This window comes from Nuphar pumila, chromosome 7 (assembly GCF_984573655.1).
Source record: "Nuphar pumila chromosome 7, dmNupPumi1.hap1.1, whole genome shotgun sequence".
Lineage (NCBI taxonomy): Eukaryota > Viridiplantae > Streptophyta > Magnoliopsida > Nymphaeales > Nymphaeaceae > Nuphar > Nuphar pumila.
This window is the reverse complement of record NC_143255.1, coordinates 96,646,386-96,934,743: the sequence shown is the minus strand read 5'-3', so window position 1 is coordinate 96,934,743 and position 288,358 is coordinate 96,646,386. Positions and strand designations below refer to the sequence as shown.

Below are 288,358 nucleotides of genomic sequence, written 5' to 3'. Positions count from 1 at the left end.
TAGATCAATGTCACCTTAATCCATGCATTTAATTAGTACTGTAGTACAAGCAAAGCATGATGCGTCCAATTGGATCGTTCCCTTCTAACTTCGCCAAGGAGACTTGGAAGCTCATTTGTTCTCATAAAAGATCACTTTCCACAACCAGAACCTCAACAGCTGCGAACAATACACAAGTCTACATATAAAATATTGATGCAACTAATGAACTAACAGTCCTTGGATATCCCTCTGCGCTCTCAGCCTCTCATTTTCTCTGCATAAAACATGTCCTATGCATGAATGAAGTGTTATCCTGAAATCAGTTTACCATCCAAATCTGACTTCAAGTACACATTAAAAGCTTAAGACAGAAGTCTGGAGACTATGAACAGCCCAAGCAGTCAGCCATGTAGGTGAACTTTATCGTGAGAAACTCAAATTATACAAACCTCACCAAGGTCATTCAATAAACTAAAGATACCCTAGAAACACAGTCACAAGAAGCATAATTTGGTGCAAGTTTCTAGGAAGACAGCTCTCTGAAAACTTACAAGCCATTTAGCTGAAAAATTTTGTGTCTAATTTTACAAGAAGTTGACTGCGAGAAAGAACTAAAAAGTTTGTTGTGCGTTCCAATATGTGGTTTTAAGTCCTGTAAAGGTCACATAAAACCGAGAAGCGTCTTCACGTGGCATTAGTCAGTCGAAGGTCAGTGTGGATCAAGATACTGAAAAAGATGAAGGCATGAGCAATTTCATTCTTTTCCCAAGCCATTAGGCCAGGGAAATGCCATTACATTCACCACCAGCCACTAGAATGCACATAGAATAAAATCCTCAAAGTAACACACTAAAAAAAAATAGAACGCAGAGAAACATATGCCCCGCAGAGCCCAGCCAGGACTATCACCACAGAAAACAACAAAATAATTCAATGGAAGATAATGGAACTAAGAGCTGCGATTTGGCACCGGCAGTATGCTGCTAAAATATGTATTTAAATGATTTCCTTTATTGTAAAACATCACTCCGCAAAAAATTGTCAACCACTTCTAAGGTATGAGTTGTACAAGAACTAGCATGCCGAACAAATACTTGTGAGTTGTCATATGATTCACATGGAACATGAGCAACCATGCATGTCAAAAGATCTTTGAAACAAGATGCACAATAACAAACAAATTACGTAAGAACCTAAGAATCTTCTACGGAGGCTTTAGAATGCAAATTACACAGCATAAACTTATCTTTCAAGGCCTCAGCCTCACTCTCATATTCTTTGAACCTGTATATTTCCTGTTTGTAGGAAGAGGGCACCTTCCCGTCGCTGTAGCAAATACAGCACAGGCTGAAGTGAGATGTTCTCTCTTTGAACCTCGGCCCAATAATCGGATATTGGCATACTGCACAAGAATGGCCACCATGCCGAATCCTATCACTGTTCTCAAGCTTCACCAAAGCATTCATGATGCCAAAACCCCAGTCTGGATCATCAAACATCTCCAAGAACTCGGCGAATGATATTAGAGTAGCATCATCAGCCTCCCCATGAACTTCCATCATGTCACTCATACCTCTAGAAGGAACATATACAGCTCGCAGATACTTGATGTATGCAGCAGCATCCGACTTCCTGACTTGGGCATTAGCTTCATCAACTGATCGCCATAGTAGAGCATCGAAAGCTGTCCTCTTCCTCTTATCAGCAGTCCCAGAGCAAATGGGAGCAAGAACAGCATAGAACATGCCAACATCAACTCGACCGGAGCCAGACTCATCAAAAACCGCTAAAATTCTCTCATTAATCGCCTTCATGGATCCTTGGAAAGCTTCAGCCTTGAGGAAATGGAGCAGTCTGCGTAGGTTCTGCTCTAATGCAGCCTTGCGAATCGATCCCCCGGGCACCCCACCTCCTGAATAAGTAACAGGCACCTTCATCTCATCCAATTCGTTTTTAAGTACATCAACCTCGCATCGATTCAATCTGCTAAGCCTCTGAAATGCCCTTATCTCAAGTGCAACAGCCAGATCCTGCCTGGGAGTCGTCTTCTTCGTCACCCTCCTAAACTTGGTTGCCTCCACTACAACAAAACCTTCGCTGCCATCCGCAGCAGCGGCATCCCCCTTCCTTTTCTTCTGCAGAAGCTTCAAGTGAGCAATGGCATCATACAATTCGATCCTGTTGGTCATCTTGAACGCCTCCTTGAACGCCTTCTTTGCCTCCTCCGTCTCGCCCGCGCCCAATAACGAGACCGCCTTGTTGAGCTGCGCCCGCCAATGGTTCGGCCATACCGCCAGCACCCTCCCATACATTTCCGAGGCCCTCTGGTACCTCCCCATATCGACGAACAGCCCACCCAGATTGTACAAAGCATCGAGATGGCCTGGCCGGAGATCAATCGCCTTCTGAAACTCCCTTATCCCCTTCTCATCCTCGCCCATGGCGTGCAACACCGACCCGAGATCGCAATGGGCATCGGCGTAATCCGGCCGCAGGAACACAGACTCCTCCAAGGCCCTCTCGGCTGCTCTGTACTCACCAACCCCAAAAAGAGCACTGCCCAGAAGCTTGAGAGCCCTGTAATGGGTAGGACAGAGGATGGCAGCCTCCCTGTAATGCTCGCAAGCACCAAGAAGCATTCCTTCGCCTTCGAGAGCGATCCCGAGATTGACATGAATCTGAGGGGGCAAATAGGACCATTGGTTGCCGCTAGCCTCTGCTGCCTCAAGGGCCAAGAGGAGCTCTTCTTTCGCTTCAGAAAACCTCCCCAACACATACAAGGAATTGCCGCTCCTGAAATGGGGTCTCACGTCGGTGGGCTGCAATTCTGACGCCCTCTTGAAGCTCACCAATGCTTCTTTGAAGAGATGGTGGTCGTATAGCGTCCTGCCTATGGCCATATGTCCATCGAAGGCCTCTTCCTTTGACCTGCACTCATCCGCCCTGCTTCTGAGTGCGCTCAAATCCTTCAGAAAAACGGTGTAATCCTTCCCGCTCTCCTCCCAAAACACTCTCTTCGCTCCCCCACCTTCCGATTCCGACCCCAATTCCTTAGACCACCCAGGGTCTGAGAAGGCATCCCCCACATTCTCCCCCTTGATCTTCCCATCCTTCATCTGTTTCACCTTCAATCTCTTGATAACGATCTCGAGGTCGTCGACGATCTTCCGCGTATCTTCGAAGGCAATGCCGTGGTCCGGCGAAGCCGCCCAGGCGGCGGCGCTTCGCTTCCGTGGCAGCGCCTCCCCGGCCGCATCGTCGGCGATCGAGGACGACGAGGACTCGGAGACGAGCGATTGCGACGAACCCAATTCGAGATTCAGGGCGTCGAAGTCCCTATCGACGTCGCCGGCGCCATCGTTATAGGTGCGAAGAAGGCCTTCGAAGGTGAGGCCCTTCCCCCCGTTAATGAACACACTGTACGTCCTGAATACCTCGTCGAGGATGGCCTGGATCTGCTGGTCGCTGAATTTCACCCTGGGGTTGACAGCGACCACCAAAGCGGCCATCTCCTCCCTGTTGAGACCACCATCTTTGTTGGTGTCGAATTGCTCGAATATCTTCCTCACCTTCGCGCTCCGGTCGTCCCTGTCTATGGAAGCCATGCACCAATGACACTCACCAACTAAAACCTCACTCGTCCGCCTCTGGAAGCCATGAATCGATCACACCCACCACCCAAAAACTTCACCTTTTCAATGGTTTTTGGGCACCAAGAAGCCCACCACAGTAGCAAAGCAAGAGAAAGAGCTCCTGGGTCTCTTCACCTCCTCACTGATCTCTCTCTGTGTAACGTGCAAATCCACCAAAATTTTAGTTAATTCCCTCAACAGACGGTTGTACACTGCTACAGGGTTGAAACTTCTTTACCGTGGGCGTTGTAAAGATAAGAAGGGGAATAGCTGTCAATGGAATGCCAAAAGTAGAATGAGGTTATTAAATTTCAATGATATGGCTGATTTGGGGTTTTATCAAATTGGGGTTTTGTTTTGTTTTTTTGAAGGAAAAAAAATGATCAAATGGGTGGTTTTAAATTTAAAATTTACAGTAGGGAGTATGATTATCCAAATAAATTAGAATACAAATAGTTGACAGGAACAACTTGGCAAATCGGGGTTGTCAACTGTTCAAATGGGGAAGGTTGAGGTTGCTGATCTTTTGTTTATTCCAGGCTGCAATGAGATAGCTGGATGGTCGGGTCGTCGCACTACCTCCGGCTATCCCCAGCTTGCCTATCAAGGTACCGTATTTTATACTGTTTTGCATAAATCAAGCCATATTTCATGGGGTTCATTCTGTTGGATATATATTTGCTGCAATTGATTGTACTTCAGTTGTTTTGACTCAATCTAACCTTGTTTATTATGTTCGATTTAGTAGAAATAGACTCTTGGATTTTTTTGACAAAAAATTATGTTTTCATTAGTCAAAAAAGAAAACATTGCATTTATCGCTGTTGATTTTTTGATCTACAGAAAATCTAATGTTTAAATCAAATTCCGGCGGTACAACCATCTATGGTGTTAGACGTGCTTAAAAAAAAAGTGTTTGCTAATTTGTGAGGTTTAAGCTCCCTTGCTCTAAGGCTTACACTCAATTCATATTCTTCATAGATGCCTTATTACTAGGGGTGGCAAAACCTGACACGACCAGCCAACCCGCCTCTTAGGCGGGTTCGGGTTGGGCTTAAGCCAACCCGTTTAATAAATGGGTCGACCCGCCTAACCCGTTTATTAAACGGGTCGGGTTCGGGTTGGGGGTATGCCAACCCGGCTGACCCGTTTAACAAATGGGTTAGGTGGGTGGGTCAACCCTCCAACCCGCTAACCCGACCCGTCGACCCGCCAACCCGCCCACCAACCCGACCCGCCAACCGGCCCGCTACCCGCCAACCCGTTTTCCCGACCCAACCCATTTATTAAACGGGTTGGCGGGACATGTCGGTTTACCCGTTTATTAAATGGGTCGGGTTAGTGTTTGCCACAGTCGACCCGTTTAATAAACGGGTCGGGTTCGGGTTGAGGTATGCTGACCCGCCAACCCGATTGCCACCCCCTACTTATTACATACACCTCATGCATCATGCCTTTAAAAACCTTGATGCCCATACAAATTCACACATTTATTAGTTTATCAAGAATAAATACCAAAAAACATAGTTCAAGATATTTGTCATTGTTGCATCTTCACTCATGTTTTGACTGAACCAATCACTAGAATTGATCACCTTGCTTATGGTGGATCTAAAACCATCTGTCTCATGTTAGGCTCCATTCGGAAACCAGATTTGAGAAGGGGACGGGGATTCACTAAATCATTAAACCCTATTGCTATTTAGGAGCCCGGATTTGGAAGAACGATGAGATAGCTTTCCATTTTTTTTTTTACTTAGAGAAACCCCTCCCGGTGTGCAGAGACCTAGCTGCGCTGGCTCAGCCTGCCATACTTACGGTCTCTGTTCATGTCAGCGTAAAACACTGAGAGCTTTGGCTTAAATAGGGAGTGACACCCATGAGATTTGAACCTAGACAGACCGTCAAAAGGTCTAGGCCCCATAATTAGGGATGGCAGTGGACCGGGGGAAAGCGGGGCCCGCCCCGCCTCGCCCCGTTTGGATCAGGGATGAAGGGTATGAAACGGGGATGGAGGCGGGGATGGACATGCACTTTTCCCTGTCCCCGCCACGATCCCCGCCCCGACCACTTTTCCCCGCAATATCTCCGCCCTGCCCCGCCTCATCCCCGTTTGAACCGGGGATGGAGGACATGAAACGGGGATGAAGGCGGGGGTGGAGAGGCGGGGCGGGGGTGGAGACCTTGTCCCCCGCCCCGCCCCGCCCCGCCCCGCCCCCACTGCCATCCCTACCCATAACCCCTTGGGTGGCCTCTAGTCTTTTTATTTCAACTACATCCTCATGAGGTTGTAGGTGATAATTCCACTCTTATAAGGTATTTTCATCTCCACTCTCATCACCCACTTCATCTTTTTTTTCTATTAATCATTGTTTCTGGTCCAAGAGAACCGTCAGTCATCTCTAATTTATTTTTTAAAGGCAAGCTGGGGTTAGGCAGACAGTGTCACAGGCCTATTTCCTTCAATGGGCCAGCGCGACGCGACGGTCCTTCCTTACCGTCGCAATCCTACTCGTCAGCTCGCTTGCCGGTCGCGGAAGCTTGTAATCAGAGTGCAAGAGAGCAAGAGAGAATAGAGGGAGAGAAATTGCAATCACAAGAAGCAATCACAACGAGGGTGAACAAAAGAAAGCTCAACGCATTTAATTCATTCACAATTTTGCCCGCAGGCTATTACAGTTCAAGTATACGGGCTGCCCCTTCGGGGTATTGATTCACCTGAACCGGGCAGCTTACATCAGACTCAACAAAAGCAAAACAGACTCTAAGCGCAACTGTAAGTCGCAAGGGAACATGCTCCCCCCTTCAAATCATGCGTCGTCCTCGGCGCCATCTGTTTCGTGGTAAGCCCTGACTTCAGCCGGGTAGCGGCTGTTCATTCGAAATGCAGGCTCCCACGTTGGTTCCGCTGTTTCCTCCCACTGCACCAAGTATTTCTTTGCTTGCCCCAAGTAGTTGACCTTGTGGCGAAGGATCTGACTGAGGTGCTTCTCAGCCCGTTGTGCTGCCAGGGCCCTCTGCATGATGGGAGCGCGTTGCGGCACATTGCGTTCCGGGTCTCCATCATCTGGATGGAACTGCTTGAGGTTGCACACGTGGAACACCGGGTGCACCTTGAAGTCTGGGGGCAACTCCAGCTTGTATGCCAGCTTGCCCACCTTCTTTGTGATGGTGAAGGGTCCCTCATACTTTCTTAGTAGTCCGCGGTGCCGCCCGCGGAAGATGCCTGTGCGACCAGGATATAACTTCACCAACACTTGGTCCCCAACTTGGAACCCTGCGGGCCGACGGTGTTTGTCCGCCCACTTCTTCATTCTCTTTGCCGCTTTGTGTAAGAATGCCTTCGCTAACTCATTTTGCTCGTGTCAGTCGCGAACAAACTGATAGGCGAATGATGGCCTTCCCTTTTCCTGTGTGGCAAGAGTGTGCGGGGTCAGTGGCTGCTGCCCTGTGGCTATCTCGAACGAACTGTGGCCTGAAGACTCGCTCTTCTGCAGATTATAACAAAACTGTGCCACATCAAGGAGCTTCACCCAATTTTTCTGATTGGCACTATCAAAGTGCCTAAGGTACTGCTCCAGGATCCCGTTGATACGCTCTGTCTGCCCATCTGTCTGCGGATGAAAGCTAGTTGAAAATAGCAACTCAGAGCCAAGTAGCCGAAATACTTCACGCCAGAACTTGCCCGTGAAACGAGCATCACGATCACTCACAATGCTCTTTAGTATGCCCCAGTGCTTCACCACATGCTTTACGAACAACTCTGCAGTCTTCTCTGCAGGGCACTCCTTAGAAGCTGGGATGAAGGTGGCATACTTTGAGAAACGATCCACCACAACCAGAATAGAACTGAGGCCCTCTACCTTAGGCAGACTAACAATAAAGTCCATGGAGATGCTATCCCAAGGACGTTCTGGAATTGGTAGAGGCTCAAGGAGACCGGCAGCCTTCTGGTTTGTCCCCTTATCCTACTGGCAGATGAAGCATGTTCGCACATACCCCTCAACGTCGTCTCTCATCTGCGGCCAATAGTAGCCGCGCTCAAGGAGTGCTAAGGTCCGCTCCTGACCAGGATGGTCGGCCCATAGTGTATCATGGCACTCCTTGAGTAGCTCTCAGCGAAGGCTTCCCCATCGTGGTACAAAGATGCGTCTCCCTTTTGTTACGAGGAGGCCATCTTGTAGCCAAAATCGCCGAGTCTTCCCTGCCTGCGTCAGAGAAACAAGATGTTGTGCGGTCGGATCCTGCTGCGTACCCTCGCGGATGCGGCTCAGCAATGCACCCTCCAAATGCACTTCAGAAGACTCCGCACGCGCAGCTGCCAGTTCAGCCCTACGACTCAGGGCATCCGCCACAACATTGGTCTTTCCAACCTTGTACTCCAAGGCAAAGTCGAACTCAGCCAAAAACATCTGCCATCAAGCTTGTTTAGGCGTCAACTTCTTTTGTGTCTGAAAATAGCTCGTGGCCACATTGTCCGTCTTGACGACGAACTCGGCACCCAAAAGGTAGTGCCGCCAGGTCCTGAGGCAATACACAATGGCGGTCATCTCACGTTCATGCACTGTGTAACGCCTCTCTGCATCTTTCAGCTTGCGACTCTCATATGCGATCGGATGACCATCTTGCATAATAACTCCGCCAATGGCAAAGTCTGAGGCATCAGTGTGGACTTCAAAGGGTCTCGAATGATCGGGCAGTCGCAGCACTGGCTCCCTCACTAAGGCTTTCTTCAAGCCATCAAAGGCATCTTGGCACGCTCCTGTCCAGAGCCATACCCGATTCTTCTTTAACAAATCCGTGAGGGGCGCAACAATGAGGGAATAACCTTTGATGAAACGCCGATAATAGTTTGCCAAACCAAGGAATGACCGCAATTCTGGCACTTTGCTTGGCGGAACCCATTCCTGGATGGCCCTTATCTTCTGCTCATCCATACGCAGCACACCACGCCCCACAACGTGGCCAAGGAAGCTGATCTCTTCCTGCCCGAAGAGACACTTCTCTCGTTTGACACAGAGGTCATTATCCCTCAGCACCTGAAACACTGTTCGCAAGTGCCCGACATGTTCCTCCATGTTGCTGCTGTAGATCACGATATCATCCAGGTAGACTACCACAAACTTGTCTAAGTAAGGATAGAAGATCTGGTTCATTAAAGTCGTGAAAGTGGCTGGAGCATTTGTCAACCCGAATGACATTACTAGAAATTCGTAAGCACCATAGCGAGTGACGCAAGTTGTTTTCGGCTCATCAACTTCAGCAATCCTCACCTGCCAGTAACCCGATCGCAGATCTAGCTTGGAAAAGATACGGGCACTGCCTAGCTGATCGAACAAGTCTGCTATCAATGGCAATGGGTACTTGTTCTTCACCGTGACCTTGTTCAAGGCCCGGTAATCCACACATAACCGTTTAGAGCCATCATGTTTCATCTGAAAAAGGATCGGGGCACCAAATGGGGATTTTGATGGACGAACAATGCCTGCGTCCAACATCTCATCTAACTGCCTGCGCAGTTCCTTCAGCTCAGCTTGCCCCATACGGTATGGAACCATAGCAGGAGGCTTCGCTCCCGGGGTCAACTCAATCTTGTGGTCGACCTCGCGTCTTGGCGGAAGACGCTTTGGCAATTCCGGGGGCATCACCCCCCGAAACTCCTCCAACAGTGGGGCTAGGGTCGGTGGCACTGCTGTTTCCACCTTCCCTTCCTCTGCGCGCACTGCCACTAAGAATGTCTGCTCCCCATGCTTGACACCCTTCTTTAGTTGCATTGCCGACAACACTAAAGACTTGCCTTTCTGCGTAAGGCACTGCACTGTGTGGGACAGGTCTGACTCCATGATCGTTAGCGTGTTGAATTTTGGCAACATCATAACATTCTGACTTCGCAGAAACTCCATACCCAAAATCATCTTGAAATCGTCCAGGGGCACCACAGAGAAGTTGGCTTTACCGACCCAACTTCCCACTTGAATAGCCACATCCCTTGCTTCACCAAGGATGGGCTTGGCCTCAGAGTTTACCGTTTTAATGGTCCTCTGCTTTGGCCCATGCTTCAAGCCCAACCGCTCTGCCTCTTCTCGCAAGACAAAGTTGTGTGTGGCCCCGAAGTCTATCATTGCTGAAGTAGACTTTTCATTCATAATAACTTCAGCGTACATGAGTTCCTTACTGACCTGCATGTTTTTAGCTGCACAACTTCTGACTGCATTAATCGATCGCATGGCGCCCATCCTCGGTTGCATGGTCTCAGTGTCGCTGCATTCAGTATCGCTGCATTCTTCCTGTGCAGCATTGGCTTGCCCGTCGTCCTTTACAAGGCGCTTTGGGCATTGCCGGGCGATATGTCTATCACCACAGAACCAACATGTTACAACCGCACCCTTGTTGTTGTTGTTATGCTTTGTGTAGTTCTGTTTCTTTTCAAATTGATGGCATATCGACGCCTCACCTTTATCGTTGCGCTGCTCATCCTTCTTGCCTCCGTGGTCAGGCTTCTTCCCAACTTTGGTTGATGGGGTGAAAGGCTTGCGCTGAGTGTCAACTAAGCGCTCAGCCGCCACATATGCATCTTCCAAAATACGGGGGTTACTCCTTTCCACTTCAGACTGTGCCCATGGTTGAAGTCCCACAATAAACCAGTTGAGCATGTCGTCTTCTGGCATGTTAGGTATCTTCAGCATAAGCTTCTGGAACGTTCTGACATAGTCTTGCAACGAACCATCCGGTAAGCCTGTCTCTACGCATTTCTTGGCATGAAGTAGTTGTGCAACTCTACTTTGAAGTCGTCAAAGGTGTCTATCACACATTGACCCCTCTCCATGTCATTGCGTTTCCGCCTCCACCAAGCGATAGCATCACCATCAAGTAAGGCCGCTGCAGCCTTGATCCTCAGATCTTCGAGGGTCACATTCTGGATATCCAAGTAGTCTTCTACTTGGAACAAGAAGTTCTCAATGGCCTTGCTGTCGCGAGAACCATTGAATTTTGCGGGTCTAGGTACATCAATCCTTGATGGTTTCTCACCATTTCCGCCATTCAGGGTCACCGTCCGCTGTAACGTACGGTTCCTCAACTTAAGATCGGTCACTGTAGTCGTCAACCAAGTGACCTGCCCCATTAGTAAGTTTACCTGCTCTTGCAGGCTCGCCACCACATTATTCAATCCATTGAATGATTCACATGCGCGTGAAATCGCTTCATCATGCGAAGTCACATCTTCCACCAGCTTGTTAACAGTTGCAGCCAACTCTTTTTGGCCCCGAGGTGAACCCATCTCTCCAGCTCCGGCAACTGCCTTGCCCTTGGTGTTGCGCAAGTGTTGATAAGGCGCCACAATGTCTTGCTCACAAATCGCAGCCTGTCGGCGTGTCTGTCGACACCGACTCCGGAGTCTCTTCCTCAGCACGAGAATAGGCTCTGGTACCACTTGTCACGGGCCTATTTCCTTCAATGGGCCAGCGCGGCGCGACGGTCCTTCCTTACCGCCGCAAGCCTACTCGTCAGCTCGCTTGCCGGTCGCGGAAGCTTGTAATCAGAGTGCAAGAGAGCAAGAGAGAATAGAGGGAGAGAAATTGCAATCACAAGAAGCAATCACAACGAGGGTGAACAAAAGAAAGTTCAACGCATTTAATTCATTCACAATTTTGCCCGCAGGCTATTACAGTTCAAGTATACTGGCTGCCCCTTCGGGGTATTGATTCACCTAAACCGGGCAGCTTACATCAGACTCAACAAAAGCAAAACAGACTCTAAGCGCAACTGTATACTGTAAGTCGCAAGGGAACAGACAGCCACCAGTTAGTATTTAGTATTCAAGGTAACACGAGGGGTTTTGAACATGCAACGTCCCACCACAGGGAGACTGACAGCTCCTACCAACCATGAGGATTCCATAGATGTGATCTAAATCATTCATTTAGTTTTAACTAGCCCAAATTCGACTTGTGTGCCTATTTTTTTGGTGATTCAAAAATTAATGGTTGACAGAACACAAAATCTTGTAATTTAAAAAATCATTTTTAATAAAAAAATAGGATCCAAGGACAGATTCTTATTAAATCAAGCCATCTATCAGGTGAGATTTAATCAAAAAAACTTGCATCATAAGATTTAAGAGGGGTATGAAGACGGGGATGAGTGAAACCCAGTGAAACCCAACTGTACTTTTGTTTCTTGGCAGTTCAACACTACCTCGTGTGTACACTTTCTTCATGAAATTTATAATGCAATCTAAAAGAAAAAAGAAAATTGCCCCAATCCAATCCAATCCAAGAATTGCACGTCCATAATTGCACACATGGATACTATCACGATGAAATCATGATATTTTGGTACAACAACAATATCGCTATATTTTAAAAGTGTCTCAATATTTCGGCCGTTAAGAACAGCAATCAGAAGCAGGTTACCAAAAATTTTACTTACATGTGAAAAACTCGTTTCTTTGTAAACCATTTCCAAAATCAGAAAGCCAACGTTTGCAAAACTTGTGAGAAAGTTGCAAAAATGCATGAAAACCCGGTTTCTGGTCGAGTGAAAAACTCATTTGGCATCTCAAGGAAAACCCTACCTACTTTACATACGAAACTCGCTTCCCCACATTTGGGAAACATGTTCCTCATAAGTTTCTTAAATATTTCTCCTAAATAAGAAATTTTATTTTTCAGAAAAAAGTTGAGATACACATGTTATTTAGAATTTATAATTATTTATTTTAAAAATTATTATATTTGTTTTAGATTTGTAACATTAAGAAGCATCTAATGTATTGAATGAAATAGAGAAAACACAAAATTTAATATAACCATATTATTTTCACCTTATTTCTTAAATCTATTTTATCTAAACTATAAAACCATATGTTGCTTTTAAGCACGTTATTTATGATATTCATTATTTATTAAAAGTACGCCGACTGTACACTCATTTACATAATCTACAAAAATTGGGTAAATATTAGCTACTAATGAGTAGAGAAATCACTCTTTTCTTAAAAAAAAAATAAAAAAATTTGTAGATCAAATGTTACAAATGGATCTGCATGGTTTGTTTAGTATGAAATTTGTTTTGAATCATGTGATTATGACAAGAAATTAAGTTTTTAAAGAGGTCCAAAAATCAACTGTCCACAATGTGCCAAAATTTCATAACTCAAAAGACCACATTTTTACATCAGAAAAGCAAGATCAAAGGCTTGATCCTTGGCAAACAAACCATGTAGTTAGTTTGAGTCAATACAACTTACACCTGTGATTTTTAGCTCATTAATTTCTTACCTTCATTAATGGCAAATATTTTTCCTAAACAATTTATGTAATGTATACACACACGTTTCTTGTTTCACATGAACTTAAAAAGCCTAGGTCTGCAATGGTCTGAAACACTCAGAAAATCCTTCACCATACATTTTTTTTTCATTTTTTGTCGAAAAGAAACCTTCAACTTTTTGAATTGTTGAGAGGTGCAACACTGATCTTGTCTTGTTTTAGCACTAGGGTTGCAAACGGGTTAGATTCAAGAAGCCGAATTTGGGGCCTGTTTTGGATCGGTAGCTGAGATGGGCATTTATGGAGTCCTGCATTTGAAGAAGTGGCAGCTGCTACCACCTCCAGGAAGTGGTAGCTGCCAAATCCATCTTTTAGTGTAAATACAAAGGAGAAAGGGCCTCACTTTCCATCCCAAATGTATAAAAGCTCATCCTAGCGCCGAAATTCCAAACGGGGCGACCATGGGCGTTTGACCAAGATATTGCATCGGGAACACCAAATGCATAAATGCCCAGCATCCCAACACCGAGATTCCAAACAGGCCCTTCCAAAATTTGGCTGTCCCGGATCGGATCGGATCCGATCCCAATGTAGTTTGGGATCTGAAATACAATCTGCTTGCATCCCTATTTAGCACCCTCAATGTAATAACTCCACGAGTGCTTCCCTTGCTTGCTAGGAAAGCTTTCCTTTATGCTTTGGCTTGCATACAAGATGCACTTTCTAGGTTTCAATTTTGATATGCCTCTTCATTTTAAGACAAATTGAGCTGCCTCCATGTTAGTAAGGGTGTTACCGGATTGGGTTTGGTTTGAATTCAGTGGAAATAGACCCAGACCTGATTTGAGATGATGGTACTGGGTTTGGATCCGAGTTCAATCGGACTCACTATAAGAGAAACTATACTTGGATCCTATAAGGATTACATGAACCAGACCTGGACTATACCAGGTAAAATAATATTTTTTAAACTTTTTTTACATTAAAAATTTACGAACCTTGGTCGAAACTTGGGTCGGACCTGGGTCTGGTATGAAATTTTACAAACCATACATGGCTCCATATATATATATATATATATTATTGGGACCTTTCAGGTCTGACTCAGATTCTAATTGGACCATCTTATTTATCACCAAACCCCGACCCTATAAGGTTTGGTACGGGTCAGGTCCGGGTCAAACTCGACCCATTGACACCTCTACTTGCTAGGTATGTGAAGTGCTGCAACTAAAGCTGTTAGAAAATTAAATACAGTACCCAATTACCTACCGCTTCATGTTCCCTTAATGTATTCCTCTTCATGTTGGGGCTCCACTTGTCTGGTGGGAGCAGCTAGTGCGGGTCACCTTGTGTTGGGACATTTCAGGTTCGAAACCCAATGGTATATTTGTATAACTGGTAGGAGTCGGCCTAACCCCAGCTTGCATTTCAAAAAAAAAAATGCATTCCTCTTCATGTGATATATAAATACAACTCTATACATGACAACAACATATTTTAGGTTTTCTAAATCCAAATTTATAGTTGAGGTGGATGGTTAGGTCGCACTATCATAACCAAACGGTGTCAAGCCTGAATTCCACGGGGCGGGTCATCTACCTATCAAAGAAAAAGACTGAACTTTGCAATCATTTAATTTCCCCTTCTTTCAGCATATTGTTGGATCTCCATGGTGGGTGGTGGCAACATTCCCATGTAAACTTCAAAGGTTGCATCAGCTTTTTCATGTCCAAACATTTTCATGATTGAGATGGACGACTCTCAATTCACCACCCTCCTTCATATATAACGATGCATGGTACGTAGCCACCTACCCTTTTGAGAGGCCGTTGTTAACAAGAGCTGATCCAGCACCCCTTGTGCACCACCCGTTTGGTGAAACGCATACTAGAGGCATGGAATTCAATAGGGATGGGTTTGGATGTTTGCTTATTCTGTATTGGACTTGTGGCCTTAGGGTGGGCTGGTGGGTCCAGTTTGAATACCAACCGACCATCCTATTTATGAAGTAGAGATAAAGGTATATATGATTGGTCAATTGACATCTAATCTAATCTAATCTAATCTAATCTAATCATCTGAGGCCTAAATTTGCTTAAGCTTAAGGTACACTCAATTGGGCGCATCCGCCACATGGTGAGTATCAATAAAGTCTTGAATGTCATAGCAAATATTGTGGCTCTTCTTAGCAGACAAGGTTGGGTCAAATACCAAGTAACTAAGCAATTAGCCTATTACCAAAAGGGTGTGTAAAAAACACTGATATTATTTTTTTGTCAACATGACTCCACGTCTATTGACCCACTAAAAAAAGGTAGGAATCGGTCTCTAAAACTTGACAATCTAAGCCATAGCTGGTCCAAGCTTCTAAAATCTTAAGAACCTCACTTCCCAATTTTTCTTTTTTACGTCCTTCTAAACATCATGAGAAACTCACTTGTGAAGAATGCAAACTTTGTTTTCCCAATGAAAAACTACACTTTTCATGTTAGATGAATTTTACTTTCTTTTTAAAAATTAACCTTTTAGCTGTAAAATTAACCTGCACATATAATGGATATTTTGGACAAAAAGGTTTAGAAGTTGCATTTGACTTAAAAGCACACGTTTTATATACTTGATTTCCTCATTGCTTCTTGCTCACTTCCCTTTTGTTTTTGGATGCTTCAGGCTTGATGCATTTAGGTATCATGAAACACTACCTCATGTTTTTGCACATTGCTTCTCAAAATTTTTTTTTTGGGACAATCTAAGGGGAAATAACTCCATCTCCGACTGCACATTGGTTGGCCTCCATTTGGTAAAAACCCTTGAGGCCCTTCTTGCCTATCAGATAGTACACCCAGGGTTTTGAACTTATTACGTCCCGTCAAAGTCACCTCTATCAGATGAGGGGGGAGCCCTACATGGCTTCTCACCCACATACATACTCTAGTGACCATTTATGAAATAAACACAGCCAACAAATTTTCACATTAGAGTCTCATGACACAAATCTGCTGGCCTTCATATCATTCAAAACAAAAGTTTCATGGCACTCACCAACGGGACAACCAATTCGCCATGTCTGATTGTTTTCATCCAGCCATGCCATGGCTAATGACCAGGGGCAGTTTGGTCACTTCAAAAGAGCAAGGCAATGGTCGTGGAGGAGGAAGAAGAGGTTACCATTCATACAATCTCGTCTCCTTCCTTCGCATGCAGCCAAGTGTCCTTATCATACACGTGTCACCACATGACTGGTAGGATGATATGAACCTCATAATCAACACCCATGAAACCTGAGCTATCCTTATAAGTATACAAGATGGAGGAGCTAAAAAAAGTAGCTATGTAACATAAGAAGAAGAGGGGAGGAGGAGGAGGAGGAGAAGAGAGGGCCAGACATTTCATAGCCAAGCCTTCAAGGAAAAGGAATAAGAGAGAGAGAGAGAGAGAGAGAGTCAATGGCGAGCGCATCTCTGCTCAAGTCATCCCCGGTGCTTGACAAGTCCGACTTCCTCAAGGGGCAGTCACTCCGCTCCTCCACCGCCGGTTTGAGGGTGCACTCGGCCTCTGCCTCCACCCTTGTCGTCCGTGCCGGCAGCTCCTATGCCGATGAGCTCGTCAAGACTGCGGTATATGATTTTATCACCTTTTTTTTATGACATGAAGAAACTGCCTGAGATGGAGACCTAGTCACGCTGGACTTAGCCGCCGTATGTATGTCGTCACTGTCTCGGTAGCATAAAACTCCGTGGGTGAATCCCTCGCCCCCGGAGAGTTGTCTTGCTTGTTACATGATTATGACACTCTCTCACTTTCTCATTTATTGTAGTTTAAGCTACTCAAACTAAGTATTAGGCTCTGTTTGGAAGCTGTCAGTCGAGGGAAGTGTGAAATCTACAAATCCCATGAATTTCATTTTGAAGTTATTTGAAAGGATGTGGATTTTATGGTTGTCCCTTCAGACACCAGTTTCGAAACATATACAAGAATATGGTATTTTGCTTTTTTTCAGAGGACAAGGCTCAAATTTAGTTTTAAATAGGCTGACCTGTGTTGGTTTGAACTGGTTCAAAATGCTTGAAGGTCCATGCAAATCAGCCTAATTAGCATCTAAGCATGTTCAACAGGAGCAAAAAAAAATTCAGCATAGCATCTCGTCCTAAACTACTCATGTCATTCACATGAAAAGATAAATTATTTCTTTTTCAGCAGTGTTTAATTACCCATGTTCAATTCATGAAAAAATAATTTTTTTTTCCACTAGTGTGCCTATTCATCGTCCTGAACTACCCATGTCCATCACATGAAAAAAAAAATTATCTAACATAGCGTCGTACCTGAACTATTCAGGTTCATCACATGAAAAATTTAAATTTTGAGATCTGCCAGCTTAGTGTTTAGCAAAATAAAGCTTATCACATGAAAAATACTTTTTTAGCCATCCATGTTGACCATCACATGAACAAGAAACGTAAGGACAGACACCGTAACAGAAAAAAAGCAATTTGTACTAGGGGTGTCAACGGACTTGGTTTACCCGAACACAACCCGGGTACGGTGATAAATAAGAAGACCTGATTAAGACTTGGGTTCAGACCCAAAGGTCCGATTAATACATGGACCTGGATATAGTTTGTGAAACTTTAAACCAGAACTGGACCCGACCCGAGTTTTGATTAAGACCCACAATTTTTCAATGTAAAAATGATACAAAATATAGTTTTACCGAATATGGTCCGGGTTTGGTTCATGTAGTTTTTATCGAGTTCAGGTATGGTTTTTTTATTTTATAATTAATGGACCTAATACCATACCCAAAAATTTGGTTCAAATCTGGATTCACACAGGTCCAAACCAAACCCGACCAGTTGACACCCCTAATTTGTAGTAAAGCCAGAGGGAGGAAAGCACAAAATAGGTAGGATGGTACCTCTGCTTACAAACAGTAGTTAGGGCTTTCAAAGCATCTCGTTGGAGTAATTAATAAGGTGGCTGAGCACCATCGGAGGTGGGCATCGGGATAGACGTTGGAAATTACCAACTCCTCATGGTACAAATTAGATTTATCAGATATCCAACCCGAACTCAAACTGTCGACATCCTAGCAACAGATCATTTTCTACCCACATTAAAGGGGCGTTTGCCTGTGACGAAAAATCCCCTTTTCCGCAGAAATGCATGGACCGGCGTGCATGTGCATTTCTGCAGGGCCCAAAACCCCCAAAAGAAACATGGGATGGTGGATTTGCATCGACCGGCGTGCTAAAATGAAAGCGTTCTTGGGGGTTTCGGTTCTCGTATCTGCAAAAGAGAAAACCACATAAGAGGTGCCGCGGTTTCCTCTTCCAATTAGTTAGATTCAGTAAACAAAATCAGTTTTGAATGATAATTTATTGGATTCATATTCGGTTTTAGCAATTTTACAACTGAATCCCAGTTCGACTCAAACTCTGACAAGATCTCACCGGATTATACGTAGCATACAAAAATCATTGCTTTGTGTGCAGCAATCCCAACCCTAATTCAAGCTCTGACCTGATTATAGGTTACAGAGAAAATCACTGCATATGTAATGAGTTCCTGTACAACAATCTTTTTCATTGCAAGCGCAGCGATTTTCTGTGTTTTGTGTTGGCCCGTGACCTTGACAAAATGCTCGGGCCCGATCACCTAATTAACCACGCCTCATCACTGCTGATGCTGATGGGTGGTGGCTCCTTTTCCGTGCAGAAAACCGTAGCGTCGCCTGGGAGGGGGATACTGGCGATGGATGAGTCGAACGCGACGTGCGGGAAGAGGCTGGCGTCCATCGGGCTGGAGAACACGGAGGCCAACCGCCAGGCCTACCGAACCCTGCTGTTATCGGCCCCTGGCCTCGGCAACTACGTCTCCGGCGCCATCCTCTTCGAGGAGACCCTCTACCAGTCCACCACCGACGGCCGCAAGATGGTCGATGTCCTCGTCAGCCAGAACATCGTCCCCGGCATCAAAGTCGACAAGGTAATTACCCTTCCGCTGGTGATGATGATGGCCCCGCCAAGTATGGTGTGATGCATAACGAGCATGTGTATACAAAACACAGGGTTTGGTTCCTCTTGCTGGGTCGAATGATGAATCATGGTGCCAAGGTCTTGATGGTCTTGCGTCGCGCTCTGCAGCATACTATCAGCAGGGTGCTCGCTTTGCCAAATGGTAATTCATCCCAACCACAAGATACCACTGCATGCATTCACTGTTCCATGCATTAATTAGATTGGTGCTGTTACTTGTGCTCAACCCTCTATGCCATCTGAGGAACTAGATAAACTAAGCCTTTTACAAGGCAATCATGGTGTTTCTTGGAATGTTGCTTTTTTGGGGCCATGCTTGTATGAGAAACACTTAAAAGGTGTTCGGCTGGAAGCTTGGGACACCGTATTCCAGGCGCTTCGCGCATTAGCCATTTGCATTGGGTTCGTGAGGCGTGGACAGTAATGACCCGACGCTGCTGTCCACGCAAACAAACGCTCCCTTTTAGGTCCCACTGAGAGCAATCATAGACCACAAAAGCAGGAGGGTTCACATCATGAACTTACTAATCTCCATCTCCGTCACAAAGGGATAAATCCCAGTCTTTACTCCTTAGAAGATAGAATGGTCTTTTAACAACAAAAAATTATCAACATTTTCCAACTTCAAATATTTTACTAGTTTTGTATGTGCTTCGATTGATGTGCTGCACTGTCGGTTCCAGATTGCCCACACTCCACTATTTGGAATATCTTGAAATGCCTAGATTCCTGGCTTTAGATTTCTCGGTAAATAGTACGGAGTTCAAAATCTTGTACTTCATCAGGAAAGGATCGTAGCACATATGCACCACTACCCAAGATTAGGCCTAGGCAATAAAAGTATTTTACAGTAAAAGTTGGTAATCATGAAAAGGATCTGTTCAGTGATCACTTGGTTTTCTGATAAACTGCTATGGAGCTTAAAAACTAACAAAATTTACAACTCTAGATGTCTATAGGCTGTAGCAGTTTCTTCATGCAAAAGTTCCAAAATGAGACAATAAATAGATTAAAAGATGGCTCTTTTCTTGATCATCCTGGATGTTTTTATTTTATTTTTTACCACAAAATTTCCATGTATAAACACTACTTGGTATTTCTTCTTCCCTTGAAAACAAGCTTCTGTTACCGAGACACTAACTGCAAACTTGAAACAGGCGTACTGTTGTGAGCATTCCAAATGGTCCATCTGCCCTGGCTGTTAAGGAGGCTGCATGGGGTCTCGCCCGTTATGCAGCAATCTCCCAAGTACGATCACCACAACTGCAGAAGCTTTTTGCTGAAATTCACTAGTCTTGGAAGTTTGACAACTTTTAACTACTACTACTGCCCTTCTAATTACTTGTGTGGTCTCATTGTGATTTACATACAGGACAATGGTTTGGTTCCTATTGTTGAGCCAGAGATCTTGTTGGATGGTGATCATGGCATTGACCGGACCTTCGAGGTGGCCCAGAAGGTGTGGGCCGAGGTCTTCTACTACTTGGCTGAGAACAATGTCATGTTTGAGGGTATCCTCTTGAAGCCCAGCATGGTCACCCCTGGTGCCGAATGCAAGGACAGGGCCACCCCTGAGCAAGTTGCTGAATACACCCTGAAACTCCTCCACCGCCGGATCCCTCCAGCCGTCCCCGGCATTATGGTATTGTCATCTCGCCTTTCTTCTAAGTTTCCATGTTCATGCCAATTTAAGTGGGCGGCAGCAATACAGCACTCAAGTTCTATTAGGCTCTGTTTAGGAGTCTTGGACTGGGATGGAAATACCGTTTCTATGCGTTCCGAAATCATAGTTTCAAATACATAGTTTTGCCAAAATGTGGTGTTACCAAAGTATGGTATTGCTAAAATGTGATGTTATAGATAGAGTTGCCAAAAACATCCTCTTATGAATGGTGTTGAAATGTGGCATCGGAGATGGAGTTGCCAGAAAAATATCCTCTTGTGAATGGTGTTGAAATGTAGCATCCGAGATGGAGTTGCCAAAAACATCCTCTTGTGAATGTTGTTAAAATGTAGTGTTCGAGTTACCAATTCCATCTCCAGTGCAGTATTTTGGTAGCATCGCTGCTCCAAAACAACAGAGGGTGTTGGGAAATCCGCAATGCACCTCCAATTAAAAGCTTCCAAAACAGAGCCTTGATGTTTTTTCTCACATTAGGAAGCATTATGGACATAGCATAGGAAGCTTCCAATAAGAGCTAAGATGAACAGCAGAATAGGAAATTAATACATGTCAGTATAGATGATGCTATGTAGAGCTCATGTATGTTTCTATGCATTTGACAGTTCTTGTCTGGAGGGCAATCTGAAGTAGAGGCCACCCTCAACCTGAACGCCATGAACCAGAGCCCCAACCCATGGCACGTATCATTCTCATATGCAAGAGCCCTCCAGAACACTTGCCTCAAGACATGGGGTGGGCGACCAGAGAACGTTAAGGCAGCACAGGATGCACTGCTCCTGAGAGCCAAGGCCAACTCTCTTGCTCAGCTTGGCAAATACACTGGTGAAGGAGAGACTGAAGAATCAAAGCAGGGCATGTTTGTCAAGGGCTACGTTTACTGAGCATATATGGAAAGCTTCCCATGCACAACCTACACTTTTCTGTTCCTACGAATAGTATTATGTGGGGGTAGGCTCTGCTGCTTGCCTTGGTGCAGCATGTATACACTTCCCTTTTTCTCTTGTCCTGCCTTGTATCAACTGTGGTTATAGCGCAAGCAATAATATAATGGTTTGTCTTTTTCATGCCCTTTTCTATGAAAGAGGCTTTCATTCCTAAGAAAGATGGTTTCTTTCCTAAATGATAGAAACAAACATCTTTATAGGAATTATGCGGTGGGACAAAAACATCTTTCCTATCAAAATTGGTTCATACCTTGCCCATGAGGAAGCACTTTCCCTCCAGAGCATCTCTTTCGAGGGAAAGTGGCTTCTCTTAGGTGCTGGTGTTACAAAGACCTCTTTCAACTTTTCTCCAAATGGAGAATCACTGAGAAGGTCCATTTCCCTCCAATTTTCTCCAGTATCAATAAAAGGAAAACCAGAAAGGGGAAAAAAATCACTGAAGTGAATCTTTTGGAGAAACATTTCATTCCAACAAAAGTACAGCCAGCAGTTACAACTACTAAAACAAAAGTTTTATACAAATAAATGTTTTATACAAATGAATCAAGAAAAGTGTCACATAAAATGCCATGGAAGAGGAACACGTTCTACAAGGCTATGCGTTAATCATATCATTGGTCAAATTCTCCTTCATCTTGGACACCAACTACAATCAGGTTCTGTGGTTGCTACTCTGGGAGGTTTACCTGCACGGATAAACACATTAATGATGATCAGTAGTGTGCATTTAACCGAAGCTTTTACACACACAAACTGTTTGTAGAATCCTCTCTCTCCCTCTCTCCACAGGCATTTGAAGCACAGTTCAATTGTTAGGACTCAATGGCTTCAACCATCCTGCGAGCAAAATAGAGCAAAAGATGAATGAACGGGCGGAGCAGGCTTACTGCAGTTTGAAGCAAGGAAAGAAGGGGCGATGGGGCACGAACAAAGTGGAAGAACTGGGAGCTTCTCGCAATTACAAATCTCTATCATGTACCCATCTGGATCATGAAAAAAGACTTGGTCAACCCTTATCCCCCCATCCTCCACCATCCCTGTCACATACTCCATTTTCATCTCTTCCAGCTTCTTCTTCACAAATTCAATGTCAGTACACTGCAAAATTAGAGCCACTATGCTTAGAAAACATTATAAAAACTATTCCAGCTGTTGATTCTCTGCTTGTCCTACCAAAATAGTAAAATTAAGGAGTAAGTCAATTATCAATCTTATTTTCTTTTATCGAGATTTCTTGTGTTTCACGTAGGTCTCCGCATTTGATGGAGCCTACTCCATAAATCCAAGAAAAAGGACTAGTGCCATTGGCAACCACAAAAAAACCTTGCAGAATTATATTTAAAAATAGAGTCCCATATATTAGGATGATAGATCGGATAAGGTTTAAAGATGTTTATAATGATGATGGTGATGATTACACCACCACTATCATCATGTTATACAAACGGCAACCATACATGGTTCAACATTCTGGCCTATGCTCACATGCCAAAGAGGAGCAAGAAATCATCTAGCAAATGCGAGGAAGGAAATCCAGAAACAAGATATAGAGCTCTCAAAACCCTAACCCTCAATACTCGGTACCCAACTTTCAAAAAGAGACAGCTATAAATATGACCAAGGAAGAGGGTGTTGTGTGTGCACCCCCCCCCAACATGCACTGTAGCTACAGTGCATGTTCCGGGTCCCCACTGAACACCGCGTGGTGCTCCGTGGGGTGTAGGGGGAGCCCTACATCAGCCTGCAAGATATACAGCGGTGTACGGCTCCTCCGTACACCCCACTGAGCGCCACGCGGCGCTCAGTGGGGACCCAGGAACATGCGTGTTCCTGCGGGAAACATCATAAAACACTAATCGGTACAAAGAAAAAATTACAAAACTGGACAGGGCCTAATGGATCGATCTCTTCACTACCACCATTGGAAATCTACATTGTATGGTCACCAAAATATTTCGGCCTGGTAATGGATCGGAAGGAGTCCAAAGTATAAGACACCCACAACATATCATCATGTGTTTAGTGGGGCATCCTTGCACCCTCATTGTGCTTGCATGCATTAAAATTTTTTTTTTTTAAGGCCCAGCCCTGATTCCATATTAAATAGATTTTTATCCATTTTTGCAGCCCAGCCCAGCCCTGACTGCAGCAAATAGTTTGATTTGTCCATATGAAATAGATTTTTATTAATAATTGTAGCCATTTTTTTATCTCAAAAAAAAATTTTTCGGGGGCGCAGCCCCCGAACCCCCGACTATCACACAAATAATTTCTTTTTTGCTACACCCCTGTTTGCCTCCCCCTCACATGAATCCTAGCTACGCCCCTGCTTACATGGACTCAGTTTTGGAAACCAATTGGTATAGAGATGAAGGAGATGATGGTACTCTTACTTGGAAGGAAATGTGATTGCTTTTGGGATTGATAACTCCAGGCTTCCTAGGCATGTCATTGACAGAACTGCACTGCAGCAAGTGAATTCCTATATCATAATGAAACAACCTGCAACCTGAAAATCGTTAAGCAAAAGCCATTGAAGGACTAGGTACAAGGCTAATTAACATAGAGATGAAACTCTTCCTACAATTACCAGGCTCCCTCGAAATCGAAAGAAGAAGGCCGTTTGATTACAACAAAGCCCAACACATCTTGATAGAACTTGATGGAGTCATTCACAGATCTGCAGAGGAAGGAGGCATGATTAAATGAGCGCAATGGCAGGGCAGAGGAGGCTGGCAACTCCTTTTGTTGGGAGTCCATAACCAAAATTTTCTTTGCAACGATCACACCTTACGGCCTATGGATATTTATATATATATATATAGAGAGAGAGAGAGGGCTGACCCGTCACTGCCTTGTCCGCGTAGACTAAATTCCATTGCAAGTTTGTACAAGTAAGCCTTCTTGTTTGCTGGAGGTGAGTCACTCACGTTATCACCAAAGGTGGCGTTACTGTGGCTAAGCATGATGCTTCATCGTCACTTATGCATGCATTTAGGACGAAACCAAACACGCATCTAGAGTTTCTTGGATATTTCTAATTCCCTGCGACCAGCAGGCATACAAAGACTTTTCAGGGAAATTCAGAACATTCAACAGCATTTAGATCTTAGAATGTCAGAAACCAAAATTTAGTGAAATTGAACTGATCTTCTCTTGACAAGCAACTTTGTGCCAATCTCACAAAAGTCCACAACCTAATTAATGTAAAGCTCTTTGTGGGATAATGTAGAGAAACCACCAGTAGACCAAGGGATGCAACGTTGACTGGCGTTCAATAGTTACCATTAGGGGTGGGCAACCGGCCGAACAGCCCTCAGGCCCGTCATGGGCCAGGTTTGGGCCATGATTTTAGGCCCGGGCCCGTTAGGTACAAGGCCGAAACCTGGCCCATTATATACATAGGCCGAAACCGGGCCTGAATTATTTATTAATTTTTTAATAATATAAAATTTTTAAAAATTAACTATTACATAGTTGGATAATTATTATTTTTTGCCTAATTAGTGGTATGGTAACTTGTTATCTGTTAATTATTACTATTTACCCAATTAGTGGTACTAATTAAAAATTAGTTGCATGAAAACTTGCTATTCTCTCATTAACTCATAATTTCAGTTAAGCATTTATGCATTTTAAGATTGGGACAGGCAGGACCCTGACCTAACCTGCTTCACATTGGCCCATTGGGCCAATAGGCCGGGCCATGGGCTTCTCTTCAAACCACCCGTTAGAACCAGGCTAAAACCTGGCCCGTTAGTAAACGGCCCAGTCCATTAGCGGGTTGGGCCGGCCGATGCCACCCTAGTTACCATTAAGAAAGACTGAAATTGGTTGTCTCATGTCCACTGGTGCCAGTTGTGGCGACCGATATGAACGGTAAAGTTGGTTATGGTAGCTGGATATTTATTCAAGGCAACAAGATTAGGCAAAATTATGGCTGGATTATGGATCCCATCATTTGTACATTCAATCCTAGCCGTCTAACCAAAGGCTAAGCTTTGTCTACGTTCTCACTTGGATGTAGACTAATCCCAGTTATATATATATATATATATATATATATATATATATATATATAGAGAGAGAGAGAGAGAGAGAGAGAGAGAGAGAGAGAGAGAGAGCTTGCTTTCTTGCATTTTCTCGCATCGGGATACTTGTTTAGCTGGGAACCGTCAGACAAAAGTTGTGGTATTGTTAGAATAGTGCCGGTCAAAAAAGACATGCAGAGCATCACCCCAAGTAACATGCTCTCTCTCTCTCTCTAGAACAGCTCTAGAGTTACACCAGGCGTATCTTTTGAGAAATAACTCCCAAATCCAATCAGCCATTCGTAAAATTTCAATTGTTGAATTGGGTATCTGTAAATAAGTCAAAGATTGAAGGGGTATTATTTGTAAATCTCTCTCTCTCTCTGGGTTGGATACGCTGTGCATTGACGACCCTAAGGATCCCAGCCTTTGACGTAGGATCTTAGCCGACCTATATATATATATAGAGAGAGAGAGAATTTAGGATACAATATTGCATTCAACACGTGATTCATTTATAAATTCCTTTTAGAGTAGTCAATGCCAGTTTGGAATCATTATCTATAATTGTCATTTGCGAGGACCGCAAGAAAGGGCAAGGAAGTTGAGAGGCGCCTCCTGATCAGGCCATGAAACCACTTTCTTTTTTAAGAGAAAGAAAAGGTGGTTTCATGGCCTACCATAACCGAGATTATTAAATAAGAAAAGACAAACTAGTTTGTGGGGTATGACCAAAAATCCAGCAGCTCTCTTCAACATCTTATAAGAAAAAACACAGTTCAATCTGGTTTTGTACTAGGACAGATTGGATCTAAAGCTTTATTAGATTCAGATCCGCACCTAATTAACCCCTCATCCTTATCTCACCTGGCACTTGTATTTGATTTCATAAGGCTTCGGAATATCTCAAGAGACTAATTATCCAATCACTACAAGAAAAACCCTGATTAGCGACGGATTTTTTCTGTCGCAAATTAGTGACGGACCTAGCGAGAGAACATTATCCGTCACCAATCTTTGAAATATTTTTGAAACTAGCGACAGTACAAATTCTGTATCAAATCCGTCGCTAATTATCGACAGATCGGCGACAAAAAAGTTTCGTCGCAAAAACTATAGGAAATTAACGACGAAATTAGCAAGAAAATTTTTTCGTCGCTAATTAAAGACAGATTAGCGGCAAAAAAATTTCCTCGCTAATTCCGTCGTTAATTTTCAATTTAAACCGTCCCACCTAAGGCGCGAAATTTTCCCTCTCTCCCCCCGTTCGAAATTTAAACTGATGTTCCATTTAAACCGTTCTCAAACGAGTGTTCTTGTGAGCAATTTCCCTGCCTCCGTCCTGATCTTCTCCTTTGGCCCCATCAGATCCCTGGCGTCGAGGAGGTCAAGCGACCACTGGAAAGGCTCGCCGGACGATCCCGCTGGCCGATGATCCCACTGGCCGATGAAGCGGAGCCTCGTGCTCGTCGCCGTAAGGCTCGCCGAAATATCCCACTGGCCGATGTCGATCATCGCAACTGTCGTCGAGTCGTCGCCCAACTCCGACGCAGTAGAGGAGGGCAGGGGAATCTCGATGAAGGGCGTGCGGATCGCAGGGCAACCGTTGTACCTGGACATGCAGGCGACGTCGTTGGTGGACCCGCGGGTGCTGGACGCGATGCTGCCCTTCTTCACTGGCCGCTTTGGCAACCCCCATTCCCGCACTCACATCTACGACTGGACGTCAGACGAGGCGGTCGAGCGCGCCAGGGAGCAGGTCGCTTCCACGCCACCTACCTCCCCGTCGGCTTCGACGGCCTCTTCGACCTCGACCGCCTCAACGACGCCATCCGCCCCAACACCGGCCTCATCTCCGTCATGGCCGTCAACAACAAGATCAGTCCATTTCGACCTCTGCGAGACCTAATCAGAGATCTTGGGGCCGAGGGAGTACGACTTGCTGGGATCCGGTGGTGGGTCGTCTTCCTCCTCCTCCGCTGTCGCCGACGAATCGATCCAAGTCCAGCCTATTGTTGTCGGAATACCGCCCGGCAGGGAGCAAAATTTTTTTTTTTAAATTTAGTGACAGATTAGTGATGGATATTATCCGTCGCTAATTTAAAATAGTGAAGGACTTGCGACGGATATTATCCATCGCTAATTAAAAATAGTGACAGACTCACGACAGATCATTTATGTGGCTAATCCATCGCAAATTAGCGACGGATAAGTTTTGTCGCTACTTAGCATCGAAAAATTCGTGATGGAAGTTATTCGTCTCTAATCTGAAGCTAATCCGTCGCTAAACTGTTTAGCGACGGATTTAGGTCGTCTCTAATCCACAGGTTTCTTGTAGTGAATGCCTCAATGGAGTCAATGGGTCAGAGCTCAGTCTAAAATCGGACCAGAATCTAGATGCATGGTCGATGAATCCGCACCTAGTTAACTCATCATCCCATCAAGATATGGCACTTGCATCTCTTTTCACAAATGCATGGCCTAGACAACCCCCATGCTCTGTCATATGATAACAATCCACCCAATAAACTCAAATTTCTTAAGCTGATGAAGATTAATGGATTGATTAACTGAAGTTTCTCACTGCAGTGAAAAGTTTGCATTAGGAAAATCAAGTGCATAGCTAATTAAATGCATTTCAATTTTCCAAGAAGTTTACAGGTCTGTTTTTTGCAGTTTTATTTCTTTTTGCAAGTTGTTCAACTATGATACATTGAGGAATGACATAACACACTATCGATAGACCACATATTGATAGATCGAAGAAACAAAAACAGAAAGAAGAGAAGAAAATCAATCATACAAGGAAACAAGGATTTTACATGGTTTGACAAGAGTTGCCTACGTCCATGTCGTTTTGAGATCCTTTATTCTGATTGAGAAAAATGTTGGGCATGCGCATAAAAACAAGAGGAAGCGTGGAGGGTGTACCTGAGGCCACCATCAGAGAGCTGGGATCGATGGTTGGAGGTGGCTGAAGCAGGGGAAGCTGCAGGTGGTGGCTGGAGCAGAGGAAAGCTTCTCCTCAGCCGGACTGCTGCCCTCCACGAGCGCAGGTTGCTGGATGCAGTCGGTGAGCAGGATTTGTTCCCTCACCGGATGAAAGGTAAGGCTATTGACATGTTTTCCCTTTTTGTTTTTCTTCTTTTTCACACTGTGTTTTTCACTGTATTTTGGGGGTCGCTCATGATACCCCTTTTATAGGCATAGAGTGGAAACAGTTTGTGTAACTGTTTCCCCTGATTATGTGCAAGTTTATCGAAAAGAACATCTTCAGGTGGGATGCTATCCACATCATGGGTAACCACCACCACCCACAGTGGTTTATCCCAACATTCTCCCATTTGTTCCGACGATAAACCCTTAACCAAAAAACTTTATGGGAATGACTTGATGAATAGATTGACCTTTATAATCTATTCTACAAATTCTTAGTTGAATCTCTAATCCTTATGCGATTGACAACAAACAAATAACAACAAAAATCAAATGAACTGAATGTGATCACTTTATTCATATGCATATGTCAAAAAAAAAGTTTAACAAGTTCATCCTCAATACATGTTCAGAATATAATCCTGATGCTAGCCCTTTAGTAAGAGGATTAACAATCATTTCTTTGGTACCAATATTAACAATATGCACTAGATGATTCTTTGTCATTTCTTTAACAACAAAGTACTTTAATTTCATATGCTTACATGACGTAGTACTTTTATTGTTATTCAAAAAAGACACTGCAGCTTCATTATCACAGTAGACCTTTAGTGTCTTCTCGATGAAATCAACCACCTTTAATTGTGATATGAAGTTCTTTAACCATATGGCCTGTGAGGTAGTCTCGTACAATGTTATGAATTATGTCTTCATGGTGTGAGCAGCAGTGGTCATCTGCTTCCCACTCCTCCAACAAATTGCGCCCTAGTAAGTAAGAAGACATACCCAGTAATAGACTTTCTACTATCAAGGCATCCTCCTAAGTCCGCATCTGAGTAGCCAATGACCTCGAGGTGATTAACCTTATGATACGTCAACATATAGTCTTTTGTCCCTTGCAAATACCATAAGACTTTCTTGGCAGCCTTCCAATATGGTATGCCTGGGTTAGACTGAAATCTACCAAGCACCCCTACTGCGAAAGAGATATCTGGATGATAACAAGTCTCCGCGTATTGCAAGCTGCCAACAACTGATGCATATGGATATGCACTCATCTGTGCTTTGTCAATATCATCATGTGGACAATCCTTTAGGCTCAGTTTGTCACCTTTTGATATGGGTGTTGAACTAGGAGAACAATTATCCATCTCATATCGCTTTAACACCTTATTTATGTAGGATCTTTGAGAGAGGTCTAGAAAACCTTTTGCTGTGTCTCAACGGATCTCTATACCAAGTACATAAGCAGCCTCACCCATATCTTTCATATCAAAATGTGATGCAAAAAACTGTTTTGTCTCTGAAAGTAACTTTATATCGTTGGTTGCAAGCATAATGTCATCCACATACAACATCAATATAATGAACTTACTCCCACTTTCCTTAAGGTATATACATTGATCAATAATGTTTTCTGTAAACCCAAAAGTCACAATGACTTGAGAAAATTTAATATACCATTGTCGGGAGGCCTGTTTAAGTCCATATATAGATTTGTTGAACTTGCTAACCAGATGATCATTTTCACGGAAACCAAGAGGTTGATCCATGTATACCTCTTCATTCAGATCCCCGTTGAGGAACGTTGTTTTCATATCCATCTGATGTAGCTCTAAGTCATAATGAGCTACGAGGGCCAAAATTATTCTCATTGACTCTTTAGTTAAGACAGAAGAAAATGTCTCATTATAGTCAATGCCCTCCATCTGGGTGAATCATTTAGCAACCAATCTTGCCTTATGTCTCTCTATGTTACCTTTGGTGTCCTTTTTGGTCTTAAAGATCCATTTACACCCTACGGGTTTTACTCCCTTAGGTAACTCGATAAGATTCTACACTTGATTCTTAGCCATAGAGTCTAACTCTTCTTTTATGGCTTCTATCCAGTATGAAGATTGTTTGCTTTTCACAGTTTTCATAAAGGTCAACGGGTCATCATTTATATCTATAAAGTCATCAGGCTCTTGAAGGTACGCCACATAATAAGGATGTATGGCAGATCTCCTAATTCTTGTGGATCTCCAAAGATGTCGTTCTTCAGGCTCAGATTGAACTTGATCATCATGTTCGTGCTCTTTCGCATTGTCTACAATAGATTCACTTTGGATTTGTGCATCAACAACTGGGTGATCAACCACCTCATCATTAGGAATAATAATATGGTATCTTTCGATGTTTTCTTTAACAGGTGGAGAAACTGGATCCTATATTTCCTCAAAACCAAGGTTTTGAAGTGCACTTAATCTTACTAAACCATCTTTAAGGAATTTTGCCTTATTCGTTTCAACAATCTGTGGTGAGTGGGATGGGCAATAAAACATGTATCCTTTTGATCTTTCTGGATAACCAATGAAATATCCACTGGTTGTTATTGGATCAAACACTTTAATGTGAGGGTTATACAACTCAACTTCTGTTAGACATCCTCATATGTGCATATAAGACAGTGATGGTTTCCTACCTGTCCATAATTCGTAGGGACTTTTAGGCACAGATTTCGCAGGAACCTTATTCAAAATATGCACAGCAATCCTTAAGGATTCACCCCATAACTTCATGGAAAGTCTTGAATAATTCAACATGACCCTGACCATTTCTTTAAGCGTACAATTTCTCCTTTCAGCTATACCATTCTGGTAGGCACTACTAGGCATGGTATATTGAGGCACAATACCTTCCGCTTTGAGAAATCACACTAATGGTCATTTCTTTTGCCCCATCTCAGTAAACCTACCATAATATTCGCCACCTCTATCAGACCTAACTATCTTAATAACTTTATTGGTTTATTTTTTTACTTCTTTTTTAAATTTATTGAACATCTAAAAAACATCAGATCAAGTAGAGATACATATACCGTGAATAGTCATTAATAAAGGTGATAAAATATTTTTTGCCTGTGTAACAAGGGGTAAAAGGTCTACATACATCTATATGGACTATCTCCAATATCTCATTACTACATTTGGCACCTTCTTTATAGTTTGTATGCTTAGCCTTTATGCAATCAACACACGGGTCATTATCAGTAAAATCTAGAGATTTCAAGATCCCTTCATTTATGAGTCTCTTTATTCTTTTTTCAGAGATATGACCCAACCTTCGATGCCAAAACATGTAGGATTTGTCATTTATCAAGCTACGTTTATTTTTCAGCCAATACGTATTCAGAAGTCAGGGACTCCTGAGTTTGGATCTTTACGTTCAATTTATACAAACCATCACAAACTGATGCAGAACCAATTTCAATTGAATTTCTGTAAATGAACAATTTGGAATTTTCAAACTTAAAACAATATCCAAATTTATCCAATTTTGAAATTGAATTTAAGTTTTACTATATGATAGAACATAAAAGACATTATGAAGATCTAAATCTATGCATGTATCTAAAGTAATCCTGCAGGTTCCAACACCCTTCACATGTGAATGGATCTTGTTTTTCGAATAGATGCTCTTCTCATGCATTATTGGTTCTCTTCTGCTCAGGAACAACTATAGACAATTGAAAATATGAACAGTAGCACCAAAATCAATCCATCAGCTATTTTCAGAAATTTATAATAAATTACATTCATGAAAAAAAAATGATAAATTACCTTTATTTTCCGACCACTTCTTACACTTTATGCAATATGCCTTCTTGTGTCCTTTCTTCTTGCAAAAGAAGCACTTTATGGAAGCAGAGTCAGATTGCTTGCCTTGGGATGTCTTATCCTTTGTTGGCTTCTTCCTAGCATTTCTCTTGAATGCATTCTTTTTCAGTTCTATCTTGGGTGTATGAGAAGCCATATGTGCACTTTGCACCTTCTCTCATTTCAATCTCTCTTCTTCTTCAACACACTTGGACACAGTGGCGGAGCCAGGGGTGGGCGGCCGCCCACCCTAAACTTTGAAACCGAGTCGACTCATGACTCGAGAAACCGAGTCGAATCGAGACTCGTGAAACCGAGTCGACCGGAACCCGGGCTCTCAATGAGTCTAGAGCCTGCCAAAAGGGGCGAGGGGTAAAACCCTCGCCAGTTTTCTAAAGCTCTGCCCCTCCGTTCCGGCGTTCCCCTTCTGTCACAGGCAAGGCGGCAACCCCTGTGCTCTGCAGCACAATACATGCTAGAAAACACACACACACCCGCCCCCTCTCTCTGTCGCCCCGATTCTGAGCAATGAATCGCTAAGCCTAAAGTCAGGAACAATTCCTTTCTCCTATTGCGCAAAAAGGTCGACTTTGTTCCCTCTGTTGGGGCTCCCATTGCTCACAATTTCTTCTGGAAGAATTTCTATTGGGGCACATATGAGGTGAGTGTCAACGTTTTTCTCCTGAAGCACACCTTTTTCCTCCTTTTCTCTTTCTCATCCTTGCTTTCAATCCATCTAAATCGTTTGTGATGCTTCTAATGATTCTCTAGTTTGAGTTTCTCTCCTTTTTCTCGTGTTTCCTTTTGTTGGTTGGGTTTGTTTTCTCGTTTTTGACGATGGTGATAGGTTTTGTGGGGGTTTTGGATTTATGGTGCATTTTGATGGTAATCAACTCAAATGGATATGACGGTAATATATTTCTTCATGTGGAATAACCTTGCAACTTCTCTAATGGTACAAGCTTTCTTCTCCTCTGTTGAATCTACTAGTTGATATTTGATACCTGTAAAAAAACGGTATACAATATAATTGAAGAAAAACCAATCTCTGCCAAAGTAGGCGCCCTTAATTTTTAGGTAATGCATTCTTTCGATCAATTTCTTCTGTTTGCATTAACAGAAGTCGCCTTTGGAAATCACCAGATTTATTTGCATGACATGCCCAAAAATGGCCATCCAGAAGGTGTGCAGTTCGTCAAGAATTTGGAGATGCATTTTATCTTAGGTTATTTCCATAATACAGGCCATCCAAATGCTGCATTTAAGAATTTTATGACATTTTTTTTCCAGCAAAAGGCAATTGCATCGATAGAACAGTCAATGCTAGATAAAACAAGAATTAACTTGTAGTGGGGCTTGTCTGCAACCATGGATCAATTGTCTTTTGCAATTTGTCCTACAAACAGACAATCATAATCTTACATTTTGCATGTATTGAATCCATACTAACGGAAAAGGGTACATTACATGCATCATTTCCAGTATGTTCCTTCCCACATATGTAACTGACTCATTGAAAGTTGACTCTCTGAAAATGTGTCAGCTTCTTGTTTACTTGTTTCCTTTGAATACAATGCTCTGTGATTTATGTTGGAAAGAAAGTGAAGATCATGGACACAAAGCTGTGAGGAGTATCATCAGTCTAGTACAACACCTAATTTAACAGTGCAACATAGTCCTTACTTGGGGGATTGGACGATGACTTGGTCTTGAACGCCTGGTGGCTTCTTAATTATGTCAAGATAGACTGCCACTGATGATGGTATTTCTACTCATGGTACCTAAGTCACAGGGACTCAGCAAAGCAGGTGCCGCACCCGCGTCGACGCGATGCGGGTGTGGCACCCGGTGCAGTCAACACAACCCTGGGTGCGGTCAACTGTTTTTATGAGGTATAGAGGTGGGAGCATGGTGCTTATCTGTAGGTATCTCATACTACGGAGGCTGTTTTCTGACAAGGACTTTGGTTAGTACGGAAAGTCTGATAGTATATAAATGTTTAAGTGATTTAGATTATGTATGGTAAATTTATAGAAACTTGTAGGATGCTATCCTAAACTTTCAAGAAAAGTCATCCATATCCCTTTATATACAAGTCATATTGGAAACTTTATAAAAATGGTTGTATTCTTGTATCTGCAGTCGTATCCATGTGACATAGGTTGTAGGCATTCTGAAAGCTTGTTATGAAAGAAGGTTAAACCTATTTATCTTGATTTCAATGGCCAATTTTATGTGTTATGAGTTGGCTAAATGAATTATCATTCATCAAGAACTTGATTTTTTAGACTGACACTGGACTTTGCTTCCACTGCCTCCTCTAATTGCCAACAGGGGGCTTCGCCCCCTGCCTTGTTCTTGTTCTTGTTGTCATTTCATTTTACTCGATCCTTTTTTGCAATGAGATTTGGCTTATATAACATTGTCATATTTTTTTTTTGTTGCATAGGAATGGATAAGTTTATAACGAAAAGGTCAATCTTTGATAAATCTTCTGTAACTCGAGAAGGAGAACCAAGTCAGAAAATATGCAAAATAGAAAATGATGAATCAGAGTTACCTGCAGACTCTGCACTTCGTCCTTCTATTTCTAGTTATCATCCTAATATCCAAGATAATGTTCGTAGAGCATATATGATCTGAGGTCCTTATCAACCTCGAGATTGTATGTTTCAACTAAACTATCAAAAACGAAGGTTCATTCCAGCTTGGTATGATGAGTATAAGGATTGGTTGGAGTATAGTACAAGTAAGCATAAAGCATATTGTTTGCAGTGTTATCTTTTCAGGCCAAAAAGCACAGAGAAGATTAGTGTAGAGGCATTCGTATCTGAAGGCTTTGATAACTGGAAAGACAAGAAGCGGTTTGATAAACATGTTGGAAGCTCTGGCAGTTTTCACAATTCAGCACGAATGAAGTGTCAAAAATTGATGCAACAAAAACAACATATTGATTCTATACTTTATCAACAAAGTGTTCGACAGAAAGATGAATATAGACTTCGCCTTTGGGCAACTGTTAATGCAATCAGATACTTGTTAAGTCAAGGATTGGCATTTCGAGGGCATGATGAAGCTGAAGAATCTCTTAATAGAGGAAATTTTATTGAGTTGTTGAAGATATTTGCAAAGATCAATGATGACATAAATAAAGTTGTATTGAAAAGTGCTCCAGAAAATAACAAATTGATATCTCCTGATATACAAAAGGATATTGTCAAGGCTGCTTCTATACAAACCACAAATGCTATTATCATGGAACTTGAAGATATTTTTTTTTCTATTTTACTTGATGATTCTCGTGATGTATCAACTAAAGAACAAATGGCTATTGTTTTATGGTTTGTTAATGAAAAAGGTCGAGTGGTTGAGCGATTTCTTACTCTTGTGCATGTTCTTGAAACAAGTTCTCTGTCACTCAAACAAGCAGTTGAAGAAGCATTCTGTAAGAATAAATTAAGCATATCAAGTTTGCGTGGACAGGGTTATGATGGAGCAAGTAATATGAGAGGGGAGTTTAATGGATTGAAAAGTCTTATATTACATGAAAATGCATCTGCATATTATATTCATTGTTTTGCACATCAACTTCAATTGGCATTAGTTGGTGTTGCTAAAAAAAATTCATTGCTTGATGTGTTTTTCAATATATTAGGCAGGTTGTCAACTTTTTTCTCCACTTCATGCAAGAGATCTGAGCTTATTCGAGAAACAGAATTTATGCGAATTGTTGAAGCACTTGCATTGGGTGAACTTGAAACAGGATGAGGATTAAATAAAGAAATAAGTTCCAAACGACCTGGTGATACTCGGTGGGGTTCTCATTACGATGCTTTGGTTAATTTACTTAGTATGTATTCTTCTGTTATTCAAGTGTTAGATTTCATTGCAGAAGATACATATTCAGGAAAAAGTTCAGATGCAATTATTTTATATCATCAGTTGCAAGATTTTGAATTTGTGTTTTGCTTACATTTGATGTCTGAAGTTTTGGGAATAACTGATGATCTTTCACAAGCACTTCAGCGAAAAGATCAAGACATTGTGAATGCTATGAGTTTAGTCACTATATCAAAACAGTGCCTTCAAGGTCTGAGAGACAATGGATGGGACTCTCTCATAAACAAAGTGTTCATATTTTGTAAGAGATTTGATATTCTGATTCCTGATCTAGGGGACTCATATACACCTCAAGGACGACCAAGACGTAAGGTTGAAAAGATCACCACATTGCATCATTATCGTATTGATGTGTTTTATGTTATTATTGATTTGCAACTTCAAGAGTTGAATGATCGTTTCACTGAAGCAAATACAGAGCTCCTCCTTTCAATGGCATGCTTGAGTCCAAAGAATTCTTTTTCTGCTTTTGATAAAGATAAGTTGATTCGTCTTGTTGAGCTTTACCCTAAGGACTTTTCTAAAGTAAACATAATTAGACTGGAAAATCAATTGGATATATATATTGCAGACATGCGAAACAGTGATCAGTTTTCAAATTTAAAATCTTTAGCAGAGCTAGCAGAGATGATGGTAGCAACTCAAAAGCACATTGTATTTTCTCATGTGTATCTATTGATTAAGTTGGCATTAACTTTGCCAATTGCAACAACAAGTGTTGAAAGAGCATTTTCAGCTATGAACAATATCAAAAGTCATCTACGTAATAGAATGGGAGATGAATGGATCAATGATGCTTTGGTTACTTACATAGAGAAGGAGACATTTGATACCATCAGTGATGATGCAATTATGAATTGCTTTCAAAATATGAAAAATAGAAGATGCCAATTGTAAAATTTTCATGAATTTAGTTGTTTGTATTTCTTAAGTGAACAATTTTTATTTTAGTTTAAAAGTACAATTTAAGGTTTTATCTTATTATGTTCATAAATTTAGTGGTTTGTGTTTGTAACAATTGTTATTTTAATTCAAAGGCTTATTTAAGTTTTATCTCTCCACGAATGACTGTTCCTCCAGCGAAATTTTTTTGGCTCCGCCACTGGTCCGAATAAATGGATCGTCCTTCAAGACCATAGCATTGTCTCCGAGACCTGAAGTCTGCCCACCCAAGGAAAAACTTCTGGCTCCGCCACTGCTTGGACATAAGTTTATTAAACGTTCATTCATCATTATGTGTGTTGTAAGATTTTGAAAGGTCCATACTGCAAGGGTAAGGACGCTAGAACTAAATGTAATAGGAAAGAATCAGAAATGGTCAGCTTCATGTCATTCAACTAAGACACTGTGTTCCTCGTCTCTAAAATATAATGGCGAATGTTTTTTCTTCAAGTATATTTCATAGATATAAGCTTTGACATCAGGGTACTAGCTCTGGCTTTGTTTAAACTCACAAATTGTGCTTCAATAGCACTCAGGAATTCTCTCATTGTCCTACATTGCGGGATGACACTTCGAATATTTTTAGTCACCTTAGATTGCAGAAGCAACAAGCTAAGTCTATTCGAGCGCTCCCACTTCTCAAAAGAACTCTTTTGTTCAATAGTGCTTTGATCAGTCAGGGCAGCAGATTCATCTATTCTTAGGGCCAGATCTAAATCCATATACCCTAATGTAAAGAGAACAGTCTCTTTTCAATCACTAAAGTTTGATCCATCTAGAAAGCGAATACAACTAGAGTCATATAAAATCACAGGACTAGAAACTGCATGACAAAAGACATGTATCAAAAAGCATTCATACGAGACAAAACTTAATGAAAAAACAAATGAATAAAGGCCCTTAATATGCTTATTTTCAGGTGAGTGTAAGGGTCATTAAAGCCTTACTTTGGTAAGACCTCCAACACAAAAAACCACTTCGCCTACCGACCATATTTGATAAAACTAAAGTTCTTGGGAAGTTAGACCATCAACACAAGGTACCTTTGGATACACATGTGCAATGTATCTCGGTACATTTACCTTATTTTACCCTACCTAAATTCCAAACACGATAAAACTTCTTTTGGGTAATTTATCGTTTCACGAATCTAAGTACAATGTTTATATTGGCTAAAGTTGTGTGATAGTACTGAAATTTTTGACAATGTACGTGTATTCAGTCACTTTGGTGATGTGAATACACTAACTTATCTAACTATCCTTAATGCCAATATTGAATATACACAAAACATTGAAATAACGCTTTAAACATGTTTTAACTTAATGCTTATGCCCATAGACTGAAGAAAAAATCAATATCCATATCAAAAAATTTGATAAATCGATGAAATAAAACCTTGAAATGGTCACCAATTTATTGAATCGGTTCTCAATCCTTATGAACCGACGGTAAAACCTCTGAACCGGTGACATAATCCCTTGAACTAGTTTCAAAACGCAAAGAACTGGTCAAAAGGACCCCTGAACCGGTCTCAAAACTCAATGAACCGTTTAAATGACCCCTGAACCGGTCTCAAAACCCAATGAACCGGTCAAATGACCCCTGAACCGGTCCCAAAAATGGATGAACCAGACAAATGACCCCTGAACCGGTCAAAACAAACTCTAAATCAGTTCAGGATTCACTAAACCAGGTCTGTAATAATTGGAATCGGTCTCTGCTACAGTGAATCGGTCTCAGTTGTCTGAGAACCGGATCGACCGGTTGAGATGGTTTGGGCTCTGTTACAGTGCATTCGGATCCGATTATGTCATGCTAACGGATCCAGAACTATATAATTCAGTTTTAATCAGATTTTGAATCTGCCACTGAAAGAACCAGATTCTGCTTACCTGGATCTGATCTAGAGACATTTGGACTCGGGTACTGTGATCCGCAACCCTATATCCAGATCCAACCCGACAGCTTTATGGGTTCGTACGGGTCTGCAGATCTGGATCTAAAGCAATGACCCGATTCAGTGAAACAGTATGGATCAAATATAGATCCAGAGTCCAGATCGGGTTCCACAAACCTGACCTGAATCCAAAACCAAAACAGGTCAGGGTCGCAAGGGTCTGGGTCTCTTACCCGAGAACCAAATCCGATCCAAAGAACCTTTATGGATTGGTACAGGTAATTTGGGTTCAGATCTAATTATGGACTTGATCCTGATCAGAAGCTACATGGGTTTGGGTTTCTGAGAAAATTGGATCCTTCACCCCAACCACTACAAGAAAAATGTTAATTAGCGACAAAAATTTATGACGGATTAGATAGAGAATACTATTCGATGCTATTCCAGCACTACTTAGCGACAGAATTTGTGTGTCGTTAATCCATCGCTAGTTACCGATAGATTAACGACGGAATTTTTCCACCGCTAATCCGTCGATAAATAGCGACAAATTAGAGATGACAAACTAATTGCCTTAGACTCATCGCAACTTAACAACGGATTAGGGTTTAAAGGCATCCGTCACTATAAAAGTCATTACTTAGCGATGGAGTTGGTGACGACATACGTTCGTCGCTAATCCGTCGCTATTTTTCTATATAAGCCCCTCTAAGCTGTGACATTCTCTCTCCTCTCTCTCTCTGATTTTCCCCAAAACCAAAGCTTAGTCCACCGCGTTCAACTCCGGCCAGCAAACCCCAGCACCATTGTCTCCCTCTTCATTAGCCACTGACGGCGTGCTACCAGCGACCGTTGTCGCCCTTCTCAGCAGGCACCACCGACCGAAGCTGTCGGTGACCCCAAGTACTCCCCTTTGCTCCCATTCGGCAAACCCTACGAGCAGAGCCACCGCCTCTGTCATCGACATATCGGCAACCTCTCGGTCATGGTCTTTGTGCTCCCCCTTTTCGGTGTCATCGTTGCAGTTCCCAACACGCCTCACGATCACTGTTTCCTCCATTCCCATTCCTCAAGCTCCTACAAGCCAGTCCCCCATGCCAGCCCTGTCGCTGCTGTCTTTCCCGGTGTCTCCTAGGTAAACCCTGCGACCCCCTCTCACCTTTTCCTCGTTTCTTTCAAGATCGTCGGAGGACCGGGGTAAGCCCTGCCTTGTTTTTCGGCAAGGGGTGGCACCCCCTGCCTTACTTCTTCTTTGGGAGGGGTCCCCCTCCCCCCCCCCCCCCCCCTCTGCCTCATTTTGTTTTCTGGCAAGGGGTGCCACCCTTGCCTTACTGTTTCTCTGGCAGGGGGTGGCCCCCTCGCGTTGCTTGATTTCTTCGGCAGGGGGTGGCTCCCCCCTGCCTCGCTTGTTTTCTGGTAGGGGTTGGCCCCCTGCCTTACTTGTTTTTCGACAGGGGGTGGCACCCTTTGCCTTGCTTCTTCTTTGGCAGGGGGTCGCCCCCCCTGCCTTGTGTTTTCTGACAGGGAGTAGCCCTCCCTGCCTTACTGTTTCTCCGGCATGGGGGTGGCTCCCCTGCCTTGCTTGATTTCTCCGGCAAGAAGTGGCACCCCCCCTGCTTCGCTTGTTTTCTGGCAGGTGGGTGGCCCCACTGCCTTGTGTTTTTCGACATGGGGTAGCCCCCCTGCCTTGTTGATTGATTTTTGTTTCTTTCTGGCAGAGGGTGGCCCCCCTGCCTTACTTGTTTTCTTTTTTGGCAGGGGGTCGCCCCCTGCCTTATTGTTTCTCCGGCAAGGGGGTGGCCCCCCTGCCTTACTTGGTTTCAGTCTTACTACCTCTTTTTTCAATTTTGTTCACCCGAGGTTTGTGTTTCCCTGTCTAGGCTCGTTTTCGACGGGGGACGTCATCCTCCTTGTTATTGGGTAATAAACTTCATTTTAACACAGTGTCTCTTGCAGTTTTCTCAACGGATCCCGCTTGTACCCCGCTACCCATGGTAAGTAAGTGACAAAAATAATGCAAATTGGGTAAATGTCTGTGGTGAGTAAGTGATGCAATCACATCACATGTTATTTAATTTATTAGATGCAATACTTTTCTGTTCACACACTCACTTAGTTGTGAATATCTAGGACTGCTTTGATGGAGTTTGGAGATCATGCTGAGCATAATTTTAATATATGAGAATAAAAGTGTTCTTATTTTTTTAGTACGGATTTCATGCTAGGCATGGTAGTAGTTAGCAGGATATTGGAGTATGTTTGCTGCATGTACATGTTTGATATTATTTTGATATGAATGATTTGAATGTATTGCAATGTTTGATGTGTTTGTATTCATGCTTGCATGAAGTTATTTTTCATTTGATTATGCCTTACATGTGAAATTGTAACATAAAAACATGCTTTAAATTAATGTATCATTTTATGGAATATGATTTCATATTTATAAATATCCTTGTGATGTGTATAAATATGATGTGATGGTGTTGCACACGAAAATCTATGCATTAATTGAAACAAAAAATTACTCGCAAGCAATCACCAAACAAGAATTAATAGATAAATTAGATATTTTTTTATCATAGCATTATTAAGATTCTCTTTTAACTGGTGATGATAATATTTGTAACAGTATAGGACAAAATGACTGCAAACCGTGATTGGATATACCGTAGGATAGTTGATAATGAGGTGTCGCATGAATATATGGATGGTGTTGACAGTTTTATTGAATTCACAACAGCAAGTGTCAGTACAGTGAATCCCACCAATCGGATCAGATGCCCCTGCACGATGTGTAAGAACAATCAATTTGTAGAACCTCATGGCGTTACACATCACCTATACATGAAGGGTTTTATTATTGGTTATCAGAATTGGATGCTTCATGATGAAGAATTTTGGAATAATTTTGATGCACGGGTGGATATCGTGCACGATAATCCATATGTGGATTTGATATTTGATGCTGCAGGACCAGAAATGGGTCCTGCTATGGGACATAGTGATGCACCAACTGGGGTAGAGGAAGAAGCAACAAACGATGCAGCTAGTAGATTTTATGACTTACTTAGAGATGCTGATGAGCCATTGTGGAATAGTTGCGAGAGTCACACTATCTTGTATACAGTTCTTCAACTATTGAATTTGAAGTCAGAGTATAATTTGAGTCAATCATGTTTTGACTGTTTGTGCTTTATTGTGAAAAGTATGTTGCCCAAAGATGAGAAATTGCCAGAAAATATATACCGTGCGAAAGTTATGGTCAATCCTCTAGGTATGGGGTATCAAAAGATAGATGCTTGTTCAAATCACTGCATGTTGTATTTCAAAGATCAAGAAAATAGCAGATCATGTCCATCATGTGAACATCCTCGATCAAGCCAAAGACAAGGAAAAATGGTAGCACAAGGTCAAAAGAAGTGTCATATAAGTCACTCTGCTACTTCCCTCTCACCCCTAGATTGCAACGACTGTATATATCTTCGAGGACATATAAACAAATGATATGGCATGCAAATAAAGTTCAACATGATGAAGAGAAGATCACATATCCTGTTGATGCGGAAGCTTGGAGGCACTTTGATCGTACTCATCAGAACTTTGCAATGAAAGTGAGAAATCTTAGGCTAGGTTTATGTACAAATGGATTTAATCCATTTGGGGGTAGATCAACCCTATACTCATGTTGGCCGGTATTTGTCACCCCATACAACCTTCCTCCAAGTTTGTGTATGAAGCGTCAAAATCTTTTCTTGTCTCTATTGATCCCTAGTCTGACTTCTTCGGGCCAAAATCTTGATATATATTTAAGGCCATTGATTGATGAACTGAAAATATTATGGGATGACAATGTTCTCACGTACGATGCCTACAAAAAACAAAACTTCAATATGAAGGTTGTTGTTCTATGGACAATCAGTGACTTTCCTGCATATGGTATGTTATCTAGTTGGAGCACACATGGTAGGTTGGCATGTTCGTACTGCATAGAGGATACAAAATCTTTTAGATTGACGCATGAAAGGAAGTCGTGTTAGTTTGATTGTCACCGTTGATTTCTACCCAACAACCATCCGTTCCAATGACAAAGGAATGTGTTTCGAGCAGGCACAACTGAAATAAAAGGTACACCCACAAGGTTGTTTGACATAGAGATTTCAAGAAGATTGCAATACTTTCCATGTGGATTGACATATGCCCGTAAGCCGATGCCCTTCTTTGGATTTGGGAAGGATCACAATTGGACAAAGAAATCTATATTTTGGAAACTATCGTATTGGTCGACCTTATTGATACGACATAATTTGGATGTCATGCATGTGGAGAAAAATATGTTTGATAATATGTTCAATACGGTAATGAATGTGAAAGGGAAAATGAAGGATAATTCGAAGGCCCGTATGGATTTAAAAGTAATATGTAAAAGACCAGAATTAGAACTGAAAGAGTACAATGGCAAAGTACTGAAACCAAAGACAAGGTACGTGCTTAGGCCAGATCAAGTAAAGCAGGTATGTCAATGGTTGAGACAGTTGAGATTTCCAGATGGATACGTATCTAACATTGCTCGGGCTGTGAAGATAGATAAGGGACAGTTATATGGGTTGAAGAGCCATGATTGTCATGTCACTATGCAATGATTGATACCCCTAGCATTCCATGATATGTTAGACAAACCTATATGGGGGTATTGTCCGAGTTGAATAGATTTTTTAGAACATTGAGTGCATCGAAAGTCGTAGTATCTGAGGTAAAGAATCTCAAGGATTATGTCGTCACTACTATTTGTCAGCTAGAGAAGCTTTTTTCATCAATAATTTTTGATGTTATGGAACATGTGATCATACATTTTTCATATGAACTAAGAGTCGGTGGTCCTGTGCAATATCGGTGGATGTACCCATTTGAAAGGTATATGTTTTTTTATATTTTTCTGTTCAATCCTATTGAGAAATTTATTGTAATTTGAGATGTATATTGTTGCCAGATGCATGTTTGACCTAAAAAAAAAAGGTTCAGAATAAAGCAAGAGTAGAAGGCTCTATTTGTGAGGCATACACTTTAGAAGAAATTTCAAATTTCTCATCTATGTACTTTGAACCTCACATTCCAACACGTTACACATACCCACCTCATAATGATGATGAAGAACAATCTATTGTAACTGACAGATTATCGATATTTCAACCACTTGGGTATGCATTTGGCAGTTGTCGGTCAAGACTCTTGGAAGATCGAGAGCAAGATGCAGCACAAATATACATCCTTTTTAATTGCTCAGAAAGCGACTCATACATCGAGTAAGTATACTTAATATGTAACACTAAGTTCTATATGTGCGTACATGGTTCGGTAATATAAGTATTTATTAAGTGTAGACGATTTGATTTGGAGTTGTGAAGAAAACTTCCACATCTCACTGATGCAGAAATACAGAAAGAACGTGAAAATAAGTTTGTGGCATGGTTGAAAGAGTTGGTAAGGATGATGGTATACATTTTTTTTGTGTAAAGAACAATAAGATACTTAATTGGTCGTGATCACAGTCAATGTTTATGCTTGTAGGTTCGCCTTGGTGATGTTAAAGATCAAGGAATATGTGATTTACAAAATGGTCCGACCAAAGTTGTGCAATGTTACAACAGGTACATCGTAAATGGTTATTGATTCCATACAAAAGACTACGGTGTCAACAAGTCAACGATGAATAGTGGTGTGTGCGTCAAGGGTATCAGCTACGGTGAAAATGAACATAACTACTACGGTGTTATAGAAGAAATAATGAAGTTGACTTACTTAAGCACAAATAATAGTGTAACTTTATTCAAGTGTCATTGGTTTGATCCCACAGCAACAAGAGTTGACAAAGCCTCAGACATTGTGGAGGTGAATCATAAATCATGATTTGGAACATATGAACCATTCATATTAGCCTCGCAAGCTCAACAAGTTTACTATACTTCATATCTGAGTATAAGAAAGTCAGATAGAAATGAATGGTGGGCAGTTTGTAAAGTGAAGTCTAAACTATACCCCGAATATGATCAGTTACAGGAAGACAAGATTGCTGAAGAGGGTGATTACTATCAATCAGATGATATGTATGACTTCTCTTATGGTCACAATGTTTGCACATGTTATGCATGTCATATCTCCATTGTCTGATGGCACATGCATGGAACAATGTGATCCAAATGATATACCGAGTGAATGCAGGCTCAATGAAGAAGAAGATGACGAAGAGGAGGAGGAGGAAGAAGAAGAATATGAAAGTCAAACAAGTGATGAGGAAGCATTCTCGAGTTAGTGAAATACATCTTGTAATACATACCGCTATTTGATATGAATGTCTTGCATGAAGTTTTTTTCAATTTGAATATGTAAACATGCAGATATAGAGTTGTGTAACCGATCCAATTGTATTGGAAGTTAAGGATAAGTTATCCATGATTAGCAAGTGATGTCACATCTTATGTTTTAATGTATTACAATATTTGATGTAAATGATTTGAATATATTGAAATATATTGCAATGATTTGAATGATTTGAAGGTATTGCAATGTTTGAATGTATTGCATGACATTTTTTATTTGTTAGAATATGGTTCGTGGAGGTCACAGTCATCGAGCACCCAGTGGTAGCCAGTCTGAGCCTTCATCTTCACGGGTTGCTTCGATAGGTATATCATTTAAATAATTGTATACTTGATTAGTTTAAATGTGCATTGTGTGAATTTCTAACTCATTGTTCTGTAGGTGCTGTTTCAACTACACATGACCCAACTACGCCGGATGTAGGGTCTTCTCAGTGTGACACATGATGAGTAATTCAAATAGTGTATATCGATAGTCGACTGTAAGTATTTCATTATCACTTGTCCAATACTTAACTTATAAAAAGTGTACATCGACAGTGGATTGTTAATGTGTATCAATTAATGTGTAGTGCGAGATTTGAGCAGCAAGAAGTAATATGAGAAATTATGAAGTCATTACTGCATCATCTTCCAGGACCGGTCGCGCAATGAAAAGAGTACCCAAGAGAGATGTTGGACAGATTAATATCCTCATTCATGGTATGCAATCGTTTATCATAACAAGAGGCATTTCATATTTATATGTGCTAACTTTCTGAAAGTATTTTTAGGCTTCTCATCGCTTCGTGACTACAAACGAAGAGAAAGATGCGAGGGTAGTATGACAGAAGGTGGTTGTCAATCGATTTGTCGACATGTTGCACAATATGAAGACTACAGTAAAAAAAACAACTGGTGGGATAGATGATCCACTGCAGTGTCAGGAAAGATTATTGAGAGGGCATGTAAGACAAGTGGGCGAGCAATGAATTTGGAAACCACTCAGCAAAGGCTGCACAAAATTGAGCGAAGATGTCCGATGCCCACCTACACACAGGTGGATCTGGGACTTTTGGGAGCCACCAGAAGAAAATTGTAACTCATCAACATATATATATATAGTCAATTTTTTAAGTATTTATGCATACTTATTAATCGATTTTTTTATCATTTAACATTACAGGAAGCAGAAAAAGGAGACATTGTGTCTTACAAGGCTGTGTTTATTGAAACACATAAACTTATAGGCACGAGAGATTTTGTATCAGAAAAGGTGAGAGCGACATCAACACATATTTATTGTATTAATAAACATTATAATATACAAGTTACTATGAATTACGTTATCATAAATATTATAATTCTTAATTATTAATTCATATTCTAATTATTACTTTGTAGGAATCATACGAACAGCAAATGGTACAACGATATGGCGATGACTCTACTCAGCATCCGCCTTTTGATCATGCAGCATGGGTGACTGCTACCGGTGAACCCAAAAAGGGTCGTGTGTTCGGGTTTGGGAGTAACATGAACACCACAACAATCGTTGCCTCCTGCAGCCATGACTCTCAGAGTTCTCCCACCAGTATCAACTCCCAACGTTCGATTGACCCTCCTATGTCTTGGGATGGTGTCTGTCAGCGTCTTGAGGACAAAATACAATACTTTTTAAATGAAGTCATTCCCAACATTGTCCGTAATGAGTTGAGCAACTTTTTTTAGGACAGGAGAACTTTATCTGCATTCAACATGAGCTCTGGTGTGCGTCAAGTATAAAGATTCATGTCATTTGTTTCATGTCGTTAAATTTCAAGCTAGTATATGCATGATTGCTTCACTGTGAATTTTTTTAATGTCTTATAACACATATATGCATGATTGAATCACTATAAATTTTTTTGACTACCTTCGAGCATGATTGAATCATATATAAAGTTTTTTTACTGCCCTAGAAAACATATGAGCACGATTGAATCACTATATAATTTTTTGACTGTTTTACAACATGATACGCATGATTGAATCACGTATAAAACTTTTTTACTGCCTTAGAACACATATGAGCATGATTAAAGCACTATGACAGTTTTTTGACTGCCTTATAACACATGTGCGTGATATTAGCATATATGAAAGTTGTTTGACTGCCTTTATAACACATATATGCATGATTGAATCAATATGAAAGTTGTTTGACAACCTTAGAACACATATATGCATGATTGAATCAATATGCAAGTTTTTTTAATACCTTAGAACACATATATGCATGATTGAATCACTATAAAAGTTTTTTTACAACCTTACAACACATATAAGCATGCTTTCATCACTATGAAATTGTTTTACTGCCTTAGAACACACATATGCATGATTTAATTACTATAAATTTTTCCTTAGAACACATTTATCCATAATTGATTCAATATGCAAGTTTTTTTGACTAATTTAGAACACATATGAGCATGATTGAATCACTATAAAAGTTTTTTGACAGCATTAGAACACAAATAAGCATGAGTTCATCACTATGAAAGTTTTTTTACTGTCTTATAACACATATATGCATGATCGTGATACATAACACATTTATTTGACAGCATTATAAACCATATATGCATGCGTGAATCACTGTGACATTCTTTGACAACCTTAGAACACATATCTGCATGATTGAATCCCTATAATTTTTTTTTTAGTCTTAAAACACATATTTGAATTCTGTTAATATCCTTCAGTTTATTGCTAGTCTATGTGTCATTCAGCCATTTACTTTGTTGCATTAGATTAAGTGCATTGTATATAATTTATTTCATTATATTTTATTTATAAATACTAATATTTTGGTTCTCTTTTGTAGGATGCTGAAGATGATCAGCGTAGAGGAGCTGATGGAGGCATGGAGGGAGGGGCAGATCGAAAAAATGAAGAGGATGATGCCCAAAATCTTGGCGAGGATTAGATTTGCTTGTTTAATTTGTTTAACAAACTTGTAACCAATTATAACTTGGCAAGGACTGTATTTGGTTGTTAAAGTTTGTTTGTGTTAAATTTGTTTCACCTGTATATGTATTTTTTATGTGTACTTTTTTTTTATAAGTAGGTTATATGAATTGTATAACGAGAAATTTTTCTCGAGTTTCAACATATTTAAAAAAAAATAAAATTTTTATTAAACATTAGCGATGGATAATATCTGTCACCATTTGAAAACAGTCGTTGGTTTGCGACGGAATTCAAACTGTCGTGAATGGTCGTCGCCAAATTAGCGACGAACATGTGTCCCTCGTTAAATGGTAGTGATGGATTAAATTCTGTCGCATAACCAAATCAATCTCTAATTAGCGACAGACATGATCCATCGCTAATCCATCGCTAATTAGCAACGGATTGGCGACAGATAAATTTTGTCGCAGTTTAGCGACTAGGGTTATGCGACAGACGCTATCCATCGCTAATCCGTCACTAACTTATTTAGTGACAGATTAGCGACGGATAGCATCTGTCGCGAATACGGATTTTTCTTGTAGTGAACAAAGACCTGATCCAGCTTAGTCTTATGGATCGGTTTGAGTGGGCGGGTCTGGATCCAAATTATGGACCCAACCCGAAATAATAAAACCTTGTTTTACGAAATAGGGTTTCAGAAACCCTCCTTCCGACTTTCTCTCTTCCCTCTCAGAGAGCGTCATCATCGTCTCCGACGGTCCAGCAACCGGAAGGTTGCCTGCGACTCCGTCGGCAAAGAAGAGGCACCCTCCACCATCTTACCAATAGCCTGACGGCTATGGCCGACAATGGTGGGGAGGCGACATCTCCGGCAGCCCGACATGTTGGAGAGGTGCCGATGGCTCCCATGGCCAGCGACACCGTCGGCAAGACGGTGCAGCAGATTTGCAGCGCCCGCAAGGGGGAAAAATATTGAAGGTCTGACGAATGACAAACCCTGATTAACGCCCAAGATAGGAGGTAAACATTTTTTTTATTTTGGGCATTTTCAGAAAATAGTCGGCTCAACGTTCGGCACTCCCAAAATTGGCAAGAGATCGCCCGTCTGAGTCCTGAATGTGGCGATTGTGTCTCCCTCCTTTAAGAAATTGGCCTGAATGAGGTCGAGAAAGGGAGGGTGAGGGCGTCGCCACTCAGATGGTGGTTTCGCCGAAAAACCTCAATCGGTAATGGCATAAACCAGCCTGCGCAACAGAAGCGTGGGCCCATAACCCATTGTCGAGCCTGAGCATAAAAACAAGAGGAAGCGTGGAGGGTGTACTTGAGGCCGCCATCGGAGAGCTGGGATTAATGGCTGGAGCAGGGGAAGTTGCAGGTGGTGGCTGGAGTAGGGGAAAGCTTCTCCTCAGTCGGACTGCTGCCCTCCATGAGAGCAAGCTGTTGGATGCAGTCGGTGAGCAGGATTTGTTCCCTCACCGGATGGAAAAACACTGAATGAAAGGTAAGGCTCTCAACCTGTTTTCCCTTTTTGTTTTTTCCTCTTTTCACATTGTGTTTTTCACCATATTTTGGGGGTCGCTCATGATACCCCTTTTATAGGCACAAAGTGGGAACGGTTTGCGTAACCGTTCCCTCTGATTCTGTGCAAGTTATGGGAAAGAACAACTTTAGGTGGGATGCTATCCACATCATGGGTAACCACCACCACTCACGGTGGTTTATCCCAACAAAAAAAAAACACATGTTACAAAATGTGGATTGTCTCCTTTGAATAGTAGTCTAGAAAGACCTATTTAGAGTAATACTCTTTAGGATAATCTTTGGGACAAAATAACATAACTACCCTTTAAATTTTTTGCCTCTGGAGCACCCCTTAACCTCGCCTTGCGGGCAGGGGCGCACCCCCCTGCAACCTTCCTCTTACTGAGAAGTTGAATCTGCAAAAAATTAAGAATTTATATCAAACTCCACACTCCTCTTACATGGTGTAGGGATACACTTGCGGTAGTGCAACTCCTCTGCTGAAGCATTGACCCAAAAAGGAACCACATCTCCTTTCAAGTAATGGCTGTCCCTGTAGTCATTTCAGGGCTCATTTTGCTCCTTTCTTCTTGGTTGAGATGTTACAGTATGTAGACATTGGGATGGTCAAGAAGATGCTTGGGATGGAGTTTGTTAGTGAGGTAGTGGTGTGGGGCGGATAAGAGTAGACCAGCTCTTCTTTCATGACCCAGATGGGTACATTACAGAGACATGCAATTGCCAACATCTGCCCATACTGCCACGTTATCCATTGTGCCCCATGAAAGCACAGTAGCAGCTTAATGGTGTTCAAACTTACAAGGATGGATGTGGTTTAGTTGAGGGGTTAATGATGGAAAATCCAGCAAAAAATATCATCAGTATTTTTTTTTGAAAGCCTGTAAAAGATGCCATGTTTTAGCTTTGCCTTCCTTTCTCTCTATCCCACTTTCCTCGTAGAAATAAATCTCAAAGGACCACTGCTTTGAGCCCTTAGTATGTACGTGATTCTGTATTTGTTTCTCTTTTTAGATTTTGTAAGTCCCTTTTTTTTGCAATATTATTGTTGACGTTTACAAGGTCTAGGAACCAATTTTATTTATCTTAATGTGTAGTTTTTTTCATGGACGAGGAAACCATCATCGGGATCAGAGACCTAGTCGCGCTGGCTCACCCTGTCATATAAACTCGCAGTGCACCCCAGCTCCAGGGAGTCTGCCGGTTTGGGATGAGCATGAGCTTATCCCTAGACCTAATTAATATAAGGGATTTGACACCCATGAGAATGAAACCCTAACAACCCATCTAGCCAGCCAAGTCTCCCTCCACTGCACCAAACCTCTTGGGGCTTTATTAATGTGTAGTTATACACGAAATCCAAACAAAATCCAAATTTTAATCATGTTCTATAAGTGCACCTTTTGTGTTAAGCTAGGCAGCATGCTAGGAGATAGCTTTTTCAAAGATGCTGCTTAGATAGGAATTCATTTGCTTTTTATGTGAAGTGTGCCTGAAATAAGCTGATATGGGACCCACGTGGAAGCTTCCTGGAATTCCCAACCATGTGGTCACAAGAGATGCATGACAAACTCTTTTTTTAGAAGCAACAAAGCATAGATGATCGTGGAAGAAGTCTGTTTTATTAAGGGCACGTTTGGAAGCAAGAAAAACTCTCATAGAAAAAAAAAATTGCCTGTGAAAAGTTTTGATATAACTTTTTCAAAGAAATTTTTTTGCTTGTTTGACTATGGAAGCTATACATCTTCTTAGACAACTTATTGAGAGAAATAGAGAGAGGAACAAAGATTTGCATATGGTTTTTATTGATTTGGAGAAGGCATACGATAGAGTACCTAGGGACGTTCTCTGGTGGACAATGATGAAGAAAGGTGTTTCTCTCAAGTACATTAGTATAATTAAGGATATGTATGAAGGAGTAGTAACCAACGTCCGCACTTGTGGAGGGGTGACAACCAATTTTCCTATAACGGTTGGGTTACATCAAGGATCTGCTTTAAGCCATTCCTATTTGCTATAGTGATGGATGAGCTTACGAGATCAATTCAAGAAAATGTACCGTGGTGTATGTTGTTTGCTGATGATATTGTTTTGATTGATGAGTCTAAAGCTGGGGTTAATGCTAAGTTAGAATTATGGAGACAGACATTGGAAGCAGTGGATGATTGTTTCAAATATTTGGGATCTATCATTCAAAAGTATGGAGAAATTGATGGAGATGTAAATCATAGGATAAAGGTTGGGTGGATGAAATGGAAAAGTGCAACTGGAGTGTTGTGCGATCGTAGAATGCCATTGTGGTTGAAGGAAAAGTTTTATAGGATGACTATTATGCCCGCTTTACTATATGGTATGGAATGTTGGGCTGCCAAGAGACATCATATTCAAAAAATGAGTGTAGCTGAGATGCGTATGCTTAGATGGATGTGTGAAAATACAATAAAAGATAAGATTCGGAACAAGGGGATACGTAAGAAGGTAGGTGTTGCACCCATTGAAAATAAGATGAGAGAGAATCGTTTACGGTGGTTTGGACATATTCGGTGAAGGCCTAATGATGCTCCAGTTAGAAGGATGGAGAAATGAGAAAATATATTAGTTAAAAGAGGTCGAGGTAAGCCTAGGAAGACTTGGATGGAGATGATAGGAAATGATATGAATGCTTTGAACCTCACCGAGGACATGGCATTGGATAGAAATGATTGGAGGAGAAGGATTCATGTGGAAGACCCAGAATGATTTTCTTTGTTGGTTCATATCGCCGACCCCAATTGTTTTGGGATGAAGGCGTAGTTGTTGTTGTTTTTGTTTGTGTAGCATGAGAAAAATAGGCTAGAAAAGTATGAGAAAATTTCTCGCTTGTTTTTTTGTGCATGAAAAAAATTTCCTCCTATATCAAGTGCTAGAAAATGGTAGTTCTTCTAAAATGTGGCTAACAAAACAAAATATGAACATGACAAGTATTCAGTCACTTTAGCTTAAGCAGTTAAATGTGTAGCATAGTATTGTAAATTTGTAACCATGTACTAGAGAACACAATATTTCTTTAGTTTTGATCCATTGCCAGTACTTCATGAGTGCCAGTTCTTAACCAAGTTTCAGACTTGTTGATAGCACAATGTTTATTGAATTAATATCAGGTCTATGAGGTCATGGAATGCCAAGTTAAAAATAAAAGGATGAGAAACATGAGTGAAGGCACTGGAAAGGATATATTATTAGTATGAATAGGAACGAAAAATTACCTTGTAGATCCTAATCCAGCATTTATTAACTGAAATATGTTATGGATGTTCAGATCCAGATTCTTTTTTATCATAAAGTAGAGATGTTCCTGTTGCAGAACTGATTTTGGTCAAATTACGTGTGATAGTTTTGAAACTTTGCACACTTGTTTTAGACATACTAAACTCAATTCTCCCTGACTGTGACTCTGTGAGCATTTCTAGACTCTCGGATCAAGTGCTATCATCAACCGATTGAGACTGGAAATTCTGCACTCTGCTCACTGTAAAATTTGCAGAATTTGATCTATGTTGCTCATTTGGTTTGAAGGCTTTCCAGCTTCTGGATCGAGCTGAATTTTTTTCTTGGAGCAAGATTAGTGTGTCTAAGACTCTAAGTAGTGATAGAACCCTTGATTGCATTATTCTGAGTCTGAACAATGGAGGTTTGATAGGATTTGTGCAGCAGTTCAGATTCACTCTGTTTTCTGCTCTGCTTGGTGATAGTTTGAGCTTGCAAAAGGCAGTCTACGCAGCACGTAAATTCATGAAATTATCTGAATTGTGCACATTTGCCTTCCCCAACTAGCTCTTTTGTGAGATATAATTGGTTCCAACAAGGATACATAATTTAACAACAAAGCAGCTATTGTAGCGCGTGCACATAAATCTGGAGATTGTTCACTTTAATGCATTCAATGACCTGCTCTTTTAGGTTCTAGTTTTAATAAGATAGTGTTTCAATCCTATTTGTTGTTTCCTTCATTATGTTTCATTACTAGAATCGCTTTATTCAAAAACTATATGTATGTTGGCCTTGTTGCTTGACCTAAAAGGCACCTGAACTAAGTCGTGCAAACTTCAAATGCTTAGTCCATTTCTCCTTTCCATTAGAATGTCTTGATAGATTTTAGGTCACATTCGTGACCTAAAAGGCACCTTGTTGATAGCTGGTCACAATCATGGTTGAACTGGTTTAAATAAACCAGTCAGTGCAGATTTTTCAGATATGTGCAGAAATGAAAAAGGAACTACAGAAAATGACCGAGTGAACTTGACTGAAACATGATGAACCAACGGTTTGGCAGGAGCAGTTAGTGCACGTCACCTTGTGTTGGGATGTTGCAAGTTTGAATCCCAAATGGTATGGTTGTATAGGTAGGGGTCTGCCTAACCCCAGCTTTCTTTTAAAAAAAAAATGGTGATCCATTGAATTACTTCATGTAGCTTACCAAAACAAGGTTAACAAACCCTGACTTTGACAAGTCCAAACCAAACTAGCAATTCATCCAATTTTCTCCATGCCATATTTACAGGCACTTGCAGTTGTGACATATCAATAAGGGAGACAGTCTTGCAATGGTGCCAAATAAAGATAATTTAGGAGAAAAACACTACAAGAACTTATAGAACCACCTTAAACACATGAAAATTTGACTTAAAACACTAGAATCACCACAACATAGAACATAAATGACTGATATCAGAAATTTTCAGAAATCAACAGAGTACCCTCAACAAAAAAGCCTAGCTTGGTTAATATATGTCCAAAAATATACATGTAATCCAAAATGCATGTAAAAATGATTTGAACGCAGAAAACAAGGAAGTGAGTTGTGAGGGTATGTATAAAATAACCCCATCTTGAGGAACAATGCCTGACAACATTCTAACATAAAAAATTCTTGCAACTTGGTTGTGGCATTTGTTCTGATACAAAAGATAAATTGATCACACAAGATTTTCTTTGAATGACTGTAAACCTGATTATGAAACTTCACTGTTTGTACTAAAATTAAATTTTGATTGCTTGCATACCAAGAACATGATTGCCCAAATGATGGCAATAGACAGTGGACTTGATGTAATAACAATTAAGCACTCAAGTTAGCACAACTGCTTCTAAGTCAGTTTTCAAAAATACGCTGGAGAACCCATTATGGGTGAGTTCCAGTGGCACTGTCAAGGCCAGAAATGGTTTGGATGGAAAATTCAGATTCCTTTACCTATTTCTACTAGGGGTGGCAAAACCTGACCCAACCCGCCAACCCGACTCTTAGGTGGGTTCGGGTTTGGCTTAAACTAACCCATTTAATAAATGGGTCGACCCGCCTAACCCGTTTATTAAACGGTCGGGTTCGTGTTAGGGGTATGCCAACCCGCCAACCCGGCTGACCCGTTTAATAAACGGGTCGGGGTCGGTGTCGGGTTCACCTCTTTACCCTAATTCAAGTCCTTCACTTCGCTCTTCTTCTTGCCCTAATTCACGCCCTAATCCTCTACCCCTCTCTCCTCCTTTGTGTGCAGGACCTGCCTCTCTCCATAGGCCATGGACACCGTCCTGTTCGCCTCCTCTTCCGCCGCTCGAAGGCCTGAGGCCCTCGCGAGTTAGGGTTTCGTCCCTCAGCCACGACGGTCTAGCGTTGGAGAAGCCGGCCTCCGAGAGACTCTCCATGAGGGCAGCAACCGCCTCTCTTGGTAGGCCATGGCCACCATCCCGTTCGCCTCCTCTTCCGCCGCTCTGGCGCCGTTCGAAGGCCTGAGGCCCTCGCGGGTTAGGGTTTGGTCCCTCAACCACGGCGGTCTAGTGCGGGAGAAGCCGACCTCCGAGAGACTCTCCATGAGGGCAGCAACCGCCTCTCTCTATAGGCCATGGCCACCATCCCGTTCGCCTCCTCTTCCGCCGCTCTGGCGCCATTCGAAGGCCTGAGGCCCTCGCGGGTTAGGGTTTTGTCCCTCAGCCACAACGGTCTAGCGCTAGAGAAGCCAACCTCCGGGAGACTCTCCGTGAGGACAGGAACCGTCGTCGCGCCCAAGGTATTTGGAGTGCTCTCCCCAACCCGTTTACCCGACCCGTTTATTAAAGGGGTTAGGCGGGTCATGTCAGGTTACCCGTTTAATAAATGGGTCGGGTTGAGGTATGCTGACCCGCCAACCCGACCTGATTGCCACCCCTAATTTCTACCATAGCAGTTGGTCAACAACTCTTCTCCAAGCTTCCAAAGTAAATGGTTGGCTTAGGTTTTATGAGATCTTTTCACGAACATGTCAAGGAGACAACGTGTAGCTAAAAAATCGACACCCATCCACCACACCCATCCACCGAAAGAAATGAAAAAGCAGAAAGGGAAGAAGTGAGGGTGTTGCAGGAAGAGGCAAAAATGGCTTACCTTGAGCTTCAAAAGAACGCAGGGAGCGATAGAGGAGGGAAGGGGAGTGTGCATCTCTTGCTGGTTGTAGGAAATGAAAGAGGGGTGAGAGGGGCTTTGCCCTAAGCCCAGAAAGATTTTGATAGGAAAGATTCCTCCACCCCTACCCCACCCCCGGTGGAGGAATCTTTCCTATCAAAAACGATACTTTTTAGAAAATGTTTCTTGGAAAGGTCAGAAAACCGTACATTTTTTCTTCCTACCTTCATTTTCCCTAGATCTTTCTCACTTCCAAAAGTGCCCTATGTATTTCAAGTTTTCCACTGTATTACTCTTACATTTAAGCCAAAAAAAGAAGAGATAAAAGATAAAGGGACATAAAAATGAGAGATATTAAGGAAAATAAGACCACTATATGACTAACCACTCACTCTTCATCAGTTCCTGAACATTCAGAGCTCGAATCATTGTTGCCCTGTACGCCACCATTCTGTAGCTTGCCATTTCCCTTCTTAGTTTGGTCCTCTTCACCATCATCACTATACTCACTTTCATAATCATCGTATCCTTCATCCACTTCTTCTTCTTCCTCTACCCCATCTTCGACAGCAAGCCCCTCTTCAGCCACCGCACCGCCCTTTGTCCCTACATGCTTCAGTTTCATCACCTTCAACTTAATGCTTGTTTTCGTATCACATCCAATCCATGAATCACACATACAATAGGCTGTCAGGTTGTAAGTTCCTTCAGCAGGTGCCTGAAACTGGCCCATCGCCAACCTCGAACCACTTTTCACTTTCTCAACTGCTTCTTGGGCAGCCAAGCTTATTTCCTTCCCGCTTGCACCTGATCCCTCATTTGACTCCTCTATGGCACTTGATGCAGCAGAAATTGCAGTTTTCTCATCCATAAAACTCATTTTCTGGGAAATCCACAGGTCATTCGAGGCAGAATCAGCAAGAAACAACCAATAATTTTCATCTTTCTGGAACGGGAAGTATGGGCAGTGAGGAAGTGCAGCCGTAAGGCCATTCCCTCTTTTGAGGGAGACCCATGCATGCATAGTGACAATGTCACCCTCTTGTATACCACCTTCTTCACCCTCTGTCACACATTTGATGTCAATTGTTAATGATGGCATCATGTTAAGAACAGACTCCACATCTCTAGCTTCCTCATCAGAGAATCCAGCAATTTGAGTCAAAAGTTCAGAACGCTCCTCCGGTGCCATCTCTTGTAGCTCCTGGAACGATCGGACCTTCTGCAAACAAGGAAAGCAGATGATCACAAGGTTGTGCAGGGAGTCAGCCATGACAAATAAATAAATAGAACAGCCAGCGATACCATGGAAATCAACTTGATCTATTGATAACTGGAAAAAAAAAATCTCCGCATGTGTGAGCATGGTTACAAACATGGGATAAAATTTATGAGACCAAGAAATGACATGGCTCACAGGTTATGGCATTTCGTCCATGACATAGAACATGATATCCGAAGGTTTTAACCGGTTATGTATGGATTTCAATATAATTTTTTAACAGGGAGATAAGGCCAAATAAACCCTACCAGCGCTAATGGGAGAATCTCATGACTCTGATGGACAGCTAGTCACTTCAATCATAACCAGCATTTCCTGTTCTGTGCAATCCATGAACTAAGTTCTTCTCGTGTTAACCATAAATAAACTTTTTTTTCGAAATAAAACCATAAATAATTTTATGTCAAGATTACAAAAAAAATTGTACCTTTCACTGAACAACCATATTTATAACCAATTGCTGTCTCATGCCTATGATGGACAGCAAGGCTAAAGAATTTGTACCTTTCACTGAATAACCATGTCATAGGAGTAGCTGAATCAGTTTAAAATTTAAATGACCAGCAAATACTAAGTTGAATGGACCATGCTGCAACTTGGAACAACTTGAACAAGTTGGTTTAACAGACAGAACTATCTGTGATTCACTCATTCCACTCATCATCAAGACAAATGTTGAGTCAATTGAGGTCTATGATGTCTATCTCAAAGGGAAGGTGTCATAAGAAACACAGAACAAAATGGGTAGAAGCAATGTTCAACAATATATCCATGAAGTTTTATGAAGTTAGGTAATTAGGTTACTCACTTTTCGACTAATTTTTTTGATGACTGATTCACTGAAATGTGGCAGCTGCAAAAAAGGAGCATTACCCTCAGCGAACCCTCCAACTGCTTTTCTTGCACTAAGAGGAACAGCCTGTATCAGAATCCAGTAGCACTATCAAGAACTTGGAAAAGATAAGCACTCTAAGAGACCAAGTAAATCACTGCAAAGAAAATATTTATTGAAAGTTTCATCCTTCAACATGAACATAGAAAATTTGACATCCTTATCTAATTAACCATGAAAGTCATGTGAAATGCATCAAAACAGAAACCAAAATCCATGTTCATAAGGAAAATTCAACTCTCTCAGAAAATGCAGCTCTGAAATCCCAACAATGATCTTTAACAGTTTCCCTAATAAATACAACCATTAACAAAAAGGTTAACCTGAAGTTTCCAAGAAGTTAAGAAACGCCCCTTCATAGGGATCCAATTGGCTATATAGCTCAATTAAAACGTGAAGCAAGCTATCAATGTCAGAATAAAGTAAACTAAGGAACATAAAGCTATTACTGGGGAACCAAAAGGTTTCCAGGTTCCAATGAGAAATTAGAGGAGGTTGACTGTTCAAAGTTATACAACTAATTAATGTCATCATGATGACTGTTTAAGTTGTATGATTAATTAATGCCAACACGGTCACTGTGGCTGTCAAAATCAAGCAATTTCACACCATATCCACAAGTTACTTATTCTTGCATGCGTAGATGGACACATGTAATGTGCATAAGAAAGGTTTGCAGATATTTCATGCATGTGTTTTAGCATGTACAAGTGGATGCATATGCATGAATACCGACAGATGTAATAATGAAGTATACCTCAGATTTATTTGTGATAAATGAGGAGCAGTATGAAGCTGAGGTCTCATGTGTGGTTCTGGAACAGACATGGGAACATGCAATTCTAATACACTCATAAAGAACCAAATATTAAGCCATAAAATCTTTATGAAGAGGATAATATGAAAAAACTGCAGCACATTAGCTACAATCAGTAACCCTCAAGTAATGCTGTGACCCGTCTTCTGACTGAGACCATCATAAACAGATATCTGTTTGGAGCATGATCTCACAGAAGATTGCTCCCTTGTGACCCGCCTTCTCACTGAGAGCATCATAATCAGATATCAGTTTGGAGCATGATCTCACAGAAGTTTGCTCCCACTCACAGGATTGGTTTAGAAGTGGATTACTATCACTCGTGGAAGAACCCACTTGAGCACTTTATATTCAAACTATACACATAATTTACAACAGAAAAGCCTAGTTATATAGGAGAATTTTCTACCTAATTGAACCATCAGTAGTGGTTTCCTTTTCTTAAAGAAATCTTTCTAAAAAAAAACCTTCCTTCGCATCAAAAGTAATCTTACTTCAGACCATATAATCCAAAGGCTAAAGGCGTTTGAAAGAACATGGTTCAAGTTTGACAAGTAATGGCTATATAGCCTGCTGCTGTGAAGATATTAGAAGGAACCATACAGAACGTGTATAGTAGTAACAATTAACATAGCAAATGAATAGGGTAGTACCATGCAAATCAGCATATGAGTTATAAAACCAACAAATGCATATGGTAATACCATGTGAATCAGAGTTCTAAAAGCATGAGAAAATTGGATGAACATTACCTGAATTATACTTTGAGACAGTTCAAGTACCCCAATGGCAGGCCTAAGCCACCCATGCCCTGCAGGTGTGCGCTTTATGATAGCCATCTGCAGCACACAAGGAAAACTAAAATCAACTTTTATGTCCCCACTCAAAGAAAATGGGAGCCAAAAAACTAATGATTCAAAAGTCATGTGTCGTGGATATCTGGAGGATTCATCATCTATAATAAATGCATGGCAAAACATATCAAGTAAAAAACCATGGCAGATAAATATAATGATAGAGGTGTTAGACAGGGCAGATATCGTGCATTTGTTTTTGTATTTAAGTTTGGATCCGGATCCGGATCCAAACTACTTTTGTGTAACATGTCCAGCAAATATTGGGGGCATACTTGTAAATACTTGTAACCTATTAGGGTTACTTGTAAAGTACCATGTATTAGGTTTTGTTTTATAAATTAAAGGAAGAGATCACGATTTTTCCATAAGGAAAAACATGATTAGTTGCAGCCCCATTCTCTTTCCTCTCTACAGTTTCCTGATCATTGATTCTGGAGAAAACTTACATGGTATCAGAGCTTTTCTGATCCGAGGGCTGAAGATTTTTCCAACAGGTACGTCCCTAAGAGATCTTATTCCCCTCCTTATCTCCTTTCTATCTGTTCATTGTTCTGCGTCTTTTCCTTTTCAAATATCCCCTTTTATTCTTCATCTGCTATTTCTTTCTCTCCAGATTACTCCCCTCTGATCTGCGTTAAATTTATCTCCTAATCTTCATTTCTCGGAAACTGGATTAGGTCTGTATCAAACCAGTTTCACGGTAACCATCATCTTCCTGAAACCGAGTTGGGCTTGGGTCAAACCAGTTTCATGATCCCTTTGTTTCATGAAACTGATTTGGGTTTGCGTCAAATCAGTTTCACGAAAATCTTATTTCCTGAAACTGACCTAAACTGATTTGGGTGTCTTCCAGAAAGAACACGTTAATTATTCCATATCGAGTTTGTTCACCGGATCGGGTTTTGTTTTTCCCAGATCTGTGTAGCTGATCTGATGACTGGCTAAAATCAGATCTGCAGTCTAATTTTTTTTAGATTTGCTTTTCTTCCCTAACCCTCGATTTAGCCTGCTGCTTATTTGTATTCGTTACTGCTGTGTGCAATCATAAGTATGAAAATTTTGAAATCAGATTAGATCTGAAACAGACTAAATCTGTACACCAGACCTGTGATCACTTATTCACATTAAGTACTCGAGCTTTCTCCTTTAAAAAAAAAAAGGAGACTAGTCTTATTTTATTGCATCGTGACCTGCATTTCTTACGCCCAGAGATTCTCTTTTGTACTGATTGCACACACCAAAAAAAATTATTCATGGATTCTCCTTCTCAGTCATTTCTCTCATCTAACTTTCTTGGTCAACTCATTTCTGAAAAACTTACCAATTCGAATTTCCTGATCTGGAAAAGACAAATTCTTCCCTTTATTAAAAGTCAAGGTCTCTCATCTCACTGGATCAATCTCAGTCCCTCCAGAATTTATCATACAAGAAACTAAGGATGGAAATAAGGCTGATTTCATACAACAAATTCCAAATCCCCATTACGAGATTTGGATGAAGCGTGATCAAGTTGCAGTTGCCTTCATTATCTCTACTATCTCTCAAGAAGTATTGGTGGGAATTCCAGACGAATGCTCAGCAAAAGAATTGTGGGACAGACTAGTGAAGACGTAAGATATCAGAGGCTAGAATTTCCTTCCTTCAGTGTGAATTTCAACTTCTGACTAAGGGCTCCATGTCTGTCATGGAGTACTTGAACAAGGTTAAGACTATCAGTGACCAACTTGCCGTTGTAGGGTATGAAGTGGCAGATAAAGACAAGGTCAGGCAAACCTTGAATGGATTGAGACCGGAATTTCATGTTCTCTCGACTTCACTGTTGTACCTACCTGATCTACCATCATTTGAGGACTTGCAAGCAAAATTACTTCAATATGAGATGACTTTGAAAGGAATGCCACATGAAATTGGTGGACAGGTTCTTGATACTGATGTTTCCTTTGGTCAGGGACGTGGTGATAATAATTTTGGTGACGGCAAAGGGTGAGGTACTCCAGAGATTTTATCAATTATCTCCAAGATAGTGGGATAAATCGTAAAGTATCTTGCCTGCAAAAGCCACAACAGAATGGAATTGTAGAACGGAAACACTGTCACATTGTGGAGAGCGCTATAAGCATGATGCACGGAAGTCGTACTCCCATAGGACTATGGACAGAGGCCTTTCACTCTGTTGTTCACATTATTAATCGACTACCCATGAAGCTTTTAGAAAATAAATCTCCTTATTTCGTCTTGTTTGGGAAACATCCTGATTATGATGAACTAAAAATTTTTTGCTGCACATGTTATGTTCATATTGACTCTTCTCTGCGAAACAAGTTTCAAGCTAAGGCATCAAAGTGTAAATTTGTCGGATATGCAGATCATCACAAAGGATACAGGTGTTATGACCCTGACAGCAGACGAATCAAGATATCTAGGAATGTAGTTTTTGATGAAAATGATTTTGGAAATGGAGAATATGTTTCTGCCCAAACCAATATGAGTGCGCTCTTTTATTATCCATGGCTCAGTGCAGAGCTTTTTCCTGAAACAAACAATGAGTGTTCTTCCTCCTGTGCTCAAGGAATATCTTGTCAAGATGGAAACAGTGGCATACAGGAACTTGAAATAGAACATCCTCCAGAGATTAACAAGTTTGCTGGGCAAGTTTATAGGAGAAGAGAAAGGGACTCACTCTTGACTCCGGATGATATTGAACAAGAAGCTCCTACGCTTCATTCATCCAATGACGTTATTTCTCCAGTATCTAATACAGTAGCACTTCCGATCAGACGATCTGAAAGAGCTCGGCATCCTATTTAAAGGTGGGTCAGTTATGAGAATTTTACCATGGACTTTCAGTTATTTTTATCACAGATTGAGAAAGAGACCGAGCCTAGACATTTTCATCAAGCCATTAACTCCAAAAAATGGATTCAAGTCATGAATGAAGAGATGGAAGCCTTGTACTAGTGTCAAACATGGACAGTTGTTCCTCGACCCTCAGATAAAAATGTTGTTGGGTCACGATGGGTTTACAAAATCAAATACAAACCGGATGGGAGTGTTGAACGATACAAAGCTCGTCTCGTAGCAAAGGGATTCACCCAAGAGTTTGGACAGGACTATGATGAAACTTTTAGTTCAGTTGTGAACATGGGCACAATCCGCATAGTTCTTTCATTGGTTGTAGATTATGGTTGGAGAATAAGTCAGCTAGATGTGAAAAATGTTTTTCTTCGTGGAGATTTGAAGGAAGAAGTATACATGGAACAACCGCCAGGATATACAGAAGGAGATTTTAAGGAGTATGTATGCAGATTAAATCGAGCACTCTATGGACTGAAACAAGCATCTCGATCTTGGTTTGAGAGCTTCTCCCTAGAAATTCAAAGACATGGTTTTTATCGATCACAATTGGACCATTCTCTCTTTATTATTCAAGGTAAGGAGTTTACTACCTTATTGTTGATATATGTTGATGATATAATTATTACAGGAAGCAGTGAGAACCATGTTCAAAAAACTAAAGATCTTCTGAGTCAAAGGTTCAAAATGAAAGACCTTGGAAATCTTCGGTACTTTCTTGGAGTAGAGGTGGATAATCAAGGAAATAAACTTACTTTGACTCAGCATAAATACACCCTGGATCTGTTAGAAAAGGGTGGGATGAAAGATTGCAAGCCTCTTTCTACTTCTAGTGTGATTAATCAGAAACTAAGTGTGCGAGACGGAGACTTGTATCATGATCCCACCAAATATCGGAGCCTAGTGGTAATGCTTCAATATCTCACCTTTACCAGGCCCGATATCACATATTCAGTCAATCAAGTTTCTCAATTCATGCATGAGCCAAGGACGGGGCACATGGATGCAGTAAAAAGGATACTGAGGTACTTGAAGAGTACTGTTGGAGATGGACTTTTGTATACCAAAAGCAAATCCATGAATATTGCTCATGATATCATTGCCTATTCAGATGTGGATTGGGTCGGGGATCCTGATGATCGAAAGTCTGTTTCAGGATATGGTGTTTTCATTGGTGCTAATCTTGTTTCCTAGAGTAGCAGAAAATAGAAGGCAGCGGCTAGATCTAGCACAAAAGCCAAATACAGAGCGATGGATGCTGCTACGACAGAAGTAACATGGACTAGACATTTGTTAACAGAATTAAAGGAACCGATTGCTAGTTGCTTTCTCCTTTGTGACAACCAAAGTGCTATTCAAATATCTCTTAATTCTATTCATCACAACAAGACCAAACACATTGAGATTGATCAGCATTTAGTCAGGCAGAAGATTGAGGAAAAAGAGATTGTGCCTCATTATGTTAGAACAGAAGACCAAGTAGCTGATTTGTTCACTAAGGGACTCACAAAGTGTCGTTTTTGGTTCCTAAAGAGCAAGTTGTCCATGATTCAAAATTATGCACAACTTGAGGGGGACTGTTAGACAGGGCAGATATCGTGCATTTATTTTTGTATTTAAGTTTGGATCCGGATCCAAACTACTTTTGTGTAACATGTCCAGCCAATATTGGGGCATACTTGTAAATACTTGTAACCTATTAGGGTTATTTGTAAAGTACCATGTACTAGGTTTTGTTTTATAAATTAAAGGAAGAGATCACAATTTTTCCATAAGGAAAAACGTGATTAGTTGCAGCCCCATTCTCTTTCCTCTCTACAGTTTCCTGATCATTGATTTTGGAGAAAACTTACAAGAGGGATACAAGAAAATGGTTAATCTACTACTGCATGCTGGGTTAAAAGTATCAAGTCATGGTTAATCATAAGGGCCATGGCAACTGGCAAGCCCCTTTGATGTTACGACATGGATAAAGAGACCAACAGTGTTCGAGGAATGGCCAAAGTTTGACCAGTTTTGGCGATATCAAGCACAAGTGTATCCAAATCTACCAAATCTACAAAAGCTAGTTTAACCTCAGGTTTTGGGATATCCAAGTCCTCACAAAAGTGTGTGTGCCTGTGTTGTTTAAAACTCCAATTTCCTATTATATAGTTATAAACTACAAGGCCAAGAGTCAAGATCAGTAAAAAAATTGAAACCACAAGCATGTAAACAACAAATTACAAAAAGAAAAGCAAGTTTTGATATTGAAGAAGCCAAAGAGAGCGTTAACCACGCCACATGTTCCAGTATATCCATGAAGTATCATGGCACGATAAATGTCTGTTTTGACAGGGAAAATGCAAGCTCAATGAAGTATCCACATGCTGAGACTCATTCATGCCTGTAAACAAACACATGCACATGCACATGCACATGCACGTGCACATGCACATGCACATGCACATGCACATGCACATGCACATGCACATGCACATGCGTTCACAACACACACACACACACACACATGGAATCAACGCCTCCCTTTCCCACCACCACCACCACACACACACACACCAACCAGTTCCATATAATGAACATAACAAGGTTTTTTCATCAATAACCAAAAGAATCATAATCTGTTCAATGTCAGTACAGCAGTCACCTTCAGTAGTTCTTCAAGAAGACGAGGACCAAGTTCGATCACATGCTTGAAATCATTCTGCAGAACTGAAGGAATGGAAGCTGATTCACGAGTTAACTGAGCGAGAATCAATAGTTCTGTCTGAAAATTTAAGGGGGGGAAAAAGAATTAAGAAACATGTGAATCCATATATTGGTCAATAAGTTTAATGGCACATAATGTCAAACATAAACCAAACAGTGCTACAGAAATTCAAGACCTTCACTAAAGCTGGATGCCTCTTCCAAAACTTCGCTTGCTCTTGCTTCATGTTCTTGGTGTCTAAACCCAACTCACTGCGAACAACTGTAAACAGCTTTTGAAGGGGTTCAGTGTCACTCCTACGAACTGGTATTTCCATGTACTCTGCTGCTTTAATAAAAACCTCCATTACCTTACTGCAAGATTGATGAGGCAAGGTCAAAATTCAAACAGATAAATGGAAGCCAGAATTCAACTCAAAGTAGAAATAAGAAATAGAAAAAATCATTCTACAACGTCATCTGAATGTTATCTGCTTAGCAGTGAACCACATGCACATAAATTTATAAAATGCATCAACCAAGTGTAATGCCCAATCAGTGGATGATTTCACAAACATAATAACATCTGAATGCACCTCAGATATATAGAGAAACAGCAGCAGTATTAGAGGAAAAAAGTAAAGGATGAAATGCTAAACATTTAGTACCTTGGTGCCAAAGAAGGCTTCATGAAGTGATAATAAGCATATAAGGTTTGGTGCATGACATAGTTCCCAGTATATTTGGATGATCTTGAGAGATATATGACAGCTATGACCAAAGGCAACAGAATACAAACTCCAACAATCCCAAGCAAAAGTATTCCACCTGATGATCCATCAATACTTAATAAAAACTGAGGGAGAGCTATTCCCATTTGCAGTCCCTGCATACAATCAAGAAATTAATAGCATCAGTTTCCACAAAGTAGTATCTATAGAATGATGACAGATAGATCTTAATTAGATAAAAAGTGTTGAACCTGTCTGCCATCCGGGTGACCATACTTTTCAAAGTTTTCTCGAGACACTGGATCCGTGAGTGCCTGATATGCCTTGGATATATACTCAACAAAATATCTGTGAGCCTCTGAAAATAGCAAGGATATGTGTCTGTAAAAAAAACACAACGCAAACACAGAAAAGAAAAATGGAAAAGACAAACAGCAATAGCACAAGATCCAACTTCAAAGCAATACCCAAATAGACATGGTTCTGCACCTCTTAAGTTGAAAACCAAAACTTAATAAAAACACCTTAACCTGGATCAGGATTTTTATCAGGATGATATTGAATAGACAGTTTCCTGTATGCCTTCTTTATCTCAGAATCGGTACTTCCAGGCTTCAATTCAAGAATCCCAAATGGCTCAAAGGGTTGAATCTGAAAATAGCAAACAAGCACTATAAATGACTTCAACATTCCAGTCAGACATGAAGCAAGTTTCAAGTTTCAACCCTGTTTGAACTCAGTTACTCACTCGGGCCAGGTTTCCCCTATCTAATCACAAAAAAGAAAAAAGTGTGACTTCTCATCATCTATAGCACTTTTGGCCGTACTTAATACATTAGATTATCTTTCAGTAAACAAAATTCATATTTCTTAATAAGTCAAGCTGGAATTGCACGAAAAGTAGGAGGCCCTAGTTGCCAGTCCGCTTTCCTGAACAAAAAATAAATCGATTATCAAAGTCGGCATCTCTCCTTGATTTCCCCAAGAAGTCCAACATTGAGTTTGTAGCATGCTCTCTTTGTTAACTGTAACATATACCAAAGAGATGCTTATTCATTTGGTATAGTCAGAATTTAGTCTTGGGGGTTTATGCTAATTTTCTAAACTCAGCAGCATTTCTCTCCAGTTGACAGCATTACGTTAGGAAAAATCAAATCACAACCAAATTACATAAGAAATACAAATCAAACCACATTACCAAGAACGAACTTGGCTAATAGAAATCAAAAACACGGTCTCAATGGTTCAGCCACACAAAAAATACTAAAAACAGCAACAGAATTCACTATAACAAAGTGCACACCGCTAGCATAGGTTATTAGCCCTTTTAGGATTACATTTTGGCTGTAGTAGTAAGGCAATACAAGAAAAATAAGAGAATAAGAAGAAAGATGAAGAATAGGGTGTCAGGATGCAAGAGTGGGGGCAAAAAGGAGAGGAATCAGGGCTCAATTATGTTAATTCTTCTCATTCCAGCATGTATCAGATAATTTAATATGTCTTTTGATATTGACAGAACTACTCGTGTAACATACAAGAAGTGACAACAATATGCAGAATAGGAAAAAAAGACAAAAAATGCCTTGTACAAATAAGAAATTATCAACAAAAAATCTACTATGCCCTAACATAGGTTTTCTACAGAAGTATAGTGTCCAAAGACCTCCGCTAGAACACCAAAGGATAAATAAGTAAAGCTCCACCATTAACTCTATCAAGAAATTAGGTGAACCTTTAATTATGAGTTCCACCTTCCAATTCATCACTAAAATAAATTTAACACCACAGAACCAACCATATTCTCTCAATTCTACCACCTTCTATACAATTGTAATTTGTAGACTAAAAAATTCAGAGTGTATCTTACATCTATTGTGAGAAAAGAAAAACAATGGAATAAAATAAACTCCGCTTAAAGAGCGCACACATCTAAGGATTAACCTTATCATGTCAGTAAAATTCTTCATGCAAAGTAGAAAGTCCTTTATGCAATTGAACCCATCTCCCCACAGATCTGTCACTTGAAATGTAGAGTGGTTACCACATTCAAGAAAATAATTGCCTTCCTAATGAACAATATGCACCCAGAATGCTTTCAAACTTAAAGATCCTTTTATAGAATCAGGGTACCTCAATTGGCTTGCAGATAACTGACATAAAAACATAAAATTGATAACTAATCAATAATACCAACAATAAACAATAATATACCCATAAAGAAAAATGTCCAAGGTAATATATAAGCCAAAACACATATAAGAGCAGCCAAGCAAACTATATAAATCAATTTTTTAAGCAGAAACTATTATCAAACACACACTGAACATGCAAGATCAACCATCATGTACTCCACCAAGCACCAAATTCACCCAGAATGCTTTTAAACTATAGCAGAAACTATTCTCAAAAACACATTGAACATGCAAGATCAACCATCATGTACTCCACCAAGCACCAAATTCATTTCCAGCTTTGCAAAGATTGTAGCATACCTCACGACTAATATGCTTGACATAGTAGGCAAGAAATCCCATGAAAACCCATAGAAGGACGACTGTCAAATTGCTATAGGTAGAGAAATTGGATATCTGCACATTCAGTTTTAATAAAATGAAAATAAACAATGCCATAAAGCATAAGATGGTTTTGATTGTTAGAGCAAGAGTTAAGAATTTCTTATTAATCATAGAGAAGGAAGCAAACATGATCCAAACTCACCCTCTTAAATATGGATTTGTGGTACTTCCCCGAATGCAAACATATGGAACACTGGCAATGTATGCTTTTTGCCTTCTTGGACAGAGCACGAGTAACCCTATGTAACGTATAGGGCACCAAGAAAAGAGCCATGATTGCTAGAACGAAAATTGGGAAAAGGGAGCTGTTTTCCTCTGCTGTCACCATGGTTGTTGCTTCTCTTCCTAACCAAATGCTTTAGCCCTACACAGAGTACTGTCACTACCATCATCTTCAATTGAAATTCAAATTATGTGAGAACAACTAACTCAACCAAATCAAAAGAGGATCAAAAGGTAGACCCTAAAAGTTCTGAAACAAAAAACCATGAATCGAGTTTAGAAATAAAAACAAAAAAAGGGCATTCGGAACAAGTGGTAGGAATTCTTTCCTGATCTGGAAAAGGAAAATGAAGACATAAACAAGCACAAATAGAATCAGAACTCGCTCTTTTCTGACTACAAGTTCTGCTATTGGAACCTCAAAGGCCAAAAAGCTAAATGGAGCTTACACTCTATCTATCAAATACATTTTGCAGAAAGGGAGAGGGAGGAACTTCAAAGGAACATGCTTCTTTTCACCAATCTCAGGTCGGATATTACAAGACTCTGGCAGTGATTTCGAATGAAGAAGGTAGGCTCTTTAGATAAAATTATCCTTTTCACTGTGCGAAAAAACGAACTACATAAGGCTATTTTACAAAAAAAAAAAAAAAATCACCAAATAAATTAATACGAAGATTGTTTCTTATAGTTTATCATCCATTCAAGGAAAATTTCAGACATACTATCTTCTGCAAGAGATAAATGGCCTGAGACTAACCTAACTTGGATTGTGACTGCATGGATCAGTCCCCACGATAGTTTCTAATCAACTTGATTTTCTCCTCGTAGCATTGATTTCTTTGTCACCCACAATGTTCTACTCTACTGATATCTTTGTTTTCTTGAAAAGAGGAGGGGGGACTCATAATCATCTATATTGTGGAAGCATCAATGACATGGTGGCCGTTAACGCATGAACACGTTTTGCATAGATTACAATCACATAAGATGCACTTGAGAATCGCACACTGAGCATTTTCTAACAATCCAATCCTGAGCCATCTGCAAGCTTGTGTGACCCCTGCTTGCTCCAATCCTTACTATCGGTGGCTAAATCTAATTATCTGTGAGTTTTCACAAGATTAATATCCTTATAAACAAAAAAAAATCACCATGAGTCTTAGTGGTTTTGAACATGGTCCATCCATGAGGTTCCACTAGTTACGCGGCTTTACTCGGCCAAAAAAGACACACCAGCTTCACATACATTGAAGTTTCATGCAATTCACCCTCAAACAAGCCTTCTCTGGCCAAGCAGAACAAGCATTGGGCATGGTCAAACAAGGGTTAACTTGGTGCTACCCGAAACAGATATGCGGTTGAACGATATCCGACACAAAGTTGATGAAAGATTTGATTCAATTCCATCACTAGATCTTTGATACCTCTTTGAAATCACACCTAATAGTTGAGTTCTTGATTCTGTCGATGAATCTAACTCAAATTGAGCCCTTCAAAGGCATGAGAGCAGAATCTACCATAGAAACCAATGAGAGAAAATTGGTAGATCTCGTTTTGAACTTCCCGACATATTAAAAATCCACGAAGAAGAAAAGTGACCGCATCAGATTTACCTGAGAATGAGCTTGCCCAACGGTGATCTGCGTGCTGCAGACAATCGATTGAAAAGATGAAAAACTCGATCTATATTGAATCAATTAAAACGAACCCTAGGTCTCCAAAAGAGTCCTGGAGTTAAGCCTCTCTCCTCACACTTTTTTTTTTTTCTTTTTTTCCCCTCTCTCTCTCGACGACCAAGAGAAGAAACGTTCCTCCCTCCGTAACTCCGTTTCAGTAGCCTCGCTTATCCCCTCATTCCTTTCATAAGGCTGTTAACGGGTCGGGTATGGATTTGGATCGGATTTAATACGAGTACGAAACAAAAATTTGAGCTCTATCTAAGATTCTAAGGGTGAGGTTTGTAATTGTATTGGGTAACCGACCCGAGCTAAACCCGATTTTATGGATATGAGCATGAAAAGTACCGACCCGAATAATATTAGGGTTGACCTGAACCCCAACCAAGCAATATGTGATTCGAGTTTGGGTCATGATTTTTGCACGGTTACCCGACCTAACCAGCTTTTTTTGTGGGCAACCGACCCGATTCGAGTAGAGTAATTTATATGTACTTTTGATAAAAATAAAATTCAATCATGACCCACTAAAACCCGAACCCGAACTTGATTATCTGTTATTTGGGCGAGTTTGGGTATACCATGATGGGTCGAATACCCGACCCATTGATAGGACCATTTCATTCGGACTGGGAAGTGAGACTTAAAATACGCCCTGCAAGCCAAAGATTAAGAGCTGACCTTTTATCCTTAATTTCAAATATAGGCCTCATATTTTTAAATTTTCAAATATTACCCCTATTTTCTTGAAAACTGTAGATTTATTACTGTCCTTTGGTTGAATTACAAGTCAAATAACAATAGTAGCCTTCATCAGTAAAAGTTCAAACTCTTAACTTTCCTTTTTTGGGGCGAATAAGTTATTAAAAAATGAATCGCATTTTTCAAGATGATAGATGTTGACCTCAAGACTGAAGTCTCTATGTGACTTTTCAATAAAAGTTTGATTCATATCTGGAATTTCACAAAAGTGAGGCCTCATTTTTTGAATTATAGGCAAAAGATGGCCCCTAAATGGAATATTTCCAAAAAAAAAGAATGTTGCAAGATTTTCACACAAGTTAAAAATGGCGACAAAATCACGATATTTTCTTTTATTGTTCCTCCACAATTTCTTATGGAAACACTTAACCATGGTTTTCCATTTTTTTTAATTGTCAAATTGTTTTCTCACACTTATTTATTTATTACCGTTCAGTACATTTGTTAAGTTATGTGTAGCAGCATCCAAGTCGCTATCATGTCTTGTTATACAGGGACCGAGATAATGAATGCATAGTAAAAAGAAAAAAATAATTTTCATGACAATCAACTACATTAGCAAGTAAAAAAAAATTGAGGAACTACAAAGTGTCATTTTGATAATTAAGAACCTTGGTTGAAACTAAATATGTTTTCAATAATAAAAAAATTTATTTAAGATATGTAGAGTATCATAATAATAACATGCACGTATACTCCAAAATTTAGCTTTATCCAAAAAAAGTATCTTTCATAAATAATGCATGCGGGCTAGGCTCAAATTTTGATCTTTAATTAATGCATTCAACAAGACGTGACAAAGGAACATAAATGATTTACAAATAAATAATCAATTAATTAATTGATTTTTTAAAAAACCTACAAATGCTATCATAAATATTTTATAAATAATTAACAAAAGTACAAGCTAGTAAAAATGAAAAGAAACATCAAATATATTTAATAAATTTTATGTTTTTTACCAATTTATCTTTATCAAGGTTAATAATTGAAAGCACTAATCCAATGAACAAAGGATAATAAAACTAATAGAAAAGCACAAAAAATCTCATCTATGCTAATTGAAATAAACAAAAAACATTAAAATCCTAAGTTCTAACGAAAGTCAAGTATTCATTATTTATAATTAATATAAATTAAAAAATACATACCCTAAAATCATAATTCAAATTTCATATCATTTAAACAAATACAAAATCAAAACCCTAATTCTAGTTTTACATTTATGCTAATGAAGCAGGTCAAATCATATTTAATGTTAATTAAAAATATATAATTACTTAAATTAAATATTTATATTATTTAAAAATAAAATAAAAATCTAAATGTTATTCATAAAAAACTTTAAAACTTAATTAAATATTTATTCTATTTAAAAAAACAAAACAAAAACCTTAATCCTAGCAAACCTCATTCATAGTTTTCATACATAAGCTAATTGAAACAAAAAATAACAAAAGCCGCACATTTTAAATTAAAATTAAGCATGAATCATGTATAATGTTAATTAAAAAACACAAAAATGCCTAAATTAAATTTTTATACTATTTAAAAATAAAATAAAATTTTAAATGCTATTAAAAAACAAAAAACACTTTAAACCTTAATTAAATATTCATGTTATTTAAAAAAATAAATAAAAACCTTAATTCTAGAAAATAGCATTAATAGGTTTCATACATAAGCTAATTAAAACAAAAAATAATAAAACCTCCAAATTTCTAATTAAAATCAAGCATGTGGATCATGTATAATGTTAATTAAAAAATGCAAAAATACAAAAATTAAATATTCATCTTATTTAAAAAAACAAAAATCTAAATGCTATTCAAAAAAGCACAAAAAACTCTAAAATCAAATTAAATATTCATGCTATTTAAAAAAAACAAATGAAAACCTCAATTTTAGCAAACATCATTCATGATTTTCATACGTAAGCTAATTGAAATAAAAAATAAAAAAACTCCTAAATTATTGAAATGCAATTATTTAATAAAAAGTAAATAAAATACCTAAATCATAATCCTAACAAACAACAAGCATAGTTTTATATTCTAATTGAAAAGGCAATAAAAATACTAATTAAAATTATTAATTAAAGCATCCAGGAATGACAGAGATAGATGACATCATCCTATACGTGTTGCATCAAAGGATGCCTCGGTGCCTCAGGATGATGGTTGATGGGCCTCTGTTGTGTCCTATGGCATGGCTATGGGGTTAGGTCATTGGGAGGGGGGGGGGGGGGGACAACCCCTGTGGGCCGGTGGTTGTGCCACTGTGGGGTTGCAAATAGGGGTGGAGGGTGAGAGAGAGTAGGGGGGGTTGTGGAGCCCTATGCCCTATGGTTGTGGGGTTGCGGGGAGGGTTGAAAATTGGGAGAGGGAGTGGGGGCCCTGCGAGTGTGGGTGGTTGGGCAATGGGCATGCGATGGCTGCGAGGTTACTGGGAGGGCTAGAGGGAGAGAGGGGTTGTGGGGGGCCCTGTGGACCTACATTGTTGCACAACTGCGGTGTGGGGTCGCATCATCATGGGAAGGGCCAAAGGAAAAGAGCGACGTGAAATTCCACTAGAGGGGGGGTGAATAGTGAAATTACGTGAAAGATCGATAAAATAAAATTAAAGACAGTAAGGCACAACACAGTAAACACAGAATTTATACTGGTTCGGTCCAGTTACTGACCTACATTCAGTCCCCAAGTAAAACACTTGAGCCTTTCACTATAAAATTCGTGTTACGGGATAAATAGTACAACACCCTCTTCCTCAGAGGTCTACTTCCTTCAACAGAAAAGGAAAACACTCTCTTCCTAATAGGTCTACTTTTCTCAACAGAGAAGGAAAACACCCTCTTTCTCAGAGGACTACTTCTCTCAACAGAAAAGGGAAACACTCTCTTTCTCAGAGGTCTACTTCTCTCAACAGAGAAGGGATACAGTGGAAAACAGAAAGTTACAACACTTTCCTAAAGAACCTTCAGAATGATATGCAGAGTATGAATGCACATATGACGATTCTCATAATGTTCTCTCTTTGAAAAATGGATAGAATAATCTCACAGAGGAACAAAATGTTCTTTTTTTTCACACAATTGATTCTTTTGTCAAAGAGTTTTTCTTGTCTTTTTCTCTTTCTTTTTCTTAGCTCTTTTTCAAAATATCGAGTAGGAGTTTTTCTCTTTGAAAGCTCACATGTCTTATTCAAATACTATTTTGTTTATATATATATATATATATATAGTCTTAAGAAAATAGTCGTTGCTTTTTGAAATGATTGTCCTTTTGAGATGTGAGGTGTCAGGTCAACTCAAAACATAATTTTATGAAAGAGTGTGTGAAATGATATGTGTACTGCATTACTTTTTCAAAAAGTTGTCATTCCATAATTTTAATATTTGAGGTACATTATACGTTGTTTCTAATTCAAAATGAGTTTTAATTTGTAATGGGTCTTTTCTCATAATAAATGATTTGTAGTACATTGAACGTTGAAGTGTAATTTTGTCTTTACTCAATTTAATGATTTGTAGTATATTAATAGTTTTCTTACAAAGCGTCAATTCAAGATGAACGATTGTATATTATGAGTTAATACATTTTGTCTTTTTCTTTCATATTTGAAATCATTAGCTTTTATATCTTTTCAAGTTGTCTTTTTCATAAATGCTTGTTAGAAGGTACAATTAATGCTTTTGAAATCATGAGCTATTATATCTTGTCAAAATGTGTTTTTCATAAATGCTTGTAAGAAAGTACAATGATTTGTTTAAAAAAAAGGTGTTTTTGAAATATTGTATACTTTTATGAAAGCGTAGCTTTTTGTAGATAGATGGCTTGTATGATATTTAAAGCATATAATGTAATATGAAATATGCATGCTTCTGAAGGTTCTGTTACATATGACTCTAAAGAAGAAAAAAAGTCTTCATCTTGAAGTAGCCGATCTTCTTGGATATTCTTTATGAATTGTATGGCCCATCAAGCTTTTTCTTCAGAGTAGTATGTTTGCATCAAATAGTTGTACTTGATCAGGTTGTCTCCATTCTTCTTAGGTGAAATAACCTTGCATCAAATACTCATTAAATGCATGACATATCATATTCAGTCATAATATAACATATTCATGAAGGTATATCATATTATCATATCGCATGAAAGCATATCATATATTTATCATGTACTTAGTTTCTCAACATTCTCCCCTTTTTGATGATGACAATATATGATCCCCCTATCAATAAGCCATATGCATAATGATAATTTGAATATGATATCATAAAAAATGCATATGAAAAAAAACATAAGTAAAAGTTTAAGTTTAAGAAAATCGAATGTCTCCTACATAGGAGAGAGGTTTTTCTCCCCCTTTGTCATTGACAAAAAGGAGGGATCAGAGTAGGAAAGTTATTATTACAGACTAAAAAAAATATAGTTTATTTAGAATCAGACGAGGGATGAAATTTGCGAAGGAGAGCATCTTGGCCGATCTTGAGTGAGTGAAAGGCTTGCTGCAGAGAGGCCAGAGCTGAGAATATATCTAGTTCAGATGTCGGCGTCGGATCTGCCTCACTAGGGTCTTCATCGTCAAAATGTTGTAGGGGTGACCCTTCTTCGGAGAAGTAGGTATCATCAAATGCATGTGTAGAATAGGAGACGACGTCATTGTGAAGTGACACATTGAAGTACTTAAGAATATGAGTGATAAAATATCCAAATGGAAGTGAACGAAAGGCACAAAAATTAATCATGTTATTGAATATGATGCTTGATCAGTTGATTGGGAATGAACAAAAGATTACATAGATTAAAAGAGAGATTTCGTTTGGCACGAATCCCTTGGACGGTTGTTTGGGATAGACATTGTGGGATAGGATTTTTGACACAAGCTGAGCATGAGGCTTGAGATTGCTCATACGCCACGGAAAGTGGGTGGATCGTGTGCAGTGAAGCACTTTTTTGAACACAGTACGATCGATAAGTACTATATTTGGTAGTTCGATTCTATAGGATGGAAGGTTCAGAATGCACCATAACGAGTGAATGTCAAAGGAAATTATTTTACCATGGACCATGGTGGTGATAGTCGTTTGGTCATGGTTCACCGAGAACTTGGTATAAAAAATCTTGATGAGATGGGGATAATAAGACACAGTGTTTGATGATCCTAAAATTGGAACAAAGTCTTGTAGGGAGGTTTCAAGATCAAAGGAGGTGAAGTCATGGAAGTGGACTAACCTACCTGTTTGGATGGGAAGAGAGCTTACATAATTGAAGTTGTGAATGAGATATGGATATCTCAGTTCAGAGGATTCAATCATGCTGACATCATCCGAGAAGGATTTGGAAGAGGAGGCCATGGTGAGTAACTTGAGAGAATAAGAAATGAACTTGGAGAGGATTGATAGAAGTTTTTGAATAGGTGATGAATTCGTGAAGAGTGAATCATTTTATTAAATAGAAGGATGAAATTTATTATAATAGCAAGTGAATGACAATTGAAGTGAATGAAATTTGGATTTTAGTTGAGTGGATTACTCGTGAATATCTATTTGTATCTTAAGGCACTCATGAATGAGAGATCAAATCACTCTTTTGAAGAGTGTGTGGATGAAAAATTATTATATTATGTTAGATGACAAAAAGAACATAGTTTCGAAAATTATTTTTCATTATAAGGAAACCTTGATATAGGAGAGTTCATTGTATTGAGAGAGTAGTCATGGTTTGAGTATGGAGTGCTCTTTGGAATTATTATGTGTGATTGAAAACGGATGGTCAAAAGAGGAGAGATGAATAAAAACAAAGAAGTGTGTTGCACGATGTAAATAATTACCCACGGATTTGAAGAATTCGATTAAAGAGGTGATGAGATATGAAGTGTCTTGTAATGAGGAAAATAAAAGATATCGTGAGAAGGGAATACTATAAAGTGATACCATGTGAAATAGAAGGTTAAATAATGGCCTAATAAGACAAACAACAAGTTGGTATATATAAAAAAATGATTTCACTTAAAGAAGATGGAATCAATATTCGTAAGGGATGCTTTGAGAAAGAGACAAGAGAGAATTATGAGAGAAGAGTTATGATTGCTTATGTAAAAGTGGTTTTTATGGATAGGCGTGAAAGGAGATAAGTCAATATGTGATGTGTACTTTGAAAGATATGACATTTTGAAAGAAAAGAGTAACATAAGGCATTTGTTTTGTATTAAAAAGCTTGTGGTTTTTATGAATGTACGTGAATATGAGAATGACTCTTTTTTATTTTGAAAAAGTGGTAAAAAAGATGATGAGACAAGAAAAAAACAATATATTAGAGAGATAAAAGCAATGATAAGTATAGATAAAAAACAAGACTCGATAAGAAGGAATCAGATTCGAAAAGAACTTTAAACTATATAAAAGATAAACAAAAAAAAATAAGTTATTGCAAAGTTTTATCTAAGTAAAACTACAAGTGTGATTAATTATAAGTCACTTAGCTTACAGATTCCTAATTCTCTTCTAATTCGTATAAAGTCTTCATTTTTTAAAGGTTTAGTTAAAATATCTGCTAATTGTTTAATAGTGGGTATAAATTCCAGTTTGGTTATGTTGTTTAAGACTTGTTCTCTTAAAAAGTGGTGTCGATTTTGAATGTGCTTTGTATATGAGTGAATAATAGGATTTTTAGATAAATTTATAGCACTTGTATTGTCACACAAAATAGTTGCATTTTCAAATTTAAAATCAAAGTCTTTTAATGTTTGCTTCATCCAGATGACTTGTGTACATGCTAGGCTTGCAGCTATATATTCAGCTTCAGTAGTTGATAATGATACACAATTTTGTTTCTTACTGAACCATGAAACTAGTGAGTGCCCTAGCATATGACATGTTCCACTTGTGCTTTTTCTGTCAGATTTACTACCAGCAAAATCAGCATCACTGTATGAGATTAAATCAAATGTAGATGATTTTGAATAAAAAAACCCAAAATCAATTATTCCTTTTAGATATCTCATTATTCTTTTTACAGCTTTAAGATGTGATTCCTTTGGATTTGATTGATATCTAGTACACAAGCAAACACTGAACATGATATCTGAACGACTAACAGTTAAATAAAGTAGTGATCCTATCATACCTCTGAATAACTTTGTATCCACAATCTTACCATCTTTATCTTTGTCCAATACAGTGGTTGTGCTCATAGGGGTATTCTTTAAAGCAGTTGAGTTCATGTTGAACCTCTTCAGAAGTTCATGAGCATATTTAGACTGATTGATGAAGACTCCATCCTTGGTTTGCTTAATATGCAGTCCAAGAAAGTAGGTGAGTTCTCCCATCATACTCATCTCAAATTCTTTCTGCATGGACTTAGAAAAGTCTTCACAAAGACCATTGTTAATAGATCCAAAGATGATATCGTCCACATATATTTGAACGATTAAGGTATGATCATCCACTATTTTTACAAATAAAGTTGAATCTGCTTTGCCTACAGAAAATCTAGTTTTTAATAAAAAAAGTTTTAAGCCTATTATACCAAGCACGAGGTGCTTGTTTTAAACCATATAAAGTACGTTTTAGTTTTAAGACATGATCTGGAAAATGTCATTTTCAAAACCTGGAGGTTGTTTTACATAAACTTCTTCATTTATAAAACCATTTAAAAAGCACTTTTAACATCCATTTGGTATAGTTTGAAATCCATATAGCTTGCATATGCCAAAAACATTCTTATAGATTCAAGTCTAGCAACAGGAGCAAATGTTTCATCAAAATCAATACCTTCCTCCTGATTGTATCCTTGAGCCACTAGCATTGCCTTGTTTCTTTTAACATTACCTGTTTCGTCCAGCTTGTTTCTGAAGATCCATCTTGTCCCAATGATTTGATGATCTTTTTGTCTTGGTACAAGATCCCACACATCATTTCTTTGGAACTGATTCAGTTTTCCAGTCATGGCTAGCATCCAGAACTCGTCAATGATGGCTTCATCAATCTTCTTTGGTTCAAGTTGAGAAATGAAAGTCATATTTGCAATACGTTCCAGCTGAGCTCTTATTTGAACCCCCTTGGTCAAGTTTCCCAAAATCTGCTTTTGAGGATGATCTCTGATTTCAGCAAATGTTCTTTGATGATCATCTTAATTAGATTTAGTTCTGTTATCTAAGAAAAAATTTGTACTTTCAAGATCATCATCGTTAGTTTGCTTATGAACAAATTGATCAACAGATTCACAAAAATTGACATGCATAGATTCTTCAATAGTATTAGTACTCTTATTAAAAACTCTGTATGCTTTACTATGACTTGAATATCCTAAGAATATGCCTTCAACAGATTTAGCATCAAATTTATCAAGGTTATCTTTTGTGTTAAGGATAAAGCGTTTACACCCAAAGACTTTGAAGTAGTCTATTCTTGGAGTTGTGTCATAGAATAGTTCATAGGGAGTTTTATTCAAAAAGGGCCTGATAAAAACTCTATTTGAGATATAGCATGCAATGTTAATAGCTTCAGCCCAAAAATATTTAGCAAGATTATTATGTTGAAGCATAGTTCTAGCAGATTCTTGAAGGGTTCTATTCTTTTTTTCTACTATACCATTTTGAGGTGCAACTCTAAGAAAGGCAAAGTTATGAGAGATACCATGCAAGTTACAAAAATTTACAAAAAGATCATTATCAAATTCTCCTCCATGGTCACTACTGAAATTCCACTAGAGGGGGGGTGAATAGTGAAATACGATACAGATCGATAAAATAAAATAATCAGGCAATAAGGCACAACACATAAAACACATAATTTATACTGGTTCGGTCAAAACCCAGACCTACATCCAGTCCCCAAGTAAACCACTTGAGCTTTCCACTATAACATCCGAGTCACCGGATAAATAGTACAACACCCTTTTCCTCAGAGGTCTTCTTCTCTCAACAGAGAAGGGGCACACCCTCTTTCACAGAGGTCTTCTTCTCTCAACAGAGAAGGACAACACCCTCTTACACAGAGGTCTTCTTCTCTCAACAGAGAAGGGCACACCCTCTTTCACAGAGGTCTACTTCTTTCAACAAAGAAGGAAAATAGTGAATAACGGAAAGTTACAATACTTCCTATAGAACCTTCAGAATGATATGAATGCACGAATGAAGGATTCTCAGAATGTTTTGTTCTTTTCACTCAGAGGATACTCTTTGTCAAAGAGCTAGACTTGACTTTTTCTCTTTTCTTTCTTCTCTTTTTCTCTTTCTTTTTCAAGGCTCTCTTTTCAAATATCGAATAGGAATTTTTCTCGTTGTAAGCTCACATGTCCATTCCATGTTGAATAGTTTATTTGAGTGTGTTTATATAGCTTTTAAAAAAGTAGTCGTTACTTTTTGAAATCGTAGCCTTTTTGAGATGTGAAATGTTATGTCATTTCAAAAACATCTTTAGAGAAATTCGAGAAAGTCTTTTTTCCATAAAAGTAAAATATAGGGTACACTAGTCGTTGTAATATTTTAGGTAATATATATTTTATCTAAAAAGTTCATTTCTTACAATAGTACATTGAACGTTGGATTGTAGGCTGTTATGTAGTTTTGTCTTTATCCTAATAAATGATGTGTGGTACATAAGTACTTCTTTACTTAAAAAGTGTAAGTACAATAAATGTTTTGAGATATTTATTTGTATATAGTCATATCAAGAGTTTTCTTTATGATGTGTTTTTTAAAGTTTACAGAGAGAATGAAGACTTCAAGTAAGTCGACATTCTTTGAGAAAGATATTAACAAAGATTTCTTACAGGAGGTATTTAATGCTATACAAAGAGAATGATGACTTCAAGTAAGTCGACATTCTATGGGTTTGTAAAAAGGTAACTAGAGTCTTTTCAAAACATATTATATTTGTCTTTCTTTGTGTAGCCGTTTTCATGTTGTGTCTTTTTCCTATATTTGAAATTATTTCTTAAAAGAAGGTAACTAGAGTCTTTTCAACAAGTATTATATTTGTTTTTATTTGTGTAGCCGATTTCATGTTTTGTCTTTTTCCTACTTTTAAAATCATTACTTTTCAAGTTGTCTTGTAAATGATATAAGGTACAATTATTATATTTTGAAATAATGTCAAAATACCTTTTTTCATAAATGGTTGTAAGAAGGTACAATTATTTGTTTTCAAAAAGGAGCTTTTTGAAACTATCGTATACTTTTATGAAATAGCATTTATGAATGAGTATGTAATATGCAATGTGCATGTTCCTGAAGGTTCTGTTACATATGACTCTAAAGAAGAAAAAAATCTTCATCTTGAGGTAGCCGATCTCTTCAGTTGATCTTTAGGAATGCATGGCTCATCAAGCTTTTTCTTCAAGGAGTATGATTGCACCATAGTTGTACTTGAACAGGAAGTCTCCATCCTTTTTGGGTGAGATATCCTTGCATCAAATACTCGTTAGATTTATGGCAAAACATATTCAGTCATAATATAACTTTTTTCAAGAGGACATATTATCATATCATATAAAATCAAATACGACAGTGTATCATATTATGTGACATCAAAACAGAGTTTCCCAACAACTACGAATTTTAACAATTGTAGAAGAATTCTCATTTTGTAACTTTTTACATAAAATTTTGAATTTACAAAACGTATCACTTTTATTTTTCAAAAATATTACCCAAGTGAATCTTGAGTAATCATCAACAATGACAAATGCATATTTATTATGATTTAGACTAGCTATCCTAGAAGGACCAAAAAGATTCAGGTGAAGAAGCTCTAAAGGTCTTTTACTTGACACAACATTTTTTGATTTGAAGGATGATTTTGACAGTTTTCCTAATTGACATGCATCACAAAAGTAGTCTTTTTTAAATGATATTTTAGGTAACCCACGTACCAAGTTATTTTTAGCTAATTTAGACATATATTTGGAGTTAACATGTCTCATTCTCATATGCCATAAATTTTGAGAGTCATTATTGGCTATAAGACAGTGTTCAGTGATATTCTATAGGTATAATTCATATATATTATTTTTTCTTATACCTTTTAAAATAATATTTTCGTTGGTGTCTGCAATGAGGCATGCATCATGTTTGAAGCTAACATTATAACATGTGTCACACATTTGACTTATACTTCAGAGGTTATGTTTTAAACCTTTAACAAGAAGAACGTCTTTAATAAGGGGTTTATCAATGTTACCAATGTTGCCAATCCCAATTATTAATTCTTTGTTGTTATCTCCAAAGGTGATGGTTCCTCCTTCTTTATGATGAAAAACAGCAAAAAGATCTGGATGTCCTGTCATATGCTTTGAACATCCACTGTCTAATATCCATCTGTTCTTCTTCTTTAGAGCCTGCAAAAAATCAAGTAATACTTCTTTTTGGTACCCGATCGGGTCCCTTTTTGTTAGACTTTGAAACCCATATCCATTTTGATTTGGGTTTGTCTACAGATTTAGAGGAGTGCATAGTATTAAAATTGAAGTTGTAACACTCCTGCTTAGGTTCAGCAGAACCTTTGACAAAAGCAGTCTTTTGATTCATACAAGAAGGTCTATTTAGATGAGAGTAACCAATACCATTCTTGTAAAAAGAAAATTTTTGAGAGGATAGAAGTTTGTCCAGGTTCTCTTTCCCTTTGGTAAACTTGAAAACCGTTTTCATAAGGTTTTCAGTTTTGCTTTTTAATTCTGAAATTTCTACTCGAAGATTTTTAGTCTTGGAACTAGTAGAACTGATTTCAGAAGTAAGAATAAGATTTTTCTTTTTCAACTCAGAATTTTCAACACTGAGTTTTTCATTTTTCTGGGAAAGGTCTAAATTTTTGGATTTTAAAATTTTGTTTTTGAGAATCGTTTTCCTAGATTCTTCAAAGAGTTCTTGAAATGCATTTAAAAGTTCATCAAAAGAAAAATCAGAAGATTCACTTACAGAGCTTTCTTCTGCCATGAAGAACATATTTGCAGTTTCGGTTTCATCGTCACTCGACTCTTCACTTGTGGATGGTTCTGAATCATCTCATTAAGCATGTAAAGCCTTTTTCTTGAAGAACCTTTTCTTTGGTTCCTCGATTTTGGATTTTCTTTTTAAAAGAGGACAGTCACGTCTCATGTGATCTGGTTTATTGCATTGATAGCACATTGTATCTTCCTTAGAATCTTTCTTTTTCTTCTGCTTATTTGATAGTTTGTTCTTTATCATGAAGCGCTGAAATTTTCGAGTAAGCAGCGCAATTTCAGATTCCTTTTTTGAGTCCTCATTCTTAGAAATGGCTGGGAAGGCTAGATTTTTCTTCGTAGGTTGTTCCTCTTCCCTTCTTTCTTTCATATGAACTTCATAGGCCATAAGATTGCCTATTAAGTCATCCAGAGTAAGCTTGGATAAATCTTGAGCTTCTTCAATAGCTGTGGTCTTTTTCTCTCAGTCAGTTGTAAGTGATCTCAAGATCTTCTTCACCTTATCGGTCTGAGAATAAGTTTCTCCCAGATATTTAAGATCGTTGGTGATGTTGGTGAATCTGGTAAACATCTCTGTGATGGACTCATCTTTATTCACTTTGAATAGCTCATATTTTCGAACCAGAGATGAGATCTTAGCTTCTTTGACTCTGTTAGATCCTTCATGAACAACCTCCAGAGAATGCCAAATATCATATGTAGATTCACAAACTGATATTCTGTTAAATTCATTTTGATCAATGGCGCAATACAAATCATTCATAGCCTTTGCATTTAGATTGGTCATCTTCTTTTCTTTATCAGACCATAAACTATAGTCTAAAGATAGAGATGTGTATGTGACTTTCAACAATTTTCCATATAGCAAAGTCTATAGATTTTAGGAATATGGTCATCCTGCATTTTCAATATCCGTAGTTGGTGCCATTGAAGAAAGGAGGGTGAGATGTGTGTTGACCTTCAATGTCACGAGCATAAGATGTTGATGTCATTTGTGCTGGAAGACTTGTTATGTCGAAACCAGCAAAACCTACTTTGATACCAAATGAAATTCCAGTAGAGGGGGGGGGGTGAATAGTGAAATTACGATAAAGATCGATAAAATAAAATTAAAGACAGTAAGGCACAACACAGTAAACACAAGATTTATACTGGTTCAGTCGAGTTACTGACCTACATCCAATCCCCAAGTAAAACACTTGAGCATTTCACTATAAAATTCGTGTTACAAAATAAATAGTACAACACCATCTTCCTCAGAGGTCTACTTCTCTCAACAGAGAAGGGAAACACCCTCTTTCTCAGAGGTCTACTTCTCTCAATAGAGAAGGGATACAGTGGAAAACAGAAAGTTACAACACTTTTCTAAAGAACCTTCAGAATGATATGCAGAGTATGAATGCACGTATGACGATTCTCATAATGTTTTCTCTTTGAAAAATGGATAGAATAATCTCATAGAGGAACATAATGTTCTTTTCTTTTTCACACAGTTGATTCTTTTGCCAAAGAGCTTTTCTTGTCTCTTTCTCTTTCTTTTCTCTTTCTTTTTCTTAGCTCTTTTTCAAAATATCGAGTAGGAGTTTTTCTCTTTGAAAGCTCACATGTCTTGTTCAAATACTATTTTGTTTGTATATATATATATATAGTCTTAAGAAAATAGTCGTTGCTTTTTGAAATGATTGTCCTTTTGAGATGTGAGGTATCAGGTCAACTCAAAACATAATTTTATGAAAGAGTGTGTGAAATGATATGTGTACTGCATTACTTTTTCAAAAAGTCGTTATTCCATAATTTTAATATTTGAGGTACATTATACGTTGTTTCTAATTAAAAATGAGTTTTAATTTGTAATGGGTCTTTTCTCATAATAAATGATTTGTAGTACATTGAACGTTGAAGTGTAATTTTGTCTTTACTCAATTTAATGATTTGTAGTATATTAATAGTTTTCTTACAAAGCGTCAATTCAAGATGAACGATTATATATTATGAGTTAATACATTTTGTCTTTTTCTTTCATATTTGAAATCATTAGCTTTTATATCTTTTCAAGTTGTCTTTTTCATAAATGCTTGTTAGAAGGTACAATTAATGCTTTTGAAATCATGAGCTATTATATATTGTCAAAATGTGTTTTTCATAAATGCTTGTAAGAAAGTACAATGATTTGTTCCAAAAAAGGTGTTTTTGAAATATGATATACTTTTATGAAAGCTTAGCTTTTTGTAGATAGATGGCTTGTATGATATTTAAAACATATAATGTAATATGAAATATGCATGCTTCTGAAGGTTCTGTTACATATGACTCTAAAGAAGAAAAAAGTCTTCATCTTGAAGTAGCCGATTTTCTTGGATATTCTTTATGAATTATATGGCCCATCAAGCTTTTTCTTAAGAGTAGTATGATTGCATCAAATAGTTGTACTTGATCAGGTTGTCTTCATTCTTCTTAGGTAAAATAACCTTGCATCAAATACTCATTAAATGCATGACATATCATATCCAGTCATAATATAACATATTCATGAAGGCATATCATATTATCATATTGCATGAAAGCATATCATATATTTATCATGTATGACAACATATCATATTATGTATCATCAAAACATAGTTTCTCAACACGATGGAGGTCCTGCGGGCCTGCATAGTGGGGTCAGAGAGAGAGAGTGTGGCTAGGGAAAAATCCGAGGAGGGGGAATTGGGGAACAAAAGGAGGTCAACGGCCCCCTTTAGGTTGAGCACAGTGCCCACCTTGACCCAATCAGGGTGGGCACTGTCTATGTTACATGTGAGGTGGATGGTAGCTGATCATGGTGATGATGGTGAAATTGGAAGAAAATATGAGAGAAGAGAGGATGGTTATGGTGGATTAACGGAAAATGGAGAAAATGAACGGGATTCTCACTAGAGGGGTTCTAATGAGTCTAATCTCAAGCCAAGAAAGAAAGAGTCAATTCCTACTTTAGAATTAGAGAGGACAAAGAGATCATTTTCATTAATGATAGAGAAAAGATAACATGCAAATCTTAGTATGAGTATAAATGGAGAGAGTTCATGCAACTCAAAAGATCAAAATAATCCTCACTAATCTTCATGTAACTCCATGCACCCTCCATGAAAGTATACAACAGTGTTGTGAGAGGCGTACGCCTCAGTACCTGAGGCGTACGCCTCAGAGGCAAAGCTCAGGCTCAATGCCTTGCTTCGCCTCATCGCATTTACAACCTTGCTTGAGAGTCTCACGTTGTGAGAGGCATACGCCTCAGTACCTGAGGCGTACGCCTCAGAGGCGAAGCGCATGCTCAACGCCTCGCTTCGCCTCATCGCATTTAACAACCTTGGTATACAAAGATGTGAGAGACTTTACAAGACCTGCTTCATACAATGAGTTCCAAAACAAGCTAACTCACACTAATAGTTGAGTCTTACATTTAACACATGTCAAGAGAGGCTTCAAAGTACCACTCAATGGCCCTCTATTTACAAGTAGATCGAACCCAATAAAAATGGTATCCAATCAGTGAGAGGAATAGGGGATAGAATGTTAGGTCATAAATCAAACTCCTTATAATCTTGGTCATTCTCAGCAACAATGCAACCGATGAAAATATTATGACATGTGTGATCTCAAATGGTAAAAAACCAATAGTCCACCTTTGTTTGGAGTTATAATCAGATATTTTTAATCAACCAATCAAAAGGAGGAGGTTTCCATCGATTTGCATGTAACCAATTCATGGCAATGGAATGAACATAATGTTGGATGTCGGAAGAGATGAGGAGATAATTCAAATAAAGAAAACAATTGGGGACCACTCCTTTATGGAGTGCTTTTAGACTTTGATGATGTGGAATGGTCCCATATTGAAGAATCTCAAAAAGGTTGTGGGCTTTATAACCTACATGGAGATTCTAACACTTGTTCCAAAGAACAAGGAGATGGGATGGCTACCAGACACGCGCGCGTGCGTGTCCGCTGCACTGTGCCGAGCTGAGCCAGGTTTGAATTCGGGTTCGGGTAATTGACCCGTTAGGGCCATATTCATTATAAGTCCAATGTTCTTTTTATCCCGCATTATTGTTTTTATTTGGATTTAATAATAGGATAAGAGAAATGGATAACTGATTGTTTCGTTATTGGGTCACGTTACTTCGTAATTGGTAACGAGTCTCTTCTACATTTTGTAACCGTTCAAGGGTTATAAAATGTGGTTAGAGGGTTGGGGTTACACAGACAGAGACGCAAGTGACCCTCACATTTTTGTTTTCTCTCTCTCTGCTCTCTCTCGCATTTTTGTTTTCCCTTTGGGTGTTCCCTGAAAAAAGAAGTTTTGCATCAGTCATTCACTGAGGTTATTTTCGAAGGATGATCTACCATCGGAGTGCACCGATTCAGATTGTCAAGGCTACTGTATCCTGGGGAAGGACGCTGAACCTTTTTGCACCGTATGTGGGGGCGAATCTTCTCTAAGGGGAGTATTTTTATATGCCATAGCCTTTTGCAGAATAATAACATGTTTTCTTTGTTGTTTTTATTTTGTTCAATGCATATATTTGATCTGTTAATCTTGTCTGGTTTTTGGTTTAAAACTGTATATGACATGCTTGACCCCTATTACAATTTGAATCAAATGTTTTATCTCTATATCATGTTATATGAAAATCCGATTTACAACATGATACTATTTTTTATTCCAACAGTCTTAGAGAATATTCTAAGCATGTCGATTGCATCAAGTTTTATACTGAAAGTAGACATGTCCAATATGCTTTAAAAAATTTCCGGTCAGAATTTTAAGCACTGGCAACAACGCATGAAAATCTAGTTCACCACTATAGGCTTGTTAGCTATTCTAGAACAAGAATGCTCATCGGTTTCTGAGACTGATCTGGATCCTGTTGCTGTTAATGCGGTTGTAGAGTAGAAAGAGAAGGATGGTATATATTGTGGTTGCATTCTGTTGGCTCTGTACAAAACTTTCTTCGATGTATATTGTTCCTCATCTACCAATAATAAAGCCTTATGGGATTAACTTGACAAAAAATACAATACCAAAGACCAAGGGCCTTGAGAAGTACTCGATTGCCAAATTTCTGAAATATCAGATGGTTGAGGGCAAGTCGGTCATTGAACGAGCACACAAGTTTCTGTTGGTGCTTTATAGTTTTGTTGAGGCTGATATGAAACTTCCTAAGAAGTTTCAAGTCATGATCATCATAGAAAAATTTCCTAAGTTTTGGGTAGACTTTGGTATGTCTCTCAAGCACCGTAGAAGAAAGATTTTCCTGAATGATCTAATGGTAGCCATAGCCATTAAGGAAGAGTATAGGAGTCAAAAACAGGTTGCGATGCCAACTGAAGAACCTAAAGTGAATATGATGATCAAATCTTTTAAAGGCAATGAACAAAAAACGAAATCTGAAATGAAAAACCAATTTAAATCTAAGACCAAAATCCAGAATAAAGCAAAGAACAAACCTTACAAGAATTGTGGACAGGTTGGGCACTGGGCTAAGGAATGTCCTTCCAAGAAGGCCAAGGCTCATGGGACCACAGATGGTATACCTCAAGTCAATATGGTGACTGAGGTCATTGGGACCAGTGCTGGGTATGTTTATGTTAACCCACAAATCTATCATGTTTATGAGCCAACTGAGTGGCTGATTGACACTAGGGATAATGTGCATGTTTGTGCTAATAAGTTTGTCTTTGTCTCCTACCAAGCTTCTACAGGCAGATCCGTGACTATGGGTAATTCAATGATTGCAAAGGTGTGAGGGATTGGACATGTGGACCTGAAGTTTTCTTCAGGACGAGTTCTATCTCTAGACAGAGTACACCATGTGCCTGTAGTTAGAAGGAATATTTTAAGTGATTTATGTCTAGTTAGACAGGGTTATGAATTTAATTTTAAATGTAATAAAGTTGTTATTTTACATTCTGAAACACTTTTTGGCAAGGGGTATTTAGATGATGGTTTGTTCAATCTTTGTGTTGAACATGTTTGCAGTAATAAATTAGAGAATGATGTTTCTTTTGTTTCATTGTCTAATGTTGCTTATAATATAGAATCATATGATTTATAACATCATAGATTGGGTCATGTGAATTTTAATTCTATAAAACGCATGATGAACTTGAAAATGATTCTTGAATATTTCATAGCTAATCTAAAAAATATAAAATTTATGTGTAAGAAAAACAATGTAGGAAACCATTCCATACGATTGTTAGATATTCTGAAATATTGGATCTGGTGCACACAGATATTAGTGAGTTTAATAGAGTGTTGACTAGAAATCATAAAAAATACTTTATCACTTTTATAGATGATGACACTAAATACGGTTATATGTATCTGCTAAAATCAAAAGATGAAGCATTTGTTAAATTTCTTATTTTTAAGAATGAAGCAGAAACACAATCTGGTAGAAAACTTAAAAGATTGAGGTTTGATAAAGGGAGAGAATATACGTCTAACAAACTTGATGAATATTGCAAATCCGTTGGCATAATTCATGAGTTTACCGCTCTATATTCTTCTCAATCTAATGAGATTTCAGAAAAAAAGAATAGAACCCTAATTGACTTGATAAATGCTCTACTTGAGAGTTCTGGATTACCTACCTATATGTGGGGGGATACTCGAAATACAGCTTTTCATATTCTGAATTAAGTTTCTCAAAAGCATAAAGATAGTAGCCCATTTGAACTCTATAGAAATAGGAAATCTAGCTTAAAATATCTCAAAGTGTGGTGGTGCCTTGCAAATGTACTTGTTCTAGAGCACAACAGGAAGAAGTTTGGTCCTAAAACCGTAGATGTTGTATTTTTGGGTTATGTAAAGAACAACTATGTCTATAAGTTCTTAGTAATTAAGTCTGAGATATCTGACTTAGATATAAACTTTATTGTTGAGCTTCGAGAAGCTACATTCTTTGAGGATGTATTTCTCATGAAAGTTGGTGTAGCTCAAAATCTTTCTTCTTTAGATGTACCTTCAACTTCTGGTTTAAATTCCGAACATGTAGAAAGGATGACAGATGTGGAGGTTGAGTCATCTTGTTCCCACTCTGGATCAATTGAGTATGAAGAAGTGGTTGAACCAAGAAAGAGGAAGCGACCATGGACTACCAAGGATTTGGGAAGTGATTATATCACTTACCTGATCGAGGATGATCGTCCCACTTTTCGAGATGAAATAACTTCATCTGAAGCAAGGCATTGGAAAGAAGCCATAAAGAGTGAAATTGACTCCATTGTCTTTAATGACACTTGAAAACTGGTTGACCTCCCTCGATGTAGCTCCACTATTAGGTGCAAATGGATCTTAATGAAGAAATCAAAATCAGATGGATCCATTGATAAGTACAAGGCTAGACTGGTTGCCAAGGGGTTCAAACAAAAGAAATGAATTATTTTGACACCTATTCTCCAGTTACATAGATGACCATAATTAGAGTGCTTATTGCACAGACCTTTATTTACGATCTCCCAGTCTATCAAATGGATGTGAAGCTGCCCTTTTTTATAACGATCTTAAACAAGAGATCTATATGAATCAACCTAAGGGTTTTTTGGCTCCTGGTAATGAAAATAAAGTTTATAGACTTGTTAAGTCATTATATGGACTAAAACCAACCCCTAATAATGGCATGAGAAGTTTGATAAAGTTATTTTATCATTTAGCTTTGTTGTCAATGAATCTGATAAATGTGTTTATTACAAAATTAAAAGTGAAGCATGTATCATTTTATGCATGTTCGTAGATGATATTCTATTGTTTGGTTCCAATATGGGAATTGTGAATGAGACGAAGTCGTTTCTTAATAGTAAATTTGATATGAAGGATATGGAAATTGCAAATGTGATCTTAGGCTTAAAGTTGACTCATTCAGATGATGAAATAACTATTTCTCAATCTCACTTTGTTGAGAAAGTACTTGAGAAATTTGGCAATGACAAAAGAAGATCTATAACAACTCCATATAACCCTTCTACTCCTCTTTATAAGAATACGATTGGTGTTCTTGTGTCTCAATTAAGGTATTCTTAGATTATTAGAAGTTTGATGTATCTTGCAAATTGCATGAGACCGAATATTTCGTTCTCAGTGATAAAATTTAGTAGATATACAAGTTGTCCAAATCACACTCATTGGAAGACAATGGATATGGTACTTGGGTACCTGAAAGAAACCATTTTCTTGAGTTTGCATTACAAGAGATTTTTTGCCATTCTTGAGGAATATAGTGATGCGATCCAGATAACCATGAACTTTGTGAGTTATGGCGTAACAGAGTATATATTTACCTTGAGTAGCGGCGTAGTCGCCTAAAGATCAATAAAGCAGACCATCTTGTCACAGTCTAATTTTGAGGTTGAACTATTTGCTTTAGATATCACAGGAATGTAAGTTGAATGGTTAAAAGGACTTATAGAGAAACTTCCTTTAATGAGCAAACCAATTCTTGCAATATCTGTGCATTGTGACAATATGACTATAATTGCAAAGATCAAACACACAAAATATAATAAAAACAGAGAAGACACATCCAAGTCAGAATAAAATCTGTAAGGAAACTGGTGTCTGAGTGAGTGGTTGTTGTGGACTATGTTATATCTAAAGAGAACACAACTTATCCATTAACAAAGAAACTAGATAAGTCATTAGTCTTGAAATCCAGAGAGAGGATGAGACTGAAACCCATCAGTAGTTCATCTACAGTGGCAACACAACCTATCTGAGTGGTGATCTTACAAAGTAGATTCAATATAGTAATAACAAGTTGTAGGGTGAACTTGATAGCATCTTCTTAATGTGATATTATGTATCTATGTCTTTTCCCTTGATTGTTCTAGAAAGGTGTTGTAGCTGCAAGTTAAGGAAGAGTTAAAACTCTGAATGAGTTCAAAGCCTTCTAGGCAAGATGTTAGCAGTGAATCTCTGGAGAAACCCACCTATGTGAGTGTGATCGCAGTTTAAGAAATTGAGTTATTCTTGAAGTCACTTTTAAAATAGGATTCAAGCGCATGGCCATTAACGCTCCACCCCTAAAGATTATAACCAAAACCTTTATCGTATTGTTGCTGATGGACACTCCTACACCAAAGGTTCAAGTTTAAGACTTTAGTTCACTTCATTCTTGTGGGAGTAAAGTTCGTCAACTAAGGTAGTGGTTCAAATTCAAAAGTACCATTACTGAAAGTATGATATGTCCTGCTGCAGATTACTCCATTTTGCATCTTTGTTTCCTCTTGTTTTCATTCTTTGAATTTGTGGGAGAATGTTGGATGTAGGAAGAGATGATGAGGTCATTTAAATAAAGAAAACAATTAGGGACCACTCATTTATGGAGTGCTTTTGGACTTTGATGATATGGAATAGTCCCATATTGAAGAATCTCAAAAAGGTTATGGGCTTTATAACCTACATAGACATTCTACCACTTATTCTAAAGTACAAGGGGATGGGATGGCTACCACACACATGCGCACGCGCATGCTTGCCCATCGTGCTGTGTCAATTCGAGTTGAGCCGGGTTCGGGTAATTGGCCCTTAAGGGACATATCCATTCTAAGTCCAATGTTATTTTTGTCCCACATTATTGTTTTTATTTGAATTAAATAATGGGATAAGAGAAATGGAGAATGGATCGTTCCGTTATCGGGTCACGTTACTTTGTAATTGGTAACAAGTTTCTTCCATGTTTTGTAACCGTTAAGGGTTATAAAACGTGGTTAGGGGGATGAGTTACACAGACAGACATGCAAGTGACCCTCACATTTTTGTTTTATCTCTCTCTGCTCTTTCTCATTTTCGTTTTCCTTGGGGGTGTTCCCTGGAAAGAGAAGTTCTGCATCAGTCGTTCGCTGAGGTTGTCTTCGAAGGATGATCTACCATCGGAGTGCACCGATTCAAATCATCGAGGCTACTGTATCCTGGGGAAGGACGCCAGACCTTTTTGCACCGTATATGGGGGTAAATCTTCTCTAAGGGAAGTATATTTATATGTCTTAGCCTTTTGCAAAATAATAACATGCTTTCTTTGTTGTTTTTATTCTGTTTAATGCATACATTTGATCTGTTGATCTTGTCTGGTTTTTGGTTTAAAACTGTATTTTAATCAAATGTTTTATCTCTATATCATGTTATATGAAATCCGATTTACAGCATGATACTGTTTTTTATTCCAATAGTCTTAGAGAAGATTCTAAGCATGTCGATTGCATCGGGTTTTATACCGAAAGTAGACATGTCCAGTATGCTTGAAAAAATTGTTGGTAAGAATTTTAAGCGCTGGCAACAACGCATGAAAATCTAGTTCACCACTATAAGCTCGTGAGTTATTCTAGAACAAGAATGCCCATCGGTTTCTGAGACTGATCCGGATCCTGCTGTTGTTAATGCGGTTGTAGAGTAGAAAGAGAAGGATAGTATATGTTGTGGTTGCATTCTGTTGGCTCTGTACAAAACTTTGTTTGATGTATATTGTTCCAAATCTACCACTACTAAAGCCTTATGGGATCAACTTGACAAAAAGTACAATACCAAAGACCAAGGTCTTGAGAAGTACTCGGTTGCCAAGTTTCGAAAATATCAGATGGTTGAGGGCAAGTTGGTCACTGAACGGGCACACGAGTTTCTGTTGTTGCTTTATAGTTTTGTTGAGGCTGATATGAAACTTCCTAAGAAGTTTTAAGTCATGATCATCATAGGAAAAAAATTTTAAGTTTTGGGTAGACTTTGGTATGTCTCTCAAGCACCGTAGAAGAAAATTTTCCCTGGATGATCTAATGGTAGCCATAGCCATTGAGGAAGAGCATATGAGTCAAAAACAGGTTGTGATGCCAACTGAAGAACCTAAAGTGAATTTGATGATCGAATCTTTTAAAGGCAATAGACAAAAAGTGATATCTGTAATAAAAAACCAATTTAAACCTAAGGCCAAAATCCAGAATAAAGCAAAGAACAAACCTTACAAGAATTGTGGACAGGTTGGGCACTAGGCTAAGAAATGTTCTTCCAAGAAGGCCAAGGCTCATGAGTCCACAGATGGTACACCTCAAGTTAATATGGTGAGTGAGGTCGTTGGGATCAGTGCTGGGTATGTTTTTGTTAACCCACAAATCTATCATGTTTATGAGCCAACTGAGTGGTTGGTTGACACTGAAGCTTATGTGCAAGTTTGTGCTGATAAGTCTGTCTTTGTCTCCTACCAGACTGCTACAGGCAGATATGTGAATATGGGTAATTCAACGACTGCAAAGGTGTTAGGGATTGGATGCGTGGACCTGAAGCTTCCTTCAGAATAAGTTTTATCTCTAGACAGAGTGCACCATGTGCCTGTAGTTAGAAGGAATATTTTAAGTAGTTCATGTTTAGTTAGAGAGGGTTATGAATTTAATTTTAAATGTAATAAAGTTGTTATTTTATATTCTGAAACACTTTTTGGCAAGGGGTATTTAGATGATGGTTTGTTCAATCTTTGTGTTGAACATATTTGCAGTAATAAATTAGAGAATGATGTTTCTTTTATTTCATTGTCTAATGTTGCTTATAATATAGAATCATCTGATTTATAACATCATAGATTGGGTCATGTGAATTTTAATTCTGTAAAACGCATGATGAACTTGAAAATGATTCCTGAATATTTCATAGCTAATCTAAAAAATATAAAATTTGTGTGTAAGAAAAACAATGTAGGAAACCATTCCATACGATTGTTAGATATTCTGAAATATTGGATCTGGTGCACACAGATATCAGTGAATTTAATGGAGTGTTGACTAGAAATCATAAAAAGTACTTTATCACTTTTATAGATGATGACACTAAATATTGTTATATGTATCTGCTAAAATCAAAAGATGAAGCTTTTGTTAAGTTTCTTATTTTAAAAATGAAGCAGAAACACAATCTGGTAGAAAACTTAAAAGATTGAGGTTTGATAAAGGGAGAGAATATACGTCTAACAAACTTGATGAATATTGCAAATTTGTTGGCATAATTCATGAGTTTACCGCTTCATATTCTTCTCAATCTAATGGGATTTCAGAAAGAAAGAATAGAACCCTAATTGACTTGATAAATGCTCTACTTGAGAGTTATGGATTACCTACCTATATGTGGAGGGATGCTCTGAATACGGCTTGTTATATTCTGAATAGAGTTCCCCAGAAGCATAAAGATAGTAGCCCATTTGAAATCTGGAGAAATAAAAAATGTTAAAATACTTCAAAGTGTTGGGGTGCCTTGCAAAGATACTTGTCTCATAGTACAACAGGAAGAAGCTGGGTCCTAAAACTGTAGATATTGTCCTTTTGGGTTATATAGAGAACAACTATGCCTATAAGTTCTTAGTAATTAAGTCTGAGATATCTGACATAAATATAAACTCTATTGTTGAGCTTCGAGAAGCTACATTTTTTGAGGATGTATTTCTAATGAAAGTTGGTGTACCTCATAATGTTTCTTCTTTAGATATACCTTCAACTTCTGGTTTCAATCCCCAACATGTGGAAAGGATGACAGATGTGGGGGTTGAGCCATCTTGTTCTCACTCTGAACCAATTAAGTTCGAAGAAGTGGTTGAACCATGAAAGAGGAAGCGACCATGGACTACCAAGGATTTGGGAAGTGATTATATCACTTACCTGATCGAGGACGATCCTCTCACTTTTTGAGATGAAATGACAAAAATAAAATATTCGATCTCGTGCAATTTGCAAGATACATCAAACTTCCAATAATCTAATAATACCTTAATTGAAACACAAGAACACCAGTTGTATTCTTATAAAGAGGAGTAGAAGGGTCATATGGAGTTGTTACAGATCTTCTTTTGTCATAGACAAATTTCTCAAGTATTTTCTCAATAAAGTGAGATTGAGAAATAACTATTCCATCATCTGAACGAGTCAGCTTTAAGCCTAAGATCACATTTGCAATTCTCATATCCTTCATATCAAGTTTACTATTAAGAAATGACTTTGTCTCATTCACAATTCCCATATTTAAACCAAACAATAGAATATCATCTACGTACAAGCATAAAATGATACATGCATCACTTTTAACTTTGTAATAAACACATTTATCAGATTCATTGACAACAAAGCTAAATGATAAAATAACTTTATCAAACTTCTCATGCCATTGTTTAGAGAATTGTTTTAGTCCATATAATGACTTAACATGCCTACAAACTTTATTTTTATTACTAGGAGCCACAAAACGCTTAGGTTGATTCATATAGACCTCTTCTTCAAGATCGTCATGCAAAAGGGTAGTCTTCACGTCCATTTGATAAACTGAGAGATCGTAAATGGAGGTCTGTGCAATAAGCACTCTAATTGTGGTCATCCGTGTAACTGTAGAATAGGTGTCAAAATAATCTATTTCTTTCTTTTGTTTGAACCCATTGGCAACTAGTCTAGCCTTGTACTTATCAATGGATCCATCTGGTTTTGATTTCTTCTTAAAGATCCATTTACACCCAATAGTAGAGCTACATTGAAAGAGGTCAACCAGTTCTCAAGTGCCATTAGAGACAATGGAGTCCATTTTACATTTTATGACTTGTTTCCAATGCCAAAATTAAGTAGATACACAAGTTGTCTAAATCGCACTCATTAAAAGGCATTAGACAGGGTACTTGGGTACCTGAAAGAAACTATTTTCTTGAGTTTGCATTACAAGAGATTTCCTGTCGTTCTTGAGGGATATAGTGATGCAAACTGGATAGCCATGAACTCTAAGAGTTATGGTGTAAGAAGGTATATATTTACCTTGGGTGGCAGCGCAGTCGCCTGGAGATCAGTAAAGCATATCATCTTGTCACAGTCTAATTTTGAGGTTGAGCTCTTTGCTTTAGATATGAAAGGAATGTAAGTTGAATGGTTAAAGGGACTTCTAGAGGAACTTTCTTTAATGAGCAAACAAATTCTTGCAATATCTGTGCATTGCGACAATATGACTATAATTGCAAATATCAAACGCACAAAATATAATAAAAAACAGAGAAGGCACATCCAAGTCAAAATAAAATCTATAAGAAAATTGGTGTCTGAGTTAGTGGTTATTGTGGACTATGTTGGATCCAAAGAAAACACAACTGATCCATTAACAAAAGGACTAGATAAGTCATTAGTCTTGAAATCTAGAGAGGGGATGAGAGTGAAATCCATCAATAGTTCATCTACAGTGACAACCCAACCTATCTGAGTGGTGATCTCACAAAGTAAGTTCAATATGGTAATAACAAGTTGTATGGTAAACTTGATAACACCTTCTTAATGTGATACTATGTATTTGTGTCTTGTTCCCTGATTGCTCTAGAAGGGTGTTATAGCTATAAGTTAAGGAAGAGTTAAAACTCTGAATGGGTTCAAAGCCTTGTAGGCGAGATGTTAGCAGTGCAGCTCTGAAGAAGCCCACCTATATGATTGTGACTGTGTGACCGCAGTTTAAGGAATTGGATTATTCCTGAAGTCACTCTTGAAACAGAATTCGAGCGCATAGCCATTAATGCGCCACACCTAAAGATTACAACCATAACCTTTATCGTGTTGTTGCTAATGGACACTCCTACACCAAAGGTTCAAGTTCAAGACTTTAGTTCACTTCGTTCTTGTGGGGGTAAAGTTGGTCAACTAAGGTAGTGGTTCAAACCGGAAGGTACCGTTACTGAAAGCATGATATGTCCTGTTACAGATTACTCCATTTTGCATATTTGTTTTCTCCTATTTTCATTCTTAGAATTTATTGGAGAATGTTGGATGTAGGAAGAGATGAGGAGGTAATTCAAATAAAGAAAATAATTGGGGATCACTCCTTTATGGAGTGCTTTTGGACTTTGATGATGTGAAATAGTCTCATATTGAAGAATCTCAAAAAGGTTGTGGGCTTTATAACCTACATAGAGATTTTAACACTTGTTTCAAAGAATAAGATGATAGGATGACTACCACACACACGCGCACGTATGCGCCCGCCCGCCGCGCCATGTCGGGCCGGGCTGGGCTGGGTCTGGGTTCGGGTTTGGGTAATTGGCCCTTTAGGGCCATATCCATTCTAAGTCCAATGTTCTTTTTGTCCCGCATTATTGTTTTTTTTTTTGGATTAAATAATGCGATTAGAGAAATAAATAACGAATCATTTCGTTATCGAGTCACGTTACTTCGTAATTGGTAACGAGACTCTTCCACGTTTTGTAATCATTCAAGGGTTATAAAACATGGTTAGAGGGCTGAAGTTACACAGACGGAGACACAAGTGACCCTCACATTTTTGTTTTCTCCCTCCCTGCTCTCTCTCTCTCTCTCATTTTCATTTTCCTTGTGGGTGTTCCCCGAAAAGATAAGTTTTGTATCAGCCGTTCGCTTAGGTTGTCTTCGAAGGATGATCTACCATCGGAGTGCACCAATTCAGATCGTCAAGGCTATTGTATCCTGAGGAAGGACGTCGAACCTTTTTGCAACGTATGTGGGGGCGAATCTTCTCTAAGAGGAGTATTTTTATACGCCTTAGCCTTGTGCAGAATAATAACATGCTTCCTTTGTTGTTTTTATTATGTTCATTGCATATGTTTGACTTGTTCATCTTGTCTGGTTTTTGGTTTAAAACCATATATGACATGCTATAACGCTGTTACAATTTGAATCAAATGTTTTATCTCTATATCATGTTATATGAAAATCTGATTTACTACATGATACTATTTTTTATTCTAACACAAAATTACACAATGTAGCAAAATATGCTCACGAGTGGCATTCAAAACAGATTGAATAATTTGAACCTCGGTGAAGTTCATGAAGATCTCTGAAAATAATGTTCCTTATTTCCCAAATTTTATAAACTACCAACAGAAATGAGACAAGCCATGCTTGGTTGGACATTCAAGTTTACAAAATGATCATGCTTTCATTGTTGTAAGGCCACGATAATAATATCTGAATAAGGAATATGACATACATCTAATAACTGAGATACTTTACACCATATATTAGTTGCTATCTTGCAAAATATGAAAATATGTGAAGTTGTTTCTTCATGTTTTCTACAAAAAATGTGTATATGGCAAGTGATGTACCTAGGTGTTGAAGTCGATTTTGAGTCATAAACCTATTAGCAACTGCCCATCTTAAAGTTAATGCAGTTCTAGGAACATATTTCTTGGGCCATATTATTTTACTTAAGGAAAAATAGTCACTTGGTTCATGGATTACTTCCCATGTTGCCTTCAAGGTGAAATGAGAGGAAGGCTTACATACTAAAGAGTCGTGATTTGTTCCCTGGCAGATGATATTGTTTGAAAGATGGAACTTGGTAGTTGTGGATTTATATCAGAGAGCATCCGAGACTGCTGAAAATCACTATAAGGGATATCATGAATTGAAATAAATCAGAGTTCTTTGAAACATTGATAAGTTAAAGCATGTTGGAAGAGAGCTGCATGTAAAAAATGACCAACCCATGGATCAAACTAGAACTCTATGGTGCGACCATTACCAAACCTCCACTTGGCATTTTCAGCAATAATGTTGATACCAAGCTTTATATTTTTACATGCTCAAGAACCTTTAGCTCTGTTCCATCCAAGCCAAATGGATTCTTGTTTGGAGATATTTGTGTCGAATGATTTTTGTCCAAGGATTTGAAATCCCATTTAGTAACCTACCAAGCAAGTTTAAAAAGAAATGCAATGTTGATATCAAATAGGTGACGCAGTTGGAGACCCCCCTCTTTTTTAGGTTTGCAAATTGCATTCCAAGAAAGTAAATGAGAATTCTAATTATTGTTAGCTCCACTTCATAAAAAAATTGCCATTATAGCTTCTAAGACATGTAATAGAGACTGAGAAAGCTTAAAGCACATCATAAGATATGTAGGCAAAGACGATAAAACTGATTGAATCAAAATTGCCGGGGAGGCCATTTAGGATTTCGACTTGCAAGATGATGCCCCAACCCAGAAAAATCTTGAGTGACTAGAGTCTTCCCTGACGAATAAGGATGGGAGGGGCTAGATCGTCTTCGCTTCTAGACTCAGCGCCGATGAGAGAGAAAAGATGAGCAACACTTATGACAATCAAAGTGTTTCTGGAAGTTCAGAGAGAAACAAGCAGCACTCCACCAATCCCCCGACCTGACATGACTCAACTGAGATCTTGAGCGAACAGTGTAGAAAAAGCTTTGCCAAGGAGATGGGATCTGCTGCCATCCCCGATCAGCAACCCATTTCAGAAGTTCACGCATGAAGAAAGGCAGAACAAGCATCGCCTTAACAGAGCACACTTCGAGAGGCTCCCGCCTAACCGCTCTAAAAAAATATCTAACATCCGAAATATGAAGAGAGCACATCTAAGCAAGATCGGAGGGTCTCTGAAAGCTTAGAGAAGAACCAATATTTGAGTCTGAAAGGCAGAACAATATCGAATCCCCACCGGCGTAGCACAAAGGTTGCACCTCAGTCATTCACAACTTCCTTAATGAAATAAAGAGCTCGCTGGTTGACCCTCAATGGGAGATCAAGAGCAAGTCCCTAAAAATAGCTCGATGAGGGGCACATAACGAAACCACGAACATCCAGATGACGAAGGGCCCAATGAAGGGGCCTACGAATCTCCGAAAAAGAGAAAGAGACAGGAGAGAGAGGCATACCTGCGAGGGTTGGGGACTCCAGCGGTGCTCGGTTCTTCCGATGAAAATCAGCACAGGCTAGGGCCTCCGACACGCTTCCTAGAGAGGGAGAGAGATGGCAGCAACAACATCACTCACCGTTGGTAGGAACGCAGAATCCTTCACGCCGGTCGCCAAAACCCTCCAGGCTTTTCGACGAGGTTCGACGCCCCCCCCCCCGAGTAGAACAGAGCAGTAGAGACGATGCTGACGGGTTCGACAGAGTCGGGGGGGGGGGGGGGGGGAGGGATAGAGCGTACAATGTGGCTGATACAGAACGATTGATGATAGAAGATAAATAAATCTATTGCTCCTTCAGGCTTAGAGCCTGCCGTCGGAAACACAGTCTTCAATGCCTAAAAACAGTGGTGGAGGCTGGAGGGGGGTGGACCGCAGGAGAAAGGCCGTTGATAGTTGATATTCGAGAGAGGGAAAGAGGCTTGGGACTGTCGGATTACCTTACCTTCTTCAAGCTTCGAGTGAGCCTGCCGTCGGAAACCAATTGTCGGAAATGTCAGAGCGGAGGCCGAAGGGGGATGGATCGTGTGAGAGGGAGACTACAAGGGGGGTTGCAGGGGAGGCGCCGGTGCAGGTGGACCGACGAACCGAGGAAGAAAGGGAGCGAGGGAGAGAGGGAGATCGCAGGGGGAGCCTGAGGCAAAGGGGGTTTACAGGGGGGTTCAACGAGTTGAGGGAGTAGAGAGGTGGGAGACACAAGAGAGGTTGGCCGGGTCGGGTGTTCGGTGAGGGGGGCCGGAGGGAGAACGGGTCGGGTGATGGTCGCCGGAGAGGGAATGGGGTTGAGCGATGGTCGCCGAAGGGGAACAAGGTCGGAAAGAGGGTAGAGAGAGAGAGGAACGATCGTCCACACCAGAGAGAGAGTGTATATATATATATATATATATATATATATATATATAGAGAGAGAGAGAGAGAGAGAGAGATGTCCAGACTTTTGGTTTGCTTTTAAATAGTGTTCGTAATTTTGCTACCATATTAGTTAAACTATTTTCCCATGCTCATAGAGAGAGATCTGAAAGAACGTCGTTTGTTCGATACCCTGGGTGTGCATCCTTTGTTATAAAAGTGGGAAGCCAACAGAAAACTATCTACAGTGGGCAGAGGAAGTACTCATAGTCATAGAGTTCACACGGAAGCATGTGAACCTATGGGCAATGTAGCACTTTGTAATGGGACGGTCAAACTATAACGGAGAGAGAGAGAGAGAGAGAGAGAGAGAGAGAGAGAGTTTTCAACTTGCTCATCGTGAATTAAACATGTTTTAATAAAAAAAGGATTCCATCTGTTCTTATTGAACTATTTGTTGCCCCCTTCGTGCCCGTGGTGTAAAAAAAAAATAAAAGAATGCCGTTGCAATTCCTTAATTAATAAAGAGCTAACAATGTTCACCATGTTTTAATAAAAAAGGATTACATCTATTTTTATTCAACTATTTTTTGCCCCCCGCCGCGGTGAAAAGAAGAAGAAGAATACAGCTGCAATTCCTTAATTAATAAAGAACTAACATGTTCACTGGGGGTGTCAACGGGTCGGGTTTACCCACACTCGACCTGAACCAAACCCAGTAGGGTTCGGGTATGGTGATAAATAATAAGACTCGATTAAGACCTGGGTCTGGACCCCGAAGATCCGATCAATACATGGACCTAGAATAGTTTGTGAAATGTTACACTAGATCCAGACCTGGCCCGAGTTAGACCCACAAATTTTCAATGTAAAAATGATAAAAAATATAGCAGGTATGGTTATCGGGTCTGGGTATAGTTTTTCTTATAATAAACCCAATTAGACCCGAATCCGAATTTGATACCGTACCCAAAAACCAGGTTCAAGTTTTCACCTGGTTCCGGACCAAACGTGACCCGTTGGCACCCCTAATGTTCACCCACTAAGTCTCCACATAACTTGTTAGGTACGTCTGAGGGAGGATCAGGTGCAACGTGAATGCAGGCTTTTAGTGTTCTGCTGCACCTGATCAGCCCACTAGTAGTGTGCAATTTGATTGCATCCTTTTAGTGTCAGCTGTGGCAATAGCAGATGGTGTGGATGAGGTGCAGCAGCACACATAAAGTGTGAAATCACATTGCACCTGATTTCAATTCGGTAGGTTGGCTAAGGCATTCCAAGTTGAAGGATGTTTGTAAATCACATTGGTTGGTTGTGTTTGGCTTGCCGAGCCTATTTCATGAGTTTGAGCGAGTTGTTTTTGAGCCGAACGTGTGTTGGGCCCAGGATCAGTGTAGCTCGTTTTTCAGCACCTATGTCGTTCATCGTATGGTACCTTTTACCCGACCATGGCGGACTTAGTGGAGCACCACCAAGAATGGGCTCCACCTCCTCAACCTGGGCCAGCTTCTCTGAAAATTCTCACATCATCCGACCCACCTGCCTCACCTTATGCTTTCAAGCAAAATGCGCGAATTATTAGAACCAACGGGGCTCCGCATGGTTGGTAGGAGCTGTCAGTGGACGTCTCTCTGTGGTGGGAGGTTGCAAATTCAAAACACTAGTAGGTCTGCCTAACCCCAGCTTGCCTTTCAAAAAAAAAAAATGGCAAGTTATTGTTCTTGTTTTACCTTTAGTGAAACGATTTCACGGGCTCTTCATACGGCCTTTTTATGTGACAAGATCAGTGCATTGCACAAATATTTGTGCATTAAGCACCTGATCACCCTCCATCTTGGAGACAGGCCCATGGAGGGCATTCAGGTGCTTAATGCACAAATGTTGGTATATACATAAAAAAAACAATGTTGTTATAACAACTTTCTCATTTGATTCAATTTTTCAAAAAAAATTCCGACCCAGTCTGAATTGGATCAAATCACCAATCTATTTTAAAAAAAACAAGGATTTTTAGAAGTAGAAAATTATAAAAAATGACATAAATGGTACTCACTTTTGGCACCATTCATTGTTTTGGCCGATACTAGGAAAATATGTCAAACATGGCCAAGTCACTACTCAAAATATGCCAAACATGGACACTTGATTTTTTTTATTATAGTTTTACCCTTTTGTCGCCTAACAAATTAGGCGTTGTGGTCATGTATCTAGCAAGAACAATGACACTTTCACCGAAAAAAATTACGAGGAAAGAGAGGTTGGAGACCACAAAACCCTCGTAAAAAAGATCCTAATGTTATGTGAAATAAATCCTTAAATGCAAAACAAAACTTTTATATATACGAAGAGGCGGCATTTAATGCGAGTATAAAGATTTGTAAACCTTACATGCAAGGGTCAAGAGATTCGCACAAAGGTCATAAGAATATTTGCGAACCTCACAACTTCACATGCCCAATAGGTATATACATCAAAAAAACAAAAAGGTGAAAAACATGGCAGTCGGGAACAGTTACATTGCTTTCCTTTTTTTTTACAATAAAAAAACTTGTCCAAGTTGTCAGACCGTTTACTTGTTCAACCGGGACCAATTCCTTACTTGGACAATACAAGCATAAGATGGCCTTCTAAATGTTTTATGAAATGTGTATACATGAGAAATCAATTATGGGAGGTTCAAGAGATAAAGTGAAGGAAAAGTAAAACATATATTAATAAAAACACATTAAAAAAACAAAGAGAAAAAAGCAAATGAAAAGTGATGAGGAAGCGAGATGGAAGTGACATCCCATGCGATAAGCAGGGTCTTGTGTCAAGCTAATTAATGGCTTAAGATCGAATCCCTCTGCCGCATGGGCCGCTGTTGTTTTGTTAGGGGTCCGCCTAACCCCCAGCTTGCCTTTAAAAAAAAGGTGACATGAAAAGCACTTTCTGTAACGTATGAAGTGTGCTTCCTTCCTAAAGTTTTTTATTTCATGAATGAGGGAGAAACCATTCTCTGGAAGAGAGACCTAGTCCTCGTGGCACACCCCTTGCCCCAAGTTAGGATCTGCACTAAATTACTATGATCCATGAGTTCAGTTAGACCAATGCATGAGTCTAAAGTGGATGTATACATTAACTTTTAACTTACTATTAACATATTTAGAAACGGGTAGGGGACTTACGTTTTTTGTGATTACCGCATGCCTACGAAGCAAAATCACATGGATCATGTTTTTTTGAGAAAAATAAAATGATTTTTTATGTATTAAATAATTTTCAAAATAATAGACCGTTGATTTTTTAATCTTATAAAAACCTAAGTTGGTGTTGAAATCGGACGATCCAAAAGTCAATTCCCATATAGACCATATCTGTATGGTGAGATTTAAAAAAATAAATAAAAGCAATCTTTTTCAAAGCTCGATAGGCAATGTGTAGGCACAAGAGCGTCAGGCACCTACCTACCCATCACTCTTAACATATTTAGTTATTGCACAAATTTAAATAGAATCCAACGTATCTCCTCATACGTTTGCAATGGGCAACGTTAATACTTTACGCATCCTTTAACTTGAATCTTCATTATTCACTTTCATATATATCAAATTCATGGAAGTGCAGATCAGGAATACCCTTGACTAAGGGTGGGCTTCGAGCCTTCCTGGCTGGGCCCCGACCCCGATCTTAACCACAACCTGACCCTTGTCAGGTTTGGGACATGCCCAGGACTCATCCGGCTAGGGACTATGTGGGTCAGGTCAGGCCTTTGAAGCTTGACCAGTAATCAGGTTGGGCTCCATTTAAATCTTATTGTAGTGTTACCCAAGCCCAGCCCTTTAGTATATAGTCCCAATCCAAGTTAACCTTTGCCGGTCTCGTGTTCTAGTAGGTGGCCCAAATTTGGCCCATTCTCGATCACATACTTGACTACCGATCCGGTATCCAACCCAATGCCCACCTTCGCCCCTAACTTTATTACTGTCGGGGTCCCTTTAGGGCTGGCTGGTAAACGAGCTGGACGAACCAAACTTGAAGTGTTGAAGCTTGGCTCATGGTAAGCCAAGCCAAGTTTAAAGCTTATAATGAACGCGAGTTAAACGAATCAAGTTTGAGCCGGTTTATTTATAAAAAAAATACATTGTTTTACTGGGAGAAATAAGATTACAAAAAAAATACATGTAAAATATGTATAAAATATATTTCTTACTATCCGATAAGCTTCTTCGGGTTGAGCCGAGTACCTATTGTTCATATTCAACTTGTCGAGCATATTATACGAGTTTGAACGAGCTCTTTACGAGTCAAACATGAGCCAAGCCACGAGCGGCGGAGCTTGTTTCCCAACCCTAGTTCACTTTGATGTTGTTAGCTCTCTCAGTTTTGCACTTACTTGCTTTAGATGTCGAAAAAAATTGTCCGGTGAATCTAGAACATGAGCAATCTGTCCGTGACCATGTCACATGGACATGCTATTTTGGGTGTGTTCCTGTAGTGACACGAGCCCATACGCTCGAACAACCCCAACATGAACACTGACACGCATGGCAGAGAGGCGAACCTTTTCTCGGGTTATATTTCATATCACCAACAAGAATTGGTGATACCGAATGTGAACCACAAACGTGAGAAAGGAAGGAAAATAAAACTGAAAACGCTTTTGCCATGGATGACAGCACGTCGCTCCTTATCCTACGGGACTGTGCTGTTTGAGCCGCGAACCAGTGGGCCCACAAATACACGGTTGGTGGGGGCAGGAGCATAAGGACCACTAGGGAGGGAGCACGCGTTTGTGGTTCACGTTCTGTCTCACCAAATTTTGCGTCATACTGAAAACGACGGGGATTCGGTAACCCTTGGCTGAGACATAAAGAAGCGGCAGGTGGTGGGCCCCATCTGCCTCACTCTCCCTCTTCTTCCCCGTCCGGCTTTCTTCTGAACACGGATCCCATCATTTGAAGTAGGATGGGTTTCATCATACATTCAATCCTAGCCATCCAATGGCTAGCTGGATGGTTAAGATTGAATGCCTATTTCAAATGGTGGGATCCGTGTTCCCTTCTAGAAGCCTTCCAGGCGGCCTTTTCCCTGTCTCTCCTGCTTCTATCTGCCTCTCTCTCTCTCTCCCTCTGGTGTTGGGGTTAGGGTTAGGGTTTGGAATCGGAGCGGGAGAGAGGTAAAGGGAAAGAGGAAGAGAGAGAGAGGGAAGGAGAAAGGAGGGCGTGGTTGTGGAGAGCCTGCTGAGGGAATGAGGCTGAAGAGGGGGAAATAGATGGGAAGAGGGCTGTGTAGGGTCGGGGAGCCATGCGAACGATTTGCGACGCGTGCGAAGGCGCGCCTGCGATCCTCTTCTGCGCCGCCGACGAGGCCGCCCTTTGCCGATCCTGCGACGATAAGGTAGGCGGGAGCAATCCGGCACCCGCTCGTCATTGCCCCTCATCCTTGTAGCGTCTCCCCTTCTTCATTTTTTTCTTGATTTCGCGAGACTCTTGTTTGGCTGCTTTTTGCGGATTGTAGCGAGAAGCGGTGAATCGTTGGTTTGCGATAAATTCGTTGCGGTTTTAGGGATGTTTGGATTGATTCTGTGGCGGAAATCCCCGTTTGAGTTCGTTTTCGTCTTGGAATTTGTTGGTTTTCGTCTTGGAATTGGTTGGTTTTCTGTTTTTTGGATTAATGTTGCCGAAGATTGGCTTGTGATTTAGCAGTCATAGGTGATCTCAGTTATACTTTATATTGCTTCTATTTCAAAAAATTGCTTATAGATTGGTCTTCATCTGGTTAAGATTCATGCTACTGAAACGAGGAATTAGGTTTTGTGACCACTTTGTCCACCAATACCATGATCATCTTCTGGTCCAATCGTTGGTGTTTTGCAACATTATTGGGTTGCCAAACTCCCTGCATTTTGACATTTTGACATTTCGAATGTGGTTAAGATCAGAATGCTTAAAGCGGATTGATTTGGACTAGCTTTATCTTTTTCTCTTTTTCTTTTTTTTTCAGTTTTTTTCCTCATCCAATTTGCTGCAAGTACTTCAATACCAAATAGAGCTGTAACTGGAGTGGGTAAGAGTGATCAATGAGCATTCATTTTGGGTTTTCTGACCTGGTAGATTGCTTGAAGTTGCTTCGGATGGAAAAACTTAACATGCATGATTTGGATTTTTTCTGGGGACCCGCTAGCACATAGCAGTGGCACGGTGTGTGTGTGGAAAACTATTTGCTTGTGCTTATGGACATGGTTAGGTAGGAGGTATGAATCTCATGATAGCAGTATGCTAGGGCAGCTTCATTCAATGTGCGTGCGTGTGTGTGTTTCAAATATTAGATGTCTATGTGCATTCACATGCATGTGTGTCTGAGACTGATGTGTGTCTCTATGTTTCTGTTTGTGTATGCGTGCGTGCATGTTTGTGTGGCTGTGTGCATGTGTGAGTGAGTGAATTGGTTCCATTGGATATCAGAAACATTTAATGAGTTAGTCAGGAAACTATAAAGTTGTGCCATATTGATCCTACTATTCATAGGTTTTATGGAGGGTATAAAACATCAAAATTAGGTACTCATTAAATTGAAGAAACTCCATGTTTTCTTCTTTTATATTTGTAAACAGCCACTGGGAATTGGGCTTGCTGATTTTAGCAAACTGGGATGCTAATGACTTGTGATTAAGTATGTCCAAACACTTGCTGGAACGTCCATCGAAACCAGTGGGCACGTGATGTACATGAGCTAACAAACACCTGGTAGGTAGCGAGGCTGAATGGGAAAGCAGAATTTAAACACATGTCCATATGAAATGAGAAATGGTGAGCAATTACGAAAAGCTTGGAGGAGCAGAGACAGGAGTTCCTCAAATTTCAAAATTCAGACAGATTAAAACTGCCACAGCCTTTTGATCTGTTTTTGTTATACAATCCTATGGATAGACTGTCATCATACACATGGTTTTTAAGGGCGTTATGTGATGCGTTAAAGGAGCACGCCTTTTACGCCTCACACTACCCAATACCTTGAGGCTTAAGCCTCTTTGCTGGGTGGTGAGGCTTACGCCTCCCCAGCAAAGAGGCTTAGCCTTTTGCATGAGGCGTGGGCCTCTATGTGAGGCCCACCCCTTTTGTTCTTAGTTTTTAGTGTGGTAGGCAAAAAAAAGGTGCCTACCTTTTATGGATATTGCCTAAAGGCAAGTCCTCTTTTCTTTTTTACTGCGGTAGACACAAAAAAGGTGCCTACCTTTGTCCATATTTTCCTACATAAGGCAAGGCCTCTTTTGTTTTTTTCTGTGGTAGGTTCAAAAAATGGTGCGTATCTTTATGACCTACGCAAGGCAAAAGTTAGACACCTTTCTTTTAACATTTACCTATTTTGTCTTTTAGGATAAGTTCATTCGCACCTTTTTGTTATTTTTTAGAATAATCACCTTTTTTGTTATTTTGGGTAGGTAATTTGGCACCCTTTTTGTTATTTTGGTATTCGTTTCTTTTTCTTATACATAAAGCTTGTTTCTTTGTCTATTGTTAATCGTTGTTGAATTTTCAACTTTTGATTATTAGCATGCTTTTAACTAATGAATATGAATTAATCATTGTTTTCACTTATAATTATCCACTGTTTGTTGTTTGAAATTGAAAGAAATGGCAGGAGTAAAGAGAAAATTGAAAGAAGAATTAGCAATAGAAGGTGACAACAAAGAGGAGCCTAGGGAAGTAAAGTGACAATTGGATACAACAATAGAAGAAAAACCAAGACTTTCACTGAAGTTACTGAATAAAATTGAAGTCGATCAAGAATAAAGTGTATCTAATAAAAAGATATACAAACCAAAATCCAGAGTACACACTCAAATAGTGAAAATGATGAAAGATGTAGAGAAATATGATGGCAAGAAAGAAGAAAGCAAAAATACATTAGATTCTATTATAGCATGTTATGTTCCTGAGTATGCAGAGGTGATTCGTTCAAAAGAAGAAGAACTAATGAAAAATTTAAGAAATGAAATGAAAAAGAAGATGCTGGAATAGTTAAATGTGTGTCAACTTATGTTCTTTTATTTAGTCACATCTTGCAATAATAATTTTTTTTTTTTGCATTTGCACTGATTGTTATTTTTTATGCTTTATGTTTAATGAATAAGTGCTCTATTTTATTAACTGTAGATTTTTTAATATCTTTTAATTAAACTTCGAGAAACATGGAGGCTTCCTCCTCTTTCAAGTATTTAAAAAACACCTCAGTATGCCTCTCGTGTTTAAAAACCTTGATCATACATAACAATAATTCACAGATAAAGAACAATGCATATGAGAACTTGCTCATTAAACCATGACAAAAAGTAAGTTAGAAGTAGAAAATGTACTTTTCTATAAAATATCTAATCAGGTTCATGTAATTGTATCATGATTTAAACTCTTCTGATCAACGCTCAAAAATACTTTCCATCCAAATGAAAAGTTGAGAAATGAAAAACACGAGAGTCAGAGACATGACCAATGAAACTGAATATTTTTTGGGGGGGAAGGGGGGGACAAGATGCATTAAATGAAAAGCATAAGAAGCATGCAACAACTTAATAAAGACTACCATTTATTCATGGAGTATTAATATGAATAGACATGCCAACTTAGAGTTTGACAACCAAGCAAAAATCTGACCATATCATCAGTTCAATAGTTGCATGCTGCAAAAGTTATTTGGCATTTGCCAATTAAAAATTAATTACAATCCAAGATTTCATAATGTTGTTTTTCTTCAAATGTAAAGGGTCTGTATGATCTTCTTCACTTTCCTATCAGCACCTCCATGCCTTCCTTCATTTACTGTTGTGTAATTGCTTGAATTTATAACCATGTGGTATGACTACAGAATATGAAAAAATTATTTAAATGGAATTTAAGAATATATATTGCTTGGGATTGTCACTAAAACAGTTATCAGCAGTTCAGCACAATGCCTCACTTGTGCACTAACATCATGAGATGGATCTTCTATCTGTTTTAGCTTTATACATAAGTTTTTGGTGGAGATAAAATTATCTCCTTGGGTCTGGAGTCTCACATTGTGGACTCCCATCCCAACCAACTCTGTCTTCCTTATCAGTGAACTGGAGCATAATGCATAGGTACTCTTCTATGCAGTGGGGATGAGACAATGTGACATACTATGATCACGTACAGAAGTGTGCCTCCCTTCGGCTCAGAACTATAGTGACCAATGTTGGTATTGATTATCTTGCTCATTTAGATGCACTGTAGCTCAAGTAGTCACTAGATGTCAGTCCTTCCATGATCACTCTTAATTTCAGATCCTTATCTTGCAGAAAAGAGTGCTCTGCTTCGTATTTTTGGCTTTTAATTTGACCTCCTTGATCTCCCTTAACATATTAGCCATCTCTTCATATATCTTACTAGTAGATGGTCTTCCTGATTAGAAAATGTGATTAACTTATGAATTATCTGTGATAAGTAAAGCCAGCAGTATCTAATACTGGATTTCCTCAAATTGAACACCTTGTTTTCTGTTTGTTTTTCTTTCGTTCCACTTTCACATGTATAAGTAATCCTGAATCTTGCTCAAGTGCAAGCATGGTGGACTTTTACACATGTATGCATTTGGACTTATGCAAACAGAAGTTATCTTGGACTTGCGCATTAGCGAGAAAAATAAACTTGTATATGATGTAAGTAATTTGGACTTTCACTCATGCAAGTGCTTTGAACTTGCACACATGAAAGTAGTTCTAGACTTGCACATGTACAGGTATTATCATTTTAATTTTAATATTTTATTATGGTGAAAGCTCTTTGAAAGTGGATTTGAGCTTAGGTCAGTTATCCGTATTAAGTCATTTTTTCATTGACTATAAATCTAGGCAGGAAGTTGACCCTTATTCCTCGGCGGAAACCTTGTCTTTAATCTTTCCGCATGACAGAAATATACAGGTCAACCTAGCTCCCGTTAGACTCAACAAGTACAGGAAGTTTATGATTGTCTAAGTTAATGTTTTCTTGCCTAAAAGTAAGTAAAAAATGTTGCTTTGAGGTTTCTTGTTTTAGGTGTTTTTCTTGGCCTAAAAGTAAGTAAAATAGCTACTTAAAAGTTAGGGAGTAAAGCGACCGATTTTAAGTCTTTAAGTTTGGTGGCCTAATCCAATTTGAACTTGCACACATGAAAGTAGTTCTAGACTTGCACATGTTGTAACGACCCCAACTAATTCTCGTGAAAATAGTGGATTTTTTTTTAAACAATTGCATAAACAAACCCAAGGATCCGGGGTCTCACAAACTTAATATATACCAAACCAAAATGGATAGTGCATTGAATCAACGAAGAATAATCAACTTTATTAATCAATTAAATAAATGTCAAATAAGCTAAAATAGTAAAATCGTCTATCATAAGGAGTCACTGTGTCAAGAACCGTAGTCTCTGGCTGGCAAGTCAAACCATCACTGAGTATCCAGACCTTGTAAAACAATTTTTGAAAACGAGTAAGAACCAAAGTCCTTTGTATAAATTCCTCTAAAAATTCAAATAGTAAGGAAATAATATAAACCAAATTCATGCATAATTTCAAAGGAATATCACAATAACAAATTATCACAATCAACTTACCATTCGAGCATTTAAACAAATATCATGCAAAACCGAATAAGCATGAATGCATGAGCTAATACATAACAGAAAATATGCATGATTTAATGCACATGCATGAATAAATTATTAAGTTATTTATCAGAGTTGCTTTTGCATACATGCCCCTATTATATACACACAAATTTAGTTTTCATTTTTTCTTAAACCCGCAGATACTCAAAATGGGCACAAGTTTTTGATGTCCAAGTTAGGTTCTCAGGTTCCACGCTTGTTCCTCGACCGATATCAAGAATGAGCACTATCCATCAGAACATTAAAAATCAATATCTAATGCCGTGACATTAGGGAAATCAGCATCCACTGATATCACTTTTTTGGTATACCAATAACTACAACTGAGTGAACACCACCACCTCCAGGCAAAGTGGTTGAATCTTTTTAAAACCGTAATCGGGAGGTGGACCACCGTATTGGGTTCAGGGGCACAATCACACACAGAGTTTTAGTATTCTAATAGTTTTTTAAAACCGCCATCCAAGATTCTCACTGTAAAAGGGGCATCAAGGAAGAGATTAATTAAACGTTGGTATCTTTTACCTTTTTAAACAGTTTCAGGTTCTTTACACAAGATCTGTTTTGCAAATCAACATGCAAAACCAATTTCAGGCCCTGACCCGTAAAATACAACAGTGCAAAAACATTTGAGCAACACCTGCTCCTAGCCCAGAGTGGCTCACATCTAACCAAAAAAGCATCTCAAAGTTATTAATTCATCTTTTGCAAAATTTTAGTGAACATGGAACACACCTTGTTTCAAAACATGTCTACAATGCACATTCAAATACACAACATGAATGCGCATAAAGCCAATTGTATACGCATGTGAACAAATGCTTACCACACACATTATCATGATCCATTTCATGCATAAACACTCAAACGTGCATATGATCATATTTATGCAAACATCAAAATAAACTTCAGAATTTTATGATCATATTTATGCAAACATCACAATAAACTTCAGAATTTTCATACATATGACATGCACATTTGCAACATGGTATTCAAATACATAAGTAGATATAACCAATCAAAAAATATATAATTCGATACATCATCCGACAGACAACACGGGTGTGGGTCTGAACATAGCAAAACTGTTCAGATATAACACCCAACACCCTGCCGTTCAGATTATATAGCAAAACCCAAATATGCACAACAGTATAACCAGATTGCATATACTCTACCCATCGATAGTTTTATCAGATTGTCCATGCCCAAAACGTGGCCAATTTGATCAGATTCTACATGCAAAACCGTAACAATCTGATCAGGTTGCACATGAGCAGAAAGTGACAAATTTGATCCAGATCACACACACGCAATAAGTGGCAAATCTGATCAGATTGCGCCTACGTGAACAGTGGGAAATGTGAATAGTGGCAAATTTGATCAGTTTGCATACGCATATCAAATATAAAAAAAATACACACAATGCACCACTCGGCAAATCTGATTTTCCAATTCATAACCCTGCTCAACGACATGCTGTTGCTGCACGAAAGTGAGCAGCAGCATGCTGTCACTGCTCTAATATGAGCAACATGTTGTCAGCATGTTGTTGCTGCAAAATGTGCACAACAACATGTTGTTGACAGTGTGATATTGCTGCATAAATGTGCTACAATGTGCTGCCCAAAACAACACATAAGCCACATATGTATGTAGCTGATAATCAGTCCATAATTTTAACAAATAATCAGATTTGCTCACAAGTCGGATAACAATTACCATAACAACATAAATTCAGATTGATGACAACCAACATCAAATCAAATTTGATAACACGAAATCAAAGCTGATAACAGTCAACGTAACAGCCTATAGACAGGTTTGATAACAGTCCACAAAAAAATACTTGTAATCAAATATGATATTTGTCAACACAAAAATAGAAACCAGATTTGATAATAGACCATAAAAGATATTTGTAATCAAATTTGATATCAGTCAACATAATAACAGAAATCAGATATGATTACAGCCCACCAATAAATATTTGTAGTTGTAGGCAATTCGGTAGACAGTCATCAACTTACAAAATCAGATTTAACGACAACTAACAAAATATCGTGCAACAGTTCTTATAACAGCTAACAAATTTGCATAAGACCGGATGTGAAAACATCAATAAAGAACTACAATAGGTCTTATCAACCCCCCCACACACATGTGGGCCAGTCTGACTAGACTGCACCCACACCCAATAGTGCCAGCCTGTTCAGCCCAAAAAATGTAACTTATATGCCAATCGGCAGGCCTGATGAGTCTGCCCATAATGCATACAAGCAAATCTGATTGGACTGCTCAAATGATGAAATCGGCCATCCTGGTTTGGATCAAATATGATCCCAAGCCATAAATATCTATTTTTCTTTCAAGAACATAGATGGAACATAAAAAATCATGGTCGTTCAATATATATATATATATATATATATATATATATATATATATATAGATAGATGTGTGTGTATTCAACGCAGTGTTGTGAGAGGCGTACGCCTCAGTACCTGAAGCGTACGCCTCAGAGGCGAGGCACACGCTCAAGGTACTGAGGCGTGCTGTGATGCGCAAACTGGCCCTCATCAACCTCCAGAACCCCCTCCTTCATCCCCAAGTCTTCCTCCTCCGCCCGATTAGTCGGCTGTGCTAACCCCAAGTACCGGTGGATCCACCGCCACTTGCCGGCCAACTGCTCCTCCGCCGCTCCCTGCCTCCCCTCCCACCGCTTCACTTCCATACTAGTTGTGAGAGGCGTACGCCTCAGTACCTGAGGCGTACGCCTCAGAGGCGAAGCGCAGGCTCAACGCCTCGCTTCGCCTCATCGCATTTAACAACCTTGATTCAACGTGCTTGGCTAAAAAGAAGAGATCGGTCGCTTAACACATGCTTAAACAGGAAAAAATTGATGGCATGCTTACATAAAATAAAAAATATATAGAATTGTGACTTAATACATATTTTTGAATCAGATTTTCCCTTTCCCATTTAAAATTTCACACAAACCAGATTTAAAACTACGAATCTAGAGAGGAACTCGTACCTTGTATCAGATGTGAAAAAATATCGAAAAACGACATATGATCGATGATGAGAAAGATGGATTTCTTCCTCTCCTTCCTCTTCTTCTTTTTCTTTTCTCTTCTTCCTTTCCTTTCTTTTCTCTCTCTCTCTCTCTTCCAACGAGTTTGAGCTCTGTCTCTCTCTCTCTCTCTCTCCTCTAACTCTCTCCCTCTCTCTAGAAACTCAAGTTTCTAGAGAGAAGGGAGACTACCCCTTTTTATAGTGTATTATCCTCTTATTATTTTACCTTTTATTTCATTTATTTAAGAGTTATCTAGAGGGTGACGTCTCCTCTAGAGAACTCATCTAGGTAGAGTTCTAATTCATGTAGAACTCCACATTATCTATTAGATAAATCCAGAATTTGTCTAACTATTTTATTTTATTTTATTTATTATTTAATATTTAATTATTAAATAATATATTCTAAGAATATTCCAGAGGATGTCGCCCCCTCTGAAAATCCTCCTATAGTAGAGTTCTACTCTAGGTAGAACTCTACCTACTTAATTTAACTTTTAAATTGGTCATATTTAGATTTCGGATCCAATATCCAAAATCTATATGGATCCTACTTGGATCAGATCCTAGTTAATATGGGTCCTGGACTGGGTCCACATTCATATCAACTTGAGTCAAACGGAGCAGATCCAATCCGATCCAATCCAAAAAAGGTGAAAATAAAGGTGGGTTATTTTTGAAAAATGCGATTTTTGGGTCAATCGTAACTCGATTTCTAAAAAAAAGCACCAACGTTCTCAGAATTACAAGACGCATCTAACAGTATACTTACCTGATTTTCGCCTCCTAATTTTGCCTTAATTTAACATGAATTTTGTTCAATTTTTGCTCTAATTTAAAGGTTAAAAACAAAAAAAATCTCAAATATTAATTGTCTCATTTAGGTCTTGTCAGTGGGCTCTGGGCCATGCCCAGACCTAGCTGACGTCACGTATATTTAAGGATATTTTTCATGATTTCTATCAATTTCATTAAATATTTAGTTAAAAATTCAAAAATTTTGAATTTAAAAATCATGGAAAAATACACGATATTACACATGTACAGGTATTATCATTATTATTTTGATTTTTTATTTTTCATTCTTCTGTGCCTTTTCATAGCAAAGGAGTTGCACCAGAACAACAAGTTGATGCACCCATTGTTTACTATTCAACCTTGTAATGCTAGTACTCATTCAGTTGAGCAACATTGTCATGTTCAAGTTCAACCATGGCATCAATCAACAGAGGCAGCCCATAGGAGTCACCAGTCAAGAGTTAGGCATCTTATGGTCATGTTTTCAGTTATGACAACTTTTCAGCCTAAATTCAATTGTTTACCACAGCTGTTTGTCATGATGTAGAACTATAATTCCACAATGAAGCCAAAAATCTTAGATGCCATCTATGAATGAGACATGCAGTTTCATAGGTGTAGAACTTGAAAAATAGTAGAATGACTGACAAATATAAATATTGTGGAGTTTGAATGGATTTTCAAGATAAAATATATGATTGATGTCCCTTGTAGTCTGAGTCTGATGTTCATTATGCCATATGCTGAAACTTAGTAATAATTGAAGGTTTGTGACAGTGAATCACTGGATGATTTGCATTTGGGTTGGTTGTGCTGGTGTTTTACTTGTGACATTTTGGTGAGATCTGTATGACAACTTTTGGCTGGTGCAAGAACTCTTTGTTCTTTTTTGTGTTTTTGTTTTGTATAGGATATCTATAAAAGAGGATTAACTGTGTGTGTGTGTGAGAGAGAGAGAGCGTAACTTGATCTGCAAATAAAATATAGTGCCTAGCCTAGATCAAGAGATTTGAATGCTTAATCTCTGTGATCAAGCATTGATCAACCATAAGTCCATGTGTGCCTTTTTTCTTCCTGAGAAGGTTGCTTGTATCCATCCTTCTCTTAACTAGATTTCTTGTCTGCATATCTTGGATTATACAAGCTTTGTGGTTGTAATCATGGTCACAAGTTAATCTAACGGCAACTTATAGTTTGCCACCCATATGGCATATCCGCTTTATGGTCTATGCATCATTAATTTATCAGCAACTTAGTTACTATTCAAATATACATGGAAATCAATAAATTTGAGCACTAAATTAATTTTGTTAGCTGCAACCATCACTTAAGAATAAAAAATGTAAATAAAGATGACCTATATACAAACCCATGTAAACTTGGATGAAGGCTAAAAACTGTAAAAAGTATGCTTTTTAGAAGGAAATTCTCACTGCAGCAAATGTTCAAGTGAAGCAGAAATAGAAATAAAAATAAAAACTACCAAAATATTGGAACATACAATGGAAAACTTAGATTATACCACGACTTAAAAGAATCTTGGCTTAAATAAAAATAAGAAATGCACAGAATTAAGAACACTAGCCCTCTGACCACGACAAACCCACAAAATGAAATGAAAAATAAAAAAATACTAAAGATAATAACAGAAAAATAAAAATAATTGCATTCTATAAAAATGGGTGATAAAATAAATAAGTCGAAGAATCATGAACTCTCCCAAATGAATACCTTAAAATCGGTTTCTTCCTAAGTCCACATCATTTTGGAAGACAATTTGGAAGAAAAACAAAATAAAGGAAAATATCATGGTTTTTATCCAAAACTTATCCTGGTATATTGTGGTACCTATTTTTTTGGCTGTTTTTTGAGAAATTTACAGGTTCTCAAGCAAATGGTGATATATCGCTATATATAGCCTATATTGTTACCATGTTTATAATGTTACATCAATCATCAAGTATTACCTTCTAATATTAAGAATTACAGGTCCATATGTGTAACAAATTGGCAAGCCGGCATGTAAGAGTATCTCTGGCTACTCCTAATGCTGTGCCTCATTGTGACATTTGCGAAAATGCCCCAGGTATGCTTCTTATTCTTCTATAAGGATTTGCTCTATTTTCTGAGGAGAGATACTGAAACCATGTCTCTTGCAATCGGGCATAGCATTCTTCTACTGTGAAATAGATGGAAGTTCACTCTGCTTGCAATGTGACATGCTTGTACATGTTGGAGGTAAAAGAACCCATGCAAGATATCTTCTGCTGAGGCAGAGGGTTGAGGTTAGTGATACCGGGCATGAAATCAAAATCCACACTTTCTGCTAATTTAAAGCTGACACATGAGCTGTTGTTTCAGTTTCCAGGAGACAAACAAAACTCTTTCGAGGATCAGGCCATGCAGCCCACTGAGCCTTCAGAATCTAAGCGAGGACAAAATCAAATGGCTCAACCAGCGACCCCCGTACCAGTAGAGGGATCCAAAGAAAGAATTCAAAACAACCATTGGACATCTACTGTTCCAGCCAGTGATGCTAACACTGGCCACAATGAAAAGCCAGAACCGAAAATGCTAGATCTCAATGCCCGCCCACATCGCGGTTGCGGACATGCTTCAACCTCTGGCCAGGTATGTAGAGTCTTCTGGTTTTCCCCCATAATCTTGAATAAAGTTTAGTGTCAGTCATGTCTTAACAAAGTTTAAGACTTCTAAAGATCTGTTTGTTTCAGAATGCATAGCGGGGGTTGCTTATCATGGTTCTTAAGTGTGGGGCCAAAGATGCTTGTTTGGTTTATCTCTTAAATGTTCATGTACAAATCCAAGTGACATCATCTTCACCATTTCTTAGTTCTGTAAGACTGCTGCTGGTCTTGTACAACACTCACTCTGAGGACATATGACACGTTGTGAACGAAAACTGTCCGATAACACAATTCTCGAAATGGTAGGGGTTAGAGTTTTTCTGTTGACTGCCTTTAATGGATTGGATTGATGATCTAGCTCAGTCCAATCATTGAAAATCAATCTTGACAAACGTTAAGTATTTCTATGGCCTTATTCACTTGTCCTTAGGGTGTATTTATATTGGGGCAAAATCTTGGAATTGAGCTCCCAAAGACTTTAATTATTTTATTTGTATTATTTTTTGGAATTAGAATTGAATTCCAATTCCTTTTTTTTGTATTCAATTATGGAAGCAGAATCCAATATCAATTTCAGTTATATATATAGTCACTAAGAATATGAGAACTATCATGTGAACTACGATTTTCATGTTTTTTTTTGTTCTTTTCTCTTAAATCTACCCATACGGATGTGATCTACATGCTTGGTTTTAGGTAATTAGTTCCTTACCTTCATTAGTAGCAAATATATATATATATATATATAAAAGGGAGATTGTATTGCCTTTTTTTTGTTAGGTTAGTTTAGGACCCTCCAAAAATCAGAATTTTAGGTGTTTCATGTTAGATCTGTTAAGATGTGTTTATCATTGTTTATTCAATTGAAAACATGTTTTTGTTTAAGCATCTTTATGCTCAATGGTATATTTTAAAGAGGTAAAAAAATCAATGGTTGATATTGTACTAAAATTTTGATAATAAAATATTTACATTTTTACATCAAATCAATTAGAAACAAGGCTTGCTCTTAATAAATAAGCAATGATATGCACATCTAACTGTTCAAACCGAGCATAAAACACCTAAAACTATGATTTTTGTATGGTACTAAGGTGACCTAACAAAAAAAAAAAGGATAGCACAATCCCCACTCTCTCTCTCTCTCTCTCTCTCTCATATATATATATCAATATCAGAGAGAGAGAGAGGTATTTGACATTATAGATGTGATCTACATAGTCCACTAGTAAGATCAGCTTTTGGATCATCCCAATTCCAATGTATAAGCCAGTTTTTTTCACAAAAACATAACTAAACTTTATAATTTAAAAAAAACACATTTAACAAAAAAATCTAGATCCAAAAATTGATCCAAAGCAAAATCAACGGTGCTGATCACATCTATGATGTCAAGTTTGTCTAAAGGAAAGTGTTTCACCAATGTTAGCTATGGTGTGGCCAAAAGACCACACACACACACAATCCTTGCTGTAGCCTGTGTCCGTGACGCACCATTTAAAGTATGTCATAGGTGACGAGTCGGACATGGAATGGCACGTGAACATGACTCTGACATGTATGAGCATTATTTTAATAGTTTTAATAATATTTCAATAAATATATATTTTATATATTAAAATATCAAAAAAAGTGTTTAGCGTTCAAAAATTAAAAAATCCGTGTCATCGTGTCCTATTTTTAAAAAAGTTTTTGAATCTCACGGGTCGTTCCTGTATGTTTGTGACATAGGCTCCACCGCATCAATCGACAAACATTTGTTTTAATAGGCCAAAAAAGAAACTGCTCTCATACGGCGGGCAATCACTAACCTGCTCTTGAGCAATTGAAGCGTCTCTCCCATACTCTATGCAAGTTCAAGTCTCAAAAAGTTTCAAAACAGATACCTTATTATTTAAAGGCTTAACTTTAATCGACAAAGGCAATTGAGAGAGAGAGAGAGAGAGAGTTCCCTCGGTTGAGCCCTTAATTTGACTATTGCCTAACTATCAACTTCTAAGTAAAAAAATATGAAAATGATGCAGAAAATTTAGTTTCTAGATGATGGATGCAATACGGCTACACACGGTGGGTTGTATTCTTTTTTAACATCAACTACCATGTATTAGTAAGCACAATATCAATTACTTGATGGCTTGCTGCCCATGTGAAAGCGCGTGTTTCCTTATGACCAACAACTAGGGGTGGCTCCATTGATGTACCGGTGCCTGTCAATTGGCAGAAGCTTGCAATTGCAGCGTCTCTATCCCACCAACCTTTGATTCATGTGCCTGCCAGATGGTGGGACCCAAAATCTACCACATGGAGACTAGTTATGTCTGCAAATGGATCGGATATAACCGGATATCCGATCCATATGTGACATTTCCAGATTCAGATCATTACAGCAAGATACGAATGTGGATTCAGATAGGATTCTGATGTGCTAAATCGAATTTATTTATTTCAGTTTGGATCTAATTCAGATACAGATCAACATCCAATTTTATTTCATTGTTTACATGTAAAGACGTCAGTTTTTATTGTTATTTACCAGATTGGTTATTACTACATATGTTTCAGACCTGGATTTGATCCTACCGCATCGGATCTGATAAGGATCTAACTAAGTTCTGGCTTGTATCTGATTCCTTTTCAGCCCGGGGGGGAGGGTGGGCACCACCAAAATAATTATCCCTGGTTCGGGTCAGAAGTGATTCTAATGATGTACTGTCCGGGGTCATCAAGTCCGATCCTTTACACCTTTTACCCACAATTGTAAAACCCTTTTTTCTCAAACTTTGTTTTGTGGGATCATTGTATTGGATGAGCACTCAACTTCATTACATGGACTCGTTTATTATCTTGATTTTGATCCAAACTCCTGTCCCAATAATTGGATTCAGATCTACCACGATGTGTCCTCACCCCTACTTGAGGCTGGCTGGCTGAAAACCGTTGCACATTAGACGTGACTCGCAAAGATGCCACAATTGTTGACTAGTACATCAAGTTATGCTGCCGATCATGCAAAATAAATGATTTCCACAATTTTTTTTATATTTACCAGAAGAAACCACCCCCAAAAACAAAGACCTATTGTGCTGGCTCTGCCTGCTATATCTATGATGGCTGTTCTGGCAGTGTAAAACTGTGAGGGGTTACCCCTTGACAGGAAAAGTTAGGAAAATTTTGGGAGAGAAGGCCTGTGAGCTAAAGCTAAAACCCAAATTTGCATTTTGATGTATATTTGCTACTATCGACTGTACTTACAATTGACTTAAGAATCTTCATTATTTCATTATTTTTTTTTGGGGGGTAAACCTAACTCCATAAATGTGATTTACGTGCTGCATTTCTGGGGATCGACTTTTGGAGCCAGAATATATTATGTACATATAGTTTTTTCTAGTGATGCAAAAAATTAAGGGTGGAAAATGCACCAAAATTTCTTAAATTTTAATAATAAATTTTTTTTATTCATACTAAATTGACCATGAACACATCTATGACAGTAATTTGAGTCCAAACAGATTGTATCGCGAAATCCCAACTATGTTTGCAAGCATAATTGATTGTATCAAAATTATATCCACCTATCCGTGGCCTATGAGTTCAAAAAACCAGACCGAGCCATTCCCAAGTCGGATAAGGACAAGGGTTAATTCGAGCCATGACCACACCTGCATCTGATAGTAGGCAAGATCCTGACCAACATCTAGCCTCTGTTTGGGAGATGTGCATCAATGGGTGTGTGGAAACGCTGATACCTGTTGATGTTTGGAAGCCCGGAAATAATAATTTAGTGATGGTAAGGTGTTTCTTGTCTCCAAATCCCTTTTTTTTTTTATAAATTTGGATGCCCATCATGGATATGTAGTATTTGCCAACACAAATCGACTGATCTAACTTGGTGCTTGCAACAACACTAAGGGTACGTTCGGCTACTCCTTTCAAAAAAACATGAGTCAGAATCACTTTCTAATTTGGTTGAGATTCACAATCACATGGGGTCTCATGTGATTTTGAATATCAAGCAAATTAGAAAGTGAATCTCATTTGCTTCTCACAACTTAACTTTTTATGTTCGGCTGCTTATACAAATCAGATTCACTTTCTCATTCAAATGAGAAAGTAAATCAGAATGATCCAACCGAACGTGCCCTAAGTTAGATGAGTCGAGTATGGCCGCCATTTTCAGAAAAGCAGTAGCAACCGGTTTCATCAACCCGGTCTCTTTTCAGGACCATCCTCTAATTTGCAGATGACCTTTTGAGTTTCGGGGAAGCCTCAATTTCACAAATGACAAGGGTGGTGCTTATCATAAGGAGCTTTACTTTGCATATTAACGAGTCCAAGTGCTCCATCACTACTTTTAATACGGATAAGCTTAAGGACTTCGCTGCCAATGAAATTTTTGGTTGCTTTCTTATGATAGGGCCCATACTCAATCTAACCTGCGAAATTGGTTTTTTTTTTTTTTTTATCTCCCATGAAAATGATGTTTTTCATCATTTTTGGGAATGCCCATTCTTTCAAGCCAATCCTGGTTATTCTGGGGGCAGGGGTCCTAGCTTCGGAGTTTTACGTTGCCGGCACGGCCGTAGGTATGGCAGGATGAGCCAGCACGAACAGGTCTTCATGTCGGGTGTGGTTTCTTTAGGTTATAAATCCATAAAAAGGGATCCTGGTTATTGTGGGATCTAATGGTGCGAAGAGAATCTTGGTTATGTGATCTATTACTGAATGGGAAGTCCTGCTTCCGATTTTGCAAGTGGAGATTTATTTGGCATTGTTGGGTGTACACCGCCTGATGGGCAGTTTGCAAAGAGCGAAATGCAAGAACATTCAACGATGTTCAAAATTTTCCTTAACTTCATGGCGGGCAGGAAATGGGGGTTTAACAACTGCACATGGCTCCGGCCTATTTTTAAAAATTCTCTCTTTTGCCGGCTGACTACTCAACAACCTGGGAAAACCTGATGTATTGGGTTTCCAACTTCTGTGCAAATGAATGAAACATTTTCCCTCTTTTTCAAGAAATTGAAAAGAAACAACTTGGTGCTTGCAATTAAGGCTCTGTTTGAAAGTTGGATATTAAAGGAAAATAGAATCAAGATTGTGGAAAATAATGTTATTCAATTAATTGAACACTTGAATGAGCAGCGTGCTATATACATTTTATATTACACACACCTTAAAAAATAAAAGATTTAACGCATTTGACACTATAGTTGTAACACGTAACGCATGTATCCTGGCTTATCCATATCAATAGCAAGGCTAACTTGATAAAACAAAATGTGTACAGTAAAATGTACACGTGCATCGAGAATCTTTTACTCTCCTTCAAGTTAGAATGTGCGGATTGAGAACGCCCAACTTGGTTTTGAGATGAGTGAAATGATCGGTGCCAAACGCCTTGATAAAAAGGTTCGCAAAATGAGAATGCGTGAAAATAAATTGTGTTTGAATTAGACCATTTTGAATTTTCTCTCGCACCAGGTGGCAATCAATCTCTATATGTTTGGTGTGCTCGTGATAAACTGGATTGGCGGCAATACGAAGCGCTGCTTGGTTATCATAATGTAGCATCATGGCTTGAGAGTGATCAATGCCAAAATCCAAATGGAGGTAATTGATTCATGTAAGTTCACAACATGCTAGGGCCATGGATCGATATTCGGCTTCGGCTGATGATCGTAACACAATAGACTGCTTTTTAGTCTTTCAAAAAATATGATTGTCCCCAATCATGATGCAATAACCGAATGTGGATCTACGAGTCATCGAGCATGAGGCCCAATCTGAATCACAGTAACCGATTACTTGAATTTTGCTGGTGGACGACATTAGAATTCTTTATTCTGAAGAACCCTTGATATATCGAAGGACCCACATGGCAGCGTCCATATGAGGCTGTAGCGGTTGGCTGATGAACTGACTTAGAATATTGATTGTGAAAATGATGTCAGGTCGGGTTATAGTAAGGTATAACAACCAACCCATTAGGCGCCTATATGGCCCTAAATCTTCGAACAAATCTCTATATTTATTACTGAGTTTGGTATGTGGTTCCATGAAAAAATGACTTGACTTGGTTCCAAGATAACCTATGTCTTATCAAGAGCATATTTTCATTGAGATAAGAAAATACCATTTTTAGATCTTGCAACTTCAATGCCGAGAAAATATTTTAGTCATCCAAGGTCCTTCAATCAGAATTGCTAATTGATGTGAAATTTAAGCTGCTCAATGTATATAATATCATCTTCTGTAATGATGATATCATCTACATAAACTAAAACAAAAATGTGTGTCGCATTAGTAGCCTTTGAAAAGAATGAATAATCAACTTTAGATTGGACAAAACCTTCTTGAAATAGATAATGTGAGAGCTTGGCAAATCAATTTCTAGAGGATTGTTTGAGTCCGTACAGTGATTTGTGTAACTTGCAAACTTTACGCTTCCCCTGAACAGAAAAGCCTGGTTGCAAGTCCATATACACCTCTTCATCAAGATCCTCGTGGAAAAAGGCATTGTTAACATCTATTTAATAGATATGCCAATTTTTTATTGTTGTAATAGCTATCAAGCATCACATTGTTATCAACTTAGCCACAAGAGCAAATGTCTCATTATAATTCAATCCTTCAATTTGGGTATAACCCTTGGCCACAAGTTGAGCTTTATACCTTTTAATGGAGTCATAAGAGTGATGTTTAATTTTATACACCTATGTGCAATCAACGGGGTGTTTGTCTATGGGTAGATCCACAATCGATCAAATGTTATTCTCCTTCAATGCCTTAATCTCTGAGGTAATAGCATCATGTCAATACTGAAACTTTATGGCATGGGAAAAGCTTCTGGGTTCTAAGTGCTGGAAAATAGCACTTAAGAAGATGCGGTGTCCTTTAGAAAAGTGATCATAACTTATGACCGTGGACAACTCATAATCCGTGTTGTAGACCTCTTCTCTTGTGTCAGTCAATTGGAGTATGGGAGAAACAGTGTAACAATTGTAGTCTTTGAAATATGGTGGTAGTTGATGGGTTCTTTCGGATATTTGAATATGGACTTGAGTTGGTTCAATGACTTTATGATTGAGAGATTCAAAATTTGGATCAAGATGATTGAGATTAAGAATCTCATTAACTTGAATATCATTAGGTTCTTGTATCTCATAAGGTTGAGGCTCGAATATGGAGATGGATAATATATCCCTTTCCTCTTTATCCAAGTTGTTATGATCTTGAAAGGGAAACACTTTTCATAAAACTTTACATTAACAAAAACCTTTTTTGTTTCAAAATCATACACACGATAATCGCCCTGACCATCTGGATACCCTATGAAAACTCATTTACATGCACGATTATGAATTTTATGTTAGTGATGTATGTTGTGGGCATAACACAAACATCCAAAAACACAAAAATGATCATAAACAAGATTCTTCATATAAAGTAACTCGTAAGGGGTTTTGCCTATTAACGGTTTGAAGAGAATGCAATTAATGATATATGTAGATGTTAAAATGCATTCTTCCCAAAACTTAATAGGTAAAGAGGCTTGAAATCTCAAGGCTCTCGCAACATTGAGAATATCTTCATGCTTGCGCTCAACCACGTCGCTTTATTGTTGGGTCGCAATGCAACAATGTTGGTGTTCAACACCCTTTTTCTTTAAAAAAATTTGCATGTCATTTGAGAAAAATTTAGTTCCATTGTTAGACCTGAGACTCAAAATCTTGTTGTTGAATTGATTTTCAATAAGTAAAAAGAAATTTTTGATCTAGACTATGGCTTCTGATTTGTGCTGCATAAGATGGACCCATGTGGTTCTCAAATAGTCATCCACTATGGTAAAAAAATATTGTGCTCCGGATAACAAGGTGGTTTGATATCCTCCCCATATATCGCAATGTATTAATTGAAAATATTTTGACAAGAAAATTGACATGCTTAGAAAAAAAGAACGAGTTTGTTTGGCAACATGACAAATATCACAATGATTGTGAGGAACACAACTATGTACTTTATTATCATTTATAAGAGCTTGTAATATAGTATTTGGAAGATGTCCAAGTCTTAAGTGCTAGATGTTGGAATCAAAGGATGAACTACTTAAGAAAAAGTTACCACCGATCTCAAAAACATAGAGTCCACCATGTCGCTTACCCAATCTAATCTTCCTCTTCGAGAGATGGTCCTAAAAAACACAATGATCATGTTAAAAGAAAATGTCATATTTCAGATCTTGGATCAATTTGATCACAGAAATAAGATTAAATTTAAATTTTGGGATAAAAAAGACATTTGAGAGAAGAAGTTTTGACATCAATCAGACACTACCTATGTGAGTTGTATGTGTAGAAAATCTGTTTGGCAATCCATTAGGAGGAAAAATGACGGGTTTTGGAAGCATTAGATTTGGAAAGGAATTAATAATATGATCATTCACGTCTTTGCCTATAATCCAATTTTTGGGCGATATGAAACAAACGAAAGGGGCATCGAGATTACCTGTTAGGTTGATCGTAGGCGCTGGTTTGGGATTACCTAAATTTATTGTAGCTAGTATTTGGTCAAGTTGTTCCTGGGTAAGTCATTGGGGGCTTTGGATTGACATTGACTTGTTGCCTTTAGAAGACGCAGGATTGGCGCTAGCCTAACTCCATTGAGAAGCATTGGAGGGTGTACCAGGTCAATTCATAAACCCGTGGAGTGAAGCATTTGACCTTCACATGGCCAAGTTTTTCGCAGTGATCACATTTTGGATGAACGCGATTTTGACAATCTTTATGTGGATCTGTTTGCAATTGTCGTCACTGGTTCTTGATTAGCCGTGACCCTAAGATCATGTTGTCTCTCTTCTTGTACAAGTAGTATGAAGGCTTTAGATATGTTCGGCAATGGTGTCATCAAAAGCAATTGACTCTTTATGGCATTGTAGCTCTTATTCAATCTCATTATTGCATAAGTCTTTTCTGGTTTTACTATTCATGAATTGCCTTTGTGGTTTCACATGTACATGATGGATTGGTCATATATGTGGACAACTCATCCCAAAGACCCTTTATCTTTGTGTAGTAGACTGTCACAGAGGTTTGCATCTATTTAAGATTTATGATTTCTTGCTAAATTTGATATATGTACATAGCATTCGATTGAGAGAATCACTCGCGGAGTTCGGCCCATACTTCAGTAGTGGTTTTAGCTTAGATAACACTTGAGGATAGATATGGATGCAACAAGTTGAGTAGTCATGACACTACCATGTTGCTGCATCGTTCCCAGGCTGCAACATATTTTGTGGGAGAAGTCAGTTTTGAGATGGATTCATCTACAAATTCAAACTTATTTTTTGCAGATAGTGTCATAGTCATGGCATGACACCATCTGGTATAATTGTCATCGGTTAATGGTTGCAATACTAGCTATAACGCCCCAAAATTTAACCCAAATTTTTGAGGATTTTTTTAAGCAGCAAAAATATTCAAATTTAAACAAGCTCAGCATTTCAGGCGCATCACAGGAATCCTTAAAGCAATTACCATCCATTTCATTTCTAATAAAAGTTTAAAACATAATGTCAGAGTTCAGAACTAAATGACATAATTACAATAACCAAATTAAAATTTAACATCCTAGGAACACAATAAATTATGCATCCTGATCCGCACACCATCCTGCAACCGCTCTTTGACTTTTACTCTTCTCCTAAAAAATATTAAAATATTTTGTGTCAGACTACAACCAGTTTGCATAGGAGAATAATATGATTTTGCAGATGTATTATGTAACAAGTATGCAATGTTTTACTTAATTATAGACAGTGAAGCATGATACTAAACATGGCATAAAGAAATAAGTAACATGAAAATAATTCATTGCATATCACTATTCTAACTCGCAAAAACATGGCATAAATTAAAATCTAATCAGATAAGTAAACATTGGTTTAAATACTCAATAACATGCTCAATTATCTAATCACAAGTTAACAAGTTCAATTCATGCTCTAATAACTAATCACATGTTGTAAATAACTAATACCAGGTTTAAATTATTGTTTCTCTTGAATTATCCGACGGGTACTCGCAGGCCAAGGCAACCATAACAGAAGAGAACATTCGGGAATTTATTATACATTAGTGTTTTATTAACCTGAATGTCTAACTAAAACTGAAATCTTAAGGGAGTGATTGATTAACCGATAGAACCTCCCAAAGGCCCAAACAAAAGGATGCATCCCTAACTTCTATAGAAGAACATGGAGCTACCGCCTAGGATAAAATTTGGTAGTCTGGGTCCCCTAACTCCGAGAACTGGGGACCAACGAGCCATTGTCGCTCGAAGGAAGAAGCACATGTCCTCAGAGTTTTGTACCGCCTACCCTCTCCAAGGTGAGCCTGAATCTGAGTGGGTTGCTATCTTATTAATTTGTATTACCTGCTTTGTCACGGTTTTCCCTGATCTTAACCTAGTAGCTAAAAGACACTGGGATTCTCCCAAAATTTGAATCGTACCACTGAAGCAGTAGATCCCCAACCATCCATACCTTAAATAGGTATATTAACCAAAACTTTAACCATTTAATTATGCAAACCCACACAGTGTGCTTCGGTACCTCTAAACTGTCAAGCACGAAAGCCACGATACCTTTAAACCAGTCAGGCAAAAATCATTATATTTAAATTTACTTGTGTATGAGTTCCTCTACTTGAGGAAATCATTCACGAGTTTTTTTTTCATGTTTACCTTTTAACGCACCACGGTTGTGGGTTTGGTTCGACCGACCCCATGACCCGTGACCCATGACCCACATGAAGTTGGGTTCACCTTTGGGCCTATCCAGATTCATCCGCGGATCCATATCTTCTTTTAAAATTTTAAATATAAACCCTAACTATATTTTTTTGAACCCAAATACATTATCATGGATCTCAACAACTTATTATGGGTCCAAGATCCATCGTGCTCATAAAACTCTCTTAAAAAATATGGATTTAAGGATCCAAAATTTTCTTCACACTATGGATCTAAATTATCATACATGGATCTAGACCACTATTATGGATCCAAATCATAAAAATTCTAATTAAATCATCACCATATTTAAATCTCTGATGTCTAGGATACAAATACAATATTGTGGATTCAAACGTCGCATAGACTATTATGAATCCCCATAAGGTGTTATAGGTTTTGTTGAGATTAAGAGGTTTTATGTTTAAGTTTTCCTAGACTAGAGGTTATTTAAATTTTTAGTTTAATGAGGGACTTATGTGTAATTTCTCTTGTTGGTCTCTCTCTATTTAACATAGAGATTAGCCCTAATCAGAATTAACGTGTTCTCTTATTTTTGCAGCCGTCTCTCTCTCTCTTTCTCTTTCTCTTTCTCTCTCTACCTATGTGTCTGTGCATCTTCTCTACCTTCTACATGGTATCAAAGCCATTGATCTCGGGAGCGTAATCAATAGTGATTGATCTACACCAACGAATTTTTTTTTATTGAAATCAGCTTTGTTGTTTTTTTTCTGTGTAAGATTTGATAACAGATCTGGGATTTGACCAAGGTCATGACCCAGATTTGTCATCAGATCTAAGGGAGCAGATGTGGATGCGTGTCTTTGGTCTGGCAGCCGTAACCCTTGAGCTACTCAATTTTGGATTTTTTGTTCCTGCCGTGATTTTTTTTGGCATGATTTTCTGTCGTGATTTCCTGCTATTTGGGAGCAGCAACAATCTCATTTGCCGTGCTTTTTTTCTTGCCGTGATTTCCTGCTGTTTGGAAGCAACAACAATCTCATTTCCTGTGCTGTTGTTTGTGATCGAGATATTACTGATTTGTTTAACCGTGCTCTTAAGAACTGATATTCTTGTTGGCTGTCGAGCTTTATATGTCTGGGAGCAGCAGCTGTCGTGATTCTTTTTCTGCGTCTGCATATTATCGTTGGTCGTGATTCCCTGGATTTTAGTTGGTTGTTTTATTTTAGTTGGTTGTTTTATTTCAGAATATGGATTTCAGCAGTCGTGATTCCCTGTTGTGTCGTGGTTTTTTTTAAACATGCGTGCTGTGAAAGAAGCATATTAGTATCAATTGTTCTTTCTGTCGTGGAAACATCAGACATGATTCCCTGCTGTGTTGGAAAATATCCCTGATTGTGGGCTGCTGTTCTTTACTGGTTGTCATATTGGCTGATGCGTGATTATAAAACTTGTTGTTCAAGTGAGTAAATTTGATTTTTTTTTTCAGCTGAAATAGAATTACATATTCAGTATGGTTGAAACTTTGAAATGTGATTCCAAAATTGAACATATTGGGGAGTATAAGGCTTTTGCCAATCCCTTCTCGTACGGCTCTTCTGTAAGGTTGAATGAAACTAACTATGCCAGGTGGTCCAGAACTTTTATGATGTCAGTCTCTGGACATCGTAGAAAACATATTTTGTTGGAAGACGAACCCACTGAAAAATGGGAAAATATGTTACTTGGGATGAAGATAATGACATTGTTATGTCATGGATCATGAATAGTGTCGAACCCCATATTGCAGATGGTTTAATTTACTATAATACAGCCAAACAGATGTGGGACAATCTTTGAGATACGTACTCACAAGAGACTAATGTGAGTCGTATCCTGCAAGTCGAACAAGAGATATATAATTTACAACAGAGAGATCAGACCTTGGCCCAGTACTATGCCTCTGTCAAAGCTGCGTTTGAAAGACTCAATGCTCACAGGCCCCTTTGTTGCTCAAAGCAAAAGGATCATCAAGAACAGACTATGGTTGCTCGGTTTCTTACAGGTCTCTCTTCAGAAATTTCTGTTGCAAAAGTCCAAATATTGACTGGATCAGATGTACCTACTCTTTCTAATGCATACAATCGTCTGAGTAGACTTGCAATCTCTCTTCCACAATCTCAGCCTGTGACTCAGTCATCTGCTCTTGTTGTCTCATCCGGTTATGGGCGTGGAAATATTCAGAATATCAGAGGACGAGGTATGGGAGGCAGATGAAAGCTTCAATGTACATTCTGTGGAAAATCTGGACATTTAGAAGATCGTTGTTGGGATAAGCATGGTCGGCCAACCTCTTCTTCATCAAAATCATATGCTCCTAAAGCAAATGTTACTACTATCAAGGCAACAAATGTACAGAATAATATCTCTGCTAGTGACAGTAGTATCACCCTCAGTCGTGCTGAATATGATAAGATGATAGCTCTTCGCCCTTTGAGTTCCACCCCTCTTGTAGCTGGTGTTGCCTACTCAACAGGAAATCATCTTCATCCGACTGACAATAAGTGGATTATTGACTCTGGTGCATCCAGACACTTGTGTGGAAATTCGCTTATTTTTTCAGATCTAAAGGATATTACTGTTCATCGAGGAGTCTCATTAGCCGATGGGAGTTCCTCCCCGGTTGTTGGTCAGGGAAATATTTCTATATCCTCCTCCTTACAGTTGAAAAATGCTCTTCATGCTCCAAACTTTCCTCAAAGTTTACTCTCTGTTATTTGCCTTACAAAAGAACAAAACTGTAGAGTAATATTTGATCCGATGGGTTGTCATTTTCAGGATTTGCTAACGGAGAAGAAGATTGGTGGAGGCTATGAAGAAAATGGAGTCTACTACCTACATCATTCAGTGGGTAATGTTCATGCTGCAGTGGAACACTCATCCAGTCCTGTTTAGTGGCATCGTCGTCTTGGTCATCCTTCATTGTCAAAGCTTCGTTCTGTCTTTTCTCAAATTCCTCCCACTACATCATTTCAGTGTGAAACATGTCAGTTGGGCAAGCATTATCGAAGTTTGTTCCATTCGAGTCAGAGTCAGTTTAGTCATAAAGTTTTTGAACTTCTTAATGCAGATGTATGCAGTCCTAGTAAGATTCCTACTAGGACTCAGTGTCAATATTATCTTGTTATTGTTGATGATTTCTCTAAGTTGTCATGGGTGTTTTAAATAAAAGAACGATATGAAGTTCCAAGTATTATCAAATCCTTAATTCTTGAAATAAAAACTCAGTTTTAATCTATTGTCAAGATTGTTCGCACTGATAATGCTCTTGAGTTTAAATCAAAAGTTCTGTTACAATTTTACCAAGATCATGGCATTCAACCCCAAACTTCCTGTGCCTATTCATCTCAACAAAATGGGGTGGTTGAGCGAAAACATTGGCACTTGCTTGATGTTGTCCGGACCATTATGATTCAATCGAATGTTTCTGCGTTATACTGGGGTGATGCGATTACCACTGCTTGTTATCTGATCAACCACATGCCTTCATCTTCTGTGGGTGGTCAAATTCCATTACATATCCTAAAACCTAATGCCCCACTCTTCTCTTTTTCACCAAAAATATTTGGATGTGTGTGTTTTGTTCATAAACTTGGCCCTGACCGTGATAAATTATTTGCTCAAGCTACACAATGCATATTTATAGGTTATCCAAAAAATCAAAAGGGATATCGATGTTATGATCTTATTTCTCGCCGAGAGTATGTTAGTGCGGATGTATCTTTCTTGGAGTCCACTCCATATTTCTCTCGTACCAGTTCCCCGCTGCAGGTTGATCCAACTGACTCTTTTCCATTACCTATACCTCCTTTTCCTTTGGAATATGTGCCCTCATTACCGAACCAAACTCCATCCCCTTCACGATTTAATATTATTCCATTGGTATATATGCGTAGAGCTCCACCTCCACCAGTGCCTCCATCCTCTTCTTCCTCTGAGGTAAGTACTACTGACAATCGTGATCTTCATGATGATGATAACAGGCCTATCACTCTACGCAAGGGGACATAACAATGTATCTTATATCCCATATCTCATTTTGTCTCCGATGTCAGAATTGGAAATCAGATGAAAACTTTTATTTCAACCTTATCTGCTGAAACAATTCCTCTGAACTATCAACAGGCAGAGCTAGATAATCGTTGAAAGTTGGTTATGCAAGAAGAAATGGATGCTTTAGTGTCTCAACATATATGGGATCTAGTTGATTCCCCAGTAGATGTTGACATTGTTGGTTGCAAATGGGTATATATAATAAAGTACAAATCGGATGGTTCTATTGAAAGGTACAAGGCCAAATTAGTAGCAAAAGGATATACTCAGACATATGATATTGATTTCTTTAAAACCTTTTCTCCTGTTGCACGGATGGACACCATCCGTCTTGTTCTCTCAGTAGTTGTTCATCATGGTTGGTGCTTATGTCAATTAGATGTGAAAAATGCATTTCTATATAAGGATCTATCTGAGACAGTTTACATGCAACAACCTCCAGAATTCGAGGTTGAGGGAGAGTGTCAGAAGGTGTGTAGATTGAGAAAGGTGATTTATGGCTTGAAACAAAGTCCGCGTGCATGGTTTCAAAAGCTGTTTGAAGTGATGTCACGCTTTGACTTCAACAGGTCAGCGACAGATCATACACTATTTATCAAGAAAACTAACTCAGGCATAGTTGTTATGGGAGTATATGTGGATGACATCATTCTTACAGGAGACAATGTGAAAGATATTGAAGCCACAAAGGCTCATCTTCAAAAACACTTTGTTACAAAAGACCTTAGTTCACTTAGATATTTTCTGGGTATAGAAGTTGTCAGGAGCCGTGAAGGGATGGTTTTGTCTCAACGGCAATATGTTCTTGACTTATTAAAGGAAACAAGAATGTTGGGAGCTAAACCATCAAATATTCCCATGGACCATAAAGTTCAGCTGTTTGAAGAAGGGTCAAAACCGGTTGATAGCAAAAGCTATCGCTCACTAGTAGGGAAGTTACTGTATGTAACTATGATCAGGCCGGATATTGCTTTAGCAGTAAGCAAAGTTAGCCAGTTTATGGACAAACCAACTGAGGTACACTGGAATGCAGCTATAATGATTCTCAGGTATTTAAAATCTTCTCCTGAAAAAGGGTTATTGTTCAGGAAAGGTGAAACTCTGGAGATAGTGGCCTATTCTGATGCTGACTATGCAGGATCTGTAGTAGATAGAAAATCTACCATAGGATTCTGTGTGTTTCTGGGAGACAACCTGATTTCATGGAGAAGTAAGAAGCAAAATGTGGTCTCTAGATCGAGTGCAGAATCAGAATATAGGGCTATGACCCAAACAGTTGCTAAATTGATGTGGGTTCGTACTGTTCTTCATGATCTTCAGGTGAAGGTTTCCTCTCCTATGACCATGATGTGTGATAACAAGGCTGCCATATATATAGCGAACAATCCTGTCTTTCATGAGAGAACAAAGCACATTGAGGTTGATTGCCACTATGTAAGAGATATGGTTCAAGCTGGTCATATCACTACCAAATATCTAAAGTCGGAGGACCAAGTTGTAGATATCTTTACAAAACCTCTTGCTAGACCAAATTTCTCAAAATGTTGTGACAAGCTGAGCATGATTGATATCTATGCTCCAGCTTGAGGGGGAGTGTTGAGATTAAGAGGTTTTATGTTTAAGTTTTTCTAGACTAGAGGTTATTTGAATTTTTAGTTTAATGAGGGACTTATGTGTAATTTCTCTTGTTGGCCTATCTCTATTTAACATAGAGATTAGCCCTAATCAGAATTAATGTGTTCTCTTATTTTTGCAACCGTCTCTCTCTCTCTCTACCTAGGTGTCTGCGCATCTCCTCTACCTTCTACAGGTTCGCTATAAAATTTTTTTATTAAGAATCTAATTTAAACTTCGTGGATCCACTCCATTCATCCTGGATCCAATATCAATTCTAACATGGATATTGAGGATCCGATATCAGAGACCTGATCCATTTGACCAAAATCTATTATTAAATATTCAATTTAAGGTTTGTGATCCGATATCTAAGATCCAAATGAAATATCGAAGTTCTAAACAGGATATTAGGGATCCAACATCGAAGATCCAAACTAGATATTCAAGATCCAAATACGAATAAACAAATAAAATGATAGTATTATCCTTGCACTAGCTTAAGGACATGAATTTTAAGTTTATTTAAATTAGTAAAATTCACGGTTATTACACTAGCGCCATGCCAAGGTTGTCTAAGTGGTGGAGGAAAAATAGGCTCTCCATTTCTTTAGGGTTCTGGCTTGATGCGCTTTAAATTTTGCTATCCATCATGTCAAGGTATCACCTGAGTGCTATGATACCATAAAGGAAAATGAAATCAAGATTGTGAAAAAAATGTTATTTAATTAATTGAACACTTGAATGAGCAGCATGCTATATACATTTTATATTAGAGATAGAAGAAAGGATGGGGAGTTAATAAATGATACCTACCCTATTTACCATCGTTGATGTTTGCAAGCTAGATTTTGAGAAATGGGAAGAGAGTGGAGATGGGATGCAGTTGACAACTCCAATCTCATCACCCATTTTCTTCTACTCTAATCACCCCTCTCATCTCTCCAACATCTCTCCCAAAGAGAGCCTAATAGGATCATTGTGAATGTTCTCTATACTATGTTTAAAAGAATCCATCCAAATTGGTGGTAGTGTCACTAGATTCTGTCATCTTTTTGGTGAGAAGTCATTTTTCTAGCTAGGATTAGGTTGGGTGTTCCGAACACGTGGAGGTGAATTTCGATCTTTTTCTTTTCTTCCCTTCATTCATGAGTATACCTTTTCCTTTTTTTTTTATGTGAAAACATGCTAGTAAGAAAGATAAATCAAATATTATGGTTTTTATGTAGCAGAAATGTGTGGAATTTTTGCATGCATCTTAAAGGAGTTCAAGTTTTTGATGGAGATTGTTCTTGAATCTACGAGATCTCTCAAGTTCAGAAAATGTGTTTTTAGTCCTTGATCGTACTAGTGAGTAAAGGGAAACCTCAAGAGTTTTACCAACTAGCAGCCTGACCATGTGTGGTTGGTGATGGGAGGTTTTCTTAGCCTAGCCCAAACAAAGAGAATGATAGCAATTTTTTTGTGTTTTTGGCCACATTTTTAACGAGTTGAAGAGTTGGTGACGGGAATTTGTTGTTTACTTCACGAAGAGCTTGAATTGAGAACGTACTTCCTTGGCATTTATAGTTATCAGAATTCACTGTAGATTCGTAGATATTAAAATAAAAACCAGTTGTTTTTTATTTCAGTAAAAGGAAAAAAGATCAGACGGGTTTTTACGCTCTTTAATCACACTCGCTTTGATTATGTTACATGTTCATTCCCTGTTTATTTTGATAGTGGAGACTCTCTTATGTTGGCTATTGATTTTGCAACACTATTAGTTGCTTGCATGCTAAGATCTCCGAAGTAACTTATTTTACCTTTTTCTTTTTTATAAATTTAATCATAAATACTAATCTTTTAGAGATAATGATGCAGATGTCACTAATTTTTTGCACAATACTACAACTGGTTGCGAATTAGAAAATATGACAAATATGAACAATTAATTTTTTCTTGACACTGTTGCTCTTTTGTCACTTGAAAAACCAATTACCTTGGTCGAAATCACGACACTTGATTTTTTCAAGCGACAACTTACGCAAGTGATTTGACAAAGGCATTTAATTTTTCAGGCGACATAAGGGAAAAACCATAAACAAAATCAATCGGCGAGATTTGTTATGTTTTCTAATTCGTGCCCAATCTCGGTATTATGCCCAAAAGCTAGTGCCATCTGCATTTTTATCTGTAAATTTTATCATTATTTTGCAAAAAATTGTCGGTTAGACAAATAATTTAGATTTTGGACTATGAAATAGTTTATTTATTCTTGAAATGATATAAATTTGCTACAATTGTTTGTACATGTAATCTAAGTAGAAAACAACCTTCACATTTTTCCATTTTTGTTGTAGATTCAACCTTATATTGTATACTTTCTTACTAGTAAACACATTTTGGATTACGTTTTTACATGTAAATTGGTTTTTCAAATATTTTAAGAATAGCAAGTGAAAGAATTCATGATTAAAGAATTATATTTTTACATCCAAAATGAATGATTCAAAGTGCAATCCCTGTCAAACAAATCATGCTGAATAGATCTACAAGCTCACATTGAGTAGATACAACTTGCACATATGATATTTCAACTAAATTGTACATATAGTAGCAAATATACTTAAGTGCCACACACTGCAGAGCCTGGGAACCCTTGGAGAAGATGACAAAAGAGGGTGGGAAAGGTGAAAAAGAGCGCGAGGAGGGGCACCTCTCACGTCCCTTTCTTACTTCATTTTGAAGCATCTCAAGTCACGCCGACAACCACCTCGTCACCACTTCTCATTTATGAAGAAAAAAAGCATCTTTGATTCCTACACAAGCTTTACTAACTATTCTTTGTTTATAACCAGAATTTATCTTTCTCACCTTCAATTAACTATCGTCTGAAACATTCGACCAAATAACACCCTCCCAATAATACATAAATATACTGTTGCTTTTGGAAAAACTTTGTGGTGGGTAAATTTCTGTGTTCTGCTTCTTTTCGTCCTCTCACCCATTGTTCATAACCCATCTTCTTTACGTGTCATTTTAGGTGTTCTATTTTTATTTTTTTGATAAGCATTTTAGGTGTTTTTTTGTTTTTTTCTCTCGAGATTTTTGGGTTTCTTTCCCTTACTATTTCTTGTGCCAGGCAAATGGCCATTTTTTGCTGAAACACTTGTTTTTTTGGAAGGATTTTGGGCGTGTAGGGTGAAGATGGGGGAGGTTGGTGCTGTTGATTTCCAGGAGGAGACACCAATTGCAGGGGAGGAGCGGATTCTGGTGTCTGTTAGGCTTAGGCCTCTGAATGAAAGGGAGATAGCGAGGAATGATACTTCAGATTGGGAGTGCATCAATGAGACCACCATCATTTTCAGGAACAGCCTTCCTGAACGTGCTATGCTCCCCACTGCCTATACTTTTGGTGAGAACTTGTCCTTCCCTCTAAATGTGCATCTCCATATCTTTGCAGATCTACCATGCTGAATCAGCTTATATCTAATCGATTGAAAGTCTTGGTTTTTGGTCGATTGTTGATTGGTGGTGTTTCTGAATTGCTAATGTGTGGATGGGCAGACCGGGTGTTTAACTGTGATACACCAACAAGACGAGTGTATGAGGAGGGAGCAAAGGAAGTAGCCCTTTCTGTTGTTGGTGGGATAAATTGTGAGTTTGAACTGTTTGTCTCTTGGCTAACCTCAAGTTCTGCCTCTCATTGACACATATTGAATGCTTGGAAGTTTCTGTACTAAATCTGCAGCAACCATATTTGCCTATGGACAAACCAGCAGCGGTAAGACCTACACCATGAGTGGGATTACAGAATACACTGTAACCGATATATATGACTACATACAGAGGGTAACCAGATTGATCCTAAAAATGTGCGTTGATTCTTGCATTTGTTGTTTTTCTGCTGTAATGGGTGGTTTTGCTTGTGTTGGTTGTAGCACGAGGAGAGGGCATTCATTTTGAAGTTCTCGGCCATGGAGATCTACAATGAAACAGTGAGAGATCTCCTCAGCAAAGATTGTACTCCTTTGAGACTTCTTGATGATCCTGAGGTGAGCTCGGATGCCTCTTTCTACCAAGTACAATATCTGGCGTGTGGTCATTTTATGTGCACTAATGTATTTTTCAATGCTGATGGTGGTGGTGTTGGCAGAGAGGGACGGTTGTGGAGAGGCTTACAGAGGAAACATTGAAGGACTGGAGCCATATGCAACATCTCCTGTCTATATGTGAAGGTAGGATGATGCCTGTTGTACCGAGTTTGAGGGACTGTCTGTGTATTCATGAAAATGCTTTGTTGCAGCTCAAAGACAGATTGGAGAGACTGCCCTGAATGAGACAAGCTCTAGATCCCATCAGATTCTTAGGCTGGTGTGTACTTTTTCTCCCTGTTTCTGGGTTTGGATTCCTAGGATAGCCAAATTTTACAAGCATGCTCTTTGTCTATACTCTGCTAATCTTCCTAGTTTTTTTCATCTGCAGACAATAGAAAGTTCTGCTCGTGAGTTTCTAGACAGGGACAATTCAAGCAGCTTGGTTGCTAGTGTGGTATGCATCAATGCTTCAGCTTAGTTTAGTTTGCTGTTGAGTGTAAAATATCTTATGCATTCTTGAAGGTGTTTTAGAGCTCAAGAACATGCATATTGAGTTCAATCACGTGTACATGCAGAACTTTGTTGATCTGGCTGGGAGTGAACGTGCATCTCAGGCATTAGGAACAGGTGTAAGGTTGAAAGAAGGGTGCCATATAAATCGCAGTTTGCTTACGCTTGGAACTGTTATTCGCAAACTAAGGTCACTTATTTCTGACCTCTTGTTGTGCTATGTTACTTTAACTTTTACTTTAGTCTGGAAGCAATTACTTATCAGATATGTCACTATTGAGCTGCAAACAAGCATGTCCATGTCAAATTGCACTTTTTAAAGTTTTCCATAAGAAAGCAAAAATTAAATGGGGAAAAATAAATATGTTTTACAAGGCATTACATAAGTGAATAGTGAAATCTATTACTTGCAGGGAAAATTATTGAGTGACGTGGAATTCTGCCAAAATTCCATTCTGACCAGTTAATATTATTTCTTAACAAATTTCTAGCAAATAGATTTGCTAGCATTTGAATAATATAAAAGTGGCAATTCCAGTCAGCAAATTTTAAGGAATTTGTTCTGCTTCCTGCAACTTTTATGGTTTTTGCTACTGCTTGGTCCTTAGAATTGAAGGTGTCATTTTTTTCTTGATTAATCCATCATAGAGTTAGAACATTGTCATCTATCTGCGACACATTGTAGTTTGAATCCAACAAATTGAAAGATATGATGATTGCTTGGAGGTGCCTTAAAAATGTTAAAATAAATTTGACTGGGCTCTCATGTATTTTATGATATGGCTGTGGTGGTTACATGTCTATGCTAGAATACACCATCACAGTGCTAAAAAATATTGGATTTGTAGGTTCTAGACTCCAAATGATTATGACTATCATTTTAATATGCTATATGTAATTGATGCAATTTGTTTATGCTGCATTTTATTCCCACATTTATCCATACTTGATATGCTTCACTTGAAACAGCAAGGGAAGAAATGGACACGTCCCATATAGAGACTCAAAGCTCACACGAATACTGCAATCTTCATTAGGAGGTAATGCAAGAACCGCCATCATCTGCACAATGAGTCCTGCAAGAAGCCATATCGAGCAGTCAAGGAATACTCTTCTCTTTGCAAGTTGTGCCAAGGAAGTGGTTACAAGTGCACAGGTTAACGTGGTAATGTCTGATAAAGCATTGGTAAAACATCTGCAGAGAGAATTGGCTAGATTAGAAAGTCAATTAAGATATCCAGGGCCAGTTTCTGTCCCATACAATTCAGATGCATTATTGAGGGAAAAAGACAACCAGATTCAAAAGGTTAAGATATAACTTGCATGTATTTTTTGGATATTAGATCTGCATGCAACAGAAATTGCTTCTTTATATATTAAATCTGCATGCAACAGAAATTCCTAGAAATATGTCTGAAGCATGCAATTCTCATCACATGTTCTTGTTTTTGCAAACATGTCCAGGATGCATCACGAATGACAACAATGCACTTCACCAATTTTCATTTGTAATGCATATTACTTTGACAAGATTGGTATCGCTTGTGGACATGCCGCTTGACTTTGTATGTGTGTGCATGTCTACATGTGTGTTAAAAAAAAATTGTATTCAAATACCCGATAAGGGTATTTTTGTCTTTTATCATATAGTACAGTCCACTAGGGACTGAAATGTAATTTAGCATTGTAATAAATAACCTGCCCAATAGCCATATTATGACTGTTAGGCACAACAATTATAATTTGACTGTTGGGCACAAGAGTCAAAATATGATTGTTGAGAGGCAGTCCAACTAGAGCCTCCCATGTGCTGGAGTGAGGCTCTAGAGCCTCACTCCCTTGTTATTCCTCAATGCTCTTAGAAGCATTTGAGGGTTTTCTCTAGAGTTTTTTTCCATCTTATAGGCTTGTATGTCTCTTGTGCTGTTTGATATTTTTATCTCTTTTGACATTGTATTTGGTCCATTAGTGACCAACCTTAAGTGAGTTTATTAAAGCCCTTTGTTGACACTGTGTTTGTTTCACTATTATTTCATTGTACCTTATTTCATTACATGGTATCAGAGCTAGGCTCTTGAAATAAGGAGAATCTCGTGAAGGAAGTGTTCCTTGATCATTGATCATTGATCATTCTCTATCTCCTCTATTCTAAACTCAAATATTCATTATGGGAGAAAGAGAGTCCGCCACCGTCATTACCTACAAACTCAATGAAAACAACTACTTGATGTGGGCGACGGCTCTGAAGAATCATATCAAAGGAAAAAAATTGTGGGGTTTTGTTAGTGGTTCTTCTAGTGAACCACAACTCAAATTGACTAGAAGAGAAGGAGATCAAGTCAAAGCCTTATCCGAAGAAGAAGAAGAAAAAGCCTTGGAAGAATGCCAAAATAAATTGGAAGATTGGGAGGCAAGCAATGCACAAATACTCTCATGGTTTATGAATACCATAGAGCTCAAGATCGCCACCAATATCATCAAATTCAAGAAGGCATGTGACATATGGAGCTTTATAAGAAGTACCTTTATTCAAAAGGATATGGCTAGACTTTATTATCTCCAAGACAAGGTACGCAATTCAAAACAAGAAGATAAAAGTGTAAGAGATTTTTACAGTATTTTATCTCCTATTTGGGATGAATTAGCCATGTTGGAACCAAAAAGGGAAGGTTCGGCTATTGATACACGAAGGACCCAAATCGAAAGATAAAATCTTTTTTCCTTTCTTTATGGTCTTCGATCGAAATTTGAGCAAGTAAGATCTTCCTTACTTCATAGGACCACTTCTCCTTCTATAAGTGAGGCCCTTGCTCAAATTTGTCAAGAAACAAGACTTGAAATGCACAAGTCTAATGATAAGGTCCTTGCCATGGCAAGACCTGAAAATTTTGTGAAAACATATAAACCATCTCACTTTGAGAAGAAGTTCAATGGGGAAGGAAACAATGGAGGAGGATACAAAGGTAAAATTATTTGTCATCATTGTAAGGAACCCGAACATATAAGATCAGAATGTCTCAAATTTAAAAAGGTGGCCACCTTAAGTGAAGAACCTCAAGAATCAAGAAAAGGGGGAAACTTCAATGAATTAAATCTTGCTCAAATAGTAGAAGCCGTCTCACAACTTCTCAAGGCTATACCTTCTACATCCGGGGCTATCATCTCTTCCTCTTCTCCTCCAGGTACGACCTCTTGGATTCTAGACTCGGGTGCTTCTTTCCACATGACTCATAATGAGTGTCTATTATCCGATTGCACTAAATCATATTTCTCATGTGTGTCAACTGCCGATGATACCTCTTTAAAATCCAAAGCTTATGGTTGTAAAATATTCTTTTCATCTAAGGCGTGTTGGATGCAGGATCTTCAGTCAGGGAAGCTGATTGGGCAAGGCCATAGACGAGGAGACCTTTACTACATGGATTTTCTGTTTTTACCAAAATACTCGTTTTGTAATCATGTCAAAGACATTAATATAGATCTTTGGCATAAAAGATTAGGACACCCAAATATATCTAAATTATCTCTTTTTCCATTTTTGGAATTTTTTTGTAAAGATACAAATTTTGTATGTGAAGATTGTATACTTGGAAAAATGCAAATGATACCTTTTGAGTCTAGAACCTTTGTGACACATAAAATTTTTGAATTAGTGCATTCGGATGTGTGGGGTCCCGTTCCTGTTATGTCAAAAGGTGGTTATTCGTACTATATTACATTTATAGATGATTTTAGTAGACATACTTAGATTTACTTTCTAAAACTCAAATCCGAAGTTTTTTCATATTTTAAAAACTTTCATAATCTAGTTAAAAATCAATTTAAAAATCAATTTAAAACAAATATTAAAGTATTCCGCTCAGACTCTGGGGAGAGTTTCTTTCAAATGAATTTCAATTATATCTAAAAAATCATAGAATTGTGCATAAAAAATCATGTCCTAGGACACCTCAACAAAATGAGATTTCTGAAAGAAAACATCGTCACATCATTGAAACTACTAGAACCCTATTTATTGCAAAAGAAATTCCAAAACAATTTTGGGCTGAAGCTGCCCTAACCGAAGTCTATCTAATAAATAGAATGCCTTCTCAAACTTTGGAAAACAAGTCTCTTATTGAAAAAGTCTTTAAAATTTATCCTGATTTAAAAAGGTTATGGGTATTTGGCTGTAAATGCTTCGTGCTTCTTGAAAAATATAACAAACTCTCTCCTAAAGCCTTGAAATGTGTCTTTTTTTGTTATGCTGATAATAAAAAAGGATATCGATGTTATGATAAAACAAATGATAAACTCTATGTTTCTAGAAATGTTACCTTTCTAGAAAATGTCAATGGATTTGATTTTGAAGTTCCTAAGAAAGAATCTGAGTATGCTTTCTTATTTGATTTGTTACCCAATAAAGGTATTAGTAATGATATTGAAACCTTCGAGTCTATTAATGACTCAAGTAGCGAACCATCTCAAGATCTTCAATACTCTAGATGAAATACTGGGGAGTATCCATATGTCCTTAACAGATATAATCAACTAACAAATACTGAAGAAACTAGTGTTAGAAGGTCAGAACGAACACATAGGTCTCCAAGTAGGTTTGTCTCATACGAATCCTTCTTACAAAACTACATGGCATGTCTTCTAGCCATTCATTCCTATCATGAACCATCCAACTATAACGAGGCCAAAAATATAAACGAATAGGTTGAAGACATGAAAATTGAATTAGATGCATTACACAAGGCTTACACTTGGGCAATTCAACCTCTTCCTATCAGAAAGAAGACAATAGGGTGTAGATGGGTGTTTAAAATTAAAACAAAAAGTGACGGGTCTCTTGAGAGATATAAAACAAGACTTGTTGCAAAAGGATATTCTCAAGAATATGGTACCTTTGCCCCAGTAGCTCGTATGACTACAGTTAAAACTCTAGTTGCTATAGCATCCATTCGAAAATGGCCGATATATCAGTTAGATGTTAAAAATGCATTCTTGAATGAAAACTTAAATGAAAAAGTATACATGGATCCTCCCCCTGGTCTGTCTATTGAAAAAGACATGGTCCTTCGTCTTCAAAAAGCCTTATACGAGCTTAAACAAGCCCCTAAAACATGGTATGATCGGTTCAGTGGTACGATATTAAAACTTGGATTTAAATCTTGTTACACTGATACTGCTCTTTTTGTGAGATCTAAAGGTACCTCATTGATTATTCTTCTTTTGTATGTTGATGATATGATCATCACAAGGAATGATTAAAAGAAAATTGAAGATATTAAAATTTTGCTTAAAAAATCCTTTGATATGACTGATCTTGGTTTTTTGAGATACTTTTTAGGAATTGAAGTAGCCTACTCACCAAGAGGATACATTTTATCTCAAATCAAGTTTGCAGCTGATATTGTTGAGCATTCAGGAATCACTGACACAAAATATGTTGATACTCCTAAAGTAATAAATGCGAAAATGAGAGCTGAAGATAGAGTATTATTAGATGATCCAACTCCTTATTGACGACTTATTGGATTGTTGATGTACCTGTCCATTACAAGGCAAAATATTGGGCATGTCGTACATTCTGTAAGTCAATTTCAACATGCCCCCACAATCGTCCACGTGAGTACAGTATTAAGAATAGTTCAATACATCAAGAAAACTATATCTAAAGGACTATTCTTATCCTCTTCCTCATCCTTAAGTCTTATTTCTTACACTGATTCTGACTGGGGAGGAGATCCCAATAACCGTCACTCAACTACTGGCTTTTGTGTGTTTTTAGGTGATTCTTTTATTTCTTGGCGATGCAAAAAACAACAAAAAGTGTTTTTATCCTCTACGGAAGCTGAGTACAGGACAATGACTACCACAACCACTGAAGTTGTGTGGATGAGAGTACTACTTTCCGATATGGGTGTTTATGTCTCAAAACCTTCAAAGCTATGCTGTGATAATAAAAGTGCCATATATATAGCTAGCAATCACACATTTCACGAGCGAACAAAACACATTGAGATGAATTGTCATTATGTTCGCGAAGAATATTTGAAGGAGACTATTACATTGCCATATGTCCAGTCCAAATTTCAGATGCCTCAATTTTTGTATCTTCTTAGCAAACTTTCGGTGATTTCCTCATAAGTTAGAGGAGTGTTAAAAATAAAATTGTATTCAAATACCCGATAAGGGTATTTTTGTCTTTTATCATATAGTACAGTCCACTAGAGACTAAAATGTAATTTAGCATTCTAATAAATAACTTGCCCAACAACCATATTATGACTGTTGGGCACAACAGTCAAAATATGACTGTTGGGAGGCGGTCCAACTAGACGTTGGACTGCCACCCAACAGTCATAATAATGACTGTTGGAATGCAGTTCAAAGAGCTGGACTGCCTCCCATGTGCTGGAGTGAGGCTCTATAAATAAAGCCTCACTCCCTTGTTATTCCTCAATGCTCTTAGAAGCATTTGGGGGTTTTCTCTAGAGTTTTTTCCCATCTTATAGGCTTGTATGCCTCTTGTGCTATTTGATATTTTTCTCTTTTGATATTGTATTTGGTCCATTAGTGACCAACCTTAAGTGAGTTTATTAAAGCCCTTTGTTGGCACTGTGTTTGTTTCATTACAATGTCTACACTCCTGGTGCACCTGCCCTCTTAACTGTTGGATCCATTTAGATCTAATGGGCTGTTGAGTAACTGCTTGGTGCCATTCTAGGAATTGATTGGAATGTTGGAAAACAATTGCAGAATCAATCATAATTTCTTTAAGATAAATTACTTTTTTAGCTTTGGTTCCTAGTCAAGTCCAAGTCAGACCCATTTCTACCATCTAACCTGATGTAGGTGGGTCTAGGTTTGGTGCATGTAAATTCATATTGGATACAAGTTAAATCTGTTGAATTGATCTTATATTAGGTTAAAACCAAGTGGGTGCTAGCTGGATCCAAGCCAAACCCATTCTCGGATCCAGGTAGGTCTAGGACTCTAGGTTGCATGATTGGGTTATAGGTATGGTTCAAGCAAAAGTTGCTCTATGAAGATTAGCTTTTTTCAGTTTTACATTCAGGATTTTAGTGAAAAAAAGGAAAAGGAGACCTTATAAACGTGCCACTTATATCTTTCTTTTGATTAATCATTGTAAAAATTCATTTCATGTCTGTTAGACCTAAACAAATCCAACAAAACCAGATAAGCAGTAGGTGCATGGGGAGCAATTGTTTATGTGTACGCACTGTCACAAAATGGTGCGGAATCCAAGGTACTCAAAACCCAAACCCAAATACCAAAATGCAATACATATGAATGAAAAATAAATACAACAAACACAAGACTTTATGAATATGTATCTTCATTAATAATGAACCTTAAAAATACAAAAAAGAGAAATACCTTTAATCATCACTATGATACACTCAAATCACACAACAGTCTAAAACTACCCATCACTCTCTCACCCACAATAGGCACACACACCTCATATATATAGAGAGAAAAGATTGGAAGAGATAGAGTAAAGAGAGGAGAGAGAAAGTCCTTTCTAGCCATTGTACTAGAAATCTAGTTGGGCTTAATTCCCAACACAAATCTAGTTGTTGTGCTTAGTTCCCAACAACTAGACTGTTGGGCTTAGGCCCCAACACAAATCTAGTTGTTGGGCTTAGTTCCCAATAACTAGTGTAAAATCAACTTTAGTTGACTTTATAATGAATATATATATCTGTAAATATATATATATATATATATATAGACATATATAATATATAATATATTATATGCATATAGAAAATCTAGAGTAATCTTAACACCCTCGTTCAAACTTACAGTGACTCACCGTGAGTTTGCAATTACAAAGAAAGAACCCATTACATATAAAATGACTTCATCAAGTTATTTCATTCGTTGCTTCCTTAAAGGATGCTCTTGATATTCAATCATATGCTCTATTATACAAAGGGTCTTTAGGATCTTCAATATCATCAATATTTGAGAACCTATAAATGAAGCTAATAAAACATCTCAACTATACACATATATATCATAAAACATAAAAGATTTCAAAAATAAACTATATCAGTTATATATTATGGAAAAAGGATGACCAAACACACCAAAAATATATTATATAGAAAATATTTGATAAAATAATTTAATAATTTTTAAAATCATTTTACAAATTTACTTTTGAAAAATCATTAATTTTTCAAACACAAATCATTGAGAGACTTCAATAGATAATTTTAAGAAATCGTAATTCTTAATTCATAAGAAAACGTATTTGCATATTATCAAAAAGAAAAATACATGCATAAAATATATCAAAGATAAGCTCATAAAATTAATTACTTTAAAATTTCATGAAAACATGCATTATTCAAAGTCAATACTTTCATATATCTATCACGAAAAACACATTAATGCATAAAAGACATGGATTTTCAACCAACATCAATACCATGAAGAAATAACTCACAAAAGAGTTTAAATCCCAAAATCCTACAAAGGAGAGTAAATTACTCATAGTTAGATTTTCTTTCAAGAACAAATTATTTTTACACAATAGAAGATATAAGAAATTATTCAAGTCATTCAATAAGGATTTAAGAAGATACAAATAATCATGGATCAATTAACTATTACATTTTTAGAAGCAATATTAATGACACAACTAATGCATATATGAATGAATCATGCAATAATTTAGAATCAATGAAAAAGTCACTTATGGACCAATTTTAAGAGATAACAATGAAAAACTTTCAAGAGACAAAGAGACAAAACCTTATAAGAAATATGAAAAGATTTAAAATCTCACAAATATCAAGAAATGATAGTTTGCGAATATCAATATATATGCAAAACACGAAAGGCAGCCAATCATGAAACAAATTTAAAGTATCCTTAATCATGCAATTAAAGCACGTTTAATGCAAAATGCATGAAAATACTTCAATAACCATTTCCCATAAGGACAAATGAGTAGTAAAAATTTAGAAAATTTATGGATAGATTTAAAAATCCCACATAACACAATGAATGATATTTGCAAATCTCAACAATAGTTCAACCACCACAGACAATCACCTCGCTAAACCTACAAACCTCAAAAATCAAGTGTATCAGCTACTAGAACAAGAGTATAATCACAATGACACTTATGGGCTTGACAAATACACAAAAAGTGTGAATAATCAATGGGTGCACATAACTCACTACATTGAAAACAACATCTCTTGTCTGTATATAATGACACTAAAAATATGTGTATTAGCTATTAGAACAAGAGTATAATTAAATGTCACTTATGGGCTAAATAAACACACAAAAAGTGTGAATAATCAATGGGTGCACATAACTCATCACATTAAAAACATCTCTTGTCTATATATAATGACACTCAAAATAAGTGTATCAGCTACTAAAACAAGCGTATAATCACAATGCCACTTATGGGCTAAACAAAACACACAAAAGTGTGAATAAACATCTCTTGTTGGCATATAATGACACTAAAAAAATAAGTGTATCAGCGACTAGAATAAGAGCATAACCATAATGCACTAATAGGCTAAACAAGCACAAAAGATAAAATAAACATCTCTTGTCTATATATAATGACACTCAAAATGAGTGTATCAACGACTAGAACAAGTGCATAATCGTAATGCTACTAATGGGGTAAACAAACACAAAAAAATGTGAATAGATATCTCTTGTCTACATAAAATAACACTTAAATAAGAGATATAATAGGAGAGAACATACGAGGTAAAAGAGCTTGTAATAAAAACAAACTAATGTCATTAAGAAGAATAAGGATATCATTTTTAACAATCTTTCGAAGCTTCATGGTTTCAAAAATAGATAGCCATCATAGATAAACATAAACATCCATTATAATAACAATGGACAAAAACAAATGAGTGATACAATACACTCATAGAGCTAGAGATCAAACAACTGCCAGTTAGAGCCAACTATAGGTTGACAATCTAAACTGTCATAACCGAGGTGCACACAACTCACCCCAATAAACAACTTTGGTTCAACAATAATAATGCCAAAAAAAATGATACATCATATAAAAAACTGTGATGGACAACCCAATGCCATAACATTGCAATAAAGAACTCATGAAAATAAATTTCAAAGTGAGTTTGAATACAATAAATGACTTGAAAATCATTATTTCAAATCAATTTCAACAAAGATTTTGAAAAGATTATAAAAAATAAGGAATGACCAAGGAGCTAGCTTACCCTATATCATAAGTCTACTAAGGGGTCAAAAGAAATATAATCAAGTAATAAAAGTGTAAGTAGAGAGCACAAACACAAAGATTCCAAGCACCACCAATCACTAAGAGGCACAAAAGCTCAATACATAAAAATGTGGTAGCTTTTTATAAGAAAAATGCTTAACAAAGAGGCATATACACATATAGGGACTCATCAAGAGCATATCATGGATGTTTACAAAGAGATCATATAAAATATGTAAAAGAATGCATTCAAGTACACGATAATAAAGCATGCTCATGAATCCAATATAAGTTGATATAACAATCACAAAGGCTACTCATGGCATATACCATCAATCATAAATCCTTCACAACATAATTTTGCACAATACGATGGTTTCAAATATAGCAACAACTTAAAATCAAACATTGATGTCACACAATCATACATAAATAAATGGAAAGACCCATGTGCATGACACATGAGTATGTAAATAATTGCTCAATCTCATGAGAGCCTATAAAACACTCAATATTTCTAAACAATTTATAGCCTCTATGACTCAATGAGTAAATCATTCAAGAGTTTAAAACATGTCTTTCGACATAGAAAATTCACACAATATATCAAAAATCATGCTTGAATTTAAAGAAAAATCATGTAAACACATTCACACGATGATGGTGAGCATACAATATTAAGAAGTACAAGAATCTAGAATAATATAATCAAAATATCATGCATATCACATGCTAAAAATCATCAAAACATCATGATATTAAAAAACACAAGAAAATTCATGTGAATACGCTCATTAAGAGTCATACAAGGGAGGACATATCATAAAATTTAGTATTTTTCAAAACATAAAAAAAAACACATACTTTTTGCAAAATACACTTATCTATAATATATATATATCTATATCTATATATATATATATATATATATATATATATATATATATATATATATATATATATATATATATATATATATATATTTTATGTTTACGCAAAACCATATGTTGAGATACAATAATTTTTACAAATTCTACTTTCAATTGATTTATGAAAAACATATTCATTTTAAATAATTCCATTTTAAAAACATATGCCATAAAGTCACAATGTATATACCGAAATTAGAGAGCCTTGAATCCAAGCCATTCAACAAGTCAAAATTTTTCCTTTGAAGCACGATCATGAACAAGACTCCAAGACTATGATGCCTTGGCTTTGATACCATATCATGAAATGGCACGGAATCCAAGGTACTCAAAACCCAAACCCAAATACCAAAATGAAATTTATATGAATGAAAAATAAATACAACAAACACAAAACTTTATGAATATGTATCTTCATTAATAATGAACCTTAAAAATACAAAAGAAAAATACATTTAATTCTCACTACAATACACTCAAATCACACAAAAGTCTAAAACTATCCATCACTCTCTCACTCACAATAGGCACACACACCCCATATAGAGATAGAAAAGAGAGGAAGAGATAGAGTAAAGAGAGGAGAAAGAAAGTCCTCTCTAGCCATTGGACTAGAAATCTTGCTGTTGGGTTTAGTTCCCAACACAAATCTAGCTGTTGGGCTGAGTTCCCAACAACTAGTGTAAAATCAACTTTAGTTGACTTTACAATAAATATATATAATATAATATATAATATAAATATATTATATACATACAAAAAGGATAGAGTAATCTTAACACATGTTTCAATTGTTGTCTAATAAATTTGTTTGTTTTATGTATTATATTTCAGTACTGTCATCATCTTGGTACACTGAATATATTTAAAAGATCATGGTAAAATACATATAACACTTTGAATGCATGAGAAAGTTAAAGAAATCACATGTGTGGTCTCACAATTTATAATTCCAGGAAGCATTATCATCTCATCATTCCCTTCTAGTGTTAGTGGAGGTTAGAGACGGTGACATTTTTGACAAGTTATGGGACATTTAATAAGGAGCATGCGTCTTACTTTCTCGGGATCCACTGTTGGAAGTTGAAGGAAAATTTGCATGTCATTACTGTCATCCCAAGCATGTCTGAGTCATGTCCTGTGCCCGTAGCCATGTCTATGCAATATGGTTCATAAACTTCCCAAGCCCATGTTCAATGTTTTTATGCTAACCTAGGATGGTCTTGGTAACCATGCTTAATTTTACAAAAACTTGCTTTTGTCAACATAGAGGGATCCACTGTTGGAAGTTGAAAGAAAACTTGCATGTCCTTACCGTCATCCCAAGCTTGTCTGAGTCGTGTCCTGTGCCCATAGCCATGTCTATGCAATATGGTTCTTAAACTTCCCAAGCCCATGTTCAATGTTTTTATACTAACCTAGGATGGTTTTGGTAACCATGCTTAATTTTACAAAAACTTACTTTTGTCAACATAGACAAGTTTATTTCCCTTTTTGAAACTTTCCAAAGGTTTGGTGTATATGTGAATTTATGCTAAAAATTGGGGCGCTATGTTGAAAATTTCCCATTTTTTTTTTGAATAATCAAATGGAATTGGAAGTCAGCACTAGCATTGTTCCTAGTACATAACTGCATGTTAATCAGGCAAACATTTGATTTGGTTGAATATGCAGCAATAGGCACCAAAATCATATTGCACTATATGAGACATTCATCCATGCTCACACAGCCTAACTTAATTTATAGTGCTTTTTATAGAACTTGGATAAATTTGTTATGATGTTGAAGTTGATGACTAGTGCCTTTGCAGATGGAAAGGGAGATAAATGAGTTGATCCAACAAAGAGATCTTGCTCTGTCTCAGCTTGAGGATTTACTTCAAGTGATAGGCAATGATCAGTTTTCAAGGCCATGGGTATATTTCATTAACTTAATCCGATTGGTATTTCTTATACTATTGAATATTTTATTTATGCTTTTTTATTTTTGTTTCCAGGAAGAATCATGTGATGCTCCAACATCCCATGCACTGAATTCATGTGAAGATGAAGTTTCAGTTTTAAAGTCTTGTGATGGATACCAAGGCCTGAGTTTTAACTTGGAAGTGCTACATGCATCACGGAATTATTCAGTGAATAGGACAGATCATGTGGATTCAGTGAATGGGAAAAGCCTAGTGGATTCATATACTGGTTCCCTTGAAAAAAATGAAAACCGTATTATTCATTCTAATAAGGGTTCTTCTCTTTCGGTTAGTCTAAAATCAACTGGACTGATCCGACATCTAGATCAAGATGGAATTGCTACATATTGTAGTGAAGATTCTGAAATAGAATGCAAAGATGTTAGGTGCATCCAGGCAGATGAATCAGGCACTGGACAGAAGCTTGACTTCAAGATGTTCTCCTTGGACACAGATGAACCAGCAGAAACTTTGGTGATACATGACAATACACATAAAACTAACAATATTCCGAGTGGTGTACAGTTGAAAGACATCATTAGAACAGATTCATCTATTACTCCATTAGATCAGAAACATGAAAATGTGAAGAAAATTACAGAAAATCTACATAGTCCCTATCTGGATGAATCAGTATATTGGCCATTAACCAAAGGATTTGCCAGTTCCAAAGGCTTTAAGTTAACAAGGAGCAGGAGTTGTAGAGCAACAATCTTAACCAGCTCTTCATCTCCATTTTGGGAGGACTATCCAAACAACACACCTAGTAGATTTGAAAAAAACTTTACTGGAAGACCTGAAGTTTTTAGGAGACCATTTGCATTGAATTTTTCTGCAGTACCAGAAACAGTAACCAGAGATGGTTCCCAAAATTGTAATGAAAGTGCTCTTGACATTAAAGAAGCACAATATAGGTTTAAAACTGCTGCTGAAGTGAACGTAAGCAGTATCCACAATTCTGTTCAGGAAATGAAGGATAGGATGGCCAAACTTCATTATCAAAATCAACTCTATGGTGAATGCATGCAAGCTTCTCTTCTGGTAATTGCTAATTCTATTGAGATACTTGATAGCGTCCATTGAGTAATGAGATTTTATGCTCTTTGTTGTTTGTTTGGGTGTCCCATTTCCTCAATAAGGTTTCCATCATCTTTAGTTATCATGGATATTTTTTTGTGAATTTCCCATCCTTTGTAGTTACTTTCAAAACTGACTAGGCTTATTTTCTATTCTTGATAACATCTTATGATTATCTGTCCGTCAGGACATACATCTGATTATTTTCTTGGTTTTCTTTATCTTTATTTTAATCTTCTCCATGAAAACTAAAGAGGTGCCAATAATGGAGCAAGAAAGTTGTTTTAGAACTGCTTACAGAGATCATGCCTCTAAAAGTGAAAATTAACTTGTTCAGCCTACAATATTACGTTAAGTTGGTAACAGGAATCTGGTTAATTTGGAAGTTACATATCATTGGCCTAAAATGATACCTTGATTCTTGGTTTGCTAGTATTAGTTCATGGTGAGTCTGAAAGCTTTACAGTGGTACTAAATCTTGGGAAAATATCTAAAAGTTGGGTGCTAGAACTAACTTTTTAGGCCAATGTACCATTTTTATCTGGTAGGTCGAATTCTTTCTTTTGACCATTCAAATCTCCTTTTGAAATTGAATAGATGTAGTGGCAGGAGGCGATTTATTGCTTTTGATAGCCCATGCTTGCATTTCTCTTCCCTATTTTTTAGCCTTTTCTAAGCTATGATAGCTATCTATATAGTTGTCTCCTATATCACCAACATTACCAGTGTGTGCCTAGTTTTAATCATAGGCTAGAGGATGCTAGAACTATAACCTGACTTAGGTAGTAAATTTATTGATAGGTTTATCAGTGTTATGATTCAGTTCAGCATTGATGGTTTCTGACCAAATACACTGACTCCTCTCATATAAATGGTTTTTCTCTTAGATTAGAGAGGAAGCTGTCAATGTAGGCTCTGGTTTCCATCCACCGCAAATCCAGAATTTTCCTTGGATCCAAAATTTGGACTGGCATTGCTACCAGTAGTAGGAAACTTAAAGATCCAAGAATTTTAGAGTCAGTTGCAATGTATATGTACCCTGAATGTTTGTAGCTTTAGCCTGTCTTGTGTTGTATGGAATAAAATTTCTTTTATGTGTATGGGATGTGCTAGTGCCAGTTCATATTGGTGACTGTGGTGTTTTGCTACATTATTATTACTTTTTTAATAGGTATATTGTTTGTTAATGGGGCTAAGATCTTGCTAGGGCTTCTATGTCAAGAAAGATGATGATCTCAGTGGCCCTAGGCTATGTCACAGGGACTCGGTCAACTGGGTGCCGCACCCGCGTCGACACGATGCAATGCGGGTGCGGCACTCGGTGCGGTCAACCTTACCCTGGGTGTGGTCAATGCACCCAGGGTCATTTATGTCCAACTTTTGGACTTTATATATATATATATATATATATATATATATATATATATATATATATATATATATATATATATATATATATATATATATATTGCCGCACCCCCGCACCCGCACCCATGTGACATAGCCCCTAGGCTATGTCACATGGGTGCGGGTGCGGGGATTCGGCACTTCCAAAAAACCCGGGTGCAGGGGTGCGGCAGGGGCAAAAATGTAATATATATATATATATATATATATATATATATAATCCACTACTCAATATGTTCAAATTCAATTAGAACTATAGTTTTCTATAAAAAAATATACATGAACAAACAACATATTTCACAATTTCTAGTGTGAATGTTACCATCACGGTATAATCATCTGGAAAAACCAATATCCAGTAAAGCATAGCACAGTACCATAGTGTATCTAAGAAAATAAGTTGTACAGGGATTAAATATGCAATACCCCTGGACCCATGTGTGCCAAAAATACCTACAAATTCCCTATGTTATAGAATATCCATAAACACGCATAGATTTCCCTTCTAATAATTAGGGGTGTGATCAGTTACAATCTATATTGCAAATCACAACATATGTTTTAATACTTAAAAAGATAACTCCTTGACATTTCATGTTCATCACATTTTAGGTAGCATAAAATCTCATACTATCTCGACCGATATAACTCTTACTTGCATCCAAATGTACAACACTATTCATTACACAGTTATGATGGGATAAGAACTAAGCAAGTGAGAACAACTAATAAAACATATCCTTTGCTGTAATGCAGGTGTTGCAGACAGATTTTCGACCATGGATAAAACTGCAAACCCGCAGTCATACACAACTATACTTTGAGATACAAAAGAGAACACCGATTAGTTGAGGCAAATCGCAAACATTTTTTCAATTTTAATTTAGGATAACTAAATCGTAGATTTCTATTCATGGATTTCATACAAGAAGAAAAAAAAATGTTTTGTTGCCGATACTCAGTCCGTGATTTCAATCTTCGAGTTTTTTTTTTGGGTCCATAGCAGCCGAAATCCCCAAATCTGCCGATTTGGGGTTTACGACAGCCCTTAAAACTCCTCTTTTGATTTGGGGTTCAAAGCAACCGAAACCCCTAAATCTGCCGATTTGGGGTTTTCGGCAGCCATTAGAACCCCTCTTTTTTTCTTTCAAAATCCTTTATATTTGGGGTGTGTTGCAACCAGAGTTGCCAGTCGAGGAAGCGGGAAGCGATACGGGAAGCGGAAGCGGGAAGCGGGAAGTGAGGCACTTCTAAAATTTTAGGAAGCGGGAAGCGCGGGACGACTTAGGAGCGAACCAGGAAGCGTCTCGGAAGCGTCTCGGAAGCGACCTAGGAAGCATCTCGGAAGCGACCTAGGGAGCGAACCGGAAGCGACCTAAGAAGCGAAGAAGGAAGCGACATAGGATTCGAGTGAGAAGCGAATAAGAATCGAAAGGGAAGCGAAAATGTAATTATATATTTTTATTTTATCAAAAACTAAGATTTATGTCATCATTGACAAAATAAAACATGTATATAGACAATAAATAATATAAGTTGTAATTATCTAACAAATGCATCATATTGCAACTGTCAAGCATTTAAAAAATTATACATCAAAGGAAGATCATAATTCACATTCTTGTTGTATATAAAAGTTTTTAAGTTGGACTACTCCAACTACATCATAAAAAAAAATAATAATTCAAGAGTTCATTAATCTGTCATCTTTCTCTTCCCCTTCAAGTCAGCAATAGATCGCGAACTTTCTGCATCATGACGTGCTTCTTGTCCTCCACGACCATGTCTTCTGCTCCTTCCTTCATTTCTTATAATGAATACGTTAAAAAATTAAAATGTTCAAAAACCATAATTTAAAATATAAAAAACACAATATCAACATACCTTGCCTAGGTCTCCGGCTAAAGAAACGATCAATCCGACCATGAGGAACTGATGGTCGCTCTTGTATATTTGCAGTTCTACTAGCTTTGATGGATTGATTTGTATCCTCTTCAACTTTATTTGTACGTATAATTATTGGAGGTAATGGAGCTCTTGGTTGTGCATCTTTATGTTTGGATTTGGAAATAGTGCTTGATTGTTGTGCACTATCATCCAAATCTCTCCATCGCATATCCTCTAATCTCAACGCATTTTCTTCTACAATAGGAAGTTCTGGATTGATATCCTATTTTCGACTAGGCCCTTCTTTATAGCGATTGTTGCATCTTTTATAACAAGAATACAAAATATGAATGCTAATAAACAATCAATGATAAAAAAAGAGAAAAAAAAATACCAAAACAAAAGTACAACACAGTTTAATTATACCTGTCAATCAATCGAAGATTTGAATGAATATACACTAAGGTATCAGCACGATCTTCATTGAGCCTATTTCTTTTAACATTGTGAATGTAACTATAGGTGCTCCACACTCTTTCTGCAGAAGATGTGCTAATAGGTTGAGATAAAACCTTAATGGCTAATGCTCTCAACTCCGGTGTATCACCACCATAAAAACGCCACCAATTAAGCACTGACATTGTAGGATTCAGTGCATCTATTCGTGCTGCATTTCGGCTAAATCTTCCATTTCTTGATGCAAAAGCCACAAGTTGTGACCTATAAAGTGTAGATAACTCTTCATTTCTAGAAGATATGACTTCAAGCGCGAGCATTGCACCGTCTAAGATATCATTATCCTTTTCTGCAAAAAAAATGTTTAGTAATTATAACAAGAAAATGCAAATGAAATAATAAAATAATTAAATCATTTAACTTTAAACTTTATTAAATAGATAAAATTAATTTTTTACCAGGAGAAACTCGTTTGACCCCTCCTGCTGCTGGGATTTTGAGATACTCCGACTCGTAATATTTTGGAGTAAACATGTGGGCTAGACTATGGAGAGACACATTCATTCTATCCCATCTATTTGAGACAATCTTATGAATCTTTTCATATAAATCGGGTTGTCCTTTTAGATTGTCTTTGATTTCCCCCAACATGTTGTTCATGCCTTCATACACTTCACTAATTATAGGGCCTTCCTGATCACAAAATTTAATCATCTTATAGATGGGTTTTGTAATCAATAATGCTAAACGTACAGAATCCTAATATTCTTCATCAAGAATAGTTGTTTCTGTTGTAACAACCCTTTTTTCATAATTTCATCCGTGCATGATTGCTTCCAATCGCTCCATCTATCTGAAATTACTGTGAGCCTTAAGCTCTCCCTCACATCAAGCAAGCGTTTCAAAGTAGTATAATGTGAAGCAAACCTTGTTTTTGCAATCTTTATTAATTCTAATTTTTCATTGCTTCTAAAGATTGCTAGTGAAATGAAATGGGGATCTTCGAAACACGAGCTTTGATTAACAAGAGCAAGTGTCAAGAATGACACTAAAGCATAACCCTTAAAAAGGGTATAACTGGAAACAAAATAAAAATAAGAATGTATTCTTTATTGATATGAAAAACCAATTGCTTAAGAAGCATTGGAGTAAAATACAAGAGGGGCTGCACCCCTTTATATACACAGCTGAAAGAGGACTCAATAGAGCTGTTGGGCACAGTCCAACAGCTCTATTTAGAGCTGTTGGAATGTGTCAGTCCAACAACTCTATTAAGAGCTCTTGGACTGTGTCAGTCCAACAGCTCTATTGCTAGTCAAGTCTGGACAGGACTTGACTAGCAACAGTCATTCTAGTTCAAACTGAACTAGATGACATAAAGACAAAAAATAAAAATAAAGGAAAAAAAATACAGAAAAGAAAGAAATTAAAAATGTATTTATATATATATATATATAATAATATAATATTATTATATATACATATATGTACAGTTTTACATTTTAACACTCCCCCTCAAACTTACGGTACAATGAGCGAAAGTTTGTCTAAGAGAAAGTGAAATCGGGGAGCAGCGAGAGGCTTTGTAAAGAGGTCTGCTAACTGATATTCTGAAGTGACATATGGCAGATCAATTATCCCGTGTAGATATTCCTCTCTGACGTAGTGACAATCCATTTCGATGTGTTTGGTGCGTTCGTGGAATGTTCTGTTACTGGCAATGTAGATCGCACTTTTGTTGTCACAACACATTTGTGAAGCCTTTGTTGCTTCAACTCCCATGTCAGCAAGCAGTCGTCGGAGCCAAACTACTTCTATGGTCGTGGTTGCCATGGCTCTGTATTCAGCTTCGGTGGATGAGAGAGATACCTTCTGCTGCTTTTTACACCTCCACGAGATTAATGATTCCCCTAAAAAGACACAAAAGCCAGTGGTTGAGTGTCTGTTATTGGGATCACCTCCCCAATCAGCATCAGTATATGCAATTAAATCAAGAGAAGAGGAGGAAGATAAGAAAAGTCCTCGTGAAAGAGAGGACTTGATGTATCTGATAATACGCATGACTGCTCCCATATGAACAGAAGTAGGAGCATGTTGAAATTGACTTGCTGTATGAACAGCATGTGCTATATCTGGTCTGGTAATGGATAGATAGGAAAGTGCCCCGACAAGCTGTCTGTAAGGAGTAGGGTCTGCAAGAAGTTCTCCATCATCAATCTTCATTTTAACATTAACAACTTCTGGAGTGTCAACTTTCTTATCATCAGTAATACCAGACCTGAAAACAATATCAAAAGCAAATTTAGTCTGAGATAATAAATATCCTCTAGGAGAATAAGCAACTTCAATGCCTAAAAAATATCTCAACAAGCCCAAATCAGTCATTTCAAAATGAGATTTAAGAAGTGTTTTGATTGTTTCAACTCCCTGTTTATCGCTTCCGGTGATGATCATATCATCCACATAGAGAAGAAGCACAATGATCCCTGCATCAGAATTCTTAATAAACAAAGCAGTGTCAGTTAAACAGAATTGAAAACCAATATCAATCATAACACGACTAAACCTATCATACCAAGCTTTTGGTGCTTGTTTAAGTCCATAAAGAGCTTTTTCTAAGCGAAGGACTTTACCCTTAGGAATACTTAGACCAGGAGGGGGTTCCATATATACTTCTTCAACTAGCTTTCCATTTAAAAAAGCATTTTTGACATCCATTTGAAAAATAGACCATTTTTTGATAGAAGCTAAGGCAATTAAGGTTCGGACAGTAGTCATACGAGCCACCGGAGCAAAGGTTTCTTCATAATCAATCCCATATTCTTGAGCATAACCTTTGGCTACTAAACGGGCTTTATATCTTTCAAGAGTACCATCACTCTTGGTTTTAATTTTATAAACCCATCGACATCCTATAGTTTTCTTCCCTGGAGGAAGATCTTGAATATTCCATGTAGAAGCCTTTTCAAGTGCATCTAATTCAACTTTCATGGCTTCTATCCATTTGATATCATTTTTTGCTTGAAAATATGTGGATGGTTCTTCGTATGAGTGAATTAATGCAATAACTGCCCTATATGTGGGTGAGAAAGACTCGTATGATACAAACTTTTCTGGAGGCCTCGAGATTCAGGATGATTGTCTAGTTGGAATGTTAGAATATTTCTCAAGTGCACATGGAGTATTAGACTCTTGTCGCCTGGAATATTGAATACTAGTATCTCTATGAACTTCTTCATTTTCAACATTAAGATCAAAGTTACAATCAAGGTCATATTCATCAGATGTTGATGTTAGATCTAGCAAAAAGGAGTACTCAGTGACGTCTTTTAATTTTCTAAAATCAAAGAAGCTCTCCTTTTCAAGAAAGGAAACATTTCTAGACACATATAGTTTATTATTTTTGAAGTCAAAACATCTATAACCTTTCTGGTTTTCAGCATATCCTAAAAAAGCACAGGGAATCGCACGAGGGGAAAGTTTATCATTTTTGTCAGTAAATATGAAACATTTGCACCCAAATATTCTTAATCTAGAGTAGTCTGGAGAAATGTTCATAAGTTTTTCAATGGGAGTGATATTTTGTAACGAAGAAGATGGCATCCTATTAATGAGATAGGTGGCAGTTAAGGCAGCTTCTGCCCAAAAGTCTTTAGGGACTTGATTTGCTATTAATAAAGTTCTAGTGGTTTCTATAATATGGCGATGTTTTCGTTCTGCCAGTCCATTTTGTTGAGGTGTATAAGGACAAGATCTTTGATGTGTGATGCCATGCAATTTAAGATAATTTTGAAAATCTGTGGATAAAAACTCTCCCCCTGAATCTGTGCGAAAAATAGTAATATCATTTTGAAATTTGTTTTTAACCATATTATGAAAAGTTTGAAAGTATGAAAATACTTCAGACTTATGTTTGAGAAAGTACATCCACGTATGTCGGGAGAAATCATCGACAAAAATAACATAGTAAACAAATCCTCCTTTAGAAATTACTGGTGCAGGACCCCAAACATCCGAGTGTATTAATTCAAGTGGTCTTGAAGAGAAAAAGGTTCTGTTCTGAAATGGCAATCTTTTCATTTTGCCGAGAATACAATCTTTACAATCAAATGATTCAGAGTTACAAAATTTCCCTAGATTTGAAAAATGTTGGATTTTGGCTATATGTGGGTGACCAAGTCTCTTATGCCACAGTTCCAACTCTATTTTTTGAATATTATAACAAAAAGCTTTCTTCGGCATTTTCAAAAAATCCATGTAATAGAGTCCTCCTTCTCTATGGCCTTCCCCAATCAGCTTGCCTGACTGGCGATCCTGTACCCAACAACCATGAGAAGAAAAAGAAATATTACACCCATAATCAGAAATTTGAGATACAGATAAAAGATTTAAATTTAATTTGGGAACATGTCTAATTTTTGGAATAAAAAATTTTTTTGTTTTATAATTTTTTTTCAAAATCTCCTATTCCTTCTATTTCAAGAGAAGTCCCATCAGCAGTAAAGACCTTTGACACACTTGTTTTATTTTTAACACATTTGGATAGACTTTGATTATTTGGGGTCATATGAAAAGATGCACCAGAGTCAAGAAGCCAAGAAATTTTACCTAAATCAGAAAAAGATGAGGCTGCTGCGCCGGTTGAAGCTTCAGATGAGGAAGAGGCACCTTTGATGAGAGGCTGAAGGATCTCCATTAGTTGGGCCAGAGAAACTGGTGCATCCTGATCTTTAGGCTCCGATCCAGCAATTGCAGCTCTTTTTTCTCTCAGCTCCTTAAGTTTGGGACATTGTGGCCTGTAGTGTCCCGGTTCATGACAGTGATGACAAATAACTTTCTTCTTATCATAGTCACCATTTTGTCGGTTAAAGTGAGGAGGCCTATATGATCGAACATGATTCCCTGGTCTAGACACGGCTAAAACGGAATCATCTTCAATTTTTAAAGAACCTTTCCGGAGACGATTTTCTTCCATTGTTAACTCTTCAATAGTTTCAACAATAGAAGGAATTTTTCCCCGGTGAAGTAGGGCCGATTTAGTGGTTTCAAATTCCGGCCTTAATCCAGTGATAAACTGGTAAAAATGTTCAACATCGAGTTGTTTCTGACGAAGCTCGATGTCTTCGGCACAATGCCACTTTGGTTCTAAAAGGGAAAGTTCTTCCCAAAGTTCGGACAACCCATTGTAATATTCACGAATAGTTTTGTCTCCTTGTGTCATCATTCGAACTTTTTCTTGGAGGTTGCACACGTGTGCAATATCTTTAAGGGAATACATATTCTTAAGGTATTCCCATGCCTTATCGGCATGATCGAATTTGGCAAGACTTGAGCATTTTTTAATGTCAACGCTATTGATAAGCCATGACATTATCTTCGCATGAGATATTCTCCATTCTTTCCATTTCTTCTCGTATGAGGCAATAGCCTTGATTTTCTCTTCTTCCGATAGAGGGACGTCTTTATCTCCCTCCTTTTTAGTAAGAGATAGCTTAGGTTCCGAATCGGAACCATTCACAATCCCCCATAAGCCTTTTCCCCATATATGGTGCTTCATGATTGAAGCCCATGTTACATAGTTCGTATCGCTTAGTTTCATAGGCATGATGGTGACTTTATCATTGTCATCCATCGATTACAAGGAGAGAAAGAATAGGGATAGAAGAGAAACAAGAAGGAAAATGAGAAAGAAAGAAAAAAAAAAAAAACAATACAACAAGATGTGAAATCTTCTCCAATGAAGTGATAAAACACTTCTCTTCAAGTGGCAAACACTTTTGCAAACGGGCACGGAAACCGAGGCAGCTTTTCCTCAAGATTTAGTACTTCCGCGGCTCTGATACCATGAAATGAAATGGGGATCTTCGAAACACGAGCTTTGATTAACAAGAGCAAGTGTCAAGAATGACACTAAAGCATAACCCTTAAAAAGGGTATAACTGGAAACAAAATAAAAATAAAAATGTATTCTTTATTGATATGAAAAACCAATTGCTTAAGAAGCATTGGAGTAAAATACAAGAGGGGCTGCACCCCTTTATATACACAGCTGAAAGAGGACTCAATAGAGCTGTTGGGCACAGTCCAACAGCTCTATTTAGAGCTGTTGGAATGTGTCAGTCCAACAGCTCTATTGCTAGTCAAGTCTGGACAGGACTTGACTAGCAACAGTCATTCTAGTTCAAACTGAACTAGATGACATAAAGACAAAAAATAAAAATAAAGGAAAGAAAATACAGAAAATAAAGAAATTAAAAATGTATTTATATATATATATAATAATAATATAATATTATTATATATACATATATGTACAGTTTTACATTTTAACAGCTAGTGCTTTTGAATGATTTGTGATATACTTCACAATTTCTTTACTCTGCAAATATGTTTTTCCCAACCAATGAAACTCATGTGCCAAATCCTTGAAGATCAAATTAAGTGTGTGCACAACACATGGTGACCAAAAAATATACTTGTACGTTTGTTTTAATTCTTCACCTGCTAACTTGCAATTTGCTGCATTGTCTGTAATCACTTGCACTACATTAGAAGGCCCCACAAGTTTAAATCCCGTCTTCAAAAACTCGACAATGTTTGCAGCTGACTGTTGCACATTAGAGAAATCGCTTGCATATAAGAACATCGAGCCAAAATAGTTTGAGGCAAGTATATTTATCAAGTGTTTGTTCTTGATATTTTTCCAACCGTCTGAGACAATGGAAACTCCAAACTCCTCAAACTTTTCTCGAAATTCATTTAACTCCCTGTGAACACACTCTTTCTCACTGTCAAGCAACGTTGTTCGCGCTTTTTCATATGATGGGGGTTTATATTCGGGCACTTTACTAACTGCAGATATCATCTCTTCCCAATATGGTGATCGAAGCACATTGAAAGGTATGTCATTTGCACACAAAAATCTGATAATTTTGTGATCTACATCATCTCTTTCTACATTTTTAAAGGTATCACGAATATCAATTGTTTTTCGGCTTCCACTAGATGATGTAGTCATACTAATAGGCTTCTTCGGAGTATCAATTCTTGATCTCCTCAACTCAAATGCACTTGATGAAACCTCCACTCGACGAGCTTGCCTCTTAATTTTTTTTGTCAATTCTGCATTTTTTGCAACTATAGAGCAAAAGGCAATCCCAACACTTTGTCCCTTTGGAGATCCCATGAGATGTGCAAAAACTCGAGTATATGACCCATGATAAATATTTTTGCAATGCCTGCACATAAAAACTTGGGTTCCACCTTACTTTCCTTGCCCACTCTTCTTTTGTTTCAATACATGGCGCCAGAGCACTGTTGTTTTATGCATGCTAGGTGGTTCATCATCTTGGTCATCTTCAGAATAGTAGTCATCCAAGTCATATTCTTCTTCATCTTACTCATCAAAACAATTTTCGTTTCTGTCCTCAAACTGATATGGACAAGCAGAAGACCTCTTCTTGCCCTTCCCAACACCACTAGATGATTCATGCTCCAAATTGTACAAAGAATCGTCATCGTCATCAAAATTATCGTGATCATAGCTTGAGATGGTCATTAATGAAGCAAAGAACATGCAAAAATATCTGCATCATAAAAGTATAAGAATCATCCTAAAACACTTTAAAAAAGCTATTATTAACAGTAAATGATGGAGAGTGAAGAACACAAATCATTACTCATAATTTACCAATTACTAAAACAAATAAATAAACATCATTTAAGGAGGTGAAAGATCTATGATTCTATAATATACTATGATAAAGCAAACAAAATTTAAAAAAAAAAGTTCTTTCAAAAGTTTGCATTTATGAAAAAATGCCAAAATAAGATAACATAACAACGAAGAAAAACAAAATTCATATTGGCCGATTGTTACTAGCAATAATGATATTTATTTAAAATTTTAAACAACTATCTGCAGCATACTAGTTGCCCTACTCTTCTGATAGAGTAAATGAGCCGAGCCTGGGTGTGCCCACGCTCGGTATATCAAAGAATTCATACTTAATAGGGATGATAAGCTCAATCATGCTTGGTATACATTTTGTATAATATGTTTTTATAATATGAATTCAAGAATTTTCCTATAATATATTTTTTATATATTATAGGATACTTATAAGTATCTCTTTTGTTTTGTTTCTTTTATCATGCTTGGTTCACTTGATCAACATGTAAGTTCAGAATTCACATAAAGCAAAATCACTTCAAGAGATCAAGGAGAGAATAGATTCTAGAAGTCTGCAAGATCAAACACCATAATGAAACCATAAGACAACTTGTGGAGGTAGAACATGTTTTTCATTGACTTTGAAATTGAAAACAATAAATCAATAATCCATATATATCCAACAGTAAAAGAATAATAAAAGTGATTCAGTCAATCTGATCAAGAATCAGGATTCAAGCAATCGTCAAAATGACTTAAAAGTTAAAACCTACAAGAATGATAAAAAAATACTACATTAACCCTTATTTCTAAAAAAGACGACCAAATAAACTCAGTTAAACCACAAAATGTGAAATGTTTCTCAACCAATATACTGTTCATTCATGGGACTCAAATAAGAATATAAATGATCATCATATTGATAACACAAAAGAAAAAGACCATCATGTTATTGCAACGGGAAAATGAAACAAATAGTCTCTAACAATCCCCTATTTCCTAAATGTACTTTCTAGAGGGAATGAAGGAATCAAACCTCTACTCACGAGCTGAACCTCACACCACACAAGTTAGACACCAGCCCTATATCACTCGAAAACTCTTCATCAAAGCAAAATATGGGCCTCCCAGTCCAGTTAAAAAAAAAATTAAAAGCTCATTCCTAGCCCAGCTCTGATTCCATATGAAATAGATTTTTATCCATTTTTGTAGCCCAACCCTGACTGCAGCAAATAGTTTGATTTGTCCATATAAAATAGATTTTTATTAATAATTATAGCAATTTTTATTTTATCTCAAAAAAAAAAACAACGCTGGGTACTGGGCTGGGCTACAAAAATGGATAAAAATTTATTTCATATGGAATCAGGGCTGGGCTAGGACTGGGCTTTTAAAAAATAAAAAATAAATAACTGTTTCGGGAGGCTACCGTAACAGTTATTTATTTTTTTTAAAAGCCCAGTCCTAGCCGGCTAGCCCAACCCTGATTCCATATGAAATAGATTTTTATCCATTTTTGTAGCCCAGCCCAGTCCTACCCAGCCATGACTGCAGCAAATAGTTCGATTTGTTCATATGAAATAGTTTTTTATTAATAATTGTAGCCATTTTTCATTTTATGTCAAAAAAAAAATCGGGGACGCTGCCCCATAGTAACTGATGGGCTCTGCCTAACCAGTGTTGTGAACTTGTGAGAGGCATACGCCTCAGAGGTGAAGTGCAGGCTCAACGCCTCGTTTCGCCTCATCGCATTTGTTGTGAGAGGCGTACGCCTCAGTTCCTCTCACAACAAATTTTGGATGACCTCGAGCGAATCGAGAGGTCACCGGACGTCAGTGGAAGAGAGAGAGGAACATACCTGAACAGAGACATTCCCAACGTCGATCGAGGTCTTCAGATGTCAACAAAGGAGGAGGTCGTCGATCGTTGGAGGTAGCAGATCGTCGGAGGTCGCCGATTGTCGGAGGTCGCCGGTCGTCGGAGGTCGCCAGTCGCTGGTCGTCGGAGGTCGCCGGTTGTCGGTGGCCGAAAATGAGAGAGAGAGAGAGAGGAGTCAGGTGAAAAAGCAAAACCCTGAGCCTTCGTTCTTAAGTTTTCACGATTTTTTTAAAATGTCTATTTTGCCCTTATTCATAATTTTTTTTTTAGTTTCTTGTTTTTCACGTGTCAATTTCGTTTTGAAAAAGGGTAAAATTGGTATTTCGTAAACGCGTCCCCCTTTAAAGGGGGACGCGATTCCCTTTAAAGGGGGACATGTTTTCCTTTAAAGGGAAACACGTCCCTTTAAAAGAGGGACGCGTCTCCCTTTAAAGGGGGACGCGCCCCCCTATAAAGAGAAGCACGCCCCTTTTTAAAGGGGGACGCGCTTCCCTTTAAAGGGGGACACGCTTCTTTTTTACGTGCGCTTCCCTGTGCATTTCGGAAACGCCGCGTTTCGCGCTTTCGAAACGCGTCTCGGGGAAGCGCGCTTCCCCTTATGCATATGCGTTTCCGGTAACTCTGGTTGCAACCCATTGCAAACTTGAAACAAAATACACCCACAACAATCGTAGTAAACCCTACCTATGAATCGCGGATTCTCGATTTCTTTATGATTCCCTCTTTCGGCTACCGTGAATCCAAAGGAGTCCCCTCGCCATCGTGCTCGTGTGAGCCGTGTGCCTTTTCACCAAATGGTGCGAGAAAGAAAGGAAAACGAGAGGGAGAGAAGTAGGGGAAGGAAGATAACGAGTGAGAGAGACAGGTAACGAGTGAGAGAGGAAGAGGATGGGGGGTTTAGAAGAGTGCGTAAGAGAGGGGCGAAACAGAAGGGAGATGGGGGTCATGGGGGATCGTGGGGAGTGGGGGTTGGTTACCCCAACACTCTAGCGGCTGCGTAACACCCCCTCCCTTTTCATAGGGCAATTTTAAAAACAAAAAATCCAAAAAAATAGACCGAAATGACCTTGGGTGCGGTCAACGCACCTAGGGTCGGGTTGACCGCACCCGGTGCCGCACCCGCACCCGCACCCGCACCCGCACCCACGTCAAGTCGCGTAGACGCGGGTGCGGCACCCTACTAGCCGAATCCCTGTTACATAGTCCCTAGGTAATGTCATGCATGATTCTTGTATTAGACCTCTTTATCAGAATATCTATATTTGATTTTACAGGAAGATTTGGTGAATCATTGAATTTGTTTTGCCATCTCAAAACCAAGTGATCTTTGGTTGAATTCCCACCACTGGCAGACCAAAAAAAAGATATAAGGAAAAACCTGAAACTAAAATGCCTTTCTTTATGTAAATTAATTGTGTTCTTTTGTTGATGTATTCAGGATGCTAAACCAAATGTTATTGAAGATTCAATGAGTGAGAAGTGTGTGGAAGCTGTGCCAGAGGCCAAAGTTCCAGAACCTATTGAGACACCCTCTGATTGGTCTGTGAAGTTTGAGATGCAGCAGGAGCAGATAATTGAACTATGGCACATGTGCAATGTCTCCTTAATCCATAGGAGTTGTTTCTTCCTGCTTTTCAATGGTGACCCAGCTGACTCAGTGTACATGGAAGTGGAGCTGAGGAGGCTCTCCTTCCTTAAGGACAAATATTTTCAATGCAACCAGGATGAAGGTTCTATGGTGGATGGAAATATTCTTGCCAGAGCTTCAAGGTACTCGGTCATTTTCATGTTGTCGCTGCTTTTCCTTTTGAGACTACTTTTACACTTATCGATATAAGAAACCAGGGTATAGATTCAGGACAATTAGCATAACCTCCATGTACAATGAGTGGAAAACACAATAATTGGCTGTGTGCTTTATGCTGAATGCCGCTCATCTCCTAGTGGAAAGAGTTGTTCTTTGGCTTTTTAAAATGAGAATTCTATCCTTTTTATTAGCATTGTTGATCTTAGGATACATTGGTCACCGTATAAGAAGTCATGAACCCATAATCTGCAGAGTGCATCATTTTCTCAGTTTGAGAATCTAGAACATCCACGCTAGCCAGTTGGCCAGGATCACAACAACCTAACTTTCAGTATGGCTCCTTGCTAGCAATGACCAATGACTCAACCACCCATTAAGCCACCAACACTGGTTCTAGCTGCATATAGGCCTTCACGCATTGCTGAATGTGTTGTTAAGGCATTTACTGGAACTGTATTTGTCATTAGATATTTTTGTCAGTGGAACTATATTTGTAATTAGATGTTTGTGCTTCTCTGCTGTAAGAAATTTCTTCTCTATGGTGTGGAACAAACAAGCACATTTTCTTGCCTTCAGGGTTCTTTTAACCATGAGGAATGTTTTCTGTTATTTTTGTTTTTTGTTGCTTTTCAAGTTGCAAGTTGCAAGTTGAACATAGATGGTGTAGATGGTGCGAACCACCTTGATCAGATAGAGTTGAGAGTACTGAATTGTTTCAATGCTAAAGGACTTGATTATGCTAGTATCCCCTGTGCTGAATTTTGGGATTAAATATGTGGGTTAATTGTTACCCTAATATGCTTTTGTGTGTGTGTGTGTGTGTGTGTGTGTGTGTGTGTGTGTGTGTGTGATGGACGCATGATGGATTGTATTACTTGTCTTATCATAAAGCAATCTGTTTGTATTTTCATGGTGATTGCAGTATCAGAGCTTTGAGGCGTGAGAGGGAGATGCTCAGCAAATTGATGCAGAGGAGATTATCAACAAAACAAAGGGAAAGTTTGTATAAGAAGTGGGACATCAGGTTGGATAGCAAGCGGCGAAGATTGCAATTGGCACGGAAAATATGGACTGACACTGCAAACGTGGACCACATTCGAGAAAGTGCACTTATTGTTGCTCAGCTTGATGGTTTTCAGGAACCAGGAATGGTTTTAAAGGAAATGTTTGCGCTAAATTTCTCATCTAAAAAAAGTGGTCACTCTTCAAGTTGGAAGCCTATCTTTTCCATGCTCAACTCTTGATTTCACAGAAATAGCAGAGGGTCTGTATAGAAGTTCAGTGTATAGGATCAGTGATTGAATGTTAAAAGGCTTGTAAAATCATTAAAACGAACAAGCATGTTTCATTCAAATTTGTGCAATAGATGCATGATCGGCTCTTGTCGATCCTTCCTTTGTTTCGTTCCTTATATTTGAGACGTTTCATGTTGCCAGTTGAGAGAGAGACTTCACTATCTGATACCCTTAAGCACGCTGCGCCGTTTTATGTCACAAGCACCGAGGGGGGGTGTACATAAACGTTAAGTTTTGAGTTTTCCTAGTCTTTGTTTCAGGATACACTGGTTCTTTTTTTTTTATTGGCCAGGATACACTGGTATTACCTTGTATTAATCGACGAAAGAGTATATTTTAAGAAAACATGGAGTTGGCATTGTTTATCAATGACAAGATATAGTATGTTTCAATGGTTGGAAAAAAATATAAAATATAAACCTGCAGAAATGAAAGAAAAGAAACGGAAAGTAGCTTTTCAAGTTTGGCTAATTTGAAATGCTTCAACAACTTTTACATTAAGTCGGATGGAAGAGAATGACTGCAGGGTATTACAAGTGTCACTAAAAGGTAAAATTATTGCTTTTGTATATAAGATTTGTTAAGAACTAACTGGAACCCATTAACAGAAGGGTGAATTTTGCATACTAAACTTAACCAATTTTGCTTCAATGAACAGGTAGGGATCTGCCTAACCCCAGTTTAATTATAAAAAAAAAAGATGGGTTCAAGGGAAGATCGGTTCAAATACAAGCAGTATAAGTATTGTTATCACTTGTTAAATAAAAAAGCAGGTTATACAATACTAATTAATTGAAGGCTTAGCAAAATATCCCTTTTTTCCATAATTAAAATGCATAACCCAAAAAATGCTTTTCATTCTCAAAAGCATACCCGATTGGTTTCCATGGGTAGCCAAAAATGGGGCTAGAAATAAGTGAGTGGAGAGCCTTTTCCTCCATCTCCATATGCTGTAAGGAATGTGGGGAGGACGACAAGTTGATATGCTGTAAGGAATGAAGGAACACAAACCATAGTTACTAAGTGAGAATTGGGATGTGGAAGCAGTACGGGAATCAGAATCCGGAAACAGTCATTTCAAAATTTTAGATGATTCAATTAGCAGTATCAAGAATAATTTAGGAAGCGATATGTAAAATTGTATGAGAATCTAGATTCCTAAAATAATCACAATTTTAACATAGGAATCAGGATTTCCATGTAAAAGAATCGGGATTCCCAGTCATGGGATTTGAGATTCCTCGTCATGAGAATCGGGATTCTCTAGAAATGCCAAGATGGATTGTTGTCAGGCTGGTCCCTGCATGCCCACGATGCATATGATGTGAACTTGTGAAAGTCTTTAGGGAACTCTTAGGAAAAGTCTGACATATATAATACCTAAAATAAAAGAACTCATGTAAAATGTAAAGGAAAAACATAAAAGTATAAAAGTGTTAATATTATGATACCACTACAATAAAAATGTGATTTTTTTATCAGTTTCTGAAAATATCACAATAACATCTCAATATTTTCAAAATATAATTGATATTTGTGAATATGGTCCCACATTCACGCATATACTTTGCCTAGTCCGCCACTAGAAACGGACAAGGTAAGTTGAAGCATGAAGTGGCCATAAAACTAGGTGGATCAAGATATGGCTCATTGGTGTCGTTTTGCCATTGACCAAAACCAGTTGATAGCACCATTGGCTAGAGATGACCAACTTTATGATATTTCCCAGCACGTTGATGCGAACGATAAGATTTGAACTTAGGTCGTGTTTGAATATCTCATACCTCAGGTCTCAAGATTCGAGTTGGTGTGGGGTATGCTGATGTGGTGTGGGCCCTACACGAAGGCGAAGTTTTTCAGACACGACTTTATATCAGGGATTTCAAATCCCTGATAAAGGGAAACAAACAAGAGTTTAAAGGGTCCTTTTTTCCAAGGGGGAGGGTTTGCTGCTGAGTACAGAATTTCGCTTTAACCAACGATCCAATAAGAGGAGAAATTGGGACTATTGTATGGAATATCTTAATGGCAGGTATCTTTTATAAATAAATTCTATAGCATTTGACTCCTTATCACCCAAGGCGTTAGTCGTACACCTGAAAGATAACCCAAAAAATGGAAAGAATGGTTGGATAATTCATTTATATGGATCCCACTCGGTTGAGACCATAAGTGACAATGCCATTGCTATAAATTGACAGGATAGTATTTTCATTTCTTCATGAGTAAATTAGTACACCATGGAGCCATAATTGATTTTTTTTTATACCTAACATAATGCATAAAGGGTTCCTTGAAGAACCAGAGGGAAAGGGGCATGATCCTTTGATAATCATTACGAGGTGTTACTACACGATGTTTTGTTTTTTCATAAAAATGTGTCATGTCAAGAAAGGTTAGAGAAGATATTAACTGTTACTGAAACGATTGTTTACGAAGGAAAACTAATATGGATTTGTAAATACATGGGAATTATATAAGAACAAGCGTAATCTTTTATTTTTCTTTGAAAAAATAGAAATGGATTTCTTTGGAGTAATAAGGCTATTCCAATTATGATGCTTGTGAAGAAATGCAAAGAAGCATCTCATATTCAGGTACGAAGAGTTTGTGGCAAGATTTTTCAGATGGATTGGATGGCACATTAGTGTATCTTATACATAATATAAATGTGATAATTTGTCCTCTAAAAAAGAAATTATTAAATGTGAGCAAATTCTGATATTTTGTTATTCTTTCTGGAGAAGATACTAATCACATCGAGAATGAAATTTTCATAATTCCTGCAAATCCCTTTGATATTATTTGAGAAAAAGAAATTCTGTTGGGCCCAACGAACATAGAATCATTAATCGAAATGATTAAATAATTTTGTTGATGCAGTTGAGTGATTAAAGCATTTTACAATTAGTGAACTAGATTTATTGTCATTGTCATAACCTAAGTTTTTCGTGGGTTCATAAAAAATCAAACTATTTAAACCATGATCATGAGCAAGCGCATAGATATACTCTAAAAAAAAGAAGTGAATGTAGGAAGTGTTGTTTAGAGGATTTTTTTAGGTTACCAAATAATACATAGTGTGATATGGTCCTAACAAGGTATATCATTAAAACAAATATACCAGAGACAAGATGTCTAATTGAGGCATCCTCTCTTTTTGCATCCAACTAGTTCGTGTTTGGGTATGGTTACAAGAGATTGTGTATTAAAAATACTTTATTTTGCAACCCAATCATTCTTTTTACTTTGTAATGAATTAATTTTATTTATCAGTACACTGTTTCTTATATACATTCTCTTACACTCCAGTAACTAAGAATAGTGAAGTGAATAGTTAGGATTTTTTTTTAAAAGGATTCAATGATCCAATCGCAGGAGAGTCCTTTTCCGCATTAAGCATTAATACATTTTTAACATTTAATTACATCAGATATTTGTTTGAATTAAGATAAGAGCAAAAGCTCATTGCTTTTGGTTTTTCTTTATAATTTGAGCCATTTAGCTCTATCCATTTATTCACTTGACCCAACTATGAATGGATTTGAAACAGTTCCAACTGAGAATCAAGAGGACATTTTTTTATCAATTTGATATCACCAAATAAGAATGAAGTATTCTCAGAGTTATACATGCTGGTTTTCTCATTCATTCTGTTCCCTTTCAGGATCAATCGTTGTCTTGCAAACTCTACTGATGGTATGGATGAATCCACTTCATATGTGTAAAAGATCATATGTGCACTTAAAAGACAAGTACTCTATCATTGAGTTAGCAACTCGAGGATAAATATGATGTGTAGATAAAATCAAAATAAAAATCAAGAGATTTGACTACCAAAACCAGAACCAGTCAATTCAAAACTTTAATCTCTCCGACCAGTGGGATTCAAAAGCACTCTAAGGGCATGTTCAGTTGGATCCTTTTGATTTACTTTCTCATCTGAATGAGAAAGTGAAACTGATTTGTATAAGCACCTGAACATAAAAAGTTAAGCTGTGAGCAAGTGAATCAGTCACTTTCTAATTTAAATGAGATTCAAAATCACATGAAACCCCATGTGATTCTGAATCTCAAGCAAATTAGAAAGTGATTATAAATCATGTTTTCGAAGGAGCAGCCTAACATACCCTAAGAGACTTTTGTTTCATATGCTTTTCCGTGAAAAAGGACTGAAAGAGGACTTCTTTTAAGGGGCGTGAAACAAATATCTCCATAGAAAATATGTGGTGGAGTTAGGAATGCATAATGAGCCAAGCTAGCTCAAGCTTGGCTCGGGCTTGACTCGTTTAATCTCGGCTCAAACTCGTTTCAAAAATAAATGAGCTGAGCTTGGACAAAGTTTCAGGCTAGAAATACATAAACGAGCCGAGCTTGAACTGGCAGTCCAGCTCAAATAAGCTCGGTAAGCTCGGTTCATATAGTTATATAAAAAATCAAATTTATATATCTATATATTTTGTTTACATTTTTATCACAAATATGTGTCTTACCTTAGTGGACAACTCAATTTTCATCCTTTTTTTTTAAGAGACGCGAGTTCAAATCTCACTGTTTGCATCTCTTTCAAAATAACATTTTACTTAAGTTTTAAAAAAATTTAAAACATTTTAAAATTAAAGGTTTTTTGCTTGAACCGAGCCATGCTTGAGCTCGACTCGAGTCAATCCTAAACCTGGTTGTTCAGCTTAAACCGGCTCGTATGCATCCCTAGGTGGAGTCATCATAACGAATACAAAAAGAAAAACAAAAGAAAAAGAAAAACAACTTTCCTATCAAAATGGGTTCACACCTTTATCTAGAAGGAACTACTTTCTCTGGTAGGCATCACTTTCAAGGGATGTAACAAACGCTCCTAAGATACAATTAAGTGAAACACATCGAGGCAAGAGAGATAGAGGAGAGGGTTTTGTGTGTTCTCCCTCGAAGACACACTGTTTGCTACAATGCATGTCCGGGGGTTCGAATGAGCGCCACGTATATAAGCACGTGGGGCTCGTATTCCCGTGTGTGTCGGTATCACTTAGCATCGGAGTCTGGTGCGGTTGTAAAGACTTAAGTACCCTTTCCCGCCATTCTCGCCATGAAATGACAGTTTGAGAAAAGGATAAAAATGTCCTCCATCCAAAAAAGGGAAACGACGGTTTGAGAAAATGACAAAAATATCTTTCATCCATAAAGTAGAGGATGATGTTAACTCTTCAAAGTCCAAACATTCCGTTTTTGCCCTAAGCAGTAAACTTTTGCACCATCTGCTGTAATAGGAGCTCCCATTGACGATGCACCCTTTACCGTCGTCTGCTGCCGCCAAAGCAGCCTTTGCCGTCGTCTCGAGTCCAGGTTCCCACCTTGATTTTTAGCTTGTGTTACAACACATTGCAGCCTTCTCATTCTTGCCTTGTATTACAAAACATTTTCGGGTTCATTCCTACCTCATGGAGATAACTATAAATTGATCGACTGGTTCGATCATTGGTGGCGTCATAGGGGCATTTGTCGGCCATCTCTTTTTACAGTCTTCTCTTCTTTTTTGTTTTCGTTAGGCAGTATAGAAAAAAGCAATGATGTACAAACATTCCAACAAGTGTCATTAAGGCGTTGTGAGTACCTTTCCATGTTATCATGCTATTGTTGAAAAACATGTAATCGTGAGTGCCATTAAGGCGTTGTTTTATTATTGCAGGTGGATCTTGTCTTTTCGACGATTTGAAAATTAAAGATATTTGTAAGACGCTGGGACCTATTGACAAGAATGCTTGTGTACATATGCGAGGAAGGGCCTCTACCCCATCCGGTATTGTCCATTCACTCAGTATATGCAATGTATCGCAAATCGATAAGATATTGTTTTGTTTGTTAAATCAATTTGTAAGCTATTATGCAAAATTTTGTAACGATTTGTAATATATTTTGCGATATGTATATCGATTTGTAAGATATTATGTGTTTTGTAGTGTCGATTTGTAAGTTATTATGATGAATTGCCGTATCGATTTGTAATATATTATGCGATGTGTATATCGATTTATAAGCTATTATATGTTTTCTAGTATCGATTTATAAGATATTTGTAGAAAGAATTTTAAAACGTGTGCGTGAGAAAATACATTGTTGCGCACTTGCGGTGGTGATTTTCGTATTCAAATCGCTGCTCATTTAGCGATTTCTATTGAAATCGCTTCACAGCGTCGTAGATATAATTAAATCGATGTCACGTGAATTGCTATCGTCAACACACATATACGAGAAATAGTTTCTTTTATTGACATGGTAAAGAATAACTTGATGCATAGTATAAGCAAATAACAAAACGCTATTGCTTTTATAGTGTGATTCATTTAATCATTTCTTTGACTTGCTTAACCTTATCGGTATCTATTGTTATATGCATCTTGAATAAATCGTAGTAAACATATGCGCTGGCTAACACAAATTGATGTCTTACTTATGACAGTTGTGAGCTCATCATCTAGTTGCAGTGAAGATGATCTATCTCAATCATTGGAAAGTTATGGAGAAGTGAACATCTGTACTAATGACGCACCTGAAGAATTGAACATGTGTACTAATGCTGCACATGATAAGAAGGGTGTAGGCATTGAATTCACCCTTGACTTGAATGTTCCAGTAGAAGAAATGCAATTCGATAATGAGCTAGATGATCATGACAATACACTTGATAAATATGCATGCACTGAGAATGTACATGATAGTATACTTGACTCTGTTTCCGTAGAAGGAATACAATTTAATAATGAGGAAGCTACATATAAATTTTATAATGATTATGCCTTAAAACTTCGCTTCAGTGTTAGAAGGTATTCTTGGTCAAAAAATGCACAGGGTGTCATGGTGAGAAAGACATGTGTTTGTTCTAAGAAAGGTTGGAAGAAGTCAAGTGAAAATCTAACAAGGAGCAAGCCAGATTCAAGATGTGGATGTCCAAAGAGAATGGTGTTAAGAAGACTTTCGAATGAGAAATATGTAGTTCATACTTTAATCAGTGATCATAACCATGATTTAACAACTTCATTTTTGCCTCCTATGTTAATGTCACATCGTAAAGTAACTGAAGCGCATGCTGCAATTGCTGATAGCGTCAGTATTGCACCAAAGAAGACATACAATTTATGCACGCACATAGATGGTGGTCGCAAGAATGTGTCATTCACACCTATGGATCTAAGAAACTACTTGAGAAAGAAGATGACAAATAGCATGAAGAATGAATAAATATGTTCTTTGGTTGATTACTTACAGAAGAAATCAAGCATTGACCCTAATTTCTTTAGTGCAATGCAACTGGATGAAGATGGATATGCTGTGAATATATTTTGGGCAGATTCAAAGTCAAGAGTAGATTATGAATGCTTCAATGATGTGCTTATTTTTTATACAACAATGAAGATTAATACTGTACAATGGCCATTTACGCAGTTTGTCAGAGTAAACCATCACTCACAGAGTTGTATATTAGGCGACCTTTTTTTGTATGACCAGACCAAGGAAAGCTTTGAGTGGTTGTTCAGAGTATTTACACAGGCAATGAATGAGAAGCAATCTAAAGTTGTACTTATATATGGTGATCATGCAATTATGGCTGCAGTGTCTTTTGTATAGCCAGATGCACATCATTGCCTATGTTTGTGGCATATATTTCAAAATGTAGCAAAGAACATAGGACACATTTAATCAGAAGACATGGTTTGACAAAAAGTTTATAAGGTGTATACTTGAGAGCGTAGATGGGGTCACTTTTATGTTTGATTAGGAGAAAATGATTCAAATGTACCACCTTAAAGGTTGTGTATGGTTACAAAATTTATATGCAGAAAAAGATAAGTGGGTATTGACATATGAAAGACAATACTTTTGTGCAGATATGATAAGCACACAAAGAGCTGAATCTATGCATGCCACACTGAAGAAAACCCTGTATTCATGTTTAATAATGTTTTGCTTCATGGAACAATATGAATTATTTATAGACGGTCTTAGACAGAATGAGCTTGAACAAGATGTGAAATGCTTCAATACACACCCTGTAACTTTGGGCATGAAAATATTGATGCGACCTGCAGATCTGTATAAACTAACTGTATTTGAATAAATTAAGAAGGAGGTTATACAGATCATGAATTGCAACATAGAAGGATTCATGCAAACTAAGAATATACACAAATACCATATTGTATGGGAGGGCGAAGAGCATCTGAAAAGACAAAAATCACATGTTATGTACAATATTGACAACAAAATAGTTGAGTGTACATGCAAAATATATGAATTCAAAGGTATTTTATGTCATCATGCATTAAAGACACTTAATCAAGAGAAGATACAAGAAATACCTGAATCATATTTAATGCGAAGATGAACGAGATAAACAAAGATTGAACTGCTGGATATAGATAATGTCAGTCAATCTGGTATTGATGAGAAGTGTCACATAGCCTCCCGTTACCAATAACTATGTAGGTCACTTATGCATGTTGCAGATTTGGCATTAAAAAGTGAAGAAGCCTATGTATGCATGAGAAAAGTGTCAATGGAGTTACTTAAAAACGTGCAGTTAATTCACCATCAGTCTGTTGCAGCTCATAAAAATCAGTCCAAGAAAATGAGAGCGAACAACGGAGGTAAAAATTATGCTTCCCTTAACACTCATGAGAAGTTGCACCAAAGTGTAAACATCATCTTCAACAAGTCAGGAGTCAATGTTGTAGATTATGATAAAAAAATTCACCTAGTGAAGGGTATCAAAAGAAAACCTGTCTCTGATCACAGTCGTCGAAGGACAAAGAATGCACTAGAATTGGTTGACAAGAAAAGGTCTAAGAAACAACCAACCTCTAAGCAAAAGCAACCAAGCCTTTCGCATGAACATGTATGTAATACATTATATTGCTTTCTATGTAAATTGCATTACGTGCAGCTTATCAATATCTAAGTTGTGTAATTTTTAACATGCAACAATACCCTACAAATGTGCACTACAACATTGGATCATTCAATTCTCCAGACCAATTTTCGGAATGATAGCTTCAGTTTTACAAGTCTTTTGGTATGTAATCAATGTTGGGAGGATGCTTGCATTTCTTGTGAAACTAAATATAGTGTCTTATATTGTTCTGTTTCATGACAGGCTCAGTTCAATATCAATTCAAAAGTGAGCTATGGAACACAGAAATCACGTGTGAATTCTGTTTAATAATGTATCTTTTATATGTATAAATCGTTGTAATATGTATCCTTCATATGTATAAATCCTTGTCTCATCTAGCCTACAGAGCTATAATTTTGATATTGTAGGTAAATCGTCGTTGTTCAGTGCTTATACCATTAGTGAAAATTGTTGTCTCATCTAGCCTTAACATATACAAATCATTATACATATACTGTAGTTGAATCGTTGTGCAAAAAGTTTTGTAAATAAACTGCTTAATTTTTACACCATTAGTAAATCACCTGTATAGTGATTTATTTGGTACATAAATCGTTATACCATGTAGTGTCCTATCATGATCTACATAATGATGTCTATATCGGCCACAACTAGATGAAAATCGCAATGTGCATGAGTATAAATCACGATAAAAGTGCACAGATAAATCGTTGTCTCATCTAACCTTCAAATATACACATCATTGTACAACCCAATCTAATCACTCCCCCACCTAAACCCATAAATACAAATTGAAGTGAAATTCAATGAAAAAATTTGAGGTAAATTCAACATGATTTACAACATGATACCGATTTATGTTTTACAGCAAATTGATATGAGTAAATCGCGATATTATATATCGATATCGTTCACAAAGATAAATAAAGATATATCATTGTCGCAGTAGCTTCTTAAATACAAATCGAGGTTATTTACAACCACATTCATTTACCAAAAATATGAGTATTTAGTTACAATACATCATGACCAATGGTTTGGCCATGAAACGGTTTACATAATGATTGATTAATAAATGGTCGAAAAGAAAAACAATAAACAAAGCCACACGATGTATAGACTTATTAAAATACAAATCAAGAATAATTCAATGATATAAATCGAGGTAACTTTATAAATACAAATCGATTTTGTTCACAAAGACTAACAAAGATATATCGTTGTCGCAGTAACTTCATAAATACAAATCAATTTCGTTCACAAAGACTAACAAAGATATATCGTTATTGTGGTAACTTTAAAACTATAAATCGATTTATACACTTATAGAATGTCACGTTAAAAAAAGGAATTATAGAATTACAACAAAGAATTATAGAATCCAAACAAATAATTATCAGGACACCGATTTATATTTATGAAGTTACCATGACAACGATATTGATATGTTTGTGAGATATAGATGTCGCAGCAAATATCACGATTTATGCAATAACGTCTATATCTGCCTCAACGATTTGCCTTTGTTACTAAAATATTGTTATAGTATAAAAATTAAATCGATATGGTTGTAAGTCGATTTGTATTTATCAAGTTACCTCGATTTATACTTTATCAATAAACATCATGTCAAATTTTTTTTTTTGCCTTTTATCAGTCATTGTGTAAATCGCGATAGAATAACTCATTTCAGACTTGTACTTTAAAGTCATCAAGTAACATGCCAACTTGTGCTTGCAGATCCAGGTAGCATGTATTGATCCAAGCTAGTTGTGAGATATAGATGTTGCAACAAATATCGTAGTTCATTTGCTCGATTTACAACAAAAAATGTTTCATAGATACATCATGACCAATGGTTTGACTTAGATACAATACATGACCAATGGTTTGGCTTAGATACAATATTATACATTTCCTTGATATGAAAATAAAGGAAATTTGCACTCGGTATCATGAAAGCAATTTATGAAAAGATATTGATAAAAGAATTTTTCATAAGTAAAGAAGATTCTTGGCAGTTTTAATATTTGGGGTTTACCCATGATGATCTTTTCGCACTCTTTTGAGACATAGAAATTGATCTTTCTTGGGGTTTGGTGAGAATTTCATCGCATCAGCCTTCAACTTAGCTATGTTCTGTTTTTTCCTAGAAGGACACGTCACAAGCTCCTTCAACTTAAAGATGTTTCGAGTCTTCTTTGGTCTCAAGAATTATATTAAGGATATTGTCTCTTTAATTGAAATCTCTTGATGATCTTTTACACTCTTTTGAGACATAAAAAATGAGATCTCTTGGGATTTGGTGAGAATTTTATCACATCAACCTTCAACTCGGTGATGTTCTGATTTTTCCTGGAAGGACACGTCACATGCTCCTTCAACTTGGAGATGATCTGAGTCTTCTTTAGTCCCAAAAACTAGATTGATAATACTATCTCTTTGATTGAGAAATCTCTTGATGATAACAGTGATCAAATATCTTTTAGGGATTGTTGGGAGGTTTATTGCATCAACCTTCAACTTGGCGATGATTTAAACTTTCTCTGGAAGAACACGTCACATGCTCCTTCAACTTGGAGATGATCCAAGTCTTCTTTGACCCTGGAGGTCTAGCTCATCCATCAGTATTCAACTTGACGATGATTAAGAGATCCCTTTTGTAGATAATTAATTGCAGCTTGAATGATTGGAGAGATATTGAGATTGAGCGAATCCTTTTTATCACATGGGATATTTCCACTGCCTTATTACCAGAAGAATGGTCTTTAAAGATGTGCCATATCTATCATCAAGATCAGTTCACTTATGGCTTTTCAATATCATTCAATTTTCCTTTACCAGTCATATCGAGGTTTTTTCTTTATCCTTTTGGTTGACCGACATAAAAAGGCTTTGAATTTTGGATCTTTCTTCGCAAGAGCTTTGCCCTTTTGGAAAGAATATTGAAGGTAATTTAAGATAAAATCTTTGTGCAATAAAAGTTTGAGATCAACAATGGGTTTTTATGATAAATTGACAAAATATTCTTGAAATCCTTGGTGAAAGAAAGTGCTTGGCATCCGACTGACACATCTATGACTAGATTGAACCCTGAAAATGACTCGGTATTTGATAAAAGATCAACTCGAAAGTTGAATTATGGAAAGACCAGCAGAGGACTAGATTTGGTGAGAGGACCAGCATAACTGGATTTTATAAAAGGACCAACGCAAAGCTGGATTTTGTAAAAGGACCAATGCAAAGCTAGATTTTGGTGAAAGAACCAACACAAAGCTAGATTCAGAATGACCAGTGCTAAACTGGATTTGAAAGGACCAGTGCTAAACTGGGTTTGAAAGGATCAATTCGAAAATTGGATTCTTGAAGGACCAATGCTAAACTGGATTTGAAAGGACCAATTCAAAAATTGGATTTTTGAAGGACCAGTGCTAAACTGGATTTGGAAGGACCAATTCAAAAATTAGATTTTTGAAGGACCAGTGCTAAACTGGATTTAGAAGGACCAATTCGAAAATTGGATTTTTAAAGGACCAATGCTAAACTGGATTTGGAAGGACCAATTCCAAAATTGGATTTTGGAAGGACCAGTGCTAAACTAGATTTGGAAAGACCAATTTGAAAATTGGATTTTGAAGGACCAAGATAAACTATATTTGGAAAGACCAATTCAAAAATTGGATTTTTGAAGGGCCAGGATAAACTGGATTTAGAAGGACCAGTGCCAAACTTGATTTTGAAGGACCAATTCGAAAATTAGATTTGACAGGACCAGTGTTAAACTGGATTTTGGAAAATCTGGAACTCTAAAGATACTTGAAGATTATGGTGGAAATTTTTAGCTTCACTCTCATGAGAAATTATCATAAATGACTACCAGGGACTCAAAATTTATCCCTTATCCTGAATGAGAATTGATTTGATACAAAAGGATGCAAGTCGATACAAATGGATGCTGATCAATGCGAATGAATGCAGATCAAGGCAAATAAAGGGTCAATCAATGTAAATGAATGCAGATGAGGCAAGTAAAGGGCGAATCAAGGCAAATTGGTGACGATCAATGCAGATCAGGCAAATTGGTGTTGATCGATGCAAATGAATGCAGATCAGGCAAATAAAAAGATAATACTTGATAATGAAAGATGATGAAAGATGGTGAAAGATTTTGATTGATCCTGCCTGCATACAAGACGTTTTGAAGTAAAGACAAATTTTCAAAAGATGCCCCAGTGTAACAAGGGAAAAGGATGCTGGATAAAAGAAGGATAATTAACATTGAAAAACGCTCTCTAAAGGCAACATGCTTCTTGATTGATTTGGGGGATACTCTGGAAGAAGTCACTCCTCGCAGAAGACACCTTGCAAAAAAAGGAGAAGATATCACCAAGCTATGAGAAAAACTGACGATTTTATTGATGCATTGAAGGAAGAATGATAAATCAAGGGGGAAAATGGGATTACATTGTCTCTTCAAAATGACAAAAGCAAGATTAAAGAAAAGAGAAAACATTGGCATTATCATTTTCTTGAATGATCAAGGAAAGGCTTGGTCAAGACGGTCGACCGATCCTCTTTCTCGTCTACCACAAGAAGCTTTTTGTCGATACAGTCTTGAATGATGTCTTGAGGATGAAGCAACATTCAATATCGTGCCCCATTGCTCGGTGGAACTTGCAAAAATGATCTTTCCATTTTCCTATGGTGACTAGAGAATCAACAACCCTTGGAAGTATGATCATACCTTTTGTGAGCAGGTATTCAAGAATTTCCTCGAGCAACTGATCTAAATGAGTGAACTCGTGGTCATAACCCCAACCGTCGTGCTTTATCTTCTCTCGAGTGCTTGGTTTCTGCAGGGAGTCAGGAGACTTGTTATCATGCTTGAGGGCATCACCCTTTTTGCCTTTCATGCTGTTGCTATTGTTTTGGCCCATGGTGTTTGTTGCATAAATGGCTCACACTTTTTCCTTGACGTCTGAGCTATTCTTTGAGAGCATGAGACTCTCATATACACCATTTTTCTATCCTCATTTTGAGCCATTCGACTCATTCTATCAACTCGATAAAAGATCACAATGGGGAGGTAGAGATCAGGCCTCTAAGAGGTTGTGAGAAATTATTTAGAATAATTGACAATGCGTGTTCCTCTGATATCGGATTCTTCATTCGATTGCAGGTGGATCTGTATCTGTGGATGAAGTCTTTGGCCTTTTCGCCCTCTTTCTGCCTCAAGCTACAGAGATGGTTCAATGTAGGTATGACCTTAGTATTGAATAAGAATCAGTCGATAAACAGGTTGACCAGTTTATCGAATTCTCACAGCTCGATTGGATTAATATGCTTCGAGTACCATTTTGCTGTTGCGCCTTCTAAGTTGCATGAAAAGCATCTGAAGAGAGTGCGATTGTCCATCTTAAATTGATTGTATTCTGCAAAGAACATGGCTAGGTGAGCCTTGGGATCGCCAGTCCCATCAAACTTGACAAATTTATGGGAGAGATCTTCCAGACTATCGTCCCCTTCAAGGCCATCGTAGAAGTCCTCACTAGTATAGGTTTTCTTGCTCTTGTCACGGGCCTGCAAGTCCTTGACCATCCTGGTCATTTTCTTCAGCTGAAGCTGGATTGAATCATCGACTGCTGGGGTCTCATTCTTCAACTGGTTAATAGATTCAGGCTCTTGAATGAACAATTCATGTTCTTCTTCAAAATCTTCTTCCGCTGAGTCTGCCCCTTCAGACTCACTATCTTGTTGAACCTTCTTCTAGGCGATTTTGATGTGTTTCTTAATGGTTTTTCCCTTAATCTTCTTCCTGGATGACACCTTTTCTGAGCTAGCCTTAGCTTGCTCTGATTGCATTATGGTCATCATCTTCTGGAATAGATCATACATGACAGGATCGATGTCATCGCCACCTTGCTGACCCTGTCCTCTGGTTGACCCTGGGGAACTCATCTTTACCTCGCTGTTGATATTGCTAACATGCTGATATGGTGCAGTCTTCTTGCTTGATCTAGTCTGAACCATTCAACAATGTCGATGCTCTCTTTAGGACAAACAGAGTGATTAGAATGATGAAAAAAAATTTGAGGGCAACAATTTAAATGAAAAGGATAAGAGGAAAATGATGAGATCATGTTTGACATGTTTGACATTTTTGAAAGGATATCTCATTACTAGGGATTGGGTCATCGCTGAAATTGTGATAATTGTGTTGTTACTTTGACGAAGAAAGTACACAACTAAGGTAATCCCAAAAGAAAAGGTAGACGGATAATTTTCCACTGCAATGATCAGAGAAATCACCAGGCAATATGAGGAAAATAAGGTGAAGAAAACAGGTAATAGGATTGAAATCCAAGAGAAAATACATAATTTTCTTAAGGAAAATAGCAGGCAGGATCAAAATAAGGCTAAAAATTCGAGATCCAGAAGAAAGGAAGGAAAATAAAAATTGCCTAGAGTTTTGAAGAAAAATAAAGAATTTGGAAAAATCGTCTAGAGTTTTCAGAAAATTTATTGGAAAAATATAAAAAAATAAAGGAAATAAAAGGAAATAACTAAGATGCATTCAATCAGATCCTGCACAAACAAGTATGCGCATACAACACTCCCTAAAAGGCTGACTCTAAATACACAAAGTTTGAAATAGCTGTAGGACCCTAACCCTAACTCTAAAGCTCAGATCATCTGTGTTCAATCATGCTATGCGGATATATTCGAGCCAAAGTCCGATGAACATGGCATAAAAAGAATTTTCTTCAGTTTTAGGCTCATGTTTTCCAACATCTTTGAGCGCCTGCCGATATACTTTAGACTATGGCCCTCGATACGTGGCAGAGGGGTTCAACCCAAATAGGTGGCTCAGTTGTCAGGCTTTGTCCCGAACTATGGTTCTGGAAGAAAGCCCAGCAACGTGGTGGCTAGGTAAAAATAGGTGAGGTTGTTTTTTAAATATGATCAACATGTAAGAAAATAGAAGACTCTAATGACCTAAAAAAGTAGAATTTTAAAAAAATCGAGAAGCAAACATTGTTTTCAATCAGATCCTAGATTGAGGAGGATTGTATGAGACCTAAGTCTATGTGAGCATGAATAATGCCTCCTCAATAGGTCCTACCAAACCATGCCTAAGTCTACATACAATCCATGTCAGTTGGGTTTGATTATAGGCTTCTAGGTTTGCATGAAATAAAGCTGACATTATAGAACATGATTTTGATAAGTTGAATAGAATAAAGCACTAGATTGATCAGGCGGAGACAAGTCCCATCTCGGTTGGCAAAACTGTTATCATTGCAAAATTTTACTTTTGCAAGTCAAACTGACATTTTGAAAAAGATTTTGAAAATAACTCGCCTCCATTTTAAAATGCGGGAAAATTTTGAGGAATAGGATTCGCCTGTCGATATGAGGTTCAACTGTTCTTGGTGCCATAACTAGGGGTAATCGAACCAAGGATCAATCATGTGCTTTACTTTATTTTGCTCAACTGTCTAAATCAATGTTCTATTCCTAAATGCATAAAAAATCAAGCATGTGCTATGACTTAGAAAAATGCAGATTGAAAACATGATGTATACTTTGAAGATTTGAAAGTACTTGAAAAATGAAGACACTTTGAAAATCATGAACCACATCTGGCAGATATTTTAAAAAAAAGGAAAATCGATTTCTGAAGAAATCCTGATGTTTTGAGAAAATCAATTTCTGAAGAAAACTTGGGTAATTTTTGAGAAAATTGATTTCTCTTATTTTAACTTCTGGATTTGGGAGATATTGAAGTTTGGAAAGACTTAGAAAAATATTTAAAAAGTGAAACTATTCTGATAAAATCAATTTCTGAAGAAAAAGAAGTTTTGATGCCTTGGAAAATCAATTTCTGAAGAAAAGGAAGTTTTGATGCCTTGGAAAATCGATTTTTGGAGAAAATTTGGATGACTTTAAGAAAATCGATTTTTCTGATATGGAATTATGAAATAACTCAACAGGGATGGGTGTGTGGCCCTGTGAAATCCTTTTATGATGCAATCTAAACCTAGATGATGCATGAATGCAATTTAAAAAAATATTTTCTGAAGAATTTATGGAAAATCATTGATAAAAAGACTGAAATATATTTGTCACATATCCCTGACTATGGCCACGAATATAACTTATTTGATTCTAAAAAGGGAGAAATACTTAGAAAACTTTCAAGAATATGCAATAATTTCTGAAAATAGACAAAGTGTGTAGGCCGTTTGTGGCTTAAAAGAAGATGATAAATCTGGATATTGTTCGTATTCTGACTATGACCACAAATACGAACTCAATCGAGTTTATTAACTCCTTAGAAGCGAGTGCATGTACCATTCGTGTAGACCATTATGGATTTGAATATGCATGAATTATCATCTATCACACGATTAATATTGTTGAGAATAAACTATATGCAATGCAACCCTAATCTAAGCAGAAAAGTAAATTCTGATTCCAATGTTTACATTTACAATTTACATCAATATTTGCAAGAAAAAAAGAAAAGAAAAAGGAAAAATTTAATCTTGGGTGTCCCTACAAAATTAGCAAACTTGTTAGTGGACAAATGTCAGCTTTTCGGGATTTATCCAACAATATCTGGAATTCAGGGATTTATCCGGATATAAGCCTTTTCTCATGCTTTCTTGAAATAAACATAATAAAGGATGATGCATGAATAAATAAATAATAAAAATAAATAAATTTAAAATTCAGAATTTAGAAAAAAATGACTAAAATACCCTTGAAAATTGACCTTTATTGCAAATGAGGGTTAAAAATAGGGGTTTTCAGAAAATATTTTTGTAAAACACTTAATCCGTGGATCAAACAGATTCAAAACGATGCCAAATCAGGTGGAGAGCACCCTGATATGATTATGAACATGATCAAATCCTAAAAATATAAATTTTTTCATGAAAAAAGAAATATTAGAGAAAAAAACAAATTTTGCCTGTATTTCAGTTGAATCAAGACTCTGCGGGCATCCTATTTTTATGAAATAACTAAATAATGCATCAAATGAATTCTGAAATTCATAAAAATTGACATGAACACTTATAATAACCCTAAAATTAAAATGCAGTAAAAAAATATAATATTGGAATTTTTTGGATATAAATATTAAATAAAAAGATAAAAAAATACACGATTTTACCTATGATCACATACCTATCACAGTGTCAGACCCAAATTGAATATCAAACTACAATAAAAATTTATGAAATTTGACACAGCAAAATCAGACAGATTAATAAAGATAACCCTTTTTACAGATCTAGAATACAATCTCTGGTTAGAGAGATATGATTCCGGCAATACTACCTGATTCTGGTTTATGCATAACGATATAAAAAGGATAGATCCGGTTTTGAGCTCAGGAAAATATAGCAAACCACTATCAAAATTTGTAAAATTTTATAGAGACTAATTATAAATCACATTGAGAAAAACCCTTTTTATGGATCAACGATACGATCTTCGGTGAGGGAGAAATCGCTCCAGCAATATGAACCAAGGATCAGATCAAGACTGTCACTCAAGAAACACAGGTTCTTATTGTGAGATTTAAGAAAATATAAATCAATGGTGAAAATTTATAAAAATCACACCATAAAAAGTAGACATGCCGACAAATCAGTGGCTTTTTATGGATTATCAATATGATCTTCGGTTAGAGAGAAATCGATCCAGCAAGTTAACCCTAACCCTGAATCGGGTCTGTCGGTTCAAGAAGTATAGGTGCTATTATTGGGTCAAAGAAACATAGAAATCTACCATAGAAATTTATAAAAATTTTACAGATTAAACTAGACATCATGAAGAGTACGCTGATTTTTATGGATTATCGATATGATCTTCAACGAGGGAGATATGACCTCAGAAAGATGCTCCTAGATTTCCACAGTATTTTCCCGACTCTGAAAATAGGTTTTGACTTTGATTTTTTAACACAGAGTTATAGACCTCTAAAAATTCTGATTTTCTTATTGGGAACTATAGGCATATGCATGATTTCCCTATAAAAAAATCAGATTTTATTAATGAACACAGGCTGGTAAAATAATTGCATTAACAACAACAACAACAACAACAACTACTACGCCTTCATCCCAAAACAATTGGGGTCGGCGATATGAACCAACAAAGAAAATCATTATGGGTCTTCCACATGAATCCTTCTCCTCCATTCATTTCTATCCAATGCCATGTCCTCGGTGAGGTTCAAAGCATTCATATCCTTTCTTATCACCTCCATCCATGTCTTCCTAGGCCTACCCCGACCTCTTTTAACTAATATATTTTCCCATTTCTCCATCCTTCTAACTGGAGCATCATTAGGCCTTCGTCGAATATGTCCAAACCACCGTAAACGATTCTCTCTCATCTTATTTTCAATGGGTGCAACGCCTACCTTCTTACGTATCTCCTTGTTCTGAATCTTATCTTTTATTGTATTTCCACACATCCATCTCAGCATACGCATCTCAGCTACACTCATTTTTTGAATATGATGTCTCTTGGCAGCCTAACATTCCGTACTACATAGTAAAGCGGGCCTAATAGTCGCCCTATAAAACTTTCTCTTCAACCGCAATGACATTCTATGATCGCACAACACTCCAGTTGCACTCTTCCATTTCATCCACCCAACCTTTATCCTATGATTTACATCTCCATCAATTAACAAATAAATAAAATTATAAATATAGAATCTAAAACCCTAGAGCGAAATAAAATTTGTTTAAGCATGCTAAAATCACAAAAAATGTGTAACCAATGATATGAAATATGATTTAATGCATGAACAACTAAAATAAACATGAATATGATGAAATAAACAAAAAAAATCAGGGAAGCATGGTTGAGTTTTTGATTTAGCCATTAAAAGAGGGATTCAACCTATAGAAAGAGCGAATCTCGATCTTTTCCGAACATTTTACATAACAAGCGTATTGCAAACGATTCTAACAGATAAAAAATGTGTAAAACATCATGTATGGTCAGTAGATCATCATCTTGGGTCGTGAGCATGGGTTTTTGAACAAAAAAGTAAGGAAAAAGATGAATAAAAGGGGGCGGCAATGAAGGATTTAATGGAAAAAGTAAATAAATTAAGCAAAATAATAAAAAATGAAAGAAAAGCAAAGCTTACCTTGGGGCTTTAATGGAGAAGGGATGTTAGGGCTTGAAGGAGAGAGAGGAGGGAGAGCATGGGTGGACCTCCCCCTTGGGAGACTTATTTATAGTTTTTTTATTAGGTTTATTTAGAGAGTTTTGTTTTTTTGGAACTCTCTTAATTAATTCAATTAAGGGGGGGGGGGGGGGGGGGGTTCTACATGGACTTCTAACCTAAACCAAACACTAATTAACTAACCTAATTGACCTCTAATTGAATCTGAAAATCTCAAATGTGGCGCCACCTTATGTGGATCCACATTTGGTTTTTAAAACCCTAATTACAAGATTTAAAAACAAAGTTTTTAAGATACCAAAATAAAGGTAGAGTTTTAAAATCGATTTTGACTTTTCAAACTTCTAATTTAATTAAAATTCTAACTCACCTAAACTAACCTAAACATCTTCAAATGTGGCGCCACCTACTGTGGGCCCCATTTGATTTTTCAAAAAAAATAAATTTAAATAAAAGGGAAAATAAAGAGGTTAAAAATATTATTTTTTTTCTGAAAAACTTCAAAAAGACCCCTAGACTCACTAATATTTTTGTATTTTTGAAATATGTAAAGCATGAAATAAAATGAATTTGAATAAAGATGGAAAAATTAGGGTTTGGTTCCCCCTGCAGTGTGAGTCCCACTTGAAGAAATTTATAAAAATTGAAAATTGGTTTAAAAATCAAGTTTAAAATGAATCTAGATCATTTTTTTAAGGAAAATACTTTGAAATAAAGGAATATAAAGCCCTGAGGAGTTGGCCAAATGGCAAATGTCGATTTCAAACCCAGGTTTTTGAAATTGATTTCAAAATAAGGTTTTAGAACTCGAATCTAGATTTGAGATTTTGAAAAACCAGAGTGCTTGTAACGCCCCAAAATCCCAACTTGTAATATCCTTAGATTTTTAGAGGATTTTTTTTAAAAATTATGCAAGCGAAAAAACCTTAAGGGAAATTAGTTGGAAATTTTGGGTGGGTTACAGGATGAACAATAAAAAGAAACATTTCATTCCATAATTGATTTACAAAACCAGACCAAGGATATACATCAATTCATTTACCAAAGGGTCTCTCAAAACCAAAATTGAGGATTTCGCAAAATAATTGCCTAGACCGCGTAAGTCTAAAGTGTGGGTCCCAAGCCTCTGTCGTGCAGTCGTCGCGATCGTACCCTAGCAGTCATCACCTGTATCCCCATGAAACGGGGTCAGTACTCTGGTGAGTTGGTGAGGTGATATCTTCAACCATACATTTAGGAAAAACAAGGCAGTAATGACATTGATGCAAATATCAACAAGGCTAATTATCATATCGACATAAGTAACTTTAGCATGATGAAACAGTAATAAACATTTGAAATCATTAATTAAGTGCAACTATAACAAGTAATGAATGATAAGAAAGACAGAGAATTTAAACATCTGAACAATTAAACAATTAAAGAACTAAGAATTGAACTACGACATAAGCACTAATTCATACATCAATAGTTAGCAAGTTAGTTTAATTGTTCTGTCTTGATTACGCCTTCAGGTACGTGAAGGAACCTTGTATTCTGTGAAAAATACCATCGACATTTATTATTCTACGTTATGTAATAACCGTGGTACCTACAGACCGAGTAAACCTCATGCGGGTGACTCGTAACCAAGAGAAAACCTCGCATAGGTAACATATTGCAATCCACACTACTTTAGTAGATGAGGCACCTTAATAGGTCACATCGACCTCCCTAACTCTGAGTGACTGGAGGTCAAAGGATGCCTTTGCTCCTTAAACGTGTCTTGAAATCGACCGGTCACTCAGGGTTGTACCATCCACCCTCTCCAAGGTGAACCGTTTTGTGAATGGGTAACATGGCGATTTATCTTATTAGGGATTCAGTTAGTAAACTTTCCCTCATTCTGAGCTACTTAGGCCCATCTGGCCTTGTGTTCCTCGCAGGGCAACATGAACAACACTCATGGTCTAGCCTGCCCATTCACGTGCTCTAGCCTCACACGACCTCAAAAGAGCTCTTCGCCTGTGAAGGCGATCATCACACATTCATTATTTAGGGGTTTATGACACGATGAGCACAAGTGTACTTTTCTCACAAAAAAAGACCCAATGCCCAACACAACTCGCCACAAAGTTTCAAACAAGCATCCAATTACGCAAAATAAGTGTCATAACCCTACTGTGATGTCCATATCTCCTTTGTCATTCAGGACAAACCAAGTGTCATATGTGCATCGTGTGTCAACTATAAATGCACGTAATTCCATTAACCATCTATTGCATGATAGGATTTTTTTTGCAAAATAAGACACTTGATATACAAACTAACTTGATTCAACACGTTTTAGTTCAGTGACATAATGTGCCAAAGTGTGTAAAATTTCTAACTTAATCAAAACATGTTTCGATAAATTTCGCACACATGCTAAGATGTAATTCTCATGCCTACTCATGTCACATACATTTCATATCGCATTTGTGTCAATCATGTGCAAGTGCAAAGTGTAAGTAGGCAACGATGTTCGATACGTAAGCCAACTATGCATTTTCACGTATTATTTGCAATTACAACAATTTAAGCATTTGCAATTGCACATTATATCACAAGACTTTTTGCATCATATTTGGCATTATTAAATACAAGGGTGATTCACATAATCGTAACACTCTCTTTTCGCTTTGCTATCACTCTTACGCATTTTAACAAAGATTCTCATGCATGTGTCATGATATGCGAGTGATGTGCGTCAACTTTGAGTAATATATTTGCGAGAATTACATTGGCATGCTTTTCTTTGTGAGAATTCGAATAGTGACAATTGTGCTTCAATCATACACTTGCTAGTATCGATGCGAGGGACCACATGCCACAACTACGATGGCTAGAAAAATACGCGGCAAAAAATTGTGAGAAACATGCATTCCACAAGTATGTTCATGACATAACAAGTGCAAAAGCGAAACCCAACGAAAGTGCCTCACACATGCTACACTCATGCGCAAAACGAAAACCACCAAACACATTGTCAAAACTCGAGAAAATGGGGCAGCATTGGGCTGCCACGGGACACGAGCAACATGCTACCATTACGGCAGAAAAATGAGTGCTAAGGCATCACACACTCGCAATCTGCAGGGTTGCAGAATGGGGCTGCCCACGACTGAACTGCTGTGGTAGAGGCAACAACCCCACTTGTAGGCCAAAGCGTTGTTCCAACATGAGGGAACTGGGCCTGTTGTAGGCTGTACAGTAGCAGCCTGACAGGCCACCGACTGGGAGTGGAAAGGAAGCGCAGGTGTAGGGCAAGCGCGATGCTGCCTTGCTACAAAAGATTGCCCCGGACAGTGACTGTCCGGGCGCCCCACCCTTGAGACCGGGTGTTGCTAGGTCTGGTCCAGGTGGGACCAGACCAGCTCGGGTCTAAAAAAAATGACCACACCTTGGTTTGAGCCAGAGTGACTCAGACCAGAGGTGATGTTGCCAGCCGAGCACACAGCCTGACACAGGGTGCACAGACTGGTGTTGTGCTGGACCACCCTACCTGCCGCAGCTACAGCAGGGCGCCCGGTACACCGGGGCTGCTGTAGCTGCAGAGAGGAGTGGGTCCGGGTGCTAGGGACCTGGACACAACACCTGCACAAGGTGCTGGCCAGACCCCAAGCATCCACCTGGCATGCAGCCAGGCACTGTTGCACAGAAAGAAACGAAGAAGGGGCAGAAGGAAGGAAAAAGAGAAAGGGAAAGGAGGCCTAGGCTGACCCGGGTGTGGTAGACCTGGGTCACCTGCTGCAGCCAGACCAGGTCTGAACCCCTACAACCCAGCAAAGGGGCTACAACCGTGGTGGAAGGGAAGAAGGAAGGAGGTGGGGGTGCTGGAACAGCAGCCCCTTGCTGCCAGCAGCAATGGTGCATTCCAACCACCTACCCCGCTCTTCCCCTCTAGCTGGGGCTCTACACATCCATGAAGAGGCCGTGTGAGCCCAGCCACTATGGGGAAACCAAAAGAAACCAAAAACAAAAAAGCAAATAGATGTGGCGTGTGTGCACAAGAAGGGTGGAAATGCAAAAATGAAAATGAAAATGGCAAATATCTAATCAACCCAACCCCTTGCAGTTCATTGAATGCAAGAAGGGTTCTAGGCTTCATGGTATTGATCATGGCATGCATGCATTTTTCAAAAGAAAAGAAACAAAAATGCTAAAAACGGAAAGAAGATAAACTCACCTTGCTTTCAAAAAGGAGGAGGAGAACGTGATTCTACCCATGGCTTGGAGTGTAGAGAGGAGTCCCTCTTTGGTACCCAGCTCTACACAAAAGCCCCAAGGTAGTTTGATGGAGTCCACGATTTGGGGGAGAGGGAGAGAGAAGAGAGGAGAGGAGAGAAGAGTGAGAGAGAGGCCAAATCGGCTAAAGTTTCTCTCTCCTTCCCCTTTCCAAAGCCTTATAAAGCTTGTGGTTGCACTGGATGGCTGGGATTAAGAGAGAGAGATGGACGGTCCAGCTTGAACACGCCCCCCCCCCCCCCCGTTTTCCTCCTTAAATTCGGGTTGTTTTTAAGGCTTTTTAACTTTTCATTCCTTTTTTTTTAATCTTTTCAAAGTGACATGGGCTGCACCGTAGAGTGTGCATGCCCTAGGGAGACGTTGGCTGTGTGCCAACCTTTCCAAAAATTCAAAAAACCTCACTTTAACTTGTTAAAATTTTGTTTTGGCTCTTTTAAAAAAACCTATTCTTTTTTCTCTTTTTTTTTTGAAGTTATGCTTTGATCTTTGAAAGTATCCTTCCTAATTTTTGATAAAACCTAAAAAAATTCATAAACCACATTCAAAGTATAATTTTGTAATAAAATGGGTTTAAGCCCCTTTTTAAAAGTCTCGATGGTTTGATTTTACTGAATATATATATATATATATATATATATATATATATATACGCATACATACACCTATATATACATGCATACATAGGCCTATACATACACTTTGAAATTCTACAATAAATTGAATAATTTTCTCAGAAAATTTGAGGGTCTTACAGTGCTGGTCCTCGAGAATGACATGTAATGACATGAAATGTAATAAAATGATAAGAAATGACATGAAATGATACAAAATGATTATAAAATGTAAACCCTGGGTGAGGGATTTGAAGTCATGAACCCTGAGCAGAGACAAAGAATTGAACATTCCTGTTCGAGGATGAAAATTGAGGATTGATTTTGGCCCTGCAGGGCATGAAGTGACACTGAAGAATAAGGTTTGAACTGGTTTAAACTGAATTCTAGGATTTCTAAGATCAGAGGAACTAAAAAGACACTGACTCGACAAAACTCCTATGTTGGATGATCAAGAAATGATACAATTCTCAGAGAAATGGTGAGAAATGCACACTGGAGTGAAGTGGACCACAAAAATGCACTGGGTTTGAGCTAAAATGAAGGCCAATAATATTGAGATGAACTAAATTCAGAGCTCAAACATTAGCTCAACTGACTGGATTTAGCTCAACTTTAGCTGAAATGAGCTGAAATGGGCTAAAATGGATTCTGACACTATGAAAAATAGATTTGAACTGAAACTGAACCACTTAAACTCCTAGTGAGCTTAAGCTAGACTCAGGGAAATAAGGTCGATTGACATTAACTGGCTCAAAGATAATTGACTTGAATTCGAGCTAGAAATGAGCTAATTTCTCAAGAAATGAACCAATTTTAGCTGAAATGGCCAAAAATAAAAATGTTTGCTCATCGTGAGCTCAGGTAAGCTAGAAGTGATTGACATTCTAACTGTTCTGAACTTAAAAATGAGCTTGACTAACTCTGACTGATAGTGGCCTAGGGGTAAATGGGAATTTTATTGACAAAAATGGACGAAATGACTCCTAAACTAGGACAGACTTAGGGTTAGACTCCTAAGGGGATTGGCATCTGCTGAAAGGGGGTGTTTGAAGATGAACGAGGAAAATTTAGGGTATTTACACCTATTCTATGTAAAACCCTACCCGACCTGTGGTCCATATATAAAATCATAATCTATTTAACAACTCTTCCTCTTTTCTGTGGCAATGCAACTTCTTCTTCTTCTTCTTCTTTTTCTTCTTCTTCTTCTTTTTCTTCTTTTTTCTCCTCCACCTTCACCTTCTTTCTTCTTCTTCCTTGTATACATCTATTTGATCTATTCCTACTGTCATACCCTCTATCATTCACAAATCATCCTTTGCAGTTGAAAAAATATCTACCTAACCTTCGATATACTTCATGATAAATATGCTACAGTTGTGCGAGCTTCATATTCTCCATTAGTTCACATAAAAAAGGGAATTAACGACTGAAATTATCACTATGTGTTACAAAAAAAACTTGCAAAGAGATAAGGACCTTCATTGGTAGATAGATTTGCCTTCTATCATTCCCAGTGACTAGCAAAGGCCACTCAGTAAACTAAAGGTGCTTTTCATTCTTCTCTCTAAGGTGATTACCATCCTTCGCAGTTGTAAATTGATTTGTATTTATGAAGTTACCTCAATTTTTACTTTATCTAGTCTAATATAGATCCATGTAAGACCCTATTCTATGCAAAACCCTACCCGACCCAACCCAACCTGTTGTCCAGGTCTAAAACCCTAATCTATTTAACCTATTTTCCTCTTTTCTGCGGCAGTGCAACTTCTTCTTCTTCTTTTTTCTCCTCTGCCTTCATCTTCTTTTCTTCTTCTTCTTCTTCTTCTTCTTCTTCTTCTTCTTCTTCTTCTTCTTCCTTGTATTTTTTTTCTTCTTTGTTCTTCTATATTCCTTCTACATGTACTTGATAGATAGGGTTTGATGTTGATACCATAGTTGTTTCACGCTGTGAGGAAAGATCTGTATAATCTTTGATGATGATTATAGTGGTTATCTTTTGTGAATACATCGATATATTCATGACACATACGACTCTGATATGTGATCATTGCAAAAAATTTCCTCTTTTCCTTTTCCTCTTTTCCTTTTCCTCTTCCTTCTCTTTCCTTTCTAGCCTCTTTCTCTTTTTGAAGGGGATAAAAGATAGAAAGAATAGAGATGAGAAAGAAAGAAAGAAGAGATGAACTCTTTTGCAAGGTCTCACTTGACCTTTAAAAATATTTTAAAATTACTCGCCTCCGTTTTTGAAAATTCATGGGAAAAATGGAGAGACGGAATTCGCTCATCGGTATGAGGTTCAACCGTTCTTGGTGCCTTTACCAGGGGTAATTGAACCAAAGATCGAACTTATGCCTTTTGCTTTGCCTAAATAATGTCTAAGAAATTATTTTAAATCTAAAAATGCACGAAGAATCATGCTTGTGTAATGCGAATGCAAAGATGTATGCTTTTGAGAAGAATAATTTAGAAATTTTAGGATTTTTCAAGTGATTTTGACATGAGTTTGAAAACATTTCGAAGAAATGGTTTTTACAAAGTTGAAATCGATTTGGAAAAGTTAAACTTTGAATCTAAGCTTAAGACTTGAAATAGTTTTGAGGGAAGAGACTTTGAAGTTCTAAGTCTTGGAATAATCAAAGATTTGGAAAATGGGTTAGGATTTGAATTGAAGGAGAAAGACTGGGTTTAGAGTCTCAGAACTGATAAATTGAGAGAAAATATTGATTTCAAAATTTTAGACTTGGAGTCTAAATGAAATCTGAAAAAAATGACTTTTGAAAGAGAGATTAGATCTTTGAATTTGATGTTTGAACTCAGACTTTGGATTTTTTGGAAATTGAATTGGAAATTCAATTTGAAACTTTGGATTGGTTTCAAAATTGAATTCTGATTTAGAAATGGGAAATGGATTTGGAGTTGAAAATCAAGATGGGATGTAAAAATGGAACTGAATTCTAGAATTGGAAATAGAATTTGAAATGGGAATTGAATTTGAAGAATCATGATGGATTTTGAAAATAGAATTGATTTTGAGAAATCAAGATGGAATTTAAAGATGGAAATGGATTTTGGTTTTTGAGATTGACTTCAGAATCTAGAATTTGGAATTGAATTTGAAATGAATTTTGAATTTGATATTGAATTTATGATCTAAAATTTAAATTGAACTTGAAATAGAAAAAGGATTTAGAAATTGAAATTTTCATTGGAAATAGAATTTGAATTTGAATTTAGAATTTCAAAGTTGAATTGAACTTTGAAATTGGATCTAAAATATTGAATTGATTTTGGAATTGCATCTTGAACTTGGAAATGAATTTGGAATTTCAAAGTTGAATTGAACTTTGAAATTTGATTTGGTTTTGGAAATTGAATCTTGAATTTGAAAATGAATTTGAAATTCCAAAGTTGAATTGAACTTTCAAATTGGAATATTGAAGTTTGAATCTTGAAATAAGATAGAATTGAGAATAAAAAGATGAATTTGAATTTATAAATAAGAATTGAAGATTGATTTGAGAAATGGGGAAAATATTTGGAAATTTATCTCAAAATCACTTGGATTTTTGAAGATAAATTGAAATAATTTGGAAAAGAAATGTAATTCTATCCTAAATGATGAATGCTTTGGAATTTATTTGAAGATTGAAATTTAAAAGCATATTTTATTCTTTAGGAGAATTGAAATAAGATTAAATCATAATACATTCACGACTATGGCCACGAACATATTATAATATAATCTATATTTGAATTCTAATACAGAATAAAATAAATTTATGGTGCCTTTATAGGTTTTAAAATGAAATTAACTTTTAATATATCCTGACTATGGCCATGAATATATCTCAAGCTAATTTACATGTTGAATTCTGATAAATGAAGAAATTTTTTAGAGAAATATGATGATTTTCAAAAGAGACCGAAGTGAAGGTCCAATGTTATTCCATAAAAGATAAAAATCCTAAGTATTGTTCATATTTTGACTATGGTCATAAATGTGAATCATTTACTTAGAATTATTTACCTCTTATTAGAAAGGTGCACGTGCCATTCATGTTTCACCATTGTGAATTTTTGAAATGAAAGTAAAAATGAGATGAAAGAGACAATTATGAGATTTATATGCACATACATTCTAATCTAATACTGGGAATGTAAAATTCTCATTAACATTTAACTATTATAACCTTGAAATTGAAATTGAAATTACAATTCCTAAACTACGAAGGAAAATAGCCTTTTCTACACAATTTCTGCAAAAAATCAAGTCAGTACAAGGTAAAAGAAAAATATTATATTGAACCTAAAAAGCAAATGATAAAAGGTTCATGCATATGTTTTGCATTAAAATGAAAGATTCAATGTATCATATGGATGAGAAAATATATATATTGGAATGTATGTGTAATATACTAAACTACTGAGAAAATGAATATTAACATGTATCTATAATATCCTAGGCTAATGGTGAGAAGGGATATTAAAATGTACGGATGATATCCTAGGCTAATGAGAAAACGGGTGTGAAGGTGTGTATGTTTCACATTTAGCCTAAACAGGTGATTTCAAATCAGCAAAAAGCAAGGATTTCATGCTTAAACAAAATCCTGATTTTTGAATAAGATAAAGCATGGACGAAGGCAAGGAGACTTGCATAGGCAAGTCGATTCTAACATGGTTGAGTTTTAGCAGAAAAGGGGAACTGGTGGACAACAGGTGACGAATATGTAGAGGTATGAATGGTGCAGAGTTGTGTGATGGTAGACAAGTGAAAAAGAATGTTGTGCACAGTGTAGTGATAGATGGTACTGTAGCAGAGGTGTATTGATTTGCCGCTGTAGGTAAATTGAGGTGATGGTGCAGTAGGTATGCAGGAGGGCCAAAAATGAGTGATGAAGTGTTGCTATGCAACAGGGCACTGATGTTATGTTGTGAGTGTGATGAATGCACCAATGAACAGTAGGTATGCAGTAAGTTGCAGCAGTGAATGTTGTATAGTGGTAGGGTGCTGCAAGTAGTAATGAAGTGTATGGGGTGATAAATGCAGCAATGACTGGTGCTAGATGGTGAAGATAGTGGTGTGGGTAGACATGTGTGAATGCTACTGTAAGAACAACAAGGATGTGAATGAAGGATATGGCAGGGTAGGTTGCATAAGTGGTGAGTGAATGCACAGGAGATGTAATGGTGTACACGATTGTATCTATTCATGATACTTATACTAAATGAGAAAGGTTTATGAGTTTGCTTAAAATTCCTATGGGAAACAAATATATGTGCTTAATGGGAGATGGTTCATGTATGCCTAAAGAACTACAACAACCTTGAGAATTGTTATGAAGGCAAGTCACAGCCTGTTATGAATGCATGAGGTGGTTTTATGGTCATAGCAGGCAAGTCACAGCCTGTTATGAATGCATGAGGTGGTTTTATGGAGATGCAAAGGAGATGTGTTGGTATGTGCTGAAGCTTGTGCACAAGTGATTGTGAGAGTGCTAGCCATTGCTGAGTGAAGGCAGCTGGAGTGCAAAGATTTAGTGCAACAGGGGTTACAACAATATACATGCAGCAAGGTGAAGTATTGACATGCTAGGAGTTGTGCAGTAGTGAAGGCTGAGTGCAAGGCATGAGTGGTGTTGGGAGATACTATGAGCTACAACAAGTAAGGCAAGTGCTGTGAGAAGTGTGGGCAGTTACATAGATGTTACACAGGGTGCTCTGTAAGTGTTGAGGGGTGCTAATGTAGAAGAAGTAGTAATGTGCTGGGAAATGGTGGCAGCAGTGTTACTCTGAAATGGAGATGGTGCTGTGATAGATGTGGTGTTAGGTGAGTGAAAAGGAGAGCGGTAAGAATGCATGCTGTAGGAAAAAGTATGAGGGTGTAGGTGTAAAACAAGGGGATTTAAGGTGGATATATGGCAAGCTAGAGGTTTTACATGCTATGCACAGGTGGGATGTTAGCAGGAAGGTGACAAGTGTGATGATATGTGCTGGTGCACAGTTGGAAGGTACAGGCAAGTATTGCTGTTGTGAATAGCGATAATGAAGGCAATGGGCTGAGTGAGTGTGAATGTGAAGTGGAGAAGGTAGGGGCGAGTGTTCAGGTGAAATATAACAGGTAAATAGGTGGCAATGGTAAGTGTAACGGCTGGGTAAGGTAGGTAAATGGGTGCAACAGAGATGAAACTGTGAGGCTTAACCCTTCCCACAACAGTCACTCTGCCAAACTAACAACAAACCTTTAACAAACATCTAGCTACTCTTCCTCATCAAATCACAAATTGAAAGTTTGTGCTACCGTAGCATTAACACTAGAGAAAAAAGAAAAAAAAATACTAATATGTCGAAAACTATAGATATGGCTAGCAAGTGCACCTAGAGACATCAACACCACACAAAATTAACTACATATGAAATACTAAAAGACATAACCCTTGGATTTATTGATTTTAGCTAGCAAAATAGCTACTTGTTGTTAAAATATATATATGTATATATATATATATATACTTATATATATACATTCGTATATATACAAGTATATGTATACATATATGTATATATATACATATTCTAATTTATTGAAATACCCGATAGGGGTATTATTGTAATTCTGTCAATGTACCTTTCTTTTTCTTTTTTATCTTTTTTTCCTTTTTCCTTTTTACTTTTTTATCTTTTTATTTTTCTCTTTAGGATGACCACAAGGAGCCCCACTCTTGTAGTCGTTGGGGCCCCAACGGTCATATTTCTGACCGTTGGAGCTCCCAACGACTACAAGGGAGCCCCCTTGTAGTCTCTTCTTTAGAGCCTCCCTCCTCTATAAATAGAGGAGGTGTTCTCCTTCTCATGTATGGGTTTTATACCCCTCTCTCTTCTCTTCTTCAATAATATCCAACTTATGACTTTAAGTCATTTCGATATTTGAGAGTTTTTGTGTGTGCACATTTGGTGTTTGTGTTCTTGGCTTTAGTGGTCACTCTTTAAGAGTGACATTTGCTCTATTGGTGCTTCCGCCTCTTTTCATTACATGGTATCAGAGCCAGGTTGGTGATTGGGCTTCTCTTTTGTCATCTTGGAACGCGTGCCTCTCAAAGTTTTTGAAGAAAAGAAGAATAGTTGGTGCCGATGGAACGTGACTTTAAAGTGGAGCTCTCTTTTAAGCTAAATGGGTCCAACTACCTCATGTGGGCCTCCGCTATGGAAAATCACCTAAGAGGTAAGAAACTTTGGGGTTTTGTTATGGGAACTACTCCCGAACCCTCTCTTGTTCTCACCAAAATTGAAAACGAGATTGAGAAGGCTTTAGATGGTGATGAGCGCATCAAAGCCATTAATGAACATCAATCCAAAATTGAGGATTGGGAAAGTAACCATGCCAAAATTTTGGCATGGTTCATGAACAATGTAGATCTTAAAAATTGTGCTAATATTGCCAAATTTAGAAGGGCCAATGAGGCTTGGTTTTTCCTTAAGGGTATGTATACCCAAAAGGATCTTGCTCGACAATTTTTTTGTCAAGAGAAAATCCGTTCTACCAAACAAATGGACATGAGTGTCAGGGACTATTTTAGCTCTCTAACCCCCCTTTGGGATGAGCTTGCTCTTCTTGAGCCTAAGTGAGTTGCTCCACAAGATATTGAGCTAAGAAGGGAACAAATTGAAAAGGAGCACTTTTTTCAATTCCTTCATGGACTTCGCCGGGAATTTGAACAAGTAAGGGCATCTCTTCTCCATAGAAGCAAAGCCCTATCTATTGAAGATGCCCTTGCCGAGATATGTCAAGAAGAAACTCGACTTGGTTTGAGCATTAAGAGTGATGATGTTTTGGCCGTTACTAGGCCCGGATCTAATGTTAAAGCATATAGACCTCCCCACTTTAACAAAAATAACTATGAACCTAGAAAGGGGATTATATGCCATTATTGTAATGAACCGGGGCACATAAGACCGGTTTGCCCAAAGCTTAAAGGAAAAGTTGCCGCGGTTGGAGAAGATTCTCCAAAGAAGGAAGAAAGCACCAAAGAAGGAGATATCAAAGAAACTCTAAATCACATCTCCGAAGTTCTCCAACATCTACTCAAGGCTTCTCCTTCAACATCCGGGGCCGCCATTGCCTACTCTTCATCTCCTCCAGGTATGTGGATACTAGACTCCGGTGCTTCTTTTCATATGACATCTCATAAAAATTCTCTTTCAAATGTTTTTTCCGAACCTATATCTTCTTGTGTTTCAACGGCCGATGGTACATCATTAAAAAATGAAAGTATTGGATCTCTTAATTTTAAAAACTTTTTTGTTCCTAAAGTAAGAATCGTTCCTAAAATAAATTTAAACCTTTTTTCCATATCTCAAATTACCGATCATGGATGCCAAGTCTCTTTCTCACCCAAGGATTGCACCGTGCAGGATCTCTAGTCAGGGAAGCTGATTGGGCAAGGCCATAGAAGGGGTGACCTCTATTTTATGGATTTTTTGACTCTTTCATCTAATCCATCGTGCAATCTTGTAAAGGACAAAAGTATTGAAATATGGCATGAGAGACTTGGCCATCCAAATTTTGTAAAAATGTCTCTTTTTCCGTTTTTGAACAATACTTGTAAAGACAATCACATGACTTGTAAAGATTGCATTTTTGGGAAATCTAAAGCTATTCCATTTCCACAAAGAAGTTACTTTACCACTCGGCCATTTGAACTTATTCATTCCGATGTCTGGGGACCTTCCCTTATTTTGTCTAAAGGTGGTTTTTCGTATTACGTGGTATTTATTGCTGATTTTACTCGATTCACATGGATTTACTTCCTAAGTCGTAAATCCGAAGTTTTTTCCTTCTTTAAAGAATTTCATGCAATGGTCAAAAACCAATTTTTGGAAAATCTATCTATTCTTAGATCCGATTCGGGAGGCGAATATATGTCCAATGATTTTCAAACCTATTTGAAAGAAAATGGAATTTTTCACCAACGTTCTTGCCCCAACACTCCACAACAAAATGGCCTTGCGGAAAGAAAGCATAGGCACATAATAGAGACTACAAGAACGTTATTAATCTCAAGAAACATTCCAAAATCTTTTTGGGCCGAAGCGGTTCTAACCTCTTCGTATCTTATCAATAGAACTCCTTCGTCCTCCTTGAAAAATCTTTCTCCATTTGAAAAACTTTACAATATGTCTCCCGATTATAAAAGACTAAAATTTTTTTGATGTAAATGTTTTGTTTTAACCCACAAGAATGATAAACTTTTCCCTAGGGCTATTGAATGCATTTTTTTGGGATATGGCGAAAAACAAAAAGGATATCGATGTTTTGACATACTTAAAAACAAGCTTTATATCTCTAAAGATGTCACATTCCTTGAAGAGGAAAGTGGTTTTTCGCCCCAACCAAATGAAAATATTGATTATTCATTCTTATTTGACTTATTGCCTAAAGATGATCATATTGATCCTAATGAATCCCTTAGTGAAGATCTTGTTGAACATCCAAGCGATGATCAAAACTTAGAAGAAAATGTTTCAAGACAAATACAAGTCTACTCTAGAAGGAATGAAAGGAATCCTCCTTGTGCCCTTGAAAGATTTTCCCAAAATGAGTCCATCGAAGAGACTTCTCAAAGAAGGTCAAATCGGATTTCTAAAATACCAAATAGATTTGTTTCTTATGATTCTTTTTCGCCTAATTTTCGAGCATGTCTACTTGCTCTTCACTCTTTTCATGAACCATCTCATTACAATGATGCTAAGCAATATGCTCATTGGAATGATGCTATGCAACTTGAACTTAATGCCCTTAAAAAGGCACAAACTTGGGAAATCATTGATCCTCCCAATGGCAAGAAACCCATTGGATGTAGATGGGTTTTTAAAGTGAAAACTAAGAGTGATGGTTCATTGGAAAGATATAAGGCTAGGTTGGTAGCCAAGAGATATGCCCAAGAGTATGGGGTAGACTATGATGAAACCTTTGCCCCCGTTGCTCGAATGACTAGTGTTTGAGCTCTTATTGCTATAGCCGCAGTTAAAAAATGACCAATCTTTCAACTAGATGTCAAAAATGCCTTTTTGAATGGTAATTTAAATGAAGAAGTGTATATGGAACCGCCTCCGGGTATGGATTTAAATGGAAAAATTTTGAAATTAAAAAAGGCCTTATATGGTCTTAAGCAAGCTCCTAAAGCTTGGTATGATAGGTTTAGTAATGTATTAATAAATTTAGGTTTTTCTTCTTGTTATACTGACACTGCTCTTTTTGTTAAAAGGACAGGTGACTCTATTATTATGCTTCTGTTGTATGTTGATGATATGATCATCACTGGGAATGACAAAAAGGGAGTAGATAATGTAAAGTCCATGTTAAAAGAAACTTTTGATATGTCTGACCTTGGTTATTTGAGATATTTTTTAGGGATTGAAGTGGCTTATTCCCCGCGAGGATACATCTTATCTCAGATGAAATTAGCTGCTGAAATTTGTGCCAAATCAGGAATATCTGATGAAAAGAAAGTTGAGACTCCTGAAGTCATTAATGCAAAACTGAGACTTGAAGATGGTGTTCTTCTTGAGGATCCAACCCCCTACCGTCAATTAATCGGATCTCTCACCTATCTATCCATCACACGTCCAGACATTGCTCATGCGGTTCATGCAGTCAGCCAGTTTCAGCATGCACCTACTTCAGTTCATATGGCAGCCGTATTGAGAATTGTTAGATATATCAAAAATACTATATCCAAGGGACTCTTCTTATCCTCTTCCTCCTCTCTTGACTTAACTGCTTTTACTGATGCTGACTGGGGAGGAAATCCCAATGATCGTATCTCAATAACCGGTCTTTGTATTTTTTTTAGGTGAATCCCTCATTTCGTGGAGATGCAAGAAACAGCATAAGGTCTCACTGTCATCCACTGAAGCTGAATATCGGGCCATGGCAATGACAACTATGGAAATCGTATGGCTCAGAAGTCTCCTTGCTGACATGGGCGTCCCCATCTCTACTCCCACCAAGCTCTGCTGTGACAACAAAAGTGTGATTTACATTGCTAGTAATCACACCTTTCATGAGCGGACCAAACATATTGAAATGGACTGCCATTATGTTCGAGACGAATACCTCAGAGGGACTATCTCATTACCATATGTTACTTCAGAGCATCAACTAGCTGACTTCTTCACCAAGGCGCTCCCAACTCCACGATTCATGTTTCTCCTTAGCAAACTTTCGGTCTTCTCCCCGTAAAGTTTGAGGGGCGTGTTAATATATATATATATATACTTATATATATACATTCGTATATATACAAGTATATGTATACATATATGTATATATATACATATTCTAATTTATTGAAATACCCGATAGGGGTATTATTGTAATTCTTTCAATGTACCTTTCTTTTTCTTTTTTATCTTTTTTTCCTTTTTCCTTTTTTGCTTTTTACTTTTTTATCTTTTTATTCTTCTCTTTAGGATGACCACAAGGGGCCCCACTCTTGTAGTCGTTGGGGCCCCAACGGTCATATTTCTGACCGTTGGAGCTCCCAACGACTACAAGGGAGCCCCCTTGTAGTCTCTTCATTAGAGCCTCCCTCCTCTATAAATAGAGGAGGTGTTCTCCTTCTCATGTATGGGTTTTATACCCCTCTCTCTTCTCTTCTTCAATAATATCCAACTTATGACTTTAAGTCATTTCGATATTTGAGAGTTTTTGTGTGTGCACATTTGGTGTTTGTGTTCTTGGCTTTAGTGGTCACTCTTTAAGAGTGACATTTGCTCTATTGGTGCTTCCGCCTCTTTTCATTACACTTGTAACTATTGGGATTTAAGCAACCCAACCAGCAATCAATTTTCAGTTTGAAAGAGCAGACTCGACCTGGAGGCAATCGCAAGCAAATACCAATGGATATAGTTCTAGGAAATGGCAAGGGTAAATAATGACTATAGAACCAATCGATGGTAGCATGCAAGGGGTTTGGTTTGTGGTGTGGCATTCATTGAGCTTGAAGTTGTGTGGAGGCTGGGCACAGATGATGTACGTGATGGTGCTGTGCAGGTAAGTGTGAAGATGCACAGATGATTGAACTAGGTGCTGGGAATGGCACGTGTTGCTGTGATGTGGTTGGCAGTAATATAAGAAAATCCATGATTTGGTTTAGTTGGTCATCATCATCAGCAAAACTCCAAACTCCGAGTAAGGCATAGCATCAACACTTTGCTCAACTTCACATCAGAGTAGCAAACTTCTTCTTGGCGACTCGATTATTGGGATGATCACATACTTGCCTTTTATTGTAAAAGATGTTGCTATTTGGCCCCTTGCATTGCGAAAACCTTTAAACCTATTTGATTTTTCTGCTGTAGCTTGTTTCCTGAGGCTTTGTATACCCTACAACTTTCCTTGTGAGAATCAACCAATGCATCCTGACCATCAAAGGTATGGCAAGCAACAGTAACCATTTCATATAGGTCACTCCACTCAACCATCTGGCGATCTAATGTGCATCCCCTCGTAATGACGATTTTATTAAGGATCATGGCCAAGTAACACTTTACCGAGATGCAGGTGGTATGCTGATAGTGTGCTCCAACAGATGAAGGGTAACACAATGAAATGCTATACATGATAAATATTCAAAAATATAAGATGACCACCGAAAATGCAAAACAGTTAATGGGACTCGGTTTCTGTAACTCAAGCAATCAATAAATTACCTCCAACAACAATGAAATGATCTTTATGCATTGATTTCTGCAATTGCATACCGATTTTTGCATAAGGTGATGTTATTAATAACGAACAACCAAGGACAGAGGTCTAAATCGACCCCTATTCAGCAATTCATTATTTGATCCATCAGTGATGTGCCTTTGTAATACAAGGGGAACATTTAAATAGTGGAAATGTGGTGCTAAATCAAACCAGCACTGCCGAACTGAATCGGCACTGTTGAGTGCCTAAACTGCTATTATGCCCAGACCAAAAGGAATCTGGGGAAGGAAGTTCAAACATTACCATTCAAGGGTCTCGAACAAACAAGGATCCGATGCTGGTTGAATGGATGCAAGGTAATGAAATCATCTTAGAAATAAGAGGGAAACAGGAGACGAACTGAGAAAAACCTCAGATGCGATGAACCATTAAATACATACATAAAGAAAGTAAACACAATATAGTGAATGAGATGAACAAAATGTAATTTGAGAGGTCAATCAAACACAATCCAAAGCAGAAAATCAGAATGTAAACAAGAAACCGAAATGTAATAGACAATCAAAAGCAAACATAAAGGATAGGAATGATGGGGCTAAGACTGAAATAAGATGTGCAAATATGAGGGGAATAAAGTAGCAACTCGAAGGGATCTAATGGACTCCATGGATCATTGTTATGCATCATACGATTCATCGGCAGATGGGTAGTCATTGCCCAGAGGTGCCTCATCTGAATGCCAACAACAGAATACAACAGATGGCAGGTTTTAGGAATACCAGATGAAATTATAGAAAAACAAATTACGAGAAAGAGAGAAAAATGAACAAACACAACAAACTAGAACGAATAAAATACCCTCGATGCTATTTAAAATGAGAAATCAAATATAAAATACAACTAAAATAAATAACAGAAAGAAGCAGGAAATCAAGTATAAACAAGAAATCAAGATATGAACAGGTAATTGAAATTAAAAGAAAATGAAAATAAGAAATCGAATATCACAAGGGAGATCAAAGCATAAAGAAGAAATTCAAAAATTAGAAGAGAAATTAAGCTACAAACGGGGAATTGAAAATCGAAAAGGAAATCAAACTGGAAAGGGGGAATTAAAATAAACTCAGATGTAAATTGTGATCCAGATGAAATACAAAGGGGTATTAAATCTAAACAAAGAAAATAAATAATAATTAAAAAAAGGAGGAAGATGCCAGAACACGATCGTTCCATTTGTTGTAGCATTAGGTGGATCGATATTGCTATATGCAAGTCGATCCTACCTATTATGCTTTTATAACAAACAATAAAACTAAAATGAAGGAGAGAAAGAAAAATAACAATGAAATCCTACAAAGAAAATGCTGTAAGTAAGAAGAAAAGCCTTTACAGAGGGGGAGATCGTTACTCATCGTTATTCTGCTGGAGTTTTGAAGGATGGTCGGCTTCCTTCAGTCAGACAAGAGAAAACCAGCGAAATAAAAAGAAGAAGAAGAAGAAGAAGAGGATCAGGTGAATAGAGGGAGAGGAAGGCTAATGCTAATGGACGGGATGAAGAGTGCAGGATTGATCGATGGCTTGCGGACGATGAGAATGGATAGCAATGAGATGGATCCTCGAACATCGACCCCTGCGGCTTCTTTTATAACAAGAAGTCGTTAGGGGATTTTCAAATTGAGTCCAAAATTTTGTTGATAGTTTTCAAAAGGATGGCTCCTTTTAAAACAATTCTCAAAAAGGTGGTTGTAACTATGAAAGTGTTTTCAAAAAGGGGTTTTAGGCTATATTTTACTGAATTTCTTTTTCGTTTCTTTTTTTCTATTTTTTTGTTCTTTTTCTTTGTATTTTGCATTTTTTTGTGTTTTTAAAATAAAAACTTTATAAAGCTATGAGAAAAATAATGGTTTTGAAATATTTTTGAAAAACTTAAAATTTTTACAAAAGAGGGGTTTTCTGAGAATGCAGGGTTAATCTTCGAGAATTTATTCAGAAAATGGGTCTAGATCCGGAGTTTTGGGAAAATATTTGAGTTTTTGGATCTCGAATCGAGGAATACAGAGTAGTGGATCCAAATGGATCCTGGATGGACTGTCTGAGCCATTGAGAAAATTATTTTGTATTTTTATAATTTTCGCTTTGAAAATTGGGTAACAGGGCTCAAAATTGGATTTTGATATTAGATCCGGATCTGAAATTGGGTTAGATATGGAAAATAAATTTGGATTTCAGTGAATCCGAGAAATAAATGGTATTTTGATAAAAAACTGACTCAATTATTCAGAAAATGGGGGTCAGGGGCAAAAAGAGATATTTTACAATTTTTTGAAAAATTTAAGGTGTTCACAGTATATCAAAGCTTATACAGAATATAACGACCATAATCATCCTCAATTTTTGCCGCCATATCGGAGCAAGCACATATATTCTGTATGATAGACAGGGGGATGCTGATGACCATCTATTTGATCTATTCCTATTGTCGAACCCTCCATCGTTCGCAAACCATCCTTCACAATTGGAAAAATATCTGCCTAATTTTGGATATACTTCATGACAAATATGCTAGTCGTGTAGGCTACATCTTCTCTGCCTGCTGGGATCCATACCTTTATCTATTTTTTGCACTAGCAAGCTGGATTTCGTGCGCACCTGGATTAAACTCGAAGCACATAACTATTTGGATGTGGGGGTGATGCTGATGATGATGTCTCTTTTCTTCGATGATGATGGTCATGTATTGTATCTAAGCCAAACCATTGGTCATGATATATTATAAATAAATACTCATATATTTTGTAAATGAATATGGTTGTAATGTATCGTTGAAGTTAACTCGATTTATAGTTTAGTAAGTCTAAACATCGTGTCAATTTGTTTATTGTTTTTCCTTTTCGCCTTTTATGAATCAGTCATTATGTAAATCGCGATAGGACATATTGTTCACATATACAAAGCTCATAAAATTAATTTGCAATAGGACAATCGGTATCAAGCAAATCGTGATAGTATGTATCGTTATAGTGAAATCGATTTGCAACTAAGTCACGATTTATAGTTTACTAAGTCTAAATATCGTGTCAATTTATTTATTATTTTTTTTCTGCCTTTTATGAATCAGTCATTGTGTAAATCATGATAAGACATGTTGTTCAAATAGACATAGCTCATAAAAGCAAATTGTGATAAACATCGTGTTACCTAGATTTGTGGTTCACCAATAAACATCGTGTCGATTTGTTTTTGCTTTCTACTTTTCGCCTTTTATCAGTTAGTGTAAATCGCGATAAGACAAATCATTGTATATATACTGTATCTGAATCGTTATACTAGATATTGTCCTAGAGCGATTTACATAATGACATTTGTATCTTTGAAGTTAACTCGATTTGTTCTTTACTAAGTCTAAATATTGTGTTGATTTATTTAGTTTTCTTTTCTATCATTTATAAATCAGTCATTATGTAAATCACGATGGAACGTATCGTTCGCTTAGACAAAGCTCGTAAAGGCAAATCACAATAGGATATTTAAACGGATTTGGTTCGATTATTTGATGGGTTTTGGTGGGATGACTGTACAGATCACGATGAAACAACTTTTTAAAAAACAAATCGCGATCTCTTATAGAATTGGTTGCAAGGCAATCAGAATCAAACAAATTGTGATAGTACGTAGTCTTTATACGTACAAATCATTTCAGCCTTTTATCAATGTTTGTATAAATTGCGATATGAAGACAACTCATAAAAGCAATTCATAATTTATGTAGTACATAACGCTAAACGCTTCTTCAAATTTTTTTTTATGAAGGCCGAACATTACAACGATTTGTTCGGTGGCACTTGTGTGTTACACTTATTAAAAAAAGAATTATACATTTATAGAATGTCACTTTATAAAAAAGAATTATAGAATTACAATAAATAAATATCAGGATAAAAAATCATATAATGTTTATTTAGTGCCACTTGACAACTCAGATGGACTATGACATACAAATCGTCTCTTTCTTTTTTTTGTGGACTCTTTTTTCTCGGTGGCCTCTTGGTTCCCTCGATCTTATTATAAACACTGGTCATCATCTCTACCAGTGTATCATATTGTCTCCTCAACTTCCTCACCTGCTTCCATAACTCCTTATTCTCCCTCTCCAACATCTCCAACCTTGTGGTTGAGACTATCTTCTTTTTTGCGAGTTGTGTTCGCTCCTCATTGTGTACTGCAATTGAGGGAATCATTGTTGTAACCTGAGAGACACAATGGGCGTATTTTCTATGCTGAGAGACGACATGATGGGGGACAAAAGGGATGCATGGGTTTCCAATATTTTCATGTTGCTTATTCTCAATCTCTAGATTTCGATGCATAGGTTCCCAATATTTTTTGAAATAGTTGGGGTCATATTGTCGTTCTTTATAATCATACGCTATGGCATGAACACCTCCTTTGTTTCAGCTATCCAATTATTTCTTGAAGCGTTCGTGCCAATTCATGTTTCTGGCCTCACCACTTTTCATCTTCCTTCTCACTTCCACAGGTTGCTTTGGGGTAGACTGTCCTAAGCCAGCTTATAGGAGAACTTGACTACCATGCTGCAACTCGGCTTCATAATTGTTAAACAGCCAAATATTGCAATCAGACAGTCTCGCAGCCAGAGCAACAATCTCTTGGTCCTCGTCCTTCTCATCCATACGGTCTCCACACAACCTGTGGAGATTATAGTTTAGGTATAGACATAATTATTCATGCTAATGAATGCTAAATATTAAAATAATTTATAATAATGAGTGTTAAATATATTACAACAACTGTTACTAATGAGAGCTTTGTATTAAAATGATTTACACTAATGAATGATACATATTACAACGATTTACAATAACGAATGCTAAATGCTAAAACGCTAACGTTTTGTACTAACGAAGAAAAAATTCTGCAACGATCATTACTTAAGAAAGCTAACGATTACAATAATTTACGATAACGATTTGTACTAAGAAATACAAAATCCTACAATGATCATTACTTAAAAATGCTAACGATTAAAATAATTTACACTAATAAAAGTTAAATGCTAAAGCGATAACGATTTGTACTAAGGAATACAAAATCCTGCAACGATGATTACTTAAGAATGTTAAACATTAGAACAATTTGTACTAAGGAATACAAAATCCTGCAATGATCATTACTTAAGAATGCTAATGATTACAACGATTTACACTAATGAAAGTTAAATGCTAAAGCGCTAACGATTTGTACTAAGGAATACAAAATCCTGCAACGATCATTACTTAAGAATGTTAAACATTAGAATGATTTATACTAACGAAGAAGAAATCCTGCAACGATGATTACTTAAGAATGCTAAATATTTCAACGATTTATACTAATGAATGATAAATGTTAAAACGATTGTAAATGATTTTAAACCATTTACCTCATTTAATTACAGACCATCTAAAATGAACTTAACATTATCTTGCTTTACATTTATTCTAGCCCACCAGTCGATCTTTGAAAAACCACAAATCACAGGACCACACTGAGGATGCAAGACGACAATATGCTCCCACAACCAGGCCTACAAAATCAATATATTAGTAAGACTATAACCTTTAACTATCTTAGTCTACAACTACAAAATATGTAATAAACAATTACCTTAACAAATGGCCAAAACCCTACGATGGTTTTTGTACCCTTACTCTCATGGTAAAGTTGATTGTATAAGTGTGCGAGCATAGCAGCACCCCATGCATAGTTGTCGACTTTATCTAAGTCTTCCAAGAATTGAAGCCACAAGTAACTTATCCTCGAACCAGACAAATCAGAAAATAAAGTAAGTCAAAAAAAATAAAGAAGAAAGCCGCACAACTCTTGGTCAGCCCTTTCAGATGCACATGTAGCGGACCGACCTTATTTATTACAAAAAGAATAAACTTTCATCGATGTAAAATTGTTTCCACCAGAAATACATTGCCTCCAGTCCTCCATCGACATTCCTAGAAGAGTCGTGCACTTGTCCCTTGCAGTATAGTTTGAATCTCGTAATAGGACAATACTTTCATGGTACTTAAGGCTCATAATCTGCACCATATCTTCTAGGGTCATGGTGATCTCAAAAGAATCAAACTGAAATGTGTTTATCTTATTATTTCATTTATTTACAAGGTGGGTCATGGTATTCTAGCACGTTTCAAAAGAATGATGGTCCAGAAGGTCGTCGAAGTGCATATTTTGCAATCGATTCTTTTGATATTCACTCAGTTGTCCATACAACGACAGAACTACAGGCCACTGACACTTCCCTTTGATCTTTTCACCTGATGCTCTACTTCTCTTGTGACCTCCCTATAACACAAAATAATATATTATTCATATCAAATTAAAATTAGTCTTATTTGTACTTCTATATATCGTTGTACACAATAATTGCTATACATAATAATCGTTGCACACTCGCTATACATAGTAATCACTATCACAATAATCGCTATATATAATCATACCTATAACAGTAAATCGTTCACAGTAATCGCTATCACTGTAATCGCTATACATAGTAATCACTATCATAGTAAATCATTCAGAGTAATCGTTATCACAGTAATCGCTATACATAATAATCACTATCACATTAATTGCTATATATAGTAATAACTATCACAGTAAATCATGATAGATATGATTGATTTACGTACCTTGGTCACACTTTTTTTCTCTTCATCCCCTCCCTCCATCCTCTGCCTTTCTTCTTCTTTCTTTCGCTCCATCGGCTTCCTCCTCTGCTTTTCAATTTCTTTGTTTTTCCTTTCTCTTTCCTTCTCTTCCTCCTCCTGCTTTTTTTTTTTCCTTTCCTTCTCTTCCTCCTCTTGCTTCTTTCTTTCTCTTTCCTTATCTTTCTCGTCCTCCTCCTCATTTCTTTGTCTTTCCTTCTCTTCCTCATCCTTCTTCTACTTTCTTTGCCTTTCCTTCTCTTCCTCATCCTCCTTTTCCTTCCTTCGTCTTTCCTTCTCTTCCTCATCCTGATGCTTCTTCCTTTGTCTTTCCTCTTCTATCTTTATCATTTGCCTTTCATTCTCTTCATCCTCCTTCTTCTTCTTCAATTGTTTTTCCTTCTCTTCCTCCTCCTCCTTATTCCTTTTTTGCTTTTCATTCTCCTCATATTTCTTCATTTGCCTTGAATTTTCATTCTCTTCCTCCTTCTTCCTTTGCCTTTTCCTCTCCTCATCCTCCTTCCTTTGCCTTTGCCTTTGCCTTTCCCTCTCTCTCTCCTTCTCCTTCTCCTTCATTTGCCTTTGCTTTTCATTCTCCTCCTCCTTCTTCCTTTGCCTTTCCCTTTCATCCTCCTCCTCCTTCTTCATTTGCCTTTGCTTCCTTTGCTTTTCATTCTCCTCCTTCCTTTGCTTTCCCTTCTCTTCGTCATCCTTCTTCGTCTTCTTCATCTTTAGTTTTTTTCATGCTTCCTTTGCTCTTAAGCCTCAATATCTGATGGATAATGCTCGGCATAATATAATTTCAATGCTTTGTCCATTTCTTTATCATTCTCAATCTTCATTATATTTTGGTACCTTTCATAACGCTCATATAGATGGGACTGAACGAATTATTTCAGTAATAGTCATGAAATCGAACGGTGAGAGATTTCTTATCTGATGATCTTTAAACATTACTAACCTGCACATCATATAAATTTAACCGCATTATTATATGTTACAACTACCTCCCCAAGTATATAATATTATAAATTATTTCATTCATTAAACAATCACCAACATTATAAATCGTCGCAATATTTGGCTTCATAAGTAAACATCATTGTAAGATTTAGCAAACTTAAGTACAAATCAAGGTAACTTCATAAATACACATCGCTACTACTTTAAATGTATAAATTGTTGTTGCTTCAAACTTACAAATTGTTGTAGAAATTGCAACCTTCATAAGTACATATAGTTGTAACGTTTGAGCTTCATACGTAAACATTGTTGTACAATTTATCAAACTTAAGTACAAATCGTGGTAATTTTATTAAATCGTTATTGCTTCAAACATATAAATCGTTGTTGTTTCATAAAAATAAATCGTGCTAATTGTTTTTCGATGCCCAGAAGGTGGATAGGTACAAATCAATTTGTTTTAGTATGAAAATAGATATTATTTAGCATGAATAGTACAACCAGTTGTAAGATTTAGCATTCAAATTTACAAATTGATTTGTTTGCATAACGAAACGTTACACAAAACTCACCAAAATTATACGAGTTTTGGTCATCCGACAGTGGAGGAGAAATACCCATGCTAATTGTTTTTCGATGCCCAGAAGGTGGATAGGTACAAATAGATTTGTTTTAGTATGAAAATAGGTATTATTTAGCATGAATAGTACAACCAGTTGTAAGATTTAGCATTCAGATTTACAAATTGATTTGTTTGCATAACGGAACGTTACACAAAACTCACCAAAATGATACGAGTTTTGGTCATCCGACAGTGGAGGAGAAATACCCATGCTAATTGTTTTTCGATGCCCAGAAGGTGGATAGGTACAAATAGATTTGTTTTAGTATGAAAATAGGTATTATTTAGCATGAATAGTACAACCAGTTGTAAGATTTAACATTCAGATTTACAAATTTATTTGTTTGCATAACGAAACGTTACACAAAACTCACCAAAATTATACGAGTTTTGGTCATCCGACAGTGGAGGAGAAATACCCAGAAGGCAGACGCAGTCGATGGTAGCAATGATGTTGCCACTGCACAGACGATGACAAAGGATGCTCTGATGGCAGCAGATGATGGCAAATGGTGCTCTGACGGCAACAGACGATGACAAATGGTGCTTCGACGGTAGCAGACAACGGTAAAGGGTGCTCCGGTGGAAGCAAACGATGGCAAATGATGTGTCGTCAAAGGAAGCTTCTGTTACAGTAGATGGTGCAAAAGTTTACTGCTTAGGGCAAAAATGAAACGTTTGGACTTTGAAGAGTTAACATCATCCTCGACTTTGTTCTTTTCTCGAATCATCGTTTCACTTTTTTAGATAGAAGGCATTTTTGTCTTTTTCTCAAATCATCGTTTCATGACAAGAATTGCAGGAAATGAGTCTTTGCAACCGCACCAGACTTCGATGCTAAGTGATGCGGATACATGGGGATACGAGCCCCATGTGCTTATATATGTGGCGGACCCGAACACTGTAGCAAACGGTGCCTCTTCGGGGGAACATATAACCTCGGTGGGGAGATAGAGAGAGTGAGAGAGCTTTCATTTATTACCACTACGAAGAAGATAAAAAGGACTGGTCACGTCAGAATATTATGTCAGCATGTAACTGTCAAAGCCTGAGGCGCTCAAGTAGGTGAAAAGACCGAGGCTACTACGAAATCCAACTAGACTGCTGTTTATGTAACGTTTTTCAATTGTGTAGTCCCTTTCCTCAGCTGCCACCATGTCATAGAGGACAACTGACAAGTATGAGAGACATGAACAGCGACAACTCTCTCTCTCTCTCTCTCTCATGGACTCCTTCAATTTTAAACATGGTGGGTCTGTCGTTCAGCCTTTGCTCTTATTGTGTGTGTTTGATTCAAGATTAAACACAGAGATTTCAGGCCAAGAACTGAGTGATTATCAATAATCTCACCTTACTCAAAATCGGAACCACAATTTGTTGAATCGTGCCCGGTAGAGAGCTGCATATCATGTTGCAGCTTTGAATCACTTGAGGCATTGCATCCCAAAAGGAAGCAATAAGTATCATTTGGTACCAAGAGAAGATGAACCATAGACTTGTTCTTTCTGTCAGCTTCAAGATTCCATAATAGACGTTACAAAACCAGCAAATGTCAAAATAACCAAGGAGAAAATATGATACATATAATGCTCAGTTCTCGAGTCCTATCCTGTGATTTTTGCCAGTTGTAAATTATCAAGGTTTTTGGACTCAGAAAAAGGCCAAAGAAACTTTGGGAGGATCTCTCTCCCTCTCAATATAAACCCTAGGTCCTTGTACTCTCCCCACCCAAAGAGTACACCCAACTTTGGCTTTGAGGCAAAAAAAAAAATGGACTCATGAGTTTCGAAATTGTGATGTCTCGTCAAGTTGATCACACACGAGTCCCCCCTCTACCAGATGAGCTGAGCCCTCTCGGCCAACCTTTTATACCTTCAAAAGTTGGCAGCAAAGAAAGCTACTGATAAGTAGACAGGCAAAGCCAGTGCGGCTAGGTCTTTGATCTTGAGAGTGGTTTTCCTGTAAATATTAAAAACACTTTTTTTCAAGCCCATGAAATCATAAATCTAGTTCTCAAAAAAAATCTTGTGATATTTTGAAAATGCTTGTCTTCGAAAAAATATTGGTATATATAAAAGTACAAAAATTATAAAAAAAATATGTGAAAAAATATGAATCCAGATATAGTTTCATGTTATTATCCCAACAAAAAGAAAATGATATTTTTAAAATAGGTGATATTTGAAAATATCTTTTTTGAGATTTTAAGAATATTACATAGCTCACAACTAGGCGAAAAAAATCCCTTTTCCCACATAGAAGTTATTTTTTTATTGGGGCCAACAATCTTTCACTCTTCTTGTAAACCCTGGGTGAGCGCCCTAGCATGGAAAGAACACGCACCAAACGATCTGCCAGTATGATTCCACCAGGAATTGATCCGCTGTCTTAACCACTGGGCGATACACTCTTCAAAACCTGATGACTTTTTTTTTTTTCGATATTTACACAGAGAAACTGCCCTTAGGATCCGAGACCTAGCCTTGTTGGTTCTGCCTGCTATATTCACGTCGCTGTTCTGGCAGCGTAAAACTCTGTAGGCTTACCCCTTGCCCCCAAAGAGTCACCACAGGGGGTGACGCTCATGTGATTTGAACCTACACCGCCCACCTAGCAGAATGAGACTCATTCCACTGTGCCAAACCCCTTTGGGGCAACTTTAACGTGACTTGTGACACCAAACTTTAGAAAAATATGGTATGGAAATTAATCTCTCCAATTATCAAACGCTACTTCTCCCTAAGAATGTGGTTTCACACCAACTAAGAGCAGCTAATGTACGTCACCTTGTGTTGGAACGTTGCAGGTTCAAAACCCAATGGTGTAGTTGTTTAACTGATAGGGTAGGGGTCTGCCTTAACCCCAGCTTGCCTTTTAAAAAATTTGTGGTTTCACGTCTCTTTCTCACTGCGGGTCCCAACACAAATGCCAAATGGTTGGAACCCACTTATGTGACCGTTTTCTCACATAACATGCAACAAATATCCAAAAACTAAAAGTTAGTTATCACATAAAAAATCAAATCATGTAAAAAGTTCTCATGTTTAGAACAATAGGAGTCCCAGTCCATGAAGACTTTGTTCATCTAGTAGGCGCCACCACGCGTAGGGTTGCAAATGGGTCTGATTGAGATTTTGCAAAATTTGGATGTCCCGGATTAGAACTGAACCAACTTCCCAAAGTATTTTGGGATCTGAAGTCCCGAACCGTTTGCATCCCTAGCGACTCATGATTGGGAAAAAGAAAAACAGGGAGCTCGTGAGTTACAAGTGGATGAGGTTGTTATCCTGGATTATCCAGGAAAAAGAAAAACAGGGGCTCAAAGTTAGCATCAACAGTTTTTGCAAAGGCTTATTTTTTAAGTTCACTCTAAGGTCAAGCTATGGTACTAGTGGCCGTTTTTCATGTTCGGTAAAAGCCTGCGAACTGAGGAGGAGATCCGCCAAATCAGCGGTCATGGGTGATTTGGCATCATCCTGACCATCCATGCTTTCTTAGCCTTCCATCGTGTCGTGTCCACGATAAAGCTGTTCATCACAATCATCAGCAGCGACTGACATGGCTAACCGTTGATCACAAGAATGGACGGTGATGATGCATGTTCGCGCTTTCGGAGGGTGTGTTGTCAGGTTCCAGATGATAGTGGTACAACCGTAATTTACACACAATCTATGTCTGAAGAGTAAGTGCGATAATTGCCAAGTTCAAAATGAGGCGAAGTATTTTAACCAAGGGGAGATGGCGCTCTTCAGGCCATTTTTTCCTCCTCTCTGCTAACCGAAGCAAAAACCCTAGAGAAACCCTCCCAAGCGAAGAAGAAGAAAGCGAACGAAGACGATGACCGAGGAACCCTAGCGCAGAAACAATGGAGGACGCAGAACTCCGCTCTCTTCTCTTCTTCTCTTTCTTCTTCTTCTTCTTTCTTTTCTCTCGTCCCTGCAACTCTCAGCAAAGCCAGAACGGGACGGCGTTGGAGATCGAGGCCCTCACCTCTTTCCGACTCGGCCTCGTCGACCCCCTCGATGCGCTCAGCAACTGGAACGCCTCTTCCCCATTGGCGCCCTGCGACTGGCGAGGCGTCGTCTGCTTCTCCGGCCGCGTCCGGGAGCTCCGCCTCCCTCGCCTCCGTCTCCAGGGCCCCCTCTCCCCTCAGCTCCGCCTCCTCACCAGTCTGCGGAAGCTCAACCTCCGATCCAACCGCCTCAACGGCACCATCCCCCCCACCCTTGCTCAGTGCTCCCTCCTCCGCGCCCTCTATCTTCAAGACAACGCCCTCGCCGGGAAACTCCCCCCGACGGTCTTCAACCTCACCAACCTACAGGTCCTCAACGTCGCCCAGAACCTGTTGACCGGGAGCCTCCCCTCCGGCGGCCTTCAGGCGAGCCTCCGGTACCTCGATCTCTCGAATAACGCTCTGTCCGGTGAGATTCCGGACAATGTGTCTGCGTCCGGCCTCCAGCTGCTCAACCTCTCGTTCAACAGGCTGGCCGGGGAGGTTCCGGCGAGTCTGGGGGAGAGCGCGTCACTGGAGTACCTCTGGCTCGACGGGAACCTCCTCCAGGGGAGCATCCCGGCGGCTCTTGCCAACTGCTCCCTATTCCGTCAACTAAGCATGCAAGACAACGGCATCGGCGGAGAGATTCCGGCTGGGATCGGACGGCTTCCAAGCCTTCAGGTGCTCTCCCTCTCGTACAACAACCTCTCCGGCGTGCTCCCGTCCTCGCTCTTCTTCAACACCTCCGGCTCATCTCCGCCACCGCTCAGGGTACTGGAGCTCGGGTTCAACAAGCTCTCTGGCATAGCCCAACCGGTGAGCAATGCCGCCAGAAGCATCGCGAGTTCGCTGCAAGTTCTCGACCTCCAGAGCAACAGCATCGTTAGCGAGGTTCCTTCCTGGCTGATGAATCTGACGTCCCTCACCGACCTATACCTCTCCCGCAACTCGTTTTCCGGACATCTGCCGGAACCCATCGGAGGATTGAGGTCATTGCAGGAACTGAGGCTCGCCGGAAACAGTTTCACCGGAGGCGTTCCTCCATGGATCATGAATTGTATCCTATTGCAGATCCTTGATCTCGAGGACAATAGGCTTTCCGGCGATATTCCGGCAGGTTTGGGATCGCTCACAAGCTTAAAGACGTTGGCTTTTGGCGGGAACTCGCTCTCTGGAGAGATTCCAGCAAGCTTAGGCAATCTTTCGGCTCTCGAAACGCTGTCGTTGAGGTCCAACAATCTCACCGGGGGCATAACCGAAGATTTGATGCGGCTCCAGAATGTTAGCGTTCTGGACCTCAGCGACAATGCGTTCACCGGCAGCGTTCCGGACGATATTGGGAACTTGCACGGATTATGGACTCTGAATCTGAGCTGGAATGGATTCTCCGGGGGAATTCCGGCGAGCATTGGGAATCTACTGAATTTGCGAACTCTCGATTTCAGCCGGCAAAATCTCTCTGGTGAGCTACCAATGGAACTCTCGGGTTTGCCGAACCTGCAGTTCTTATCTCTATCGGAGAATTCATTCTATGGCAAAGTTCCGGTTGGTTTCAGCAGCTTATTGACTCTGCGCTACTTGAATCTATCCTCCAATCGGATCTCCGGCAACATTCCAGCAGTTTTCGGCTTCCTGCAATCGCTGGCCATTCTTTCCTTCTCCTTCAACAACATTTCTGGTCCAATTCCAGCGGAATTGGGCAACTGCTCCGATTTGGCAGTGCTGCAACTGAGGTCCAACCACCTCTCCGGCCAAATTCCACCTGGCCTTTCACGACTCTCCCGCCTAACAGAGCTGGACCTTGGCCAGAACAGCTTGTCTGGCGATATCCCACCGGAAATCTCAAACTGGTCATCGCTCTATTCGCTCCGCCTCGATCATAACCACCTCAACGGCAATATACCGGATTCATTGGGCGGCTTAGCAAACTTGAAGATCCTGGATCTTTCTGTCAATAACTTAACGGGCGAGATCCCCGCCAATCTCATCCAAATTTCCGGTTTACGAAGCTTTAACGTCTCTGATAACGAACTAAATGGAGAGGTTCCAGGGCTGATCGGTTCACGTTTTCCTTCTTCGTCTTTCGCCGGCAATGCCGGTCTCTGTGGCGAGCCATTGACAAGAAAATGCAGGAAGAAGAAGAGAAAGAAAACGAGGCTTCTGGTAATGATAACCATCGCCATTGGCTCAGCCATCGCTTTCTGCTGCCTGGCCACAATTGCATGGCTGAGGCGTCGCTCCGTCATGAACGGAGGGAAGAAGCGGAGCCCGCGACGGAGCTCGGCCGAGGCTGGAGTGGCGGAGGAAAACGGCAGCGGGAAGCTGGTTATGTTCAACAACCGGATCACGTACGCAGAGACGCTGGAAGCGACGAGGCAGTTCGACGAGGAGCACGTGCTGAGACGGTGCCGGCACGGGGTGGTGTTCAAGGCGTGCTTCCAGGACGGCACGGTGCTCTCCGTCCGGCGTCTCTCCGACAGCTCGGTCGAGGAGGGCGCGTTCCGGAAGGAGGCGGAGTCGCTGAGCAGGTTGAAGCACCGGAACCTGACGGTCCTCCGCGGCTACTACGTCGGCCCGGGCGTCCGCCTGCTGATCTACGACTACATGCCCAACGGCAACCTCGCCACCCTCCTTCAGGAGGCGTCGCACCAGGACGGTCACATCCTCAACTGGCCGATGCGCCACCTGATCGCCCTCGGCGTCGCCCGGGGCCTCGCCTTTCTCCACGCTGCCTCCATAGCCCACGGCGACGTCAAGCCGCTGAACGTCCTCTTCGACGCCGACTTCGAGGCCCACCTCTCCGATTTCGGGCTCGAGAAGCTCGCGGTGCCGGCTCCGGCCCCAGCCGCCGAGGCGTCGACGTCATCGTCGACGCCGGTGGGCTCGCTCGGGTACGTCTCGCCGGAGGCCGCCCTGACGGGTCCAGCGACTAAGGAGGCCGACGTGTACAGCTTCGGGATCGTGCTGCTGGAGCTGCTGACAGGGAGGAGGCCGGCCACGTTCACCCAGGAGGACGAGGACATCGTCAAGTGGGTGAAGCGGCAGCTGCAGAGGGGCCAGGTCTCGGAGTTGCTGGAGCCGGGCCTGCTGGAGCTGGACCCGGAATCGTCCGAGTGGGAGGAGGTGCTCCTCGGCCTCAAGGTGGGCCTGCTCTGCACCGCACCCGACCCGCCCGACCGTCCGTCTATGGCGGACGTCGTCTTCATGCTCGAGGGTTGCCGGATCGGACCCGAAGTTCCCTCCTCCGCTGACCCCACCTCCCAACCCTCTCCCGCCTGAACCCGAAACCCAACTTCGGAAACCTCTTTTTTTTTTTTCCTAGTTTTTTTGAAAGAAGTTACATCAGAAATTCCTCGTGGAGGCTGTTTTCCTTTCGGTTTCCTGATGATGGGGTATCCGATCTTCATTCGGTCAAACAGAAGCAGACGAATCCAGCCCGCGGAATCGACAGGTCAAAGGGATGAGGTGGGCCCGGGAGAGGGTGACGTGCCTCGTGGCGAGTAATGGGGTCTGGGAAGTGGGAAACTAGCCGTTAAAACCGTCCTTTGAAGCCTTGAGACAGGAGAGAGTGGGGTAGTGGTGAGAGCGCATTAGGGGAAACGAGGGAACAACGTATTCGGGACCCGGGCGTGTTTCCGGGGGCAGGGCGGCCAGAGGATCCGAGAGTTTGTCAGGTAAACGTCTTAAAAACAGGTAGGGTCACCAGTTTGGTGGGTCATCTCTAGCTTTAGAGAGAGAGAGAGTCGTGTTCTGAGGATGATCCACTCAGAGATTTGACATGACAAACCATTCCTGATTAAATCCAATTATTTCTATTCATGTCATTTGCTTGTTTTACACCTCTTTTTGTCATATGGTCACTTTCACTTTTCATGTTTATATTTCACCATTTTTCTTTGCATGAGACGTGATTATATATATATATATATACATATATATAGCTATAATGTTAGTATGCATGACTGCTCGTGTTATTACAAACGTGATATGGGGGGGGGGGGGGGGGTTCGTATACATGAATGCGGTTGTTATTACAATGTACTATGCACATACATATCATGCACATTTAAGGGGTGTTGATTATTGATCAAGCTAAATACCGATGACATCAATGCTGTGGGCAGCAAGTTTTGCTGAGGTGATACAACATATACAAACAAAAGGGGTAGCTGTTAGGTGTGCAACGGAATATGGGTGGTGCATTGAATGGATGAATGAACCAATAGAAGGCTCAAGGCCGTTTCCGTTAAACAAGGGTGAAAGCATCAGGGAGGGCTTCATTAACTGATTGGCTCCGCAAGAGGAATCTCCTGCAAGCATATAGCACGGCCGAGTGGAATCCAGAAGGGTTGTCCATGAATACAAAATGGCCAGCCTATCACCATTCAAATCAAAAAATGTCACACAATAGCAAAAGTGCGCACCCACACACACACACAAGCTTGTATAAAAGTCATGCATACGCACCTGAGGGACTCTTATGATTTCGCATGGCACATTCATATGCTTGCGAGCTTCCTGAGCGCCTGTGTAGTTCATCCAGTCCTGGTAACCATAGATGAAGGTGGTAGGGACCTTCCATTCTGATGCCCTGTTTGGGAAGCAATAGGTACATGTATTTCTTCAATACTCAGGTTATGCTTTACTACAAGCAATATAAGTCACATGAGGTCTTTTTTGCATGTATACGGAACAAGGGCTACTAGAATATGAGAACTGGAGATATGAAAACTAGAGTGTGAACTGAGATTTTCATGGGTTTTTTTCCCTTAAATCTGACTGCACCGATGTGCTATACATACTTGGTTGTAAAGGGATCAGCTCTTGAATCATCCGATTGCAATGCATAAGTAGGAATTTTTAAGGATTGACAATTGATGGCTCAAAATTTTTGTAAATATTCAAATATTCAAAATCATATTTCTTGTCAAAAAAACATGATCTACAGTTGATTCCTAGCAAATGGACCATGCTGAATGCAACTGCAAGGCCGTATTTGCAAGAAAAAAAGAATTGGAAATGCCTAGTTCGCACTTGTTCTCATATTCTAGTGACCCTATGGAACCTAGAGTATTGCTTTCTCCTCACACAAAGTAGACATCTCCAATTTATGCCTGCACTCCAAAATTGGATCCTGATAAACGCTGGGTGAGATTAGCAATCTCACCCAGCGTTTACAACAGCAAAACCCAACCCTCTGTGGGTCCCACTTGTACTGAGCTACAGTACAGTGGGGTGGATTTTGTGGTTGTAAACAATCTCACCGTGTTTTACAGGATCCACACTTCTGTGCTCCTGGTCATGCAACCATGTGGAGGGCCTCGTTCTTGAGGCCCTAAAGCCTTTTCTATTTACTTATTTTTTTGGATAGGCATGCAGGGGTTAGGCAGACCACTACCAGTTATACAACTATACCCGTGGGTATTGATGTGCCAGTACATGGAACGTTCACAGTCCCCTCTGACCATAATTTTTGAACAGGTTATAATAGGGAATTATTCCTGAGATATGGGCAAGAAGATAAATGGTCAAAAGGCCAAAAATGCAATAACACAAGCGAAAAGACAGTCCAATATTTATAATTCTGCTAACAGTGTAATAATTGGCTTCAGTTGCTTCTTCAACTTGAACTAAACAAAATTGCATCCAATGATAATGACCCATGTTAACAAGTAATAAAAAATTACTTGTGAGGATAATCCTAACAACCTTATAATTTATCCAATCCCATTATGAAAACCATTCGGCTTGCGACCTTGAATCTTGGTTAAAAATCAACTGGGATGGACTCAATAATGTGTTAAATTACATGTTTTTGTCAGCAGGAATGCTTTGAGACTATTAAACATGTAGCACAGGCAAAAGCAGAGTAAAACTAGATAAATCACTCAATATCTAATGAATAACTAAAATACATTGTTACCATTGTAACAGGGGATCCCGAGTAAACGCTCCAAAGGCAAATATATGCTTAAGGCACAATTCTCCACTAGCCTTTGCAACAAGCGTATGGAAAGAATAATCTGCCATGTAATTTGAAATATTAATCTATATATAAGCATGCTGCCTGGTGAGACTATGAACTAAAGAGAACGGTACCTGTAAGCAATCTAGATTCCTCTTCATTCAAGACATCACCAGTGGAGTACATGCCAAATCTTGCAACTGTATACTTGCGAACAAGGTATGGACCCCAAGGACCCAAGACTCTGCACAAGAGAAGATGTCGTAATAAATACATCTAGTGCAAACAACAAGAACATAAAAGAAAAACATCAAGTAAATCCCAACCATTTGTCACTGAGATAGGAATTACACACACACACACAAATCCACAGGCTAGGAGTGGGGAAACTGTTAAAATGTAAACTGCAATATATATATATATATATATATATATATATTATTTAATATTATTATATTTTCTTTTATTATTTTCTTTTTCTATTTTTTTATTTTCTTTTTTAGCATCTAGTTCAATAGAAACTAGATATTTTGATCCAGTCAAGTTCCTGTTGGAACTTGACTGTGCAAGTAGCTGTTGGACTGTAGTCCAACAACTATAATAAATGTTGTTGGACTATAGTCCAACAGCTATAATAATAAATGTTGTTGGACTGTAGTCCAACAGCTATATTAAGAGACGTTGGAATCCAACGTCTCTTTTTGGAGAGCTCAAAATGAGCTCTCCTCTCTCTCCCATTGTTTTGTATATATAGGGGTGAACCCCTTCAATGTAAATTACAATGCTTCTTAAGCATTTTGTTCATGAATAAAGTATTATTTATTTTTCAAGTGTTCTTCCCTTTATACCCTTTCAAGGGTCATGCTTGTAGTGTCTCCAATAGACACTTGTTTGTGAGTTATTTGTGCATTTATTGAAGACCACCATTTCATTACAAGGTATCAGAGCTACGAAATCCTTAGATCTTGAAGTGCTTCCGCCTCGATTTCCGTGCCACATTTACAAAAGGTGTTTCATCACCTTGTTCTTGGCTCAAGAAGATTTGTTTGAAGAAAGGCGAACTTGTGCTACAAAAAAATTTGGTTTTGTATCCTCTCTTATTCCTTTGTCTACTCTTTTTCTTTTCTTTTTATTTTTCTCTCTCTCTCCTATTTATTCCTCTCTTACCCTTGTAAAAGATGGATGACAATGATAAGATCACCATCATTCCTATGAAGCTAAATGATACTAACTATGTAATGTGGGCTTCGATTATGAAGCACCACATTTGGGGAAAAGGTTTATGGGGTATAGTGGATGGTTCCGATTTGGAACCTAAACTATCTCTTACCAAAAAAGAGGGTGATAAAGAGGTTCCTCTAACGGAAGAAGAGAAGAGTAAGGCGTTAGCCACTTATGAAAAGAAATGGAAAGAATGGAGGATAGGGCATGCAAAAATTATGTCATGGCTCATCAATAGCATAGACATTAAAAAATGCTCTAGTCTAGCTAAGTTTGAGCATGCCGATAAGGCTTGGGAATACCTCAAAACATGTATTCCCTTAAAGATATTGCACATGTATGCAATTTACAAGATAAAGTTCGGACAATGACTCAAAAAGATAAAACTATTCGAGAATATTATAATGAGTTGTCCGAACTTTGGGAAGAGTTGGCTCTTCTTGAGCCCAAATGGCATTGTGCCGAAGACATCGAGCTTCGCCAAAAGCAACTCGATATGGAACATTTCTATCAATTTGTGAATGGTCTAAGGCCGGAGTTTGAATCCACCAAATCGGCCCTTTTACATCGTGGAAAAATTCCTTCTATTGTTGATACTATAGAAGAGCTCACTATGGAGGAAAATAGACTTAGAAAAAGTACTCCAAAAGTTGATGATGACTCCGTTTTAGCTGTATCTAGACCGGGGAATCATACTCGTACTTACAAGCCGCCTCATTTTGGAAGGCAAAACAGCGACTTTGATAAAAGAAAAGTTATTTGTCATCATTGTCATGAACCGGGGCACTATAGGCCTCAATGTCCAAAGTTAAAAAGAAGAGAAGAAAAAAGAGTTGCATCTGTTGAATCTGAGTCAAAAGATCAAGATGCACCTGTGTCTATGGCTCAACTGATGGAAATCCTTCAACCTCTTCTCAAAGGGGTATCCTCCTCAACCGAAGCCTCAACTGGAGCGGCAGTTGTATCTTTCTCCGGTCCAGGTAACTTTCCTTGGCTTTTAGATTCTGGTGCTTCTTTTCATATGACCCCAAATGTTAATAGTCTATCCGAATGTCTTGAAAATGACTCAAGTGTGTCAAAGGTTTTTACAGCCGATGGCACATCTCTCGAAGTAAAAGGAATAGGATGTTTTGAAAATCTTCAAAAATCCAAAAGATTTTTTATCCCAGAAGTTAGATATATCCCTAAACTTAATTTGAATCTCTTATCTGTCTCGCAAATATCTGATTATGGATGTAATATCTCCTTCTCTTCTCATGGTTGTTGGGTACAGGATCGCCAGTCAGGGAAGCTGATTGGGGAAGGCCATAGAGAAAGAGGACTTTATTACATGGACTTTTTGGAATTACCCAAGAATGCATTTTGTTATAATATTCAGAAATTAGAATTGGAATTATGGCACAAAAGGCTTGGCCATCCTCATATGTCTAAAATTCAATATTTTCCAAGTTTGAAAAAAATTTGTAATTCTGAAAATTTTTCTTGTAAAGACTGCATTCTTGGCAAAATGAAAAGGTTACCATTTCTTAGTAGAACTTTTGTTTCCTCACGACCACTTGAGTTAATACATTCGGATGTTTGGGGCCCCGCACCAGTTATTTCCAAAGGTGGTTATACATATTATGTCATTTTTGTTGATGACTTTTCTAGACATACTTGGATTTATTTTCTTAAACATAAATCTGATGTTTTTGCTAACTTCCAAATATTTCATAAAATGGTTAAAAATAAGTTTCAAAATGATATTTCTGTTTTTCGCACTGATTCAGGGGGAGAATTTATGTCCAACGAATTCAAAGACTATCTCAATTTACATGGTATTACACATCAAAGATCATGTCCACACACTCCACAACAGAATGGCCTAGCCGAACGCAAACATCGGCACATTATGGAAACTACTAGGACATTGCTAATTGCAAATCAAGTTCCAAAAAGTTTTTGGGCTGAAGCGGTCCTAACTGCCACCTACCTCATTAATAGGATGCCATCTTCCTCATTTAAGAATACAACTCCAATAGAAAAGCTTGTTAATTTAACTCCAGATTATTCTAGATTAAGAGTCTTTGGATGCAAATGTTTTGTTTTCACCAACAGAAATGATAAACTCTCTCCTCGTGCAATCCCATGTGCCTTTTTAGGATATGCTGATAATCAAAAAGGCTACAGGTGTTTCGATTTTCAAAATGACAAATTATATGTGTCAAGAAATGTATCTTTTTTGGAAAAAGAAAGCTTCTTTGAATTTGAAAAATCCAAGGATGTCACTGAATACTCGTTTTTAATTGATCCAACTTCAAAATCCAATGAATGTGATGTTGGATGTGACCTTGACATTGATCAAAGTCCTATTGTTGTTGAAAATGATGATAATGAAGAGCAAATCCATAGGGATGTTAGTCTACAATATTCAAGACGTAGAGAGCAAAATCTTCCATGTGCATTACAAAAATACTCTGAAGTCCCACCTAGAAGAACGTCTAGAATCTCTAAACCTCCAGAAAAAATTGTGTCTTATGAATCTTTTTCACCCACGTATAGGGCCGCCATTACATTAATACAATCATATGTTGAACCATCATCCTATTCTCAAGCAAAAAATCATATAGAATGGATAGAAGCCATGAAAATAGAATTGGATGCACTAGAAAAGGCCAATACTTGGACGATACAAGATATTCCTCCGGGTAAGAAACCTATAGGTTGTAGGTGGGTATACAAAGTCAAAACCAAAAGTGATGGGACCCTGGAAAGATATAAGGCCCGTTTAGTAGCAAAAGGATATGCCCAAGAGTATGGCATCGATTATGAAGAAACATTTGCTCCTGTGGCCCGTATGACCACTGTTAGAACTTTAATAGCCTTGGCCTCCATTAGAACATGGCCTATCTTTCAATTAGATGTCAAAAATGCTTTCCTGAATGGGAATCTCATTGAAGAAGTATACCATAGAAGCCCCACCTGGTATTAGTATCCCTAAGGGTAAAGCTCTTCGTCTAGAAAAAACTCTTTATGGTCTTAAACAGGCTCCAAAAGCCTGGTATGACCGATTTAGTCATGTTATGCTTGATATTGGTTTTCAACCTTGTTTAACTGACACTGCTTTGTTTGTTAAGAAATCTGATGCAGGCATCATTATTCTTCTTCTCTATGTGGACGATATGATCATCACCGGAGGCGACAAACAGGGAGTTGCAAATATCAAATCTCTTCTTAAAACTCACTTTGAAATGACTGACTTAGGTTTATTAAGATATTTTTTAGGCATTGAAGTTGTTTATTCCCCTCGGGGGTATTTGATATCTCAATCTAAATTTGCTCTTGATATCATTTCTAGGTCTGGAATTACAGATGATAAGAAAGTAGACACTCCAGAAGTTGTCAATGTTAAAATGAAAATTAATGATGGAGAACTTCTTGATGATCCTACTCCTTATAGACAACTTGTTGGAGCTCTTTCTTATCTTTCCATTACTAGGCCAGATATAACTCATGCGGTTCATACAGTCAGTCAGTTTCAGCATGCTCCCACCTCCGTGCACATGGGAGCGATTTTGCGTATTATTAGATACTTAAAATCCTCTCTTTCACGAGGACTCTTCTTGTCTGCTTCATCTTCATTAAATTTAATTGCATATACTGATGCTGACTGGGGAGGTGATCCCAATAATAGACACTCAACTACTGGTTTTTGTGTGTTCCTAGGTGAAACCTTAATTTCGTGGAGGTGTAAGAAGCAACAGAAAGTCTCTCTTTCCTCCACCGAAGCTGAATACAGAGCCATGGCAACCACCACTATGGAGGTTGTTTGGCTCAGACGATTGCTAACAGATATGGGAGCTAAAGCAACGCAAGCTTCAAAGATGTGCTGTGACAACAAAAGTGCGATCTACATTGCAAACAACCGGACATTCCATGAGCGCACTAAACACATTGAGATGGACTGTCACTATGTCATAGAGGAATACTTACATGGAACCATTGATCTGCCATATGTTACATCAGAATATCAATTAGCAGACTTCTTCACCAAGCCTCTCGCTGCTCCCAGATTTCACTTCCTCTTAGACAAACTTTCGCTCATTGTACCGTAAGTTTGAAGGGGAGTGTTAAAATGTAAACTGCAATATATATATATATATATATTACTTAATATTATTATATTTTCTTTTATTATTTTCTTTTTCTATTTTTTTATTTTCTTTTTTAGCATCTAGTTCAATAGAAACTAGATATTTTGATCCAGTCAAGTTCCTGTTGGAACTTGACTGTGCAAGTAGCTGTTGGACTGTAGTCCAACAACTATAATAAATGTTGTTGGACTATAGTCCAACAGCTATAATAATAAATGTTGTTGGACTGTAGTCCAACAGCTATATTAAGAGACGTTGGAATCCAACGTCTCTTTTTGGAGAGCTCAAAATGAGCTCTCCTCTCTCTCCCATTGTTTTGTATACATAGGGGTGAACCCCTTCAATGTAAATTACAATGCTTCTTAAGCATTTTGTTCATGAATAAAGTATTATTTATTTTTCAAGTGTTCTTCCCTTTATACCCTTTCAAGGGTCATGCTTGTAGTGTCTCCAATAGACACTTGTTTGTGAGTTATTTGTGCATTTGTTGAAGACCACCATTTCATTACAGAAACATCATACATTTTCAATCAATTTAGTACTTTGGTCCTTAGTATGGGCACCCATAGTCTAATATTCACATTGGATGTGATGTGAGCTATGTCACCTGGGTACCGGTGCAGGTACAGAGGGTACAACACAGAAATTCCAAAAAAATGTGGGTATGGGGACACGGCTATATATATATATATATATATATATATATATATATATATATATATATATATATATATATATATATATATATATATATATATATCACATAAATACAAAATAAATTCAAAATAAAACTGAATATAATCAAAATATATATGTTATGTCTAAAATATACATTATATACTGAAAATAAAATTATAACTATAAATTGAATACAAACTTGTATGTTCGGAGGGTAAAATGGTGTCCAGGTGTCAACACAGGTACAGAAGGCAAAATGGAGTGTCCGTGTGACATAGGATGTGAGTCAATCCTTCTCCATCCTTTTCCTAAACAAAATCATTCAGTAGATGATCTCTGTTCTTTCTTCAAAAGCTAGTTTATATCTAGAAGCTGTATACCAGTTTAAGATCCAATTAGCAATGCTGTCATCTTTCACACTTGGCAGTTGTGGTAGACACAACATATCACTTCTTGTTTGCAAACCAAAATATATTACCTCCATATTAGCATACTAGGAATATGTGTCATGAATTGTTACTAATTCTATGAACTTGCAAATTGTTTTCATATTTGGATGAATAAGATTATGCAATATTCTTGTATTGCTTAATTGATTGTGCAATAGGTGACCAATTGATGTCTCCCATATCTAAGAATATCAACTCTCTCCTTGATGGCTAAGATAGTTTCCCTTAGATGTATGGGCACCCTATTGCATGTGGCCTCATAGTACATTGAGACATCAATCCCGAATTCCACAAATAAAGTAATGAATGATTTGTTAGTTTGAATAACCTAGGTCAAGAATCAAAAGACAGTTGAAGTACACAACTTTTCTTTTTGAGTTGTTAATTCTTGTATGGATGCCTTTGGAGTGCTGTACTTGTCATAACCATGTTCAAGTGGAGTGGTGTACTTGTCAACTTCACAAGTGATAACACAATCTGTAGTAGGTCACATTCATGGCCTTGGAGATCTGGTTGGTCCTTGGTTTAAGATCAAATTGTTGATATTAGGAATATATCATACTTTAGGCATGATGGTGTCAGTGTAAACCATTAAATGAATCTCCTCTCTCTCTCTCTCTATACCTTTATTCTAATACCTATATTGGTATCAGAACTTCATGAATCAACAAATCTTGAAAGATAAAGAGACATTATCTCGATTGTGAAAAGATTAACAGGATCATAGTCCAAGGATGCTACAAAAGAACTTGCTTCTAGATTTCTGGGACATGTTTAAAACTCATGTTGGAAGAAAAGATATCAAAGCTAAATTACTCTTTTGAAATTTTAAGATATTGAAAGGCCTAGAAAAGAATATGTGATCATTTAAGTGTATCAAGAAGGGAGAGAAGCAAAAGATGACAATAAGAAAGAAAAAAGAAGAAAAGGACACATAAAATCAGGGAAGAAAAACAATAATCTTATGATATCAATCATATCCAATTTTGCTATTGCTATCATGAAGCCTTAACGATCCATTAAAAGCAAAAAAAAATAACATCCTCATAGCCCGAGGTAACAAGAATATATGGCTCACCTAGTCTTGTGATTTATAAGACCTAAAAGCATTGGTTAAGGAAAACAAAAAACATTTCTGGCAGGCCATTAAAGGACAATTAGAACACATTCTAATGGAAATTAACCTTTTTTTCCCAAGAATAAGAAGGCGGAAAATTTTCAACTTCAAGTACACCCTGGACAGAATAGTCCCCTCTGAATTTTGTGTTCAAACTTCATGGTTTAACAAGTGATTATCACAATTTATTGTGAGATAGAACCACTGCTTAGGATGACATAGAAGTACCCCATACAAGAACGCTGAATGTTTTTCTTTTGTAAAAGCACTGTTGTTTTCTTAAAGATGTCTTCTCAAAAGGTCACACCTTGCTTTGTTTAGTGCTTTTTCTCTATTGATAAAGATAATGTTTACATCGTTAGACTTGAAGCATTAGATTGTTGAAACATTGCATGGAATATCTACATACTGTAACGTACTTTTACGGGATAACCCCAGATGAGATTTGAGCCTGCACCCCTTAAATTAGTGCAACTCTATTGATCCAGCTATCGTGGTCAAATATAGTCCTATCTAACTGAAATATAAAAATTGGATAGACAGTTTCACTCACGATGGATATGCATTGCCAGTCCCACCACTTCATATGATGCTATTCAAGTTATTAAAATTGCCTAAGCTTTTTAACTTGAATATTCTTTAACAAGTTAATATGGTAATGCCTTTCGAATTAACATGAGCAGGATAAACAAATTTAGAGTATGAATATCATTAGTTGAACTAAGTTTTGAATGTCCATCAACACATTGTTGACTATATTATATTTGCCTTATGAATTTCATACTCTTTATATTTTCAACTCAACTTCAAAATACTATCATGTCACCATATTCATTATTTATATTTGAAAGGCTTCACCTCTGGTATATTGTTAAAGGTGCAAAAACAACCCTAAGGTAAATTTCATAGTAGGATTTCTCAAAGTTAGTCTTGCAAAATTTGTCAATGCTTTCATGATGTAACCACACTTATAACCTCATCATCTAAGCCAAATTACAACCACAGGTTTATCACAAAAAGGGCATTAAATCGATTAAAACGGATATTGTTTTTTAGAACTGAAGAAGACTTTGCTCAAGCATTTTCTCTGTGGATATTGTAAGCCTGCTTGGGAGGGTACTATCACTATAGATGAAGAAAGTTACCTAACAAATTTCTGAGGAGTAAAGTTAGACTCCCATAAATGATTCAAGATAGCACCTTTCCATGTTGCCCTAAATTTTACAATCCATTCAGCTTTAGGATCTGACTCTGATGAAAAACCAGCTGGACCAACCAAAATTAGGTGTTGGATATGTTGTGGATGCTGCAAGCAAGATGCATTAGTGATGAATAAATTAGTTCTTGAATTGACATCTGAACAATCTCAAGGTGATTATGTATCAAAGTTGCTAAACAGAGCAGTACCTTGAGAGCATATTTTGCTGCAATATAGCCTCCAAAGGAATGACCCAGTAAAATGAAATTACTAAGATTTTTGGCTTTACGCCATTCCTCCAAAGAGTCAACAAACCATGCTTCTGTTTCTGCAATATAAATTAAAAATAAAATGAAATGAATAAGGTTTCAATAATAAACATAGCATTTATCTTTTTTAGGGCAAAAAGAATTAAATAAAATATATTATAAGCTTAGATCCTTGTGTCTTATTAAACCATATACACAAACATACATCCTTGGCCAGACAAACTTAGAAATTATATACCCTGTCTCAGATGAAGCCAACAAGTGAAAGGAGAAGCAAGGATAAAAAACAGGAAATGTCTAGAACCATTCAAAAGAAAGTATTTAACTCATTAAGGAATCATCGTATTTAAAACAGAGTAATAAAAAAGACAGATCACAGCCATATTATTAGAAGCTCCCTCTGATATCTTTTTTGAGAATAAATGCTAGCCCATTGCACAAAAATGCATGCTGGGTCGTTGAAAATGAACCTACAGTCCTACACATAACATTTCTACTGGTCAGTTTAACAAGCTCCTTGAGGAAAAAAATCAGGCCGCTTCTCTTTTACTTCTCAATCAAATATGTATTTAGCATTCCTCATGAGACAAGATTTTATCAAGCTGATTGCTACCTATCAAAAGATAAGCTCCCTTCAAGATTGTCAACAAAATAAATTTTTGAATACCCAAAAGATGGCATGACTTTAATTTATAAGCACACATACAAAACTGCACAATTATGCTATACCTTACAAGATGTTCTATGTGTGGGATTACATATTGTTAATCGTGAACTAAAAATATAAAACATGTCAAAGATATAAGTAACAATTTAATAATCAACAATAATTAACATTGGACACTTTATGATCTGGTCAACTTGTGGTGTACCCAGTACCAGTACCAATACCTGAATCAACACAGTACAACATGAGTATGGAGGCTTTATAGAAGCACCCATGTTATTTTAAAATTTGTTATTAATTATGTACAACTTAGATTTATTGTTGATCATTGATCAAACATAATGGCTTAGAAAGTTGTTCAAGAATTTCCGGTTTAAGATGTCATTCCTGCTTTGTTGATTTAGATTGTGAAATTTGAATGTAGACAACACAGTGTGTCTAGAGAGAATCAGTTTAATCATAGGGACCATGTCTCAATCAACAAAGCTAACAATCATGAAAATCTCAAAGAAAAAGCAAACAAACCTTCAGTGCTTTTACATGTGAAATCAGGCCGACTTGATCCACCCCATCTACAGAGAAAGATAACATAGGGATTTGATCAACCCCATCAACAAAGCAATCCTTAGATGAAATTGGAACATTAAGTTAATAATGCTAAGTAAACTGAAGAAACCACAAAAAAAAACCATACAAAAGTGCATTATGTAAAGGTGAAATTGCAACCTTAGGGATGCTACAAGAAAGTACATCATGACATTTTAATACTAATGGACTGCACTCCAACGAATCAAAAGTTTAGAATTTAGATAACATGAAAACACTCACAATAAACTAACTGTTAAACCCAGTGTTGTAAGTATGGTACGGTATTGAAAGATAAGGTACAATCTGTTAAAATGTAAAACTATACATATATGTATATATAATAATATTATATTATTATATATATATATAAATACATTTTTCATTTCTGTAATTTTTTTCCTTTATTTTTATTTTTTGTCTTTATGTCATCTAGTTCAGTTTGAACTAGAATGACTGTTGCTAGTCAAGTCCTGTCCAGACTTGACTAGCAATAGAGCTGTTGGACTGTGCCCAACAGCTCTATTGAGTCCTCTTTCAGCTGTGTATATAAAGGGGTGCAGCCCCTCTTGTATTTAACCCCAATGCTTCTTAAGCAATTGGTTTTTCATATCAATAAAGAATACATTTTTATTTTTATTTTGTTTCCAGTTATACCCTTTTTAAGGGTTATGCTTTAGTGTCATTCTTGACACTTGCCCTTGTTAATATAAGCTCGTGTTTCGAAGATCACCCATTTCATTTCACAATCTATGTCACAGGTGGGTACGGGTGCGGATGCGGCGGTGCGGCACTTTAAAAAAGCTTGGGTGCGGGGCTGCGGGAAGGATATATATATATATATATATATATATATATATATATATATATATATATATATATATATATATAATTTTTAACAGTTTTAAGTTAATACTATGTGTATTTGTGTGCATTTATGTATTTATATATATAATATAGATAAAAATGGACTTGATTAGGGTTAATTGAATATACTTTTGGATAAAAATGGACCTCAGTGTGGTTGACTTCACCTAACATAAAGGAAGCTGTGTCCAAGTGTCGCACCCCCCTGGGTGCAGGTGCAACGCGGGTGCGGTGCCATGTTAGAGGAGTCTGTGTGACATAGGGTACGATACATATCGTTACTTTTGGGTTTTGCGATACGATACACACTCATATCACTATACAAGTGTGTATTGTACCCGTATATGAGGGCATATAGTACGATACAAGTCTGGCGCACTTAAAAAGGACCTAAAACTCGATTTTTAAGTTTTGGGTTTTGAGTTTTAATTTATCGGCTCAAAAAGTTTTAAAAAAATCTCAAAAAATAGTCATATTATCGCGATATTTTGAAAATATCGCGATATATTCTCGATATTATTGGCTACCTTGAAATAACCGATAATATCGCGATATTTTCAAATTATCGATGATATCGGTAACAGTGGTTTTAAAGGCCTCTTGAGGGGCGACTTATACATTTCTCTAGGATTGTTAGAAGGGAACCCACACACCTAAGGAGTCGTGAGATCGATTTGGGGGTCGATCGGTGTGCAAGGGAGAGGGCTTCTGCAATTTTCTCAAGTAAGAGTGCATTTCCATCATTTTTTCACTCAAGGAAGTGGGTTAAGGTAAAAAAATCCCTATTCTTTGCTTCTTATTGAGTTTTTTTGGGGCAAATGGCATCAAAAGATCTAACATGGAAATGGGGCACTCAAATAATCAGTAAAAACCAATTAAAAATCAAGTGCAACTATTTTCAAAATTCTTTTTCAGGTGGTATCTCTTGATTGAAGCATCATTTAGTCACAACATAGTGTGTAAGCATGCACGTCAAAAAATTTGTCGGATGTTATAAAATGGAAATGCTAGCAATTACTTGACGATCTGAGAGAGAAAAGACAAAAAAGAGAGATGAATGAAGCAAAAATGGGGTATGCGGAGTACTGGGAGGATGTGTATTACGAATATGAGCTCCCTACTTTTGATCCTAGAGCCCATAGCATAGGTTAAGAAGTAGGAAGAAAGAAAAAGGTGTGGTTGGTGCTAGTAGTAGTGTCGTCACAGACATAAAAAGAAGAAGAAGGAGTTCTTCGAGAGGAAGTAGAAGTTTTTTCCTTCCTAGGACTGCCCCTGGGGCGCAACCCGACATTCGAATTGCTATGACTCCTCAACATTTAGTCGAGCAGGCAGATGTCATGGTTGGGAGATAGTTTTATGATGTTTGCATTCTTTTCAATGCGACAAATTCCTTTAATTTTGAAGTCATGGTAGATGTCATATCTAGTATCGAGTTTGGATATAAAATGCATTCATATCATGCTTTGAGAAGAAAAGTTTTAGATGATAATGTGAAAGAAGTGAAGGCATATTGTGATGAGATAAGGTAGTCATGAAGAGAAATTGAGTGTAGCATCATGGCAGATGGGTGAACAAACAGAAAGTCAATGACCTTGATAAATTTCTTAGTTTATTGCCCCAAAGAAACTATACTTTTGAAGTCAATTGATCTATCTAAAATGCCCAAGACAGCAAATGTATTGCTCAGAGTTTTTTATCAGGTTGTACAAGATGTTGAACCTCAAAATATTGTGCAATTTATTACTTATAATGCAACAAAATTATAGAGCAGTAGAGTAAAGAATTGGCAAAAAAAATTATGTCATTCTTTTGGACCCCGTGTGTTGCCCATTGCATAGACCTCATGCTTGAGGACATCGACAACATGGATGAAGTAAAGCAGACAGTTGAATGCTTCCAAGAAATTACTAAATTTATTTACAATCATGCACGGGTTTTGAGTCTAATGAGAAAATACATTGGTGGTGGTGAGTTGATTCGTAGTGATACTATAAATTTTTTGACAGTGCAAAGTCTAGTAAAGAATAGAGCTGCAATAAAAAATATATTTTCATCCTATGAGTGGAATGCTTGAAGTTGTTGAGAATAACTATATCTTTGGTGAAGGTACTTCGATTGGTTGGCAGTGAAGACAGACCAACTGTGGGTTATCTCTATAAGATCATGGATAAGGTAAAAGAGGACATTAAAAATAATTTAAATGAGAAAAAAAATTGTACATACCTTATATAGAACATCATTGATCATAGGTAGATTGAGCAACTTCATCAACTTCTTCATGTTGTAACATATTATTTAAATTATGCATTTAGATACTATCCTACGTGTAAAATGGATAGGGAAGTCAAAAAGGGACTTTTGGATTGTATTGAAAGGTTGAACCCTAATTATAGCATTCAAGATCAAATTTATAAGAAAATTGAATCTTATGATAATGCATTGTATGATATTGGGAGACCTGCAGGCAAATCAAAAATTTATTATCAAGAAAGCACAAAGAGCAATTCAATCCCATCAGTTTGGAACATTTTGATGAATTAGATGGATGGGTTGAAGAAAAAGCAAAGACTTTTTTAATGAATAGGGCATTCAGTGGATTAACATAGAAGAAGCACAAGACGTACATGGATGAAGACCCCACGTATCTTTGAGAAGATTTGGATGTCGAAGAAGGAAGAGGAGAAGAAGAAGATATTGCCGATGGAGATGATTATGATTATTGATATTTTATTAAAAAAAACTTGATTATTTAACACTTAATTGTTTATGAACTTGGTTATTTTGTTTTTGTTTATGTAATATGAAAGTATGAGTCTTATGGCAAATTCTTGTATTTAATATTTTGCATTATTCTTGTAAGATATGCATGCAATATTATCTATGATTTTATATTAGTTATGTCTTCTGCGACTCATAGAGACATAAATGCTTCATATGTAATTTTATAGTTGTATTTTGTGCAATTCATCATTTTTTCATGTGATATGATTTTTTTAGAATTTTTACTAATTTTTTATGATTTTCTTTTTTTTTGAATTTTTTTATTAAAAATTTACGATACAATACGATACATTGTTACTATGGGCCCGACTGATACAGGTAACAATACAATACTTATAACCTTGGTCAAACCATCATCTATGAAAAAAAATTGTCGTTAGGCAGGAAAGAATGATGGATGTCATTTGAAGTGGAGAAGAAATGTAGCCTTCAAGATCTTACCAATGGCTGACATAGAAATGTTCAAAGATGTGCAAAGGGAATGTTCAATGGACTAGATCTTCATCAACATTACATGACATACCCGTCTCTGACATTTTATAAGCATGAGATGTGCCCAATACCAGCAGTGAAGTGCTACAGACTATTCAACATTTGTAAACCACCCAGCTCAAAAGACAGGCACTAAATAATACAATCATATTTTGTGTTTTCCCTATTTGGAATAGGACCTTCTGGAACTCAATGCCATCCATAAGGGGTGCTTCTTGTATTTACTAAGGTATAAAAGAGATTATGTTACTGTTTGTTTGCACCAAGCCAGTACAACAAGTAATATTACTCTCTCTTTCCTGTTTCACATTTCTCAAGTCATCATATACATAAATTCCTAAAACCAACATAATATCAAAGCCGTGAAATAGCTATTAATCCTTGTTGCTCTTATCCTAATTTTACAATCAATCCGATGCCATCTTCACTGAAGATCAAGGTGAAGGGCCCATTGTTCCTCCAGAAAGCAGCTCATTTATCAGATATGGCTGAAAGTCTCCAGTTTAGAGCTTTTGGTGTATTTGGCAGACCTCTCAATCAAATTTCAGTGGCATGGACATTAGTCTAGAGCAGTGTTGTTAAAAACGCACCTCAAGGCGCAAAAAACGCGCCTCGCCGCCTTTTCGCCTTGAGGCGCACTTAAAAAGTGCAAAATTGTACCCTCATGCGCCTTGAGGCGTACGCCTTGAGGCGAGGCGCGCCTCAAAGTGAGGCGCGCATTAAAAAATCGAGCAGCCCGGACCCGAGTTCGACCCGGATCCTGGCCCGTATTCTCGAAAGATCGAGAACCTGTGTCTTTAAAAAAGACACAGGCGCTTCGGGGCGAGGGAAAGCCCTCGCCCCTTCTCTCTCCACTCCGTCCCCTCTCGTCCCCCACCACTGTTGTCGCCGGCCACCACCCGTCGTCGATCATCGCCTCTTCCACCTTCTTCTTTCCTCTACTAAGAAGGCATCGCCGACCCGCCGGCCACCACCGTCTTCTTTTCTTTGTTACGAGGGCGCCAGCAACTCACCGTCACCGTCGTCCATTCCGGCGACCTCTGCGTTTTTCGGTGACAGGTAAACTTCTTTGCTTCTTCTTCTCCGTGATGGGTCGACTGACAGGGGGGCATAGCCCCCTATCGTCGCCTCTCTTCGGCAGGGGGTTACCCCCTGCCATTCTTTTGGGGTCGACCGACAGGGGGCAGTGCCCCCTGTCGTCGCCTTTGGTGGGCAGGGGATCCCCCCCCAATCTGCTTTTCTCTCTTGGTCAACCGACAGGGGGGCGAAGCCCCCTGTCTCTTTCTTTTTCGGTAGGGGGCGAAGCCCCCTGTCGCTCACCTTGTCGTCAGGCAGGGGTTTACCCCCTGCCTTTCTTTTGAGGGGTCAACCTGTTAAAATATATGTAATCATATATATATATATATATATATGTATATATATACATATATATGTATATATATACATATATATGTATATATATACATATATATATATATATGTATTTATCTCATCATACCCGATAAAGGGTATTTTTGTAATTTTGCCAATTAGGGGCATTTTAGTCTTTTTTACATCTTTTACATGTATTTTATTTTACATTTTCTTTTTCCTTTTTATTTTTTCATTTATTGTAAAATGCATTTGATGCATTGCATTTGGGGTCCCAACCAAAAGAGTCCTTGGACCCCCAACGGTCACAAATGTGACCGTTGGGGGCCCAACGAGTCCCCTTTTGGGCCTCCCAATGTTTTCTCTCTCTCACTCTTTTCTCACTCTTTCTCTCACTCCTTTGTGTATAAATAGAGGGGTATTCCCCCATGTAAGGTATGGCCTTTTAGGCCCTCATTCAATAAAGTTTATGTAATGTATGCCTCTTCGTAGGCTTCTTGTGGTGTCCCTTAGTGGACCATTGTGTTATTCCCCGTTATGGGGTTGTGTTTGTCCAATGTTGGACCTTATGAATGCATTATGCATTCTTGTAATTCATTTCCGCATACTTTATAACATGGTATCAGAGCAAGGTTGTGACCGAGTTGCTCTTTGGTGCATTGAAAAATGTGTTATTCAAGAAATATTAAGAAAAATGGTTAAGTTTTCTTGTTCTCTCTCTTTTCTTTCTTAAAGTTATTTGGTATGTATTCTTTTTCGTTTAGTATCATGCATTATAAAGAAATATTTACTTCCTTGATAATCTATATGTATGTGTTTTTTTGTTTTTTAGTACTTGTGTTATTCGGTTCTTCATTGAGCCTTTGCTTTTGTGTATATCACATTTTTAAAATCTCTTAAAAGATAATTAGTTAAATCGGTGAACTTGTTTGTCATTGCTTAAAACTTCCTTTAATAGGGTCGTTAATCGTGTTTATCTTTCAAGCATAAGTTGATGTCAATCTTGAACTCGTATGTATGGTTTTAGGAGTCTTTGTGATCTTATTGTTGTTTTTCAAATCCTACATATGATTTAAAAGCTTTGTATTGATGGATATCTTTGACTCCTAGAATTTAAATTTTTATCAAATAACTTCGGTACTTTGAAGTTATCTCTTGCATGTTTGCTTAAAAGCATGAATTATATATGTGTGGGAAGTTTTTTAAAGACAAGTTGAGTTGAGATTGAAATTCTTTAACATATAAAAGCTTGTGATAATTCACATTCTTTTCTACACACTTGCTATCATATATTATGAGTAGTGATGTTTATTAGAGATTTCTCATGTAGTGATATTTTTTAAGAATCTCAAAAATGATTTCAAATCATGTGTCTTAGTGCATTTTTTTGTAATTAGAGATTCCTCATGTAGTGATGTATGAATACCTCTAGTAACTCTTGAAGTATGGCTTTCTTCCATTTGGAGTTAAGTTTTTTCTTCTTTGCTTTACATACTCGTTTTTTAGTGTTGTGTGGTTCTTATTGGTGAATACTATGTGTGAGACTTCCACAATTCTTGTAAGAAGAGTGTTTGTTCTTGTGAAAATCCTTCAAAGTTTCGGTCTCAAAAGGATTATTTTTTTGGAAAGTTTTGTTGTGGGCATTTGAAGGTCTAATTATAGAAGTCCAATTCTTTCTACAAGCTTGGTCCTTTAGTTTTTTATTTTCTACTAATATTGCAAGTTTTACAAACTTGTTCTTTTTGTGAATTTTTCCGCATGAGTTTTTCCAAATTTTACCGCATCTATTAAAGAATGCCCATATTAAACTAAATTTGTTATATTGTCATTCGACATCTTATATTACATAAAAATTGCATCTATTATCTTTTGGTGTGCATATAATTGCATTTTATATCTATCATGGTTAAAGCTTGTGGGATTATAGCCCAAGCTCTATTAGTGAAACTTATGACTTTTGGGTTTGCATTTGCGAGTTTGTATTGTGCTCTTTGTGCACAAGTGTTCTTTTCAAGCATGTTGTATTATGAGAGCTTTCATGAGCTTCCTCTTCTTACATGATATAGAAATTTCATATGCATTATTTGTTTAATGTTTCATGATAAGTCTTTTTTAGTATAAATTAAAGAATTGATCATGATTAAGCATAATTCGTGTTTATGCAAAATTGTTGTTATGAGGCATATTGTTGTGATTGATTATATTGGACCTTTGATTCGATTTTTAATCAGTCCTCTTTGTAAAAACTTCTATTTGGAAAATGATTCCCTTAAGTGTTTATTGCCTTTTTATGGCATTTATATTTGTCCATCACATGTTATTTAATGCATCATTTGTTTGGCCTTATTATTGTTATATTAAAGATGTTTGTTGAGGTGAGTTATGTGCACCTCGTGTTATGCTATTTTAGATTGCCAACTTGTAGTTTGACTCTAAAATGACTTGTTATGTGATCTCTAATTATGATTGTGTCACTCATTCATTTTGGCCATTGATGCTCTTAATTATGTATACATGTGATGAATGACTAAAGTTTGAAACCATAAGTGTTTTAAGATATATTGAAATTGATAATCTGTTAAATGTTTGTCATTACAAGTCTTATTGCTTCAAAAGTCTTCTCCTTTTATAACTCTTATCTAAGTGTCATCATATGTAGACAAGACTTTTATTACACCTTTGTGTGTTGGTAGCCCTTTGTTGACTTTGTTCTCTTGGTCTAGTAGTTGAACACACTTGTCTTGAGTGTAATTATATGTAGACAAGGCACGTTGATTCACACCATGGTGTGTGATTTTAGTCCATGTTGGCATTTGTGTCCTTGTTCTAGTCGCCGAGATGTATGCCCATAATTGGCTTCTTTCACTCATTTCAAGTGTCATTTTATGTAGACAAGAGATGTATTGTGTTTTAGCCCATGGTTGGCTTGATTTTCTTGTTCTAGTAGCTGAACATACTTGATGTTGAGTGTATTTTTATGTAGACAAGAGATGCTTTTGGTCCATGTTGGCATATATTCTCTTGTTTTTGTCGTTGATGCACTCATTTCAAGTATTATTACATGTAAACAAAGGTATTTTTTACACACCTTTGTATGTGTCTTTGGCCTTTAATGTCATTATATTTATGTTCTTGATCTAGTAACTTATACACTTGATTTATGGGTTTTGGAGGACTAATGACGTAGTTGCTTGTAGTGGATGAACTATTGTTAAAATTTATGAAATTTCATTCATATTTTGTCTTTTAAAGATACAAGTGAATCATATCATTAATATGCATATTTTAAGATCAAATTGATTTTTTTGGCATTTAATATACATATTAAGTGCTTATGGTTTTGGCCACCTTTGTATTTGATATGCAAAATGAGTTTTTGTAATTGCAATCATTTGAGTGAGATGTTCTTAAATGTGTAAGTTTCTCTACTAAAATAACACTCATTATCTTGACTCTTGGGTGAATGTTTTTTTTAGATCATGTCCTTGCAAGTTCACATATGGCATTTGTTTGGCATAGAATTTCTTCTCTCTAAAATGTGAGAAATCATTAACTCATCTTTTGTTGATAAAAAGTCTCCCGATTGGTGATCTATGTATGCTAAACATGCTTTCTTTCGTATGATCTTGTACACTTCCCTTGGAAGCAATTTGTTCTTATGTGAACATTGTCTTCTTAGATATATTTCTAATACATGAAATTTTTTACTTGATCTTAATACAAATCTCATATTTTGTGTCTTTGTGCACTTGTGAGTGTTCTCCGTGCACACACTCCTTACTTTCAAATATTGATAAAACCCTTTGTAAGAATGATTTTGAGAGCCTTAGTGTTCACCTATTCTAAGAAATTCAATCTTTTGCATTTGTGGGTATCCCCTTTGTACCTTTGGGTACTTTTATTCAAGTGTTCTTGGTGTGTCTTTGCACACGTATTCTTTTGTGGTGATTGATGCTTGAAGTGCACATCTTTAAAAGCATTTTTACATGGTTCTTAGGGATATTTTTGGTCAAATGTTCTTAGTGTGGCCTTTGTGCACTTATCTTTCTTCAAGAACTTAGTGTGTTTCATCAATGTTTAAGGTGAATTCGTGTTTTGCATAAATACTCAATCAAAATGCATAAATTATCTTTTGAATCATTGTCCTTCATAATCAATGTTATGGTCTATTATGCATTTTTTATATCTCTTATTTGATTAAGATACAAAGGTACTTTTTACTTGGAGTTCTTTTGGCTTGTTCCACAGGATCTTCAAGATGGGATGAATGAATCATCTATGATACATCGTGAAAGGAGCTTGGGGATGATCATTAAAGACAGTTAAAGGTTGACAGATGCAAAGTTCTTTCATGTGCTATAATGTTGGTGACTTTCATTGAAGATTTTTTTGAAGACTGGAACCCTCATGTTGTATCTTCAAACTTCTCGTTATCCCCACGCAAAGTTTGAGGGGGGGTGTTAAAATATATGCAATCATATATACATATATATGTATTTATCTCATCATACCCGATAAAGGGTATTTTTGTAATTTTGCCAATTAGGGGCATTTTAGTCTTTTTACATCTTTTACATGTATTTTATTTTACATTTTCTTTTTCCTTTTTATGTTTTTATTTATTGTAAAATGCATTTAATGCATTGCATTGGGGGTCCCAACCAAAGGAGTCGTTGGACCCCCAATGGTCACAAATGTGACCGTTGAGGGCCCAACGAGTCCCCTTTTGGGCCTCCCAATGTTCTCTTTCTCTCACTCTTTCTCTCACTCCTTTGTGTATAAATAGAGGGGTATTCCCCCATGTAAGGTATGCCCTTTTAGGCCCTCATTCAATAAAGTTTATGTAACTTATGCCTCTTCGTAGGCTTCTTGTGGTGTCCCTTAGTGGACCATTGTGTTATTCCTCATTATGGGGTTGTGTTTGTCCAATGTTGGACCTTATGAATGCATTATGCATTCTTGTAATTCATTTCCGCATACTTTCTAACATGACCGACAGGGGGCAAAGCCCCCTGTCGCTCACCTTGTCATCAGGTAGGGGGTTACCCCCTGCCTTTCTTTTGAGGGGTCGACCGACAGGGGGGCAGAGCCCCCTGTCGTTGCCTCTCTTCGGCAGGGGGTTACCCCCTGCCTTTCTTTTGTGGTCGACCGACAGGGGGGCGGAGCCCCTGTTGTCGCCTTAGGTGGGCAGGGGATCTCTTTTACTACTTCGTGGAGGCAGGTCATCATCCTCATCATAAGCCCTTAACTCTTTGGTTGAACGCAGGTATTCTGTTCCTTTGTTTATGGTTTCAATCTTTTTGTCTTTTGGGAATTGAATTAGCTAATAGGCTGTGTTTCTGAGTTTCTCCCTTGTGGTGATGTGGAGTTAAGATTTAGCATTTGTTTTCTGTTGGTTTAAGAGAACATTGAATTGAGGATTCAGTTTCATGGTTGTTCATGGTTCCTTATCTTTTTCTTGGGGTAATGGAGTAAATCGGTTCGAGGCTTTTTGGATGTTAAAGAAACAAAAAATTTGTGTATGTTTTTGTCTGTGAATTAGTATAAGTCTGAATTCTCTCTTCATGATATGAATTTTCAGTTGGTAGCTAAAAATTTAGAAGTTTGTTTCTTTGATTATTGTATGACAAGCAATATACTTTTGGCATACTTCTTGTAATGAATTGGATGTCTCTGAGCTTCCAGGTGGCATATAATATTAGGGCCTTAGGGGATTTGAAGTTAAGTCGATTTTTCATATGCTTAGCTTTTTGCTTTGTTTTACTGTTCTCATCTTCTTCTTCTTTCTTTTTTTTCTTGAGAGATTGTTTTACTCTTCCCATTACTCTTTGGTTCTCCACTACGAAAGGTTATCATGTCAACTATTTAGACCACTAGACGCACTCGGCCTAATTTAAACTAAAAAATAGGTTCATTATATGAATATTTTACTGTTGGCTTCTGTTCCTGTTGTCTTATTAATGACTTTTTTGCCATGTTGTCACTCGTGTTTTTCTTGTCACCTTTTAGCCTTGTTTGTATTTATGTATTAGTTTAGTGACTACGGATTCAAAATATTTTGGATGTTATTCCTTGCCTCTTCAAATATAGAAATACTCTAGTCGCTGGACATGCACAAGTAGCCATCTTTTCGCTTCCATCGTTTTTGACTTATAGTGACGAAATGCTGATTTTTAGATTTCTTTAAAAAATTTGACTAAACATGATAAATTTTGAATGTGGTATGTGTTTTCAACTAAAAGAACTAAAGAGATCACAATCATGGGTTTGGTTTACAAAACCTGCAATGGACCAAACCTGGTTAAGATGGACAAAATACTTAAAGAACCTTTCAACTCACATTATATTTTGATAGATTTGTAACTTCCTGACTACTATGTCTTCAGTTAGCATATTGTATATTAGTCTGTTACATTACACAAGAGTTATGTATGTCGTCATTGTTTTGTTTCTATTACTTTGGCACACATAAGCAACATAACTCTTGTTGCTCAATTATGTTTTTTTTTAGGATTCTTATATAACTTATACACCAGGATTGTCTATTTTGCATTTGTTTTCATGTAATGGGGTCAGCAGAATGCATGATGTTAATATATATTTTGTGTTATGTATTTTTGCAGTTGAACAATGGCAAAAGATGTAGGATGGGATCATGGAGTTAAAGTTCCAAATCCTACTAAAGATCCCAAACTCGTAGGACATGTAATTTGCAATTACTGTCATAAAGAGACTACATGAGGCATCTATAGGCTAAAACATCACTTAGCTGGCACAAAGCATGGTGTAAGCATGTGCGAAGCGGTTCCACCTGACGTGAAAAGATTTTTTCAGCATCATCTAAAGGATCAGATGCTAAAGAAAGAAGAGTTAGAACAAAACAAGTTGGATATCGAGAGAAGTGTTTATTTTGGATCATCAACCAACGATAATGTGAATAAAGAAACTAGTGGATCAGGTAGTGATGCAAAAACAAGTACAGCTGGTCATATGGACCTTTTTGTGAACAAAGAAGCACGACAAACCACAATAAACACTGCTTTCAAAATGGATGAAAGAAAAAATGTATGTCGTGCCATTGGTAGATTTTTTTATGCAAATGTCTTATCATTTAATCTTTGCAATAATCCATATTTTGGTGTAATGGTAGAAGCTATTGCAAATTATGGGTAAGGGTTCAAATTGCCTTCTTATTATGAAATCAGAACGTGGATTTTGAAAGACGAGGTAGATTGTACTCATGAAATTTTGAAAGAGTTCAAAAAAGAGTGGCCAAAGGTTGATTGCAGTATTATGGCAGATGGTTGGACAGATGCAAAAGGAAGAAACTTAATTAATTTTCTTGTGAACAGCTCATCTGAGACAATATTTTTGAAGTCAGTTGACATCAGCGACATGAAAAAAACTGGTGCAAATTTGTGTAAGTTGTTTGAAGAAGTTGTTAAAAAAGTTGATGAAAGTAATGTGGTGCAATTCATTACAGATAATGCACCAAATTATGTGGCAGCTGGAAATATGTTAACAGCAGGAAAAACATGTTTTTGGACACCATGTGCAGCCCACTGCTTGGATCTTATGTTAGAAGATATTGGAAATATATCAATTTTTAAAGATACAGTGGAAAAAGCAAAAAAAATTTACAAGATACATTTATAGTCATGCATGGGTATTAAATTTAATGATAAAAATCACAAAGAAGAAAGAACTTCTACGTCCAGCCGTCACTCATTTTGCCACAACATATCTTACACTTCATAGTATTGGATGTTATAAGAAAGAGTTAAAGTCGATGTTCTTATCTTCAAATTTTAGAACATCTAATTACTATAAGAAATCTGATGTTATGAACATTTCTTATATTGTTCTTAATGATCATAAGTTTTGGGTTGTCATATCATACGCAATTAAAGCTACACTACCTCTCGTGAAAGTGTTGTGACTCGTTGATGCAGACGAACCTACTATGGGATTTTTGTATGAGGCAATGGATAGAGCGAAGGAGGAAATTGCTTCAAACCTTGACAATGTCGAAAGAAAATATAAACCTATTTGGGATATCATTGATAGACGATGGGACTTACAACTTCATAAGCCTTTGCATGCAGCTGCCTATTATTTAAATCCACATTTTCATTATGCTGACAACTTCAACCCTGATGGAGAAATTATGGGTGACTTTTATGATTGTGTTCAAAAATTAGTTTCTGATGCAAATATTCGGTTGAAAATTACAACACAAATCGATGCATTTAAAAAGGCAAAGGGCTTGTTTGGCAGATAGGCAACTGCTACAACAAGAAAATTAAAGTCCTGGTAAGTTTGTAATTATGTTGTTATTTGTCAATATTTTTTTATGTTTTTGTTAATTATAACATTCTTAATGTTTTTATCAATTTTTTATTATTTTATTTGAATACAGCTGATTGGTGGAGTTCATTTGGGCACGAAAATCCTGAGTTGATGAATTTTGCAATTCGAATTTTAAGTTTGACATGCAGTGCATCGGGCTGTGAGAGGAATTGGAGTACTTTCTCATTGGTTTGTGACTTTGTATTTTATTTTTTAAATACATTTTTATATGTTTAATTATCTTATATTTGATTATCAATTATTTGAAATTATAGGTGCATACAAAACGAAGGAATAGACTTGAACAAGAGAAGATGAATGCATTGGTTTTTGTAATGTACAATATAAAATTAAGAGATTGTGGAGAAGGAAGATCCAGTGTTGCCAAGTGATCCCAATTGGTTGGAGGATTCATGGTTGGATCCGAACTTCGACATAAATGCCATTGAGCATGTGCCTATTGAAAAAGTCATTTCACCTCATGTTTCACAAAGTGGTTCTAGGCAAGACATGTCTTCAAGAGATCGAGGTAAAGTTATATTCCTTTTACCTAGCTATGAATATAAATGTATTTTTTTAATTACATAACATAAATATTTAATACATGATTTTTTATTGAAGGAAAAAGAAAAGCAAAAGAAGTAATTGAGGACGTGGATGAAGAAAGTGTAGATAATGAAGAGTCAGAGAATGAAGATGAAGAAGAACCTATTTATATGGATTCTTCAGATGATGATATTGAAGACTTAAATATTGATGATGATGAGACACAACAAGAGCCTAGGCCCTAATTCATATCATAGAGTTATTGGCCATTTATATGTTTTTTGGGACTTTCAGTTGTAATTGTGAATGTTAACACTCTCATTTTGAAGAATTCTGGACAAATACATTAACATTTGGTTGTTAATGTTAACATGCATTTTTTAATTATGACATGATGTTGTTAGTGCTAATATGCATTTTGTTGTTAATGTTAGTTTTTTATTAAATGAATGCTCATATTTATGCAATTAGATACTTATATAGATCAAGTTGTTGCATTAATGTTACTTTTACATGTTAATCTTATATTTTTTCGTATTTATTTGAGATTTTTTATTTCATGTTGGTTGGCGCTTCATCAATAAAGCATTTCTTATTTATTTATAATTTTAGATAATTTTTATAGTTTTTTTAAGTTTAAAAAAAAAAGTTTTGAGGCTTACGCTTTGCACCTCGAGGCTTATGCCTCGCCTCAGATTTTGGTGGAGTGCCTCACTACGCCTCAACGCTTTTCACAACACTGGTCTAGAGCAAGGATGACAGAAAGGTTCAGAAAATGACTGATGGGCAAGATACAAGTAGGGATGGCAGTGGGGCGGGGCGGGGCGGGGGACAAGGTTTCCACCCCCGCCCCGCCTCAAAATTTTATCCTCCACCCCCGCCCCGCCTCCGCGGCGGGGATGGATTTTATCCTCCACCCCCGCCTTCATCCCCGTTTCATGTCCTCCACCCCCGCCCCGTCCCCGTCCCCGCCCCGTCCCCGTCCCCGCCCCGCCCCCGCCCCGTCCCCGTCCCGACCCCGCCCCCGTCCCCGACCCCGCGGGATGAGCGTGCTCGTCACCGGCGCCGCTGGCTTTGTCGGCACCCACGTCTCGCTCGCCCTCCGGAAGCGCGGTGACAGTGTCGTCGGCCTCGACAACTTCAACGACTACTACGACCCCTCGCTCAAGAAGGCCCGCCGTCGAATCCTCGGCGACCACGGCGTCTTCGTCATCGCCGGCGACATCAACGACGCCCAGCTCCTGGCCAAGCTCTTCGACCTCGTCGCCTTCACCCACGTGATGCACCTCGCCGCCCAGGCCGGAGTCTGGTACGCTATCGAGAACCCGGCGTCCTACGTGCACAGTAACGTCGCCCGGCTCCAGGGTTAGGAAATTAGGGAAGGGAGTTAGGGTTAGTAAACAGTTCATCTGAGTTGGGGGCGGGGATGGGGCGGGGCCGGGACGGGGATGGGCCGGGGGCGGGGCGGGGATGGGCCGGGGCGGGGCCGGGGCGGGGATGGGGCGGGGCGGGGCGGGGCGGGGCGGGGGAACGTGCCAGTCCATCCCCGCCTCCACCCCCGGACGGGGATGGATTTTAACCTTCATCCCCGCCTCCATCCCCGTTTCATACCCTTCATCCCCGGTCCAAACGGGGCGAGGCGGGGCGGGGCCCCGCTTTCCCCCGGTCCACTGCCATCCCTAGATACAAGTGGGAATATGGATTCAACCATAACCAATTTGGTCATTAAGATGGATAGCAATCATCCCTTTCTCTCTTTAGACATTATCCACAACTAAAAGTTGCATCCACATGATGCTCGTGTGAGTAAATCAACATTATGCAATCCCTAGCCATGCAGAGAGTGATCCATCCACAAACTGCTTCAGTTGAGAAAGAACAGTTAAATTCCCCAAGCTTCATTTTATAGCCTAGGCACCTTTGGTATTGATATCATTATTAGCATTTTCTAGCACATAATGATATGCATCCATTTATCACAATGGTTAATTGCTAATTTGGGCACTACTGCTACCTACTAGGAGTTGAAGCTGATCAAAATGATACAACCTAGGTACTTTATTGGGCTAATATGTCAAAAGAGTATTTTTGAGCACAAGCTAGTCAAGTCACCAACTAACTTTCCTGTGTCCTTAGACTCGAACCATTGTCAATTTGCCATGAACAAAAGAGTGTCATCCAGTGTTATTAAAAACGCGCCTCAATGATTTGAAATACATTTTTATAAGTTTAATTATCTTATAATTGATTATCAATGATTTGAAATTATAGGTACATACAACATGAAGGAATAAACTTGAACAAGAGAAGATGAATGCATTGGTTTTTGTAATGTACAATATGAAATTAAGAGAGAGAAATATGAGGAGGGCTACCAAAGACCCTATATGTCTAGATCATATAGACTGAGACGATGAGTGGATTGTGGAGAAGGAAGATCCAGTGTTGCCTAGTGATCCTAATTGGTTGGAGAATTCATGGTTGAATCTAAACTTCGACATGAATGCCATTGAGCATGTGCCTATTGAAAATGTCACTTCACCTCATGATTTACAAAGTGGTTCTAGGCAAGAGAGGTCTTCAAGAGATCGAGGTAAATCTATATTCCTTTTACCTTGTTATGAATATAAGTATATTTTTTAATTACATAACATAAGTATTTAATACATGATTTTTTATTGAAGGAAAAAGAAAAGCAAAAGAAGTTACCGAGGACGTGAAGGAAGAAAGTGCAGACGATGAAAAGTCAGAGAATGAAGATGAAGAAGAACCTATTTATATGGATTCCTCAGATAATGACATTGAAGACTTAGATATTGATGATGACGAAACACAAGAAGAGTCTAGGCCCTAATTCATATTATAGAGCTATGGCCATTTATATGTTTTTTGAGTCTTTGAGTTGTAATTATGAATGTTAACACTTTCATTTTGAAGAGTTTTGGATAAATATATTAACATTTGGTTGTTAATGTTAACATGCATTTTCTAATTATGACATGATGTTGTCAGTGCTAATATGCATTTTGTTGTTAATGTTAATTTTTTATTGAATGATTGCTCATATTTTATTTCTTAGATACTTACATAGATCAAGTTGTTGCATTAATATTACTTTTACACTATGTCACACGGACTCGGCTCCAAGGTCGCCGCACCCGCGTCGACACGCACCGACACGGGTGCGGACACGGGTGCGTCTCGGACTCGGTCAACCCGACCCTGGGTGTGGTCAACGCACCCAGGGTCCTTTTGGTCCATTTTTTGGAAAAAAAAAATTTTGAATTTTTTTTTTTAAAATTTTCTGGGCTACAGCTGTAAGGAAAAAAACCCATCACAACTAAAAAACCTGTACACTTTCAAGTTTTAAGTACAGAATGGGCACAACTCAAGTTTTTGTGGTTTTTTCCTGTATGAAGAAAGTGAATTATTACAGTGTATGAAGAAAGTGCCCAAAAGTGAATTATTCCTGTATGAAGAAAGTGTACAGAATGCCTTCACAACTCATCACCTGTCCCCTAATGGGCACAACTTTGACCGAGTCTTATATATATATATATATATATATATTTTAATATATATATAGCCGAGTCCCCGTGTCCAAAATTTTTTAAATTACGCCGCACCCGTGTCGCACCCGGACCCGCACCCGCACCCGCACCCATGTGACATAGCTTTTACATGTTAATCTCATATTTTTTCCGTATTTATTTGAGATTTTTTATTTTTCGTTGGTTGTTGCTTCATCAATAAAACATTTTTTATTTATTTATAATGTTAGATAATTTTTATAGTTTTTTTAAAGTTTTAATAAAAAAAAAATTAGGCTTACGCTTTGCGCCTCGAGGCTTACGCCTCGCCTCAGATTTTAGTGGAGCGCCTCGCTAAACCTCAACGCTTTTCACAACACTGGTGCCATCATATTATTGGAGTACTTCAACATTTAGTGTCATCATATTATTGGAGTCAATCATGTTTCACAATATATGCATGCTTTCCCCACCGCATACTATGAAGATGTCGAGTATATTTTGGGGCATATCAGGAAACATTTGTTGATGGTCTTGATTGTAATTGTTCCTCATTAAGGGCATGTTCGCAAAGCCCTATGAAAGTGGTATTTTCTAAAGTTCTTGCCATTGCGGTTGAAGGGAAAGTTTTATAGGACGACTATTAGGCCCGCTTTACTATATGGTACGGAATGTTGGGCTGCCAAGAGACATCATATTCAAAAAATGAGTGTAGCTGAGATGCGTATGCTGAGATGGATGTGTGAAAATACAATAAAAGATAAGATTCGGAACGCGGAGATACGTAAGAAGGTAGGTGTTGCACCCATTGAAAATAAGATAAGAGAGAATCGTTTACAGTGGTTTGGACATATTCGGCGAAGGCCTAATGATGCTCCAGTTAGAAGGATGGAGAAATGGGAAAATATATTAGTTAAAAGAGGTCGGGGTAGGCCTAGGAAGACATGGATGGAGGTGATAGGAAAGGATATGAATGCTTTGTACCTCACCGAGGACATGGCATTGGATAGAAATGATTGGAGGAGAAGGATTCATGTGGAAGACCCAGAATGGTTTTCTTTTTTGGTTCATATCGCCGACCCCAATTGTTTTGGGATGAAGGCATAGTTGTTGTTGTTGTTGTTGTTTGTTGTCTTGTGATTAAAAATCACAACCACACAACTTTCATAGAGCAACACAAATGTGAAAGTTGAATCACAGCTGTGATTCTTTACACCTTTTAACCTGTGAAAGTTGGTCACAAATATGAACCTGTGACCAAGAATCACAGGCTGAAGAATCACAATGACATCTGTGACTAAAACAAAAATACTTCATTCCAAGTCATTGCATTCTTATTGTTTATTCTTATGCAGATTAGGTCCATTGATGGTTATCATTATCTTGGTTCACGTTTAATTTCATGGAGTTCTCTCCTCGATGCTTTATGGCAGCTACCTCCAGATGTTTTATTTATTGTGACAACTTGAGTGCTCTGTCACATGGATACCTCATTTTTACTCTTATACCAGATATCCTTATATACATTTGTGATGGAAAACTTCACCAAAATGGCCACATTCCTGTATTTACAACTGTATATGCATAACATGCCTAGAGTGCCACCACCATCCCTCTTAGCCTTCTTCATTATGGTAAAACAAAGACATAGAGATCAACTAACATCTCATTTAGAAATTTATCAAACATAATGAGATTGTGTGATGTTATGTTGTCATGAACATCTACTGGCAGAACTTTTCACAAAGTCTCTTCTCAACTGAATTCTTACGTGCAAGTCATCCATAGTTCTGGGTCATGAATATCTTGAAAGCAGGTGTTACTATTATGCTTGTAAGTTGTAATGGTGCCTGAAATTATTTTAACATTCTACGCCTGGCTTTGTTTATGCTATCTAACGTAATAAGATACTGTGTAAAAGTATTATGGTAAAACACTATCTACCCATAACTTGATTATTAAGTAATTAAACTAATCAGATACAGGCTGTAAGCTTCTCATCACTTTTGACTCTTCCCCATACAAGGTGTTAATGGATATTAAGAAATTCACATGAATTGGAAGTGTTAAACATGCTAGTATAAGTGCAGGAAGCCTGTAAATAGTGAATACTGTAGCCACAGCCATTAAGAACAGTGAGTATTCACTATTCCCTATATCTTCACATTGAGAGCTTAATTCCTGCATGTATATGACCTGATACAGCAATACAGTAGAAAGTAAAGCTTTATCAAGCCCCAAGGGGTTTGGTGTAGTGGGAAGGGGGCCATTCTCATGGGCATCAGGACTTTGCATATAAGAAGGGGCAAGGGCATTATGTCCCTTGCTCGTGCCGAAGCAAGGGGACTCCCTGGGGAAATGGATGTGCCACAGGAAGGCGACCGTAAGTACCGCAGGCATAGCCAGCACAGCCACATCTCTGATCCTGGGGGGCGGTTTTCCTGTTCCTCATGGAAAAAAAGAGTAAAGCTTCGTCAAGCATCTCCCATGCCTTGTTTTTAGAGTTGAAGTTCTGGTAGCAATGGCTGAACTACACCATTAAGGAGGCACAAAGAGTGAGAGATGACATGGTAGAGGTACACCAAGTGATGAGAAAGCTTGGACTTTGATGGATGTATCATGGAAAAACAGGCATATTAATTGCAACTTTACTGAAAAACTAAAAACTGAAGATAGTTGTGCATATCAGGCAATCTCTGGTGAAAGGGTTAAAAGAATGACACTTTGCTGGAGGACAATATTGTTTTGATGGTGAAGAAAATTGAAGAATCAGTCTATCATTCTCCCAGACAGACAGTATTGTGAACATGCGAAGGCAATAACCAATACGCCCATATTTCTTTTGTACTGACTACATGTGCCAACATCCAGATAAGTTACATTCTTTAATTGACTACAGAAAAAGGGGTCAAAAGGAACAGAGACATACAATTGCTAGAGGTATAAAAAACATAGTATCAAAATTGAGCCTGGAAGGATAAGAAAAAAGCTGTAGCACATCCAATAAGGTTAAAACAATGAAAAACTAACCCAAGTTGATCGATTGCAATGACTCTGAAATGGTTCGCAAGCGTATCAAAATTGCGAAAGAAGAACCCCTGAGAAGCACCATAGCCATGAACCATAACAATAGTGGGTGAATTCTCCTTACAGTCAAATGTGACTGTGTTGATAAACCTGGGTTCGTCGCTATTAGACCTAAACCACCAGACTTTTGAACCAGGTGGCCCTGACCCAATATTAACATGTTCCTGGGTATACGCTGTCCTGGGAAAGAAAAAAGAAAGTCATGATTATAAACAAACGCTAATTTACCCAAATCAGGCCAAGCTTAGCTAAAATGCCAAGGAAGAAATTGCAATGATTTAAAAGGAAAAACTCCCCCACAATCATCCCAAATGCAATGTAGTCCAAACAATTAAACTAACCTCAAGAGAACCACAATACAAAATCAAGGAGGAATAACAAAAATTTGCATGTGGGTATCAAATAATTTGAAAACTACTTGCTAACCGCATAGAGATTAAGAACAATTCACTAACAGAATGAGAGCAATCACTTTCAACATTCTCCAGATAACGACTTACTCCGAACAATTAAAGAAACCAAATTAACCCCAGGAAGTCCATCATACAAAAACAACGCAAGAGACCATAAAACTTGCATGTCGGCATCATTTTTTTGGAATTCCCAACTCAGGAAACGGCGTCCATTCCAACAAACAAACACCCAGAGAGAGAGAGAGAGAGAGAGAGACTTCTTAGGGCCATTCATCTCGCTATCAACTCTTACTTGACGAGAGAGAGAAGGCGTTTCTCGGAGGCAATGATCCGATCGGTGGATGTGGGAATCCACCTGAGGAACGAAGGCCACAGCGATCGTTGCTTGGAGGTGGGTTCAGAGGTACCCAATTGGCTGGCTCTGCTCATCTCCTCTGCCATTGTCGCCGCTAATGAAACTCCACCGCCTCCCTTCGGAATCTTATACACCCAACAAGGCCCACCCTCCCATTCCTTTACGTATCGTGATCACCAAGACAAATTCAAAGAGAGAGAGAGAGAGAGAGGCCACCCTTATGGACTTTTTTCTCCTGACTCTTGAGGGATCCCTTGGTGACGTCGAGACTCTGGCCTCCAAGAGAGGGAATGCTCGAGGATTTCAAGGTGGGGCCACCTCCACTGCAATTTATTTGGCGACCAAGAAATGGGGCCCAGCCAACTGAGAAAGGAGTTGGGGTGTGGTTCGGGCCGGTTCAGACTCACCTCGTTCGGTGTGGGCTCGGTCAATTCGTTGCTTAAGGGCACTTACACGCTACAAAGACCGGGAATAGAAGTTGGTTTAATCCTACCAATATCCCAATGTAGTAAGCGGGGTCCTGTGTCAAGCTGAAGGCTCATGATCGAATCCCTCTGTCACATGGCGGCTGCTGTTGTTCTACTAGGTGTCCGCCGAACTTCAGCTTGCCTTTCAAAAAACAAAAAAGCTTAGCGGATAAGTGCGACTGGTAGACAAGGCATGGATTGGAAAAAAATTTAGAAGTAGCACACAAGAACCAGCTCTTAAATCATATGAATACGATGCATATTGTAAGGCTTGAAAATCAACAATTCAAAATTTCCATAAATATTCAAGCATCAAAAAAATGATTTTTAACTGAAAATACATTATCCAACAATCAATTATTGGCAAATTTGTAATGTTGAAAATGTCCAGTTCAGAAAGTAGTTTACATATCCTAGTGATCATATATAAATATTTATATAAAAGAAAGAGGAGACCTTCCAACCAAAGTAAAGTCTAAAATCTACAACAGATGATAATAGATGGCGTTCATTTTTTCTAACGGTCGAGTTTTTCATCGATCCAACTTTGCATATTGGATTTTTATCATTCATTTAGCGAGTGACATGTTTTGGATTATAAATTTGTGATGTTTAGATGTGTTTTTTAAAGTGCTAAAAATCAACTATATTGTAAAGTTTTAAAAGCTGTTAATTTTTCAGGTTTCGAAAAATATGTCATAAAGTCTTTGAATAGAGCATGTTTTTTATTAAATAAATTATAAAAAACAAATATATGAGATTTGATGAATGAGATGCTCAAACATTGGAGAAGAGGAGCCATCCGATCATCTTTAGTTGTAGATTTTGGACCCTCTTTAAGAAAGAGCCATTTGCAGCCATGCAAGGAACAACATAAGGATTGACGTGTTGTAGTTTATCATTTCTTACTGTTGACTGAACAAACAACTGCACTCATAATCCATCGCTACCAACTTGGTAGGTGTGTTCTACACTGCTTCAATGTTATAAGTAGGAACTGGAGAGGGTGGTGTATGTTCTCCCCCTATGATTCACTGAATCCCACGTCTGTGTTTGGAGGGGCAAATGAGCGCCACGTATTTACGCACATGGGACTCGTATTCCCGTGTATGTTGACATAACTTTGCATCGGACTCTGGTGTTGTTGCAAAGACTTAATCACCCTTACTTGCTTTTCTTGCCCTGAAATGACGGTTCGAGGAAATGACAAAAATATCCTCCATTCAAAAGTTGGGAAACTACGGTTTGAGAAAAGGACAAAAAAGTCCTTCATCCAGAAAGTTTGATGTTAACTATTTAAGGTGTAGACGTTCGCTATTCATTAAACTCTTGCGCCATTTGCTGTAACAGTAGCTCCCATTGTCAACACAAACTTTGCCTTCGTCTCCAGAAGAGGTTTTCGTCTTGTTTTGTATCCTGTTTTACAACACATTGTCGCATTCTCGTGCCTGTCTTGTGTTACAAAACATTTCTGTGTCTTCTCTTCATTTGTGTTGTCGTTAGGCATTATGGAAGAAATCAATGATGCACAAACATTCCAACCAGTGCCATTAAGGCATCGTGAGTAGATTTTCATCTCATCATGCTATCGATGAAGAACGCATGTCGTCTTGTGTGCCATTAAGGCATTGTTTTGTTACTGCAGGTAGATCTTGTTCTTACGATGGTTGGAAACTTAACGATATTTGTAAGACGCTGGGACCTGTTGACAAGAATGCTTGTTTACAAATGCTAGGAAGGGCCTCCACCCCATCAGGTATCCTACATTCACTCATTATATGCATTGTATCTCAAACCGTTGTATTAGTAACATACTACCGATTTGTGAGATATTGTTTTGTTAGTTAATATCGATTTGTTTGCTATTATGCTCAATTTCTTCCGTATCGATTTGTAATTTATTGTGCGATATATTTATCGACCTTTTAGATATTATGGTTTTGTATTGTCGATTTATAAGTTATTATGTTGAACTGCCGTATCGATTTTCAATATATTATTCAATATGTATATCAATTTGTAAGATATTATATGTTTTGTAATATGTATTCATAATATATTTGTACACAGACTTTGAAAACGTGTGCATGCAGAAACACATCGTTACACGCATTCAAATCGCTGCTTTGTCAGCATTTTGTATTAAACTCGTTTCACAACCTCTTGGATCTCGTCAACACACATGTACGACATTTCGTGTGTTTTATTGGCATGGTAAGTGACAACTCGATGCTCAGTATAAGCAAATATCAAACCGCAGTTGCTTTTATACTGTCATTCATTAAATCGATTCTTTGACTTGCTAACCCTTATCGGTATCCGTTGTTATATGCATCCTGATTAAATCGTAGTAAACGTATGTGCTTGCTAACACAACATGATATATTGCTTACAAAACATTCCCGTGTCTTCTCTTCTTTTGCGTTGTCGTTAGGCATTATGGAAGAAAGCAATGACGCACAAACATCCCGACCAGTGCCATTAAAGCGTCGTGAATAGCTTTCCATCTCATCATGTTGTCGATGAAGAACGCATGTCGTCTTGTGTGCCATTAAGGCATTGTTTTGTTACTACAGGTAGATCTTGTTCTTACGATGGTTGGAAACTTATCGATATTTGTAAGACGCTAGGACTTGTTGACAAGAATGCTTGTTTACAAATGCTAGGAAAGGCCTCTACCCCATCAGGTATCCTACATTCACTCATTATATGCATTGTATCTCAAATCGTTGTATTAGTAACATACTACCGATTTGTGAGATATTGTTATGTTAGTTAATATCGATTTGTTTGTTGTTTTGCTGGCAACACAAACTGATATATTGCTTATAACATTGTTGAGCTTATCATCAGGTTGTAATGAAGACGATGTAGCTTAATCAATTGAAAGTTATAGAGAATTGAACATCTATAGTATTGACGCAACTGAAGAATTGAACATCTGCACTAATGATGCACATGATAAGAAGAGTGTAGGCATTAGACCCACTCTTGACTTGAATGTTCCAGTAGAAGAAATGCAATTCAAAAATAAGGTAGATTATCATGACAGTACACATAATAAAAGTGTAGGCACTGCGAATGAACATAGAAGTACACTTGACTATGTTCTGGTAGAAGGAATGCAGTTTAATAATGAGGAAGCTGCATATAAATTTTACAATGATTATGCCCTAAAAGTTGACTTCAGTGTGATAAGGTTTTCTTGGTCAAAAAATGCACAGGGTGTCATGATGAGAAAGACATATGTTTGTTCCAAGCAAGGTTGGAAGAAATCAATGGGAAATCCAACAAGGAGCATGCCAGAATCAAGATGTGGATGTCAAGCGAGAATGATTTTAAGAAGACATCCGAATGAGAAATTTCTAGTTCGTACTTTAATCAGTGATCATAATCATGATTTATCTGCATCATTTATGACTCCTATGTTAAGGTCACATCGTAAAGTAATTGTAGCGCATGCTGCAATGACTGAAATAGCTGATAGCGCCAGCATTGCACCAAGGAAGACATACAATTTGTTTGCCCACATAGACGGTGGTCGTGATAATGTGCCATTCACACCTTTGGATCTAAGAAACCACTTGAGAAGGAAGATGACAGATAACATAAAGAATGGAGAAATATGTTCTTTGGTTGATTACTTACAGAAGAAATCAAGCAATGACCCTAGTTTCTTTAGTGCAATGCAACTGGATGAAGATGAATATGTTGTGAATATGTTTTGGGCCGATTCAAAGTCAAGAGTAGATTATGAACGCTTCAATGATGTGCTTGTATTTGATACTACAATAAAGATTAATACTGAACAATGGTCATTTGCGCAGTTTGTCGCAGTGAACCATCACTCACAGAGTTGTATATTAGGCGGCGCGTTTTTGTATGACCAGACCAAGGAAAGTTTTGAGTGGTTGTTCAGAGTATTTACACAGGCAATGAACGAGAAACAACCTGAAGCTGGACTTACAGATGGTGATCACGCAATTGCGGCTGCAGTGCTTCATGTGTGTCCAGATGCACATCATCGGCTATGTTTGTGGCATATCTTTTAAAATGCAGCAAAGAACATAGGACACATATTTAATCAGAAGACAGGGTTTGATAAAAAGTTTACTAGGTGTGTGCTTGAGAGCGTAGAGGAGATCACCTTTATGTCTGATTGGGAGAAAATGATTCAGACATACGACCTTGAAGATTGTCTGTGGTTACAAAATTTATATGTAGAAAAAGAGAAGTGGGCATTGGCGTATGGAAGACAATACTTTTGTGCTGGTATGATAAGCACACAAAGAGCTGAATCTATGCATACCACGCTGAAGAAAACCTTGTATTCATGTTTAACAATGTTTCTCTTCATGGAACAATATGAATTATTTATAGACGGTCTAAGACAGAATGAGCTTGAACAAGATGTGAAATGCTTCAATACACGACCTTCAACTTTTGGCATGAAAATATTGATGCGACCTGCAGATCTGTATACACTAATTGTATTTGAATGGATCAAGAAAAAGGTGTTTCATGTCATGAATTGCAATATTGAAGGACCCGTGCAAACCTAGAATATGCGAAAATACCGTATTTTATGGGAGGGCGAAAAGCATCACAAAAGGCAAGAAGCACATGTCACGTACAATGTGGACAATAAAAGAGTTGAATGTTCATGCAAAATGTATGAATTCAAAGGTATTTTATGTTGTCATGCATTAAAGGCACTTAATCAAGAGAAGATACAAGAAATACTGGAGTCTTATGTAATGCGAAGATGGAGAAGACAAGCAAAGATTGAAATGCTTGATATGGACAATGTGAGTAAATCTGGTGTCGATGAAAAGTGCTACATAGCCTTTTGTTACCAACAACTGTGTAGGTCATTTATGCATGTTGCTAATTTGGCATCGAGAAGTGAAGAAGGCTATGTATGCATGAGAAAAGCGTCAAGGAAGTTACTTGAAAACGTGCAGTTAATTAACCTTCAGTCTATTGCAGCGAATGAATACCAGTCGAAGATAATGGGATTGAACAACATAGGTGAAAATCATGCTTCGCTTGACACTCCTAAGAAGTTGCGCCGTAGCCTAAGCATCATCTTTAACAAGTCGGTAGTGAACGTTGTTGATTATGATGGACATATTCATGAAGCGAAGGGTATCAAAAGAAAACATGCCTCTAATCGCAGTCGTCGTAGGACAAAGGGTGCACTAGAATTGGTTAGCAAGAAAAGGTCTAAGAAACAATCAACCTCTAATTAAAAGCAACAAAGCCCTTCTCATGAACAGGTATGCAAGACATTATATTGCTTCTCATTACGTGAAGCGTGTCAATATCTAACTCGTGTAATGTCCAACATACAGCAATACCCTAAAGACGTAATACTCAACATGCTAACCTTCATTCCTCCCGACCAGATTTCCGGCAACGATAACTTCAGTTTTACAAGTCTTTTGTTATGTAATCAATGTTGGGATGAGGTTTGCATTTCTTGTGAAACTTAAGGCAGTGTTTTATATTTTGTGTTTCATGACAGGCTCTGATGAATTCGCAAGAGAAAACTGGTACACAGGAATCTCGTTTGGGCTATTAATTAAGTTGTCATGCCTCTTTGCATGACCCGATTATCGCATTGTCGGATTTGTTAAGAGTTTAGGGTTTCCAGCAGAGCTCATTTACTGAGAAATTGTTGGGTTTCCTTTCTTATTCGGACCGCAACAGAACTCCTAGGACGTCCACTGATCTTGTCGAGGAAGTCTTTCGTATTCGCTGGATTTTGATTTTTCGGTGACGATTTGTGGTCTGTGCTTGGTGGTGCGTGAATCGATTTTGTATTTGTTGTATAGCGATTTGTGTAGTCATCTGACTGCGATTTGTATGAGTAATCTATAACAGTCATTTGTATACGTTTAATACATATTTATAACGATTCGTAGTTCAAATCATGTGCATCGATTTTATGAGAAATTTATAACAAATTAACAATTTCAATACAGAAATTGATGTACGTACAACATAATACAGTACAAATCGAGACGAAAATTGAACATGAAGCCTCAACCCGATTGCCTATAACATAAACCCTATACCCTAAACTGAATGAACATCGAAGAACACATTTGCGATTTATTCGGTCAACACAGGCATGTAATCGATGTTCGAAAATGATAAAAGTAAAGATTTATAAGAAATGATTGACGTTCACAAATTGTTGTAATTCTCTACCTCCTGTACTGAAAATCGCAAAATAAATTTGCGTTGTATGCTGTCCAAAAAACATGGTAATGTTCCCCGTTGAATGATAATAGTCAGCAGCGATAAGGTACGTTTGTCGTTCAGAAATCACAATTTTTCTTGTCGTCATTGAATGTAAATCGTAGGACACATATGTGATTCGTACGAACAACAAAGGATGTATTGACAAATTTTTCATTGATCGTAGATTATTCATTGATCACGGTGGTTGAGCAGTAGATCTTTTAGCTCATAAATAGTAGCACAAGTATTGGACGATGTGATTATCTTCTACTTCGTGAACCAACAACAATCAAACTGACGGTTCCTTTATAAACCTGGAGTTCCTCACTCGAACATGTAACCAGCTACATAGCAAATTGTGGTCGATGAGGCAGACGAAGACAACTACACGACCAACAATAACGAATCGGGCGTATATTGTCTACACATCGTCTCCATTTTCATCAAAATCTATCTCTTTCATGCCGTTTTTTCGATTTGTGTTGTGTACTGTATAATGTAATTTCAATATCGTTCATTGTAAATTCCTTATTCATTTCAGTAGAACATCCACCGACGAAGTTGGGTGAAAACTTAGTCAATCACTCCTGGAGGACATCAAACGAATGCATGATGAATTTGCACAATGCAACATGATCAATAATTTTGTTCGTATGAAACTAGTAGGAGTTGTCTATATATGTAAGCCATGTGTACGTACGTTAACAATATCATATTTGCTGCAAACAGACTATATCTGATTTCGTCAGTTATATTAAAAGCAACACAACAAGCAAAACTATAAGCATCGTTAGCCTATATTTCATGGTATATCGGTTGTATTTTATGTTGTTTTTTGTTATTGATTTAGTCCAGTTGATTCGTATTTTAACATTGCTGTTAACAATGTTTTGATTTGCAGACTATCTTACGTCGTTTGCCATACTCTAGTGAATTTAAAGACGGCCTACCTTACCGGGTTAACGATAATCATTGTAGAGACCTTTTGTCAAGTGAAAAAGTAAGTAAACAAACCTAGAGTGCAAGATTACAACATAACAGTGCTAACAACATTTTTACTATCCATTTGTAGATATTGATTCCTACACTCTGGCAATCTGAAAAGCATTGGGTCTTATACGTGATGGATTTACATGAAAAACAACTATGGTGTTACAATTCGTTGGAAGTTGACAGTGGTTTACGGCTTGACATTTCCCATCTCGTAAGATTTCATCTATATGAGTATCGTGTCATGTACTGGGGTCATGAATTTACTTTTGGCCGCATTATTCTCAGATCGGTTTCATCAAAGGCATTTTGGGAGTCGACGTTAGCGAGTGGATCTATCACATGACATACCATGCTCCTTTACAAAATAATGGCGTTGATTGCGGCGTATTTGTAATGAAGTACATTGAAGCAATATACAATGGTGCAGAACCCTGTTTCGACGCTGTATGCCATATCTTGGCCTCTGTTATTGGGGATTAAATGCATGTCTATTGGTTCCACATTACAGTTTTTTTGCAGGTTGATATACCTAGATTCCGCGAAGAACTCTGCAAAAAATTAATGTCCTTTCTAATTACGGAGGAGAAACTAACGCAACCGCCACGGGGATCTAAAAGGCAACGAACAACGGTGCCCACCACGCTAGAGTAATTTCATGTTCGTCTATTTCAAGTAGATTTTAGAGACGGTACAACCAACTTGTGTGTAATCTATCCCGAATATTACAAGTCGTTGTTGATCGCATGAATCGCAATCCTATTTTGCGGTTTGCATTTAAAGTGTCTCAGCAAAAAAGCGATTTCTGATCAACAAACATATCTTACCGCTATTAACCTTTATCATGAGCGCATATCTTACAACAAACATGATTTATGCATGCTCTAAAAAAACATGTATATGTTCGCCCAAAAATAATAATACTCAACAACGATAAGAAACATTTGTTGTTCTGAAATCACAATATTCTTCGTCGTCATTGAATGCAAATCACAAGGAAAATATGAGATTTATACGGTAAGCATACGCAAGTAATGAAAGCTTTTAATTGATAAAAGATGTGCGCTCAACCCGCATGATTGACAGTCGCAGAATTAGATTGCGATGTCTGCAATCAACAAAGGCTTCTAATGTTCGAAATGATAATAATCAACATCGACAGAAAATGCTTGATGTTTACACACCGCTTTATTGCTGACACTCACAGAATGAAAATCGCAAAAGAGATTCACGATGAATGCGGTCAACAAGAGCCATTAATGTCGCTTTCGTAATTAGAAATAGTACACAACGATAAGACAGGTTAGTTGTTCAGAAATTGTGGTCTAAGGTCATCTTGACTGCCACTACCATGAAATCTTGTGTAATAATTTGAAAAAATTTGGACTATGAAACGACGTTTTCTTTAATTATGAGTTTGCAGACATCTGAAATAAGTCTAGACGGATACCTCAATTGCATCGAAGCCACTTATACACTTGATTCAAGAACAAGTCGTTTATGCAGGAATTGTCAGTTTGTCGGTTCCTTATTCACGAAGAAAAGTGGAACACGTCTTTAACCTGTGTGATGTGTCATTCATATATAAATGAAACATCCTATCACCCTCCGCCAGTTTTCAAATAAATACGATAGTTTTAATAAACACAGACCAAATCTCAAATAAAATACACTCCGCATTAATGAAATTAAACAATGTAACTTCATACAGTTGTATACAAAACTAATCAATGTGATTGGACATAGTAGTTCAAATCACGGTAGCACGTATCGTGTGGGTTTGATTTTAGAAATATTTTTTGGTCTTATATAAATCCACAACTTCGTCCACCCTCGTCCCAACAAATCGCCTTATGTGTAGATTATGGACTTACACCTCGACAATGGGTCGGCCCGAGTCACTCTCCCAACTAATACTTTCATAGAAAACGAGACATTGTTCAGACTGGTTCACCATTTGCGATTTTAATTCAATGACATTGAGCAATAGAACGATTTCTAAGCATCAAGCATCTCTTCTAGCTATGCACTATTTCTGTTCACGATGGAGCATATATATTATGATTTTTATTCTCGTAAGTTCAGCAATATAGTGATTTCTAAGGAACAAACCTTTCTTATAGATAATTACTTCATCATTTGTTAAGGGTGAACATTACGTGCCTTTGTGGACCACATAAAGCGGAAATCTATTTTTATGATTTTCGTTCACGGAGTGTGAGTTATACAAAGATTTCGGAACAACAACAAAATATCTTTCGTTGTGTAGCATTTTTAATTACTAAAGAGCTGCATTACTAGCATTGGTTCACTGTATACAACACAAAACTATTTTTCGTTACGATTTAATTTTCGTAGATGAAGTAGTACAATGATTTACAAGCGTGTTTAATAAAGTTCAAATTATATTTCAACAGAGACAGATTTACAAAATTTGTAGTCTTACAAAATTTGCCTATGGAAATTGGTGTAGACAGTCTCCAAAATCTGTTAGAAATCTATTTACATCATTGTAAACTTTTCTGGATCGTGCCATTCATTTCCTTTGTAAGTAGTCTTGTTTGAAATTCCACTAGAGGGGGGGGGGGTGAATAGTGAAATATGATAATGATCGATAAAATAAAATAATTAAGCAATAAGGCACAACACATAAAACACAGAAGTTATACTGGTTCGGTCAATATCCAGACCTACATCCAGTCCCCAAGCAAACCACTTGAGATTCCACTATAACATCCGAGTTACCGGATAAATAGTACAACACCCTCTTCCCAAGAGGTCTTCTTCTCTCAACAGAGAAGGGGCACACCCTCTTCCCAAGAGGTCTTCTTCTCTCAACAGAGAAGGGCAACACCCTCTTTCACAGAGGTCTACTTCTTTAACCAAAGAAGGAATACAGTGAATAACAGAGTTACAATACTTCCTATAGAACCTTTAGAATGATATGAATGCATGAATGAAGGATTCTAAGAATGTTCTGTTTGTCACTCAGAGGATACTCTTTGTCAAAGAGCTGGACTTGACTTTTTTCTCTTTTCTTCCTTTTTCTTTTTCTCTTTCTTTTTCAAGGCTCTCTTTTCAAATCACGAATAGAACTTTTTCTCTTTGTAAGCTCACACGTCTATTCCATTCCTCTTGTTTAATAGTTTATTTGAGTGTGTTTATATAGCCTTTAAAAAGTAGTTGTTACATTTTGGAATTGTAACTTTTTGAAATGTGAAATGTTATGTCATTTCAAAAATATCTTTTAGAGAAGATCGAGAATGCCTTTTTCCAGAAGAGTAAAATAGAGGGTACACTAGTCGTTGTATTGTTTTTAAGTAATACATATTTTATGTAAAAAGTCTATTTCTTACAATAGTACATTGAACGTTGGGTTGTAGTTTTGTCTTTATTCTAATTAATGATTTGAGGTATATTAGTACTTCTTTGCTTTAAATGAGTGTAAGTACTATGAGTGTTTTGAGATATTTATTTATACATAGTCATGTCAAGTGTTTTCTTTATGTTGTGTATTTCAAAGTCTCCAGAGAGAATAAGGATCAAAAGGAAGGTCGACATTCTTTGAGAAGGATATTTAACAAGGATTTGTTACAGAAGGCATTTAATGCTTTGTAAAGAGAATGATGACTTCAAGTAAGTCGACATTCTATGGTTATGAGAAAAAGTAACTAGAGTCCTTTAAAAAAAACATATTTTATTTGTTTTTCTTTTGTGTAGCCGATTTATGTTTTTGTCTTCTTCTTGTATTAAGAAACATTTCATTAAAGAAGATAACTAAAGTCTTTTCAAAAACATATTTTATTTGTTTTTCTTATGTAGTCGATTTTATGTTTTTGTCTTCTTCCTATAAAAAAGGATTTCATTAAAGAAGATAACTAAAGTCTTTTCAAAAACATATTTTATTTGTTTTTCTTATGTAGCCGATTTTATGTTGTCTTGTATATAGTGTAAGGTACAATGACAAAATGTCTTTTTCATAAAAGGTTGTAAGAAGGTACAATTATTATATGACAATATATTTTTTTCATAAAAGGTTGTAAGAAGGTACACTTATTGGTTTTCAAAAAAGAACCTTTTTGAAACTATCGTATACTTTTATGATATAGTATGTACGAATGAGTATGTAATATGCAATATGCAAGTTCCTGAAGGTTCTGTTACATATGACTCTAAAGAAGAAAAAAATCTTCATCTTGAGGTAGCCGATTTCTTCATTTGAACTTTAGGAAAGCATGGCTCATCAAGCTTTTTCTTCAAGGAGTATGATTGCACCATAGTTGTACTTGAACAGGAAGTCTCCATCCTTATTGGGTGAGATATCCTTGCATCAAATACTCGTTAGATTTAAGGCAAAACATATTCAGTCATAATATAACATTATTTCAAGAGAACATATTATCATATCATACAAAATCAAATAAGACAGTGTATCATATTATGTGACATCAAAACCGAGTTTCTCAACATTCTCCCCCTTTTTGATGATGACAAAATATGCTCCCCCTGTCAAAAAGACATTATGCATAGAAATAATAATATGATAAAAAAGGTGAAATAATGTTTAAAGAGACAGGTTTTCTCCCCCTTTGTCATGGACAAAAAGGAGGGATCAGAGTAAGAAAAAAAATTATTACAGACCGAAAGTATTTAAAAGTTATTACAGACCAACTATAATAAAAATAGAGTCTTAGTCAAAGTCAGTGGTATTGAGCTTGCGACGACGGCGACGTGAATCTTGGCCCATTGTCAAGGAGTCAAAGGCTTGTTGCAGAGAGGCTTGATTCCTGAGAAGTAGAGCCTGGGTATTTTGGATGTCGACGAGGGTAGAGAAGATGTTGGGGTCAGAGCTTGCGGGGGGATCAGCTTCACTGGTGCTTTCATCGTCAGAGTGATCTCGAGGGGACCCTTCCTCAGGGAGGTATGAGTCATCGAAAGCATGATCAGACCGGTGAATGATGTCTTGGTGGAGAGGCACCTGGAAGTGCTGAAGGATATGGGTGATGAAGTACCCGAAAGGAAGAGAGTGGAAGGCCCGAAAATTGATCATGTTATTGAAAATGATACTGGACCAGTTGATGGGAAAGTTGCAGAAGATTGCATATAGGAGAAGGGAGATTTCGTTTGCCACGAAACCCTTGGAAGGAAGCTTTGGAAAGACATTGGATGAGAGGATGTGTGAGAGGATTAGAGCATGAGGTTTGAGATTGCTCGTATGCCATGGGAAATGGGTGCAGCGAGTGGAGAGAAGGACTTTCTTAAACACAGTTCGATCTATCGGAACTATGTTAGGAAGCTCAATGCCATAGGAGGAAAGGTTTAGAATGCAGCCTAGTTGAGAGATATTGAAGGAGATGAGTTTTCCATGTACCATGGATGTAATGGTGGTGTGGTCACGGTCTACAGAGAGGTTAGTATAGAAAATTTTGATGAGATGAGGATAGTAGGTCATGGAGTTAGTCGTTCCTAAGATGGGAACAAAATCTTGAAGAGAGGTATGGAGATCAAAGGATGTGAAGGCGTCGAAGTTGACTAGTTTGCCAGTTTGAATTGGCAAGGTGCTAATGTACTGAAAGTGGTGAATAAGGTCGGGGTATCTTAGATCTGCGGAGGTGATCACATTGGTAGAGGAGGAAGCCATTTTCGAGTGTCTTGAAATTGAAGCACTAGGAGAGAAACGAGCTAGAACCGAGAGAAAGTTTGTATAAGGATAGAAAAGTTCGAATGGAATGGTAAGAGATGAACCAATTGATTAAATAGAAGGAAGAAAATAATTGTTGATATGAAATGAATGACATTGGAAGTGAGTAATTTTTAGATTTTAGTCAAATAAGGAAATCCGTGAGGGGTAAGTTAATAGACTTGTGAATGACAAATCAAATCAATGTTTGAGGATAGTGTATTATATTAGATTGAGGAGGACATAGTTATTGAAATATATAAATTTTACTATGGGTGAGTTTATCGACTAGTGAGAGAACCCATTAATAGAGTATGGGGTGTCATGTTGAATAACAAAATGATTGATCTTTGAGAATAATGGCCTAACAAGACAAACAACTTGTTATTCTATGTGAAGGGATTCTCAATTCGTGAATGGAGAGTTAAAGACATAAAAAAGATGATGTGGATATCTAGAGATGAGAGAAAGAAAATAAAGGACAACATTTACTTGATTTAGATATGACATAAAGTAAAGATAGAATAAATAAAGGTTCTCGATTTTAGAGAGATATACAATAAGAGAGAGACAAGGTCACGGATGGAAAGAAAGGTCATAGGGTGATCATGTGATGTTGTACTTTGAAAGATATGACATTTTAAAAAAACATGTTTTATGATTAATATTTGTAATTTTTTAAGAGTATACGTGGATATGAGAAGGACATATTTGGACTTAGACTAGTGGTGAGAGAGATGATGAGACAAAAAGGAGAAAGAGTTAAAAAAAATATATAAGAATTGAAATAAGAATAGACATGTAGGAGTCGGATTCAAAAATGTATAATAAAAAAAAACGTATTCGAGAGATGAAATGAGGAGACAAAGAAATATTTATGAATGAAGAGTAATAAATGTGAGTTGTCATAGAGAGAGGTGAGATGACATATATGGATTTTTGTGAAGGATAAAGAAGTAATAAAAAAAGTTGATGAAAGACATGAGGTTATGATTGATATGAATTATTATTTATATTCTTAAAGAAACTCGACAAGGTTAGGTTAAAACAAGAGTTGACAAGAATGGAGGCTTAATATGTATATGAAAGAGATGATAATAGATAGTTTGTAGGGCTATGATATAACATATGATATAGTAAAAAATAATTTACGTGAGAATATAGCAACTAGATCTTTTAAAGGAACTAAATAGTCATTCGATTTTAACTAATGAAGAGTAATAAGTTCTCATAAACTAAGTAGGACCATTTATCGTAAGAAAAGTTTTTATAAAAGGACAAAAATAATAAAGGAGTAGAGTGATGTGAACATTGTTATGATGGCTTTTAATATAATTAGTTCTTATGGATATGAGAGAAAGGAGATAGGACAAGGAGTTATAATGGATGTGTACTTGAAAGATGACAAGTTTGAATGACATAAAGAATGTGTCTTATAAGAATACGTGAATATGGAAACTTAGTTTGACTAACTAAAAACGATAATAAGGAAAGCAATTTAAAATACGATTTAAACAAGACTTATAAGAAGTATTATATTAAGTGTAATTAATTTATAAGTCACTTAGTTTGCATATTCCTAGTTCCCTTCTAATTCGTGTGAAGTCTTCATGTTTTAATGGTTTAGTGAATATGTCTGCTAACTGTAGATTAGTGGGTATGAATTCTAGTTTAATTATGTTGTTTAAGACTTGTTCTCTTAAGAAGTGGTGTCTTATTTGAATGTGCTTAGTTCGTGAGTGTAAAATAAGATTCTTAGATAGGTTTATAGCACTTGTATTATCACAAAAAATAGTTGTATTTTCAAAATTTAAACCAAAATCTTTTAATGTTTGTTTCATCCAGATAACTTGAGTACAAGCTAGGCTAGCAACAATGTATTCGGCTTCAGTAGTTGATAATGATACACAATTCTGTTTCTTACTGAACCATGATACCAGTGAGTGCCCTAGCATGTGACATGTTCCACTTGTGCTTTTTCTGTCAGATTTACTTCCAGCAAAGTCAGCATCACTGTATGAGATTAGATCAAATGTAGAGGATTTTGAATAGAATAATCCAAAATCAACTGTCTTTTAAATATCTCATTATTCTTTTTACAGCTTTAAGATGTGATTCTTTTGGATTTGACTGGAATCTAGCACACAAGCAAACACTAAACATTATATCTGGACGGCTAGCAGTTAAATAAAGAAGTGATCCTATCATACCTCGGTATACCTTTGTATCAACAGTCTTACCATCTTCATCTTTGTCCAACACAGTAGTAGTGCTCATAGGAGTGGATTTTGAAGCAGTTGAGTTCATGTTGAACCTCTTCAGAAGTTCATGAGCATACTTAGATTGGTTGATGAAAACTCCATCCTTGGTTTGCTTAATATGCAGTCCAAGAAAGTAGGTGAGTTCTCCCATCATACTCATTTCGAATTCCTTCTGCATGGACTTAGAAAAATCTTCACAGAGAGTGCTGTTAGAAGATCCAAAGATGATGTCGTCGACATAGATTTGAACAATTAGGGTATGATTATTCACTACTTTGACAAATAGTGTAGAATCTGCTTTGCCAACAGAAAAACCAGTTTTTAATAAAAAGGTTTTAAGTCTTTCGTACCAAGCACGAGGTGCTTGTTTTAAACCATACAAAGCACGTTTGAGTTTAAAAACATGATCTGGGTATTGTTCATTTTCAAATCCTGGAGGTTGTTTTACATAGACTTCTTCATTTATAAAACCATTTAAGAAAGCACTTTTAACATCCATTTGAAATAATTTGAAATCCATATAGCTTGCATATGCTAAGAGCATTCTAATAGATTCAAGTCTAGCAACAGGAGCAAATGTTTCATCAAAGTCAATACCTTCCTCCTGGTTGTATCCTTGAGCTACTAGTCTAGCCTTGTTTCTTATAACATTACCTGTTTCGTCTAGCTTGTTTCTGAAGATCCATCTTGTCCCAATGATTGGATGATCCTTTGGTCTCAGCACAAGATCCCAAACGCCATTTCTTTGGAATTGATTCAGTTCTTCAGTCATGGCTAGCATCCAGAACTCATCAATGATGGCTTCATCAATCTTCTTTGGTTCAAGTTGAGAAATGAATGCCATGTTTGCAATCCGTTCTAGCTGAGCTCTAGTTTGAACCCCCTTTGTTAGTTCTCCCAAAATCTGCTTTTGAGGATGATCTTTGATATCGACAAAGGTTCTTTGGTGATCATCTTCATTAGACTTAGCTGTGTTATCTAAAAATAAATCTGTACTTTCAACATCATCATCATTAGTTTGTATATGAACAGATTGATCAATAGATTCACAAAAACTAACATGCATAGATTCTTCAATAGTATTATGACACTTATTGAAAACTCTGTATGCTTTACTATGACTTGAATATCCTAAGAATATGCCTTCAACAGATTTAGCATCAAACTTATCCAGGCTATCTTTTGTGTTTAGGATAAAACATTTACATCCAAAGACTTTGAAGTAGTCTATTCTTGGAGTTCTGTCATAGAATAGTTCATAGGGAGTTTTATTTAATAAGGGTCTAATGAGAACTCTATTTGTTATGTAGCATGCAGTATTAACAGCTTCTGCCCAAAAAGATTTTGCAAGATTATTGTGTTGGAGCATAGTCCTGGCAGATTCCTGAAGGGTTCTATTCTTTCTTTCTACTACACTATTTTGAGGTGCAGCTCTAGGAAAGGCAAAGTTATGAGAAATACCATGCAAGTTACAAAAATTTTCAAAGAGTTCATTTTCAAATTCTCCTCCATGGTCACTACGGATTTTAACAATAGAACACGATTTTTCGTTTTGTAATTTTTTACATAAGATTTCAAACTGACAAAACGTGTCACTTTTGTTTTTCAAAAATATTACCCAAGTAAATCTTGAGTAATCATCTACAATGACAAAAGCATATCTATTTTGATTAAGGCTAGCTACCCTAGAAGGACCAAAGAGGTCCAGGTGGAGAAGCTCTAAAGGTCTTTTACTTGAAATGACATTTTTTGATTTTAAAGAAGATTTTGACAATTTTCCTAATTGACATGCATCACAAAAATAATCCTTTTTAAAAGATATGTTGGGTAACCCACGTACTAACTTATCTTTAGCTAGTTTAGACATGTATTTAGAGTTGACATGGCCCATTCTCATGTGTCATAGATGTTGAGTGTCATTATTAGCTATGAGGCAATGTTCTGTGATGTTTTCTAGGTATAGTTCATATATATTATTCTTTCTTATACCTTTTAGGATGATGTTTTCATTTGTGTCAACTATGAGGCATGCATCATGATTAAAGCTAACATTATAACCTGTGTCACACATTTGACTGATACTTAGTAGGTTATGTTTTAAGCCTTTAACAAGGAGAACATCTTTGATAAGAGGTTTGTCTATGTTACCAATATTTCCAATACCAATTATCAAACCTTTGTTGTTATCTCCAAAGGTGACGGCTCCTCCTTCTTTATGATGAAGAACAACAAAAAGGTCTGGATGTCCTGTCATGTGCTTTGAACATCCACTATCTAGTATCCATCTGTTCTTCTTCTTTGGAGCCTGCAAAACATTAAGTAAATCTTCTTTTTGGTACCCAATCGGGTCCTTTTTTGTTAGACTTTGGAACCCATATCCATTTGGATTTGGGTTTGTCTATCTCTTTAGAGGAGTTAAAAAGATTATCAATATAATACTCCTTATTTGGTTCAGATGAACTTTTCACAAACGTGGTCTTTTGATTTATACAAGAAGGTTTTTTGAAATGAGAATAGCCAATTCCATTCTTGTAAAAGGAGACCTTCTGAGAGGATAAGAGTTTAACCAAGTTCTCTTTACCTTTAGTAAACTTGAAAACCGTTTTCATGAGGTTCTCAGTTTTACTTTTTAGCTCTGAAATTTCTACTTGCATATTTTTAGTTTTGGAGCTAGTAGAAGAAATTTCAGATATAAGTAAAAGATTTTTCTTTTTTAACTCAAAATTTTCACTGCTGAGTTTTTCATTCTCTTGAGAAAGCTTTAAATTTTCAGATTTTAAAACTTTATTTTTGAAACTCAATTTTCTAGATTCTTCAAATAGATCTTGAAAAGCATCTAGAAGTTCTTCAAAGGAAAAATCAGAGATTTCACTTACCGAACTTTCGTTTGCCATGAAGCACATATTTGCAGTTTCGGCTTCATCATCACTTGACTCTTCACTAGTGGATGGTTCTGAATCATCCCATTGAGCATGCAGAGCCTTTTTCTTGAAGAACCTCTTCTTTGGTTCCTCAGTCTTGGACTTTCTTTTGAGAAGTGGACAGTCACGTTTTAAGTGGCCTGGCTTATTACACTGAAAGCACATGGGATCTTCTTTAAGATCTTTTCTTTCCTTGTGCCTGTTTGGAAGCCGGTTCCTTCTCATGAAGCGCTGGAATTTTCTGGTAAGTAGCGCAATTTCTGATTCTTTATCTGAGTCTTCATTCTCAGATAGAGCTGGGAAAGCTAGAGTTTTCTTTACTGGTTGCTCTTCTTCCCTTCTTTCTTTCATGTGGACTTCATAGGCCATAAGATTGCCTATTAAGTCGTCCAATGTAAGTTTAGATAAATCTTGAGCTTCTTTAATAGCAGTAGTCTTTTTCTCCCAATCAGTTGTGAGAGATCTCAAAATTTTCTTCACATTTTCAGTCTAGGAGTATGTTACACCCAGAGATTTCAGATCATTGGTGATGTTGGTGAATCTGGTAAACATCTCTGTGATGGGTTCATCTTTGTTCATTTTGAACAACTCATATTTTCTAACAAGAGATGATATTTTGGCTTCTTTTACTTTGTTGGTTCCTTCATGAATAACCTCCAAAGAATGCCAAATGTCATATGCAGATTCACATATAGATATTCTGTTGAATTCATTCTGATCAATGGCACAATATAAGGCATTCATAGCCTTTGCATTTAGGTTTGCCATTTTCTTTTCTTCATCAGACCATAAGTTATAGTCTGCGGATGGAGATGTGTATGGATGCTCAACAATTTTTCAAACAGCAAAGTCTATGGATTTGAGAAAGATAGCCATTCTGCACTTCCAATATCCATAGTTGGAGCCATTGAAGAAGGGAGGACGAGATGCGTGTTGACCTTCAATATCACGAGCATAGGAGGTAGATGCCATTTGTGCTGGAAGACTTGTTACGTCGAAACCAGCAAACCTGCTTTGATACCAAATGAAATTCCACTAGAGGGGGGGGGGTGAATAGTGAAATATGATAATGATCGATAAAATAAAATAATTAAGCAATAAGGCACAACACATAAAACACAGAAGTTATACTGGTTCGGTCAATATCCAGACCTACATCCAGTCCCCAAGCAAACCACTTGAGATTCCACTATAACATCCGAGTTACCGGATAAATAGTACAACACCCTCTTCCCAAGAGGTCTTCTTCTCTCAACAGAGAAGGGGCACACCCTCTTCCCAAGAGGTCTTCTTCTCTCAACAGAGAAGGGCAACACCCTCTTTCACAGAGGTCTACTTCTTTAACCAAAGAAGGAATACAGTGAATAACAGAGTTACAATACTTCCTATAGAACCTTTAGAATGATATGAATGCATGAATGAAGGATTCTAAGAATGTTCTGTTTGTCACTCAGAGGATACTCTTTGTCAAAGAGCTGGACTTGACTTTTTTCTCTTTTCTTCCTTTTTCTTTTTCTCTTTCTTTTTCAAGGCTCTCTTTTCAAATCACGAATAGAACTTTTTCTCTTTGTAAGCTCACACGTCTATTCCATTCCTCTTGTTTAATAGTTTATTTGAGTGTGTTTATATAGCCTTTAAAAAGTAGTTGTTACATTTTGGAATTGTAACTTTTTGAAATGTGAAATGTTATGTCATTTCAAAAATATCTTTTAGAGAAGATCGAGAATGCCTTTTTCCAGAAGAGTAAAATAGAGGGTACACTAGTCGTTGTATTGTTTTTAAGTAATACATATTTTATGTAAAAAGTCTATTTCTTACAATAGTACATTGAACGTTGGGTTGTAGTTTTGTCTTTATTCTAATTAATGATTTGAGGTACATTAGTACTTCTTTGCTTTAAATGAGTGTAAGTACTATGAGTGTTTTGAGATATTTATTTGTACATAGTCATGTCAAGTGTTTTCTTTATGTTGTGTATTTCAAAGTCTCCAGAGAGAATAAGGATCAAAAGGAAGGTCGACATTCTTTGAGAAGGATATTTAACAAGGATTTGTTACAGAAGGCATTTAATGCTTTGTAAAGAGAATGATGACTTCAAGTAAGTCGACATTCTATGGTTATGAGAAAAAGTAACTAGAGTCCTTTAAAAAAAACATATTTTATTTGTTTTTCTTTTGTGTAGCCGATTTATGTTTTTGTCTTCTTCTTGTATTAAGAAACATTTCATTAAAGAAGATAACTAAAGTCTTTTCAAAAACATATTTTATTTGTTTTTCTTATGTAGTCGATTTTATGTTTTTGTCTTCTTCCTATAAAAAAGGATTTCATTAAAGAAGATAACTAAAGTCTTTTCAAAAACATATTTTATTTGTTTTTCTTATGTAGCCGATTTTATGTTGTCTTGTATATAGTGTAAGGTACAATGACAAAATGTCTTTTTCATAAAAGGTTGTAAGAAGGTACAATTATTATATGACAATATATTTTTTTCATAAAAGGTTGTAAGAAGGTACACTTATTGGTTTTCAAAAAAGAACCTTTTTGAAACTATCGTATACTTTTATGATATAGTATGTACGAATGAGTATGTAATATGCAAGTTCCTGAAGGTTCTGTTACATATGACTCTAAAGAAGAAAAAAATCTTCATCTTGAGGTAGCCGATTTCTTCATTTGAACTTTAGGAAAGCATGGCTCATCAAGCTTTTTCTTCAAGGAGTATGATTGCACCATAGTTGTACTTGAACAGGAAGTCTCCATCCTTATTGGGTGAGATATCCTTGCATCAAATACTCGTTAGATTTAAGGCAAAACATATTCAGTCATAATATAACATTATTTCAAGAGAACATATTATCATATCATACAAAATCAAATAAGACAGTGTATCATATTATGTGACATCAAAACCGAGTTTCTCAACATTGTTGGCTGATTATTTATATCTGCCGACTTTTTAAACTCAATCAAATTTTGGCATAGTTCATCGCGTACTTCCGGTATATCTTCCTGCAACAAAATATGTAATGTGAAACCAATATATAAAAGGATTCCCCAATAACAGCGGATACAAAGCTCATACAACGTCGAAACAAGGTTCTTCTCCATTGTATATTGCTTCAATATGCTTCATTATGAATATGCCACAATCGACCCCATTAGTTTGTAAAGGAGCATCGTCAGCACAGAGCAACATTCACTCGGCAATGTCGACACCCAAAAGGTCGTTTAGGAATCCCGCCTGTGATAAATGAAGAATATAGTAAAATCCGGTCCACCACAAATAGCTACGATTCACCTATGGACAAAAGCTTACCAGATGTATAATGTCACGTTCTACACCACTGTGGCAGTCCAATGAGTTGTAGCACCATAGTTGTTTTTCTCGTAAATTCATCTCGCATAAGACCCAATGTTCGAGATTTTGCCAGAGTGTAGAAAGTAAAATCTGCGAATCGATACAATATTATATAAATCCATAGACATATCGTGATGAGGATATTAGGACTAAACCACGGAGAAGAGGTTTGTTCACTTACCTTTTCAAAATTCAAAAAGTCTACGCAATGATCATTGATATTACAACAAGGTAGTGCATCTACGAATCCACTGGTGTATGGCTTTCGCCGGACGTATGTCTGTTGCACGAAATAGTAAGGTTTAACCACAAAAAAATGTAAGTCATAAAAGCAAATAAAACAATAGCAGAACAGACATACCATGAAATAAGGGGTGATGATGCGTACGGTATTGCTTGTTGCGTTGCTTTGAATATAATTGACGAAATCACACATTGTCTGGTTGCAAAAATTTACGAACTTCAAAACATACAAATCAATGACATAAAAAATGATAGTGGTTACATACATACAAAATTACTGATAGTGTTCCCGTCTGCAAATTCATCTTGCATCTGATTGATGTTCTCTTCGAACTCTTTAGGGCGTTGTCGCCCACCCTTGTCTGTGGATGTTGCACTAAGTGCACCATGAGCATAATATTCAGAAATCAACATTGAAATTATTTTCTACAGTAAACAACACAAATCAAATATACGACATAAAAAGGCAAATGTTGCCTAAACCGATCACGAGGTTCAAAAAATATACGCCTTAAGCGCTAGTGCTGGTCCTGTGGATGTGGTTGTCTTCTTCTTCGACGCCATGCCTGGTCGTATTGCTCCCATCGTCCTCTTCTTCGGTGTCATGCCTGGTCGTATTGCTCCCATCATCCTCTTCTTCGGCGTCATGCCTGGACGAAGATATCGATGACACCTTTGCGACGCAGCTACAGAATCGATGTCGTCAGCCAAATATAAAGGAAACGTCGTTTCACATACCGCCCTTTTTCGAAAACCGCCCATAAATTAATTGATTGTGTTTTAAATAAAAAGAAAAACGTCATTTTGACTGCATATTATAACAATAGTTGAGTGAAAGATTCACCCGACCCGACCAAACCCGGTGTCCAGGTATGTATAATCTTTGACGATTATTGTATTGATTATCATATATGGATACATCGATATATTCATGCCACATACTTTCCTTATCGGTTTTTTAACAACAAACGTTCATTATCGCTTTAGACTATTATCATTTAACACCAGCAAAATTGTTCTGTCTTGTTGCTCGCATACATCGCAAATCGATGTTGACTTACACCGTTTACAAAGGGTGATTATTACAAGCCATTGGCGGTTGCATGAATCACTAACCTATTACTCAGCCAAACATTAGTCACCTTTGTTAATTGCATACAATTGAAATTAACATGTACATCGATTGTTAACAATATACGTCACATTCAAAGAGGTTGAGCTAATGGAGCCATTTTTTTGCTCCATTAATTGCATATGAGTTTTGCAATTTTTATTCATTGGCGACGAGGAAAATTGTGATTTCTAAACAACAGACGTTCCATTTCCTACATGACCAGCCTATTGATGACCTATATCCCTTTACACTTAGTGTACTCTAGAACATGCGAGCCGTGTCAGTAGTACAACGATTGGATGAGAATGCCTTATGACCTCGATTAATGCTTTGTGCACGTTGTTCAATAATACTGCCATTTGCGATCAACAAAATCTTCTTACCGATGACTTTGTTTACGAAAGCCGAATATTATAAGGCGTTGTTGACCTCATGAATTGCAATCCTATTTCGCGGTTTGCATTTAAGGTGTCCTTGCAAATGAGCAATTTTTGAGCAGGAACCATATCGTACCGCTTTTGGCCGGCAACCTATTGCGCGATTTGAATTTACTGATGATCATCAATAGCGATTTCTAAGCATCAAACTTTTCTTATCGATGTCGACTGTTATCATTTACGACGTCAGAACTTGTTCAATTATTGTTCACGACAAACATCGCAAATCCTTTTTGCGATTTTCTATCAAGGCGGAGACAAATATAGCGATTGTTGAACAGAAATGATCTATTATATTGATGCTGACCTTAATCATTTCCTAACGTCGATTATGGGACCTTGTTGACCGCATAAATCGCATGTGTTCTGCGATTTTTATTAAAAAACGACAAGTTATATTGCGATTTGTGAACAATATTACTCGTGCCAATCAGACATCTATTGCGATTTTCATTAAAAAATGATGAGTTATATTGCGATTTTCAATCAATCATCACATTACGACAATTACTTATAGAATTACGTTACGATAATTACTTATAGAATTACAACAAATAACTATAGCGATTTATGAGCATCAAACTTTTCGTGTCGCTGTTGACTGTTATCATTTACGACGTCAGAACTTGTTCAATTATTATTCATGGCATACATCGCAAATCCTTTTTGCGATTTTCTATCAAGACGGAGACAAATACAATGATTGCTGAACAGAAATGATCTATTATATTGATGCTGACCTTAATCATTTCCTAACATCGATTACGGGACCTTGTTGACCGCATAAATCGCACGTGTTCTGCGATTTTTATTAAAAAATGATGAGTTATATTGCGATTTATGAACAATATTACTCGTGCCAATCAAACATCTGTTGCGATTTTCATTGTGATTTTCATTCAAAAACGACGAGTTATATTGCGAGTTATATTGCGATTTTCATTCAATCAAGGAAGTCAGGCAATGCCACAATTTTTGAACAACAGATATCTATTTCCGATTATAGTTTATTTATTTACAAGATCCATAGACGAAACATGTCTGTTAGATGTAATAAAAAAGAATTAAACAATAAAAGAATGTCACGTTACGACAATTACTTATAGAATTACAACAAATACCTATCGTGATAAAAAAGAATACCTAGGGTTTATTCCGTGGCACTTGACGAATCAGATGAAATATGATAGACTCGTCTCTTTCTTTTTCTTGGTGGACTATCTATCCTGGGTAGCCTCTTGGTTGCGTCTATCTTATTAAAAAACCTGGTCATCATCTCTACAACTGAGTTCAATTGTCTCCCCATATTGCTTACATCTGTCCTTAATTTCTTATTCTCCCTCTCCATCAGTTCGAACCTTGCGGTGAAGACAACGTTCTTTTTTGTAGTAAGTGTTTGCTCTTTATCGCGATTTGTTACTGAGGAAATCGTTGTTGTAACCGGAGGGAGACGACGGACGAGTTGTAGATGCTGGGATGCAACATGAAAGGGGAAGTTGGGAGGCATGGGTTCCCAATTTTCTCAATCTCCAGATTTCTCCGCATAGGTTCCCAATACCTTTGGAAATAGAAGTGATCAAATTGTCGTCATTTATAATCATACGATACGGCACGGACACCACCTGTGTTTCAAATTAATAATTCATCCCTGTAGCGTTCGCGCCAATTCACGTTCCTGCCCCCTCCACTATTCATCTTCCTTCTCACTTCCAAAGGCTTATTTGTGATAGACTGCCCCAAGCTAGATTGTATGAGAACTCGACTACCATGCTGCAACTCAGCTTCATAATTGCAAAACAGCCACAAATCGTGGTCAGACAATCTAGCAGTCTCTGCAACAACGTCTTAGTCATTGTCCTCCCCATCTCCATACGGTCTCCACAAAACCTGTACATTGGTAATTTTTTTTAATAACGAGTGACAAATATATTATAATTTACTTAAAAATGATATGGCGACAACGATATGTACTACGGAAGACAAAATCCTGCAACGATGATTACTTAAGAATGCTAAACATTACAATGATTTATAACACTGAATGATAATTGTTGACCCGTTTGTAAACAATTTTAGAACGTTTACCTCATTTAGTTGCAGTCCATCTAAAATGGACTTAGCATTATGAACTGTGACGTTTATTCTAGCCTAGCAGCCGATCTTTAGAAAACCACAAATCGCAGGGCCACAATGTGGACACAATGGGATAATATGTTCCCACGCCCAAGCCTAATAAAAACAATATATTAGTAACACTACAACCTTCAATGAGCTTAGTCTATAATTACTAAGTATGTAATAAACAAATACTTGAACAAATGGCCAAAATCCCTCGGTTGTTTTCGTACCCTTACTCGCACGGTAGAGTTGATTGTACAAGTGTGCGAGCATAGCGGCACCCCATGCATAGTTGTCGACTTTGTCTAAATCTTCCAGGTACTGCAACCACATGTAACTTATTCTTGAACCAGAACAATCAGAAAATAAAGTAAGACCAAAAAAATAAAGAAGGAAGTCGCGCAACTCTTGGTCAGCTATTTCAGATGCACAAGTAGCGGAGCGGCCTTCCCATTTATTACGAAAAGATGAGACTTTCATTGATGTGGAATTGATTCCACCAGAAATACATTGACTTCATTCGTCCATCGACATTCCTAGAAGGGCCGTGCATTTTTTCCTTGCGTTATAGTTTGAATGTCGTAATAGGACAACACTGTCATCGCACTTAAGGCCAGTGATCCTCGCCACATCTTCAAGAGTCATGGTGATCTCAAAAGAATCAAACTAAAATGTGTTTGTCTTATCATTCCACTTATTTACCAGGTGGCTCATGGTATTCTAGCAAGTTTCAAAATATTGCAGGTCCAAAAGGCCACCGAGTGCATATTTCGTAATCGGTCCTTCTGATATGCACTCAGCTGACCATACCACGACAGAACTACAGACCACTGACACCGACCTCCGAGCTTTTCACCTGGTGCTCTACTTCTTCTGTGACCTCCCTGTAACACACAATAACATATTATTCCTACCAATTGTAAATTAGTACAATTTGTACTTATAAATAATATTCTACTAATCGCTATAAATAATATTGGTTGCACACACACTATCACAGTAATCGCTATACATATTAATACCTAACACAATAATCATTATACCAAAATCGCTAAACATATTATTAAATCTTCACAGACAGGACAAATTTATTTACCTTGGTCGCACTTTTCTCCTGTTCAACCAATCCCTCCAACCTAGGCCTTTCTGGTTGGTCCACTGTCTCCCACTGCCTTTCCTTTTCCTTCTCTTTCTCCTCCACCTTCTCCTTCATTTCTCTTTCCTTCTTTTTCTCGTCCTCCTTCTCCTTCCACCACCTTTCTTTCTCTTCCTCAAGTTGTTTCCGTCTTTCCTTCACTTCCTCCTTCTGCTTCTTCCTTTCTCTTTCCTTTTCTTCCTCCTCCTCCTTCTCCTTTATTTCGCTTTCCTTCTTTTCCTCATCCTCCTTCTCCTTCCTTTGCCTTTCCTTCTTTTCCTCATCCTCCTTCTCCTTCCTTTGCATTTCCTTCCCTCCCTCAAACTCCTTCTCCCTCCTTTGCCTTTCCTTTTCTTCCTCATCCTGAAACTTATTCCGTTCCTTCTCTTCCTCCTCCTTATTCAATTGCATTCGCCTCTCCTCCGCCTCCTTCAGTAGCTTTAACTTGTTTCACATTGCTATATGCTCCAACAACAGCTTTCGCGTTTCTGTCTTAGCATCCTTCTTTAGATTGTTCAATTACCTTTCCCTCTCCTCCTCATTCTTTTTTTGCCTTTCCCTCTCCTCTGCCTTCTTCCTTTGCCTTTTCTTTTCATTCTCCTCCTTATTTCTTTGCTTTGCCTTCTCTTGGTCATCTTTGTTCTGCATCTTTAGTTCTTCAGCATTCTTCCTTTGGTCTACAGTCTCGATATCTGATGGATAATCCTCCGCATAATACAATTCCAATGCTTTTCCCTTGTCTTTATCATTCTCAATCTTAAGTATATTTTGGTACATTTCAAAAAGCTTAGATAGATGAGACTGGCGGATCACTTCTCTAATACACAACCCATAGAACGATGGGGTATTTCTTCTCTGTTGAGCCGCAGACATTGCAAACCTGCACAACACATTAAACGATCATCATGATTACAAATTGTCACAATATTTGGCTTCATAAGTACACATCGTTGTAAGATTTAGCAAACTTATGTACAAATTGAGGTATCTTAATAAACACACATCGCTATTGCTTTGAATGTATAAATCGTCGCCGATTCAAATTTACAAATCGTTGTATAAGAAGCAACCTTCAGATTGCATAATAAAACCTTACACGAAACTCACCAAAACGATAGGATTTTGGATATTCCAACTCTAGAGTAAGAAACAATAAGAACATATATGCAACAGATGGTGGCAACGATGCTGCAATTGCGCGTAAGACAAAAACGGATGCTCTGGCGATAGCAGAGCAAAGGAAAGGATGCTCCGGCGGCAACAGAAGAAGGCAACAGATGATCCGATGACAACAGATGAAGGCAAAGTATGCTCCGGTAGAGTTTTCTGCTTAGGGCGAGAATGGATTGTTTTGAACTATTTAAATCCTACAACATACAACTTGCTACATACTCAAACTTTGCTGAAAATTTTGGCGCGATAACGATGGAGAGCAGTTTTTTCCTTTTCACGAACCACCGACTCAGTTTTCTAGATGGAGGGCATTTATGTCCGTTCCAGAAAGATGAAGAGAATGGCGGTAAAGGGTACTTAAGTCTTTGCGACGACACCAAATTACGATGCTATCTGATGCAGACACACATGGGGATACTAGTCGGTCTGCATCTTATACGTGGCGCTCGACATCTTATACGTGGTGCTCTTTGGGAACCCCCAAACATGAGATGGAGCTACCGGCCCTGTTCGGGGGGGGGGGTAACATATAACCTGCTCTGCGTTAGCATTTGACTATCATCCTGACATATATGTACTTTGTTTGGGAAACCAATGCAAAGATGCATCATATGATCACTTCGAAGGAATTCAGAATATTATTGCTACAGTTGGGGAGACCGTCTCACTGGGGGGGGGGGGGGGGGGTCGAAGCAGGTTATATGTTTCCCCCCAAACACGCAGATGCGTGTTCTCGGGTCTGAATGAGCACCATGTATGTAAGCATATGGGGCTCGTTTCCCCGTGTGTGTCGGCATCACTTAGCATCGGAGTCTGATTTGTTTGCAAAGGCTTAAGTACCCTTTCCCGCCATTAGCACCATGAAACGATGTTTCGAGTAAAGGACAAAAATGTCTTCCCGTTAGAAGAGAGAAAGGGTTAAAATCATCATTATTTTTGCCCTAAGGAGTAAACGATTCTGCTTTAACAGAAACTCCTCGCAATATGTCACCCTAAACGTTCTAGCTCACCCTT

The 288,358-nt window shown here is 37.7% G+C and overlaps 7 protein-coding genes and 1 pseudogene across 14 annotated transcripts; 4 read left to right on the top strand and 4 right to left on the bottom strand.

Annotated features, from left to right (window-relative positions):
• Window positions 1–978: 978 nt before the first annotated feature.
• LOC149832562 (putative TPR repeat-containing protein At1g05150 pseudogene) lies at window positions 979–3,763 on the bottom strand (annotated as a pseudogene). The gene has a single exon (XR_016433112.1). The product of XR_016433112.1 is annotated as a putative TPR repeat-containing protein At1g05150 pseudogene (transcript).
• Window positions 3,764–16,215: 12,452 nt separating this feature from the next.
• On the top strand, window positions 16,216–21,675 carry LOC149832561 (fructose-bisphosphate aldolase 1, chloroplastic). The gene is made up of 6 exons (XM_090014578.1): window positions 16,216–16,506; window positions 18,608–18,877; window positions 18,960–19,069; window positions 20,085–20,175; window positions 20,300–20,569; window positions 21,214–21,675. Exons 1-6 carry the CDS (start codon window positions 16,336–16,338, stop codon window positions 21,490–21,492), a joined length of 1,191 nt encoding a protein of 396 aa, XP_089870704.1. The 5' UTR covers window positions 16,216–16,335; the 3' UTR covers window positions 21,493–21,675.
• Window positions 21,676–21,992: 317 nt separating this feature from the next.
• On the bottom strand, window positions 21,993–24,330 carry LOC149832560 (glyoxylase I 4-like). Its single transcript, XM_090014579.1, has 4 exons — window positions 24,146–24,330; window positions 23,949–24,057; window positions 22,443–22,653; window positions 21,993–22,241 (listed from the first exon to the last, which is right to left on the bottom strand). Exons 1-4 carry the CDS (start codon window positions 24,313–24,315, stop codon window positions 22,186–22,188), a joined length of 546 nt encoding a protein of 181 aa, XP_089870705.1. The 5' UTR covers window positions 24,316–24,330; the 3' UTR covers window positions 21,993–22,185.
• Window positions 24,331–56,629: 32,299 nt separating this feature from the next.
• On the bottom strand, window positions 56,630–71,159 carry LOC149832559 (dnaJ protein ERDJ2-like). 3 transcript variants are annotated; one of them, XM_090014576.1, is made up of 12 exons: window positions 70,922–71,149; window positions 69,755–69,907; window positions 69,226–69,459; window positions 69,000–69,095; window positions 67,038–67,158; window positions 66,759–66,865; window positions 66,445–66,662; window positions 65,974–66,151; window positions 65,736–65,855; window positions 60,131–60,217; window positions 58,478–58,588; window positions 56,630–57,609 (listed from the first exon to the last, which is right to left on the bottom strand). In XM_090014576.1, the coding sequence occupies exons 3-12, from the start codon at window positions 69,409–69,411 to the stop codon at window positions 56,776–56,778; spliced, it is 2,058 nt and encodes a 685-aa protein (XP_089870702.1). In that variant the 5' UTR covers window positions 69,412–69,459; window positions 69,755–69,907; window positions 70,922–71,149; the 3' UTR covers window positions 56,630–56,775. The 3 variants fall into 3 exon arrangements, with proteins under 3 accessions (XP_089870702.1, XP_089870700.1, XP_089870701.1); XM_090014574.1 differs by lacking the exon at window positions 69,755–69,907 and having other exon boundaries at window positions 69,226–69,447; window positions 70,922–71,159; XM_090014575.1 differs by lacking the exon at window positions 69,755–69,907 and having other exon boundaries at window positions 70,922–71,151.
• Window positions 71,160–107,329: 36,170 nt separating this feature from the next.
• Window positions 107,330–120,030, top strand: LOC149832558 (B-box zinc finger protein 18-like). Its single transcript, XM_090014567.1, has 5 exons — window positions 107,330–107,637; window positions 118,774–118,870; window positions 118,954–119,069; window positions 119,146–119,415; window positions 119,517–120,030. The coding sequence occupies exons 1-5, from the start codon at window positions 107,545–107,547 to the stop codon at window positions 119,523–119,525; spliced, it is 585 nt and encodes a 194-aa protein (XP_089870693.1). The 5' UTR covers window positions 107,330–107,544; the 3' UTR covers window positions 119,526–120,030.
• A 9,028-nt stretch (window positions 120,031–129,058) lies between these two features.
• Window positions 129,059–259,348, bottom strand: LOC149832555 (putative 1-acylglycerol-3-phosphate O-acyltransferase). Of its 5 annotated transcripts, none has more exons than XM_090014573.1 (10): window positions 259,136–259,342; window positions 258,374–258,610; window positions 237,348–237,394; window positions 236,096–236,214; window positions 235,834–235,994; window positions 227,225–227,334; window positions 227,049–227,148; window positions 225,593–225,716; window positions 141,494–141,555; window positions 129,059–129,134 (listed from the first exon to the last, which is right to left on the bottom strand). In XM_090014573.1, exons 1-9 carry the CDS (start codon window positions 259,282–259,284, stop codon window positions 141,538–141,540), a joined length of 1,065 nt encoding a protein of 354 aa, XP_089870699.1. In that variant the 5' UTR covers window positions 259,285–259,342; the 3' UTR covers window positions 129,059–129,134; window positions 141,494–141,537. The 5 variants fall into 5 exon arrangements, 4 of the variants coding, with proteins under 4 accessions (XP_089870699.1, XP_089870698.1, XP_089870696.1 ...); XR_016433352.1 differs by lacking the exon at window positions 129,059–129,134 and adding an exon at window positions 192,275–192,399 and having other exon boundaries at window positions 141,131–141,555; XM_090014572.1 differs by lacking the exon at window positions 129,059–129,134 and having other exon boundaries at window positions 141,133–141,555.
• LOC149832557 (kinesin-like protein KIN-7C) lies at window positions 138,289–171,225 on the top strand. Its single transcript, XM_090014569.1, has 14 exons — window positions 138,289–138,915; window positions 139,057–139,287; window positions 139,440–139,529; window positions 139,624–139,724; window positions 139,814–139,927; window positions 140,029–140,110; window positions 140,179–140,246; window positions 140,358–140,423; window positions 140,545–140,669; window positions 141,449–141,785; window positions 153,478–153,582; window positions 153,664–154,671; window positions 169,446–169,777; window positions 170,737–171,225. The coding sequence occupies exons 2-14, from the start codon at window positions 139,080–139,082 to the stop codon at window positions 171,056–171,058; spliced, it is 2,958 nt and encodes a 985-aa protein (XP_089870695.1). The 5' UTR covers window positions 138,289–138,915; window positions 139,057–139,079; the 3' UTR covers window positions 171,059–171,225.
• On the top strand, window positions 220,950–224,404 carry LOC149832556 (uncharacterized). Its single transcript, XM_090012503.1, has one exon. The coding sequence runs from the start codon at window positions 220,997–220,999 to the stop codon at window positions 224,402–224,404; it is 3,408 nt and encodes a 1,135-aa protein (XP_089868629.1). The 5' UTR covers window positions 220,950–220,996.
• Window positions 259,349–288,358: the final 29,010 nt, after the last annotated feature.

Excerpts from the sequence above, each read along its gene's own strand:
- LOC149832560 (XM_090014579.1), bottom strand. The coding sequence starts at position 24,315 with ATGGACTCCCAACAAAAGGAGTTGCCAGCCTCCTCTGCCCTGCCATTG. Across the intron at positions 24,058-24,145 it reads TTCGATTTCGAGGGAGCCTG|GTTGTTTCATTATGATATAG; the intron begins GTAATTGTAGGA and ends TTCAGGTTGCAG. Across the intron at positions 22,654-23,948 it reads GCAATCACATTTCCTTCCAA|TGTACTGACATTGAATTTGT; the intron begins GTAAGAGTACCA and ends CTAATTTTGCAG.
- LOC149832559 (XM_090014574.1), bottom strand. The coding sequence starts at position 69,411 with ATGGTGACAGCAGAGGAAAACAGCTCCCTTTTCCCAATTTTCGTTCTA. Across the intron at positions 69,096-69,225 it reads ACAAATCCATATTTAAGAGG|ATATCCAATTTCTCTACCTA; the intron begins GTGAGTTTGGAT and ends CTGAATGTGCAG. Across the intron at positions 66,866-67,037 it reads TGATAAAAATCCTGATCCAG|AGGCTCACAGATATTTTGTT; the intron begins GTTAAGGTGTTT and ends TGCTATTTTCAG.
- LOC149832561 (XM_090014578.1), top strand. The coding sequence starts at position 16,336 with ATGGCGAGCGCATCTCTGCTCAAGTCATCCCCGGTGCTTGACAAGTCC. Across the intron at positions 18,878-18,959 it reads CCGGCATCAAAGTCGACAAG|GGTTTGGTTCCTCTTGCTGG; the intron begins GTAATTACCCTT and ends TACAAAACACAG. Across the intron at positions 20,176-20,299 it reads GTTATGCAGCAATCTCCCAA|GACAATGGTTTGGTTCCTAT; the intron begins GTACGATCACCA and ends ATTTACATACAG.
- LOC149832557 (XM_090014569.1), top strand. The coding sequence starts at position 139,080 with ATGGGGGAGGTTGGTGCTGTTGATTTCCAGGAGGAGACACCAATTGCA. Across the intron at positions 139,288-139,439 it reads CCCCACTGCCTATACTTTTG|ACCGGGTGTTTAACTGTGAT; the intron begins GTGAGAACTTGT and ends GTGGATGGGCAG. Across the intron at positions 139,725-139,813 it reads TATATGACTACATACAGAGG|CACGAGGAGAGGGCATTCAT; the intron begins GTAACCAGATTG and ends TGTTGGTTGTAG.
- LOC149832558 (XM_090014567.1), top strand. The coding sequence starts at position 107,545 with ATGCGAACGATTTGCGACGCGTGCGAAGGCGCGCCTGCGATCCTCTTC. Across the intron at positions 107,638-118,773 it reads GCCGATCCTGCGACGATAAG|GTCCATATGTGTAACAAATT; the intron begins GTAGGCGGGAGC and ends TAAGAATTACAG. Across the intron at positions 119,070-119,145 it reads TGCTGAGGCAGAGGGTTGAG|TTTCCAGGAGACAAACAAAA; the intron begins GTTAGTGATACC and ends CTGTTGTTTCAG.
- LOC149832556 (XM_090012503.1), top strand. The coding sequence starts at position 220,997 with ATGGAGGACGCAGAACTCCGCTCTCTTCTCTTCTTCTCTTTCTTCTTC.
- LOC149832555 (XM_090014570.1), bottom strand. The coding sequence starts at position 259,284 with ATGGCAGAGGAGATGAGCAGAGCCAGCCAATTGGGTACCTCTGAACCC. Across the intron at positions 258,611-259,135 it reads CGCCTTCTCTCTCTCGTCAA|GACAGCGTATACCCAGGAAC; the intron begins GTAAGAGTTGAT and ends TTTCTTTCCCAG. Across the intron at positions 225,501-225,592 it reads AAATCATAAGAGTCCCTCAG|GCTGGCCATTTTGTATTCAT; the intron begins GTGCGTATGCAT and ends GAATGGTGATAG.